This window comes from Saccostrea echinata, unplaced genomic scaffold (assembly GCF_033153115.1).
Source record: "Saccostrea echinata isolate AGI-Se365-2 ecotype Australia unplaced genomic scaffold, CSIRO_AGI_Sech_v1 ptg000056l, whole genome shotgun sequence".
NCBI lineage: Eukaryota > Metazoa > Mollusca > Bivalvia > Ostreida > Ostreidae > Saccostrea > Saccostrea echinata.
In genome coordinates, this window is record NW_026889805.1 from 19,953,498 (window position 1) to 20,198,975 (window position 245,478).

The window sequence follows — 245,478 nt, forward strand, 5'->3', positions numbered from 1 at the left end:
TTTATCAGTCACATTTATAGAGCGAATTTAGATAAAATTATTTTTTCCAACAGAAAACATGGCTGATAATGTACAGGAAACTGATGATGAAAAGCTTGCTGCAGGAGCTGAAAAACCTCGAGTTTCCCCTAATTTGTTGGTAGCAGCTATCGATTTTGGAACTGCCTACTCAGGCTATGCCTTTTCTTCAAGGGGTGATTTCACGACAAACCCTCTCAAAATATCAGCTCATGAATGGAATAAAGATTTGATATCACACAAAACACCAACAAGTGTTCTGCTGAATAAAGATAAGGAACTGGATTCTTTTGGTGATGAAGCAGAGAAGAAATTCATGGAGTTGTCTGAAGATGAAAAGCATCGAGATTATTACTTTTTCCGAAAATTTAAAATGTTGTTGTACAACACAAAGGATATGGGAAAAGTAAGGAGAGAGAAATATACTACCTGTACTTACATAAGAAAAGCATAATAGTTTTACGAATTATTTTTTAACTCTGTCTTAGGAATCCAAAACCATGAAAATTTTAATTAGAAGCCATTAAAAAAACTTTAATCCATTGCAGTGAGAATTTGTAATGTTTGAAAACAGAAAAGAATTTGATATATGTATTTTTCTATTGCAATTACAGAGATTAACAAAAAAAACCTTGTTATTTGATATCAATGGGAAAGAAATGCCGGCCATTGATGTGTTTGCCATTGCTATAAAATACATGAAAAGCCACCTCTTAAAGGAACTTGAAACAAAAGCTGAAGGATGCATCAGAGCAGAGGAAATTCGTTGGGTGTTAACGGTTCCTGCCATTTGGAATGATCCAGCTAAGCAGTTCATGAGAGATGCTGCAGAAAAAGTAATGCTAAAACTCATTCTTTGATTTAATGTTTACCATACATTGTTTCATAATTTTTCTGGTTTACGTTATCTGAATTCAGATTAAAATAAACTTGTACATAACATTCATGAACTGATAGATCTTATTTACAAAGGAAAATTGGTTTCCAATATCCTCTATTTTAATATTTGAAATTTTATCTTTTCTTAACCCCTAATATAGTTGAATGCAGTGCTGTTGGTCAAAGTCATAGTTCAAATTCTCTTTATACAGGCAGACATAAGAGGGGATTGTCTGACCATAGCATTAGAACCTGAAGCAGCATCCATTTATTGTAAACACTTACCCATTGAACAGATACAGACTGTTGGCAGGAAGGACTTTGGAATGTTTCATCCTGGTAGTCGATATCTTGTTTTGGATGCGGGAGGTTTGTTTCAAAATTGTCAAATTATAAGTAGCATCTATTAAATATTACATATTAATCTATTTAAGGAATTATTTTTGTCGTTGTAATTTACATTCCTGTCTGTGTCAAAATGTGCTTTGGCTTAAATTTTGAAACTTTTGGAATATAACTGTGTTGTTGCGAATGGCTTAAAGGTGCATTGTAAGCTTGGCATAAGATTAGGTCTTATAGGTCATGGTTGTTAAGTTTTCAGAAAATAAGAGATGATAAATTCTTTTTCACACTGTTTACAGGTGGAACAGTAGATATCACAATTCATGAAGTATTACAAAGTGGAAAGATTAAGGAGATAGAAAAGGCCAGTGGTGGAGCTTGGGGAGGCACATATGTGGATAAGGCCTTCCATGAAATAATGGAAAAAATAGTGGGAAAGGAATTATATAACCAATATAAGACTGAGCATCTTGCTGACTTTTTGGAAATGTGTCAAGCTTTAGAACTTAAGAAAAGGACAATAACTACAAAAAGCTCAAGTGCTACATTTAAAATTCCAGCATCCCTTAAAGAAATATGTAAGAGTGAACATAAGAGTAAATTTGAAGATTTAGCTGCTAATTCAAAATATGCTAATATTTTAGTTTGCAAAAGGGATAAGTTAGAGTTTAAAGAATTTTGTGTACATGAATTGTTTTCTCAAGTCTGTGATGGGATTGTCAAACATGTGAACAAGTTACTGGAAAAGCCACAGTGTAGAAACATTGAAAATATTCTGATGGTAGGTGGATTTTCAGAATCCCCATATCTTCAAGAGACAATTAAAAGGGCTTTCCCAAATTTTCGCATTGTTATTCCAAATGAGGCAGGTTTGGCTGTCTTAAAAGGAGCAGTTCTCTATGGTCACGAACCTCAGACTGTAACCTCAAGGATTGCCAAATACACATACGGAGTAGATACACTGTCACGATTTAAAAAAGGAGTACATCCTCCCAATAAACTCCATATGGTTGATGGAACCGAATATTGTTCAGATGTATTTAGTAAGCATATCACAAAGGGAGACGAGTTAAACATTAATGAAACACAGGATGAACAGACATATTATCCAGTTCGAGAAAAACAGAAAGCAATTCTTTTTAACGTTTACACATCTACAAACAAAAATCCTCGATACACGGATGATCCAGATTGCAGTTATCTGGGATCTATGACTGTGGATATTCCAGATACAACTGGTGGTACGAATCGGAAAGTTCTCGTGCGTTTCATATTTGGAGGAACTGAAATTAAAGTTGAAGGAAAAAATGACCAAACAGGAGAAATAACTGCCATCAAGTTCAACTTTTTTGAAAGTGGACCTGAACAAGATGAGGAATACAGTGGTATGCGTACAGGTATTGAAGAGAGATAACTTCATGATTACATGTACTTCAAATTCCAGGACTCTCAAGAAAGAAGAAAGTGCTTTATTAATTTTATATATGTATGTTTCAAATGGATGAACATTCAAACATTCATCTTTTTTTCACTTTCATATCCTCAAATATTTCAATAATCCTACATTTTGATGAAAGTATCTGATTAATTGGAGTTAAGAAAAACATGTACGGACTATCATTGATCAAATGCATAAAATAAATATATAATTCATCTCAAACTTCTTTACTTTCATAAATACAGTGAAATCTCATTATATCGAACTCGATGTGACCAAGAAGAAACTTTGAGATATCCAAGAATTTGAGATATTGAGGTTTCGATACACAAAGAATTGATTGGGACTTTCAAATCACTTCGACATATTCATGGTATATTTCAAATATAATTGTTCCAGATACCGAAATTCACTTGCTAGATGTTTGTCAAGTATGAGGTTTATATTTTTCAGAGGATCATGCCTATCATGACTTATAAACTGTGCAACATTGTACATTTCATAAGTCACCCCAGTTTTCCTACTTCTCAACCAAGATTCAACTGATCCTTGAGTTCATAGTCTGAAATGTAGAAAAAAAAAATGCTAACATACAAAATGTGATCTTTTTTATAGTGTGTAACATTCGTGCTGTTACTAAAATGGACTTTATTCAATCCAACTTGTACAAATAATTCAGAGAAAAAAAATATAATGAAAGTTAAAACACAACACGTATTTACATTTTATAGACCTTTTACTCTTCAGTTTTACCAAAACTGGACTATTTTCCCTGATTTGTAATATCTATTGGAATTGTAGAAGAGTATGTTTACATGTAGTTACAAGCAGCGTTGAAATTAAATCCAAAGAGTATAGATTTTATGATTGACCGATCTGGTACAATCACTACATCTAGCTGTGTTGCTTGAATTACCTACATAACTTAATTTAACAGATTAATTATAAAGTAATTAATTAAATAATAATAAAGAAACTTTAATTAGCTAATCATACTTATGACTTAAATTAGTATTTTTCACCATGTAAAAAAAATCACACGTTGCTACAGTGACAGTTTCAACTTTGAACTATTTTAAAACAATGCATGAAAAAAAAATTCCTTCAGGGTGTTTGAAATCAAAGGCTTATAAATTTTGGACCTGCATACAATTTCCACGTGAACATATTCTGTTTAGAGAAGTGGACAGGCTTTCGCCTACATCCAGCACTGTCTACTACTCTAAAGAGAATAACATGAACTACATGTGTATATAACAAACGAAGAAATCATTTCATTGTTTAATTGACTTGTAGAACAGTAGGTCCTAATAACACTGAATTTATTAACCATCGTCGGGAAGCAGTCGTACTTTATATTAATTTAGATAATGCACAGTCCGGAATTATCCATTGTTCGGAATATCCAGGATATACTAGTACACTACCAATATTGGCAATAAAGTTTTTTTTTCACATTTAATTAATTAATTACCGGATTCTGTCCATTTCTCTGCCGACTCATTAGAATCTTTCAGAAGTTTCACATCTCCATTCTATTTGTTTGACTGGAGGAGACACTCTCTATTCTAGTACATGTACTTATTAATCCACCTGTTTTCCAGTAAAGGTCCTGAGTAATAAACGCCTGAGATGTTATACACACTTCTCTGCAGCGGTCCCGAGGAAATTCATAACTTCAAGTATTTTGAGTTAAGTTTTTAAAAAGTTTGCAACCTCTAACCTGAAATCATGAATCCGCCCAGCTCCTTATTAGAAATTCATTCCCTTAATTAACTGATTAAATGTAATCTTGCTAAAAGGAACGCAAAATAGCCGTTTAATTCACTTCAGTTTAAAGTCATATATGACGTTTTTTTTTGTTTTTTTTGTTTTTTTTTTTTATAAGTTCAGACCACCTAAAATTAAAAAAGGTCTTTCTGTTTGTTTTATTACTTATATAAAGATAGGACTTTTCTGTTAATTACACAATTTAAATCAATCGTGTTTCATAGATATTAGAAATTTAAAACAATAACCGATTTATTAATTTACCGACTTCGCATTTAAATATCAGACAAAGTTTAAAGTCAATTTAACCAGAAACGTGGGGTTTTTCAAAATTGGTGAAAATTTTAATTTGAACGTAAATAAGAAATATCATGTTCATCTACTCTCAATCCCGTATACGCCATATAGCTTTAACCTATCGGGGGCCCCAACATTACCGAACAAACGAAAGATAACCCTGATTTGCAGATCGGTTAAAGTGCCTGGGTAGTAAATTTACCGTTTTATACATGATATAAATGAACGTAACTATAGGTAGTCACACGAAATGGTAGGTAATAGTAGAATGGACTTTCTTGGCGTTCTTTTGAATATACCGTAACTTGAACATTTTACTTTTCTTCACATATTTGCATGTACTGACATTTCTACTTTCGGTTTATCCGACATAAACCAAAGCAAGGAAGTATAACTGGATTATGTTTATGATTGTTTACATTAAAGAATTTACCTCTGCTATATGCATTTCTGCAACGCCTAGAGCTATGTTTTTGTGATATATTAAAAAATTGCATTATGAGTCCAGTATCCATATACATAATTACAGAATTCTTAAATGGAATTAATTTTGGAAAGCCATGATACTGGTTAATAAGAATCAAAGGACCTGGAGTTGTACCACCATAGAATTTTCTCATAACTACTGATCACGAATAGAATGGCATTGAATGATGATACAACATCGGACAGCTTGATGGTTGCAGCCATCGATTTTGGCACGACTTATTCAGGCTATGCCTTTTCAATGAAGGACGATTATGAGACAGATAAACTGAAAATTTCCTCCAACCAATGGAAGTCTCCTACCATGATCTCCTTGAAGACACCCACAACAGTTTTACTGGGTCCAGACAAGAAATTAGTGGCCTTTGGTTATGATGCAGAATCACAGTACACAGCACTCGCGGAACAAGACAAGCATAAAGGACACTACTACTTCAGACGGTTTAAAATGGTTCTTTATAACGAAATCAGGACAGCCGTAAGTTGTTTTTATATGCTACAAGTCGTTTCAGGAGCAGAAAGTTTTTGCTTTTTATCTGCCAAATACTTGTAATAGGAGGGTAGGCCAGTCAAAGGCATATTCACTGCTGTGAGGATTATGTTACATTTGGGAAGATTGCTGAAAAGTCGAGGATCTTAATTTTTTTTTTTTTGAAAATTAAGAAATTTGATAATCATAATTATTTTGAAAGGCCAGAGCAAGTTTGGTCTGTTTATATTAGAGAAGTTGGATGTAGAGGACTGTATTCATTTATATCCGTCACTACAACCACCAAAAAAAAAGTCTTGTATACATGTACATGTATAACCCTTAAGAAACCATATGTTGCTAACCGTAATAGTTATCAAATCAACACATATAGTCTAAAAGGAATTGCAGTTTCTTCTGTGTATATACATATATGAGTGTTTGTTTTCTTGGTTTGATAAGAAGTCAAGGTTTAATGCAAACAACATATTGCTCGCAATGCCTGTTACATGTATATATTAATTAAGATTATTATAAGTTCATGAAAATTTGTGTTTATATTACAATAAGATCTGTGTAAAATCACGATATCTAAATCTTGCAACATCTTTATCCCATGTAGAAACTTACGCGAAAGACCACGATACCCGATATTCATGGCAAGCGTCTTCCAGCAATAGACATCTTTGCACACGCAATAGGTTTCTTGCAACAGCATCTGTTGGACCAGCTGAACAGTCGGGGAACTGGAATTATACATCAACAGGAAATCCACTGGGTAATTACAGTCCCTGCCATCTGGGACGATCCTGCAAAACAATTCATGAGAGAAGCAGCCAAAAAAGTATGTAAACCTTCCTATCTAAGTCCCTGTTGTAGATTATCAATTAAATTATTGCGTACTTCTGAGATTTAAAATAAATTAATGTAAAAAGTAATACTTGCACTAAATATGATTTACGGCAGATTCTTAAAAACTACCTCTTTTTAGGCAAATATACATGGGGAAAACCTGACAATAGCTCTTGAGCCAGAGGCAGCATCCATTTACTGTAAGCATTTATCACTGGAGAAAGGGGAAGAAGATGAGGGATTTAGTGTTTTTCAGGAAGGAAGCCGGTATTTAGTGCTCGATGCAGGAGGTAAGTATTCACTCATTAGGAAAAACGAGAGAAAAATGACCAAAAATAATACTAGTATTCAATGGAACCATGAATTTATTTTAGGTGGAACAGTTGACATTACCTTACATGAAATTCAAAAAGATGGTAGAATTAGAGAACTTGAGCAGGCTACGGGAGGCCCCTGGGGAGGAACATTTGTAGATGAAGCTTTTTACAGCGTCCTCTCTGATGTACTGGGCAGGGAGGAATTTGAAAGATACCGCAGAGATCATGCTTCTGACATGATGGAGATATATCGCGAGTTTGAACTTAAAAAACGTTCACTAGAAAGGACTCCTGAAGAAGCAAAAACAGAGTCCACTAGTATTCGAAATATAACCATGAAAATTCCTGTCACTTTGAAAGACTTTTGTAAAGAGATTCATAAGAAAACCATTCAAGATGTGACAAAAGAAAAGTCAAATTGTGATGGTTTAATATGGCAGCTAGACAAATTAAGAATTTCACACGAACGTTTTTCAGATATGTTTTCAGTTGCTTGTGATGGTATTGTAAATCATATAAAAAAGCTTTTAACCTCCTCAAAGGCTAAAGGCACGAACAAAATTCTTATGGTAGGGGGGTTTTCAGAGTCTCTGTTTTTGCAAGAAAAAATCCGAAAGTCATTTCCAGACATGCATGTCGTAGTTCCACACGAAGCAGGACTTGCAGTACTGAAAGGGGCTGTTCTGTATGGACATGACCCAAAAGCAATATCCGTACGAGTTGCTAGATGCACATACGGCGTAGGTACCTGTGCGCTCTTTAATCCCTCGTACCATCCTCAATCAAGACGAACAAAGATAAAGAATGAATGGTACTGCCGAGGTGTGTTCAGTAGGCATGTTAAAAAAGGTGACGTCCTAGAGGTGGACGAAGCTCAAGAAGACCACCCTTATGTCCCCCTTCATGATTATCAAACGGGTATAAGTTTTAAAATTTATACTTCAACTGAAGACAACCCAATGTTTACAGACGATGAAAGTTGCAGATATTTAGGATGCCTTGAAATTGACATTTCTAAACTAAAACGGAGTTCCAAAAAGTCAGTTCGTGTGAAGTTTATATTTGGTGGGACTGAGATTAAAGTGGTGGGAAGGATCGAAGAAACAAATGAGGAAACGGAGGTGACCTTTAACTTTCTGGAGGAGAATCCTGATATAACGGACAAAGATGAAGTTTATTTAGATTATTGATAAATTATTTTGTTTTAATGTTACACGTAAGTTGAAATGGAGTAAACTATAGCAATATAAAGTTTTTGTTCAATAAGTTGCTCCATTGAGGTTTGCGAAGATTCAGGATGACGAAGTAGTAGTTACCCCATATAATACTGTTGGTTATGTACAGATAACCCACACTTTTGATAAAAGAAATCTCAAATACACCTTGTATTTCCTACAAATATACATCGACTATTGCTTCCAAACTTTTCAATTACAAGAAAACTTTACAGGGCCTGGATATCGAATATCTGAAACATAATCCTCCTTCGTGTTCATGTTCTTCTTCGCCCTATAACTATAGTCCTGCTGGACACGTTATTACTGGTGACGTAAATATAGTTAATTATGAGGACCTCAGATTACTAATTTTAAAAGGTCCTAAATATAAGGAACCCCGATCCTTTAACTGGCGACGTAATTTCATACATATTATGGATTCTGTAGAGGATTACGCCAGACGTTGGGTCAGACATGAAAAAGAAGACTTGACACTTTGTCAGAATGGATTAAATGTATCAGATGTATGTTAAAATCTCGCATTAAACGATTGAGGGGCAGTATGAAAACCATCTATCCTTCTGTATTCAATAATTCAGAAGTGAAAAAAGAATTAGATAGATTACAAGATCAGTACGTACTGGTCCCTGCTGGCAAAGCAGGTAACAACATTGTCTTTGTTTGTAAGGCTCATTTATTTATATAAATTGTATTTTAGAGGAACTGGGATTTAATTCTACAAGTGGTAATCCAACTTATACCCATAGCTCCCTTTCTAAGGAGGAAATACTTCAACGTCACATATCCGTTTTGAATATTGTTGATATTCCCAACAACCAAAATAAATTTGAATTACTATATCTATATTGGATTCTGAAACTTCATTAAAATCCTTACAAACAAAGATACATAGCGGGTTCCAGTAAATGTTCTACCAAGGCTCCTTCTTTACTCCTCACTTAGATATTAACAGTTGTGAAAGTGAAACTTCAAGAGTACTGTGCAACAATATATTCGAGAAGTGGTGTAAATCAGATGTGGATACTAAAAAAATCTAAGGCTTTTAGAACATTTGAAATCACCAAAATCAACAACATAAAAACTAACGACTTTTCAACTTTATATACAACTATTCCCCATGATAAGTTAAAGTCCACACTTTCTGACATAGTTGACAGCTGCTTTTTCAATAAAAATGGAACTCGTAAATGTACTTACCTTGTCATTGGTCATTTACAGAATTATTTTGTTAAAAAGCTCTCTGATTGTACACACAAGTACTCTGAAGTTGACATTAAAAAGATGCTCGAGTTTCTGATTGACAATATCTATGTGGTTTTTGGGGACCAGGTCTTCTAACAATCTATTGGAATTTCCATGGGTACCGATTGCTCCTCGTTATTAGCAGACCTAGTTTTGTATTCATATGAAGCAGAATTTGTTCAAAATCTTTTACGTAAAAAGAAGAAAACACTTGCTGTGGCCTTCAACTCGACATTGGATATATCGACGACGTATTGTCAATTAACAATGGTTATTTCCATTTTTATGTCGACACGATATATCCCGGTGAGCTTGAGATAAAAAGATACCACAGAGTCTGACACATCTGTTTCATATTTGGATATTTTATTAGAAAAGACTTTAATGGTAATCTTACAACAAAGCTTTATGATAAGCGTGATGACTTTAACTTTTCAATCGTCAACTTCCCTTACTTATGCAGCAATATTCCCTTATCACCTGCATACGGGGTTTGTATCTCTCAGTTGATTCCAGAGCATGCTCTACGTATGAACAATTTCCAAAACGAGGTAAGTTATTGACAAACAAGTTGATGAAACAAGAATATCAGCAGTCTCGTTTAAAGTCATCATTTCATAAGTTCTATGGTCGATACAATGACCTTGTCAGCAAATACAATCTATCATTAAGTCTAATGCTGACTGACCTTTTTCATACTATTTGTTAGGCCATTATTTACACACTGAATTGTCGACGGATTTTTCCGCTATTTCCCGATCATGACAAGGAGCACACGGCGGGTCTGACCGGTCGGCAGGGGATGCTCACTCCTCCATGGCAACTGATCCCACCTCTGAAGTTTAGGAGGTCCGTGTTTGCTTTGCTCTTATTTTGTGATATTTATTGGATTTTTGAGCTCGAATACTGTTCGTTATCTCCACATATTTCACCGAACTGTGGTACAGTATCACGTGGTTTTTGAGAACCATCTCGTTAGCAAGGCTATATAAAAGTTGAATAGCTGTTTAAATGCCAGTTTAGGATGACACGTAGAGCACGATTCACATTCAGGCATCATTGATCATGTTAGCCCCTCAGGACGAAAATATTGCCCTCTGCTCAGCGTCGGGCAATTTTTAATCCCTTAGGCCTTACATAATCAATGATGCCCTCAACTCCAGTCAATATTTGCATTATACAAATATATATTATATAAATAGTTATTGCAACATTGAAAATTTTCACCCCAAGAAAATCATTGTCAACCGAGGCACAGCCGAGGTTGACAATTTTTTTCGAGGGGTGAAAATTCACATTCATTATTTATTATACTGAATGTTTTATACAAATACATATTACAGTGAACCTTGCGCGCATAAATTCTGCGCAGTCAATATTTTTCGGAATATCACCCGTCGTCCAGCAATGCTGACTGTTGCTATGCTGGGGGGCGTGGCTTCATTATTCAAGGGGTAAGTGTTTTTCAACAAATGTTTTTCGACGAACATTTATATATATATATATATATATATATATATATATATATATATATATATATATATATATATATATATATATATATATATATATATATTTGACGTTTTTGGGGGGTTTTCCGACGGTAACTCTAGGAACCAGTCCTTAAGAAGTGACTATTCACCACGTCCCCCTGTCACAAAATATTGTGGATCCTGTGTTTAGGTTAGGAACTATAGATCTTCATAGATCTAATAAAAAAAAAAAAAAAAAAAAAAAAAAAAACAGCAGAGTTTTGCTTCAATGAGTATAATAATATCCAATCGCAGTTTACATATCAAGTACAAGCTATCTGTTTTTGTTCACTATCTCTCTCTCCTTATATATATACTCTGTCTGACACCTAACGTCATTAGGGCACCTGTTTGGGCGTTAGACTCCATGATTATGACACCTGTTAGGGCATTGGGCTCCAAGTATTAGGGCCTCAGCACCATTGTTGGGTGTCAAGACACCTAATACATTAAGAACATCTGTTAGGCGCCATAATTAGGGCGCTAATTAGGCTCCAAGATTAGGGCACTAATCAGGCTCCATGGTTCGGGCCTTTCACACAACAAAAATTCAATTCATCTTTTATTTATAGCAATAACATACTTACAAATTAAAAACAAAAACATTACTTATATGTTACGGTGTAAAATATGACATTTTTGGAATTATCATAAATTACTATGTGAATTAACTTTTCGGATTTTGTGTAAATTGTTATTAAAACTTTTCGTATATTTTCGCAAATGTGTTAAATTCTATAAATTCCGCACAGCCTTAATCCCACCCGAGGCACAATCAGAGATGGACACTTAATCCCTTAATTGACTTCTGTTTATATTTATTGACACTTAATCTTTCATCTACTTTAATTCTATTATATACATGTCGCTAAAATGTCATCAATAATTGTTTAATGCTTGATTTCTTAATACTTATTGTTAATCCTTTTAGTTTGTTCTATCATTGTTCAATATGTATGTTTTGTTGTTAAAAATTATAGTCAGTTGGAATCAGACCTTCGGTGCTGATACATCCCAAACTCATGTAAAAGTATATTCCATGCTGATTCTATATAAAAGTACTAAAACTATAACGCGTGTTGGCTTATTGGAGGTTTTATGAATCTGTGTTCAACAATAAGAGGAAAACTCACGGTTGGCCCAGAATTAGAATTTGACGGACAATTCATCCCGTAATATATATATATATATATATATATATATATATATATATATATATATATATATATATATATATATATATATATATATATATATATATATATTAAAATATTTCCTTTGAAGGTAACCTGAACATCCTAAATTGATATTTATGTTAAACAATTTTACTTCATAAATAATATACTTGTACAGATAGAAAATTCATTCACAAAAATCTGTTTAGATGTTAAAATAATTATCAAATTGAAAGTTTTTCTTTTCTAAAGCTAGCGGAGCATTTTAAATTGAAATAATTATCTCCAATGGCTTTGTCTTCTGTATCATGGAATGAATATCTCTTTAGAGGAGTTGATTTGTTTCGTTTGCAATTTACAGCTGTGATCTGGAGGGCAATTATCTTTTCCCAGCAAGAGAGATCTTAATTAATGACACACACCATCTTTTTCTTTATTATTGATCAAATAACACAGATTGAAATACAAAAATGTGTGTTTCATGGCTGAATACTAGTAGACGTAAGAAGGGTTGTTCAAATTCAGATTTATAAACATAAATCAAAAAATTAAAAATTTACATAATAATTAGAAAGAAACTAGATTATTATTTTCAAGCCAATCATAATCATTAATTATTTGTTTGTAAACATTAACTTAAGATTTTGTTTAATTGAAGGATTGAGGATATATTTTACAATAAAATAAAAAAAAAAACTCAGTAAAATGGGGAGGTAGTGGTGACAATATATCATGAATATATCATGAATGTGATTGAATGTACAGTAATTGAAAAAAGTAATTGAAATTACATGGTATTTTTTCCATTATAATCAATTAAATTACAATTACAAGTAATTGAAAAAAAATGTTCAATTACAAATTATTTTCAATTACTTCAAAAAATGTAATTAATTAGAGTCAATTACAATTACTTTTTTTTCCATTACACCATCCATGGCCACCTTGCATGTATCACGAAGTTCAGGCGGTCACGAGACATGCTCCGTATAGCGTAGTGTTCACAGCGACCCAAACATTTCCTCGGGTCTTATATTTCTTACCACGCATGTTATTATACTCCCCTGCAAACGCAGTTGGGGGGGGGGGGTATAAGAATCACCTTGTCCGTCCGTCCGACTGTCTGTGCAAACGTGTCCGGTCCATATCTTTCTTACAGAGGAACATTAGAATCTACTACTTCACACAAAGAATGTTCATGACCTGAGGGTGTGTCTTGACTTTGACCCAAGGTCATTTGGGCAAGTTCTAGTTCACTGAAAGAAAAAAGTTCACGATTCGTGTCCTGTCCATATCTTTCTTATGGATAAACTTGGTGAGTTCCCATTTTACACAAAGATTGCTTATGACCTGAGGGTGTGTCATGACCTTGACCCAAGGTCATATGTGTAGTTCAAGGTCACTGAAAGAAAGTGTTCATAATTCGTGTCCGGTCCATATCTTTCTTATGGATAAACTTGATGAGTTTCCATTTTACACAATGATTGCTTATAACCTGAGGGTGTGTCATGACCTTGACTCAAGGTCACTGACAGAAAAAGTTCAAAATTCAATGTAATAAAAAGAAATGTTATTATAAGTACATGTATTGATGTTTTATTAGGCTGCGCCTTAGTTTCATTCAATAAAAAAAATTTAATGAGCAATTACCAGTAAATTTTCACTCTAAATGTTTAAACAAATTGTGAACACCTCTTAGATCCATCAAATACTAGTATTAGTGACTTGGCACCTTCTGGACAGTTCTAGTTTTTTATAAGAAGAAAGCCCATATGTCATAAATTGCCAAATTTCGGTCATAGGATGTATGAGCAGGGTGTCCATCGCAACCGCACTCCTCTGTCTTGGATTTGTCGTGTATCCAATTTGCAATGGGAATCATGTATGAGTGTTTTCCTTTATCATTTCTGGCCTGTTGACTGTCTAAATTATTGAAATTTTAAAAGATTAAGTATTATTTTAATGTTAAGATATTCAACTATTTCTCTACTGTGACTCGGCGATCTTTTATTACAGATTACTCAAATAAGACACATTTTTTCCGAGCTCACTTTCTATATGTAAATGCCAAATTTTATTCTGATCTGGATTGTGGATATGTAGACACAGAGGTAGTTCGAATGTACTGACTATAGAGTGTGACCGAAATAAATAAATAAAAGTAAATGAGTAGAGATAGTATAAAGGGGGAAATAAAACATCTTAATGTAGGCCTTGTGTAAAGTCGTGTGGTTTGAGAAAAAAAAGTTCGTGGGAATTTGTGAAAAAGTTATAAGTGAAATAGTATTTGTGAAATTTTACAATTCATGGAAGAGTATTAATAGCGATTCTCTGTAACCACTTAAACTTCTTGGCCACGCATGGTCACCGATTTTGATGAAACTTTGCCCATTATTACAACTTGACACCAGAAACATATATCAAATAAAATATCGTTGCTATGTGTCTTGGTTGCCATGGAAACAGCCAGAAAAGTTGAAAAAATTGAGATTTTCAGCTACTTTGAATATTTCTTGAGCCTTAATAAAGACTAAGAAAAACAAACAAACCATTCTCCCAAAAACATGACACCTTGTTGCCACTTATGCTATAAAGAAACTAGTTAGGATTTATCTCTAAGTAAGTGGTAACCATGGGTACATTTGACATACATTTTAGATGCTGAAAAATGCTCAATATTCACAAATGATAGATGTTACATGATCAATCTCAATCAACAACATAAGAAAAACAATGAAAAATATTTTACCTTATGTAATTAGGTATTGGCAATATTATTCTAGAAATAACTTCCGTGGTTGCCATGGTAACACAGTGTCACCATGCAAAATCTGTTGCTATGATTGGGTTAATGCTACTATCTTGAGGAAAACAATAAAATTCATGACTGGCACATATACATCCTTAGGACCTTGCAACACCAACAACATAAGAAAAATTGGGATTAATTGTTACTTTGCAGTGTAACCACGGAAACAACGTACTAGATGTTTTAAGTGATATTTTTTGCTGCTTTAGGAATTTACTAACCTTTTAATCAAGAATCATATTATCTGACTCACTTTGAATAGTACTTATCTGGTTGAACTAAAGTTGAATATCATATATTGATAAAGTTTGTTGAAAAATACAACACTGTTGCTATGGTTACCAAGAAGAGAAAATGTTCGATTCTGTTAATTTTATGTCAATTTTTGACCCTATGTGCCACCTTTTTGCATCCAGTTAGAGATTGGGTGGTAGTCAAAATTGAAAGTCAGGTTAGTTGTTCACATATATCAATCATTAAAGTTTTGGGAATCTACATACAAGGGTACGTATCCAAGGAAACAGAGTATTTTTCAGATTTTTATTCACGTTTTTTCGCCTTATTTCCATAGCAACGCAGTATTTAAAGAATTGAAATTGAATTTTTTGAAATGTTAAAATTAGGGTCACACCAACGCCTTTAAAAATTGATCATCAGTTATATAGAAATATGCTTTTTAAAAAGATAGGATAAGATTAAAACACTAAGAGAGTAAATTTAAAATCTCTTCGTGGTATTAAAACCATGGCAACCATTGCCAACCTATAAGAAATATCATATTTCGTCCTTGGTATATGTTACAAAGATCTCTTGTCTATTGTTTACTTGAATTTCAACCTATAATTATTTTTATTCTTAAGTGTATGACTTTATAAAATTAAATAAACAAAATTATTACTTTTGAATACTTTGTTTCAATAGTAACATATGTTAAAATTGATTTACCAAACATGTTTATCATGCATTTAAGACACCAGGCCTTCAACTTTCAGAAACAGTCACTGCCTCTTGTTTGCTTTGCTGCAAACGTTAACTGTTGGACTCTGAACATGTTGAAAAATGCCATTTTTCAAACTTTAGGACATATTGCTATGGTAACCATGACACTTAGCAACCAATTTTTGCCTGATTTGAGTTTACGGTATCAAAGACTTTTATCACAGAGAGTTTGGAGAAATTCTGAGACTATGCGTGCCACAGCTCCTATATAAAAGTTCAAGTCATTACAGAGAATGGCTATTAATTTGATGGTCTCTTTATATCACGAACACAACGAAAAATACCACAAAAATTAGTGACTTCACGAAATGCAATAAATTTATACATTGTAAGTGCATTCCCTTTAATTGTGACCCTGGGCCAATAATTCTTTGTGCAAAAATATCGAGTCCTTTGAGATACAGAGGAGCCATATGGTTGAGGATTGGCATCTCCTAAGTTGGACTTCCATTTAAAAAAATGAATTTCATTTTGAGAATTAAATTCATATAATATAATAATTGTTATATTGTCCTTACCCTGGTCCGTCCGTCTGTCTGTCTGTCCGTCTGTCACCCTTTCTTTTTCCTCAAACTCCCCTTATATTTTAAGCAGTAACCAATTAATCTTTTCGGATATGACTGGTAGTGTCCTGTAGATGTGCAATAAAGTTTTGGAATTTTAAATATTACCCCAGGGGCAAAACGGGGGCCAAAAAATGAAATTTTTTCTACAAAAAACTGGTTCCCAGAACTCCTCTTACATTTTATGCAATAGCCTAATCTCCTTTAGAAAATGATTGATGGTGTCCTGTGGATGTGCAATAAGGTTTCGGAATTTTCATTTTCACCCTAGGGGTCATATGGGTGTGGAAATAATGATTTTTTTACTATGACCTGGTTCCCAGAACCCCCTTACATTTAACGCAGTACCCTAATCATCTTTTGGCAGATGATTAGTGGTGCTCTATAGATGTGCAATAAAATTTCAGAATTTTCATTTTCACCCTAGGGGGTCAAATGGGGGTCGAAAATTGACATTTTATACAAAAAGACCTTGGTTCCCAGAAATTCTCTAATATTTTAAGCAGTAGCATTATCATCTATTTGAAGATGATTGGTGGTGTCCTGTAGATGCAATAAGGTTCCAGAATTATTATTTTCATCGGGGGGGGGGGGGGATAGGGGTCGAAGAATGACGTTTTTTCCCGTTTTTTTTTTTTTTTTTTTTTTTTTTTTTTTTTTTTTTTTTTTTTTTTGCATTTTCAATCTTCTTTTAGTAATCATGGCAACATCGTTCAATGAAATCAAAACTGATTAACATTGAATTTTGTACATTTTTAAAGACTGATTGTGCACAAAGTCATTTAAATCAAACCAAAACTCAAGGAGGAGTAGCGGTTTGAATGCATTTCACAAAAATATCTTCTTTTTTTTACTAACCATGGCAATAGTGCTCAAGAAAATCAGAAACCAATAATCAGAATTATGTATCTTAGTATAGTTTACTTGTGCTTCAGTTATTAATGAAATCAATCAAAGCTGTAGGAGGAGTAGTTTTGAAAGAACAAATTTGATTCTACACACTGTTATAAATTTTCATATATTAAGTTTAATTTTTCCTTGCCCAGATGTTCTTGAGAAGATTTTTTGAAGATTTTTTCCTATACATTCCCATGTAAAACTTTGATCCCCTTTTGTGACCCCACCCTACCCATGGAGGTAATGATTTGGACAAACTTGATTTAACACTATGTGATGAAGTTTAACATAAGTTAAAACTTTTTGTAGATTGAGGTTCTTTATGATAATTATACCCTGAGGGCTATGTTTACCTGTCTCAACAAATCGGTTCAGTGAGTTGTTTTCAAGTTATTTAACACAGTTTAATTTTTGCATACTCTGAAGACAGTCGTGTATTTTCTAAGGGATTCAAGTTAAGAACTTACATGTTCTTGAGTAATAGGAGTTCCATGTGACATTTGTAACAAATCATGAAAAAGACTTCTGGCTGTGTCCTTTCGTAATTAGATGTAGATCAAAGACATGATTGTGAGTACTCTTTTTTTCATATCTGAGAGGGATATCAATCTAATTGCAGTATGAATTACACCCTATAAAATCCTAGGAAGTTTATTAATTTAAAAAAACAAACTTTTCTTATATTATTCCGTTTTAATTGTCAGAAAGAGAGAAAGGAAAGGAAAGAGAGAAAATGCCCCAGGTTTATTGCCTTAAGCAAAAATAAAAATTTATGATCGCAAGTGGTCGGAAAGAGCTACAATATTTGAAAAGCATGTTTTAGGCCTTGTTTTCAGAATAATTCAAAGCTGAAAATGTATACTATGTCACGATAGTATGACTTTTATCCAGATTGAAAAAAAACTGTGTTTTCTAGAAAACAGTATGATAATAAATACATGAGGTAAACAAGTTGTTTTAAATAGCAAAATTAAGCTATACGGGTATAGCTAATTTAACCACAGAGCTTAATCAATTTTCAGAAGCAAGACCTGTTCAACTCTTGATCATTCTTCAAATATTTATATCATCATTCCAGACTCAAGGAAGAACTAAGAATATGACCAAAATTATATATCTATTGACTAATAAACATGTACATGTATTTTGTGAGAAGAGTAAATAATGATGACAAGTCAGAAATGGGGTTAATATTCACAAATTTTAGAAGTTTTCAACAATTAAGACATGCAGATATAACTCCTTTACTCTTTTACCCCTTTCCAGCCCCCAGTTTGTTCATGTATGCAAACCAATACTTTGTTTTGACATGAAAAAAAAATGTGAATATATATACAAAAATGTGCACAATGTTTAATAGTGTGTCTCTCTGAATGATTCCTACATGTAATTCTAGGAGGTTGGGTTGACCCAAAGTCATAAATGGAATGTCAAGCAATCTTATCATTGATTCACTTTTGAATTTGATGCAGGTCATATTGTGAACATTTCCAGTTCAAGGGGGTTCATAACCTTTATACCATTAGATACATAATGACACAAAAACAAAATTATGTATGGTCAAGGGGAAATGTTTTCAACCATTTTTGAGTTACATGATCATTTGTCGTTTCAGGGTCATGACCCCTTATACCATTTAATATGTCAAAATACAAAGACGGCTTTGGGTTTTCCGATCTTATTTCAAGCTTTTTGATTATTTCCATATCTAGGGAATGGTAATGACCCCCAGGGACTTGCTTCAATGTATAACTTGCATGTGAAATCCGAATGATCATCTATGACCCTTTTTAAACTATTACCTTACCATTTGCATTTCAGATTATTTTACCCCAATATATACCTAAACTTGTATTTACTGCCTGTCAAAGATACTGTCAACTTCATTAATTATAATTCAAATAAAACACACAAAGAATAAATTCTTACTGATATAATCATGTGTACACCATGTGCAATCCAATAATGATAATTGTAAAACAAGTTCTCGTAGGGTGACGCAAGTCCAATGCGAGGCGCGGGTCTAGAAATTTTCAAAAAGGTGTACACATAGTATATGTACAAATTTTATATTATAATTACAAACGATGTTTTTACATAACTTTGTGCTATTTATTTCCAAAAACAGGCAAATTGTGGGGAAGGGGGTGATTTTGACAAAATTGATCGGTGTTGGTTTTGGAGAGGGTTTTTACCTACTCAAATACTGATAAAAGTTTGCACATTTTGACCAATTCTGAAAATTGGCATCTAATTTTTTTAAGTTCATCAAAAATGCTATGCACTAAAATAAAAATACTTGTTCTTTTGAAAATAAATTTAAAAAGTTCCAATTATGGGCCAAGATTTACATTCCCCCTCTTTAAAAAAACAAAACATCATTTACATCATTTATTAAATTCTATAATTTCAGATTGGTATTGAATTTAGTACATGAAATACTTACATGAGAGGCCCATGGGTCACATGTTCACCTGAGCATTTTAGGCTCGATTTGACAAATACATGTACTGCGTAAATTATAAAATTATTGTGTCTTTTCCTTGGTTAACCAAATATGAAGGAGTGTGCTTTTAGAGGCAAACACCTTAGTGCGGGTAATACTGTCTTATGACAGCATCTAGTTTTAAATTGTGATGAATCGTAGAAGTAATATTAGAAATATGAATATAAGGTAATACAAAATAAATGATTTTTTAAACAATTTTATTTCGGGTTTTTAAGCTTTTCATACAAAAAGTGTATGCAATGAATGGAGAATACCTGAGAGAATTAATACTCCTTTCTTCCCTCTTTCTTACAAATTTTTAATTTTTTGAAAGGTATTAACCCTTTAAGATTTCTCTTTTTTTCATAAAAACCTTACCCAATTTTCTGTGATCATCTTATAGAGTTGGTTGAATATCTAGTACCCGAGCTAGACTCCTTTTTAGGAACAAATACTGGTCACATAAGTATATAAATTTACAACGATTTTTCTTGACAGGTAATCATTGGTAAAATTTATACATTCATGGTAGGGTATTTGTAAAATTTAATTTTCACAATAAGGTATCAGGTAGGTTTAAAATGTGGAAATACCGGTTCTGGATGTACTTTCGTTTTAGATATTATTATGACTGCAAGATACGCACCCATTTAATGACAATTTCCTATAATTATGCTGTGGAAGTAAACCTCCATCAGAGACTCTAATATGAGCGACAATCAAGGAAACGTTACTAAGGTAACCAGAAAGTAACTATGTTTCTAGGATGAAAACTTTTTACAGCACAATTTATTATAATTTCACTTTAAAACCATGTAAAAGGAGCTTAATCCTGGGCTAGATTACACAATTTAATTTAATTTCATTTTATATGTTCATGTGGTGCAAGTCATACATACAGCACACACACACATATATATTATGTGGAGGGGGGGGGGTGGGGGTGGGGAGGTAACACTAACTCCGATTTAGTTTCTAAAAAGTTTAAGTATGAAAACGTAGTCCTAATTAAAGAATTTCAAATTGTCAATTTTATTTTTAAAAAAAGACAATTTTCTTTACTAATATGCTGCTGTAACTTTCCTTTAAAAACTAGGAAGATAAAAAGAAAAAAGAGAAAGAGAAAAAGAAAAAAGAAAAGCAGACTCTAAAAAAGGAAAATGGCAAATTAAAAACGGCGAAGGATCTATTGAAAACAGCTTGGTCCGCTTATGCTGCAGAACTGAAAAACAAAGAATTTTTAAATTATGAAGAAATTATGTCTGTGAAGCAGTATATCATCAGGAGAACAGCTGAATTAACAAAACAGCTTATTCAAATCACGGTAAAAGAAATATTGATTATGGTACTTTAGTAAAAATAGTTAATATAGTGAATATCAGAAGAAACAATGAAACACATCTTATTTTTTGTCCTTTTAACAGAACACCTTGATAATCAAAGAAAACGGAGATGAGGAACCTAAAATGGATGCCCACAAAGAAGAAGGAACAGACAGAAGAACTGGGTGTACGGGAGACGAAAGAAATTCAGCGGAAAAAGCAATGTGTGACTCTAGTATGCCAGGAAAAAGTCAAAATCAGATAGCGAGGCAATACCATGGGCCTCATCGAAATCCTGGACAAACATCTGGAGGAGGGATGCAAGATAGAGCAGAAATGAAGATCGCAGGAACATATGAACAGTATGACCAGAGGAACAGAGAACGGGGTAAGGCAGGAAGTGCTGAGAATAAGAAAAATGTAGAGGTCCATAAATATGAAAGTAAAAATCATTCGGTCACTGTCGAAAACAAAGAGAATGAAATGGAACCATATCCAGATTATATTGACCATGACACTGAGAGTACGTCCAAGAATATGACTGAAGAATGTGAGAAGGCCCTGATTAGGATAAAAGAATTAGACGTGGAAAATAAGGAGTTAACAGAAAAGCTAAAAAAAGAAAAATCAGAAGTAGACAATTTGAAAGAAGAATTAAAACGAAGGGAAGATGTGAAAAATTCCAATGAGAAAGAAACAGAGATGCAAAATCAATGCAATCATTGCAATAAATACAATGACAACTCACAAAATGAAACCAAACACGAGGAACATACAGATAAGAGAGGCAGATTGCAATATAAACAGGGGTCAAACAATGAAGAAACTCAACAACAGATAGAGAAATTACGCACAGACTTGGAAAAAATGAAAAAAGAGAATGATAGGAAAATTCGAAATTTAGAGGCTAAATTACAAAATGAAGAGCAAGTAAAAAGTAGCCTTGAAGCCCAGGTGAAAAAAATAACATTCGAAAAAAATGAGGCACTCACAAGGTATTGCTGTTTGCCTTTGCTTAACCTTGTTAGTATAAAAAGAAATAATAGTAAAACGTAGGATCACAAGCATTTATTGATACATATTATACACGATTTGCATAAAGTGCATTGGTTATTAATGCCAAAAACTATTATAAAATTACAATTCCAGTAATGCAACTTACTAGTTCATTAAAAAATTCAGCCTTTTTTTTGGCTCATACGCATACATTCTCCTCGAATCATACAAGAAAAAGCCGCTAGTCTATATTAATATATCGTTCTTCAGGATTTTAGTATACAAATAAACTGAGCTCCGTATTATAATTATTTTTACAGAATTTACATCACAGAGTTTGTTTGATAATGTAAAAATCTACCAGAAGTATTCTATTTTTCATATTAAATGTTGTAGACTCAGTGAAATAGCGGGTAGGCGACTATTGGACAACAATCCATCCATTGCAGACCTCAGCACAGAGATACGACCAACCAAAATCGGTGAAAACTTCAAGCAACTTTATGATAATGAGTGGACTGAAGCATTTGAAGAGTTAACAGAAGAAGGAAAAACAGAAGAGGAGTGTATCATAGATCTTCTACTTATTGTACAGGTATACTGATTTATTTCGGTGACCTCTTGCAGTTCTATAAAAATGTTTACTTGATATCGATGAAATGTGGAGATAACGAACAGTATTTAAGCTCAAAGTCCATTAAAACAATACAAATCAGGAGCAGAGCAGACACGGACCTCAAAAAACATCAGAGGTGGGATCCTAAAACGTATACCTCTTTTAATATCTTGAGACGGTGATGCGTCATTTTCTAGATTTTTTTTGTATAAGAATTTGATTTTTTGGTAGGATACTTTTACTTTTGCAATGAAAGAAGCAAAAAATTTTGAATCCAGTTTGATATCAATCGTCACATCTTTTCCTGGGGATGCAAGAGTAAGTTTTTATCATGACTTATCTGATAAAATTTAGAACTAAATATCAACTTTAATTATGAAGTTTTTGTTAATATTATTACTTTCTGCTTTATCAAGTTATCAAGATTCATAATTCATAATAAAACTATCGTATAGTGGTAGTATCCAGGTAGTTTGAACCGTTTTGGAACTGTATTGCTTCAGACATGAATTCTATGAAAATGTTTGTTTTATATGCAAAACAGAGCTCCAAGAAAAATACCACAAAAGATGAAGAGGAATTAATCAAACAACTTAAAAGAGTGTCCGCCGCCAGAACGAGTACTGCTGTGCAAGACGTATGTTCCTCGTAAAAATGCATGCTGTAATATCAAGATTTTTTTCAGAAAACATCATAATTATTTGACAAGCAATTCAATTAAAATTTCCTATGGTTCTATGAAACATTTTCTAGACATATTTTAGGCATTTCATTTAGCGTTTTCAATATCATTGCAAAATAAAGCCTGCATACGTAGATGCAATAAAATATTGTAATCATAATTTCAGATGTATTTAAGAAGAATTGAGGTAAAGGAGAACAAAGGTGAAAGGTTAAAAAGTTATGCTATGAAGTGCATGGAGCTGTGTTGGTATATGGCCGTACAGTCCCCGCCTATGGTCATTGTCTATGCTGTGGAGTGTAAGGGACCCTTTGATGAGAAATATTACACACGGTACACAGCCACGGGAGATTTGTTTGATTATGTGGTTTGGCCCTGTACACTTCTGCATGAAAAAGGTCCCATTCTGGCGAAAGGAGTTGCTCAAGCAACCAAAGGTGATAGAGAAGACTTCAAAAGAAAACGGGCACCTGCTGCGCCTAAACAAAATACTGACGAACACTGCCTGTCTACAAAACCAGATTCTCCTGGTAAAGAAGGGATGTGCCATGAAGATAATCCAAAAATAAGATACCAAAAGAGAGATGAGAAAAACAAAAGCGAACAGAAAGTTCATGATATTCATAGTAAAACTGAAGAATGTCGCTTTGGGCAAAGTGATGGCTCAAATAAACCCCAAATGAAAAGTAAAAGCCTCTACGTGAAATCCGGAACTAATGAGGAAACATCCGCTGGGGGACTACATAATGTAGCTCGAGGTCAGTCAATAAATAAAGAAACCGGACCTGAAGATAAAAGAGGGAAGCATGTGACTACAATTAAATTATAAAAAAAAAAGAGAGAGAGAGAGAACTCGGTGTTGAATTCAATACATGTATATGTATTTTACTTATGCTATCAAGTAAACTTTTCTTTCGTGATACTTCTGACATAATTATAACATTTAGTACTTTATAAGGAGCAGTTATGAAGTGCTGACATGTATTCATATAGATATAATAAAGAACCCTTTCTATGCTACACAGTAAATAGTTCTGACTCTGTGGTATTTTTCTGCAGTTAGAGTGATCTGCCCTTGGATCTAAATTCAAATAAATTGAAATATGCAGTGCATTACTCAATTTGTAATCAATTCAAGGATTCTAAAAAAAAGAAATTCTAAAAATTTTAAAAGATCAAGATAAATTAAACAACTGGATTTCTGTTCATTGATACTTTATTGGCTTTGAACATTTTTCTTGGGGGTAAATCCCATGTACCATATATTGAAAATTTAATAGATAAGTTCAATGTTAACACATTTATACAATATGATTTTCTTAGTGATCAGAAACATTTTGTAGTTGTGTATAGAGGGTCCTTAAACTGGAGTGAAAGACATACATTTACTATTACTGTCAAAATCTTTCAGATACAATGTATGTTAAAGAATCTACTTTGCATCTGATTATGTTACTTTTATGATACTGCAATAGTCTAGAAATATTTTCATATGTTAAATAACTTATTTAATGGAATATGTATTATTGATATATTTCTTATATCATGTTGTACTATAAATTAAATAATGTTTATTAAAAATAATATAAAAAAGCGATAAAAAATATATAGAGAAGTACCTGTTGAACTTCAGAAGTCGCTGAGCGGATTGAATTAACTTATTAAAGACAAGAACTGAATTTTATTATTTTTTTTAAGTGGTATTTTTTGGTTTGCATTTTTATCGAGATCTCTTCATTCAAATACTAAACGAATTCCCCCTCTTTTGTCAGGTTTATGTTCTATTTTCATTGGTTGCTTCTTTGTTTGTGTATTTGATTGGGCTGTCAGTCTTACTAGAGCCGTCAGTTTGAATTTGAAATTTTAAATGCTTAAAGATTTTAGGAAACATATCAACCAGAAGAGATGATACCACGAAAGAAAAACTTATTTATGTTTGCTTTATACAATACAAATAATTTCAGTCCCCGTCTTGTAGCATGATAAATTTGCATATTTAAATAAGTTAAATATCTGCGAGAAAAATATATAGAGGATATTCAATGTTTTGTAGATGAATATGGAATTTATTTCACGAGTGGGACAGGATTTTTTTATATTTTCACGAGTGCGAAGCACGAGTAAAAATATCAAAAAATCTTGTCTCACGAGTGAAATAAATTCCATATTCATCTACAAAACATTGAATTTTCTGTTTATTACATTTTCTTTGATTTTCCCTTTGCCTCTGTCTTTTCTTAACACAGTGTCATAGGCTTGACGTCATAGTTGAGCGGTTGAGACGTCGACCGTAGCTTAGCAGTTGTGTGATTGAAAACATTACATAGCATGGATTTTAGCAATATATTTGGGAAGAAATTTGCAGTTTTAGCTCTATCAAGATGCTTAGTTACTATCTCTATCTTATGACAGGCCAGAAATTATTTTTTACTTACTTTAATATCCTTTCACACTGTGGGAGAATATCATTTTGGTATACTTTCATACTGTGAGAGAATATCACTTTTATTCAATAAATAAATCACAGTATTTCATTGTTGAAAATGTAATAAATACATTTATAACTGATGTGAGATTATATAGTAAACCCTTTTTATTTTGAGCATTTATTTTTTACCCTAAAAAATTGTTTTTAAATGATTTCAAACTTGAAGCATAAACAAACTGAAATATAATTAAGCATCTAACCGTTATCACCATCAATTTTAAGACAAACTTCCTTATGATTTTAATGTTAGCAACATGTTATTCTTAAATGAATGGTACAGTTTTTTCACCTGCAATTTGGGATAGAGATCGATTGCAAACCATTTGAAGATAATTTTCTTTACTCATATATTTCTAATAATAGTTTTGAATAAAAATTGCACTTTATCTTCTACTATTGAGGTAACTTACATGCAGATGTAAAGCAAAACAAAGTGTTGTAAAATTGACTGCTCTAATAATGAAACTGTACTGTCAGGCAGAAAAAGGTCAGTTATTATATTGACTTAAATAAAATTTGTATAAAATGCTTTAAGTATATCCGTATGTCCTATTTCTTCAAGAACCGGTTTTCTTAAGAAACTGGAATATTACCGGTATTAAGACTAAAAAGAGCGTCAACATCCTATTGACTGCCATCTATAACATTATAACATGACCTCCTTTTCAGTGTTAAATAACAGAACTGTTTATTACAAGTAATCGTCGGATCTCTTGGCGTGAGGAATAATGGGTGTATAGCTTGCCGGGAGATTCATGTACATGTATACCTTTAAATACGTTTGGTATTTAATTTTTCAGGCACAAAACTATGTATGTCTTTTCGACATACATTTACTACGATGAAATGAGACAATGTCTTTTTGTTCTGGATTATAAGTGTTACTCAAAAGCGAAACTTGAGACCTGAATTTCTGTGTAATTGGCTTGATAGACTCTTTAACTGGTAAGGTCTTGCACTGATAGCATAATTTACCCTATTTGTTTACAATCTTTGATACATTTTTGCTTTGAACATCTTTAATAAAACCTAAATTATTTTATCCTGTGTGCTTTTTGGGATCTTTTTGCATTTATAAGTGAACCTCTATTTCAATGAACCGGATTGATTCGGCATTCTATCGGATATGTGAACTCATGTTTTCTATCATTTAGTTGAAGATTGTAATCCAGCACCTAAGATGGCCAATCGTAAAATGAGGAATGTGCCCATTAATATACCTATTTCAAACCCTCAGTTTGGTGTCCAGCCTGTCGTATATTACCCATCAAATAGTTTCCTAGACTCAGGGAGACAAGCTCCCCGCCAACGGCCTCGACTTCAGTATCACAGTTCTGACGTCAGTGACTTCAGCAGAAGATCCCATGTTGTGTATTCGGCCAATCCACCTTCTCCTTCCTCTCCTGAATTTGCTAACCATCTTCGGTACCAGCGACCTCCAGATTCGCCGAGAATCATGCGCCCAACTTCTGCAAGTAAAGTCCATTTGATTGAACAGTTGGTGGATCGCCAGGACTCCATAAGGAAACAGATGAAGGATACGATTTCAGGCTGGAAAATTGCTGTCAAGGATATACCGAAACCTGGAAGGAAAATATCGGTGGATGATCAAATGAAACGAATAAGGGCACTTTGTGCTGACGTCGATCACCACCTTCATAGATGGAAGGTACGATTTTATCTTAATCAGTCCGCATTTAATGTGATTTAGACTTATCTTTGAGAAATCATGTTGTTTGTACATATTGTGTCACTTCTTTTCGCAAATAGGCACTTAAAGTAATGTTAACATTAGATGTATAATTTTGTTCCTTTTCAGGATGAAATACATAGGCTTACTGGAATACGCATAAATACAGCTGCACCAAGTCCAGGAACGAGGCAAAATGACATGAAGCAAACCCCTTTCAAACAGATGGTTGTGAACGACACCAGAAGCAAAGAATTGAATATGGAAAAATCTGTTCAGGATACCAAAAAGGAAAACATTCATCTCAGAGAGAAAATGGCTGGTCTAGAAGAAGATCTGCGGAAAGTTATACAGGAGAAAGAAGAATTGTTAACAAGGTTTGTTTTCGCCAAAATGCATTCTCTTAAATTTGATTACATGTAAATGGATTCTACTGTAGATTCTGACAAGCTGGTATGAAGGCTAAAATGAAATATTCTTATATACACCTTTTAGAATGCATCATTGAGGATAGTCACAATAAAGAAAAATAATAATAAAATAGAATAGACATTAACAAAGCTACATCTAAATAAAAAAAAATACTGATAAACTAATAAACGGGGGTATGTTCTTTAAACATTCAAATTATAGATTGGTTAGATGTTTGAACGAAATTACTTCTTCCTGTTTGATGTGTTGTACATTGATTTTAAATTTCTTTAAGAAAATTTTAAACATTGCAGATTAAGTGAGATATCAGGATCACGACTTACGGATGGAAATGTACAATTCACTGACCTAAACACACAGAACAGACCTACAAAGATTGCCGAGAGATTCCAAGAACTGTATAATGATGAATGGATGGCAGCATTAGACGTTTTACCACAAGACGATCCTCTGTCGGAAAAGAAATCTATTTCCACCTTGTTATATATCATTCAGGTACACGAGGTCAATGGGTCGGATGAAAACCATGAAGGGTGGGGGTATATAGATTAAACGTATTATCTATGTTTGTTCCATATAATTAACACGACTTTTGCGTGTAAATAATTATCATGACTTTTGCATGTCAATCTTTTTTCAGCAAACTGTATACGAATAAATTGATAAATATGTAAGTTTACAGCATAAAAAAAACTTTAACTTTGAAAATATTTAACCTTATGACTTCCATTACAGTCAAGTTTTGAGTTCTGTGAAAATGAAAGCCGAGAGATGACACGGAGACTGACATCGGCCGTGTTTGGTGATGGCAAGGACAATATCCAAGTATTTCTATTTTTGACTCTCATTGCCTTTTCATGCAATTCAATTGTAGCTAATAAATCAAGGTACAGAATAGTAAGTAAATAAGTGTACATCCTTTTCCTACAGTTAAACGATGAAAGTAAAAGACTGATTCAACAGCTTCAGAAGTCCACCGCTGATTTAATGACACCTGGTGTAGCTCAAGTAAGTCCCTACAATATCCTACCATATATATATATATATATATATATATATATATATATATATATATATATATATATATATATATATTAAATCCCTATAAAATCCTTCACAGATCAAATAAAAATCAAATCGTACAATCATGCAATTTTGTATAATCTAAAATGTTGTGATTTTCATATTTGATCTTTAGAAATTCTGCCAATCACTTGACATTGACGAAAATTTTGAGCACCCTCTTCCAGAAAGTGTCAAAACATTTGCTGCAGAATGTGCAAAAATAACTTGGTGTATGGTGGTTCAATCCCCACCAATGCGTATTGTTTGCGGAGGTAGTCATGGGAAAAAATTTGATCGCAACATGTTTTCAGAGTATACTCAGCAAGGAGAAGTCCTGGATTTCGTGGTATGGCCTGCAGTTCTGATAGAAAATGGAGGTGCCTTATTGTCAAAAGGGGTTGTGCAACCCCTGAAACCCTCTTAATAGCGAGTATACAAAAGTACAGTAATAGAGGACAAACAAACAATCAAACTTGATGAATTTCTATTTTTGTGCAATAAAAAATTCCACAAATCTATTACTTTCATACATAAGATGTTTGTAAAATTCATCTGAATTTTTCAATCAAAATTTTTTAATATGCTTGGTTTTTCAGCGTACTTATATATATTATGCTTTGTAACTTACGACAAGAGATCACCAGAATTGCATGTACATAATATTTTCAAGACCAGTAATTTGACTTATACACTATACATATATTTCTTATCTATAGCATACAGATTACATTTATTCATATTGCTATTCCTAACACTGAATATGAGTTTTTTTTTCTTGATCTTTTGAACGTTTTTGGTGACAAAGAGATATATTTCATTTATAATAGAAATCATCATTGTTAACTTTAATAGTTTTCATAGAAATATATGTATTCATAATTTTGTTAAAGTATATTGTTAATTTATGACGTCTTTCCTTTTTTATTTCACTATGTGATCAGAAATTAAAGTTCCTTAAAAAAAAGTAATTAGGAAAAGTGTTTAAATTTTAAAGTTAACAGTGGCGGATTTAAGGGGGGCGCACCCGGCGCCCCCCCCCCAAAAGTGTCAAAGTTAGCATAAATCATAGTTTCGTCGAGAAAATGTAAATATGTCTACTCGGTAGACCTCATTTTTACCTACAAAAACTCTAGAATCCAGGAGCTTCCTGACCCCCTGCCTACTTTTGGCGCCCCCTCTAACTTCAATTCCTGGATCCGCGCCTGGTTAATGAAATGGATAAATTTCAAAGAAAAATTGATCAAAAATAATTAAAAAAAGATTAATTTAATTAATTAAATGAACGTCCTAGTTTCTTATATATATCTTTGATTTATCGGAAACACAAACATATTACACCTTTGGTTTTATCGCCAAATTTTGAAGATTTCTCTGATCCTACGAAATGCATATTCGGTTTAATAAAAAATCAATTCGCAAGGGAACCAGGAAAACTTATCAGAATTGCAATTGACTCAGTATATATAATGGAGAAAGGGCAATACTTCTAGAATTAAACAGTGGATTACCAAAAATGATATATGCCCTGATTATATATTACTATTATTTTGCATTATCAGGATACTGTATAAACTATTTAAAGCTTTATGAGGGATGCAACTTTTTTCTTCGAGTAATAAATAAAATCGAGAGGAATCAAATTTCCCGTACAAATCACTGTCACATGTAATAATTATTCTAACTCTGTGCTACCGTACAGTACGCACAGGTAAACCGTCATGGTTGGTTGCATGACTAACAAAGCGACAGATGGCTTTCTGAAAGAAAACTACCTGGCGTCCGTTGTGCAATATTATCAACGTCGTCAATTGCACCTATAATCTATTTCGATAAAGGTGTATACGGCAAGATACAAGAACTCCCGAAAGACAGGAAGGTAGACCCAGCTCTCCGAACCAATTACAGGTGTTTTTACACGACATGTTTTTATTGATCTAGTTGTTGCTTTTTATCCGGGTATTTAAACAGAAAGAAAATGGAGGAGATGGACGTCGAAGTTGAAGAAAAAGAGGATAAACCCGGTTTCTTTCGACGCATGAGTGTTAGATTGTCGAAAAGAAAAAATAAGAAGAAATCTACTGGAAAGTTCGAAGAAATAACAAAGTAAGTCTTTGTTTATGTGCCTGGTTTACAAGGGCTTAATGCAGGATTAATCGGATCAATGAATTGGTAATATATAATCAACAATGATCAATCATGCAAAATATGCACGTTTAAATAATTTTATATTTAGTTTTCAAGAATACTGCGTATTAAATTTATAGTTTATCTAACTATATCTGTTACAATGATCTCGGTATTTTTTGGTTGAAATTAATCAAAGACATATTCAGTACTGGGTATATCATGAACTATAATTTGAATTTGATGAAATAGTTAAACATTACTGATGATTTTCCCCCTTTTAAAATAAAAGTTTTACTAACAAATATCAATTATTATGTTAATTCAGGCCCGCGGGTTACGAACATGAAGACCTTCACAAAATCATGAAGCGCCTGAAGCAGGAGGTCAGTGCACTGAAAGATCTGCATCGAGACTGGGAGCAGACGACCAAACGACCAAAGCTGGACCACGACTTCCGGGAGCACGTTGAGCATGTGTATACGTATGCCAGCATGATAGCAACGGTATTGTCTTTTTTGAGTGTCCATTTGCTAACTTTACAAGATACTGCATATTTTGTGACAGGAGCGAATAAAGATATTATTATCTTGTCTGTTTTATCTGAATCAGTTCATTAAAATTTCAATGAAGGTTTTTAGCAAATTTGACACGAGAGCATGAAAAGAAATCAGTTTGTAAACAAATCAAGAAGTTTTATTATGTGTAACTGAAATTCCAACAAAAGCTCATTGATTTACAGCACAAACATGCACAAACGAAAATAGTTTAATGTCTAGTGTTTGTTTACGCCAAAAACCGAGATTTCATTTTTAGAGAATCGTACACAATCTGGCAAGTATTTACGGCGATGTACATGTTAAATCAAAAGGAGGAAATGGACAAATCAGATGTCATTAATGTTAGCGATAATAGGGTTCTACGTAGTTTACGATCAAAAGAAAGTTGGTGATCCACTTAACAAAGAAATACAAAATCAGTTGTTTAAAAGGGAGTTTAATTTCTTTTCCAGCGTGTTGGTGTTGCCACAGTGCGGAAAGAAATGACTGATAGTTATGAAAATGAAATTGCCAAACTTAAAGATGACATTCGTGAGTTGAGAAGAAGTAATTATAATGACAAACGTCTACAAGACAAAGATTTTGAAATTCAGCGTTTGAAACGCGAAGTAGAGACATTACGTAGTGAGATAAGACTAAAACGCCAGTCTGATTCAGACCAAGGTCCGGTCCCGGAATACGAGAACCGACGATATTCAAGGGGAAGACTTCCCAAAAAAGATGAAAATGGTACCCCAGATACATCTAAATATATAATTCACGATCTAAAGGATAAAACAGAGAAACTGGCGAAGGAAAATGAAAAACTTAAGCAAGAAAATTCGGATTTAGAAAAACTATTGGAAGATACCATTAATGATAATAAAGAGTAAGTAATTTTGTTGTATAACAATGTACACTGGAAATTCAAAGACTAGTTGTTATTAAGAGCCAGGGTTATTTTGGCGCAGATTTATTTACATGTATTTGATAAATTGTTGTAGATTATCAAAACGCAATGCTGGGGCAATGAGAGGCTTGCACTCTACCTTAAATGCAAACAGAGCAGATGAAGATGAAACAGAAAACGAAAAGAATTTAGGGTAATGTTTCTTGTGGAATTTGTATACACATATACGAGTTTTTGCGTTAATAAATTACCGATTTGCACAATGAATAATTTATCATATATAATATTGTTACAGGACTGAGGAAACATCAATATCATCTTTGAGTTCTGTAGAAGAAGATAAGAAAACACAAATAGATTATGCCAACAAAGAAAAAAGGTTTGAGTTTAGAAGAAAACAAGTTAATTAAAAGATAAATCTATGAACTATACAACAGTTTACTTTAAACACTTTTTTTTTTAAATATATCACTTTTAAAATTCTTTTTATTATAGACTACTTCAAAAAATAGAAAAATATGAAAAAGAAAATAAAGAACTGGAAACAAGGTTACAAGAAAAGGAGCATGCAGAGTAAGTATATATCGACACATGAAGACCATTTAATAATTCCTTTCAGAAAATAAGTATAAAAAGTTTTGTTTTATTCTGCTATTTGTAGGCACCAGAATCAGAATACAATACACAGACTGCAGCAAAATCTACACGAGGAGCGCAAAGCTAAAGAAAAGGCGTTGGACAGGTATAATAGCATAACTTATGATAAAATCAAAAAACAAGGCACAATGTAGATAAAATGAGGAGAGAAAATGTTTAAATTCTCTCTTTGTAGGTTAACAGAAACAGCATCACAAAGTATGCGGTCTAAGAATCCTAATGTAACGGATTTGAGTGACCCCAATCGACCTCTGAAGATAGCAGAAAAATATTCGGAACTCTATGACAATCAATGGACTAATGCAATAGAAAATCTAGAGTGTATAGGAGTAGAAGAAGAAAAGGGAATCAAGATACTTTTAGATATTATTACGGTAAGAAATGTATCTGAAGAAGGAAAAATCTGTCTCTTAATTCTTGAAATTATTTTTTGGCCACATTCATATTAAAACGTAAGAAAAGAAAATTTAAGAAATCGGAAAAAATTTTAAATGACGATTTTTTTTATTTATTATTTTATTTATTTATTTAAAAAAAAAAAGAAGAGATGTTTGAATTGGTTGTTCGGTCAATTCTTGGAAGACTCGGGGCAGGAACGAAAAAAGGGCTCCACTTCTGGATGCCTGTCACAAAGAGAACACTTTATAATGCATATTATTAACGGGCAACATAGATATGAACATTCGAATTAAAAACTTCATATTTATATTTACAAAAAAACACATGAAAAACATTTTTTGTATATTTCAGACAATATATAAAAAGTGTCAATCTTATGAAAAAGAACAGCTTGCGCAAATCGAAGCACTGCTTTACAATCCGCTGTTTTCACCAGGAAACACCAAAGAATGTGTTAATGGGGTACAGTATTACTGAATAAAAAATACAGTTAATAAGTTAATTTGAATCTGCCTTTCAACTTAGCTGTTTCCTTTTCCTCCTATTTCGTCTTCTCTACTTTTTCAGGAGTTGGACAGTGTGTCAAATGAGGTTCTTCAGCTGGTGTACGATTGTAGGAAACAATTATCAGACAAAACTGTTAAAGTTCTTACTGAGGTATATCTCTAGGCGTGTAACATTAATTTTTATTAATTAGTGCATATTTGAACAAGTTATTCAGCAGGTTATAATTTTCAAAATAAGAAACATGCTACTTTATTGGATTGAAGGATGCAAAATCAAGAAAAAATAATAAAACATGATTAATCACTTGATAAATTTTGATACATCTAGTGAAATGTGTGGTACTTCTTGCCTTCGGGTACAAATATATAAAAGATGGAAATGCAAAATATGTTTATGCACTGAATATTAACTTGCATTGATTTACATTACATACAATTTTTATATTACAGAAAATTAAGGAAGAGTTAACAAAAGACTTACTTAGTTCTGTTCAGTTAACTGCTTGTAGTGAATACATTCAGTGTTGTGTTCAGTATTGTTGGTTAATGGTCATCCAAAACCCTCCAATCTACATGCAGTGGGACTTTAGAAGCGGAATCTCTGAGTTTGATAAAGACGTTCTGAAATCGTATACGAAGTGTGGTAATACTGTGGCCTTCATGGTATGGCCAGTGCTATACCTACACAAAGATGGACCACTACTTAGTAAAGGGGTTGCACAAGGGACCAATCGTGTAATTAGTAATGAAAGCGAGGTATAACTACGTGGGGTTCTATCTTTAGTTCTGAATTTTAATTTCATATATAATTTGGAGAATTATACATGGAAATCCAGAATTTAAATCAAGTTCTTATTGTGAATGCAAACCATAAAATTTGCAGTAGAGTTTGCTTTCAAAGAAAGCTCATATCTAATCTTGATTTTATTTGTGATGGTAGTTTTATTGTATGCGTATGATAAACATTTCTCTATGCCGTGGATCTAAACTTTTATGTGTTCAAAAACCATTTTAAATACATGTACACAGGAAACCATGGTTATCAGCGTATAGTAAAGCCATAATATTAATAGAGTGTATTGGTATACATGTATGTTGTTGATTTTGTTATGTAAAAAGCGATTTCTTTCAGCTATTTATTATTAGTGGTTGGCAGATGTGTGGTTTACCAATCTCACATTGCCTTTGAATTAAAAGATATCAAGTTATGCACAATAAATCAATATTTAAAAATTGTTGATGTATATTAGCTGTAGGTTTGCATTCCAGCATAAAGTTGTGTAATGGCAAGAAACGTTACTAAATTTGAAGTCTTATTGACGAAATACATAATTTGTGGGCATTGAATAAACCTTTATAAACTGATTTGTGTTTTTTCTTTTATAGAGAAATGTTATCTCTTCAAAACAATTGCAAGGATTTTTTTTTTTACCAAGCATCTTTTAAAACACATTTTATAGTGAATATGTAATTGAAATAAATGCTTATAACATCCTGTTACTAAAAACTTCAAATTATTGTTTGCTGTCTGGACGACATTCAACCTTTAATAAATTTTTTTCTTTCGCAAGTAGATTTTGGAATGTTGGCTAAAACGGGAAGACTTCAATATATTTTTTTTAAATAAAAGGAGAGTATAATAATGATCCTTCAAAGTAAATTCAGCTCTGTATAATGCAGTCTTCTCTCTCAACATCTCAATAATATTGATCTTTCAACCTTTATAAAAATATGAATGCTTTCCTCGAACGTTTTTGATTTTCCCAGCGATGATGGAATCAGAGTTAAACATTGAACATTAATTTGACTTAAGGAGGGATCCTTGTCTGGTTTCTGACTAGACGAAATATTCCAAGTATATTTGCTTGTATGTCTTATATACTTAGCTGTAATGTATTTAAAGGATCATATTTTTCTTTACTCATCATAATTGTATAATTTTAAATAGAAATGGTAAACTGAGTTTGAAATCCAGCAGGGACTATATTTTTGGCGGAACTGCGGCGTATGAAAATATTTCCTTTTCTGCCTATTAAAATCACTTAGAAAACAATACATTTAGTTAATTTTTTTAAACAATCAAAGACTTAAAGAAATTTTGAAATGTAACTAAAATTAATAGTAAAATGATAATAAAATTAATAATAAAATTTTGAAATGTAACTAAAATTAATAATAATGCCCTAAAGTTTTAAATTATAGCAAATAGCAATGATTTTCTAAATAAACTACAATTTTGTTGGCTGTTGAAAGCTTCCAACCTAAAAACAGATTTGAGCAAAAAATCAGTAAAAGGTGTTTTTTCTCTCTTACTAAACGGTCAAAGCTTTTTTGTTTTTGTATCATTTTGTATATTTATATGACTATTTTAACAAATCTAATTGATACCATCACTTAGTGATAATGTCTTCTTGAATCTATGAAAATTTCATTAATATTTAAATACAAGAAATATGAGAAGAATATGAGAAGAATCCCTCCTTAAAGAGAAAATATGTACACTCAAAGTACATTTTATATTTATAATTGTATTTGCCTATTATTTTGATTTTTGATTATTTTTCCAATTAGTCCCGATTGTTGGTAATATTTACCACCTTTTTTGTAACTATGAAACATATATCCCATGGCGCCCCGCAGTTTTGAATAATGAAGTCTCCCCAAAGCAAGGAAGATAACTCTAATTTTGCACCAGACAGTAAATCTCTACAGATATACCAACACTCTAAGAAGATTGTGCGACTATCAAGGATGTCTTGCACCTCAAAAAGAAGGTAAATATTTTAATGCAACATTGCCTTTAGTAAAAATAATCACAAGAAAATAACACTTTATCAGATAGATACCATTTCACTACCGAAGCGTATCGTCTTCATTATCATAAAATATGGCGTGAAGTAAGGACAAAAAGAAATGAAATGTAGGTAAACTTCTTGTACGTTAGTTATACGAACGTTTTTATGCTATTTATTGTATTTAAAAAAAATGATCATCATTATAATTTTAAAAAAAATTACAAGTGAAAGAGAAAATTAAAGCTCTTTCCATGATTTATTTATTTCTCAAGAAGTACATCTTAAAGATGTTTCGTGAATTAAAATGTCACAGATTTTTGAATGTTTGCAGTATGCCTAGGGATGAAACGGAAGATTTACCTATTTTAAGACTTTCTATAAAACGATTAGAAGGTCTGGAAAATGAAAAAGCTATGAAAGGAAAAGCCCGACGAAAATTGGATATATCAGAGCTCGACAACCAAATTTTGGCAAATATCAAAACTATGGAAAAACATTTCAGGCATTATTTAGAGGTATTGTATCTTCCATACCATATTTACAACCACTTTTGATATTTTTATTAGTCCCCTACCGGTGAAACCGGAGGGGACTATAGGTTTCCTCTGAGTCTGTCCGTCCGTCTTTCTGTCTGTCTGTCTGTCCATCTGTCTGTCTGTCAGTCTGTCCCACTTGGTTTTCCGCACTTTTTTTTTCTAAACGCTTGCAGATATTGAGCTGATTTTTGGTATGTGAGTCTATCTTGATGAGTTACAGATCAAGTTTGCATTTCGTTCCGCATCAGTGATTTTTGACGGAATTATGGCATTTTCAATTTTTCAGGGTTTTCCGCAATTTTTTTCTAAACGCTTGCAGATATTGAGCTGATTTTTGGCATGTGACTTAACCTTGATGAGTTATAGATCAAGTTTGCATTTCATTCCGTTTCATTAATTTTTGACGGAATTATGGCATTTTCAATTTTTAGCGGGAACCAGGTTACACTTGCCGGAAGGGACTAGTATTGCTAATGCAATACTCTCAGAATGCTTGTTTATATAGCAACTGTTTTATTATCAAAAGTTATATTTATTTTGTAATTTAGACCTACACATATGAGTCATGATAATTAAGCAAAATTTTATTTGTTAGTAGAAAGATACTTTTTACTCTGTTTTAGAGCAATGGTTACAGCAATAATTCTGAACTGTGGCCTTGTAAGCATCAATCGTCAGCCTCGCTGGATCAAGAAGAAATATCTCCTGTACATCGTTCACTCATTGATGTTATTGATAAATTGGAAAGTGATATAAAACATTTGGAGGATGATTGCCAGGAATACAAACTCCGAATACGGAGTTTACAAGAGTCAGACGACAGACACATAAAAACCATTAATTGTCTTAGAAAAGAACTTCAGACTTCCGAAACTTGTCAATATAAGTATGTTTATCTAGTAACTTATATGCTGGTTTCATTTTCCGGAAAATTTGATCTCATTCTTTGTCTTAATGGAAAACATTGTGTCATTTGTAAAAAAAAAAAATAATATGTATATATATATATATATATATAAACGCATAGAGAAATTGAAATAAGAAAATTTTGATTTTCAATTTGTTGTAGTGTATTATCAGTTCTAAAAATCATCTGTTATTAATGATCTTTTATTTCTAAATTTAACAAGTAAGTGGGTTTTTTTGTCTCCCAGGTTATATGATCAAATAGAAAATCTAAAACAGAAGATTAACCAGTTGGAAGATACACTTTCTATAAAAGCTGAAGAGATGGACAGGATTACTAAGGAATTTGAACAGAATGAAGAGAGGTATTGAATGTTCAAGTAATGATAGTCTTTATACATTTGTATCCAAATTTTTGCTAAAAGCATAAAATATTATGGTGCATATATGGCAGCCTCTGTATTTCAGATGGTCATCCTATAGATATTACTGGAGAAAAATTTTTACTACAAAACTGGAGTTTAAATGTTTTTGTTATTTTCAGATTGACTACAAAGATAAAAGAAGTTGAAGGAGACATTCAGACGTACAGAGTGGCCCTTATAAACTTAAACACAAAACACACTTTAACTGAAGCAGATCGTTTGAAGTAAATATATTTAAACTTTAATAAAAGGCTTTGATACTTTTATATGAATATCAGAATGATTTTATGTATATTTACAGACTAGAAGGTGAATATGCAGAAAAATATAGAGAGGTCAGAAGATTACAATACCAATTTAAAGATCTAGAGGAACAGTGAGTAATAGTGAAAATAAATATGTTTCTCACGTTAGGTAATATTGGTGTACTAGTGCTAGTGTCAATAGTTGCAGACTGAATTTATATAATGTTATTTGTTTTCAAGACTGAAGAAAAAAGTAGAAGCTGAACAAATTAAGACTAAATCTAATGACGTCTCTGAAGAGAAAAGTAAGAACACATTAGAAGGTGGACACACTTACAGGACAATAAGCGAAGATTTTCGAATACATTTAGTGACTGATCAGAACAAGTACGATGAGATTCTGTCCTGTATGTCGTCATTAATTATTCATCATTGGAGTGATACGAGGAAATATCTGATGGCAAATGGACAGAATGAGCACCAAATTGTGTATATTCTAGGGAAAATTATGCAAGTGAGTTGGGAAGAACTTTTCAGTACATGCTATTGTCATTATCAAGTGTAACGTTAACAAACTACTTGATACATCGAAACCGATAGAAAAGTAAACCATCACCATGTGTATCATTTAAGTTTATTAGGTTGCTTACCATGAATGCAGAAAATTCGTAGATGAATGTCATCATATGAAACCAGAGAGAAGTTTGGAAAAGATGTCAACAAGGCAAAAATATAAGGTCTTTAAAAACTTGCGGTATTCTCAATTACTTTGAATTTTTATTATCTCAAGAATAGATATGGATTACCCCATATCCAAAATATTTGACTTTTAAGTTACTAGGACTTGAATTTGCACTGTTTTTAGCTGATCTCTAAGAAAAAAAAAACTGCACTTGTTATGAATCTGATGTACAGTTCTTCTTGTCCGTAGCAAATACTGTCACCAGTCTTGCGTTACTAGCAAACAGTGTGCGCACACCGTTGCTTGCAAGAAATATAATACTCTGGATGGATGGCATGTGAAGACGGTACAAAGATATTTGAGATTTTTTTTTTGGCCAGAATGATGAACTATATTTTGTCGCAACTTTACATTTGCATCCGCAACAAATAGCCTAGTTCTACACACGTGCGATCAGAAATCTGTGCAGGTGTTGTATTAAACCATTCCATCATTAACAAGAAGATAAACACACACACAATTAATGATTAACATTCTCTCTCAGAAGCATGTATGATAATTAATGAACAATAATCACGAAAGTAATATAATTGGTGAAAAATTGTCAATCGAAGAATGACCTATATATTTTCGTGAAAATGACCTATATATTTTCGGGGGAGGGGGGGGGGAGTGATTTTCTTAAAATCATTTCACAAAATTTTGTTTTCTTCCACGTATTACATATACATCGATATTCTAAACAATTGTTGTAATGTTGTAACTGCTGATCATGAATGGAACTGTATTTTTCAGAGCAATTGTGTGAAGAGTACCTGACTTTAGTAATATATCTTGAATAGCTAGTATGCACTGATCGAATTTATTAAAAATTGATACTAATGGAACCTTTGAAAACATAAATACCAACCTCTATTGTGATAAAACTTGGAGAATCTATTGCCTCAATGGTAGCCATGTCCGGTGTTGTTAATACCCCGAAGAATTTAAAATTTACAAAAAATAAAATCCTACAACATTAAAAAACACAATGTACTAACAATAATCAAGTAAAATTGAACTAAATACAGTACCAACCAGACCCAACCTGACACCAAAGCAGTCCCAGGGACTGCTTTGGGACCGCTCTGGGACTGCTGTGGGACTGCTCTGGGACCGCTGTGGGACTGCTCTGGGACCGCTATGGGACTGCTCTGGGACTGCTGTGGGACTGCTCTAGAAAGCAGACCCAGCAGTCCCAGCAGTCCCTGGGACTGCTTTCTGGGACTGCTTTGTTCACTCATGCGTGAAAAAGGTTCTGAGTGACATGATAGCTCCGCCCCTTGTGTATTCTGAATTTGCAGCTCTTTGTTGTTGTTTTGTTTACTTTCTGCAGAGAGGTGTTTAAGATAGAAACAAATATAAAAAAAACAAGTATTAATTTCTTACAAAAATTGAATAAATAGAGATAGTTATACATGTAATTACTAAATGTCTTAAGTGGGCTGTAAATTTATACAATTGTAGTCTAGAATAAATTTTAAGAAAATAAAAGTAGTTAAAAGGGAAGTCAAGGGATGATTTTTATTCCTTAAATTAAACTTCAATACAGGTGTTTGAAAAAAAAATTATCTAGGCCTATTTAATAAATTAATGCTTTCAAATTACATATGTACTCAAAGTTTGCATTAGCACTATTTAAAAACAAACAAACTTGTCATTTCAGTAAGATACATGTATTCAGAGGAACGTACTGTACTGGATTTTTTTTCTTAATTGAAAAAGCTAATACCATGCTTAAAAAAGAGCACTCCATGCTATTTTTTACCACCCTCAAATAAATCCTAATAATTTATTTAATGACCATGAAATAAAATTCTGTCACATAAAAAATGTGAACAATTATTCGGGGATTTATTTATGAATTAGTTTTTAATTTATAAACAAGTTATTAAAAGAGTACATTTATTTAAAAAATAAACATTTGAAAATATCGGGAATTGTGACCTGTTTCTTATTTCTTTGTTTGTGTTTACCTGGCCGGTTAATACAGCTGGATTGTATAAAATGGTGTCAACACCTGAGGTTTCAATCGCCTTTGGGCATAATTAGCAGAAAGTCAATGCATGTTATTTGGGTATCAGTGTTACACATCATTGAACACGCTGGTCAACATTGACAATAATTTCAATCTATGTCCTGCAAAAAATCTTAGTTTCAATAATTGTGTATAAATTTATTTCGGGATTAATTAATTTTGTACATAATCTGAGGGTTCCATTTGCGTGATTTACAGATGTACACTCGAACTTTTATAAAATAAAACACTTAAAACTGAGAATCTAAAGATAATTTAATTAAGAAGTCATTGAAAATAATCATGACTGAAATATAATACTCGGCAATGTTTAACAAAGAATTTTTCAAAAGCTCCAATACTTAAGAAAAATGCATTCAGAGTATAGTATGGGAATCGGCCTTGCTCTATAATTATTATTATCTATTTAAAGCTAATTCTGGTATAAAATAAACAATTCAAGTTTAATTTTCTATATAAAAAAATAAATATGAAAACCAATATCAATCACAAAAAATAAAGAAATTGGTTTATTTTGGTTAAAAATTAATATACCAAATAATTGTGTTTAAATATTCATGTTATTAATATATGTGAGCGTCTTCTTCATTCAATAATTATAATTTGTTTCTATACGCGTACTGTGATTTTCTTAACAGTTCAGAAATGACTGTCGCGTAAGAATTGTAAATATTTGTTGATACTACTCAGAAAGAATTGCTCATCAATTTCAACTGCCTTTTATATAGTTACATTGTTTATTGGTAATCTCATTCTGAGTAAGCTCCGCCCATTAAATTAATTAACCCCGCCCACTGGGACTGCTGGGACTGCTTTCTGGGACTGCTGGGACTGCTTTCTGGGACCGCTGTGGGACTGCTCTGGGACTGCTGTGGGACTGCTTTAGCAGTCCCAGAAAGCAGTCCCCGGGACTGCTCTGGGACTGCTTTGTGTCAGGTTGGGTCTGGTTGGTACTGTAACTACGTACTGGGAAATCGCTGAAAATTAATTAGCGGTATACCCTGGAAAGTAATAATGTATACCATTTGTAACTGTAAGATTTCTTTATACCAGAAAAAATGTTCTCAAATATAAATATGAATGTACATGTACTTGATAGGTTCCAAGTCCACGCTGTTTGTTTGATCTTTCCATGGAGGCTGTAGTGGCTAATTACAAAATAATATTAGCAGATGTATGCAAGGTATGACTGTATATTTATTTTATTTATTTAGTTGTTAAAGCTAAAATAATTGCTGTAAATATATATATTTATATATATTCACACATGTAGATATATATTAATAATGACCAACGACACGAACAATAAAATTGTCAAAGAACGAGGGCGCTTTTGATGGACATTCGGCAGGAATCGGGGCGCACTTGAAAAGTGAAAACTTTATTGAACTGTACAATTAAATTTTTACATTCTTTTGATGTATCATGTTCCTATGAAATAGGAAAGAAAAACATTTTCCCAATAGCGTGTTTCGATTTCCTTAAAAATAACTTGAAACATGGCTAGATGCGTCATTTGGTACAAAGTGTTACAATTTTAAACACGTTTTTCTAAAAATTTGTTATCTCTGGGTCATCTCTCCACGATTTTTAAAAGACATTTGTGTGCATTTGTATTCAAAGAAACGAGCAAACATTTGTAAAAAAAAAAAAAAAATGGAGAGAAGACCCAGAAACTATAAAAAATGAACTTTTTCCAAAAAAAATACCAATGTGTAAATGCGTTGCTTCTTTGTCATTTTAAATTCCAGAGTGACTGTGTAGCGATGATAGTTCAGTAGTATGCATTACCAGTCCAGCGCATTTAGGAGTCGAGAAGTTTTTGGTTCGAACCTCGCATGGAACAATTTTTTTTTCTTTTTTATACAAACAATCAAGTGAATTTTATTTACTGATTTATAAGTTTTAAAAGAGATAAATTTTGGTTCAGTTGCACGGGGAGCGAAAGCAATTTTTCAAACCTACTTAAACTTCATTTCATATATCATATCCTTTTATCTTGTTAGGTATTTATTAGTCCCCTACCAGTGAAACCGGGGGGACTATAGGTTTCCTCTGAGTCTGTCCGCCTGTCCGTCCGACTGTCTGTCTGTCAGTCTGTCCCTCTTGGTTTTCTGCACCATTTTCCTAAACGCTTGCAGATATTGAGCTGATTTTTGGAATGTGAGTGTATCTTGATAAGTTACAGATCAAGTTTGCATTTCGTTCCGCTTCATTGATTTTTGACGGAATTCAACCTTTTCAATTTTAAAGGGTTTTCCGCGATTTTTTTAACGGGAACCAGATTATACTTGCCGGTAGGGGACTAGTACTCTCAGAATGCTTGTTATTTATGTGAAGTATTACTGTGTTATCGTAACTACTAAGATAAGTGGACTAAAATATTTCAAATTTGAAAGCTATTTCAATGTAAATCTAAACATTTTCCTATGTGCGTAACTTGGTAAAGTCTGTCCACTTCTGGTCAGCCCATCAAATCGTGGACATTTAAACCATAAATGTTTCGTACAGGTGATTCCTGCAGATCGCACGCCAAGTACGTCCATCTTCTTTTCGGGACGCCCTGTCCCTTCCTCAGGACATAGAAAAGGTTAAAAAGTCATGAAAGAACAAAACAAAACAAAAACATCTTGCACTACAACTACGCTACTAAACCCTATTTATTTACACTTTTACATTTTGAACTTTGATGTTGAAAACTAATAAATATGAAATGAATCCGGGCCACCGCGAGGCACGTCCGGCAGTTTAGTATACTGTGACGATGTCATCACTCTTCTATGTCCTGAGGAAGGGACAGGCCCGAAAATTTGACAATTGTTTACTCAAGTCCTAGAGGGGCTTGAGTTAACTAAAACGATGCTAGGACTATCAGACTATTTTTAGTGATAGTGCTTAAATAGCACAAATGATAAATTCTATCCCCGATAAGCTTATATAGTTTTGTTTTCAAAAAATAGGCTATTTTCGATTGCCCATAAAGGCTGGGATTGACATCGTTTTGGAATTGTACGGAAGACTCTATCATTGGCCCGTAGTACGCTGGATTTTTTCAGAGGTTGCCTTCCCCCCTCAACTTGCAAAAAAAGTTGAGACAGACCTGTAGCAAGCTTTTTGGATTGCTGTATATCAAATTTTGCGACGTTGTTTAGGAAAAAGCAATACAAATAAATTCATGTGGAATTAAATACGTTTATATGGACAAATATTTCAATATAAAAACTACCGCCACGGTCTACGCTTCATGAAATTTCCTGAAAATGAATGACGTATTAAGTACAATTCATTTTAAAAGTAGTACGATTTATTATATTAATTCTATGTTCTGTATGAACTTAGAAAGGCGTTACAATGCTAGTAATATGCCATCTCACGCCTTTTTCTCGTGGGTTATCATCATCCAGTTTAAAAAAAAATGAGTCCACTTCTAGAAGTCATATATCGATAACTTGTATTTTCACTGAAAATTTAGAGTTTTTATTTTCTATTTCCGCAAAAACAGCTGTCATTTGGGTTTTACATGAAAATGAAAGTGATTACTTATGCATCGGAAAGTGTCCGATGCATGGTTAATTTGTGTCCGATGTACGGTGAAATAAACATACTAGTAAAAAACAACTCTAAAAAATATTCTACAAACATTGAAGTAAATTTTTTGAAAAATATTTCTTTACAATTATCAATCTTTGACAAATTTTACCTAGGTGCGACTCGTTCCGTTGGAATGACAACTCTAAAAACAGCAAAATCGTAAAATTATGGTTACTCCCCTTTGATGATGCAAAATATGACGTAATTTCATGGCCATTCTTTATCACAGCATGAAACTAAAAATCGGCATCATTAAAAAGTTTAAATCTTCACCTTTAAGACAGAAACTAGTAAAAACACGGGGACACTCAGGTTCAATGAAAGTTTATTGCTTAAAGTTGTCCGAAGCAAGGTATGTGTCCGACGCATGGTTAACTCACCCATCTTGTATTTCAATTTTAATATGACAAAAAAAAAAAAAAAAAAAAAAAAAAAAAAAAAAAATAGAACCTGGCCCGTGAAACATGCCTGAAGTATCAGATACATTAAAAACAATTCAGACTGGATGTCACGCGTGTTTATTTGCATTGTCACCATAATCAGGCCCCAGGATTAAAATAGACTTCGACATTTATAAGTCAAATTTTCAGTCGCCTGTAAAAAGTTTAAGGACCTACGCAACGTAGATGTACACGAACTCTACAATGTACCTTTCCCGCTGATATTCTCAATTTAAAAATCGTAGTATCATAAGATGTTCTTACACAAAAAATCAGCATACATTGCCAGGAGTCTTGACCAGATATAAAATTAAGGAAATCCTAGTATTTTTTGAAGAAAAAATAATATAAATATAGTTTTACCTTGTATTTCCCAAGATTTTGGGGAGGTGTACAGGCCAGGTGTCATTAAATCGCAAAAAGGCCCTTCAATAATTGGAACTATTAAAACTATACAGGGAATAAGAAATTAAAGTTCAAAACCTTAATTCCCAAATTAATCTGTAACTTTGTTGATAAGAATACATTTGTAAAGCAATATTGAAAAATATTCTAATTTTGGTCTGATTAACTTTTACAAAATTTTAGTACAACATAAAGATTTTGACTTTTAATCTTAAGATGTTTCATGGTCCCGGCTCAGAACTAAGTGTGAACTATCGCTTAATTACCCAGCGGCCAAAATATTCACAATTTTGGAAGAGGTCGCTTGCTCATCATAACTATATACTTGGTTTATCTTCTAAATACCCAGGGGCAGAGAAGAAGAATTTCTAAATACCTAGAAGGAGAGACGATGATTTTCAAAGAAATAATGCATTTTCACTATATAATTAATAGAGCCATCCCCTTCCACAGAACCCTGCACTCTTGGGCCACAAATTTCACAATTTTGGAAGAGGCACCCTTGATCATCATAACCATGCACTTTATCTGCTTTATATATTTATGCATTTTTACTTTAGAACCTTCGGCTATAAGTGAGCTTTTCTGATCAAAATTTGTCTGTCTCGTCGTTGTCAATAATGTCCTCATTGTCCTAAACTTGTCACATTTTCACACTCTTCTCCAGAACTACTGGGCCATTTTCAACCAAATTTGACACAGCGTACCCTTGGGTGAAGAAGATTCAAGTTTTCAAATGAAAGGCCACACCCTCTTCCAAATTGGAATAATTAAGAAAAAGTTAAAATTGGGTAGCACATTTAAAAATCTTCTCAAGAACCACTGGGTCAGAAAAGATGAAACTTACTAGTATGTGAAAGCTTCCCAACATAGGGTAGATTCAAATTTGTTCAAATCAAGACCTCTGGCGGTAGGTGGGCGATCAAAGTTTTACATAGGAAGAAATATTTTAAATCTTCTTCCTAAGAACAACAAAGTCATGGTTAATCATAGTTATATGGAAGCATTCTCAGGTATTAGTTCAAAATGTGACCCCCAGGGTGGAGCTACAATGAAGAATCAAAGTTTCACACTGGAAAATATAGAGGAAATCTTCTTCACAAGAATAGCAAAACCATTATTAGTCATATTAAATGGAAGCATCCTCGGGTAGTGTATATTCAAAGAGGTATAGCGCACTTAGTTTAACAATTGGCCTACAATATAGCGCATTTACAAACATCCAAAATATTCCATTATTTTATGTTATTAAGTACAGTTCTTTGTAAAAATCATGCAAAATAGGCATGTAGGTGATATATGAGGGTTCTCAGAATTTGATGATTTTCCACACATAGTTTTCTTTTGCCTTATGAACCACGTATGCAAAAGGAAACATGTTTTGATTCATGGTTACCGTGGAAACATGGGTAGAGAAATTTCCCTAGCAACCAGCCAATTTTCAGCTTCGATGGACTAAAAAATCTCTTATTTTTCAGGCTCAAATAAAATGTAAATACTAAAAGAATTTCTTTTTCATTGCTGTTATTCTCAAGATAATGATCTTAACAGTTTTCACAATCAAAAATATAGAAATAAGATTTAAAGATATATTTGTGATAGATGTGGGAATATATGCATGTTTTTGCTTTTTTGCTGACTCAGCATTTTCCTTGATTTTGGAATTATTCAATGCCTAATTACTCCAGTGATGGACCTCATACAGACATCCTGTGTATATAACAAAAAAGCAGAGGATTTTGTCTTTTAGAATTTGAATTCAGAAGCATGTGATTTTTTTGACATTCCTATCCGTTGCCTAGCAACAAAAATGGATGTTTTGATATAGAGAATAGAGAAAAATGTAATATGCTAAAGTCATAAATCACATAATTTGTTATCTTTGAATACTCAAAACATATTTTACAATAAATTGAACTTTTTGAGACCTCTCTGCAAACTATGGAATGTTTTACAATTTGTAATCTCCCTGGTAACAGCAATTTCCCCTTAGCAACACATCATAGAATAATAATTTTAGCATGTTCACGTACCTGTTGTTAAGGATTTTTCAAAGCATGCTGTAAAATTGTGATTAGACAAATTTTACAATGCAATTAGTATCTTATAAATTTCTGTTTTTCACTTGATTTTCCTTTGGCAACGATTCTGAGCACATAGCAACCAATGTAACCTATGTAGAGTTAAGAGTCATTCTCTGTAGGAATTTCAATTGTTTTGATACTCAGAATCAAGATTACAGGACATTGACATGTAAAATCATTGCTGGTACTAAATATACATAAATATATACATTTGCAATCAAGATTTAAAAATTCAAACTAAGAATGTTACCATGGTAACGGGTATAAACATTTTTGTTTATATCATTTCAGCTTTATTTCTTCATTTTCCTTTATAGCTTTCTAACTTTAAAAAAAAGAAATATACAAGCACGGGTTTTCATGTTTTGAAAAGAAAATATTAATGCACTTCTTTAATTAATATTTCATGAGTGAAATAAATTCATTTTTTTTAATTGAAGTATTTTATAGAATGAATGTTCGCATTTTGGCATAATTAATTTTCTACAATTTTGCTATGCTTGTACCAGAAAATTGAATCTGATGTGGGATTTCTGTGGGGCAAATCCTACTCTACAGTCATTTTCCGGGGGGAAATCCTACTCTGGAGCAAGTTTTCCGGGGATAAAGATTTTAATAAGGATTCTTCAAACCATGCTGTAAAATTGTGAGTAGGCAAATTTTACAATGTAATTAGCATCTTATTAAAGTTTTTTTTTTAACTTGATTAACCCATGGCAACGATTCTGTGAACATAACAACCAATGTAATCTACGAAGTGTTGAGGTCGCCCGCGTGGCGCAGTGGTTAGAGCGTCTGCTCTAGAGTCGCGCAGTAAGGAATTGATCCTTACGTCGCGGGTTCGATTCCCACTGTGGGACGTGGAGACCGGTCCTTCGGATGAGACCGTATAAACCGAGGTCCCGTGTCGCAGTAGATGCTGGCACGAAAAAGATCCCTCACTGCTCAATGGCCGTAAGTGCCGAGTATAGGACAAAATTTGCAGCTCTCCACCGGCAAGTGGTGGCGTCTCCATATGAGTGAAAAATTCTCTAGAGGGACGTTAAACATACAAACAAACAAACGAAGAGTTGAGAGTCATAATCTAAAGCACTTCAATAGTTTTGTTACACAGAATCAAGATTATGAAACATTGACAATTAAAATGATTGCTGGTAGAAAATATATATAAATGTTATACATTCTGCAATCAAGTCTTAAATCCAAAACTAAGAAGGAAACTGGTGTTAATATTTTTGCATATATAACTTTTTCCTGTAATGCGCCATTTGATTCGTTAAATTTTACTTTAAATCATAAAACCTATGTTGCATTCGTACAATATGACCAATATCGAAAAATCTATCAATCATCTAGAAGTTGCTATTAAAAATTATACATTTCAACCTTAATTGTGATGATGGGGAATCATTTTCGATTTTATTCTCCTCTCCCTTAGATATATATGTTTTGTTAGAATACACTAGTTTGATTGACTTTGACCAACGGGTTTTGTAGCAAAAAAGTTGAAAAAATAAGAAATGAACAATGGGCAGACGGACATATAGACAGAAGACAGGTGATCAGAAAAGCTCACTTAGTCATTATTTCCTTATTTTTGTAGTAATGTTCCAGTATCACTTGCTTATGGTGTTTACTCGGTACTCAAGAGCTTGCTCGGAGTACGATCAATTTTTAAAGCGAGGCATGCTACTCACAGATAAGTTGATGCTACAGGGATTTCAACAACCTCGTTTAAAGTTGGTATTTCGTAAATTTTATGGTCGTTATAATGACCTTGTTAGCAAATATAACCTATCATTGGGTCGTATTTGGATGACTTGTTTCATACCAATTGTTAAGTCTTTGTTTTTATACTGAATTGACTACGGAAAGTTCCGTCATCCCAATATATACATAGGGCTTACGGCGGGTGTGACCGGTCAACAGGGGATACTCCTCCTAGGCACCTGGTCCAACCTCTGGAATTTCCAGGGCACCGTGTTTTATGCCCTCTTCACATATTTGTAATGTTTATAGATTTTATGAGATCGATCACTGTTCGTTATCTTCACCTTTTACATTGAAACTTCTTTACAGGTGAACTTATTGAAATGGTTAAATCAATGCGAAACTAGAAAATAAAATATGAAGAGACAAACAAAAGACCATCTGTGAATTTCTAAAGTCTGTGGGCTATATATTTCTATCTTTATCATGATTGTCAAACCTAATCTTGGTCATTGATATAAAAAAACATAATAAACTTCAGCTAATTATCTGCAGGCATAGCAGAAAAAAAAAATTTGAAATTTTTAATATTGAACTGAGCAGAGAATAAAAGGATTTTTTTACATTCAAGGTACTAATACAAGTACTTTCATAAAAGTGGGTCAGTCAGCAATAAACTTGAATTGATTTGTCAGTCATCAATATTATAAGACAAACTAAAAATCAGCTCTACAGCCAAACATTTAAAAAAAGTAAATTACTAGAAATTTTTGAGCATATTTTAATATGATCTACATAAATATATTAGGCAGAAGGCATTGCCTATAATTATAGCCTTGTCTATGATAATTAGAAACTAAGTCTATTGGATATAACTTTTGTATCAAGAGGCCCATTGGCTACACTACTCACCTAAGCACTTGGGCTTAAAAAACAGAACACAGTTCAGTATTGAAAACTTTAATAAAATATTGGTCCAAAATTTTTGACAAAACAAAGGCCTAACTATCTAAAGACTTCTATATCTATTTACCTAATCATAGCTTTACAAGATTTCCCCTATACATTTGATCTTCTATCGTGGTCCTCACCCTAAGCCCGGGGACATTTGATTTGGACAAACTTAAAATTTGCACTTAGGATGCTTCTGAATTAAAATGACTAATCATGACTGTGCTGTTTTTAAACTTTTTCTATATATATATAGTAAAACATGCTTATACCGAAGTACCAGGGATAGCCAATTTTAATACATTATGAGTTCATCTTATAGGTAGTATGTTATTATAAATAATAATTAACGAAGTGCATTAATATTTTTTCAAAACTTGAAAACCCGTGCTTGTATTTTTTTTTTTAATTTAGAAAGATCAATGAGCTCTGAATGAAAATGGAGAAATAAAACTGAATTAAGAAGATTTTTAATTTTTTTCCCTATATATTCCTGTGTAAAAATTTGATCGTCCATTGTGGCCCCACCCTATCCCGGGGGTCTTGATTTTAACAAACTTGAATCTACACCAACTGAGGATGCTTCCATATAAATATGACCAATTATGGCTTTGTTGTTCTTGAGAAGAAGATGTTTAATGATTTTTCCTATATATTCCTATGTTAAACTTTGATCGTCCATTGTGGCCCCACCTTACTGATTTTAACAAAATTGAATCTACACTACCTGAGGATGATCCCCCCTGAGTTTCATCTTTCCTGGCCCAGTGGTTCTTGAGAAGATTTTTAAAAGATGCCATCAATTTTTTACTTATTTTTAATTAACTCCCCTTGGAAGAAAGCGTGGCCCTTTACTTGAACAAACTTGAATCCCTTTATCTAAGAATACTCTGTGGCAAGTTTGGTTGAAATTGAGTCCACAAGTTCTGGAGAAGAAGATGAAATTATGAAAAGTTTACAACGACAGCGACGACAGACAACGGACAAATTTCGATCAAAAAAGCTCACTTGAACCTTCGGCTCAGGTGAGCTAAAAATGTTTTTACCCGTTACCATGGTAACATTCTTAGTTTGAATTTTTAAATCTTGATTGCAAATGTATATATTTATGTATATTTTGTACCAGCAATGATTTTACATGTCAATGTCCTGTAATCTTGATTCTGAGTATCAAAACAATTGAAATTCCTACAGAGAATGACTCTTAACTCTACATAGGTTACATTGGTTGCTATGTGCTCAGAATCGTTGCCAAAGGAAAATCAAGTGAAAAATAGAATTTTATAAGATGCTAATTGCATTGTAAAATTTGCCTAATCACAATTTTACAGCATGCTTTGAAAAATCCTTTACAACAGGTACGTGAACATGTTAAAATTATTATTCTATGATGTGTTGCTAAAGGGAAATTGCTGTTACCAGGGAGATTACAAAACATTCCATAGTTTGCAGAGAGGTCTCAAAAAGTTCAATTTATTGTAAAATATGTTTTGAGTATTCAAAGATAACAAATTATGTGATTTATGACTTTAGCATTTTACATTTTTCTCTCTTTCTATTCATCAAAACATCCATTTTTGTTGCTAGGCAACGGATAGGAATGTCAAAAAGTCATACGCTTCTGAATTCAAATTCTAAAAAAACAAAATCCTCTGCATTTTTGTTATATACACAGGATGTCTGTATGAGGTCCATCACTGGAGTAATTAGGCATTGAATAATTCCAAAATCAAAGAAAATGCTGAGTCAGCAAAAAAGCAAAAACATGCATATATTCCCACATCTAACACAGATATATATACAGATCTTATTTCTATATTTTTGATTGTGAAAACTGTAAAGATCATTATCTTGAGAATAACAGCAATGAAAAAGAAATTCTTTTAGTATTTACATTTTATTTGAGCCTGAAAGATAAGAGACTTTTTTAGTCCATCGAAGCTGAAAATTGGCTGGTTGCTAGGGAAATTTCTCTACCCATGTTTCCATGGTAACCATGAATCAAAACATGTTTCCTTTTGCATACATGTTTCATAGGGCAAAAGAAAACTATGTGTGGAAAATCATTAAATTCTGAGAACCCTCATATATCACCTTTTGCATGATTTTTACACAGAACTGTACTTAAGTAAGTCTAGTATAAACAAATACAAATTATACTAGTACCTGGCAAAAATAGTCATCTTAAACAAGATCAATGAAATTTACAGAGTTTGTATGGGATATATGGAGAACTATCGAGTAAGCATTCAGACATCTTGAAGAGGTCGTGTTCTTTGAATATCATAGTATACTGTTATATTAAAATCTTTTTAGTTTAACTTGGTGTTTATATCGTCGCGGGTTCGAATCCCACTGTGGGACGTGGAGACCGGTCCTTCGGATGAGACCGTATAAACCGAGGTCCCGTGTCGCAGTAGGTGCTGGCACGAAAAAGATCCCTCACTGTTCAATGGCCCTGAGTGCCGAGTATAAGTCAAAATTTGTAGCTTCCACCGGCAAGTGGTAGCGTCTCCATATGGGTGAAAAATTCTCTAGAGGGACGTTAAACATTAAACAAACAAACATCATATTATAAACTGATTATCTACTTCAGTTATCCTATTTTCCTAAAAACTCTAACTCGGGGCTATATATACATTAAAAGACCCATGATTTGTTAAAGGTCTGCGTAGCCGAGTGGTGTACGCTGGAGTTTTTGTTTTTGTTTTTGAAGTCTCCGGTTCAAGCCCCCCCCCCCTCCCCCCAAACTACAGATTTTTTTGCATTAATGACAGTTATTAGTACATATTTAATTTTTTTTACTCAAGCTAGTTAATTTTTAATCATATTTTCCACATTATATACACATCAATCCCTTCGTGGTATTAAAACCATGGCAACCATTGCCAACCTATAAGAAATATCATATTTCGTCCTTGGTATATGTTACAAAGATCTTTTGTCTATTATTTGCTTGCATTTCAACCTATAATTGTTTTGACTCTTTAGTTGTATGACTTTTTAAAATTAAATGAACAAAATTATTACCTTTGAATACTTTGTTTCCATAGTAACGTATATAATAGTTGATTTACCAGACCTTTTTATCATGCATTTAAGACATGAGGCCTTCAACTTTCAGAAACAGTCATTGCCACTTGTTTGCTTTGCTGCAAACATGAACTGTGGGACTCTGAATATGTTGAAAAATGTCATTTTTCAAAATTTAGGACATGTTGCTATGGTAACCATGACACGTAGCAATCAATTTTTGCCTGATTTGAGTTTACGATATCAAAGACTTTTATCATAGAGAGTTTGGAGGAACTCTGAGACTATGCGTGCTACAGCTCCTATATAAAAGTTCAAGTCATTACAGAGAATGGCTCTTAATTTTCAAATCTAAATTGTTAAAATTTAAGTTACGAGACATTGAGTACTCATATTAAGAACAATTATTTATACGACATATGACGTACATTTCTCCTTTGTTCCCCCCATCAAACTCCTTTCCATTCGTAAGACTTTTAAATATCACTTAGATCTGGAATAATGTAAAAGTGAAACAGTAACCAATCTCATAAATCCAGTAAGGAATACGGATGATCATAAACAGGGAAAAAACACCAGAGGTGGGGTACCTTGGAGGAATTAAACTGTGAGCTTATTGGCTAATGCTGTGCTTGAAATATACCCTTTTATTTGTAGGAATATTCATATAATAAATTCTTGTATTGAAAAAGTCTACCAAGTAATCGATTAATCGCGAATTAAAACACTGAGAAATCGATTAATAAATTACTTGTATGTTCAATTTGACAACCCCACTAATGTATTCAAATCCGATGTCTTTTTAATGTCTTCATTTTCTAGATTATAGACGAATCGTTGAGGCTGGAAATGCACGACGTGGATGTAACTAGTGTGATAGAAAAATTCAAAGAGTATAGTATAACTACATTTTGGCGAATGGCTGTGAAGTTCAGAGAGGTTCGCCTTGACTGGAGCTGCTCCGAACAAAATACCAAAGACAATAGAACACCTTCTGTTCAAAGACTTCTCTTATGGCCTGGGGTTTATGAAATACAATCAAAAGAAAGAGGGCGCTTTTGATTGGCATTCGCAGGAATCTGGGCACACTTGAAAAGTGAAAATTGCATTGATCTGTCACATGAAATTTTAGCATTCTTTTGGTGCATTGGGTTCCTGTGAAATGAGAAAGGAAAATATTTTCCCGATATTGTGTTTTGATCTCCTAATAAATAACTTGAAAATTGGCTAGATGAGACTTTTGATACAAAATGTTACATTTTAAACACCCTTTTTTCTAAATAAAATTGCTATCTCTGGGTCATCGCTTCATGCTTTTGAAACGTTATTTGTATGTATTTCAATTCAAATAAACACATTTGTAAAAACTGGAGAGAAGACCCAGTGACCATCAAAAATTAACTTTTTCCAAAGAAATTCCATTGTGTAAATGATATGGTTCATTGTTGTTTAAAAATCCATATTGTGTATATAGGAGGGGTTATCAAAAAGTTCGTGGACTAGCGCCATAAAATTTAAACCGCTTTAATGAATTCAATGAATTAAAGACATTTAATTAGCATCATCTTTTCTATCTATAGAACCATAAATCATAAGTTTTATTTTTTAATAAACTGTTAATGTTTTTGTAAGCAATGGTATGTCCAGGCTGCGCAACCTCAAATTGACGTTTTTTCTACCTGAGTGTGACTGAGAAAAAATCTTTTGATATGAACATTTGTCATCAAAAATCCTGTTTATTCAGGCATGTGGTACGACACAATTTTTCCTTAAAATTTGCGATTTTTCCCATATTCTGTAATTTCTATGAAATTTTATCGTAAATCTTATATGGAGTGTCCAAAAAATTAAGGGCTTGAAAATGACGTCAAAAGGGGGAGAGGTTTCTTTTTCCAGTATTCTATAAAGTTTCGCACCTGGTAAAACTGGTATAGACCTAGGGAATATTTAAAGGGTCTAAAATGCATCAAGAGTGTCCAAAAAGATTCGAAGTTTAAAGATGCACAGTTAATGTCGATTTGTAGTCAGGGTGTCAGAAGTCAGTCACGTCGAAAAATGACGTTGATCATGTGTGGTAGAAATTGAACTCCAACAAGCTAGGTATTCAGGCATAATCAAGTGAGGATCTTTCCCTGTGTATATAGATCCATTTACAATATTATATGCATTGAAAGCAGCTGTTCATGACATTGTAAAGTCATATAAACAAGACGGGCTTAAGTTCCTTACTTAACTCCAGGTAATCTCATCAAGATAAGTGTATGGGGTAGAGAGAGAGGACATTGAGAAACAGTGACGTTGTACCGTGTATATAGATCCATTTACAATATTATATGCATTGAAAGCAGCTGTTCATGACATTGAAAAGACATATAAACAAGACTGGCTTAAGGTCCTTACTTAACTCCAGGTAATCTCATCAAGATAAGTGTATGGGGTAGAGAGAGAGGACATTGAGAAACAATGACGTTGTACCGTGTATATAGATCCATTTACAATATTATATGCATTGAAAGCAGCTGTTCATGACATTGTAAAGTCATATAAACAAGACGGGCTTAAGTTCCTTACTTAACTCCAGGTAATCTCATCAAGATAAATGTATGGGGTAGAGAGAGAGGACATTGAGAAACAATGACGTTGTCGGACGTTATGAAACAAAACTAAACGGCGACAGCGCCGGGTGATCATATAATGTCTTTTTTATTTAAGAATAATTTGGCAAATTATCAACGTATCAAGCTAAAATTTTCACCATTTCTTAAACTTTTGTTTTTTTATGTTTCTTATAAAGTTAGTAAACACAAACTACATAGTATTAATTTTATCTCATCGAGTCCACGAACTTTTTGATAACCCCTTGTATACTGATGATAGCTTAGTAGTGCGCGTTACCAGTCCAGTACAATGAAATCGAAATTTTTTTGGTTTGATCCTCGCATGGAACGCTAATATTTTTTTTAATGCAAACATTCAATTCTTTTGTCATTTTAAGCTTATTTGCTGATTTATTTCAAAACAAATTTTGGTTTCGTTCTAACGAGAGTGTAATTGCATTTTATTATACCCTATTATCTTATAGGTGTTTATTATTTATGTGGAGCATTACTATGTAATCGTAATTATAAAGTGGACTTAAATATTACAATTTGACAACGTATTTTAAATTTAATGAAACATTTTCATATGAACGTAACTTTGTGAAGTCTATCCAGCTGTGGTCAGCCGACCAAATTGTGGACATTTAAACTATAAATGTTTCGAACACATGATTCCTGTATATCACACGCCAAATACGCCCATCTTCCTTGTATAAAAATATAAAAAAAACACTTAAGGATATCCGATCCTCAGCCAGGAAGGATAACTCTTAAAATTATTATTTAATTTAAAATGTCGCAATATAAAGCTTAAAATTGGAAACTTTTCACGCAGCAATTTTCATTTTATGCATCTTAATATGATTCATGGTTCCTTGATGTCTTATAAAGGGTCTTGTAAAAATTTGACATTTGTACCCTATAAAGGTAAAAAAATAAATACAGTTTTAGAGAAATAGGATTTTCTTGAATCTATAGCCTTAGATACCAATGATCATAAGCATGATATGAAATTATAAGTGATTGTGATGTCTTGCAATAATAAATAATAGAAGACCTAGAATACCGATTTAGTATTAAAACATGCAAATTTCTCTGAATGCCTGGATACCTATAGGTTTTTAACCTAAAATATATTTATTGGTCGGTTTCCAGTTAGAAAATGCATAATTGAAGTTTCTATTCACTTTTCCTGAATATATATTGGAAATTTGATAATTTTCCTTATATAATATGATTAATTATAATGATTAACTTTGAAGAAATACCGTGGGTAAATATACATTACTTTGTGTGTTCAGAGATTTTTTGTTGTTGAGATTTTTGAATTAGTTAATTCCTGATTTTATGAACCTGAGGATCGGACTACCTTAATTACCTCTCTTTTTATACTCTATGAATTGACTGATTTTTTTCCCTGTTCTATGTCTCATGATTAAATTTGGTTGATACAGAATAAAGAGATCTAAATGAAGTAATTGTTTCGACTTTTTTTTTTATTTCTCCATATGTTTCCGTACAAAAAAATACCACCTTAAATTTTCAAATTGCTGAAAAGTTCAGAATCCTAATAATGTGATAAGGAAAATAGTAGATTGCTGTTTTTTGTTTAACTACAAAAAAGTAATTCATTGCCATATCTATTTCCAAAATTACTAGTGCAATGACTACTCCCTAAGCGTAAAATCCTATTAATAGAAAAGGTGGGCTGGAATCAACATGGCTTGTTCTTCGAAACGCAGGTATATTATTATTACAACTATATATACTGTCATAGTATTATAAGTAAGTTCAAATAATTCAATTGTAAATCGGTAAGTTTAGAATAACCCATATTGATTTGATTTTCTTTTTTGTTTGCTTTTAATATTTATGATGTACATGTATCTACTTTCGTTTTAATGTTAAAGCCAAGAGTTTGCACTTTCTCTAGAATCACTCCGGCATGTAAAATGATTTCAATGTAATGTTTATTGTATTACATAAATACATGTACATAGCTTATTTGACTGCAAAGCATTTTTGAAACTAATTTAGAAATGTTGAAGTTGCGAAAGGTTGGGGGGGGGGGGGGTTAATTCTTCCTTTTTACTTTGTTTATCAACACTGAGGAATATTTTATTTAAAGATACTTAAAACAACATTTGAGAATTGTAAATCACCAAGAAAAAAACTTAAGCAACTTTTACTTGTTGAAAGCTCAGTTCAGATGTCATCTGAAAGGAATTAAGAATCACTATTACAACAATTTTCTGCGTCCACTTTAGCATATTAAATGAACAGTGTCTGTAGTACGTGAGATTTATAAGCATATGCAGATCTAGTATCAAAATGCAATTTATATAATTAATATGCTCAAGAATTTTCAGATCTAGAATTAACATCTTAACCTCATTTTTTTTTTTTTTTTTTTTTTTTGTTCTTCTTCTTTTAAATAAAGTAGATATCTTTATCCGAAACTGTCCCCTGCCACGCACCAATGCATTTTTATTTACCTGAACTTACAAATATTTATCATTGCTATAGCATGCTTGATAACATTACAAAACATTTTGTTATCATTAATATTTCATCTGCATTCTGGATACCCATTCTGGATGAAACGACAAGGTGAAGATAACGAACGGTGGTGGATCTTATAAAAATCTACAAAAAATGCAAATTTATGAGCAGGGCATGAAACACGGACTCCAGGGAATTCCAGAGATGGGATCAGGTGCCTAGGAGGAGGAGTAAGCATCCTCTGTTGGCCGGTCACACCCGCCGTGAGCCCAATATACAGATTACGTAGACGGAACATTCCGTAGTCAAATTCAGTAATAAAAACAAAGGCCTAACAATTGGTGTAAAAGAGACACTCGGCCCAAAGAATTAAAAAAATGCTGACTTTGAACGAGGTTGTTGAATTATATTATTTTTATATTAATTTATCTGTGAGTAGCCCGCCTTGGTTTAAAAATTTATCGTACTCGGAGCATGCTCGTGAGTATCGAATAAGTTGGGAGATGAAAATACCATATACAGGCGATAATGGAATAATGCTACATAAATAAGGAAAGTTGACGATGGAAAAGCTGAAGTCATCTCGTTTGTCGTACAAAGCCTTACAAAGTTTGCCTTTATCGTCTATAGTCAGTAAAACATCCAAATATGAAACAAATGTGATAGACTCTGTGGTGTCTTTTATCTCAAGTTCACTGGGATATATCGAGTCGACATATGAAAGGAAATGATTATTGTCAAGGGTATCCGCTCCTTGGCCAGGAAGGATAACTTTTAAAATTATTATTTAATTAAAAAGGTCTCAAATTAAAGTTTGCAACTGAAATCTTTTTGTGCAACAATTTTCATTTTATGCATCTCAATAAGGTTATTTGAAGTCAAGGAAACTTTATTGTAAAAAGTTTGTATTTGTACCCCATAAAAGTACAAACATAACTACATTTATTGAGAAGTCAAATTTCCTTTAATTTAGCCTTAGATAATATGCTTATTAGCGTGATATGATATTAGAAATGTTCTGTTATTCCTCCTAATGGTAGCACAAGCCTTTTACACTATGTGTTATATACCAATTGAAGAAAATATAAAAAACTAATATACCTAATATAACTGTTCGTTATCTCCATATATTTCACCGTAAAAGTTTAAAAAGACATAATTTTCTCCGAAAGCCTGGATACCCATAATTTTTTTTATCCTAAAATATATTTTTGATCAGTTTGCAATAAAAAAAAAATGTATATCTTGTGCTTTCGTTCGCGTTTCCTGAAAATGTATTTGAGAATTGATAATTTTCCCTATATAATATGATTAACTATAATAATGAACTTTGAAGAAATACACATGGTTAAATACACATTACTTCTTGAATTCAGAAACATTTTTGTGAGCATTTTCAATTATCTAACTGCTGATTTTCAGAACCTGAGGATCAGACTACCTTAATTAATTAATAATACGTCGTCGATATATCTATAAATGTCGAGTTGAAGGACACAGCAAGTGTTTTCTTCTCATGTTGAAGTTTTTGAATAAATTCTGCTTTATAGGAATATAAAAAAAGGTCGGCTAATAAAGGTTCGTAATTAGTACTCATCGAAATTCCAACAGTTTTTTGGAAAAATTGGTCTCCGAAGATTTCAAAAATGTTGTCATTGAGGAACTCCAGCATCCTTTTAATATCAACTTCAGAGTACTTATGTGTAGAATTAGAGTGATTTTTAACAAAGCTAATTTGTTGATGACCAATCACAAGTTAAGAAAATTTTTGACTTCCATTTTTATTGAAGAAGCAATTGTCTATAATATTAAAAAGCCTAGTTTTTAATTTATCGTGAGGAATGGTTGTATGAAGTGTAGAAAAGTCGTACGAGTTGATGTTACTGACTTTTGAAAAATTTGCGATTTTAAATTTTCTAAAAGTTCTTTTGAGTTTCTGATAATCCACATCTGATTTACACCACTTCTAGAATATGTTGTAGCATAGTACATCTGAAGTTTCCCCTTTACAGCAGTTAATATTTTTTAAGCAGTAATGATAGGGGGCGTAGTAGAGCATTTGCTGGACCCGGCATCTCTGTAAGAATTTTTATGCATGTGATCTGTAGTATTTTTGTTTTTAAACATTTTTGCTAGTGTACTTTATTTACACATTTTAGTAATCATGCATCTGTACAGTTACATGTAATATTATTTCAGCCAACCATCAGACCTGTGTAGGTACTGCAAAGAAATAGAGAATGGATTTAGAGAGCTTAAACGTATGCTCAAAAAGAAAAACAACTCACCCGAAAAATTGAGGTCTATATTAGAGAGAATACAAAGGAACTTGGAAATGTTTGAAGAGGTTTGTAGGGATTCTACTTATCATGGTGGCATATTTATGCCATCCACATAATTTTTTGTCAACATAAGATATGCGTCAAGTCAAGAGAGCTATCTCGTCAAATCAAGAGAAAATTGCTGGTTTTGTCAAGATCCATCAACTTCTATCTACTCAAGATAAGCTATATATCACATTTTGTTGTGATAGCTATCTCGACATAACGAGATAATTTATCATGTATCATGACAATTGTTGCGTTGACAATTACAGTTGCAGTTACGATAACTGTACTAGTACAGTATATAAATAGATAATGTGTTACGGGTGCCTATGACATTTTCCAATGTAATAGGCTGATATCTTCTATCAAATTGTTATTCTAAAAAGTATTGCACGCACAATTTCTAAGGAATTCAGTTTGAACCAATGTCTGTTCAAACCGTGTATTTGTTTTCAGTAAAATAAAATTCAAGTAGATGTGAACCAAACCAATGAGCTTTTTACTAATTTAGTTTTAATATCAGAGATCAATACTTAGCTATAATATAATTATGGGTAGTTTTGAATAAATGATTGACTCTTCGCATTAATTGTTTTACTGATGCCATGCCAGTAACTAAGAAAAGACCCAAAATGGAAATTATGAAATAAGTAAATGGGTTGTTTTGTTTCATATTTAACAGAGAAAGTTTATGGAACGGTTTATATTCAAAAATCTTTATCTCTTAAAAATTTTATTCTTCCCAAAGACAAATACAAAATTTAAATTGATTCAATAGCAAGTATGGATTTTAAGAATAATTTCAATAAAAGAGATCCGAGTAAACAGTTATCATTACAGCATTTACGAAGAGGCATTACTTGTCAACGCAACAATTTTATCATGATACAAGATAATTAATCTTGTCATGTCGATATAGCTATTGCAAAAAAAATGTAATAGCGTATCTTGACTAGATGAGATAGAAGTTGGCGTATCTCGACAAAACCAGCAAATTATCTTGACTTGAACGTGATAGTTATCTTGTCTTGACGCGATATCTTATGTTGACAAAATTTAATTGGATGGCATAAATATGCCACCATAACTTATGAAAAATATGTATAGTAAAATGTATAAAAATAAGAAAACTATGGTGGCATATTTCTGCCCTCTAAATGCAAGATGAATTATGTAAACATGCGAGAAAAGTATGCCAACATGCAAGCTAATTATGTCTACATACATAATGATTATGTTGACATGCAAGTTACCAATATTTTTAGAGAATTTGATTTTAATGTTGGTAAACTTACATACTAAAGCCAGTATACGACATCATACAAGCAAGATGCAACATGAATATGTAGACATGCGACTTATTAATGTTAACATGCATGACAATTATGATAACATGCAAGATATTTATGTTAAGATGCAAGTTATTTATGTTAACATGCAACATAATCATGTAGTGATGCGATTTATTTATGTCAACATGCGAGTTATATTTTAACAAGCAAGATATTTATGTCAACATTCAAAATAATATGTTAACTTAATTATCTTGTATGTAGACACAAATAAATTGCATGTCTACATAATTATCTGGCATGTTGACATAAGTCACATGTCTACATAATTATCTTGCATGTCAACATAAATAAGTCACATGTCAACATATTCCTGTTGCATCATGCTTGTATGATGTCATATAATAGCGTTAGTAAGTAAGTTTACCAACATTTGAATTAGATTCTCTAAAGGGATTGGTACTTGCACGTCAACATAATTATTTTGCATGTTGACATAAATAAGTCGCATGTTAACATAATTTAATTGAATATTGCAGCCAACCATGGCTTTGCTTTCTCTACCTTCTCATATTATTATACTGTACTGTCTTCCAGCCACTGTTGAGAATTGACAACACCAATTTTAACCTTTCATAAGTTTATTAAGCAATCATATCACTATAGTACAATACACAAAATGTTGGATGGAAATGGCCGCAAATTTTGTAGGAGTCAAGGGAGACAACTAGGATACCATAAACAAACGGGCAAACTAGTGGCCTCGCTTAGATGCGAGTGCCATGGAACCCCATGCCTGACACGCATGGTGGCTAGGCACACAAGCTGCACAGCTTTTTCACCCTGTCTCTGGCTTGTTACCCAGCCTGTAGCCTCTCCTCCTTTTATAGAGGTAGAGGGGGTCTGAGCACTAAAATGCTGCAGACCCCAAGCAATTTACACTTCTTCCACACATATCCTCAATGGCATTTAACTTCCATGTTAACACACAGCCATGAGACACCCCTCATGCTTTGATGCAGATGGGCAGAGACAAACAGGTTAAGCTTATGCAGGGATGATTTCTCCCTTGATCCCGCCACTAACATCGATATGATGTTCCCCACTAAAATTTGCCCCAAACAATATTCGTCAGTATTAAGCCAATGACTAGTTCCCCACTAAATTTGCCGCAAACAATGTTTGTCAGTTGTAAGCCCCTGACAGGTTATCGCGACTGACCCAAAAGAACAAAATAATGCAAACTACTGAGGAGGAAAAATTTTGCCCTTCCCCCCTAAAATGAATTCCAAACCACCCTGGATATTATTTAAGTAAGCCTTGTTTCCCCTTTCTGATAAATGAGTTCCATCGTATCTAAATAAACTGCTTTGATGAACATTGATATTTTTGTCATGGACGATACAAGCCCCATTAACTTCAGACGTAATAAATTTTCTAATAGCTTTGTTAACCTTGCGCCTTTTTAAATCAATCTTAGCCCCACCCTTGCCTAGAGGTGCACCGTGCCAGTAAAGACGGGGAAGCATTGCTGACCAAATGAGCAAGGTTTTTGGAAGCATTACATTATAACGATACAAACTACATTGAATTTCATGTGAAAATCTTAGTGCAGTGTTGCCAGATGTTGTGAGATCATTTGACCCTGCATGGATAATCAATACATCTGAGTGTGGTTGATGCTTTAGTTCCTCAGTTAACACTTTGTCAAGGTCTTCCCATTTCAGCCCTCTTATTCCCTTCCAAGTGATGTCAATCCCAAGACTGAGGTTCTTTCCACCTGGTCTCCTCCCTGCCTCCTCACCAGCCCAATAAGGTATTGAAGATCCCACTATCCAAACTGTCTTGAAACCTGAGATACTTTTGGCAAAATTAGCCTGTATTCCATTTAACTATTCTATCACATTATAATCTTATGCAATTTTGAAAAGCATTTGATTCCCACCTGCCCAAAGCTTTAATTTCTGAATCAGGAGCCCCGTTTGGCCAGATCTGTGGCTCTACCTAATCTTTAGCTATGTGGTCTAAAATGTCCCTGAATGTCATTAAATTTAAGTGCTTTCTGTAGCATGCAATTGAATTGGTATCTTGTTACACTTTTGTTATCCATATGTATGAAGAATAAAATGGAACCACTGTCTTGACGCAGACGCAAAAACTTGAGTACCCACATTACTGGACAAGTATCAGAATTGGGTTGTTTAGACATATGCAATGTAGTTGAATTGCCATTTTGGTCAGTTTTCGACCTGGGAATGAGAATGCTGACCTTGCTCTTAGTAAGCGAGATGTGCAACCTATGGATCGACAGAACTTCACTTGCCCTAAGCAGACCATGATATGCAATTGAAAAAACTGTGGAAAATAGAACTGCCTCGTAGGGTGATCTACAAACTGATGGCAACGCTGCTACTAAACGTTGCAAAATGGATATCGCTAATGGACTTCGCGGATCTACAGTAATGCCTCGCTTTTTGTGGAGACCCTGCAGGGCTTTTTTGACAATAAATGATTGGGTGTTATCTTGGATGCCTCTTAATTTGTGTATATATGATAGATTACTAATGTACAGAGCAGCTGTTCTGTAAGCTGTACCTACAATAGACAAGTGGGCAATAAAATTCAGCAAGTGGTCAAAAGGGATAGGAAAAACCAATTTCATCTCACAATTGGTCAAGAATTTCTTGAAATTGGCCCCTTGATAGGCTTTGTATGTATTTGCTGATAGGGAACCCTGGATAAGCCTGTTTGCCTCACTTCTTAAATGTCCCATATATTCTTGGGAATTGGTGTTGGCCATGGATCTGCTGTAGGTGCTAGCCGTCGGAATTTGCCCCACTGTGAACGAGAGAGACAATCTGCAATAGAATTTAATTTGGATGGTATGTATCTTGCTTTAATTAAAATATTATACTTGAGACATGTGAGGACCAGTTTTCTTACAATTTTCATGACCCTAGGTGACCTTGATGTTGATGTATTAATGACCTGTACCACTGCCATATTGTCAATGTAAAACCAAATTCTGCAGTTGGAAAATTGATGCTTCCACAATTCAATAGCAACTTGGACTGGGAAAAGCTGTAAAAAAGTCATGTCTCGGGTTATGCCTTGTGCAAACCAAGTACTGGGCCATTGAGCACATGCCCACTTGCCTGCGAAATAAATACCAAATCCCTCGGAGTCTCCCCCTGCACTGTCAATGTAAAGTTGTAGAGTGTTATTGACCCATATGCCCTCTGTAATGACTGAAATGCCATTAAATGATTGAAAGAAAGTAAGCCAGACTTGAAGGTCAGCTTTCATTTCTAATGTTACCCTGGTGTGGTGATGTGGTTTGTTAAGACCGATTGTTGCATCAATTAAACGTCAACAGAAAGCCCTACCTGGAGCTATAACTCTACATGCAAAGTTCAAAAGCCCCAGTATTGACTGAAGTTGCTTAAGTGTTACCTTCTTTACATTTATAATGTCAATTATCTTTTGTTTAATTTCATCGATTTTTTCCAATGGTAATTTCATGATCATTTCCACCGTATCAAATTCAACACCTAAGAAAGTAAGAACTTGGGTTGGATATACTGTTTTATCATTTGCAATGGGGACCCCCAGGTCACTGCACAGGGAAAGAAAAGTGTCCAAGGGATGTTTGTTTATGGAATGCTCCCTGCCGCAAAACAGAAAGTCATCCAGATAATGTAAAATAGAGGAATTTTTTGAACGATCCTGTGTCAGCCCATGTAGAAAGCAAGCAAATCGATCCCAGATTGCACAGCTTATTTTACACCCAAATGGTAGCATTTTGTCATAATAAAAAGCATCATTAAAGTTAAAACCTAACAAATCAAAATCATTGCTATTAACTGGTAGCAACCTAAAAGATGATTTAATATCTGACTTTGAAAGGTAGGCCCCCCTTCCTTATTTGTTAATAATGGTAGCAGCATCATCTATAGATGAATAGGTCACAGAACTCTCTTCCGAGTCTATAAAATCATTTATTGATGCAGTTTCTGGATAAGATAGATGGCGAATTAGGCGGTAGTCACCATCTTTTTTGGGGACGAGGCCTAAAGGGGAAACTTGCAATGTTGGAAAAGGTGGTTCAATAAAAGGCCCAGCAACTCTCCCCAATATAACTTCTTTATATATCTTCTGCTCTGCAACTGAACTTTGTCTGCCTATACTTGCTAGATTTTTTGAAAACCTGGGTGCTCTAGGACCAGAATACTTTAAGTTAAAGCCATGTTGAAAACCCTCCCTTAAAAATTGATAATCAGGATAATTTTGTGTGTGGTGAATAATTCTATCTAATTTGATAGGGGTCTTGCCCAATTTATAAAGCTGACTTGGTGAGGCAGTTTGAAGCTGGATGTTTGCCTCCGCATCTTCTACAGATGTGCTTGAACCTGCACCTGGGGAAGAAATTACACTTTTTACCCTGGTTGAAATGGTAACAATACTGGGTAGCAGCAGATGTGCTGCTCTCACCTGAAAATTGTTTAGTGTTATTGACATGAGTTTGGCTTTCAAAGGGGCCCTGGCCAGTCACATACAGCAACCAAAATTCCTGACTTAAAATCCCCCAGGAGGATTCAGGATTGCTAGCTTTGCGGAGACGATATTGCTCATCATATTTGAACCAGCCTTGAGATCTAGTGGCAGCTAATCTGATATCTCGCATATATTTTAAAAACTCTTGGGCCCTCGTTCGATATTTTTCCAACATGACACTCATGTAGATCATGAAGGCATTTGTCCATTTTTCAATAGTCAGGTATGAGCCAACGTTTGATTTGACAATACAGAATTTTCCATCACAAACTTAGATCTATAAATTGTCCATCCCAAATTTTTTCTTTTAGTTTTAAAGGAATGTGCTGACCTACATTGTCAAAAATGCTAAGTTCTGGCACAGGAGTAAAATCAGAAAGATTTGAATCTAGAGAAAAGTCTGATTTTCCAAAATTACCAATACTGGCCGTCCCAAAATCCCCCAGGTCCAGAGCTGCATCACTCCCATCCTCGGAGGGTTCCTGAGCATGGAGGGGGGTTGGTTGGTGATCTCTCCCTTCATTTCCAGGCCTTTGCTGCCTGGTGTGCTGGCGAGGTTTTTTAAACCCTCTGCCCCTGGCTGGAGAAACCATTCCTCCCCTGGCATCTCTCTTCCTTTTAGGTGGCATGATTAGTGTAGATTGATAACCTGCTTTGTTGTTTCCACTTGAATTGAGCGGGATGAAAGAGGAAGAGGAAGTTGCTATACTAGTTAACTCTGCTGACTTTCTTATGAACTAGTTATCTTGTACCAAGTTGAGTCTTATTATCTAATGCCATACACTCAATTAAATGAGATTATCTCATATTCATTTCAATAATCTATCTTATCTTGCATGTAGGGGTCAGAAATATATCACCACAGAAAACATGTTAGAAATAAAACATTCCAAAATTGTGTATTTTATCAAGAAAATGAAGTTGATGAATATCAATATCACATTATGAAAAATAGAGAGAAAACTAATGTAGCATTGATTAACTTAACAATTTTTTTACAGGAAATTAAGAATAGCGATTTCGCACCACCGATTGGTTTTGTAGTGCTTAAAAGAAGCGAACTTCAGGAGCTGATTCAATCAAAAGACAGGTATAATATTATATATATATATATATATATATATATATATATATATATATATATATATATATATATATATATATATATATATATATATATATATATATATATATATATATATATATAATAGAGAGAGAGTTTTCATACTAATTTTTAGGCGATTATTTAAACACTGAAGTGTCTATGGATTTTTCCGTATGTCCGATCATGACAATGAACAGACGGCGGATGTGGCCAATATCCCAAAATTGAAATACTCAACCTACCCTGTAGTTTACATGGTATGGAAACTATTACACCACCATTCCACAACAGCGGATACTTACTCTTCCATGGCATCTGATCCCAACTCTGATGTTTTAAGAGGTCCGTGTTTGTTCTGCTCTAAATTTGTATTGTTTCAATGGACTTTTGAGATTGATTAATGTTCGTTATCTTCATGTTTCATTAATTCAATATACTGTCTAAAGAAAGTTATTTTTGGATTGTTTAATTTCCCTTCTTGGAACAAATATCTAGCCCCCCCCCCCTTCCCCTAGAGTTGGAAAGATAAAAAAAGATAATAAAAATTCAAAAAATAAATAAAGAATGTGTATAGAGTTTCCAGGCAGAAAGTATACATTTAAAAATTTGTTTTTAATTATGCATCTTTTAATACAAATAAACCATGAATCAATTGATTCAAGTGAAATTTGTTTATACAAGTTAAAGTAAATCTACCAGTCTATCAGTTTGTCCGATCTGTACAACAACTTTTTCACATTTTTAGCTTCTACTTCACTATTAGACTAATTATTAACCAAATTTGGCACCTAATATCCCTGTATGAATGGGATGCAATTTTCCTTAAATGAAAGACCACACTCTCAAATCAAGGAAAGGCAAAAATAAGCTTGGTACAGTGTATCTTTAAAAATTCTTCACAATAAACACTTGGCTAAAAAGTTGAACCATACTCAAAGCTTTCGAACATAGTAAAGATTCAAATTTGTTTCAACTATTGCCACATAGGACAAGGTGAAGCCTTAGTAAAGGGGCAAATTTTTAGATGAAAATATATAGGAAAAAAAGAACCACTGTGCCAGGGGAAAAATTAACCTCAGTAAAAATCTTTCTTACATAATTATAAACTGATGAAATCATAAACCCCAGAGATAGGATGGGTGCAACATTTTTAAGGTCAAGATCTAGTAAATGAAAGGTGACTAAAGATTTCTCAAATTTGAGAAACGAGTTCTTTTAATAATCCTTTACAAATACAGCTTGGTAAAATAAGGTGTATCGGGACATAATTTTTTGGTAAAATCAACCAAAAAACATTTTAAGCTGTCATTTTTAATGACAAATGAAGAAAGTTGGGTATGAATTTCAGAGTTTTTTTCCATCTCAGAAAAAGGAAATGTGTCCATACTGCCCACAGTCTTTAAAAAACAGTTTTCGTATCCTTTTGACCTCTACTTTAAAATGATATTAAATTGAATGTAGGTATCAGGGTTACTTTATTTTGACATGATTTAAAATTGAATTCCATGAAAATGCTTCATTTTCTACAAAATTCTATTATAGTCGTAAAGTACGGGAAAAAAGTTTAAATTGATTATGACGTCATAATGGATAAAATATGAAGATAACGAACAGTATTCAATCTCGAAAGTCCAATGAAATGATACAAATTTGGAGCAGAGCAAACACAGACCTCAAAATTTAGAGGTGGGATCAGGTGCCATGGAGGAGTGAGCATCCCCTGCCGACTGGTCACACTCGCCGTGTGGTCTTTGTCGTGATCGGAAAAAAAACCGGAAATATCCGTAGACAGTTCAGTGTATAAATAATGGCTTAACTTATATCAAGTATAAGAAAGTCGGTCAGCATTTGACTCAATGATGGGTTGTATGTGCTGACAAGGTCATTGTATCGACCGTAAAACTTACGAAAAGATGACTTCAAACGAGACTGTTGATTTCCTTGTTTCATCAACTTGTTTGTCAATATCTTGCCTCGTTTTGGAAATTGTTCATACGTAGAGCACCAATTTACTAGATCTTAACATACTGTAGATAATAAATCATTCCAATTGAGTACTTTGGATTGAAAATAAACATAAGAGTAAAAAAAAACAGTAGGGGATACTCTGTCACAATCATGTTTGTTCAATAATTATTTTCAGACAAGAAGAGAAAATTGAAGAGATAAACGAAGAACTGGAAAATCTTAAAGAAAAATTGAAAAAGAGCATGAACGAAAAAGAGAGGTAAAAAGTTTTCAAAAGTTACACATTTTTGTCGCAGTTGAACTTACATTGGAGGGGAGAGTGTACATGAAACAATGTCAGTCACCGTTCAACAATTATTTTCAGTCAATCGACGGAAATTGCACGGCTGAGTAAAGAACTCCATAGAGACAAAAAGGAATGCGAGAATCTACAGAAAAGGATAGATAAAAATATGGAGGAAATAGAGAGGTAAACAGTACAGCAGCCTGTGAACAGTAATCGTAAAAATTCTTTGTCAGATTTATTAAATGAGTTAACTTTTTTATATAATCATTACAAAGTTTTTGTTTTTCTACTAAATTTGTGCTTGATCGTCAAAAGTTTAAATGAAATATTAAAATATTTTAAGAAACACAAATTTGTTAGAAACGATAAAAAACATCTATCTATCTATCATCTAGCTAGATAGCTAGATAGAGAGATAGATACTCGATCGAACGTTCGAGTATCGAATACTAAAACTGGTACTCGGTTCATATTTTTTTCACATTTCAAAGTAAATGTAGTCACCAAAAAATTAAGTAAATGCCCGTTATCGCATGTGGCTGTGTATACGTGTATACAGTAATTACCCGTGACCAATCACCCGGTACACAGCTGTTCTCACCAAATGTACCCTTTAATTTTTGAATTGTTCAATGATTTATTTTCAGTGAACATCATTTGATTATAGTGATCATGCGAATGATCTGATTTTAAGAAAAAATCCTTTCAAGAGTAGCAGGGCCACACTTAATTAATCATGTTGATATGGAAACACTCATAAGTTGTGTTGATTCAAGCTTTTATTTCAAATTATTTTGGGGTTAGGATTGACCTAACTTGGGTATCAAATTTTATTCTGCAACTACCTCTTGCATTGACTGAATGAAGGTAACCTAATAAACCATAGCTATATTCGTTCAATGCCCTAATAAAGCCTCGTGCATGTATAGATGGTTTTGAATCAAGGTAATTTAAGCAGGAGTTATTTCCCATGGCCGCCATATTGTAGGCCAACATTCCCAGATCCCTTCATTATTCATCTAAGTTCAATTTGTTCTACTGGGCACTAGGGTGGAGATAACACTGTTTTTCTTATGAATTTATCTATACTACTATATTAAAATTATAGACTCGAATTTTTGGCCTTTAATACCGATAAATCGGAAGAGTACTGTCTTTTGTTTTATATATTTTATACATCATTGGTACTTGAAGATTACCAATTTGTTTTTATTTTTTCTCAATTAAGCTTCGCTAATTAATAATCAACGAAAATTCCTCAAAAAATTCCGGAAATCATCTGGATTTTTTTGGATTTTACAATCTTGCGCATGTGCATTACATTCACGCTAAATCACGGTGTTCAAATCAGAGAAGACAAAAGTACTAGGTAGATATATATTTGTTATTTCATAATTTCTCTAATAAGAAATCATAAATATATATGAACAGAATATAGAGCAAATATCCAATGAAAATTTACACGTATTTGTATTATCGTTTCTGAGTTTATCCATGCAAATGTGATATTGTGGCAACGTGGGTAATCATTCCCCATCTTGGAGACACATTTATTATATGTTATTTATGTCTCTGGCCATCTCAACGGAGGCAAAAAGCTCATGATCGTAGGAGCAATATTAATATAACTACCCGATTTTATTTTATTTTATCCTTCCTTTCTTTTATGCTTTTTTGAGGGGAAGGGGGGGGGGGTGTTACAACTCCAGCTAGAATCACATCTTAGTGAAGTAGGCATTCTTTTTCCGCCAAAAATAATAATAACATTATTTTCATTTCTTAATTTTGAAATAAATCGAAATATTCGAATAACGTCAATAAAACCGATATTTTCTTTGAAATGTGTCTAAATGTTTGCAACTTATAACGCGGTAAATATGAAACATAAACTAAGGGCAAAGAAATATTTGATTCCATGCAAAAAATTCACATTATATTTCTAACGAGGGTGTAGTGAAATTAATAGCACTATTGTAGGCTTATAGCTTTGTTATGTAAATACATTACCTCTGACCCTGACGTTATATAGAAGGGACAGCCTGTTCTTCTAAATATGTAAAGGTTGTCGTGGTAACTATGCTTGATAGGTAGTCTGAAGTCAGCCCGTACAGTTCATTCTATCAATGCTGCTAAAATATCGATCATTTGTAAAATATAATCCATGCATAGTAAATCTCAAAACTATGAGGTGGGTCAATATTAAGATCATAAAAAAAATATTTATTCATTGATGAAATGAATTATATTTAATCGTAGCAAACAAACTAACGTTTTATTAAATCGCCACAAGAAAAAATACACCAGCGTGAAAACAAGTTGTCTTCTTCAGCAGCCATGACAGTTCTCATGTGATGTAATGACTTTTGATTGAAAACGTTTAATACTGCAGAAGATTAACTTTTGTTATCACTAAACAGATATATAAATGTTTATGAGGTATGTATTTTATTTTTACTGCATTATTTACGTATGAAGTAAGAAAAATTCCCATATTCAGTTCAAGATCCGCTCCCAAATTCTCATTGGCTGTCCCAAAATAAAATCGGTCAAGGTCAGTAAACTTTAAAGTTTACGGTAAACTCGGACTTTACTAAATATTTTGAAAAAAAATATGCTCTGAATAATTACATCAAAAACATTTATTTTAAAATGTTTCAGATTACATTGTATGATTTCATTTAAAAAGTGGAAATGGTATTGTATGATCCAAAGAGTTGTAACCCCTCCCCCCCCCCTCCCCAGGAAAAGGCTTCATTATTTCAGCATTAAGTACTTTCAAGTTCCTACTTTCCTACTTAGGATACCCTTGGTAAATGTCCGATATGCACATGGATGCATTCATAACAATGTCAACCCGTGCACGCACAGGTCAAAGTCTAGTGTTTGTTAAAGCTTCTTTTAATTCTCAATTTCAATATTGTAAATATTTTTTACCATATATTTTTGGCATGCGTTTTTAAAATTGTTGCTCAAAGAGGAAAATTCACTACTTTGACCTACAAGATGGCGGCCAAGGGGAATAACTCCGGGGGAAAATACGTCATAGGAAAACCATCTATTCTGACGTTCAAAAATCATTGTGACGTCATATATATTGCAAATGGCTTGACCATTAACTTTTCACATTTTAAACTTCTCAAGAACTGATAGATAAATATTTAGCCTATTTGACAAAGTATCACTTAGCATCCTTGGATGAAGGAGAAGCAAGTTTTCCCCCCAAAAATGAAAAACAACACCCTCTTCAAAGGAAAGGAATTCAAGAAAAGGGAAAAATAAACTGGGTGTCTAATCTTCTTTGGGTAAATAAGATGAAATTCTGACATCGTGTAAATATAATTTTTTTCAATCAATACCACCGTATATAAAACGATGCACAATAGTGAAGTAGAGTTTTACAAGTAAATAGGAAAAAATATATATAAAGAGAGAGAGAGAGAGATAGAGGAAAAATTGTTCTTAATGGACTTTTGTGAGAAGCACTGACTTTTACAGTCGGCGGCTTACTTTGAGATTTAAACCTGCCAAGTATGTACGGAGGTACAGAATTGATAAAAGATAAGAAATCCTTAATAGTGGTTATAGGTATTTTGTTTTGGACACTAACATGATTAACTGGTATGCAATCAATGCAAGAGATGATGGGAGGCAGAATTACGTATAGCTTAAATTACCTTATTCGTGAGAGTTAGTACATCCTTTCAATCCCATTTTCTAAAGGAATCAAGTAAGGAAGAAAAAGCATTCCGGAAGGAAAACTAAGCAAGAGTAGGTCAATGTGGGAAGGGAGAGGATTGAGGGTAGGGTGGTTGCCGTTCCCTTCCTAGACAACGTGCATTGAAATGGCCCATTATTATCGTTTAATTAACTGTTAAGTTTAACATGTATATCGCAAAAGAGCTTCCATATACTTTCCAAGTGTAAAAGTAAGCCGTCGACTGATAAAATCAGCGCTTCTCGCAAAAGTCCAATAACCACTGGGCCAGGGAAAAATGAAACGCAGTCAAAATTTTTGTGACACAATGTTGATTATAAAATGTTGAAATCATGGACCCCAGACATAAAATCTGTCTAAAAAGGAGAACTTTTGCTTTGGAATACATTGTTAGATTTTTTTTCTCAAGAACTACTGAACCTAAAAAGATGAAACTTATGTTCAGTCTTTCTAAGAACGTGTAGATTCTAAATCATTCAAACTGAAGCTTCCTTGAAGATGGGGTAGGATTGAAGTTTAACATTGAGAGTGCTATTAGTATTAAATTGGAGAGTATTAAATCTGCAATAAATCTGCAATAATCCTGTTTCAACAATTACTTTCAGACAAGAGACGGAAATTGCACAGATGAATAGAGAACTAGATAAAGAAAAAAAGGAATGCAAAAATCTAGAGGAAAAATTGAAGAAATGTACGGATGAAAAAGAAAGGTAATTTTTTTTTAATGAATTACACATTTTTTTTAGCAGTTGACTTTACATTGGGTGAAGGTAGTGTGAAGCAATGTCAATCACCGTTAAACAATTCTTTTCAGCCAAGCGACAGAAATCGCAATGTTGAATAAAGATCTTGAAAAAGACAGAAAGGAATGCGAGAATCTGCAGAAAAGACTTGATAAAAATACGGAGGAAATTGAAAGGTTAACATTACAGCCGAAAAAATGATACTTATTTGTAAATGTCAAGAAATATTTGTCAAAATGATAAAATATAATACTTTTCTAATTACCAGTAAAGTTTATTCTCATAAAATTTCGTTGTTCTTTATAATGAGATATTGAAATGTGTGAGGAAAGATATATATATATATATATATATGTCAGTGTACTATGCATGTAGTTAGTGATACGGAAAAGGATAAATATTTATCTCTCTTATTCTTTCTCCCTATCCCTCTCCCTATTTATTTAATGTGTAAAAATGTTAACAGTGCAAGTTCTGATATTAATTACAAAAATTTTAGGAAAAAAGAAACCATTAAGGGTTTAGAGAGCATAATAGAAGAACGGACAGCAGAAAAAGAGAAGTGTGTATTAATTATAACCATTATGATAATAGAAAAAATAGATATTATAATTTTTTTATGTTTATGATAAATTTTATACTGATTTTACTTTCCCTGTTTATTAATGCTTTGTTTTTCATCATTTTCGTCTTTATGATTTTGCTCAAGTCATAACTACTAGTATTCAATTAAATTTCATTTTATTTAAACTTGCGTTGAAAAAAAAGAATGTTTGAATTAACGGTTTTCTTCCAGATGATAACGAAATTTTCCTTAAATATCTAGTAAATGGTATTTTTTATATAAAGGAAATGCAAAAAAAAGTATTGTAACTCTGAGAAATTCCGATCTTGTTTGTAACCCTAATTTTCGATTAATCTACAGATCGATTCTTGAAATAGAAACCTCCAAATCCTTCATAAAGAAATTGGAAAAAGAAAAGAAAGCACTTCAAGAAGATGTAAAGTATGTACATATATAACTATTTTTAAGGGAGTCTTTGAAATAAAGAGTAAAATAATACATCTGCATTTTGATTTAATTGAACTAAGTTCATGCAAAAACATAGATCAACAGAAAAATACTTTTGATTTACACGTATTTTATATGTCTGAATCCAACTTACAATTCAGTATATGGTTTCTTATTTTGAGTGAAGTTTATTTTTATTACTTTTTAGTTCACCTGAGTTGAAAGCTCAAGTGAGCTTTTCTAGTCACAATTTGTCCTTCTGTCCCTGTACCTGTCTGTTCGTCCGTCTGTAAACTTTTGACATTTTCGACGTCTTCTCAAGAACCACTTGGCCAATTTCAGTCAAACTTGCCACAAAGTATCCTTGGGTAAACGGGATTCAAGTTTGTTCAAATGAAGGACAAAGGGGAGATAATTACAAATTATTAAAAAGTTAATGGCATCATTTAAAAATCTTCTCCAGAACCACTGGGCCATGAAAGATGAAACTTATTTGGAAACATCCTTAGGTAGTGTTAATTCAAGTTTGTTCAAATCATGTTCCCCGGGGTAGGGCGGGGCCACAATGAACGATCAAATTTTGACATAGGAATTCATGGGAAAATATTTAAAAATCTTCTTCTCAAGACCCACTGAGCTAGGAAAAATGAAACTTATGTTGAAACGACTGAAGGTAGTGTAGATTCAAGTTTGTTCAAATCATGACCCTTGGGGGTAGCACGAATCGACAACGGACGATCAAATTTTTAGATAGGTATACATAGGAACAATCTTAAAAATCTTCTTCTCAATAAAAGCAGAGCCATGATTGATCATATTTATATGGAAGCATCATCAGGTAGTGTATATTCAAATTTGTTCAAATCATGAACCCCGGGGGTAGGGTGGGTCCACAATGGACGAACAAAGTTTTACATAGGAATACATAGGTAAAATCTTTAAAAATCTTCTTCTCAAGAACAGCAAAGCCATGATTGGTCATATTTATATGGAAGCATCATCGGGTAGTTTAGATTCAGATTTGATCAACTTATGACCCCTGGATAGGATGTTGCCTCAATAGTGAAGATAAAACTTATAGGAAAAGAAATACTTAAGCCTTGATTTGTCAAAGAAATATGGAAGCATCCTAAGTTAGTGTAGATTCAAACCATGCCCCTCCCCTTGCTAGTTGGGGGTAGGTTGATACCATGCACATGAAATACTGGCCCATGGGTCTCTTGTTTTTTTTTAACTTTTGATCTCTGTCATACCATTTTTATATGTCGTAGTCAATCATACATATGAATTTCATCAAACTTGTAGGTTGATATCTAAAACTTTTCATCGCTATATATACGAGGGGTGATTAAAAAGTTCGCGAACTATCTCTATATTTACAAGCAAAAACTTTAAAAATAAACAGAAACTTTCAAATTCGGTAACCGCTCTTGAATTCACTTTCAATTTTAACGTAATGTTACTGAAACAATTTACAGAAGTCCATAGCAATTTTGTGACGTGAACCAGGCTATTGTGACGTCTACTACTCTCGCGACAGGAATGGGGTCAATTACTTTAAAAAGTAATTAATTAAATTACAATTACTTTTACTTTTTCTACAATTAAATTACAGGCTTTCTAAGACTTGTAATTAATTAAATTACTATTACTTTGCAAAAGTAATTAATTAAATTACAAATTACATTTATATATATATATATATATATATTTTTTTTTTTTTGAAAATTTTTATAATCCTTACAGAACATCATTTATTTGTATATAAGCTCAGCCTCTGCACAAACAGTACAAGAAATGCTATAGGCATTGTGTATCATTGTGGTTTAATTTATAACATTTATTTACAAAACATTAAAGAATCTCTTAAAGAACTATTCGAGATCAGTTTGATGCAGTTTCCACCACACAAAACCTACATGTACACAAATTGCATGGCTTATGATATTTGATTAAAACTGGGTATTTTAATAGAGTAACATGAGTCGCAACTGTAACCCCTCAAATTAAATATTTCCTTTGAAGGTAACCTGAACATTCTAAGTTGCTATTTATGTTCAACAATTTTACTTCATAAATAATACTTGTACAGAAGAAAATTCATTCATAAATATCTGTTTAGATGTTAAAATGATTATCAAATCGAAAGTTTTTCTTTTCTAAAGCTAGCGGAGCATTTTAAATTGAAATAGTTATCTCCATTGGCTTTGTCTTCTAAATCAGGGAATGAATATCTCTTTAGAGTAGTTGATTTGTTTTGATTGCAATTTACAGCTGTGATCCGGAAGGCAATTATCTCTCCCCAACAAGAGAGAACTTAATTAATGACACACACCTTCTTTTTCTTTATTATTGATCAAACAACAAAGATTGAAATATAATAAATGTGTGTTTCATAGCTGAATAGACCAAAGAAGGGTGGTTCAAAATTCAGATTTATAAACATAAATAAAAAAAAAATTCAAAATTTACATAATGATTAGAAAGAAACTAGATTATTATTTATTTATCAAACCAATCATTTAATTATTTGTATGTAAACATTAACTTAAGATTTTGTTTTTAAAATTGAAGGATTGAGGATATATTTTACAATAACATAAAAAAACCCAGTAAAGTTGGGAGGTACAATGTAGTGGTGACAATATGTCATGAATATACCATGAGTGTGTATTATATAAAGTAATTGAATTTAATTAAAAAATTAATTGACATTTCATGGTATTTTTTTCAGTGTAATTAATTAAATAATAATTACATTTAATTGAAAAAAAAATTCAATTACAAATTACTTCCAATTACTTCAAAAAATGAGTTATTATTACTCTTAATAAGAGGTTAACTCCTTACTGGAAGAAGAAAAAAAAATGTAATTAATTACAGTCAATTACAATTACTTTTTTCAATTACCCTATCCCTGTCTCGGGAGTTTTCTTTCAACGAACGAGTGCGGGAAAATGCACTAAGTCTCCGAAGAGGTTGAATATGATAACTAAAGTGTTCCAAGGAATGCATGTGTCGCCTGTTTTGTAGCTTCATTAAAGATGTAAATAAATCTAAGTTTAGTTAGATATTTATTTACTACTTCCATGATGGTTCATGCAGAAAAAAAACATCCACACATAGTATAAGACTGCGATAGAATCTGACAATGATAGAAAATATGATTCTTAACCCTAAAATGAAGAATTAAGTTAAAGTTATCATAAATAATTATTTATCATTTTACATGCATTAATACGTATTTCAAAGTCTTTTCTCCAATTGTCAGTCTACAAGATCCATTGTGGGATCCATATCCCGATGTTAGTTCATAGTATTTCAGTATCAGTTTGTGTGGTAACTGAATATCATACAGTTTCAAAGTACAGTATCATGAGCACATAAACATGTAAAAATGCTAATTATCAACACCCCGCCTCTCAAAATTCAAAAGACTTACGTTATATTAAACTGTCCGGGGTATATTATGCAAAGTAGGTCAAAGGTCAAGGTGAAGTGAATTGTAACGCTGGTAATTTTCATGATGTTTAATGACAATTAGTGCACATGCTAAATAGCGTAGATTTACCTCTTAAATGTCAAAAATATGATGTATATTGGCACTATTCACTTTTTTGTTAAGTAGGTCAAAGGTGAAGGTCAAGGGTCGTGAGGCCGGTAACCACGACAATTCACAAAAGCCATAGTGCCAAGCAATGTATGTGCAAAATATCAAGTCCATATGTCTTACAGTTCTTGAGATACAAGGTGTGACAGACGGACAAACGGACAGCTAAACAGACGGACAGACAGACAGACACCGGGTAAAGTGATCCCTCAGTGCAGCTCTGCTCTGCAGGCGACACAAAAAGCATGGCGACGACAGGGAAATATGAAGTTTTATGGGCCTGTCACGTGATAATCTAGAATCAATAACGCGTTGTATAAATTAATTATTATGAGGTATAATAAAATAATTTGTACAGGGTTTATGAAGTACAAAGGACTTGCAAGAATTTCGGTCATTAATTGGATTGATTGTTTTAGTGAAGGAAGGGAGATGGTTAAAAATGATGTTTATTCCGGTGCCCAGTAAAAGTATGCTGGGAAAGAGATGTGGCATTAGTTGAGCAATTTGTTATGAAAGATCGCCAAGTTACAGTTAGAAAAATACTTGAATGGCATAACAATGAAATATAAATTAAATCCCTAAAATATCATTTACTTCAGATTTTAAACATATCAGATATGATAAAGAGAACGCATCCATACTTGATTCTCATTTAAAAAACGACGCATCCAAGACAGAGGAGTCGGGTTGTGTTGGTCACCATGCTCATTCTGGTAAAATATATCCTTATCCACCCACCCTATTTCTGAGATTTGGCCATTGGTGACAAAAGGACTATTCTTGTTTAAATATAATCAGCATGGTAAAACAAATAAGATTCAGGAAAATCTTTTAGCTGCTGTTAGCTGAACACTACGGAGCATGTCACGTGACTGCCTGGACCACGTGTTTCGCGCATGAGCAGAACGATGACAGATGTGCATTAAAATCTTTAAAAAACTTTAAAAAATAATACACACTGAAACCTAATTTTGTTTCTTTTATTGAAGTAATTCAATTAATTCGCGAACTTTTTGATCACCCCTCGTATATGACATGTATATGTGAAACAAAATGATAGTGTTCCTTCGTAATTTCATATACACGCGTATTTAAAATGCATGTTTGAAATAACTCTCGATATTTTTATTGAACTTTTAAAGAAATTTAAGACATGAAATTCAGAGGCAGACGGAAATAATTCAAGAGTATACAAGAGCGTATGAAAATCAACATAGAAGTCTGGAAGAACAGAGGCGATCTATTGATAAACTACAGAAAAGTTTATCAGAAGAAAAAAAGGCGAAAGAAAACGCATTAAATAGGTAGATCTACATTTTCGAATTCAAACTATCTGTTTTATTAAAAAAAAAATACTTTTCTCTTCTTTTGATGTACAAAAACCAATACTGAATCACTTTAGACTTAGTGCTGCTGCAGCCAATAGACTTAGAGACCAGAATCCCGGAATAACAGACCTAAGTGATCCGAACCGTCCCCTGAAATTAGCTGAAAAGGTGTCCGAGTTGTATGACAACGAATGGACAAACGCCATGGAGAATTTAGAATCTGAGCTTAATATTCAAGAGGAAAAAGGGATAAAAATTTTATTAAAAATTATTAAAGTGAGTATATCTTCATATTCTATGGTCGATATACAAATGTAATGACCTTGTTTGCAAATACCAACAAGGGTCGGATTTTGATAGACAATGCCAATTGTTTGGCCATTGTTTTTATACTTAATTTTGACTACGGATTACTCGTTTACCCAATCAATGTAGAGGGCCAACGTACGGCAGCTGTTACCAATCGACAGGGGATACTTACTCCTCCCAGGCAACTGATCCCTCTTCTGGTGTCGCAAGGGGTCCGTGTTTTGCTTTCTTTTATGAGATTGACCACTGATCGTTATCTTCTTTAATTATAATGTTATATGTATGTTTAATGCATTAAAAGCACTATGATTTAAGGATCTCCGCTTTATCCGACAGGAAGGATGATTCTCAAAAATCATTGTTTAATTTAAAAAGTCTCAAAAGGAAGCTTGAAATTGAAATATTTTCATACAACAATTTTCATATTATTAGGCTTAATTCTCAATATGATTCAATCTTCTTTGAAGTCTTAGAAACAGTATTTTTAAAAATTTCACATTTTTACCCCATTCAAGAACAACAATAATAATTTTTAGATAAATCGAATTTCTTGACAAAAAAAAAAAAACAAAACACACAAACAACAAACAAACAAACAAAAAAACCAAGCGCAAGCAATTTTTTTTCCAAATGTCTGGATACCTATACTATTTTATCCTAAAATATATTTGTTGATCAAATTTTGATTAGAAAATGCATAGCTGGTGCATTTATTCCTGAAATTATATCTAAGATTGATAATTTTCTCTTTATAATATGATAAACTTTAATGATGAACTTTGAAGAAATACCGTCGGTAAATACTCGTACACATTTCTTTTTTGAATTCAGAGACATTTTTGTGAGCCTTATCTATTATTTAACTGCTGCTTGTCAGAATCTGAGGAAGTTGTCTTCAATATTTAAAGCAAATACTTTTAAAAAAGAAAAAACATTAAATGTATCCTAATTTGCGTGGCCGACGGAACTTGACAAAGAAAGGGGTCACTTTGACCATCGTATTTTTTTTCGCCCACCTGTCTGTGTATCTGAAGAAATCTCATTCACCTGTAAGCCCTGAGCACTTGAATTTGAGGTGCTAAATTGTTACCAGTTTTACCAACCAAATGAAATAAATAAGCTCTTCTTTGCTTAAAAAAATAATTTTTTAATGTGTTAATTCAAGTCCATACTTGTTAATCACTTAAAACAAATTGTAGTTTTTTGGTAGATAAATGTACACGTTGTTTTGCAACACATTGTATCATACATGTTAAGAAAATTTTTTTTAAGTGTTTATGTTTCAAAATTGTTATTAAGGTATTTGGAAATTAGCCACTAAAATAAAAAGTACTTTCTCACAAAGGGAAGTAAAGTACATACTGTAGTGTCTGAGCTTTTCAAATAATATAGAAGTACATGTACTGGTACTATATTCGTACCACTGCAATACAATGTACTTACACATCAGTATTTATTATTTTAACGTTAGGGACGTACAAATTTAGTCATTTAACTCAATTAGACATTATGTGTCACATTATTTGTGAACATCAAGATTTTACAAACTTAATGTTTTATATGAAAAAACACTGTAGAATTAATTGTGAATTAGCTAAGTTTATAAATTTTGACTATTAAAACTATTTATATTTATACAGAATGTTTTTGACGCATGCGCTGAGTTTGGAGACAACCACCTACAATCCTTCCCTGACATGTTGATTTTACCTCCATCTTTTATAAAGAGAGGGGAAGAAAAAATGGTAATTTTAAAATATGATAGAAAATTAAAAGCAAGGCTTACAAATATTCTAATTACCACAGTTGATATTATGTCTTTGTTAGCGTCACATACACCAATAAAGATGTTTAAAATCAGCTGTGGGGACTAGATTCAGCGTATACGGGGAAAACAACCAACATAATAAGTAATATGTGTCTAGCAACCCCGACAACATTCCTTTGTACTCTCAATGCATTTGTTTTTATTTTAGATCAGCATTAGAGATCTACCCTCTGAAATGCTTAAACCAATGAAAGATTTTCGAAAATCGCATGCAAAACACGCAATAAATCATTTGCAAAAGGTATGTAACATGTATTTTTTCTAAACATTATGATGTTTTATTATTTGATATCAATTACCGATTAAAGAACTACGCACGCTAACTCTCCATCCCCGCTTACATTTTACACCCATTTATTTCAATACTAATGTCAATTTGGCCGTAAAATATTTGTTGAATGCAAAGAACAGTTCAATGATAATTGACTGATAATTTTAACGCCAGCGTTAAATAGTTAATTATCCCTATTTCCAGCTCTTTAAATAAGGGGGGTAGACGATATTTTCCATTGAAATCGGGCTTTAAAGCATCACCACATTTTTAAATATTCTTGGATATAAACAGATGTTCCTTAAATCTTTTCTAATGTTTTACACATATAAATTAAACATATATTATTAGCAAAATACAATGTTTTTAGTTGCAAACCCTTTTGATATTGGTGAAAAATAATCATTGTTGTAGTTTTTTGTCTGTAAACATGTGCCTCCCCCCCCCCCCCCTTGAAACACAAAAAGCTTTGGTACGAATTTGTGAAATGACAGTCCATATTACCTGTAAAATGGAATTTTTGTTTCACGGGGGGGGGGGAGAGAGAGAAAAAGAGAGAGGTGTTTTAAAAATGTTTTCCGTTTCTCTTGATTTCTATAGTGAAAAACTCAAGGTTTACCAAAATTACAATCTGATTAAAATCAGATCTTTGTTACGCTCCGAAATTCTGATGGTCGCTGTACAGCGACCATCAGAATTTCGGAGCGTAACAAAGATCTGATTTTAATCAGATTGCCAAAATTATAGAGTTATCTCTCTTTGTTTTCCCAAAAAAGTAATGTTTTATGAAAATTCATATAAATATCTATATAAGTATGAAAAATCATTCAAATGTGTTAACTTTTGAAAATTGACTTGGAGGTAGGCGGGAGAACCATACTATCGTTCGCAGTTCTTTGACGCAATTGCAATACCAACTGGACAAAGCTTTTAGGCATAAATCTTATTTGAATAAAGATTTGCTAGATAGATGATTCTGTATTTGCCAATGAATTTATGAGTATGTTGGGTGTGAAAGGCACTTGTGTAATTACCCGGTGTCATTTTATTAGATTTAATGGAAAATCTAGCATTTACCATATGCTCTTATACGACTGTTTTTTTCTTTTATAACCTTGAAATAAATTTGCAAAGTCGTGTCACTGTTTCATGCTAGCATAAGTATTTCCCTGTTGTTTTTGTATATATTTCTCAGTTTAATCATTGAAAGGGAAAATGAAGTAAAACTGTGTTCAGCTCTGAAGATTTATTATTTTCTTTTGAAGTTCTTTTCCACAGATGAAGGAAAGCCGAAATTGCACATAAAGGAAAAAGTATTCAAGGCCTGTGAAGAATACGTGAATAAGTGTATAGAGCTTTGCTGGATGATGCGCATTCAAGATCCACCAATTTACATGGAAACAGAATACCCGACTAATTCAGAATTTGACTCAAATAAAATGCGATCGTACACAAAGGCAGGAAAATTCATACATTTTGTTGTATGGCCTACTTTTTTCCTGCACAAGGATGGTCCACTGTTGGCAAAAGGGGTAGTGCAAGGGAGCAAAACAGAAATAAAAGATATAAAAGAAATCAATGGCGATGAAGAGTGTAGTTCGTCAAGCTCTGACTCTGACGGTGAAGAATTTGATGACGCCCGGTCACGAACAGATTCACAGCCAAGGGATAATCTAAAGAAAACCGCCTCTCAAGATGACGCGGAGCCAAATCAGCAAGGGAATAAAGAAATCTCACAAGAAGCAGATGGAACATCAATCAATGAAACGAATGACAAACCAGAGGGACCAAATGACACCAACGACATCGCAAAGGGGCCAAATAACACCGACACCACACCAGAAGAACCAAATAACACCGACACCAAACCAGAAGAACCAAATAACACTGACGAAAAACCAAAGGAACCAAATAATGATTTGCATATCAACCAATCAAAGCCGCAAGGAAGTGAAGCAGCTGATCAAGAGGAACCAGTTAACTCAGACGAGACAGAGGGAGAAGACGGGAGTGAAAGGGCTGCTGAGCAGAGAGATGCATCCGTTGACAAAACACAAAATAAGGCAGAGGAAACAGATGTATAGATGACTTGATACGCTGAGTTTCTTGTATCTCTGTATCCTATATATATACATATAAAAATGCTTTATTTGCCAAAGATGTAGCCTGTATCTTCTTGTTTGATTCACTGTCCTTGTAAATAATTGTTATTTGGTAAGTAAGTTTGAGAAGTGATTCTGAGACTGGTAATTAATGAATTATTTATTTAATTAATCGGCAGTCAATAACTGGTTCTTCTTAATTAATTGAACATTCATTCCGATGGGACTTGACTATCCAGTGATTCAGAAATATCTACATATACATGTATTCTTTTGTAGATTTTGCATATCATTCTTTGTCGGTAGATGTTTGTCTTATTTGTATGTTGCAGCTAATTATTTTGTTATTATGATCTATACAATGTAATAAAATACCAGAGGTTGTATTAGCTAAAGTATTTAAAAACAATGTTATTATCATATATTTGTAAAATTCACTTTTTGTAGTTTAGAGAACAGAAATAAAACCTTCGAAATAAATAATTTTTTGTATACAATCCTATTTTACTTTTTAAAGCGTTAAACAAATATTGTCTTCTTTAATACTATAGAACAATGACCTTAAAACTTTCACATAGGATAGAGAGTATGAGGGGGATATTGAAATCTCGTATAAATCAATTGTATGAAAATTGTGTACTGTCTTTCTGTTTTCAGAAGTGGGGGAAAGAAGAAGATACGTGTATATGATCAGTATGAACTGGTTCTAACCGACAGGGCATTTAATAACATAGTTTTTTAAGGCTCATTGTTACAACTGCATTTTAGAAGGACTTGGCTTTAATTCTAGAATTGGTAATCAAACTTACATTTGCTTATAATCGCAGCTCCCTTTCAAAGGAAGAAATTCTTCAAAAATTTATTGGGCTGGGTATCGGCTTGAAATTTCGTATTGCGCTATACTGCGATATTTTTAATTGTATTGAGATATGTTTTGCTATCTTCAATAAAGGTTCAAATGACCTTTTCTCATTTTATTAACCTCAATTCATAAGCAGAGTGTAATTTACTATTATAAAAACGTTTTACAAGAAAGTTCTTCAGTTGTTGATTTCACTATAGTTTTGCAACAAAATGTAACCATACAACAGCAATCTTACTGTTTGATACGATTGAAAACATTTTCAACATCATAAATTTCATATTTTACTTCAAAAATCCCAAGCCCATGCATCATTTTCCGGCAATTTTTATCGGTACTGAGAAAACGTATCGCAATTATATTTTTGTCAATGAATCGCAATATACCAGAATATTGATATTATTGGGCAGCTCTAAAAATTTACGTTCTAGTTTCATATATTGATAATTCCAACAGGCAAAAACACCTACACTAGATTCAAAAACCAAATTTAAAAAAAAAAAAACATATATGAAATAAAATGCATATATGGATCCAGTAAATCTGGACAAGCGAGGAAAGGAGTAAATGGCTGTTACAGTGCGAAATGTAACGACAACGCAAAATGTAATAAACTGGGATTATTATATTTTGCGTTATTACATTTTGCGTCCAGATAGATCAACGCAAAAAGTAATAACGCAAAATATATAACACGATTTTTGGATTATTACATTTTGCGTTATTACATTTTGCGTTGGGATTAACGCAAAATGTAATAATGCACTTTTTGGTTGTTACATTTTGCGTTACTTATTTTTTGCGTTAAGGACATCGCAAAATGTAATAAAACAAAATGTAATAAAACAAAAATAATTATTTTTTTGTATTGTTTTCAACGCGAAAGATCACAAAATTGATTTTAATATATAACAATGGGAAAAAATCGATTTACTAAACAGACAGACCTATGACTATTAGACAAACGTTACGGCTTTAACGGACATTACTAAATCTATTTGTATATTTTTTAAACTCTGTTCCTAACATTTTTATTGAATTCATATAAAACATTAACTTAATTTTCATTGACATGTCTGTTTATAAATCAGTCTGTATTATATATCCATCACTGAAACTCTTGATTACCAAAGATTGACCATGGGTCCATTAAAAGCTCTTAATATGCATGTACGACGTGCATGTGTACATTGGTTAGCAAAGAAGTGCATGTGTGTGAGTGTCCGGTGAGGGGAAGCGATTCGTATGTTGATCATTGTATTTTTATGCGCATGCAGAAACAATTCATTTTATTATTGGAGAGAGAGAGAGAGATTTTTATTTTTGCTGGTCTGCAATGCACATGATTTGTAAAACAGTGTGATATCTTAATTGTCAAGAAACCCCCTTCCCATTATACTTGCCAGTAAAAATAAATAGATTTCTTTTCTAAATTTCGTTCATGTTCCTATGAAAAAGCAAAAGCAAACTGATACACTGATCAACGAAATAACACCCCCCCCCCCAACACACACACACAAAACACGTGTGCACGCACGTTTCTACTTTGCAACACCTATGATCTGAATATCAACTGATTTTAAAGGGCTAATGAAATCAATATATGATGAAATCAGATCTAATGTAAGAATAAGCATATGTTTATTTTTCCTTTTGTTTTATTTTCTTTCTGTTTATTTTCTTCATCCACTATTCAATTGAAAATTATTCTCAACCTGACTGACCAAAAAATGTGTTACTACATTTTGCGTTGTTGTATTTTGCTTAATCTCGACGCAAAATGTAACAACGCAAAATGTAATAATCCAAAAATCGTGTTATTACATTTTGCGTTATTATATTCTGCGTTGATATCGACGCAAAATGTAATAAAGCAAAATGCAATAATCCCAGTTGTTACATTTTGCGTTGTTATTACATTTCGCGTTGTAACATGGCTAAGGCGAAAAAAATCTATTTCATTTCAAGCAAGAGATCGGCTCAGTTCTTATTATAGGGTTATCTCCCCATGCAGATGGTACTACCTTCTTAACTGTTTATGGTCTTGGGGAGGATTAAGTTCTCTTGCCTTTAGGGAGGAGGGTCCCAAATTAAAGCATTAAAAGCCAAGTTTACTGCGCAAATTTTTTATAACACTGAAAAACCTTGGAGGGTTTGGAGCTTACGCCCCCCCCCCCCTTCTCCCATTAGATTCACTCATATAAGCAATACTTTTAAAGATAAAAAATAAAAAGCTGTTTTGAATGTTTCTGTTTCTTTAATGATTTTTTTGAGTAGATTAAAGTAATTTTATATTTATCTATGATTTTACAATACAATGTACCTTTGCCTCTTTCCTACAATCTTTTGTTATGCGATGGATTGCATTGTTACGGATCCATAAAAGTCGGGCATCCAAACGTCCTCCCAGTGTTATGAGGCAACGCACACTACATAATAATCGACAACAGAACTACTCATCAAACCATTGTCAAACGTCCAAACATGGTATCATGAGAGATACCACAGAGTCAGTATAAAGTGGAATTGACCTTATATCAGAAGTTAACAGTTGAAATTTGTCAATATAGTGCAGTACATAGAACTTCTCCGGGGGCTTTTTTTTTATCTATCATTATATAAGGCAACATTTTCAGTTTTTAATTAAACTTTTTTTTAACTGACCTTAAAAATACATATTGATAAAGAATCACACTTAGCATATATTTAATAAGTCTAATAATTAAAGTTATGGCAATTGTGAAAATTGCAAGCTGACTTTATTCCTCACAAAGATCAAAAGGCTAATTCAACATTTCTGGACCAAAACAAATTATTGTTAACAAAGTTTGATTCGAATATCAAGAATGAGAAAAATATGGAAAGTAACAGATCAGTGTATTGAACATAAGATAAAAAAAATTGACATAAGTATATACATCTTATTAATACAAAAGCCAGATTATTATCAATAGAATTAAGCATTTATACACAAAAAATTACCGGTAGCAAATAAATTATAGAAATGAACATACCATCCTTTTTTCTATGACCACTAATAATAAAACTATAGTGTTCTTTTATTTGTTTAATCATAATCGTAAATTCCAAGCAGAATATGCCATATGTAAGATTAGCAAATTAATTTTCAAGTAATAATAAAGTGCATTCAGTGTAAAAAGAGAGACATCATGAAAAATTTCACATCAGTATGGAATTCTAGAAAAAAAAATATCTATGATTAAAGTCATGTACAACAATGTACAACAATAAGCGTGCAGTAATAGATGGAGATTGACCATGCATCAGACTGGTTTACAGTAAAATTTGGAGTAAAACAGGGATTGAATATGTCAGGATTTTTATTCATACTCGTGATTGACTGGATCATGAAGAAAACCACAAAAGAAAATATTTGTAACAAAGGTATCCGCTGAAACTTAAAGGGGCCTGGACATAGTTGCATTGTTTACAATTTTAAAATTCTATTTTAAATTTAAAAATATTTTCAGTTTAATTATTTAAAATTACCTGAATATTCTTAGAGATTCAATGACACAGGCATTCTTCATAACATCTTGTCAAAATATTGTCTGTAAACAGGTCACGAGCTCTGTTATTGTTAATGTTTGTTTTACCGGGTGTGATCAATTTTTTTAGTCTGCACACATCACTGAGCACCTAACAATACTGGTGAGTTAATTTTGCTTTCTCGCATTTCTACTCTACATATTCTTGATTGTAGTTTTCATATTTTTCATTAATATACAACGAAATCTCTACTTTTCTTAAGTATTATGGATAAAGTTTACCTCGTGAAAGTGCAAGGTTTTGTGTCAATCAAACGCGTACCGAGTTTTGATTATTTCCAGATAAAAGGAGTTTCTAAACAATCTTTCACTATACTTCTGTGTGAATTGCTCTAGCAACATACAAGTCATGACAATATATCGAAAAGTTTAGAAAATATGACCTTTAAATCTGAGTCCAAGCCCCGTTATTAACAACCAAACTATATTACCTCAATTATGCAAATGACATTGTCCTCACGTCAAGCAGTAAAAAACAAATACAACAGAAAAAATTGAACACCATATCTATGTCAACTGGATTATCCATTAATTCCGCCAAAACAAAAGTAATGAGATTAAACAACATCAATTACCAGAAAATAACAATCAATGGGAGCATGATCGAAGATACTGACACCTTTGTCTATCTTAGTGCAACTTTTTAGTAAAGAAGGAGGTGGACAGACAGGGGGATCCGGAGAAGACTGGGTCATGCTAAGGTAGCTACAGCAGACTCCCCAAGATAACTTTCAATTCGGACCAAATTGAACATCTTCGAGTCAAACGAAATATCTGCTTTGTTGTATGGCTCTGGAACATGGAAGATGAGCAAAGAAGATAAAAACTGCTTGCCATCTTCCTCCATAGATTTCTAAGAAAGATTATGAGGATATTTTGGCCGGTGAAAATCGTAAATGATAGAGTAAGAGAACTAGCAAACATGGATAAGATCCGTAGAAATGGATAGGACATATGCTGAGAAAGAGAACAGATTGCAATGACAGAATAGCATTAACGTGGAGGGATGGAAGAGCTAAGGAAGACCAAAGGAAACATGGAGTGGAACCGTAGAAAAGAAAGGAAACAACTTGAATTTAAATTGTGGAGTGAAGCTGCCCTCCAAGAGAACTAATCAATGGCCCTATTCTCTACAGGGATATGGAATTAAGTCCAGTTTAAGTCAACTCAATGAAGTATAGAGGCTTTTATTATATAATTGTATAAAAGATGAAATAAAGAGATGCCAAAGGCTTTGACAGGTTGGAAACGAATGAATATTACACGTATCAAGAGAAAATAAAAGAGCAGAAATAAGAAAACAAATACATGTATTAAAAAAAAAACACGCAAAACTATTTGGGTAGTGAGAGAAAGAGAGAGGGAGGAGAAGAGAATCGAGAAATGCAAAACTTAGCATTTCGTTTTGGTGGTTCTTTTTATAACATACTGTTGAGTTTAAATTTTGACATTTATACCATCTTATCTTTTTATTTTTATTTTATGTTGTATATTGATTTTTTTTACATTGATTGTCATATATAACAGTTTTTATTGTATTTTGTTACCTTCATTTGTGACCCGATAGCGGTGTTTTTCTTTGATGTGTGCTCTTCTGTATTAGCAATACAGAACGGGACTACAGTTGGCAGAGCTACTTTCCGTTCTGTATTAGCCCTATATATATACTGTCTTGTATTGGCCAACTGTTCTATATCTAAAATACAGCATGGTCTATAAATAAATCTAATTCAATTTATCAAAAGCACGTACAAATAGTAAATGATGTTTTTTTTTCCTATTATAAATTTTGGAGAAATATTTCCTTAGGAATGTAAAATGTCAAAATTTCTAAATCACTTTTTAAAAATCATTCCACACAGAATCTACACGTTATTTCGATCCAAACGAAAAAGGAAAATTCGCAATTATGGAAAACATCCTATGTTGGATAAATTCCTGAAAACCTGTTTCCTCTTCCTGCTTTTTGTGTCCCCTTCAAAATAGTAAAGCCAATGGGTTCACGGATGCAGCATTAATTAGGTGAAATTCGCAATCCCCCTCCCCCTATTTTCCACTCTTCTCGTGCAAACTCAATCAAGTCCATTTTCAGGGTTTTTTTTTATTTCATCTTAAATCCTTATCCCTGAAGACTGTTGCACATCTCTTTCACTTCGTTTAATGTTGCATTTCATTAAGAAACATAAAAATCCGTAACATTACAGTCCATCGAAAAACTGTCTGTATCGCCTGTATGTGTATCTAGTTTAACTTAGATTTTAAGACCCCTGAAATAAATTAAGATTAATCTCCATCTACAACAACGTTAAATCGTCCACCTTATCAATTAAGACTGACTTCAAGTCTGTTACGTCTACCCCGTTGTCAAAACTAATCTGACTCCATGGAAATACGAGGGGTGATCAAAAAGTTCGCGAACTATCTCTATATTTACGAAACCACAATTCAGATCAAAATGAAATTTGGCACACATTTAGTCATACACATGTTCTATAAATAGCATATGTTATATAATATCTTGCTCCGTGTTTGTGACGTCACAATGTGAAAATGACGTCAATATGTAGGTGACTTGTGACAAAAAATGGTTGACTCATTCGTACTCGAGCAACGAATGGCTGTAAACTTTAACGTATATATCGGAAATTCCTTTGCAGTAGAATATGATAATTTGTACAAGGTTAATGAAGACAAAAGACTTACCAGAAGTTCCATCATTAATTGGATTGATTGTTTTAGTGATGGCAGGGAGATGGTTAAAAATTATGTTTGTTCTATTGCCCAGCGAAAGCAAAGCGGTAAAAAGATGTGTCCTTTGTTGAGCAATTTCTTTTGAAAGATTGCCATGTTACAATTAGAAAAATAGTTGAATATCTGACCAATAATATAATTATTAAATCCCCAAAATATCGTTTACTTTAGACTTTAAACATACGAGATATGAAAAAAAGAAGGCGTCCATACATTTTTACACATTCGATAAACGACGCTCCCGAGACAGAGGACTCGGGTTGTGATGGTCACCATAATTAATCTGGAAAGGGATATCCTTATCCACCCATCCTATTGCCGAGATTTGGCCATTTCTGACAGGTGGTCTGTTCTTGTTATAAAAAATAACATACATGGTAAGAAATATAAGACTCGGAAAAATCTCTTAGCTTCTGTGAACAGACCGCTACGGAGCATGTCACGTGACCGCCTGGATCACGTGATTCGCGCATGGGCAAAACAATGGCAGATGTGCATTAAAATCGGAGAGGACTACTTTAAAAAATAATGAAAACTGAAACCTCATTATATTTGTTTTAAGGAAGTAATTCAATTAGTTCGCGAACTTTTTGAGCACCCCTCGTATATATACTGCAGATGTATACTCCCCGTCGAGGACTCACCTACAGAGAGAACAAACGAACTCTGGCGGAAGTTTGGATGCTGCACAGTTATAAAGTGGGCGGTGCTTTTTTTTTTTTTTTTTTTTTTTTTTTTTGATTGATCGTGTCACAAATCATTAAGAGAACTCGACATGCAGTTTCTGTATCGTAGATACAAATTTGGGGTTGGAGAATCGTGCTACGCACTTGTCCACCCCCAAATTTGTATCTATGATACAGAACCCGTCTCGTTCTCTAAATAATACTTAATCGACCTTCTATGGTATATTTCTTCGGTTGTGCCCCTCCTGACAACCCAACTGACAGCTGAGAATTAGGTGAAGCAATGCTGGACCAAATAATAGTTATTTGCCATTAGAGTTTTTTTTCTGTAAATCGGACCAGACTGTTATAAATTTGCAACAGTGAAAAAAAATACACTATGTATATCTTTTTTGTGACACGAAAGCGGTGTTTTCTTTGAAGTTTGCTGTTCCGTATTAGCAATGCAGAAGGGGACTACAGTTGGCGGAGCTATTTTCCGTTCTGTATTAGCCCTGTATACTGTGTTGTATTAGCCAACTATTCTGTATCTAAAATACAGCACGGTCTATAAATAAATCTGATTCAATTTATCAAAAGCACGTACAAATAGTTATTACCGATTTTTTCCTATTATGAACTTTGGACTAATTTTCTTATGAATGTAAAATGTCAAATTTTCTCAATCACTTTTAAGAACTTATTCCACATAGAATCTACACGTTATTTCGATCCAAACGAAAAGGAAAAATCGCAGTTATGAAATCATACTGTGCTGGATAAATTCCTCAAAATCTGTTTGCCTTCTCTGCTTTTTTGCGTTCCCTTCAAAATGGTAAAGCGTTTTTACTGTCGCATTTCAATAAGAAAATAAAAATCTGTGACATCCGAGTCCACCGAAGAGCTGTCTGTATCGCCTGTATTTATACCTCGGTAAACTGAGATTTTGAGACCCCTCAAATATATAGCAGGATCAATCTCCATAGTGTCATAAAACTACTAGAAAGTTAAATCGTCCACCTTATCCATTATGAAATCAAGTCAATTTACGTCTACCTTGTTGTCAAACCTAATCTGACTGAATCTTACGTTGTCCGTAGAAATATATTTACTGCGGATGCTGCACAGCTAAAAGTGGGAGGTGCTTATTGTGATTGATCGTGCCACAAATCATTTAGAGAACTCGACAGGTTCTGTATCATAGATACAAATTTAGGGGCGGAGACTCATGCTACGCACTCGTCCACCCCCAAATTGTATCTACTATATACAGATCGAACCCGTCTCCTTCTCTAAATAATACATAGATGAAAAAGAAATTCATTACGAACGTACAACTATTTTAAAAAAAGAAAAGTACATGTAGATGTGACCGGGAATTTAAAATAAAAAGCTTTCATATACTACGGGTTTTCATGTTCATAATTTCCTTCTCGGGCTTCCATAAAAATAAAAATACATGTAAACAAAACCGCTCATCAAACAAGCGCGCAATAATATTATTAATTACGTGTTAAGGAAGATTTAAGTACAAAAGTCGTTTTTTTTTCTTAATTGGAAACAATAGATCAATGTTTGCAGGTATTTTTAACGTTGCCCCTTCAGGGTAAAGTAAGTTCAAACCGAAAGTAGATACTTTTTACCGCCTTGTAATGTCGAAGAGAAAATCTAATGAGGAGTGGGGAGATTCAGACAGGCCTAGAAAGAGGTTATCTAAAGGGTGAGTAAATCATCCATTATAATCATACCTGTTTTCTGGAAAATTAGTAGATCATAATGACATTCATGAAACAGTCAAAGCTATTTAATTTGTACCTGTCCTCGGTCCGGAACAATATTACATCTGTAATAGTGATAGTTTTATGTTGTTTTAATTATTATGATATTCAAATGTATAATTTATTAATTATACATTTATGAATATGCCACAACTGATTTTAAACTCTGAAGTGCATGTATTAATCTGTGTGTCAATCATTATTGACAAAGACAAATAATTTAAAATCAAATATCAATAATATTTAATAAAATAATTTATCAAATAAAATAATTAAATAAATTAAATAAAACAAACTAATTGAAATAAAATAAACAATCAGCTAAAACCTTAGATCCACTCCTTGTTTTATCCCTACACCTGTAATAAGCTACCTGAGTAGAATTCAACTTTCTTTAATCCTATTGGTCAAAACTTTTACCTCCAAATTCTGGACATGAGACAAAGACATTATTCAGATTGCTTTCAGACTGAGAAGACATGATTCTCATATATAAATTATAACTTTTACTGTGAACTGGCAACCAGATCCTAATATTACATACAATGATAAAGTGCCAGTAATTGTTGTTAAAACAAAAGTACCTGATGAGGCACTCTGTTCCATAAACAGGGTATTATTATCCACAGATATTATCATCTACATTAACAAATAAATCACCATCAACGAACCCGCAGGTGTCTTGGTTATATTTAACATCTTTACCTGACCCCTGTTACACATCGACGATTATAATGATGTTCTAATCAATCTTGATGAAGATATATAGAACTTTTCAGTTGCACTGTTTACGTACATCAAGTCTGCCTTGAAGAGTTAATTGTTAGAAACATAGCATAGCTAGCTACAGCTGCACACAGGTAACTTCTTTATTGTGGGCTTCATAGTGAAGTTCTCGATGAATGTTGAAAGCATTAAGGAAGCCTCGCTAACGTAATGGTGTCACTGTACTGCTGTCATTGTCAACCAAGTCCGTTTTAGATTGTGTAAAACACCTCTTGAGTAAAGCGGATTCTTAGAACAAGAGCATGTTTTACAATGCTAATCTGTTTTGCCCTTCCTTCTTTCTTTCTTATCAAGCTGTACATTTTCAGCTTTCTGAAGGTTCGTGTGCTCTACTTGGTGTCCTGTAGTCTAGTCTCGGAGACTTTAATATAAGCCGTTGTGAGTCTGTGAATTTCTCCAAATATGTGAATGTCAAGGACAATCGTTGTAGATTCCCTGTCAACGAGCAAGTAACATACTCTTAGTTTTTACCCTGATTTTGACATCCGTACATTGATTTGGGTCACTCACTTCCATGTTGGTCTCTCCTGGCTTTTCAAGGTTTCCTCGAGTGTTTAAAATCATATCCGCCTACCTACTCTATCACCTTTTTGCACTAAGCATGAGATATTCTTCAAAGTTTACAGTAAAAATTTGGTGGACTGTTAGTCCCCGAGGGTCTCTACAGCCCAGTAGCTAAGTACTTCGGTACTAGCTTGAAAATAATTTAATTGCTGTGGTAAAATTCAGAAATTTATTTCAAAATTAAGGATGATCTCCCTCATGCATAGCTCTAGTCCTTCGATGTATTTGGCTCCAGTCTTTGGCACACCTTTTTCAGCTCTTCAAGGTTTTTTTTTTCTTTTTATATAAATATTTCGGATTTCCAAACTTTCGCATGAGCATCACTGAAGAGACGTAATTTGTCGAAATGCGCATCTGATGCATCAAAATTGGTACCGTATATGATTTAATTACATTATATATATATTGCATGTAGTTGAGGGTAACATGTTACCCTCAACTACAATCAACATTTGTTACACGTATATAAATCTGAATGTTTTATACAAATACATACAACAGTGAACCGGGCGCGCAAAGTTCTGCGAAATCTTTTTTTTTCTGTTGTTGTTGTTGTTGAAATAACACCCATCATTAAATAATGTTGACTGTTGCTATGTTCTGTCAAGCTGGAGAGCGTGATTTCATCTTTCAGAGGGTAACAGTGTTTTTTAACGAATGTACCTTGACGAATCAGATTTAATTAATTTACATGTATATGAAGGATTACACTGAAGTGACGTGTTCAGTAGTAAAGAAAACAGCTGTATTTGAAATCTTTATTTAGCACAACTGTAGACGATGCATTGAACAAAATAGAGGAACAGGTTAAAGTAGTGAGACAGGAAATCCAAAATCAGGAAAACGTCCAGGGTCTACACGAAACCATCGATCAACTGCAAAGGAAACTAGAAGCCGAAAAAAGCGCTAAAGCAGAGGCGCTTAAGGCTAAAGAAGAGGCCTTAAACAGGTTATGATGATAGAAATAAATATTCAGAAAAAATAATTTCAGTGAATAAATTTTTTTCAGTGATGAAAATGAACAATTTTAAGGGGTTTTTTTTAACAGATTGAGCTCTGTGGCTGCAAATCGACTTCGAGATAATAATCCTGGTATTACTGATCTCAGTGACCCAAATCGACCAATCAAATTGGGAGAAAAAGCTTCTGAAATTTACGACAACGAATGGACCAATGCTCTAGAAAATCTAGAGGAATTACGAAAAGCGACGGAAACTGCTTACGATGAAGAGAAGGATGTGATGCTTCTTCTGAGTATTCTTACAGTAAGCACATTCCTACCTCAGTAGCAAAAGAACTCTTGTCTCTCTTTCTTTTCTTTCTAATTTTCAGACGCATTTAGCTATTTTTGCAAGGGAAGTGATTTTTTTTTTGTGTTCATAATGTTTTGCAGGATATTTTCCAGATGTGTAGAGCAGATGCCTTGGAACATATTGAGAACATATCTCGAGTGTTACTCACGCCATCTTTTGTGAAAATCAAAGTACTAGTATATTAAAAAAATATCCTTTTTATCAAAATAAGTTTTCATTTCGATTAAAAGTCGCTCTTAGGAAAGTAAAATTAATGAATTAACTTAGATTGATCAATTTTTCAGCATATTTTGAACGAATAATAAAGCAATTCAAATTCGAATCGCAGATAAATTCTTTTGATTGCGTAGATAAAGAAATGTTTAGAAATGAACTTAATTAAATCAGGTTTTATTAAAATCACGTGACAATTTTTGTATTTGGTTTTTTTTTCTTCTTACTCATGCAGCATAAACCAAAAGTCCCCTTGGCTTTTTTGAAAGAAATTAAAGATTTTCGAAAACAGCATTGCACAGAATCGATACTCCAGAGTCTATCGGAGGTAAAAAAAAACAAACAAATCAAAACAAAGTAACACTGTTCTTTGTACTATTGGTATATGTAATATTCATAAGATAGAAAATAATTACTGCAGTATAAGTATTGATTGTTGATTGAGAACCATTGATATACGTGAATATACTTGTGTTGGTTTTAGCATTATATGGAAAAGCTCCCGGAACAAAATCCAGATCAGCTTACTCCAGATGTTATTAAAGCCTGCAAGGAGTATATTCACAAATGTGTAGAACTGTCATGGTTGATGTCCATACAAGATCCACCTATGTGTTTAGAATGGCAATTCAAGGGCGGCGATTTCAGATCGGATACAATGCGATCTTTTACAAGGAGCGGGGAAAAAGTCCAGTTTGTCGTCTGGCCCGCCTTGTATCTTCATGATGGCGGACCTTTGGTTACCAAAGCAATTGTTCAAGGCATGAAAACTGGAAAGAAGAAAAGACGAAATTAGTTGTAATGAATCTAAATAAAGCGAAAGAAATTAATGTTAAATATTCATTACAACAATAATTTGTATTTCAACAATATTGTATATTTTTCATAATATAGAACTCATAAAAGTTTAATGGATGAGGTATTGTTAGTTTGTAACAATATAGTTTTTATTCTTACATATGTTATTAAGCACTTATTAAATATACCTTGCTGATACGATCGATCTTCCATTTTTAGAAGCTCTGATATGTAATCCTCCTCACATCTTCTTGACTTTACATTAAATCAGTCAGACTCAAGTTATAATAGTATGTACGCCTTCAGAACCCCTTAAATATGTATGAAAATATTGCAAAATATTGCAGGTAATGGTTCAGTATGTGACCTCAAGAAAACCCTTCAAAATAATGTTTTTTAGTGAAGGAGAATTTTAAATGTAACATTCAATTCCAAAATATATTATTATCATAAATACTGAACCCTCTATCAAAATCCTGAAATTCATGACCCTAAGGTTAAGGATTCTGGTGTTAGGGTGGGGCTCTGTAGATTATATAGCAAAACTTTATTAATTATTAAAGATTTTCTTTACTCCCCCTTAAATTTAGCAGACAAACTAGAAGCATATGTATATTGAGCAAGGTGCTTCTTCCAATATTATTGTGAAATCCGGGGCCCATGGATGAGGGTTTCTATTGATCATTTGTAAGAAATGGATTGATTCTTTGTAAATCTAGATCTTCTCTGCTCATGGATATTAAGCAGACAAAATGAGTGCATGGTTATTGTAAGCAAGAGTCCTTGATCCAAAATTATATAATTCATGGCCCGAAATCCATGGTTCGGGGGTTAGCGCGGGGCTCTATTGATCATACAGTGAAAATGTGTTAATTCTTTTGAAATTTTCTTTAGTAGACAAACCAAGTGCATAGATACGATAGGCAAGATTGCCTCTTCCAAAATTATGAAATTCATGGCCTATGGGTCAGGGGTTCTGGACTTTGAGCATGTAGGGCTCTATTGATCATATAGTGAAAATGTATTATTTCTTGAAAGTCTTCTCTCACCTGGGTATTTAGCAGACAAAACGTGCATTGTTACGATGAGCAAAGATGCCTCTCCCAAATAGTAAAATTCGTGGTACCTGGTCCAGGGATTCTGGATTAAGGGTCTATTGATCATATAGTGAAAATGCATTAATTCTTTGACAATTTCTTCTCTGCTCCTGGGTATTTTGCAGACCAACGAAGTGCATATTTACGATGAGCAATATTGTTAATCTATGGTGCCTGAGTAGGGGTTCCGGAGTCGGGGTGGGGCTCCATATTGAGCATATATGAAAATCTTTACTCTGCTTTAAGAGAAGATATTCCCTTTTATTATTCACATATGATAATTAATCACTGTAATAAAATGTAGCTGATACGTAAATCAAATTAAAAATATATATAATACAAGAACTTTTAATTTATAATACAAAAAGTACTCTTAAAAGTTTTAAGGTCAGATAGACTTGTGAATAAAAAATGGATAAAAAAAAGACAAAATATTTTATATTAGTAAAATAAATCTTATTCAAAGACTATGAGAGGCTAATGATATGGATTTTGCGGGGTTAACTGAGTGAATACTGTGTCTTAAGCTAAATAGTTATTGTTTAAAGTTCGGTGATAGTGATAGAGTGTTGTCATCACTGGTACCTACAAACAACTAATTAGATTGATTGATTCGTTGTATGTTGTTTTACGTTCCATTCGAGAATTTTTCACTCATACAGAGACATCACCATATACCAGTGAAGGGCTTCTAGACCTTTATTCTGCACTCAGGACCATTGAGCAGTGAGGGTTCTTTATCGTGCCAACGCCTTCCGTGACACGGAGCCTTGGTTTTTCAAGTCTCATCCGAAGGACTCCAACTGATTAGATCTAATTTCAAAGTTGTTGATCTTTGATCAACTAATTAGATCTAACTTCAAAGTTGTTGATCCTTGATCATCGTATTTGTTCTTCTATGAGCAATATATTTTCATCAGTTTATTTTGGTTCATGAAGTCATTATTTAATTAACATTCCAAGGATCTTTTACAGGATTGAATTATACTAAAGTGACCATTTTAGTCCTGTGGGCCTCTTGTTGTAAACGTATAAATTATATAGGTATAAGTAAATAAATGCGTCATACCTCTCAATAAAGAGATGTAGAGTGTAATATTCTCAACATAAATATCTCCTATCCTTTGCAGAAATTGTCCGCGTTCGAAGCGTATTCTCGGCAAGTCTCTATAACCCATTACCGGAACTTGTTTAGAGCGGGTCCGAGGAAGCCAATTGTTTTTAAGGATGTCAAGTTTTAGCATTTCCCAAGTGTTCCTTCACTGACAGGGAAATCCAGTGGTTTTAAAATTTAGTTCAAATGTTCAACTCGATTATCATGTAGTTATAGACACTGTACAATAATATGTAAGTGAAATAATTTTTTAATAAAAATATAAAGTGAAATCCATCCTCCTTCTTAATTTTGATCTGATTAAATTTTTATACTTGATCGTTCTTCTTCGTGTTTAGTGAAAAGAATAAGATAATTTATTGTTGCATTTAATTGTAGAAATATTTATCTTTATAGATGAAGCACAACAATGCACCAAAAAAACATAGCATTATATTTTCTTCTTCGTACCAACTGTTAGGTAGAGTTAAAAATCTTGAATATAGTCCGTTCCCCATTCATTGATCCCGTTATTCCAGGTATAGAGTGAAGGCATTCTCCTTGTTTTGGTCAACCCTTTTGTGTACCAAAGAATATAAGGAACCCTTTTGTGTACATAACAATACCAATTGAAGCAGCCTATATGTCATTCCTATAAATGACAACTCAAAAATCGGCACTTTGTTGGTCATGTTTTACATTTGTGTTACCTGTCCTTAAAACACCACATCGTACAAATCAAATATTAATAATTAATTTTTTTTTATGATTTAATCAAAGGTAAGTATAGGCTATAATCTTTTTTAAGAATTTCATGTACCTACAAATATATCTATCAATTGTTTTTTACCATATGTATAACTTGAAAAATTAGTTGAAAGGCCTACTACCGTAGGGCAAATGGTAAAAAGCCAAAAACACGTGCATATTGATGATGGCAGGTTTGTCAACAAATCTTGTAATACCCCTTGATGCACTGAAGATATAAACATCGTTTTTTGATATTTAAAGACAATTTGAATTGTTTGTAATCACAGTATGGCTGACGGAAGTACCATTGGGTCTGGTATTGCATTGCCTAAGTAAAGAAAAAAGAAAGAACAGGTTCCTGTGCAGTTTGTTGTGAATTTTTTAACCATAGAAGTCTTATCCGTCGCCAGAGAGGGACTGGAAATGTTTCCAATCAACCGTGACGGTGACGTTGGCGCGTAACAACGCCAAATCAAGATTGGGCTATTTATCCTGCCATCTATGTAATCGCCACTTAGGACCACTGAAACCACTTTTAATACAATAGGCAATCATAATCGTTACATTCACCCAAAAACTGAGAGAAACCCATTGCGCGATTTTAGCTTATGAGCTCGTCAACTTTGTGTCACTGTTCCTCTCACTCGCGCACGTGTGCGCATTATGCCTATTGCAGCTTGTTAACCCACGGCCCAATGTAGCCAAAGTTTGTCAAGATTTTCTCACAAACATTCACATTAACCCACTGGTGTCCGTACAATCCATCTTTTTTCCTCCAGTCGAACATCTGTGGGACTAAATGGACGGTACGGTTTAAATGCGTCGGAATGTCCAAGCTGCTCTCGACAATCTATAAGCGCTGCCTTGTCGAGTTCAAGTTCAAGTTCATTTATTCACTCAAAACATCTAATATATATGGTACATGAGGACAATGAAAAATATTTACAACATATAAATTCCGGTCAGAGGTACAAGTATATGATATACTTAATAAATTCAGAAAATGAAGTGAAAGAAGACAAAAGAAAAAGAAACGCAGGGTAAACTTTTGAAGTTATTTAATTTATTTTCGAAAGTATTTTCCAGTATTGTTATCTAACACTCATCTTTTATCAACAAGTAAACAAAATCTCATTTGATTTTGACCGATAATTCATGAATTATTGAAACTCAAATGATGGTAAACCCCCCACCCCCCACCCCAAGTGAAAATCGAAAATTCTCTATCTCCTATTCTCCTATGCCTCCCTCGCGTATATGTCACAGTTAATTCTCTTATGCATGGAATTCATTATAAGTGCATTGTCTTTATCGTAGGGATATTATTCAATCCTTTCAAGAAACATCTATGTGACCAAGGCCAAAAAGCAATGTATGGTGTAATCAGAAAAATTAGACAATTCAACCTCCCTTTAGCATGCATGTATGCGTTTCTTTTTCTTTTCAGATATATTTCGTGTATGCTTGTATGTTGTATGTGTCTTTAGTTTCATTTTTTCTATTCATTTCATTGTCGTAGGACAATTTATGATTACTTTTTCATTTAATTTGAAATTTCTCTCTGTGTCCGTTTTAATATGCAATTATGTTCTCCTTTCTTTTTTTTTCCTACCTTTAAAACATACAAATAATGTAGCATAAAAATAATTTTTTGACGTTCTGGGTGTTTTTTGGTCTTTATATCATTTCTTTACATGGATTTTGGGGGTTCAAGGGAGTATATTTTTAAATGATTTATAGACTTATATTAAAGTCAAAGATATATCTTTAAATAAATGATAATTCATGGAAAAGGCCATATTTGGTCTCTTATTTAAATCCAATTTTGGTGAGAGTATTGTATAATTATTATTGTTTTAAAACATAACAAGAAATGGAATAAAAACCAATGATTCTTTTGTTCGTAATTCGTATATGATTTTCTTTCTTTGCATTAATGTTTACGCACTTGCAATATCGACCGCTACCTTTCTAATCGCCGTAGACAGGATAAAAATAGAATAAAAATCCGTCGCCCATAAAAGAAAATAAACAGGAAACAAATCAACTTCCTGAGGATGGACAAGTCTGGGAAGAGCGGGTTTTTCAGAAGAAGTCATTCTCTACCGAACACTAAAGTGAAGAAAGGTCAACGCCGGGAGCATCCCATTGAGGACAGGTAAACACAAAGATAATGCCTTTGATGAATGTTTTATTAACTTTTGTCAAAACGAAAGTAGACTACGTCTCGATATGTTTACTGTTTATCTTACCTATTATATTCCCCGTATTTTTAATCAAGAATATTTATCCCAACTAAACAAAATTGCTAACTCATCACTCAATTTCCTCATCTGTATATAGAACATTTGTCTAATCAGCATAATGTAGAGCGATATATTTATTATATTGTAAGGCATCCTCACAATATCAGGGGTCCTGAGTCCATTAGTGGTAGTAGGACCAGGGCGACTAATGGACTCAGAACCCCTGACATCGTAAGATCCCCTAGTATCGTCTGTACTCAGTTCATCACTTTTCCAGTTGCCACATCTTGTTATACTATTGTCATGTGGTGTCTGTTGAATGTCGTGGCCAAATTGAGAAAATTTTAAAATTTGTTGATCTATTCATAACGTTAACCCCCCCCCCCCCAATTTTTTTTCCTTTTTTTTTTTTTTTACAAAAGTATCTAAGGGAAACCCTATAGAAACCACATTGAATGCATAAATTGAGTATATAATATGATCAATTTGAATTAATGAAGATATTATTTTCCAAGTACATACCATGAATATTCTACACATAGATAGATTATTATGATTTCGTCCTTGCTCTAAAAATGAATATCACTGAATAATTAAAGGACCATTTTTTACATTAACATTACAAACATTGTAGAAAGTAATATGTAATTAAACTATTGTTCATATGCATGTTTTTCGTTCTGTAGCTGTTACGATATATATATATAGAGAGAGAGAGAGAGAGAGAGAGGAGTATTAGCTTATCTGCTTTGTATATCGTAGTATAATGCTCTAGGAATGAATTATTATGAATACCAGTAAATGTAATGCGAGTTGTTGTTTTGTAACATGTAGACAAGATGAAGCTAACCCAGAAGAGGTACATGACGTATTACGTAATATCAAAATTTTGGCCATCAACGCGAAGAAGTATTTCAAAAAGAAGAAAATCTACCGTTATTACTGCGAAGAATTGATTGATAGGTGGATTCCAGACCTTAAAAGGGTTGGTTTGTAATGATTCATATATGTAGAAAGTAAATTTACAACATTAAATAATTGAAGGACTATTCTTTACGTTACTATAAGTTAACACAGATGGTAATATGTAATTAAACTATCGTTCATATACATGTTTTTTGTACTGTAGCTGTTACGAATTTCCTCAAGGGAGGAAAAACGAAACAAGGAAAAGGCCGAAGCTGAGGAAGAAAATTTCCGTCAAGAGACAAACAGAGAGTTCCGAAATTTTAGCAAGGACTATAATAGGTCAGTAAAATCTAGATCTACATTTATTTTGTAAACAACAATATGCAATTATATGAAAGGGGGAATTTGTAGTGAACCAATTAAATGAGAACAGAAAAAAAAAGAAAATTCAGAACTAGACATTTTCATTATTTAAAAGAGAGGAACTATGTGTTTGTAAATGTCATAATAAAAGTTTGAGGATTTCATTCTAAAACTAACTCTCAGGAAGAAAAAGGTGTCTGATGAGGCTATAATTTGGAAACAAAAGTATGAAGAAGAACTGGCTGAGCTGAGGAGAAGACACGAGGAGGAAATATCTACACTGAAGAGGGAGCATGAGGCGGCAATGAAAAGGTTCTTAGTACAAGTGTTACATTGAAATGACATACATTCTATAACAGTTATAGATAAGCTTAACTTGATAAAGTCTGAACTTTTAATGTAACACAAGAAATGAAGTTTATATATATTAGGGAAGAAATGATTGTAAAAAATTCTTTTATTCAAAACAATCAAGTCAATTGTTTGTATTCACATATTTATTTTGCAGATTGAAAGACGAAAAGGAAAAACTTCTGACGCGGTAATATTCTTTAAATGCATAAAATAATATATTTTTTAAGAAAAGGTTACTGAAATATCGGAGTTCCATTCTATCTGCTGGCATATTTTATGAAGGTTAAGCCAAGCAGCTGGAAACAAATTGAGGGAGAACAACCCAGCCGTATCCGACCTCAGTGACCCTAATCGACCCCTGAAACTGTCAGAGAAGATCAGTGAACTGTATGATAATGAGTGGACAGACGCAATGGAAATCCTGGAGGCGGATCGAGAAGAAAAGAAGGCGGTAGAGACACTTCTGCGTATAATTGTGGTGAGAATGGCTTCTCTGTTGTTATGAAGGTTATGCAGAAATGGATTGTTTTTACATTCGAATTTACCTCTACCTGTTAGATTATATGAAATTTTCTGCTTTTTTTTCTCTTTTAGAAATGCTATGAGCTTTGCGAGAAATTTTCAAAGTCTCAGTTATCAAGTCTGAAAGGAGCTTGTTGGGGAGATAAAAATGTAAGTTGTTTCACTCCATATTCTGGTCATTCCTTATTTATTGCCGCATGGATTATAGTAAATTACAAGTTTTACTTTCATTTTCAGAACGTTAAAGAGGGGGATTCTGTTCCTACGAACAAAGCCATAGAACTTAGAAAGGATATTGCATCCTGGATGATCAGTTCTTCTAGTCTCCCTCAGGTAATTTCTTTACTTTGATTTGGGGAGAGGTATCTTCAGTTTAGCAATGAATAATGTTTTTTTCTGTTTTAATTGCTTTACAAAGTTCAAAGTATAAACTGAAGTACAAAAGAAAAAATGTAGCATTAATACAATACACGGAAAATTCAAACGTTGAGAATAGTTACATAAAGAATACATGTCGTGTGGAGAACAGAATTTGATATAAAACATTAAATAGCTTCGCATTATCCTAGTTCTTTTTGTCAAATATACTGCATCATTTTTTTATTTACATTATGATCACTTGTATTCTGTTCACCGACAAATAACTAAGTTTTTATCATTATTATTATCCAAAGATCTCTATATGTCTTTAGGCTATTTTGCAAGAAATAGAACAAGACATCGGGAAAGAAGATGCAAAGAAATGTGAACCTTATATCCAGAAGTGTGTGCAATATTGCTGGTTCATGTGTGTTCAGGATCCCAACATGCATGTCGTGGTCTGGACCAGTGGGACTAAATTCGATAACAATGAAATGAAATCTTTCACAAAGATTGGACAGTACGTCGACTTCACAGTTTGGCCTGCTTTATACTTGCACAAAGATGGACCTTTGTTATCAAAGGCAATAGTACAAGGAACCAACCACGCTGTGGTGTAGTGAATACATATCGTCTTTAGTATGAGGTTGTAGTGAAGATGTTGTTCCAAAGATGTTTGTTCAGTAATCATTCCATAATCAAATTCCATTTTATTTTTTTTAAATCCTGAATAGTTGTAACTTTAAGTTCAATATATTGTTTTTGCATGGCTTACCGTCCAGGGATTCTTTTGTAAACCTAGATTATCTAAAGATTGTTTTATATCAGATGAATGTTTTACTGCAAAGTGTTCTACAGTAGTATTCTTGCCAGTTTCAAAGTTTCCATTTTTTATTTTCATTTAATCTACACTTGTAACGCTTGCTAAAGGTCTTTTGGCCCTATATAGGTATTCAGTTTCAATTCAACCGCTTAATACTCGATTTATTCTTATTGTTGTGGTGTCAGAGTGATGTTAAATGTTTTATTGTTAGTAAACTAAACTATAGTTAGTGATTTTTTTTTCTTCAATAGACGAAATATTTCACCAAAATGGTTGTTCAATTTAATCTTGATTACAAGTTATATTATTTACAGCTTAATATAGCTGAAGCAATTTATATATACTTTGTATACAACTATATTAGAATATCATTTTCTAAATAAAGAAAAAAAGTGAGAAACACAAAAATCTTTATTAATACACAAAATTGTTTACACACTATATTCATTTGTTATCGGTGATTGTATTGAAAATAGTTAATGCATTGAAAAAATGAAATAAAACAAAACTAAAATCTTTAATTTTTATTACTATAACTTAAAGTGCCATTGAAGGGACAGACAGTAAAAAAATTATTCGGAGATTTTTTTTTTTGCGGACATTTTGGATATTTGTTCGGAGGTAAGACATTCGTTCGAACGAATTAGATTAGTACAGAAGAATTAGATACTAGATGTTTGGACAAAATAATTTCTCGGACGACTTGCAACTAGTTTGGACGAATTACTAATTCTTTGGACAAGTTACAAGTACGTTTGTTCGGACGGGTTATAAATTGTTTGCATAGTGTATGATTTATTTACACACCATGATGAAGGAAGGATCTAGAAAATTCAAGGTATGATATATATGGATCGAGTGCGCATCGGGGATGTTTACTTGGGATATCGGGGGGGGGGGGGGGGGGGTTGTGTGAGGGTATTCTGTTTTTAAATTTATTTTATCTTTGAATGGCCTTAAGAATTGGATGATTAGTACTTGACCAAAAGTTATTTAATTACTGCATGTTAGAAGCAATTCTATACATGTATTCAATTGGTTTTTGAAGACCTATATCTCCCTAACCCCTAGTCTTTAATGTACCGTTTAAAAAATTGTAAACTTTATAAAAGATAACAATAAAATACAGGTACATTAAATGAAATATACTATGATATGAAGGGTATTCATAGGGAAGGGGGACCTGGCTTTAAAGGGAAAGTTCTACTCTACAATAGAGCCCCTCCCCCTTCGAAAAGCTGACTTTAGAGTGCGATTTGTACTCTTGAGTTAGTTTTCTTTGTGAGAAATCCTACTCTAGAGTCAGCTTTCCGGGAGATTTTTAGGGGGAAATCCTACTCCACAAGATGGACGGTACATGAATTAGTAAACAGCCAAACTTATTCAAATATAATTTTTCAGCAAAAAATGTTTGGCTTGAATTACATTTACCACTGCTGTTACTTCTATATCAATACCAAAAAAATCTTGCATTACATACAATATAAACACCCAGGAGTATCCTTATTTATTAATGAACCAGAACTGTAAAAAGTGTCTGCTTCAGAAAATGGTTTTTGAAAGAGTCCTTTTTATCGTCCTTAAATTCCTGTTTTCACATCAGTGATAACTCAAAACATGTTTGTTAGCTTGTCATTTTACTGAAAATGTAATGAATTTTACTAGTCTATGTTGGAAATAATTATGACTTATCTGAAGTTTACGTTTTATTTACACGGAATTGTTCAGAATCTTATGCTTTGTGTTCAATTTTGAATCAACACAGACTGAGATGAGCTTTTCGATACATCCGATTTTCATTTTTGAGAATTAAATATTTCCTTCTGAATATGATACAAAATCAAATCTCGACTAAAGGAATCGAATACGTCAAGAAATTAGCAAAGAATATAAACCAGACTGCAGTTTGTTGCAATTTTTGATCCACGCCACTCGACACCTTTATTTACACAGCCAGGTTTTAATTTATCGTATGTAACGACACGCAATTCATATCTTACTATGTTTACCTGGGCACAGGAAGTAAAATCGAGATGCCTAAAAAGGAGAAAACATTCAGTAGGTCAGCCTCACTACCAACAAGGTCAAAGAAGGGACCACCGCCCATTGTTTATGACAGTGCTGCTAATGAATCCAGGTCAGTATGTTTTATGTTGATCTGATGTAAAACAATAAATTCCAGGTTTACAAAAGTCACTAAAACGAAAGTAGACACACGTACAGGTATCTTGTTGACACTATTGTTTTTCTGATATTGTTATCATGATTCTCTAACTGGATTCTTATTTATTTGAATTTCAGTTTGTCACCAGAACAAAGAGAAGCTAGAGTCCACAGAGCTTTAAAAGAAATAAAACAATTGGCAATCAAGGCCAAAAGAACGTATAAAAGAGAAAGAAAAGGCGGAGGACATGCATACACATACACGTGTGAAGAACTCATAAAGACATGGATACCTGAACTCAAGGAAGTAGGTCTTCCAGCATAATACTGGAGTATCTGTATTGTCAAAAATGTTCTTTTCAATTTTTTATGAATCATGCAGTAAAATGATTAATCATATATTTTTAAAATCTCTAGTATTTCTTTTTAAAATCAGTTAACTCCATTATACTTTTCAACAAGCAAAATTCGACAGAGAAATGCATACTACTACATGTATTGAATTTACCTGGTGATAGAATTTTTCAAATATGACTTTTTCAAACTATATTTAATGACACTACGTTGTGGATTTCAAATGAGCGGTATTTATGCATAATTCGACCGAGAAATACATACTACTATCATTTTGTAAAATTTGATGATAAAATTTTTCAAATATGACTTTGTCCAAGTTCACTATTTAACCCTTTTGCTGCCGTACATATTTCCAGTTCAAATTACGTACAGTGCCGTGACAGTTTTCTATTACGTTGAATCTATGATGTAACATAACTGTGACGTAACAAACAATCTAGGTAACTTAGGTATAAATGGTTTTTCGCCTCTGCAGAAAATCGTTAAAATAGAGACATTATAAAAGAACAAATTCTACAACGACAGGCCTCTCCGAAAAAAATACATTTGCAGAACACACAAAATTTTTGCTCAAATAATATTTTTAGTAGATTAGGTAGGGGGTTTATATTTTTTAAATAAGAACAATATGTAACGTCAAGTACCCGTGGATCAAGTGTATATTGCATAATATAATGATCGCAACACAAGTAAAGTTAAAAATATACAAATATACAAATGCAGTGTAATTGTAACACAGTGATTCATAAATAACTACTTATAAGTTTTAGGGATCTACATATGTACCAGTGAAAGTGTTCTTAAACATGGAAAATCTATCGGACTTGAAAACGATTAATTTCGGTTCGTACACCTTATACATATTTTTGAACGTAGATCGACCTTACTTATCACATGCACCAGGCCCGTTGCAATATTTTTAAAAGTCGGGGGGGGGGATCTTCACAAAAAATCTGACAAGCCCCCCCCCCCCCCTCCAAAAAAAACATTGTTCCGAACGCAAAATCCTATTTCGTATGTGGGGGGGGGGGGGGGGGTTCTTACTTTTTTTGGTGCACGTTTAAAAAAAAAACATTGAATTCGCCAGTGCTTGACCTTACAGCAAAAAAAGGATGTGGGGCAGCATCAAATAAAGATTTAATAATAAAAAATTTAACTCAGAAAAACGTGGGGGTCGCCCCCCCTCCCCCAGCGCGTTATACGGGTCTGTGCACACTCACATCTTTCCCTGAACCACTTGTATTGTTTTAAATTATTATTATTTTATATTTGTTCAAACGTTTATAAGTTTCCTGTCACATTTTGTAATCGTGTTATAAATAATAACCTGTAATACACCGACTAAGACGTACGTTACTTCCAATAGTAAGTTTTCTTCGTCCTTACCACCCTTGAACGGCAACTCGGATGCAATCTGTGGATTGTTTGAGTCAATCAAATGAAAAGACTTTGATTTGTTAAAACTTATTTTGTCCTTTATTGTGAATTTATTACAACATTTTTCTACAGTGTTTATGACTTGAATCACAGGCATTTGTTTCTGTAATAATTTTTTGACCCATGGTGTAATAATATTATTTTTATGCTACGGGTTAAAAAAAAATACAGAAAGAAGTGCCAGTGCTTTGAATTTGGTGCAAGATATATAAACATCTTCAAGGTCCTTAAAAATTAAGAAGCATTCCATTTGTTAAAACTAAATATTCCGTCAACATGTAACTTACAATGTGCACCTACATGTACATGTAAGTAGAAATTGACCTTAAAAAGTATAAAAGTTTTCATATGTTTTTAAAACAGAGTACACGATCATGCCAAACATTTTGCCGATCGGCATCACTTAATGTGCGATCCTACAACTGAAATAACATGGTTGATAAATAACGGACAAGGTTACTACTGTATAATTATACAAGCTTATCTTTTAAAAAGATTGGTGAGCTAGCGCTGTAGCATAATAAAATACAGAAGATATCTGTACCATTTGTTAAATTTGCTGAATCGATTAATTATTAATAAGAAGGCACATTGGAGCACTGGGGGTTGAGTCGGGGGGGGGGGGGTCATAATTCAGAATGGTGAATCTAAGAGTGGGCTTCACGTCGGCAATGGCAGAACTCCTAACTGTGCTTTAAGCATTCTGTATTCTACTGTAATTTCAATTTGGAGGTGAAAAAAAGGTCAGTAGAACCAATGAGCACCTAGTTTAAAATATTCCAGTGTGGTACTGTTTTTTTTTAGCAATCGAATCTTCTCGGAACTTTCCGGCAAGCTCGGTAAACATATCCGAGGTAGCGACGGTTTTCCGGACTTGCTGGAAAAATCAATGAAGGTAGATTAGAAGAGTTAGGTATTCATTACAATTTTAGAAATAACAGTCTTCGTTTTATAAGACCCGAGTAAGTTACTTTTTGTTCATTTTCGTGCAGGATAGACAACAAAACACGAAACTTCAGATCATATGTATTTTCAGATGATAAAAACTAAACTGACATGCCTTTCCGACATACTCTGAAAAGATTTTTTTCTGAGCTTGCCGAAATTATCCAGGAAAGTGGTGTAACTAGATGTCTAGAATCTTGGCATTATATGACCTAAGTTTTTCTTGTACTTTTATGTGTAGGTTAGACAATAAATAAAAAAAAATCAGAATCCGGATCTAGACTGGTATTGCATGTCTCTAACGCAAGAAAAGTTAACGTACATTCGCATGCTATACATTCTGGTTGCAATTCTCCAGTGAGTAAATATTCATTTGTTATTTTTGAATGACCAATACGTATTCTAGAAATAATCACTTCGTCTTGACGTTTCAAGCCGAAATCAGATGATTTGTTGACTTTGTTTTCTATAGCATAAAGCTTACTTGTATCACAAAATTCCCAATAAATCAAGACAAATGAAATACCCATTTAAAATTCCTTTTCTTTCAGACAATTTTCCAGTAAAAGAATAGTAAAATGATTGAATGTTTTCTTTAACAAGAGGCCAAAATGGCGCGAAACTCCGAATGATGACGGAACGTCATAATCAGTTTTACCTGTGACGTAATGTGTTAACAGTAGGCCCAAAATAGGCCCATGGCACTTAACGTAGTTTTTGAAAATAGGCCCAAAATAGGCCCGCGGCACAAAGAATGTTAATGACACTACATTGCGGATTTCAAACAAGTGGTATTTATTGTAATAATGTTCAGTAACAAACTCAGCATCATGGAGCCATGCACTTGTTTTATAAATCCAAGTAGTGAAATATGGTGCAGAAGTTCCATTTTCCTTATGAAGAATACATGTAACTCGTTTACTGTAGTTGCTGGGAATACAGACACACGAGGAAATCATCGAGCAGGAACAAGCTCTTGCTGCCGAGGAAAATTTTCGCCATAACACAAACAGAGATCTGAGGAGATGGAATGACGCCTTTGAGGTGTAAGTAAAAATGGTTAAAACATTATTTTATACACCGATATTGTTGAGGGTCAAAACCATGAAATTTATTTAAGAAATAATGTATCATTTTTAAACATCTATCGGGATATAAATACGGGTTGGTCACGAGATTCGGGCTTTATGGTAAATTTGATCTCGTACCAACCCGTATTTATATCCCGATAGATGTTTAAAAATGATACATTATTACTTATATTTACATTTATGACTTATTCATATTTTATGTTTTCCTGATTATAATCTTTAACGCGTGAAATGTTTTATTTTTCAAACTCAACGGCATGTATTTGATCCATTGATTGCGCGTCGACCCTTTATGACGTCACTGAGAAATTACGTCGAACGTTTATGACGCGAGGAACCCGTGTTTATACGGATATAGATACGCATTGCTTTTAATAGTGTTATATAAAAGAAAACATTTGCAAATGTAAATATACTAAAATGAAACAATTTCTTCAGGAAGAAAAAGTATGAAGACGAAACCAACCAGCTTAACAGTCGATATCAAGACGAATTGCATAAAATTAGAAAAGAACATGAAAGTGTTCTAAGAAGGTAATTCTTATATATGAAAGCAGGTTATTTGTTTCTATCGTATTGTACAATTAATTTCCTTTGACTGTTGAAGTGCAGTTTTTTGTTTTAAAAATATTTGTCACTTTCAGTTTGAGAGAAAAGGAAATTCAACTGAAGAGGTAATGTTACTCATTTTGAAAGATTATTTTCTTGAACAGTTTCATTTACTTGTTGCTAAAAACTAAATATTCATTACTCCAAAGTATTAACTGAAGCATATCAAACATTGTCCTAGGCGGGGGAGAAGGAAGCGTATTTTAAACTTTGAAATTTGTTTATTGCAGTTTATCTGAAGAAAAAGAAAATCTGTTGACAAGGTAATATGAATGATTAATTGAATGACTTTCTTTTGTTTCAATTCTTATTTTTATTAATACATAAGGCTCATCATGAATAACAAGAAATAGTAGGTAACATTAATGAATACGTTTTTTAAGATCTGATAAAATGTTATTATTTGTAACACTGTTCAGTAAACTCGGACTCTCAATGCTTTCATATTGAATACATAGAATAAACATGTTGAATATAATAACATGTATTAAGAAATTTCAGAGGGAGTTCCACAGCATTTTAGTTTTATTCAAATCATTAATTTATAGGCTAAGTCAGGTTGCAGGAGCCAAATTACGAGACAATAACCCGGCCGTGTCCGACCTCAGTGACCCCAATCGACCCCTGAAAATTTCAGAAAAAGTCAGTGAGCTTTACGACAATGAGTGGACAGACGCAATGGAGATCTTGGAGAATGACTGCAGTGAGACCGAGGCAATAGAAACACTACTCACCATTATTCTGGTAAGTTTTATTTCTGACCAACATTGAATTTCAAGGTATTTAAAAGAAGAAATATATTAAAAAGCATTTTTCCTTCTTTTTTAAAGAAATGTTTTAGACTTTGTAAAGATTATTCCAGTTTCCAGTTGAAAACTATGACTACGGCTCTCGTTCTAAATGAAAAGGTAGGTTATATTTGATTTTGTTTCTTTAAGTATATAGGATATGGAATTTTTCTTAAAAACAGGTTATTTTATATCTATTACAACACTTCATTTTACAGCTGACACCTGATCTTACTTTAGCAGAAAAATATGCCAAAGATATACAAAAGAGTTCCTCAGCCTGGATGTTGAGCGATTCTTGTCTACATTCTGTAATGCTTTGAATTCCTATTATATCATTTTGTGCACTTTATTCATATACTTAACAGAAGATACAAAGCAACGATTCTGTTTCTTTGATTTTCAGATAATATGGCAAGAAGTTGAAAAGGCTGTTGGAATGCAAAATGCAAATAAATGCAAACCTTATATTCACAAATGTGTGCAGTACTGTTGGTACATGTGTATCCAGGACCCTCCAATGACTGCAGTTGCTTTCCAGAAAGGGACAGAATTCAATAGCAATGGAATGAAGTCTTTTACTAAAATAGGACAGTTTGTTGACTTTACAGTATGGCCAGCATTATACCTTCACGAAAACGGTCCCTTGCTTTCAAAAGCAGTAGTACAAGGAACCAATGTTCAAGGCACCAATAAACCACCTCCAGAAAAAAATTACGAGGACAGGAAAAATAAACAGACCAACAATCAAGAAATTCCTACTAGAAATTACCGAAAAATGGAACCTCAGAACTATCGACCCGCGGAAACGGCTTACCGTGCGATATCAGATGATCGGTACATCGAACCACATCTTGAAAGAACGAGGAAAGGATACCCTGAAATTCGCGATACCAAACATGGAAATGTTGGACAAAGAGACTATCGACCAGAATTTGTTGAGAGTCAATACTCAGACCCCCTGCCAAACAGAGGCCAATACATGTCGTACAGTTCCCCACAACCTCCCCATCTGCCAAACAAGGGGCGATCACAGCATGTTCAATATACTACACAGACTGACATTCCAGCATCAGTTTATAGAAATCAGGCATATCCTTCAAACACGAGATATGAGCATCATGGGAACCACCCACAATATAGACCTGAAAAACAGTTTCTTCAGGCAACCCATAGCCGGAGTGCTCCAAATGAGTATTATAATGAAACTTATGAACAAGCTCCTCCTAAAACACAATATAAAAGACACGGCAATCCGCATGCGTCACGAACATATTTCAAAAATAACAAGGAATACAGATCAACAGAACTATGAATTTAGATATTTAAAGTTATGCTACTTGTGTCAAGAAATTGAAATGAACATGCTTAAATGCATAACGTTTACCCTTTAAACATCCGGAATGTTCTCAGCGCAATACTCATGACAGCCATATTCTTAGTAAAAAGGAATAGCCATTCCGTTTGCAATCGATTTATTGATTATTTGCAAAAGAACTGATATCACAATGTTTTGTATTTGGAATGTATTCTTTGGATATATTTTATGCGTCCTATTGTATATCTTGACCAGAACAAAAACACTGAACTATTGAATTCACGTTATCAATGTATATGATTTAAATTTTAAATAAATTAAGAATATTCAAGATATAAGGATTGGTCTTTATGACTTCATAGAAAAGTCACATTTAGCTAAAATACATTTTTATCATCGGTATATGCATACAAGTTCTGAATTTTCGCGTTACGCTTTTCAATATATATTTATATAGATTAACATTTAGCGCGCTTAATTCTGATTTGTATCCTACTATAATGTATGTTGCACGAAATATTTTTTTTTTTCAATACTTTAAACTGTACACACAGTCACAGATTAGGAGACACAGATTAAATATATCGGGTTAGTTATTTAGGAAATCAAATCTGGCTCGAAACGTCTGCCCAGTCGTTCTCTCGCTTGCTTCAACAGTAAGTTCTGTCTTACCAAAAATAAAACCAACAGACACGTTGTTTGACGCTTCCACGATATTACCGACATTAAGTATCATTTCTCCAAGGGGTTTACAACCTTCGTCGGTGACAAACATCGGATCTGTTTCCGATGACGAATACACCCTTACGCGACTGACTGAAGATCCTCTTCCCATTGTAAATGGAACTGAGTGTACACATCCATGCTCCACTGACTCATCGCATTCCACATATTTGTGAAAAATGTCTTTGCACATAATCCCATTTGCTGTCGCAATTCTCTTTTCAGGTGGATGGTGTCCCTCTATAAATGGCTTGCTGATGGCTATGCCAAATGTAGAATGAGAAATCCTAGATCTGATGGAGAGCGGCTTATGGCCGAATATGACAGCTCCTTTTAAGACCGTTAATCCAGCGTCACCAGGCGTTATTATCTTAATGTGGGGAAACTGTTGCCTCAAGGTTTCTTGCACAATTGGTGATTCTGCAAATCCACCAACTAAAAGGAAAGTTTTCGTACCCCGAACATTCTGTACCAACAACACCTTTTGAAGATGCTCAATGAGTTTATCCAGAGGATCTCTGAAAAAGCCTTTCACCAATTCCGAGTCGATTTTAATTTTGTCGGAGATAGAACTTATTCTCTTGTAATACATTTCGTGATTTTCAACAGCTTCCTTGAAAGATCTGGATTTCATCTTCTCATACAATTCGCGTAAAGAAATAGGAACTTTGATTACAACGCGTTGTGGCATGTCTTCCTTGCATGTAACAGTTCGTTTCTTTAGTTCAAACTCTCTGAAAATATCCAAATAATCCCCGCCATGCTTTGAACGGAATTCTGCCCAAACCTCTTCTTCCACAATGTCGATCAAGAACTGTTCATAAGCTGCATCTACCTTTGTTCCACCCCAAGCCCCGCCTGTTGCACGGTGTAATTCCCTTAGTGTGCCATCATTGTCCACCTGATGGACGGTAATATCAGCTGTTCCTCCTGCAATTCATATTGAAATTGAAATCCCTTGCTAAATATAGGTTTTAAATAAGTTAACTATATAAAGTTTGACATTAGAATTTAACAGCAAATTATTTTTTTTTAAACTTTTCATACGAATAGTGATATATTCTAAAATGTGTACAAAGCTTTGAATTTGATGCAGCTACCTCCGAGATCGATCACCATGTACTTCGAACCCGAGTCAAACACATCAGCCCCAGTTGCATCTGGAATATGGCGACAAAAGACAGAGGCTGCTTCAGGTTCAAGTGCAATAATCAATTGGTCATTAGTAATATCTGCCTGAAGTTTAAACAAATTTGTTTTACTAGTATTTGGTATAAAACGGAAAATTTAATGCATATTATAATTGTTATTGATACGTCCTTTTCATATGAAGAAGAAAAAAGTGAACATTATGTTAAGACATCAATCTTTAAATCTAATACAAATGTACACTTCTATATTTGAAAATAAAAATGACACTGCTTTTTAACAATGTAATTTCAATACATTTTTTTTTGTCAAAATAAAACCTTTTGTGCTGCTTCTCTCATGAATTGTTTTGCTGGCTCTGACCATATTGCAGGTACAGTTAAAACCCAACGAATTTCTGAATCTTCTATCTCGAAACCTTGCTGCTTCATTATATTTAACGCATGGCTCTTAAGGTATGAAATACCGTGCCCAAATACAACTTTTGCTGGCAACTCCTTTCCGCTTGCGTCAGCTATTTTAGTATCCCTAGAAAGATGCTGTCGACAAAAAGAAGAACAATTAATTGTTCATTTCTTTTTCTGAAGGTACTTTGTACTTGATGATAATGCATTATCTTCTATATTTACCGGATTTCTGTGAAGAAGCATTTTGAATCGTCTGAAGAAATAGTATTCGTGATGCTCATCATCCACAGCTAGGTCTGCATACGTGTCCTCTGCTTCATACCCAAACTTGTAGAATTCTTTATTTGGCTTCAGTAAGAGTGAACTCGGGGTTTTGGAAGAAATAAGTCCTCCTGAGGCAGGAATCCAGTTGGTAAAAGCATATATTTTTGTGGGGTCATTCTGGAATTGATTTAGGAGGGAAAACGCATACCCAGAGTACGTTGTCCCAAAGTCGATGGCTACAACAACTAAAGGACCTTCGTCTTCATCAGACATTATTATCAATGTGTCTGCTAGACAAAAAAAAAGGAAGCTCATGGGCTACAATGCTCATTTGGATCTCTCATCCTTCTAAAGAAACAACATCTTTATTGTGGCTTTAACTTGAAGTCTTTGTTATCAAGAATTTAAATAAGGCCTGGTGTTAAGTTTACAAAATGTAGATCCAGTTCTTCCTAATTTTTTTTATGAACAAATGATGTTCCTGTTCTTCCTAAAAAAAAATTATGAACAAATGATGTGCAAAATTTTGTTTCCTTTTATAGTCCTACTTTGGCCCAAGAAGTCAAGATTTTATCAAAATTGAATCTGCACTATACTTTGATACAACTTATTCCAGAAATTAAGTTTTTACATATTTAGCCTCTTCATTTATAAAATCAAGATTGATCTTTGGTGGCCCCTTCTCAGTTACAAATGTAATTATTTAACAAAATTCTACATGTACATGTATATGGCAATGCCTTTATATCAAATTCCAAATTGTGACCGCACTGTTCTCAAAGTTTTTTCTGCAAAATATACTTTGTATTCCATTGAAGACTTTATTTCCATTTGTGACTAAGTCCGAACCCTGGTTAAATAAGATCTATAATTTAGCTTTTCTTGATTATCTCTCTTTGATGAGCACAGGGCCTTTAAATAAACAGTTGAAGGATGCTTTGTGCCAAATTTGGTTGAAATTGATTCCATAATTGTGATGAAAGTATGGAAAATGTTTGAGGTGGAAATAAAACATAGCATTGTTCAATTCATCATTTACAACAAAACAGATACTTGGTGTTGACATTTAATTCGTACAGTTCGGTGATTCTGCATATTTTTACGTTTCAAATCTTTTAATAAATACTGTGTATCAAAAAGTGACCAAAGTTATCTTCCAAAAAACTCTTTAAAAGAAAAATTAACATATTTTATGATAAGACGAAAGACATGTGATTCTTACCTGCGCATTTACTTATTAAAATTTATTGTGGGGTTTTTTCAGAGTTGGTACCAAACCGAAAGTAGAAATTTTCAGTTTCGTTTTGATTATTCATCCTTGTTTAAATAAAATGAAGTAGGCGATGGTCGATAACAACTATATTCGCGACAAGTCGACCAATAAACTACACACAGTAGATTGAAATTGTCTTTCGGTGATATAATAAAACAAACTTGAAAACTGTCTCTTTTTATTTACAAAGTTTATTGGCAACAGAAATATACAATGAATTTCATGTATCCCTTTTCTTTTCCTTTTTGGCAGTTGCTTTTGGCTTCCATTTCCTTCTCTTATTCTTCGAAATTCGAGTTCTTATGCTGAAGTCTTAAAAAGTAAAACGATGATAATAAAATTTAAAAAAAAGTCAGAATGCCTTTTTCTACTTTTTGATATTACAAATATTGATGAAAAAATAGGATCGACTTCCTCCCTCAATGTGAAATGGATCCATTTTTTACCGAGGAACTTAAAATCAATATAATATTTTGCAAATAAACCATCGTCTTTACATTAATTTAAAAAAGGATATTTTTTGAATAAAGTACTTTGAAGCATAACCCTTTTTTTTTAATATTCTCTCTGTGATTCACTATTTTTTGCTCAGTCACGTTGAGACAACTGTAAGAAACAATCAATCAATATAAAAAATCCTATATGTTACATGTACAGTGTACGTTAGATCATATTTATATTATTATTTTGGCAAAATTTTATAATCAGCTAAGTTCCGGACTTTCTCTTAACGTTCTTTTATTAAACGTGACTATCGCCGTATGTAGTGTGCTTGCCTACTTTTGAAGATGTAATGTATTCACGGGATCACGCTTCACTAAGGAACCATTTTCTCAAGAAAAATGAATTGAAAATACATGCTAGTAAACAAGGGATTATAATGACCATCCTAATCGAAAGGTTTCGAATCATTCCGGTTAGAAGAATATATGAGACATGCTAATTTTAACACGTTTATATCTCTTGAAACTTGATTTACTCTATTCCTACCCAAATGAATTTCTGTAAAGGGCGTTTTCCTTCTCAAATGTTTCTGGGATTTTTTTTTATGTTTTTATATACGACTGATGTCATTAAAATCTATTCTGATACACTTTATGGGTGAATTCAAAACTAATTACCACCAAACTGAATTTTTTAAACATATTTTTCACTTATATCATCATATTGTACATGCATTCTAGTTAAAATTCCTAAAGTTGCAATATAATAGACAATTGGATAAAAAACTAACTTTCAGAATTTTTATTTGAAAAAAAAGATAATATCACTACATCCTAAAAGACTTTCTAAAATACATAATCAAAAGAAATTATAGTTCATTATGCATCAAAATGGTGTATCAGGGATATAAATGATTAGATCTCAACCTTGAATAAGTTTCTTCTCTTGTATATGTGGGAAAAAATGGCTTTTTGATTGTTATTTTACATTATATTTTTCAATTCTGGTTTAAAAAGTTTTAATATGAAAGAAATATTAAACAATAAAATTCCCCCAAAATTACTTTTTGGTCCATTTAAGGATATATAACGGAAACAGAAATTTGATGCATGGATTGACATATATTTTTTGATTGATTTTGAATAGAAATGACAAATAATAAATCCCTAAAATATTAAGAAATCGTAAGATTTCGTTTGTGCTTAGATGTGCAACTGTGTGATGTTTTCTATGTAATTCTATACCAAATTTTGCACATATGTTTTAACATTATGACAAAATCTTACAAAATTCTCCCACTTTACATGGCAAACATTGTTCAGGTTACCTATTTGAATATAAATCTATGAGAAATATTGTTGATTTCCGAAAAAAGTTTGTTTGTGTTATTTACCCTTAAGTCAAATTTTTAAATCTAAGCCGAAAAAATTGATATACAAGTTCTCTTATAAAAAATACCAGATTTTGAAGTGACCCTATTTTACATAATTGCGTTGCTAACCTGACATTTGATATGTTATTTTATTGAACATTGTCTTAAAAATTATAACACACAATAACCCATTCTTAATTTGTAAATCAGTTCGTCGTTTTGATATTTTTTTTTTATCATTTACGGCAAGTTTTGTCATATTTTCAATACTACAAAACATGATTATTTTGCAATGTGTATTATATTATATTATTATATTATATTATATTATATTATATTATATTATATTATATTATATTATATTATATTATATTATATTATATTATATTATATTATATATCATATCATATCATATCATATCATATTTAAAAATATGTGTTAAGTGATGAAAACTATTCTCTGAATTGACTGTCAAATATCTGTAATTTGTTGATAAACACAATATTTTGAACATCAAATAATCAAATCAAACATTTTTTTCAATCTATTTTTTAGTTAAGATAGATGAAGATCATTAATAATTATAAAATACATGTAGTTTTGTTGCACTCCTGACTGCAGTAAAATTAAAAGTTAAAATCATATAACTCAAAAATGCATAATGTGTTGGCAACATCAAGTGGTAATGAAATTGTGCAATATTTATAGTCCAATACTTCATAATTAAAACACATGGACGTATTTAACCTTGGTTTTATAACTTGAATTATTCCCTATTTATGTCCAAAAACTTGCTAAAAGATATATTTAGAAGATAAAATATACTTTATAGTATATTTTCCTTCACAAGATAAACACTGTAAGCAACTGAGATCAACCAGAAACATTCTACTCATCAATTTTTTTCTTTATATTTATTCATATTTGATCAGCAATAATTTTTTATTGCATAAAATTTGTTGCACTCCTGACCAAAAACATGGGAGTCTTTAAAATAGAATTGTGAAGCGATAATTACATCAGAGCTTGTTCTGTTGTTTCAGTGAAGTTATGTGGAATTATTTGAATTTTAATACATGTAATAACAATTTTGCAGTGTTTTTATTTTTTACCTTCACAAAAATATCAAAGAAAAGATTAAAAAAAAACACATTTGAATTGATAAAATTAAAAAACGAGAAGGATTTTGATGATAAAACTGTCAATAATTTAGCACTAAATTGTTAAAATAGATCATTATTAATTAAAGAATATTTCCTAACATGAATAGAAGAAGTCTTTTCATCATATAGCATGAATCTTTAAAAAATATATTGCACCTCTGACCATAGAAATATAGATCTGAAATACAGTCAGACCCTGTAATTGATAAATTTATTTGGTAAAAATTATCTCTGTGTCTTTTTTTCCAAAATAGAAATCAGAGAATCATATACTGATAAAAGTTTTTTCATGCTGGGGAGCAAAATATCATATATATGTTGCACTCCTGACATCATTGGGTATGCACAGATACTTGACTCTCATTAATGCTGCCTGTGATTTATATAACATTTTAAAGTTTTAAATTGTACATCAGTTATTGTTTTACTCTTTGAAAATTCTTTTTTGACTTAATTGTCTTTAAGATTTTTAAAATCGATGTTTTTGGAAACACTACATTTTATATGTTGCACTCCTGACATAGTATAACATTTTTTTCAGCATCAGCCGTGACCACAACTTGGTCAAACAAAAGTTGCTACAATTAAAGCTCAATACTTTGAATATTATCAGGAAAGTCTTTATTTCCAACATAAACTATTATTATTTATTTCATAGATCTTCAAAAAATATTGAATTTTCAAAATGTCACAAAAAAGTGTTGCACTCCTGACATTTTTAGCATTATTTTTCGGCATATCTTTTTTATGAATTGAGATATCAATGAGATATTTGGCAGGTATTTAGATACGAAATAAAGATGTATGCTGAGACATAGAAATGTATTCCCATTGCCTGTATTTTAAGAGCATACGCAACGTAGTTTGAACTTTATTGTCTTTTTCCCTGGTGTTGAAGAGTTCTAATACTTAAAGGAACTGTGTGCTACATTTTATGTCTATAAATGCTGTTGTACACTTCTTCTAAAACAAGTTTGGATAAACAAAACATCTAGAATATATGTTTAGTAATTTTTGTTTATTTTTCTTTAAATTATACAAGTATTTTCATCAATTGATATCTTTTCAAAACCCCTGGTAATGCATGCTGATTTTTTGTCTACGAACATCTGATGGCACTATAATCTTAAATTAAGAGTATCTTGAAAAATCATCAGTAGGTAAGGTACGTTGCGTATGTCCTTAAGTGCAGGTTGATAATTAAGTGTTTGGACATTTTTTTTAAATTCACCCTTATTTCTTTTTATCCAGGAGATATAACATTTTAAATTTTGCATATTTCAGAATTACCATAGCTTACGCTAATACCAAATATAAGCAAAATTACGAACCAAGTCACTGTTATGTACTATTTTGTATAAATAAGATGTTAACAAAATACCTGATTGCGTCAAAATGTACACATGCATTTTCCAAACTCGTATTTCTGTCCCTTTGGACAAGCAAAATCAATCAAGCCCATGATTCCGATCTGCATCCTGAAATAACTTTCCCCAAGTGGCGAGGGCATAAGCGGACAACCTGCTTACCAAAATAATTCATGCTAATAAAAAGCAAAGCAATTGGAGTAGCTGATTTGCAAAGCTGTGGTTGATTACAAATTCACTGCTGGTAAATATTTTATGTACAACTGAGTGTGTACATAAAATTTTATAGTAAATACATGCATAAAAAGGTTTATATAAACAAGCATAAGAACTTAATTGAAACGTAAAAAAATGCAGTGAAATTCATTTTTACTTGTACTTTGCAGTAACATTTTTTTCAATTGAAAAGTGATATTTATGAGTGTGGTATATATATACACACATTTTCCGACTTACCTGGAGTAATATATGTTGTTTTAGGTGTTGTTGACTTCGTGGCTAAAGAATTTAAAAGAAAAAGCTTGTAACTCATTTAAATTAGATGATATAAAAAATCACCACCTCTATTTAACTGATACTTCGAAGTTATATAATTTGTACCTTCTTTCACACAACCACATTGAGTTTGATTGAAAACGAAGCCAAAATCACATTGATACAGGACGTCACCGTGTCCCTCCACATACAAAAGGAAGTAATCCTCACCCATATCAGACACCTTCATCGAGCAGGGGGAGGCCGCTGGAGTAAAATAATGAATTATTGATCCATTTTATCTAAGCGTGCCAGTGAATAGTTTGAATATTTTGATTTCTATATGAATTTTAAAAAAAACGTTGAATCTCACTTGTTTGTCTTGGTCTTGGGGTGTTATTGGCACCATTTGACGTAGCATCTGCGAAAAATCAAGGAAAATAATCTGTACATATGATAAATATCAATTATGTTATAGTGATAAAGAACATACTGGCACAAAATGCTAGTGCATCATCTCTTGTTCTCTCTCCATAATTCAATATAATAAATAACGAAGAAATTGCAACACGAAAAGGTTGTAAAATTTGGTTGAAGGAGAATTCTTTTTACTCTCTTCTAGTAAGAAATTATATCAAGGTAACTATATCTGGAATTGACTTGAAGTAGAGATGGAATACAAGTAATAGATGTTAGTGATAATAAAACACTTCTTTCTTATGTTACACATAAAAACAGTTCAATTGTTTACACAATTCAAAATGTCCATCAGACAAGGATCTTTATACCTTTTCCTGTACATTTACAGAGTTCATTGTCAAAGCGTTGGCCTATAGGACAGTCGTAGGACACCCACTGGCTGATTTCGTCCACAAACTGTCGGTATGTTCCGTCCCCAGTAGATGAAAATGCACATCCTAGAGAAGGCGTAATGGAAATGAAGATGTAACTGGTAACTTAAAGATTTTTTTTTTCATCCAACCAGTATCTTTATACGTATACTTTATAATAACATCGTCAAATTACGGTTTTCATCCAATCACGTCTTCTACGTCATCAAAAGTATTAACATGTGAGGCGAATTACCATAAGAAGCATTATGAAAGAGGTGCTGAAGAAATTATGTTCCCTACGAATTTATAGTGTTCCAAGTTAAAACAAAATAGTTAGTACGTGTGTATTTGGTACTTAAAAAGAATGATAGGAATTTTTTCCCCTACACATTCCGATGTCAAGCTTGAATCCTCTCTCTATCTAGGCAAGGAACAATCATTTGATCCATTTTGAATCTTTATAAGTTAAGGATGATTTTATATTAGTATGACTAATTGTAGCCCTTTTGTGAAATTCCTTTAATTTGATCTTGGCAAGATTTTTTTTAATAAGATTTGTTCCACAGTATATGCCCATGCCAATTTTTAATTTTGCAAATGAAAATATATAATCATATTTTATTATTAACTTATGTCTTTTAAATATATTTCTTTCTTATCCGAGTTCCTTTATAGGTCACAGCATAATTATTCCACCTTGTACTTATAAAAAAAATCATGTGTTTCTGACTATGAAACACCCAGTCATATACCGTCTGTTGGAGAATATGTAGGTTTTTAAAGTTTTAAATTAAAAGAAGAAATATTAAAAACGCAAACGTAAAACTTTACCAGCTTTTTGACAGGAGCGTGTTCGAACATTAAACTCGGTGTGAATAGGACAATCATTTGATCAATTTTGAATCTATGCGGTAAGGATGATTTTATATTTAGTATAACTAATTGTAGTCCTTTTGTGAAATTCCTTTAATTTGTTCTTGGCAAGATTTTTTATGAGATTTGTTCCTTATATACATGTATGCCCATGTAAGCTCCTACTGTGGCGTTATCCAATGCCAGGGCACCATGATTTGAACAATTTGAATCTTGACTACTTTGTGATGTTAGTATATCAATAATCCTAATCATTGTTCTTCTCTTCTTAAAAAGACTTCGAAAGTTTTTTTTCTTCTAACCACGGAAACTATCACTTGAATTAACTAAAGGAAGCTTTCACTAAAGTAAAGGTTTCTTTTATGGGATTTTTTTTTTGGTTCTTGAGGAGTGTTTTTAAATGACTATCCCTTATTTTTTCTATTTAGTAATCATCTCTCCATGAAAAAGCGCAGTCCGTTATTTGAACAAACTCTAATCCCAGCGCTGAAGGATATTTTGTGTCAAGTTTGAAATTGATCCAGTGCTTTAGAATGGTGTGAAAAATGAACGACAGAGGGACAGCCGAGCGAAAATTTGATTAGAAAAATTCATAAGCTCAGGTGAGCTGAAACAATGTACTCTTCACGTGAATAGATTTCTCTAGTCTTTCATTCATACATTTGACGTATATAATTACGCACATTTGTTTATTGGTGTTTCCTTTTCATTCATAAAATATAAAAGTTCTTCTACCAAAATCAATAGGTTCAATGGATTTTACATCTTTGTACTTAAAATCAAATGTAGACATTTTATTTTCACAAAAGGAACAAATAAAATAAGCTAGTATATTTACAACTACTGAATGTCTATCGATAATTTAAACTCAATACATGATTTGTATTTCACATAAACGTTCAACTATGCTATGCGTTTATGAAGGAGTTGTGAGTGGTTCTTTCTTCACTTTATGCATGGTTATAGTTTGTCCCTAGGTAACAACGTCATTATTTTCTGCATCTAATTTAAAATCTTGGCCTTCAAAGTAGTTTCGATCAAAGAAGTATTTGTTTTTAACTTTCTTATTTTAAACGATACCTGGAGTTTAATGGGTGTACACTCCAGTTAACTCAATTAAAATGATAATGACGGATGCAGAAAATTTCAAAATTGCGATGAAAGGAAACCTCCATTTTTTGTTCTTGTGATACTAAGACAATAAAAATAACATAAAAACCAACTTTCTTGCTTTCATTTCATATAAAATCATGCGATTTTCGGGAGTCCTCCTCCTAAGGAGGAGGAGATTTAGTTCTAAAAGCTTATTCGAAGTCTTCGACTTCAAATTAGCCTACACTTGAAGAGAAAGGAATATACGCCACTGTCTATATTTGTAAATTTAATAAGCTTCGAATCCAATCGCTTAACAACGAAATACTCATTCATACATGTAAAAATAGAGGCATGTTTACTCACCTGTTTTACCACCATTTTTATTTGGACCTCTTCCTAAAAGACAGAATGCGAACAAGGAGTGATAGTAAATCTAACTATAATGTCTATCGAATGCATATTTTAGGCAATTTTTTGAAATCTGCAAAGGGTTAAAACAGAATTTGTATTATGTAAATAACATATTATGATATTTGAAATAATTTCTTCAAAACACTTTTTATTGAATCTTTTATAATTTCTTATGACATATGTACAATACGATGGCCTTACCAGTATATACACATGCGCAATCACTATCACTAAACACCTGCTCAACAGGACAATCATAGTAGACCCAGTCACCAAGTGAGGCCAAAAACTCCATATATCCGTTGTTTTTCTGAACTTTCAGGCAGTCTTTATGCATAATGACAAAACATAGACTTATTTTTTGAATGTGGAGGAAAAAATTATTCATGGGGGATCATAATACCACAGGCATTAGACGAATGATTGGTGTAATGGTTAATATATGAAAATACTAAAGATAAGAAACAAAATCTTGTAAACACGCAGGGGCCCCGCTTCGTGGGAGATTTTCAACATTAATACAGTATTACCAATGAAATTTATGCAAGAGGCAGTTCAGGGAGATGAACTGGGGATTATTTACCAGACTTCCTTCCTTAATCTTAACAAGAGGTCATCAAGTACTTCTTTCTTTAGCGTAATTAATGAAAGATCCAAAGATAGCTAAACGGAACTCCTTGGATGTTTTCCACAACCAAAAATCAAAACCCCCGTTTGCTTGTCAGCGAAAGGAAATTGGGTAAGTAAACGTGCATTTAGGGCAAATAAATCACTTTGATCGGGTGTTACTATAAGAGGTTTGTAAAACAGCATCTCCCTGAACAGCCTTTTGCATAAATTTCATTGGTTTCATTGAAAATCTTTCTCGGAGTGGGGGCACCATGTGTGTTTACGAGATTTCGTTTCTTACCCTTAGTATTTTTAAATACTGTAAAGCGGCAATCTCTAAAACAAAAACGGAAAATGATATATCGAAGTATTGGTATGATAGACTAGGAATTCGTGTATATTTTCTAAGTTGTGTGTCTAAAAAAATTCTCAGTAGGAGGGGAGGGGGGATACACCAACCAGTCAGGTGTCTGTGCATAATACATACGCATTGAAGACATTTGATATATACATAACAGCGTGCTTTTAATATAACAATAATATTCATCATACTCCTTTACAACAATTAAAATTCTTGAATTTGCAACATTGTAATGTGCAATGCTTAAAATCTAGTGAAACCCTATCCATTACAAAATCAGCTTTCCGACAGTATATACACTGATTTTCTTATATCATAACTTACCAGAAGTGTTGTTTCCAGAGTCCCCCGGATGTTTACCTATTACACAAAAAAGTTAATTTGTTGTATACCCTTAAAGAAAGATTTTATTGAATGAACAGATTACCTCGGAAAGAGGAAATTGAAGATTTGTTTATTACAGGTTTTAAAAATTTCTTTATCATACCATTGTGATGATCTGGTAGCGTCGGTTTAAGTGTTGTCAAACGCTTTATTGAACCTGTAAATATGCCATTCAACAAAGATTATCTGAGGTGTACAAGCAACAATGTTCCGAAAACTAAAAAGCAGGTCAACCACAAATCCCACCCCTAGCTTCGCACCTTGATGATTATTTGTCAAAAATTCTACTTATAAAAGAAAAAATAAAAAGTTGACCATATGAACCCACTTTCTTTATCACATTTGCAGCTGTCTTTCTGGAAAGAAGTCCCCACGGGGCAGTCGTAGAAAATCCACGTCCCCAACAGATCCACGAACTCTTTGTATCCTGTCTGGTCTTGTACGTACTTACATCCTGAATTTAAATTCACAGTAAATTTATCTTTTTTACATTTCTCTTCATATTTCCATATCATTTGAACCAATGTTAAAGCAAGATTAGCAAACTACATGTATAAAAAAAATTTCACAGAGAAGAGAACAATTTCGCAAAATTACATTTTATTTTGCATGTAGTCGGTAAGGGATACTTAATTTAAAGGTGCTTAGACACAGATTTGAACTTATATATTTTTTTCAAATTTTCTGTATAATATCACGACTTATATATTGCAGTAGCATTTCACACGAAAATATAATTAAAAACTTATTTTATCTGGAAATTATTGGAACTACGAATTCCGGGACGCGTTTGATTAACACATCTTTGCACTTACACAAATTTTAACTTTATCCTTAATATTTTAGAAAAGAAGCGATTTTGTTATGTATTAATGAAAAATATTACATCTATAATCCAAAAAATTCAGAGTAGAAATGTTCGAAAGCAAAACCAACTCACCAGTATTGTCAGTCCGTGCTCTGTGATGTGTACAGAGTTTCACAAATTGAACACACCCGTGAAACGTAAACTGTTTTTGTAAACAGGGCACGAGCTCTGTTATTGTTTAATGTTTACAATTCACCGGGTGTGTTCAATTGTTAAACTCTGCACACACCACTGAGCACGGACTTACAATACTGTGAGTGGGTTTTGTTTTCGAACATTTCTACTCTGAATTTTCTGGGTTATAGTTTTAATATTTTTCATTAATACACAACAAAATTGCCACTTTTCTTAAGTATTAAGAATAAAATTAAAAATATGTGAAAGCGCAAGGATGTGTCAATCCAACGCGTCCAGAAATTCGAAGTTTTGATAACTTCGAGAGGAAATAAGATTTTTTAATTATTTTTTAGTATGAAATGCTATAGCAACATATAAGTCATGAAATTATACAGAAAATTTGAGAAAATATTAACTTCAAATCTGTGTCCAAGCACCTTTAAAACTGTAGACCAACACTCAACTTGAATACTAAACTCTCAACTCTCAAAGTTATCATATGCCAAATTCGGTTCCCATATCTGAATAAGTTCGCAAGACTTGTTGGTAAAATAAGTAGCATTTCAAATCAGAGTCCCCTTATATGTAACAATATAATTATTCCATCTTGTAAAACAATACGTGACTAAGAAACACCCAGTCATATATATACCGTCTGTATATGTAGGTTTAAGAAGAAATATTAAAAGGTAAATGAAAGACTTTACCAGCTTTTTGACAGGAGCATGTTCGAACATTAAACTCGGTGTGAATAGGACAATCATAGTCCACCCAGCTGCCCACGGCCTGAATGTATCGCCTGTATCCACCAATCTTAGCTACAGCCGGGCAATCTGTGATTATTATATACGTCAGAAATGCTCAACATATCAAACTGAAATTTCGAATTTGTTCTGTTAAATATTCCTTATGTCTATAACTTAGAAATAGTCATCATGAAGATGCTGAATATTGTGACAAAATGAGATATTTCGCAAAAGATTTCAAACCTGCCGTGGTCACCCTAGATAAGGCTTCCGTTGATACTGGTAATGGTGTAGTTGTCACTGTTTGTACCACGTGGTCAGGGATATGAATGGCTGTTCCTCCACCTCCTGTTTAAAGTGATGGTCATGTAAATGTAAAATATTTTATATGAGTTTTTAAAGAATTATGGATGCAAGCACTATAAAGATTAGAAAATGTATCTTTCATAAATAAACGAATATTACGTTTGCAAAAATAGAAGCTTAATTTGTCTTTTAAACTAATGAGATACATTAAGCAGTTAAATATTCAGATAAAATACCTTCATTGACACATTTACATAAAGATGGGCTATAAATGTGGCTCTTTGGACAGTCTGATATCACCCAGTCTTTGATTTCCTCAATAAAGGTTCTGAAGGACGTTAAACCAACAGCCTCGTGTTTGCAGTCTAAAACATCAAAATTGTTCATATAGATTCACGTTTGATTAAGTTTGTATAAGGAAAGGGGCAGATCTCTTTAATGATGAAAAATTTCCTCGCGATTTTGAATAATGCATAATAACTTAAATAATTATGAAGTCTACTGTTGCAACAGGGGATAAAATTCTATATCTAAAATATTGAGTCTTCTCTCTTTATCTAATGTACATGTATAACAAAGAAATAGTCTTTTAAGGGTCAAAGACTAAAACTGCATATTAAAATCTTTCTTTTTCTAAATTATATTAATTTAAATATTAAGTATTAATCAACAATTGACAGGATTCTCGTAAAAAATCGCACCTTGCTGGACACATTTACATAAGCTGGGACTGTACGAGAAGCCATTCGGACAGTCGGACGTTACCCACTCCCCCAATATGTCTATGTATTCTTTGAAGGAGGATTTATCAACCGCTATAAACGGACATCCTGAAATCATTAAAATATAACAGAATATCCTGGTAATATAAAATAATATATAGAGAATTTTCCTCTTTATTTTGTTCAAAATATCATTTACATGTATATTCAATATAAATTACAGTATTTCACTTTTGAAAAGATAATTTTTGATCATGCATTAGTATATACTAAATTTGTGTGAGATAATTAGTTGTAAATCGATTTTTAAATGGGTGAATTGATGATTATACTCTTTACCATTAATAACAATAGTTTCAGGTTCACATCTACAAGCAGCTTGTTTGAACACGTGCTCTGGAGCGCAGTCTGAATACACCCACGACTGGATGTTTGCCACGTATTCTCGAAAAGAAGATTTTCCAACAGCAATGTATGGACATCCTATTAATTGTTATTGAATCAAATTTTACCAAATAACTAAATTTTAGATAGATATCATTTACTCAGTATTTGAGATTGTGTTTTATAATAAAAGTCCTTTCTTAAGCATAAAAGATTATGTACATCAACTGTCAAATTATTGCCAGATAACATATATAAAATGTTTCAATAAAAACTTTCTTTAAGAAGCATATGTTTTTTTAATCTATATCCAACAAACCGGGCGGTACTTCTTCTGTGGATGTCAACACTGTCAATAAAAACAAAAGGAAATAATACAAGCACCTGATGATACTTATTTTTCTTTAAATAAAAAAATATACCCCCTACCTAATAATATCATTTGGTAGGGGGTATATTATTTAAAGAAAAATAAGTAACTTCAAGTGGCTGTGGGAAATAATAAAACAACATTCTTATTCAAATAAAGCAGGGTTACTTGAAGACGAAAAGAAAAGTACCAGGTGCTGTTGAAATGGGAGATGCTGTTGTCTTGACGAAAGTATCGTGGTCTCCGTCCGGAGAAGTTCCTGGAGGAAACCGATTCGTATACTATAGTACATCAAACTTCAAAGTAAAACTAATTCGGGCTGATATTATGTTTGCTCATTAAAAATGTTATTCTTCTTTTTCATATGTTTTTGCATTTGTTTCCGAAAGATTTTACATAATTTTGTAAACTGTTGAAACAATAAAAAATATTTTCAAAAAACGATGGTAATTCTGCATCATAAAGGGTTCATTGCATAGGAAAAAGGTTTAGTACCCTCTAAAACACATCCGCATTTTAGCTGACTGAATTCATAACTTTCACCACATTCGGAAAACACCCATGTTTTTAATACATCTATGAATTCCCGAAATGCCTTTTTCCCCTCTTTCACATACGGACATCCTGAAAATGTTATTAGAAAGATATTTGATATTTAAGTACATAAGTAATTCTTTTTTGTAAGTTTTATTAAGGGTGTTGTTGATTCAAATTCCAAAATGCTTGAATGAGTTAGAAACAATGAAAGCTGTACCTTTAGGAATGCCTATCGTCGTGATATATTCTGTTGTTGTTGCTGTTGTGCTTATTTCTAAGAAAAGAAGTTGATAGAAAACAACAGGAAAATAACTAATTTTGATTCAACGTGCAGAAACAATATTGTGCCAAATGTTTAGGGAATCGCTGTTTAGTTTGTTTGGTATGCCAGGGCATCAACGACAGTTGGGAACAAAGCCCGTTAGGCATAAATTATCCCACGTTTCCATTTGTCGTTGATGTCACTGGCATACCCAACAAACTAGACAGGGGTTCGTAATATTTATATGTGAAATAAAATATAAATAAAAATTTAAAATGCTTCGCCCCTTATGCAGATTGTCCCACTTTTCCAACTATCATTGATGCCCTGGTATACCCAACAAACTAAACAGAGGTTCCTTAAACATTTGGCACAGCGATTTCTAAAATATGTTACACATAAAAAGAGTTTTATCTTCATACCAGTACAAATTATATTTTTGGAATTCATATTTCTTATGCTTTCATTATGACATGGGTGAAAAACATGCTCAGTTCATACCAGCAAGGATTTGAACCCATTTACGAAGAAAAACACCCGCAATACACGACCAACTTGCTTAATCGCTTGACCATTCTCTACTCAACTGAATACCAAGGCATGGAAGTACCGTTCTTGCATATCGGAGGTGTAATAAAAATTGTTTTTAACTTTTTTTTTTGAAGATATGCCTATTTGAAACAAAAATTGAAAAATGGCTGTTTTGAAGAGAATTCCTTGATCTTAATGTTCATACAAATTTAATTCTGCTACGATGAGTTTTTTTCTTTTCTTTTTTTTTCCAGAGCAATGCATGGAGATTCACTATAGAAAAAGAACAAAACCTGTTAAATTCTGCTATGTGCTTAATTAAATTCCATTTCATCATATAATAAAAATCGGTATAAATTTACCAAAATGGACATCTTTTTCTTTTACTTTAAAAGTGTTCGTATTATATTCTACAGCTTGAGGGGAAATAACAAAAGACTTGAATTTATGCAATTGGACACATACCCATCATTAACCGAGGGTAAAAGTTCAATCTCGATAAAACAATAGTTAAAAGTTACCCATTGGATTAAAGCAGCCACATCTTTCCAGACTGAACTGTTGGTGATGGGGGCACTGGAAACGAATCCAACCTATGTCAGCATTTATGTATCCCATGTACGAAAACTTGTCGTCTGCAATCTCCTGGTACTTACAAGGACTCACTATTTTCGTGAAAATGAAAGAGAAAATGGCTAAATTAATCGATGTTTTCATTTTTCATTAGTTTAAAAAAACGTGTTTTAACTATCGAAAGTCTTATATATTCTGTTTTTTTTATAGTAAATAACTTTGAATCATTCATTGTTAAGTTTGATGATGTAGTTGTGGCTATATCTAGAAATTTATCGTGGCCTTTGGGCATAAACGGTTTAATAGACCATTCTGAATTGAGAGTGGACATAACTTTGTTGACGCATTAAGCAAACATCCACTTCAATAGACCTGTGTTCTTATCAGTTTAGAATAATTATCAATCTCACACCCACCTACCTCCAGATGGAACTAAAGGGGATGTATTAAAACTTAACTGAAACTTCTGACATTTTACTTATACAGAAAATTAGTCGACCGATTGATATAAATGCTATATTCATATATTTAAAGGTTGTTTCACCGAATAACTTCTTTCTACTTGAAATGCTTGTCAATGTGTATGTTGGATAAAGGCAACTTTTACAAACACACAGAAAGATGTGTTATTTCTTTGTACTATATACTAGAATATACTTGTTGGAGATAATTTTGTTGAAGGCGACGTCGTCGTTGTTTTCATCACTGTCGTTGGATTTGTTGTTTCTCGTTTGCCGAGAGTAGATGCTTTGGTCGATAACAAAGAGACAGTCTGTGTCACGTTCGTTGTTACTGATGTATTTGTTGTAGAAGTTAGATTATGGTCATGTGGTGTCGTTTGATTTTTATGGATATTCGAATGTTCTTCAGAAATTGAAGACGACGTCGAAACTAATGGAGCCAGTGTAGTATTGTGAGCCATTGAAGAATTATCCATTTTGTTGTCTTCCGTAGCAGACGGTGTGGACTCTTTGGTCGCTGTTGTCGATTCCAATGTATGGTTGTCATGCTTGTGTTTGTTGATAGTTGTATAGCTCCAGCTACTCGTCGATAACACTGTTGTAGTGGAAACTTTGCTTTCATTATCAAAGTCAGTAGATTCTGTCACTATTGGTTTTACTGATGTCAATGGTACGTGAGAATCTGATGTTGTCTCTGGTTTGGAAGAAGATGATAACATTTCGTTCTTATCGGTGGTACGTTTATCTGATGTTGATGAAGTCTTTGGAGATGTTGTTGTTGTTGTTATTGATGTTGTTCTTACACTTGTTTTCCTTTGTGTTGTTGATCGATCTGTTGTTGAGCTAACTTCATTGGGTGTGGTAGGCGGATGAGGTTGTGATGTTGTTTGTTTTGTTGTTGTAACTGACACTATGTCTTTATTTGCTTTTGTTAGAATCTCTATTTAAAGGAAGAAAGGTACATGTATTACTTTACAATAATATAACAGGACGTGGGGAAATATGGCTAATTCTACCAATTTCAATATTTGCCTGTTAAATATCTCCAAGGCGTACCTTCCATTTCAGGATAATCACACCTGCACCATCTCGCTATGAATACAGTTTTAGGGGGGCACGGCATTTCTAGCCATTTCCCCCAGGGAGTCAATCGTCGGTAATACGTGGGTCCCCTCTCCAGTGAAGGCTCTAAATCACAGGTCACTACAACATACATTTAAGGTCAAAAGTGTATGCATCCAAAATTCTGTGTAACATTTCAGATTCAGTAATAGCTTTATAATGTATTTAATGGACAAACCTATAGATTCTTCGCCGTGAACGACACTGCTGTACACTAGAAATAGAGAAGAATCGAAGACAATAAATGTTGTATGAATTTCTGTCATCTGAAGGTAAATTAACTCGAGTAATAGATGTAGATAGAATCTATTTATTGATAAAACGCCAAAAATGATAATAAAATTTTAAAATTAAATAACAGGGTATTGACACATAGGCTTTTGTTTGAAATGTGTGAATTTTTTATATTTATGGAAACTGTTATAAACAGGGAAACGTTTTCTTAGAATGATATTGAATTTTTCTTTTAATTTTGTTCTGGTTCATAACTGGCTTTTTAATTGACTTTATTGATTGCAATGCAATAGAGTTATCACAAACCATTGTTAGGATTTTAAATCTTACATGTTTGTTGTCTATTTAGTCTCTGATATAGATATAGTTTATACTTACATTTCATTTGTACAATCAGTCCTAGAACAGTGACATATGTTGCTGTTAAAACCATCTCATGAATACCTATGTAAGAGTTAAAAATATGTTTACTTAATTTATAACATACTAAGCTCCCCTCTCCTTTTTGACTTTTTTTCTCAATATTTATTGAAAAATTAAAAAGAAAAAACACATCCGAAAGACGGTTCATATTTTCTTATTGTTAAAACCATTTTTTTTTTTAAGATGACGTAAAATTGAAAAAAAAAAAAGTTCGTTTTTGAAAAAGTAAAATCACAAAAAGTAATTGGTACTTTTAGAATTCTTTTTTTATATAAATAAATACATAAGGTCACCTGAAAGAGGTTGAATTATTATCAAACTGTACATCAAACTATATATGATACTAAAGTAGGAAAAAACAAATTATACTTACATGTATAAAACATGAAATATAACACCGAAAAAATAAAAATGTGTTGTTGGCAACAGTTCCTTGCATTTGCACTTCTTACACACTGCTCATTTGCATATCATTAACAAAGTTTAAACAAAATAAAACCCTTACAAGTTTATTGTTAGTTTTCCATGATGGCCATATGTAACGAAACGTCCGAAAGCCAAGATTTCTTGCGATAAAGAAGGCCAACGGCAATAAGATACCTATCTATTGAAATACTTCAGGTCTGTTTCACTAAGTTAACTTATTGGTGGTATTTTTTTTTTCCAATTCTAAGGTAATTCTCTGTTGATAGACCAGAAATTACTAGATTTGTATTTGATGTCAAGGGATCTAAATTAGTCATTATTTCCAAATATTCAGATAATATTCTACAAAACTTCACTATTTAGTAAATAATTTATTACTTTTTTGTACCAGAGACACATGTATTATAAAAAAACCGATATTCTATTGTCAAAATACAGAGCACCCAAGACTACACTAGTAACTTTTACAATACAGTCTGTTTTTAATTAAGTCCTGTGGATTAAGCACTTTTTTTGTTCATCCATTCCGTCAGCAATTTCACTTTCTTTGTATACATTAACAAATTGCTATTCCGACTCGTTTTACAGTATCCCGTGTCCTCACCAGCAAACAATTAATAAATTATATGTCAGTAAAAACAAATATCGATTTCATTAATCATACATTTAATTTATTGATTGAATGACAGGAACGATATTGAAATCATTAAGTAGATAAAGGAACTTCTTGTGATATGAGAAAGCGGTTCCCTCATATTTTATCGAATCATCGAAGGTCCTCTAGATTTAAAAAAAAAAATCTCCATGAACCAATCAACTAAGCGACTTATGTTCGACGATTGTTAAACAGCGATAATCACACTTTTGAGAGCCTTTTTCTCTTTGCATTCTACTTTGCTATTTCCCTCATTTAGACTGATCATTTTGTTTAAATATTCCAATAAACTAAATATTTACATAGCGGCTATGTCTAATGTTCTTTTTTAACATGCATAATGCATCGGCGTTTTAGTCAGATATCACTAATTACCAAAGTTGGAATAAGAAACGTTTACAGCTCATATGCATGATACGGTGTATATGTGGAGGTTATTTTTTTCCCTTTTTTAAAATTATTAAACATATTTTGTGTTTCTAGAATCACAATATCATAGAATTAAATCTTTGAAAAAAAGCAGGTACTGGAGTCAATTGATTACATTTTTTATTGAAAAATTAAAACAAAGGAAATTAAATATTCGGAATAACAAATCCATTACAGGAACAATGGAATTTTAAAAGCATATAAAATGATTAAGAAAAAATTCGATACATCATCAAATCTCACATTGTATTGATTTTTACTGTGTAATCTTTCAACATTTCGCCTGAGGCCGTGGCAGTAGACATAAAGGCAATATATTCCACTAAAAACTTAATCGTGGCCACAGGTATTTCCATCACATTCTTTTTGTCATACAAGGACAAACTAAAACCATTTTGCATTTGGTTTAAAGTCTATTAACTTATACGCAGTTCGGCATGACAATTCTAATTCGTAAACGTATGACAATTCCTCATCCGTAAATGTATGACAATTCCTCATCCGTAATTAAATGTATGACAATTCCTCATCCGTAATTAAATGTATGACAAATGTACATGACAATTCTAATCCGTAAATGTATAACAATTCTTTAGGTAAATGAATCCAGTCATAAATATACAATTTAAATATTTAGACGGATTCTATAAAGGAAGTATGTCTTCTTTTTTTTTTAATCCACGTGAGGCGAATCAGCGAAGACGTCCCGAATCGTTCTTCCACTTCCCTCGTCCGTCACTTCCACTATTAGTTCGTGGTACGTGAGCGCCATCTTGACAGATATGGGTGCTCTTTCGTCTCTTGTTGACACTAAAGTGATTTTCATTTTCCCTAGATAATGACACGTCCCTTCAGTTGTGAACAAAGCTTCTCTGACCGTAGACAAATACACTGGAATACATAGAAATCTCTGGTCTTTCCTGTTGATGTACAACTGTGTCCGGCTTTCGAATTGTCCTATCTGAACTTCTTGGTACTGTGATATATGGGTTTTGAAAACATCACTACACAGAACCACCCCATTAGATTCAAATTTCTTTTCCTCCAGATGGTCACCTTTTTTGAAAGGCATCGCCATTCCGATTCCGTAAGTGTACTTTGCTTTCATATAAATTACCGGATGGTTATCATATCCATACAACACACCTCCCTTCATCACAGCTAGATCGGGATCAGGGGGCATTAAGATCGTCAAATCGGGAAACTTCATACGAATAGCGTTTTGCACAAGAGGGGACAAAGCAAAGCCGCCCACCATAACCACAGTTTTGCAGCCTTTGCCGTCCTTTGTATATAACACTTTAAGCAAAGCACTAGAAATATTTTCTAGAGCAGCAGCATAAAATCCTTTAAAAACATCTGGATCCATGCTTAAACTATCACCATTTAGCTTCACTAAGTATCCGTACTCCGATTGTTCAATCTTCAGTTGAAGTGCCTGCTTCATGTTCACTTCGAAAATCCTCCTTAATACTGAAGGTAATTTGAATACTATCGGTTCTGTAGATTTGGGATCAAACGTTCGTTTCTTGATTTCAAACTCTTTGTGAAGTTGGGACAGATCAGCCTTAAAGCTTCCGGCAAATTTTTCCATCACTTCTTCATTTACCACCTGCATTAGGAAGTTAATAAAAGCTGCATCCACTTTGATTCCACCGTTTAGATTCCCACAGTTGTTTACAAGTTCGATCAAATTAGTGTCGTTTGTCAACTGAAGTATAGTCGAGTCAATGCTTCCACCTAAGTAAAACAAATACGCTATAAGATTCCTGAATTGGAAGCAAAGGTTTAAGATTAAAGTTTTTTCCTATCTGGGGATTTGTATTATGTTCTATATACAAGATTATATCCCCGGTCATCGGAATATTCCTTGAATCTAGATTAATGTCTTTCATGTATTGATGAACAACGTTTTGTATATTAATCATCAATTTTACCGGTGTGACTTTTCGTCAAATTCAAGATACATTTTAAAGCAAGGATTTTCAAATCAAGGCTTGAAATGTTTTTCTTAAATATATGTATATTGAAAATGAGATGTTGAATTTATTTCTGCTCATAATTGTGTGTGTGTGTGTGTGAGGGTGGGTGTGTGTGTGTGTGTGTTTTGCTTTTGTTGTTGTTGTTGTTGTGTTGTTTTTTGTTGTTGTTGTTGTTTTTTAATGTATTCAGTACTTTGAACTTATTTACTTCTAAATTCCATGACCTTGGTTATCATAATGGTTTTTGATCTTGATTATAGGACACGTCACAAGGGTTAAAAAGAAATGACCAAGGGCATGGTTAGGACGACGACATCCATTATTGGACATAAAAATGTTTATTTCCATTAAAAAAAAATAATTTAAGTGTAGCATTCATATTGTTCTTACTACAAATTGAACTGTGTTTTTGGTGAAACTAGGTAAATTCTCACCGCCTAAGTCTAGCATTAGGTACTTCATGCCCAGGGTCTGCAGACAGATCATTTCTCCGTTCCGCGTGTTGATTCTATGTAGCGGTGAAACTTGGCAATAAAACGATGCAGCCTCTGCTTCAGACACTAACGTAGCATTGTTAATGCCAACCTGAATAGAAATCTTCAAATGAGATAGGTGTCTAGTGTGACATTCGAAATTGATGAAGAAAGCTTTTATGAGACAGTGATTGCAAATTGTTTTAGGGATCAACGTCTTGTTTGTCTGAGTTTCGCATTCTTGAAAACACCTTGATCTACACTAGGACATAACTACTGGTAAAATATTATGTTTGATCTAGGTACATACTTTTAAAAAAATTATTAGAGCAAACATACCTGTTTGGCAGCCATTGTGATTATTTGCTTCGTTTGCTCGTCCCAGTTTACAGGATGAGTAAAGACCCATTGAAAAGAAAAGTTATCCAAGATCCAATTTGGATCCACACCTTTCATAGTACCGGCTAGAGCGTCCACTAGATGGTTTCTCAAGTATTTAATTGCAGCACAAAACACAGCTACTGCACGGAGAGGTTTCCCAGTGTCGTCAATAATGCTGGTGCCAATGTTACATGTAGAATTCTGGGGGGAAAGTAATTTGTACTTAAGAGTGGCTTAAAACGTCTTGAAAAGAGATTAGAGAACAAAAAGCTGGATGTCTAATACTACAAAATTAATTCAAGACCAGAAAGAAATAATGAAGTTCCGACATTTTGTTATACATGTATTGAATTTTTGTCAACACGTATTTCAGACGTCTCCTTTTTTAAAACAAGAAAGCTCTTCTCCCAGAAAGATTAGGCTAGTAATTTTCTTTTGAGATAAGTTCATCACAATAAAATTTTGACTCTAATACATCAAACAAAATTATCTGCATGCAATTTTAATCACTATATGTTTCCAAGGAGACGTTTGTTCAGAATTAATCATATTGTTTAAAGCTAAGACAATTTGCAATATAATCACGTATTTGCTGCATTAAATACGACACTTATTGATAAACCTTTAGTTAAAATATTCTGGAAACTCCGAAGCGAGATATCCATCATCATTGAATTGCACGTACAATTTACCATTTGTTGAGGCTAAATGCATTGCGTTTGGTTTGTTTAAATATTTACAATGTATTGTGTCACTGAGGAGACACAAGTCCGTTAATCTGACTTTAAGCAAGTACACAATAGCAAATTTTCCTCACATTCATTTTTTTTTTTTTTTTTTTTTTTTTTTTTTTTTGGAAACTTTGAGTTTTGTTCTGGGATACAAAATCTCTCTTTATATATAATATGAAGGAAATTTAATCGCATATTTTTTGCCCACATAGTTTCGAATTTGGCCTCTCGGACCCCCGTAAGAAAATTCTGAAATCAGACATTTGACTTGACTTTGTGCATTATTTAAAAATTACCAATCGATCTATTGCAAATTTGTGTAATGCTTTTTATAAATACAACGTAACTATCACTAAATTTCAGTAAATTATATTGATACCGGTATATTTGTAAGAAGTGATGAAAAAATAAAACTTGCATAGTCCAGGAATTGAAAATCTACATGTAAGTATGCTACATCTGAATTTCTCTTAAGAGAAAAATCAACAGAATGATTGAATATCGGAACCCAGATTAAAATGTGTCAAAATGAGGAAAATTGAACTGACAGTTTCGGATATTTTGGCTATTAAAAAATATCCAATGCATAAAATTAAAAGAATCACAAGATGATGTCATAATATTTGACCTTTGACCTCTTAATATGACCTTGACCTTTATCATTTATAAAGGATGGAGACTCTTTATAAGCATGTCCAAATATCAGGTCTCTACTGTAAATGGATCTAATGTTACTTTGCATTCAATAACAGATTGTCGTATCGCACATATAGATGGCATAAACACATTCTAAAATGTAGGCTCCCGAATGACCAATACATAAGTTATCTCTTATTGTTCACAAAATATGGCAAAAACATATCACAGCTTATTATTTTTCTTACAAAGATCATCGATTATTGACATTATAGTGATATTCTTTCTTTTTCCTAGTGAACTTAATAAGAAATGAGTTCAAACAGATTTCAAGGGTGTTTTGTACTACCTTAAATTTCGTTTTATCGCATTGTCTTTTCATCAATTGTCAAACTGTTTTGTAAATTTTACACTTTGCCAAAAGAAAATTTCTACCATTTTATAAGTATCTCTTAGCAAGCAAGTATAGTTGAAATCAAGCAACATGTATATCTTGTACAAACCAGATGCAATGCATCTAGCCTCAGAAAACCCTAGTCAAGAGCTAGCCTCAGAAAACCCTAGTCAAGAGAAGTTTATTGGACTTTTTTTTTCTGAAAACATTCTCTCGTCTTTATTATTTTTGTTCTTAAAAAAAGACTGGAAATGATCCTAAATTACACCTGGAAATATGTTATTCACTAAATACTAAATAAATTAATGATTTTTTTCTATATAAAAGAGAATTTAAGAGATGTCAAATTCTATCTGGAAATGTGTTGCTCTCTACACTAGTTTACGAAGATGTTATCTTTGTCAAATTTTACTTGTACGACTCGTACACCGTAGGTTGCTCTCTATACTAATTTAATGGAATTTTAATCTTATAAAAAGAAGATTTAAATATGTCAAAGTTTAAAGTACCTCAGTTTGCATCATTGTCATCTTGAACTTTCTGAAATAATACCATCCAAGGTGGTTTTTGTCTGCAGCTAATTGTCCGTATTTCCATTCTGCCTCGTAACCAAAGGAATGGAACCTCTTCTCAGGGGTCAACAGAACCGTGCTCGGAACTTTCAGTGTTGTTAGTTTGGCGTTTCCGGAGATCCAGTCTTTGTTCACGTGAACAGCGAGTCGGTCCTCTTCAAGATCTTTTCTTAATGCAAACGCATATCCAGAGTATGTTGTACCAATATCGATACACGCTATGATGTCAGGCTCTGAATTCTCGTGGTTCAAAGGTTGTAAACCATTTTGATGTTGTTGGTATCTGTAAAAATACGTATTTTGTCACACAACTTTTGAAAATGAAAACAGCAACATTTTTCATTTGATTGTAATTTTAATGTACGGGTACTTACCCTGATTCAATACGCCTGTTCCTTGATCGTCTGCTTTTTATTTCCTGACGTAATCGCAAACTAGACATTTTTCAGTTTTCTGTAACATATATACAGAGAGAAAATGCGGACATTCTTGTCTTGCAACATCACTCAATCAAGTCTCATTTCGAAATGATAGATGAAGTTTTAATTCCTGCGTATTTGGAAGGACTCGGATGATTCTTCTTTATCCAGACACCTTGTTCAAAGGAAATTATGATTTATTGTCTCTCTCCAGCTTCTGAAATTTTGTTTTTACCTTTCCTCGCAATCAATAAAATACATCATAAAATCTCAATCAAATATCTGGGAGATCAATTGCTCTCACAACAAAACTAATAACTAAAGCCCCGTCTGTAATCAATAGTGTCTCAACAATCCCGTCCAAGCTTTTTTTTCTTCCTTGAGCTGTTGCCCTTACATCGTCCGAAACTGGGATGGAATGTTTTAATTGTCGCTGGTGACTAAAATCACGTTGGTAGAATGATCGATCAATAGCTGTACAGAACATCTCTTATCACCATATTTATGCCCGTTTCCATAGATGACTCGTAACAGCGCAGTGCAATAGTATCAATCTACATAGATTATATCCGATGAAGTGTGTCTGCCATGCTTAATAGGTTCAAATATCCTTCCACTTGACTTTAGAGTCTATTAAAATCATACGTGATATTCTCCTTGACATAGCTTCTTCATTTGATTGTCTTTAACTGGGTCATTGTCCCATTAAACATATGTTCCTGGTACATAAATTATATCAATATTTTATGAATTTTTAAAGCTACAAAGGTAAATCGTTACTTTTGAAGTGCTCATGCTCTTAAAATATTAGCACAAGTAAAGTAAATTTCCAAAAATGATATTTTAAATGAAGAAATTTTAAAAAATGAAATGAAAAAAAAGAAAAAAAAAAAAAGAAAGAGTCTCGGGGCATAATATAAAGACTTTTTTTCAAATAAAATTCTAGATGGATATATTGACCGTTTATTGATTGCAGCATTCAAGGTTAAAATATTCAAACAAAATTTTTGAGATCTTTTTGCACTGTTGCAACGACTTTTGGAATAACGACCGCTATTAAATTTATTTCAATAGTGATTGAAAATGCATTTCAAACCCAACACCACGTTGGAACCACTATTGAAGCAAGATCCTGTTAGGTTTGAAATGCATTTTCAACTTCTATGGAAATCATTATTTCAGTAGTGGACGTTATTTTAATAGTTTTAAAAATGAAAATAAAAAAAATCACTTATTTCAATAGTGGTTGTAACACTGCACCAAGACATGAGCCAAGACATTTTAGACCATAGGCAGCAATATACTAAGAATGAAATATGGAGATAACGAACAGAGATTATCAAAATACCAATTAAAAATTACATATTATGATCAGAGCCAACACGGACCTCTAAAAACAGAGGTGGAAATAGGTGCTATTGAGGAGAAAGCATGATCTGTTGACCGACCAATCACACCCACTGTTTGCTCCTTGCCATGATCGGGTAAACAGAAAAATTCGTAGCAATTTGTATGAAAACACCAGTCAACATTCGACTTAACGACATATTTTATATGCAAAAAGGTCATTGTATCAATCGTAGAATTTGTCTTTAAACGAGATTGTTGATATCTTTGTATTATCAATTATTTGTCAATAACCTGCCTCGTTTTAGAAATTGTTCGTAGGTAAATCAATCGAATCAACTGGGAGACATAAATTGCATATACAGGTGAAAATACTGCTTCATAAGTAAGGCCAACTTTAGAAAATGTTTGTTTGTCCTCTCCCGTCCAACTGACTAAAAACGGCCCGACTCAGATAATTGTATCTCCAAGAATAATTTTATCTCCACCAAACAATCCCAAATCATGTGCTATCCGGGCAAAATTTGTGATATCCCAATCCCGGTGATCTTAACAATTACAAAACTTTGATACTCTTGAGCGTTTACCTATGAGGTACTAGTATTTGGGATTATTTTCATTGAATAGGCTTACCAGTAATAGTGGTTTTTGAGTCAGATTTTAAGTTACGACTCCATAATTTCAAAAGTACATGTACACAATTCCGAAGGTACATGTACACCCAGAACAAATAACTGACCTCCCCCCCCCCCCCCCGAAAAAAAAAACATTGTAAAATTAGTTTTTCCCTTAATAATCCTTATTATTTTTACCTTCATTTAAAAAAACAAAGAAGATGGGTGAACATGACGAGCGAAAAGCCTATAGTGTGACAAACATGAAGGTGAAAAATTAAATCTCAATTATATCGAAATTTTCCTTGATATTTCATATAACATTAAAATATACTTTATGTAAAATCTCTTCAATTTGCAAAAATCGCACGAAGATTGAAATTATTTTAGGATTGACTCTAATTCTTGGCCAAATTATTCGAGTATAATCTGGTTTGGGTCAGTTTACGCTTTATAATCCGCGAAGCGGATTATAAAACAGCGTAAACTGACCCAAACCAGGTTATACTCGAATAATTTGGCCAAGAATTAGAGTCAATCCTTATAATTTAATTTTAAAATCATTAAATAACTATGGGTGTAAAATTTCGTTGTTTTTATTAGTTCAAATTTGCCGCTCAATAATACAACCGTAGTAACGGAAGTAACGGAAGTGATGGGAAGCGAGGGGAGGTAATAACTGATACATAGGCCTAGCAGCCTTGTTGTTTTGTTTACATATGGTAAGTTCGAATTATTTTTTGAAGTTAAAGGTACATTTATTAAATCTGGAATTTTCCATGAATCCCTAGGACTGGAAATGAGAGGATTGTATGGCTACAGATGATTCAGCTAGTTGTCGGGGGGGGGGGGGGGGTGTCCCCATACCAAACCAGGTTATACAGAAATAATTTGTGTTCCTTTTTGGATATTAACCAATCAGAGGCTAGAATACAACAAAATTAAATTATTTGCTTATGAAATATTGTACACACACTAAAAAGGGCAAAAAGAGTAATTTTCTCATACTATAATATGAGTGGGTCTTCGCTCCATTTTTTTGAAAGTTAATCCTTTTTGCATAAAAATATACATTTTTGGTTTCCAAAAATATGGAGCAAAGACCCACTATACCTTAAAATATACTTTTATGACATATCATTCGCATCTTTTCGAGAAATACTTGGTCCATTAAGTCAAGGGTCATATCACAAACATGATTTAAATGCCACTATTCATCAGGACTTGTGTAGTTTAGTGGTTAGCGTGCTTGTCTCGAAAGAAAATGATACTCAGGATTTTTATTGCTATAGGGTTCGAATCCCACGAATACCACATTATTCTTTATATATATATATATATATATATAAAAGAATAAATTTTTCCGAGAAAATTTTCCTTAGAAAAGTTTTATTTATCATAATTTCATAAATTTCAATAATGAGAACTTTACACTAAATACTGAATTCACAAATTGAACATGATTTTTATATATCTGAAGCTATAGGCTTTCTGCACGCTATGTTCGCCCATCTCCTTAATTAAAAAAAAAAATCATGGCGTTTCGGATGTGTAAACATTGAGTATATTATTCCTTTGACTTAAAATCTTCAACTCATCAGTTACATTCCCATAAACAACCCTTACTCCAAAATCAAGTCTATAATTTAAGTCGATAACTGTATAGAACTCAATATTTATTTGATACATGAGTGTAGGATGATCTTAGCCCTATTGGTCGAAGACAAAGGAGCTTACTAGTAAATGCATTGGCAAATTGTCTGTTTGCAATACAGTTTTGTTCCAAATTCAATAAATTTTGACACACATGTAGACAATACCAAGACAAAAATTCTTTTTATCAATGACGATCCGGTATGTTTTTTCTTTTCTTTCTTTCTTTTTTTTGAGGGGGGGGGGAGGGGGGTTGCTGAATGACGTTGTCTACCAAAGGTACAATAACGTGTTTAATTTTCTTTTTCAAAATCCAGCTCCTCCTATTTGAAAGTGTTTAATTCATTCTCTTCATTTTATTTTAAGGCATCATATATACAGCAACTAAGTTATTTAAGTTCTTTGTGCCCACACCATGCAACCACGTTTTCTGTATATGAACTCCTCTGAATTAAAAAAAAACCGCAATATTAATATCATAAATATTTTAGATTCTTTCCTTCTGGTTTCAGTTGTTTGGTTAGTTGGCTTTTGGTTTGATTTATCCTCCCCCCTTCTTCTTTCATAATAGGTCCCACTCTTGTCAGTAAAGTTTCCTAAATCACTTTTACTAACATAAACTTTAAGTGTTTCCTTGTAATTCCATATTTTTTTAAATCATAATGTTCTTGAGGTCAGCTGGAAAGTAACCTCCGAGCTCAGCTTTTAACGTACAAGGACTTCTGGAAAAAAAAATTCTAATCTAATATCGACAATGTTCTTTTTCCCACCTAAACTTGTTTGTTATTCAACCTCTCCCCCTTCTCTCTCTCTGGGGCGATGGAACTCACAAAGTGTGAAAATTGCAGAAGTAAGTCATTGATTTCGTGATTTAAAAAGTCATCAATTCGTTGATAATTGAAATAATACTGTTTAGCACTATTGCGCAATGTCGAAGTGAACTGTTTTGACGACGTTCTAGTTATTTGGAAATACTAGCATTCATCTGACATAATTATAATCATTTTAATTAAAGGTAAAATTCAATCATACGCAATATGCCATCTCGAAAGATTTTATGACAGTGTAAAATGCATATACAGCTCCTTTACTTACTTAAACACTTTATAAACGGTAGATTGTTTTTCTACCGTCATAGATTTCTCCAGTTCAATTCCCAATTAAAGATGCTTGTAACAAAAGGAACGTAATTAGAATCGATCCCCGCAACCACACACACAGTGAGTTTTGTTGATGCTAACAATATCAATAGATGTTGAAATCTATATTCCTTTGTCCTGCATATTTACAACATGGGACTTTACTGTATATTTCTAGATGCAAACAAAATGATTTATATACAGAGATTTTAATTACCAAATACACTGACGGTTAGAGCTTCAATGGAAATTGAAACCTATAAATTTTGCTATCTAATGGATGGCAGCGTTCAAGCGAGTTTATCATTCAACCTTGTAAAGGATCAAAACAATGGCAATTAAATAACTATATGGTAAAACAAAATCAAAAGATACATGAAGATATGTTTCTCAAAAACAAAGATATCAGGGATCAACGAACTAGCTAGTCTGTAATCAGACTCATAAAGTAGACTAATTTACATGCCAGTATGTGCCTGTAACTCATGCTCATTTGTCACTATTGCCAAACCTTACAACATAATAGTGCTTGAGCATGAAATACATTATACATACAGTATTCTCTTCTTTGAAAAACATTTACTGTATAAAAATAATGCACTAGTATTTTGTCTCAATTTTATTTGATCAAATGACAAGTCTTGCTGACCATCAAAATCTTTAATAAAAGTATTTTTGTATTATACATTGAATATTCTTGTGCAATTCTTTTATTTGGTTGACATATTGATTACATTTTTTACAGTAAGAGTCATTTATTATCATAGGTGAATAACAAAAGGGAATAACTTTTCTCAAACTGAAGTACAGATTTCCCTACATTATCAATAGAGCCCTGTCCAGCAAATGAACCCCTGGCCTAGTAGTCAAGAATTTACAAAAAAAAAAGGTAAAAGCATCCTTCTCATTACAACTTTGTACTCTGTTTTGCTTCCTAGATGCCCGGGGGGGGGGGGGGGGGGGGGAGAAAACCTGTAATATATTATGATCTATAGAGCCTCATCCTAACACAGAACCCATGATAAAGAGGCCATGACTTTCATAATTTTTGAAGAGGGGCCCTTGCTCATCACTTACCATGCATTTATTTTATCTACTAAATACCCTGGAGCAGAGAAGATTATCAAATTAATTCAAGTTCACCATATGATCAATGGAGTCCCACCCTAACACCAAAACCCCTGACCCAGGAGTCATGAATTTGACAATTTTGGAAGAGGTACCCTTGTTTATTTTAACTATTTCCTTAGTTTGTGTGCTTCATACCCACAAGCAGAAGAGAAAATGTTAAAAGAACATGTGACTCAAGTGACCTAAAATGAATGAGGCTTGTGGGCCTTCACAGTCACCTGTGTATCCATATTCTCTCTATATGTACAATAAAGTTTTAAAATCAATTGTTACACTGAATTTGAATTTTGAGAATGACCTTGAGTCAATGTAATGATACACTGTCTATAATAGTGAATACCATTTTTTCCAAGCATTGTAAGTATTTAAAAACAGCTTATTCTCATTTGTACGGAAGCCCATTTAGGACCTATCAAAAAATATTTTTGAATTCGATATAACGAATTGTCAAAAGTGTTCTAATGAATTTAATTCGTTATAACAATTTCTTTGAATTCGTTATAACGCATTTAATCTGTTATAATAAATTTATTGAATTCGTGATAACGAATTCAAAAATTTGTTATAACAAATTAAATTCGTTAAAACGAATTTGACAAATCGTTATATCAAATTCATATATATTTTTCTATAGGCCCCGATTGTTAAATTTGATTAAACGAATTTAATTTGTTATAACAAATTTTAGAATTTGTTTAAATGAATTCAAGTTTTTATTACAAATTTTAGAATTTGTTTAAACGAACTTAATCCGTTATAACAAATTTTGAATTCATTATAACACATTCAATAAATCTGTTATAATAGATTAAATTCGTTATAACGAATTCAAAGAAATTGTTATAACGAATTGAATTCGTTATAACAAATTCGACAATTCGTTATATCGAATTCAAAAATATTTTTCGATAGGTCCTAAATGGGCTTCCATACATTTGAATATCACATTTTTTGTCATGTTCTCCTTTGAAGATATTGGCCACACACAAAAATAATTCAACCATTACTTCAGGTATGACCTTGAGTTCTGGTCAAATTATGACATTTTCTGGATGAGACTTAGATAAAGAACAGGTTGGACAACCTCAGGAGCACCTGAACATCAGATGGAATGAAATGACAGACACGAGGAAGGAACCTTCCCTTTATCTTTAAAAGAAGGGGTCTTCTATTTTTCCATATGTAAATAAATGATTTCTAAAATGTTTCTTTGGTGTGCATGACAAATAGATTTCTAATGACCTTCCCAAGAATTAAGCCTCATCATTCAGGAATTGATAATAAAACCTTGGTACTCTTTCTTCTCTTTGAAAATAATCAATTGTTTTTTTTATCAAGTTATGAATTAAAGATGAATGGATAATCCCTCCTGATTATAAAAAGCTTCTCATACTCCCATGAATGACAGACTTTCATCAGCCTATCCAATGTCACTTGAGAAAATATCATTTTTTTTCAACATCAAAAATCAAACAAAGACATTACTGAATTGTCATGTTTTTTAAGATAATGAACTGGCAACATTTCAATTGTAAATGATGTAAATATAATGGTTTGGGCCATGAGTATTGACTGGAACAGCTCAGTTTGTAGATCATCTGACCAGTGATGCAGGGGGCCGGGGTTCGATTCCCAGTAAAGCCATATATTTCTCCTTTCCAGTTACAGATTTAGTGCCGTTGACCACCCCTGAACTTGCAGATGAAAGTCCTTCCAGAGGCAAATAAGAACTTGGGCCATGTCTTTGAGGGTGAAGACGGTTTAAGGAGGGAGGAATGTAATGATATGGGCCATGGATGTCAGCCTGGATAGCTCAGTTTGTAGAGCACCTGACTAGTGACAGGGGTCCTGGGTTTGATACCCAGTCTGATCATACATTTTCTTCCTTCCTATTACATAATATTACAAGACCACTTCAAAGGAATCATGTAAAATGTAGTAATGCAATGTTCCATTTAGTTTCACATGCTGTCTGATGCAAAGAGCTATGATCAAGGCTAATTTTTAAATCATTCAAAACATCCCAGACATGGAATCTATAGATCTATTGTTTAGCCATTGTCACTGAATGACATTGATCTTACAAGTCTGTTGTTTTAAAAGCTGTAATTGCAAGCCCATCTGAAATACTGTCTTAAACCAGAAGCCTCTGATGAGACTGTAGCTCTACTGGTTTGTACTTAAAATAAAGGAGGAGAAAAGTAGCACATGGACTTGAAATTATGCAGCAGCAATAAAAAGAATAATGATCCTTTGTTTAGATTTTTTTTGTGGCAAGGTTTATTGCAATCAGACTAAAACTGTAGGAGGAGAAGCCTTTTGCAAGAATTTTACAGAAATTTCTATTTTGTGTAACCATGGCAACACTGTTCATCGAAACCAAAAACAGACAAATAGAATTATGTTTCTTAGTGTAGCCTACCTATGTGCTAAGTTATATTGAAATCAGACCAAAACTATAGAAATAGTAGTGTTCTGATAGTATTTCACAGAAAATTCTATTTTTATTAACTATGGCAACATCATTCATCAAAATCAAAAACAGATATACAGAATTATGTATCTTCGTGTAGTCTACTTGTGAACTTAGAAATATTGAAATCAGATGAAAACTGTAGGAGGAGTAGGGTTTTGAAAGTATTTCACAAAAATTTCTTTTTTAGTAACCATGGCAACATCATTCATTGAAATCAAAAACCAATAAATAGAATTATGTATCTTAGTGTATTCTACTTGTCTGCCAAGTTATACTGAAATCAGACCAGAAACAGCAGGAAGAGTAGCATTTTGAAAAATTGTTTACAGACAGACGGATGATGGACACCTTATTATCAAATAAGCTCTTCTAGTCTCTGATCAGTAGAGCTAAAGACATAGTCAAAATAAGTCCTCAACTTTTCTCTTTTTATTTTAATGAATAAAGCAACCTTATTTAGAATCACTTTATTTTACAATAACATGTCATACATCAACATAATGAAACAGTTTTATTAAACTGCCTTAGGTCAAATGAAGTTATATTGTGGTACAAAATTACTGAGTCTCAGTTCTGAGCCACTAAATGTATTTAACAAATGGATCTACACATTATTTAATAACAATTTTGGGACATTTACATTCCCCTGATGTATCAATGAGGACTCTCCAGTGAAACTGCTCTCAAATGCCAGCTACTGTGAAGGGAGGCACAGGTTATAGATTTACTTAATTTATATAACATAAAGTTCACTACATGTGTCAACAATTTTTGTCAGAGAAGCATACAGATCACAATATAATGTTTATCTCATCCAGACAAATGTTTTCAGCAATCTTTATCCATTGGGGTTATCAAATAACATCCTATTAATAGACGGTTTGTTGTCCACATTTTCCTCTGCCACTGTCTCAGAAGGCGCTTCTCTTTGTCGGGGGTATTATATGGCTTCTTGTTTCCATGGTTACTTATGGCTGCCATCTTTTCTCAGGACTGAGACAACATTGAAGACAGTATTTCATACTGAGCAGAAGAAACAATCAAAAAGAAACATAAGCACACAAAAAAAACTACTGCAACAAAAATACTAAACACAACATCAAATATCTCACCCATCTTTGTGCTACAGTTGTATGCTTGGATTGTTAAAGATTTGAACACATTAAACAGTTTCAGAGAAACTTTACAAAATCTAAAATCTATGTAATTACCAGAAAAAAAATTGAAGTTGTATATCTGAACTGTGCAGAAAAACTTCAAAATGTAGAATATAGTATTTACTTCAATAATCAAAAGCACAAAGAAAGATCAGATACCATAGCATGCCTAACAGACAGCATACTGCATACTATTAGGTTTAGACATTCACAAAACAGCTCATCTTCTCTATGTATTATGTACATGTAAACACTATGATGAATGAAATCCAGAAATCCACAAACTCTATACGATATATATATATTGTCAACAAATTGCCAAGGACAGCACCTAACACTCACCTACAAGACAGTGCCTGATGAAAAATTGATTTCTATTTTACATACATGTATACATAACTCATCCAATTTTGGATGGTGACCTAGCCTAAATTTTAGTCATTTCTTTATTATTACCAATCAAAATAATAAGTGGATATCCAGATATGGCTATGACCCTCTTTTTCTTTTTGCAAATAAAATCACCCACTTTCAGTTTGCTAGAAGTTACCAGTTCATATATGATAGATTTCTGTCAAAGTAATATATGAAAATCAGCTCTGAAACATGTCACCTGCTGTTCACAAGAGAACTCATGTCATTTCTCATAAACATGAGTGGCAAACTAATTTAATACTGAGAAATTTTAACATAATGCATGTATTATCAGACAATAATTGTTGTATTAAATTGCAATATATCTTTTATGGAAAAGGTCTCATAAAGGTCGAATTTCATGATCATGCGTTATTGTCTCATAAAAGTCGTATTTCATTATTCTGAGCAAACAATAACAAGGTTATTTTCATATTGATCAACCTGAGTGAATATCAGATAATTCACTTCTCTCCATCAAGTTTTGTAAAAAGCTCTTTACAATTAATCACAGTCAAGTATAATGTACAGCACCTGGTCCATTCATAAAAATTTACATTTATTTGACTTCTCAGTTCAAACTGGCAACAACATGTTAATGTTTCCAGTAACTGTTTGTACAAGCTAGGGTAACTTAACCTCTTCTCTCATGAGTTGTTCTAGTGATGTATAGAATAACCATTTCTGAGAAGATTTGTCTTTATATCATAACCTGACAGATAAATCAACTTATGGTATTGGACAAAAATAATTAAACTGTTAACATTGTTTATAAAGTATGTCCCTTTTTCATACTATTCCAAATAACAATGTTTTAGAAAATGTCCAGAAAGTTTGTGTGTCTTTTTTTCTTAATATCCTATTACAAACCCTTACAGTATGTAATACAGACTCACTATTCATACCAACATCGGTGATGCGAGTAAGGCCATCTTTGCCCTCTCCCGACTCAAGGTAAAAAAAAAATTGTGAAAAGTAAGTAAATGTATAGGTAAAAGTAAAAATAAATTTAAAAAGTTGCAAGTAAGCCTTCTTAATTCATAATTATTATTAATTCTATATTAAATGTCTAATAAATTTATGAAATTAAAGAAGATTCTAGATTTCACAAGAATTTTATGTTGATCTTACTTCTCAACTAAAATAAGGAATTTATCTTTTTTTTCCCTTTATGATAACGGTGAATTCTTCCTTTTAGAAGAGAACTTGTAACAACCAAGGTTCTTGTTAAACATTTTTTGATGCAAGTAAAGTACCCGTTCCTGTTGCTGTTTTTGAAATATAGTTCATACTTAACTCACAGAGACCATAGCAAAGTCAATTTGTGAAGAGTATTTAAGAGTTCATACTTTATACTTATGAGAACCTATTTGATATTATTAAATATTTTCACAATGGCATACACATGACACTGCTATAAAATTAAATGAGTTTATTGCATTGCTAACTTTTTAAGGAAATAAAAGTATTTATTTCAACAAAAACACATTGTCTATTCTTACATACATTAATGGATGTTGGTCGAAAGCATCCATTGCGCCACTCTATTTTATGAACTCTGATTTTGGTAAACAATGACTGGGATTTTTTAATATTGATCATTCTAAGTGAATGCCGAAGAATTCATTTCCTCTCCATCAACCTTTGTAAACAGCTTTTCAAAGTTCCTCACAATAAAGAGGTAGAAAGGGGAAAAAATTGATGAATGTACGGTCACATGGTCATTCATAAAAGTGTTCAAGAATATTGGATTTTATATTCTAGTTCATATAAGTTACAAACCTTGGGGAGTGGTTTCTGTGCTTGTTCATTCATTAAAATGATTCAGTTCGATATCATAAACAATTAATATTCTCCAACTCTGCTTTTAACCTTTATCCTTTTGTCAAATTATGGATAGGTAGACATTTATAGATGGTCATGAACTTCACAGAATTTTTACTTTGCTCAATTAATATGAGGCCCCAGGGCCACATTGCTCAACCAGTCTGATTGAACTTTCATCTCCTAGTCTTCAAACAACTTATCCTAGACTCGCATCAAGCAAAGGTCCCTCTTTACAGAAGTGGACGATATTTGAGTCTTGCATATTATAATTTTAAAATATGCTTATTCAAAGCCTTCTTGCTCTCTAAAAAAAGGACTTTAAAAGATTTTCCAAATTTACGTACATAAAAATCTGGACCTTTCTTATGCCACAAAAATGAAACCAGTATTTAACTTGATGTACAGAAACATTCCTGTACTAGTACATGTATACTAATTTACCAAATATGAGGGATAATTCAACATTCCATAACTAGCTCTAAAACAAAAATTAACGTATCTCTGTAAAATTTTCTGGGTGGATAAAGTATGTTGTTGGTTGATAAATTACTAAGTTTATGATTTCTTGCACAGTGTCACTTTGTCAATGCGCAATGTCACTTTGACAATCATTTCTTGCACAGTGTCACTTTGACAATCATTTCTTGCACAATTCTTTACCTAGTCTTTTTATGTCCCTAGCTGTCACTGAAAGTGGGGGATATTAATTTGGATCTGTCCCTCCATCTGTCTTTCTGTTTAGCTGTTTGCCTGTCATTCTGTCTGTGTGACACTTTCGTTTCAAGACGATATCTCAAGAAGCCTTTGAGCTTTTGCAATGAAATTTTATGCTATACATATTTTATTCTATAGTTTAAGACCCCTACTTATTTTGAGGTCAAAAGGTCAAAGGTCATAAATTCATATGTTTTGTTTGTGTGTAACACTTTCGTTACCAGATGATATCTTAAAAAAGCCTTTGAGCTTTTGCAATGAAATTATTTATCACATCTACTCATGGCCTAAAGAAGACCCCTATTGATTTTGAGGTCAAATGTTTAAAGGTCAAGGTCAGAATTTCAAACATTGCAAATAACATTTTGTTATGATAACTTTTTTTTCCAAACTTTATCTTAAAAAGCCTTTGAGCTTTTGCAATGAAATTTCATATCACAACTCCACATGGCCTTAAAAACCCCATACTGGCTTTGAGGCCTAAAGGTCAAAGGTCAATGTCAGAAATATATTGCATATATAGCTTTCAAATGATAATTTAGAAAGAAAAAAAATGTGTCATTTTAGTATACTAAGGACCAAAATATATTTCCATGTGTAACAGACATGTGTATTACAACTTCTAAGTGAATTCATGCAAGTTCAAAAAATTTGATCACGTACAGTTCAGTGTACCGCCTGTACCAATGCAGCGGGCATTTTTCAACAAGTCAGATTTCAAACTGGTGTATATAAAACTTTATATAATTCATATTAATTCAATTTTAATTAAAGCATACACAAAAAAATTGGAAGAAAGGTAATTATAACAATGCAATATTAAGATATTTTTTTTTCCTATTTGGGAAATTCGGAGTAATAAATAATTTTTCATAAGGTTTTGAATACAGCTGAACTTTGGTATCTCGAACACTGATATCTTGAATACCATGGATATGTCAATCAGAAGTGAAGTGGATGTTCCAACCACTTATTTTATTGACTATTTAACCCTTGATTTCTTGAATATTTTGATATCTTGTTTTATCTTAGCCCCATTGAGTTAGAGATAACAATGTTTGACTGTATCATATACCAATTTTCAACTGCAATCTTTGGGTTGTGCTACACCTTATTAACCAAACAATGAAATGTTGTATTTAAACAGGGTTCATTTGTACAATTACTAAATATTTGTCCATAAATTTATCAGTGTTGATTTTATTTTTTACAAAACTTCATTAATGTATGACACTGGGTTCCTTCAAAACTACACTTGTCTATGGAATTTTGGGACAACCCTCATGTTTTTGTTAATTTTTTAAAAGAACCTTGTAAAAACCTGTACTACATTGTTTGTTTTGTAAAGCTATTATATGTAACTTCTAGTGACCTTGACTTGAAAAAAATGAATTTTACATTAAACATTACACATTTTTATCTTTTTATCATGAAATTTCCATGTATTCAGATGACATTAAACCTCTCCTTCTTACAAGTTATACTTCAGAAGTAAAAAAAAAAATCAAACTTCATACAAAGTATGAAAGTCGCTAAATGAGGGACTTAGTCAAATGTACCTTTCATTGAAAGTATTGAAAAAAGTATGACCTGTGGCCTTTTGTAACAAGTGACTTTAACATATCTGTGTCAGAAATTAGCATACAGTCATTTGTTACTTAGTGACAAACAAACTTACTCAACAGTTCACATTAAATATTTTCTCCTGAATAGAACTTCAATACATGTACTGACAATTACTAAACTCTATAGTGTTACATAGTAGAAGCTTCTATCGTGACTTGTTAATATTTCATGCATATGAACAACAGAAAAAAATAATGAAAAGAACTAAAAACATGTATGAAACAAAATAAATATAACACATGGAAGTTATGCAATCAGAATGAAATTATGGTAAAAATTTTCTTCCTTATTATTATAATTATTCTCTTGACAGTAATACTAAAACTCATAATAAATTTTAATTGTAGATCACATGTACATGTATTATTGACTTAAATTATCTTACTAGTAAACTGGAAATTTTTTTTAAAGTTATCCACTTAAGTTATGTCACTCGTGAAATTTATTATATCAAGGATTTTTTGAGAAGTATATTTTGGATAAGTACTCGTAAAGTATGACTCAAAATCGCAGAGAAAATGGGGGGTCAGTGTATTAAGTTGACCTTTTTGCACTTAAATTGTAACTCTTTGGTAAATCACTTTAACCGTTATCATATTTTATCAGATGTAACCATGGCAATAAACATAATCTTATTTTACGTAAAATAGTTTGAATAATATTTATCATTGAACAAATCATGCAAATTAATGTGCATAAATTATTGTGTGACCTTTTTGCACTAAAAAAGTCTCATATTTTGGGTATTGAAAATCTAAATAGGCAATAGAATATTTTCTTGTATCAAACTTTTTACGACTAAAGTACTGATCGGTCAAAAGTATCGAGTAGTTTAAAATAATGAAAGAAAAAGTTAGGGTCAGTGATGTAAATTTTGAAATATTGGTCAAAATATGCGATTTTCTGGCAAAAAAACTGCGTAAATTTTATCGTGATTTCTTTAATATATCTTCATTTCTTGGCAAAGTTTGTTGAGCGAAGGTGTAAATTTTGTTATGAAATTATAAATTGAGACCTATATTTAATATTCCAGGCATATCATAATGGAAAATATTCTCTGAGTAAAAGTATGTGAGGCTAATGTTCCAAGATATTAAATTCAATGAATGTTTAGATCTGCAGAATTTTCTGCTAAATATCCTTCCACCGCAAGAAATAGTCCCTTATAAATCTTGCTTCTTTATGAATTTTTGAGCAGTTTTTTAATTGAATGTTGAACATTTTACATTGTTTAATCTAAATATGTTATAAAGATTGAATTATAATGAATAGTTTTTAAGTAAGAGGTTCTGACTGAACTTTTCTAAAAGGCTGACGAGTGACATACCTTAAATATTTCATAATTCAATTAGATCATTTTTCTAGCCTATTTTTGAACAGAAATATGGTTTTAATTAGATCTACTGTTCACCATACATTTTTTAGTCCCCTTGGATTTTATGACAACTTAGATGTTCCATGGAGGCTTACAAACAACATTTTCCTATAGATCCTTTTTGTACTAAAAAGTAATTGTTCACATTGATTACCGTACTTCTGTCACTTCAAGGTCAACTACCTCCTAAACAATAGCAGCTGATCAATATAGATCAACTTTTGTTCTACCATCCCTGTATTTAAATTAACAAGTGGTGCAGAAATGTAAAATGTTCTGGACTCTTTAAAAATTTTGGATTCAGTGATACAATATTTCCAGTAATAGATTCTCTGATAAGAAGAAATGACTTAGTTTTGATCAGAAATGCATTTAATTACTTAGTTTTATGGTAAAAAAAAATACAAATTTTATGATTTCATGTTAAACATAGTCAATTTCTCAATAAAAATATACTTTTTCTGGAAAACACTAAGCCTTCTATTTTTTTTTTAATACATGTATCTGATTACAAGAATTTTATTTGTTTTATTTTTTTCTTTTAAATATCTACACTGTTACACTGATTATTTTTGCAAAGATGTATTATTTTTAACATGAAGAGAATAAACTGATAAATCTATTACATTTATTGACCTTGTATTTGCCAATATAGCAATTCATTTCAACTGAGCAATGAAAGATTCAGTAGAATTTCACTATAGCCTATACTTTACATGAGATGAGAGGCTATGATCATTTAGAAGATATAGGGTGTGTTCACCACGCATCGGACACTTTCGTACTTAAATAAGTTCTAGCGATATCACTACCAACTGATTATGATCAAAATGGAGCTTAATATGTATAATGTGACTAAAATATAAATTTGTAACACAGTTTTATGCTATTTATTGAGAAAATATCATTAAAAATCGAATTTTTGGGAATGGTCCAGAATTCACCATAGACTGGACAGTACCATGCATCAAACAAACAGTACATTTAACTGGAAAAATGTCCTACCTTTACTGCAGTGGACTTTATAACACCCAAAACGCTTATAAATTAGTGACATAAAAATATTTTTTAAGCTTCCTTTAAGAATTAACTTTCTATTTTAATTTGATTGACTTTATAGATCCTCAAATGTGGAGCGATTTTAGTTGCATCACATTGCCTTAGATTAGCCTTGAAATGTCTTATAATACGACAACTTGTGCCTTGGTTTTCGGGGTTATCATATATCGTCTAGTTTGAATAAAGAGAGCCCACTTCTAGTTGTCATATATCGATAACTTGTATTTTCACTAAATATGTTGAGCTTATTACTTTTTTTCTACAATGTCTGATGCATGGTTAATTTGTGTCTGATGCATGGTGAAATGAACATACTAGTAAAAAACAACTCTAAGAAAATTAATATTAAATTTGAAATGAAATTTCTTGATATTTTCTATAAAATTATCGAACATTTACAAAATTCACCCGACTGACTGGCTCCCTTAAAGGTTAATGAAAGAAAGACAACTCTAAAAATTTGCCAAAACATAAAACTCTGGTAACCCCTACTCCCCTATGATGATGTCAAATATGATGTCATTTCAAGGCCATTATCGTGCTATTTTTATCACCACATGATAATAAAAATCGGCATTATAAAAAAGTTTAAATCTTCGACTTTGAGACACAAATGGTCAAAACACAGGAACATTTAGGTTTGATGCAAGTCTATTGCTTGAAGTTGTCTGAACAAGGTATGTGTCCAATGCATGGTAAACTCACCCTAATTGGTCATTTATTTAATATTTTACTTCCATCTAATACATGTACATGTTAGCTAACTGTAGATTATAGACAATCATTTAACTTAATTTTATACTGAATTTTTTTTAAATATACATTAAGTTGTTTACCTAAATGTCTATGATCAACAAAAAAGTTAAGAATCTGTAAAATGACATAATTTGAAGAATGACTATAGATTGAAAGATGATTATAATTTACCTCTTGAAGCTTTTCATTTTCCTCTTGAACGATTTTCTTAAGCAGAGTTTGAGCTTTTTCCTACATGAAAATTAAAATCAAATTAAATCTAAGATCATTTATACATTAAATTAACAACAATATCATTATAAGATTTATTGTGCTTGCCTTCTGTTCTGGGTCTGTAATGCTGGACTCACTCTGCTCCTGTGACGCTCGTCTCAGACGTATTTCTGCTACTTGTCGTTTAAGCTCATTTAGTTTACCTTGTAGTTCAGCTATCAAATGGTAACAAACTTAAAAACATGCTTTTCATGATCAAAGGTTAGTTCTTTCAGTTAACCTTAAATAACATTCTCACTTCAAAATATGGAAAATTTATTGTAATTAAAACAGAGAGATGCTAGACAAACTTCCATCAAAAAAACTTACTTAAAAGTCTCATATGAGGCTAAAATAAAGTTACTGTGCCTAAATTGATGCAAGTTAAACAAAAGTTATTTTGTTGCAGTGGGAAAAACTAAGTTAAAAGTACTTTTTGGGGTCTTATTTTCACATACATATACTGTAAAACATATATGTAAGCAACTTGGGAAAGATCTGATATTTCTACTATGAGAGTGCTGACTGACCATTTTCAGCATCTGTCATGATATCCTGTCCTTCAACATTAGAGGAATCCATGCCATCAAAACTCATCTGGTGCTGGGAAAAGGAGAGACGAGACATGTCATCCTCCCCACTGTCCATCACATTAATATCCTTCTCCTCCTCCTCATCAGAACTGCTGAGGTCCCCAAATATAGCTGTAACAGTCCCCAAAAATAGCTGTAACAGTCCCCAAATATAGCTGTAAAAGTCCCCAAATATAGCTGTAACAGTCCCCAAATATAGCTGTAACAGTCCCCAAATATAGCTGTAACAGTCCCCAAATATAGCTGTAACAACCAGTGTAACTATCATCTAACTTCTCAGTTCTTATGTACATCACGTTATGTAAGTTGTACTGTGAACTATAAATTGTACACTTTGTAATCAGTGTTCGAAATTAGCGTCGGACCATCGGTCCTGCGCCAACGTACAAACGGAAGGACTCACGAATAGTATGACTAAATGGGTCCTTGAAATAATTTTGGGCCGATGATGATTTGCCGGGAAACAAGTTAAAGTCAATCACATCTTCTCGGACCTTTCCGGCGAGCTTGAAAAAATACACCATTGTTTTTCTTTACCGCTTGTTGGAAAGGCTTTAGAAGTTGCGATTGAAGTTAACGTATATTGGTTTATGCATTTACATATTTAGCTTTTATATCTTTCCTGCATTTTAATTGGATATATTAAACAAATTAACCAATGAGCGTCTTTAAAAGAAATTGGACTTAAGATGGGTAAAACTTGTTATTTTTATCAAGATTGTATCAATTCTTCTTTTCATGTGCATTTTAAAATAAATACTGAAGATTTGATTTTTTTTTTCCTGCGTGGAATAAATTTACGCTTTATGTATGCGGTTACAAACTTTCCACGGAAAACTGTCCAAGTATACTTAAGTACATTTTAACAACATATTGTGGTAATCTAAGAAACCTGTGTAATTTTCTACCCGCCGATTTTAAAAACAGAAATTGTAATTCCGAGGAAAAATCTAAACACATGTTAAACTCTTCACATGTTATATATGAACAAGTAAGACTGTTTGACGATTAATGTTTTACCGTTTCATATTGTTAATACTTGCGAGTTGTAGTTACCCTTTATTAAATTGACATATTTCATATGAAGCGATAAACCTTACCGAGATCAACAATACGTAAAAGTTTATTTTTCCGAAATATTTTATGGTATTATTTTTGGGCCTACGCTGCCCCGGAAGGACTCGTGTGGTCCCTTTCTCTGTGAGTCCTTTGGACCCATAGAAAATAATTCTGAATTTCGAACACTGTTTGTAATCCTGCACATCATCTTATGGACAAATACATTTGTAAAGAATTGGAAATTAATGACGGATCTGAAAACTTGTTATATAATGTAACTTACATGTACATAATCTGGAAGTCTCTATGAGACTGCAGCTATAGTGGTTTGAACTTATTTGTGGGTAAAAGAAAATTTGCACTTTGCACTCCTTTTTTAGTCTTACATTTACAGAAATATGTCATGGCAGATCCTTAACTTGTACCAAGTTTTATGGAAATCAAACCAATTAAACATTAGAAGTAGAAGCATTTGAAAGAATTCCACTAATTATTCTCTTATTCTCATTTAGTACCCATAGCAATACCATTTACTAAACTCAAAAATCAGAATGATACACTTTGATTTTGTCTACAGTGAATAAAATCAGCCCTCTCGCTCTCAGTGTTTGTTAAACAGAGATCAACAGAGAGGTGATATAATTTGTCATAAAGTCAAATCAAAACTGTTTCCTTTATAATACATGAAAGGAAATTTTCAACTTTCCACTTCAATTTTGTGTACTATAGAGAAGATGGGCCACTTATAAGATCTACCATTTACATTAAATATGTTGAAAAAGGCAACTAATTTTTCAATCTGAACATCCCTGAGTGGGATTTTTATTCTAGCTCTAACATCATGGTTTGGCTGTTAGATTTTGTTTCCTTCTTTTGGAAATCTTTTTGAGGAGATCAGCCAGGAACAGTAAAAATTTCTAAAAAATTTCAACCAGTTTTAGAGAGGTGTACCATAATTATCCAGACTAGTGGATGTATCTGCCCTCTTTAAGCTGGATCCTCCAGATTTATTCACCACTGACATCTGTCCAGAGGATTCCGGTTTTTCCTCCTCCGTGATCACCTCCCATTTAACATCAATGGCATCAGCATCCGTCCGGAACAAACGCTTTACCTCTTTCTCTATGTCTGGTTGCTCCATGTACTATCAAAATGATTACATTTAGAGCATAGAAAGTAAACAAGCAAATAAATACTAGGTCACTTGCTTGATTGAATCAAAATCATTATTCCAGTAACTTTTTCATGAGGAAAGTAAATGATATTAATTCTGAAACCATGAAAAAGTCTATGTTTTTTCTTACTTTTTTTTAACTCATACCTTTTTCTTGAGAGTTTTTCTAAATCTTCTTTTTCGGACATTCTTTAAAGGTCTGGTTACTGCCAAATAAACAACAAAATTTACACATCCAACTCCCCTATTCAAAATATTATTCATTGGAGAATAGATCATATTCTCACAGGACTATATATATATATTAATTTCATAAGCCTTAAAATTAGCTTGAGGATTGTGCTTATCAGTGTTCAATTTACCTAAAAAGAAAAATACCCAGTACCAACATAATTCATCAAAATTTTGTGAAAAGTTAATTTTTGGGCCTTGAAAAACTGAAAATTTTTCAGAGGGAGACAACAACATCAAGTTTTATTATAAGTATGGATCCAATTTCTCCTTTAATTTTTTTTAATATATATATATTGAAAAAGATGGACTGAGATACATGTACATATTTATACAGCTTAGCATGATAAAAACTCCTTACTGCCATGGTTCCAAAGATGTTTTTTGTCTTTCTCCTTTTTCTTTGGGCTCTCATTTTCATCTTGACTCATTTCCTCATCAGATTTGCATATTAACATCTGTCAAAAAGTAAACACAAAAATAATAACATCTATTAAACTAACAAAGGCAAAATATCTGTCTAAAAAATAGTAAAAAAGACTGAATGAAAATATCTGTGAACAGAGACAAAAAACAAACTTACATATGTATGCATGTATACATACAGTAAAACACGCTTATAAAGTGCTAGGGACGGATAATTTTGCTTCGTTATCAACGTAATTCATTATATCCATTAAGTTAACAATATATTTTAAAGCCACAGAGAATGAAAATCTCTATGCTGTAAGCGTCAATTCATTATAAGCATGTTCATTATAAGCATGTTTTACTGTATACTGAATCCACTAAAGTAAGCTCTTTACTGTTTGTGATTAGAAATTACTTGTGTTCTTACAGAAACTACTAAAACAGTACACACCTGTTTTCTTACAGGAACTACTAAAACAGTAAACACCTGTGTTCTACAGGTACTATCAAAACAATAAACACCTGTGTTCTTACAGGAACTACTAAAACAGTAAACACCTGTGTTCTTACAGGAACTACTAAAACAGTAAACACCTGTTTTCTTACAGGAACTACTAAAACAGTAAACACCTGTGTTCTACAGGTACTATCAAAACAATAAACACCTGTGTTCTTACAGGAACTACTAAAACAGTAAACACCTGTGTTCTACAGGAACTACTAAAACAGTAAACAACTGTGATCTTACAGAGACTACTAAAACAGTAAATACCTGTGTTCTACAGGAACTACTAAAACAGTAAACACCTGTGTTCTTACAGGAACTACTAAAACAGTAAACACCTGTTTTCTTACAGGAACTACTAAAACAGTAAATACCTGTGTTCTACAGATACTATCAAAACAATAAACACCTGTGTTCTTACAGGAACTACTAAAACAGTAAACACCTGTGTTCTACAGGAACTACTAAAACAGTAAACAACTGTGATCTTACAGAAACTACTAAAACAGAAAACACCTGTGTTCTACAGGAACTACTAAAACAGTAAATACCTGTGTTCTTACAGGAACTACTAAAACAGTAAACACCTGTGTTCTACAGGAACTATTAAAACAGTAAATACCTGTGTTCTACAGGAACTACTAAAACAGTAAACAACTATGATCTTACAGAAACTACTAAAACAGAAAACACCTGTGTTCTACAGGAACTACTAAAACAGTAAACAACTGTGTTCTACAGGAACTACTAAAACAGTAAACACCTGTGTTCTACCGGAACTACTAAAACAGTAAACAACTGTGTTCTACAGGAACTATTAAAACAGTAAATACCTGTGTTCTACAGGAACTACTAAAACAGTAAACAACTATGATCTTACAGAAACTACTAAAACAGAAAACACCTGTGTTCTACAGGAACTACTAAAACAGTAAATACCTGTGTTCTTACAGGAACTACTAAAACAGTAAACACCTGTGTTCTACAGGAACTACTAAAACAGTAAACAACTGTGTTCTACAGGAACTACTAAAACAGTAAATACCTGTGTTCAACAGGAACTACTAAAACAGTAAACAACTGTGTTCTACAGGAACTACTAAAACAGTAAATACCTGTGTTCTTACAGGAACTACTAAAACAGTAAACACCTGTGTTCTACAGGAACTACTAAAACAGTAAACAACTGTGTTCTACAGGAACTACTAAAACAGTAAATACCTGTGTTCTACAGGAACTACTAAAACAGTAAACACCTGTGTTCTACAGGTACCACTAAAACAGTAAACAGTTAACACCTGTGTCTATGTAGGTATTACTAAAAAGGTAAACACTGTATTCTACTGGTACTAAGAGTGCAACGATAAACCGTTTGACGGTATATCGCGGTATATTTTTCCACAATTCAAATCATGATACGCTAAACTGATATCGCGGTTCGATTCAATCGGCCAAGAATTATCCGAATCGTCCGTTTTATTTCCTTATTTACAATACTTTTCAAATTGGCTTCCAAGCAAAACATGAGGTCGACGATAACGCATTAATGGCAGTTAAACTCATCTCCAGCATCTTACAGACCTCAGATTTAACACTGTGAAGGACTTTTATCTCATTCCTAATGTTATTAAAAGTTATAGATGTTAAGACAAGTTAAGGTCTAAACGTATTCTATGGTAATGATATCTCATCACACGTGTATTTCAATAAAAATTCGCTGTCTTGTTGACTAAAACGTGTTAACATGAGAAATACGACAAATGGTTTTCTACGTAAATAAAAGGAATAAAAGAATAAATGTCTACCTTTTTTCATTCCAATTTAAAAGAATGTTTATGAGGAAAGGTCCTCGTAGTTCCCTGCAAATGTTTTTCATTGGTTTAAAAATGTTGTCACAACTCAGAGATTTATATAACCCTGTCAAGTTCTTAACTTTGTCATGTATCGTGATACGTATCGTATCGTGAACTGAATACCGTGACACGTATCGTATCGTGAGGTTGGTGTATTGTTGCACCCCTAACTGGTACATGTACTACTTTTACTTAAGTAGAACATATCTGATCTCCTCCAGCTTTCACTAAATACTAATCTAGTAAAAATATAATTTTCTCCCATTAGCAGTACGAAAATAGTACATATCCACTGAAGGTCATAAAAGAACACTGCAGTAATGTAATACTTTTATATAATGTAAATTATCCATCACAAATGATGACAGAATACAGGTATGACTTTATTTAGTTACCTGACTGACATCAGCTGTTTTGTAGAAGGTCTTCATGTCCACTGTTTTTAGAGTTTCAATGATGCTAGGTAAATCAACAAGCTAAAATATCACAGCAATAAATATTAGAAACAGGCTAGAAGATGTCAATTAAAAGTCACATCACATACTTTTTTTATTTGACAGATGCTCAAAAATGTAAAGTTGTAAGTGATACCTGAATAAAAGAATGTAGTGAAACATAAAAGAATGTACTGTGTTAAACATACATATACAGATGATTTTATTTAGATTTGTGTAAAAATCTAGTGGTTGGCACATTCAAATACTGATCAATCATTGTGCACCAATACCAAATGTCCCAATGATAAAAGAACTACAAAACCACTACTATACTCATAAAAACAACAACAAAAATCTTAAAACTTGACATTACCTTGCCATGGAAAATTTGATTTCCATATCTAACATTTGCGTGTCTGAAATCTGGCTGTGTTTCAATGCTCAGTCTGTCTTTAAGTGTGTTTGAAGAAGACTGGATATCCTGTCTTAGTGCCATGGCAGGTCCCTGAAATCACAAGTTATGCACCTTTAATTATTTCTATATATTGTTTTATGGTTTCTGTAACAGAAGTTTTTGTATTTATTCACAGTTGGCAAATTCAAGGCAAGCCTCAAGAACATCAAGTCTCATTAAGGGTAACTTAAGGCCGTGTCACACTATCACGATTTATGCTATGATTACCGACGAATTAGAAAAAGTTGAAAATCGCTGTTCATCGCCAGATTAGTCTTGTGATTTTTCCATACCATGTGGAATATTTTGCTGCTAGAACGGAATGTCTACAATGTCTGTGCGACTAAGTACGAGTTTTGTATGATTTAAGTACGAACTGAGGTGACAGCATTACGAACTGGTTACGATATTTCTACGATTATGAAGGATTAAATACGAAAATCATACGAAGGACGACAATAAGCCATGATACATACACAATAATATTCCTACAAATAATGATGATTTCTTACAAATATAAATGTTATTTAATGCATATAGAATAAAGGGAGAGTTGTCTGAAATTACTTAACATCATAGTTAAGTTATTTGATCAGGGTAAAAGCTACAGTGTGGAGCTTTTGATTATGTTCAATCTTTTCATGAATTTATTGAATACGGTCTTTATAGTTTCTATGGCACATGCATTTTCAGTTTATTTAACTTTTCTTAGCTTCCTTTCTTTTATTTTAGGTGGTATTTTGATTTCGACAGTGTTAACATCAGACAACGTCTGCCTATATTGTATTAACTCGTAGATCAATCGCTAAGTACTTGCACAGCACTTGCATTGAATCATCCTTTTTTGTATCATACTTGCGGGAAAGTCTTACTATGTTCCTATCAATTTGAAGAACAGTTGCAGTAAGTCGAAAGACAGTGTCCATGATTGTTTTGAACATTGCTGCATTTAAGTAATACATTTTATGACTACCTCTACTATAAATCTCTATTTGCTGCGATTTCTGAATTCGTAATGAATTATAGCTATAAACCATGACAGTGTGACAGGGGCTTTAGACATTGAAATGATTGTTCAACTTTGCAGGGAGGGGGTAACCATAATTTTAACATGAAGATATCTTAAATTTCCATGACTATTTCTTTCATTTGCATAATTCAAATTATGGTACGCTCGATGTATGGTGAACTCACCCTATGAGGACCCCATTGGAAATAAGCCTACTGTGGCTTTCATAGGTCATCCTTGGGTAAATGGCTTTATACATAGTAAATATACATATATATATATATATATATATATATATATATATATATATATATATATATATATATATATATATATATATATATATATATATGTGTGTGTGTGTGTGTGAGGGTGCGTTTGTAAACACCTTCAACTCAGCTCAGGTACTTATTGACACATCAATCAACTCACTACAGTTTTCCAAGTCACTACAGTAATCACTGTAGTGAGTTGCCGTTTTACGAAAAATGGGTAGTTCTCGATTATTTATGCCCAAAAAATCGAGAAAAAAAGTTGGTGTCATTTGACGGTTTACACCCGTATTTTCACACACCGACTTATGATCAAAAAATGGCCCTTACACACTTTACTCGGTTTTGATTCTAGCGCATGCGCAATGCAGACTAATACTATGGCCGACTTCCGGTATGTAATGATCTCGATTTTTCTACAAAGCAACAAATGATCTCATCAGGTAAGTTAATTTTCTGTTGATTTTACCGTGAATTAAAGCGTTAATTACAAAACATCACATCGTTTCCATATACAAAGATATTAATCAATCACTCGATAAACATAGAGTATTTAGATTTCGTTGTTTATATGCCCTTGAAAAATTTATGTTCAAATCCCTTAGTTATATTCCACAAAATAAAACTTTAAGGTTAAAGAATTATTTAAATATATTTCCATATAACTTTAAATCCACTACATGGCCCAATCCATTTGTTAAGCATAATTTGCAGTCGTCATCGAGTCTAAGTTCGAATTTTCTCGAATTATTCATAATGTTGACATGTTTCTATTTCATGCACTCGTATCAATTAATTATGTTCAACTTATATAAAAAATTATACTTCATGTAATATATCAAACGTATCTGGTTCTTTGTTCTAGTTATGAACTGAACTGGAATTATCTCTATCCTTTATAGTCACACATATTGCCATCAACACATCTTCAGTTCAGAAGTTAAATAAATTATTTTATGAAGTTAGAAATTATTTATCTTATTTATCTTTGTCCAAGACATGCACTTCATTTGTAATTTATTCTTTATTTAAAAAAAAACTGCTTCAAATATGTATGATTACAAAAGTATTTAAGAGTACGTTCTCACTATATAAGAATCACACTTTTCGATTTTAAATGTTTCTCGACTGATTTTACAGAATTTCAAATGAACAAATTCATTTAAATATTTTCTAATACAATGTCCCTGATGTATGTCACAATGGAACACCTGCACATGTATTGTATAAAAAGAATTTAGAAAGATTAGATATCTTTATAATGGAGGTACGTGTATGATAAACTGTTTTGATCGGAAGGGGAAATGCATTTTTAAAATACTACGGCTAATGTAGACAAGATCAGAGTTCTCTTTCATCCAAAAATAAAGTATGCTCAGTTCTTCTTGTATGTGTCCTTAAAGCTGGTAAACTAATCAAAATATGAAAATCTGCAAGTTTTTGTACATGTATTCAGATTGGAAACTTTAATCATTAGTTGCTTACCTGTCCGTGTAAGAGAAATAATTACAGTCTCTAGACTTGATGAGGTGTGATTATGGTAATTGTAAAATGTGGTTTCCAAGACTTTACCTTATTTATTCATTAGAGTTAGTGATTCATGTTCACTTAGTCTATTGTTTCCTCAGAAGGAGATGATCCAGGAATTCTTCCGAGGGGGGGGGGGTCCATGCCCCCCCCCCAAAATCCAACTGAGAAATTTACCCAAAACTTAAAAAATAAATAGATAAATTTTAAAAAACGCAAACTTGTCCATCCCCCCCCCCCCCCGAGAAAAACTACAATTTGAAAACTCAAAAAAAAAAAATAATAATAATAATAAATAAATAAAAAATAAAAAAATAAAAATAAAAAAATATGAGTGGACTGGACTGGATCGGTGCATGAATTGCTAAACATTGTCCATCGTATATATAAAGAACTGCATAAATTTTACACTTAGTCTAATCAGGGACTATATATAGAAATATCTATTTGAACATTGTTAATGCCTCCCCCCTACCCCCCTCTCCATTTACCATGTTTATTTCTAGTAAAAAAAAATTGTCTGATTAACCTATTCTACTCAAATTTACTCAAGTAATAAACTTTTTTTTCTGTGTAAAATTTCATTCCGAGTCATCACCGGAACGAATTACTACTTAATCGTAACTGTTGTGGCGTGATGCTTGATTGTGAACCTAATAACAGTCTAGACGAACTCCAAAAACAGCGTTTCCGGAAGTAAGAAATTGAGACTGAAAAAGACTCCGAAAAAAGAGTCCGCGCATGCGCACATACACAAAAAATGGCGATTTTTCGGCAAAATTGATGGGTCTACAAAAACTGTCGGTGCAAAGTTTTGGAAAGTATGGCAATTATGACAGTACTCAGAAATGCTAAATAAAAGACTTCGGAAGAGATCGTATTTGTCAGATTTTTGATTTTATTTGCAAAAAAGGAGATATTTACTTTCAAAGTTGACGTTTGAAGTCAGATCAATTACAGAGAAAATGATACGTTTGAGAAGTAAATATGCATAATAAAAAGGATATATATGCATAATGGGACAATATATCTTGTAACTGTTAAAAACTTGACTGAATCTTACATATAAATTAGCATTCCGGTTTTTTATTTGTGTACGACATCTGAATTGAACACGTAAGTTCTTACCGTCGTTATTTACCGATTTCTTATCACATACGAACAGATATTATTATGAAAACATTTTTAAAAGTATAATCTATCAATAAGAAAACTTTAAAAACCACTCTTCTAGAAATTAAGGTAACAACATGTCTTCTAAAAATGAACCTGTGAATATCTCTGCTCCATGTTGAAAAATACGCATTTTCTGATTAAAACAAATACAAGCTGGGTGTCTTCAAAAACAAATAAAAGCATCTTTATTTTAGGAACGACGTACATAAAATTTAAATCAAGGAGACAATAAATCAAATAAGAAAATAACTCTTACCGGCAGTATTGAATTCGATGTCGTATATCCAATTTACTAGTATGCAAGAGTTTGAAGCAATAAATAAGTCAATATCCACAAAATAATTTAATAAATATAATTATCCATTCAATAAAAATTAAAATAAAGTCACAATGCATTAAATACAGCCATTATGCAGCCGTATATTTGGAGAAAGCGAACGACAATCCATCGTTTGTTTACATCGGACGCCATTTTGCCGCAATGTATGATGGAGCCATTGACTTCGTTTTCAGAGTTCACGCCGTTTTTGGAGTTCGTCTAGACTGAATAACATAGAAATACTTATTGGATTATACCTTCGATGTCATTCTGTGATTTATTTTAGTATGTAAATACCCCTCATGGTAAGTATAGAGTAAGAAACGTTATATAAAGGTGTAAATGACAAGTTCAAAATGTTTACATGATAAACAAATCAGAGGTCATTCGAGTCACGTATAAAATTATTAAGTCATGCATGTGATATCAGTCAAGTGCAGATATTTCACAAAGGTTTGGTTGTGCATATATTTTAAACCTTTCACTGTGGTGTTTGTGAGCGTGATACGTGATACAGCTGTGATACCAACACGTACTAAAAGAAGATAGGCTAATTAAAAGTGAGACTCTTGTAAATTCACATACACACACAAAAGATGTAAAGGTTGCTCCACACCTCTTCAAATTAAGGCTTTGCCACACTACAGCATGTACAAAGCTTAAAAAACTTGCATCGACGTACAGAAAGATTAACATACTCGCTGGCATATGCTGAAGGCTTGTGCCATGCACCATAATCATGATAATTGCACTGAAGTAAAAAAAATTTAAAATGGTCATTAAATCAACCATATTAGCACCAAAGTGTGCATTCAATTTTCCCTTGGCTCTGTTCATTGGAAAGATTTCGACATTATATCTTTTAAAGGAAAGGTTTGTTTTGTTTGTATGTTGTTTAACGTCCCTCTCGAGAATTTTTCACTCATATGGAGACGCCACCACTTGCCGGTGGAGAGCTGCAAATTTTGTCCTATACTCGGCATTTATGGCCATTGAGCAGTGAGGGATCTTTTTTGTGCCAGCACCTACTGCGACATGGGATCTCGGTTTATACGGTCTCATCCGAAGGACCAGTCTCCACGTCCCACAGTGGGATTCGAACCCGCGACGTAAGAATCAACTCCTTACTCCGCGACTCTAGAGCAGACACTCTAACCACTGTGCCACACGGGCGACTTTAAAGGAAAGGAATTGTATAGTTTGATATGTGCACACTCTAGATTTTGGAAATGTTAATGCTCTACTTTTATTGTTTTAATTACTTTCATTTTCAGATGTTTATTTTTTGCGAATGTGTGCATTTGGCCGGAAAACAATCTGACATTCCACCTTGAGATGTTATTTGAGAGTTGTTCCATCCTTAAATGTAAAGCAAGGATTTAAAACAGTGTGAGAAAAGGTTAACATTGTCGCCTATGGGAAATGTATTGGTGAACTGTATACCCCATATATATTGAGTACGTCTATTGGTAAGCATGCTAAGAGAAATTCTACTTGTTAAAAAAATTGTACTTTCAGGCTGAGTTGAAGTTTGTAATTTAATAATATTATCATTTCCAATTGTTGAAATCTATGAAATACACAACTTTTATTTTGCTTAATGTGCATATTTTAAAACAAATCGAGTCGCAATATAGTGTCCTTCCAAAATTTTGAGGTGAAATAGACATAGTGTATATAGACACAGTTAAGGCACGGAACCATATATGAAATTTAGAAAAGATGTACGGGCTCCACAGACCCAAGATATGGACAAAGAATCTGAGGTTGAAAGCAAGGTGTTCTTGTGCACAGAAACCAATGTGTAGGCAAGGAATACTTGTCCCAAGAAGACAGTTTCTAACTTACAAAATTTGAATGAGGCAGATTTGGTTCAAACTATATACATGTATTTTTAATCTCACGGCTTTTTACATAGCATGATCATAACTTCCTTTGTGCAAATCAGATTAGAAGGATTCATGATCCTGAGCTAATATAGCTTGTGTCTTTCTTAATTTATAAAAGATACATAACTAATATACATGTATATCACTTGGAATTGTACTTAGGTCAACTTGAATGATTTTGTCACTTTTGAACTAAAAGTCTAAGTAAGTAAGTCTAATATAGAAGCAATTTGAAATCTTTATCCTTGGATGTTTCAATGCAAGCTGACAGACATTGAAATAGTCTTTGTTGATCAATGATGATTTAACCTAAGTTAACAATCTCATTTCATTTTGTGTCATCACATGATAAAGAAAGTTATGATTTTATTAAATTCAAATTGAACAAACTTAGGCTGAAAAAAACAACAACATGTATTTCCCATAACCCAGCTGACCTAATTTTACCCACCGACTCTACTACTTTTTATTCCAAATCGAGATTTTGAATCATACTTTTGTTCATAGTAAAGTTTTCTCGTAGTGCAGTCCATAAAATGCATGTCTCGTACACTGTAAAAACCTGTTTATCCAAGAGTCTTAAAGAGTACTCCTACTTTATATATATATATATATATATATATATATATATATATATATATATATATATATATATATATATATATATGTTTGTGTGTTTATTCATATACATGTATGTTTATGTACATGTATATGATAGAAAAACAATGTACAGAATAATTAATTGATGCTTTCAAAATAAAAAGTGTTGCTTGTGTGACGCAGTGGTTAGAGTGTTTGCTCTAGAGTCGCGAAGTAAGGAGTTGATCCTTAGATTGCAGGTTCGAATCCCACTGTGGGACGTGAAGACCGGTCCTTCGGATGAGACCATATAAACAGAGGTCCTATGTCGCAGTAGGTGCTGGCATGAAAAAGATCCCTCACTGAGAGCGGAGTATAGGTCTATTAATTTGCAGCCCTCCACCGACAAGTAGTGGCATCTCCATATGAGTGAAAATTTCTCAAAAGGGAATTAAACAACAAACAATCAAGTAAACAAAATTAACAGTAAAGTAAAAAAAAAAGTTATTCCCTACTTACCTAGCCTAATTTTTTTTAGCATATGTCACCAGAAACACATAATTTTTTTCATTTGGCCTAATTTAGTTAAATTACTATAGAATTGTGCATTGAATCATTTGATTCTTAATAAGAAACTACTATAAATTGTTAAAATGATAGTGTAGATAAGTTCTATAAAAATGAATGTGGCACTCTCATACATGTATTAATTTCAAACTTTAAAAATTCTAAAACTAATCAAATTTATAATGTAAAGCATTGTAAAGTTTGTATTCAGTCTCTATTTGGCATCTACAGCAACATCAGGGGATTCTCCAAGATCCTAACCCAGATCTAGATGAATTAATTAAGGCACATGCAGATCTCATGACTCCATATTTGGTTATTTTTTGACATGGTCGGTTTCCCAAATCAGGGTCTCCAGATATGGAAAATGGCACAGGTTTCTGGTACAGGTTTTTCAGAATCCATGAGTTCATGTAGGGAACCTAGCACAACTTTCTGTGAAGGGTTTATTTGTAAAACTGTGTTATGTTATATTTCAGTCATTATCCCATGCCTGTTCTTGCCTTGACCACTTTTTCGCATGGCTTTCTATACATATTTTACATATATAGGAGGAGAAATGCTAGTCTGTTACAGGTTTATGGAAGCTAAATTTGTGCCTGTGTTTAAACCACCCAGACAGTTTCAGTTTCATATGGGAGTAACCCCCCCCCCCCCCTTATGAACATACAGCTAATTCTCATACCTCCTGTTGTTTACAGTTACATGTATGTAGCGAATAAATTCAATTAATGTGTCAATTTATATTATTTATTAATTCAAAGCTAAGTTGAATATATTTTTACATAAGGATTCAATATGTACACAAAAATTCACAAACGAGGTCGGAATCGGTATTCAGTCAAGTTCAAGTTCAAAGTGAAAGTAGTGTACTCAATGTACAGGCCGGCAGGGTCTTGCAGTATGTAAGTGACATGCATGTGTCATTTTATGAAGGGGTATAAATGAAAACTATTATCATGGAACAGGATTACATGAATGAGGACATGTACATTCTTTGGAAGCAGTCAGTCAACTTATTCAAGTGTGTATGAACATGCACACTAACATGCTATCATGCTATATTGATAGCATGATCGATACATGTATTAATTTTGTCTAATGTATTATTTGTCAGCATGGTCAGTAAAACATGCTTTTTAACTGTATTATTTATTTAACTAAACAATGTTGGGACTTAAATCAGTGCAAGATGAAGCAAATTCACAATTTATGATTATTTTCAAATAATGAACATAAATGGAACGTGGAACGTTTGTATGTGTGTAATGTCTGTCTGTGAATGTTTTAGGATGGATGTTTTGTGATACTGAAGTATAACATCGATTTTTTTAGGTTCATGGTGATACAGGAAAACTTCAAGGTTCCTGCAGATGGTGTTTAAAACTATTGGCCAGTGAACACAAACCCATTTAATTATATTTTGAATCTTCACCAGGAGAAAAAAGATGGCAGTACTTCTAATGCGTAAGTAGAATTGTTTTAAAAAGCTTCTTTTTTTTGTTTTGGGGTGGGATGAATGATTAAACAAATACATCATGTACATAAGCGTTGAAATCCCTTTAATACAGGGTGTTTCAACAAACATGTCCTTCTTTTACTACTTCACATGAGTCCATCAAAAAAGGAAAGATCAGTGTTTTGTAACGATTTATCTAAAAATAAACATTACAATGCAGTCTTTGCCAAATCTTTTTTTCAGTACATGCCCTTCGGGCAGGTTTAACCACTTATTACGCTAGCCCGAACAAATATTCACATGCCCAGAATTTTATCAAGTAATTTTATTCTTATTTGCCTTTTCATGGCAAGGAAATGATCCGAAATCCATTTCTATCGATCTATTGTCTAGCCATTAATATTGTTTTCAACCTGTACACTTTTTGTGTTTCTTTTGCAAAAGAGTTCCCTGGAAATCATGGTAGAATAAACTATCGTTAAAATTTTATTTGGTGCTCCACTTCAGATGAAAAATCAGACTTTTAAGGAAGCGATTGCAAGGCGTCACGTGATCGACTCATGTGAAGTTTAAAAAAAGAAAGTTTACGATAACCATTTCCGGAATAAGAGGTGTGATATGATTGCGCCAATGACAAAAAGTCCTTGTGGCAATATTTCATGAACAGAGAAAGAATAGGACATGACGCTGCAGAGTGTTGGGGAGCGTCGACGCAGATTTTTTCATCTACGTGTTTTGTTTTGACACGTCTAGCTTTTGTGTAACCATTGAAATCTATTTCATTAATAAATTGAATTAAGATCTGGATCTTTATGTCCTCTAGTTTTAATTACTTAAAATATTAGAATTTACTATTGGATCTACATCAACGTATATATTCATTTCCTAGAAGCTTCAGACGGCGTGATTTTCTCAGTGATTTAAAATGAATATGGATAAACAGATGAACGAATGCGATTTTGATATATTATATGTTATAGACTATAGTTTGAGATCTGCTTGATGGACATGAACATCTTTTTTTTTTTAATATTGCAGAGGAAATTTATTTTTTTTCTCTGTAAGATCTTCTATAGCATTTTCAACGCTTACATCGGCCATGTAAACATTGAATCATCGGTGCATATATTGTGTAAACATTTTGTTGTATAATGTTTTATGCGTCGGTATTTTGTCAAAAATTGAAACTGGACACACTTCTTCTGACAGAAAAGAAAAGTTTCTTTTTGCAAGTTTTCACAAAATTAGCAAAAAATAATTTTTAAAATAATAATTTTTGAAAATTCACGAGGACATGAACAAAGACGCTTCATGCCGGCATATTTTATGAAGCACATAAGCACGAAGCAGCGCAAATTTATATTTTTGAAACTAAAGTTTCTAGTTTTGACGTCAAGTGTGGAATTATGACGTCACAATGGAGATATTCTTGCTCCCTCATGTACTCATGTATAATACCTATAGTTCATGAGAAAATGATGCGAAGAATATTAAGGAAAAATATTTGCAAATGTAAATATTAAATAGCTAATCACTTTTTTTGCCAAAAAAGATATTAGGATTTTTATATATTTATAATTGCAGATACAAGTTCTATGAAATAACCCCTATTCATTCAATATATTCAGACAGGTAACCCCCCCCCCCCCCCTCCCTCAAATTCCAGGTCACAGTGCAGAGACCGAGATGTTTGTTCAGCGCATGAACAATTTGCCCCATGGACCACTGTGTACTGGTTTAGAATATATATATTTATATTGATATAATAACGGAATGAATGTTTTGGAGACGGGAAAATAAAAAAAAAAACTAATGTGCATGTTGTTATATTTTGAGTACATGATTTTATTAAGTTACTTTGTTACTTTTGTTATTCTGATTTACATATAAAATGAGCAACAAACGCAAGGTTTTCAGAAAAAAAGGATTTATTAATCTATACATATTGTTTTTTCTTCAGTCTTTTTACACACTACACATATTCAAGGTTCAGCAGCAAACCATCATACGAAAATTTATGAAATCTTATAATATTTTAGGAAGGGGGGGGGTATTGAAATGCATGTAGCTTCAAAATGAATGTGATGACCTTACTTCATATTTTAACCATAAGTCACTTATAATAATTTGTACAAAATATATTAGATTTTGGAAAATTCATTGGGTAATTTTTTGTCAAGACGCTGAGAACTCCTCTTGAGGTGAAAATATTACTGCAAATTTACAATGAATACTCCCCAAAGCAGCGGTGGCATTACTACATCTATCAATAGTTTCCGATACAGTTTTTATTTTCATTGAAAATAAAGCATATTATTTAATATCTAGCGGAAATTTTTTAATTTTGTTTTAATTTTGATACCTGTATGGGATACATAAAATTTCACCTCATAAATATCAAAATATCGAAAAACTGCGGTTACTATGGCAACCATATCATCCTTATAACCCTGATGACCATGGTTGAAATTTTCATATTATGATACCATTAACATAAGGCAAATTATATGTAAAAATGAGAAAAATTCATTGAGCGGATTTTTTTCACGGACCCTTGCAATCGCTTCCTTAGGTACATTTAATGTTATTGGTATTACTTAATTTGATAATACGGAGGCTTAGGCCTCAGAATTCACATGCCCTTTGGGCTTGTAAGTATGCAATTTCCACATGCCCCCTTCCAATTTTACCAGGTCCCGGGCTTCGGACTCCCGGGATTTGTCGAAGACTGATTACAATGTACTTTTTATAGTTTTTTGAAAGTACATGAAGTGTTTTATTCCAAAGATTTTTAGCTCACCTGAGCCAAAGGCTCAAGTGAGCTTTTCTGATCAGAATTTGTCCGTTGTCTGTCCTTGTTGTTGTCATTGTCGTTGTAAACTTTTCACATTTTCATCTTCTTCTCAAGAACCACTGGGACAATTTCAACCAAACTTGGCACAAAGTATCCTTGGGTAAAGGGGATTCAAGTTTGTTCAAATGAAGGGCCACGCCTTCTTCCAAGGGGAGATAATTAAGAATTTGTGAAAAATTAATGGCATCATTAAAAAATCTTCTTCTCAAGAACCACTGTGCTTGAAAATATGAAACTTATGTGTAAGCATCCTCAGGTAGTGTAGATTCAAGTTTGTTCAAATCATGACCCCTGGGGGTCGGGTGGGGCCACAATGGGCGATCAAAGTTTTACATAGGAATATATAGGAATAATCTTTAAAAATCTTCTTCTCAAGAACAGCAAAGCCATGATTGGTCATATTTATATGGTAGCCTCCTCAGATAGTGTAGATTCAAGTTTGTTCAAATCATGACCCCCGGGGGTTGGATGGGGCCACAATGGGCGATCAAAGTTTTACATAGGAATATATAGGAAAAATCTTTAAAAATCTTCTTCTCAAGAACAGCAAAGCCATGATTGGTCATATTTACATGGAAGCATCCTCAGGTAGTGTAGATTCAAGTTTGTTCAATTCATGACCCCCGGGGGTCGGGTGGGGCCACAATGGGCGATCAAAGTTTTACATAGGAATATATAGGAAAAATCTTTAAAAAATCTTCTTCTCAAGAACAGCAAAGCCATGATTGGTCATATTTATATGGTAGCCTCCTCAGATAGTGTAGATTCAAATTTGTTCAATTCATGACCCCCGGGGGTTGGATGGGGCCACAATGGGCGATCAAAGTTTTACATTGGAATATATAGGAAAAATCTTTAAAAATCTTCTTCTCAAGAACAGCAAAGCCATGATTGGTCATATTTACATGGAAGCATCCTCAGGTAGTGTAGATTCAAGTTTGTTCAAATCATGACCCCCGGGGGTCGGGTGGGGCCACAATGGGCGATCAAAGTTTTTCATAGGAATATATAGGAAAAATCTTTAAAAAATCTTCTTCTCAAGAACAGCAAAGCCATGATTGGTCATATTTACATGGAAGCATCCTCAGGTAGTGTAGATTCAAGTTTGTTCAAATCATGACCCCCGGGGGTCGGGTGGGGCCACAATGGGCGATCAAAGTTTTACATAGGAATACATAGGTTAAATCTTTAAAAATCTTCTACTCAAGAACAGCAAAGTCATGTTTGGTCATATTTAAATGGAAGCATCCTCAGATAATGTAGATTCAAATTGTTTGACATCTTTATGTATCATACCCTGTACAAAATGTTCCACCTGGAAAAAGGCATAATCAAGACAGAATTCTCAGTAAAATTCCAGGCGTAAAACTTACTATAAATGTTAAAGCAATATAAGCAGAAACCAAGCGTTAACCAAGCGGAGACTAGCTGGAAATTTGAGGCGAAAATGTAATTAGTTCCGCCTGGAAATTGACATTCTGCCTGCATGGAAATTGAAATTCCACCTAGAATTGAAATAACAGGATTCCGCCTGAATATAGATTCCATTTAAACTGTCCAAAATATTTCTTTTTATAATTTCCAGCTACTTTCCCACTGAACTAAATTCAGCCTAGAATTTGATGACTGGAATCTGTTAAATTTAGGCGGAATCTCTGAGAGCCTGGAATTTACCCTTGGTGTCCAACGAAATTCTGGGCGGAATCCACCTTAATTGTTTGTACAGGACTAAATCATAATCACTAAAATGTTTAATTTCACATCAGTCAGTCGTAAAATTAAGTGCCAACTTGACTCAGAATTACCTTACTACCTGCTAAGATGCTAGAAAGCTAAAAATACATGCAGGGTTTTCTAGTAAATGTTGTTGAAAATCGTAATTTATTCATTTTGTTTTCCAGAAATTTTTATTGGTCTGTTGGGACTTTAATACTAGCGACAGATTTTATTAGTCCAAATGAAAATGTATTAGTCTGATCAGACTAACGGACTAACATTAGTGTTGAACCCTGACATTAAAATATCTCAGGCATATATTTAGTCAGGCCATGCTTACACTGTATAAAACATGATGCTGGAAAGTTGAATTGAAAATTTAAGTCTCCTTTATCAGTCTCTAACAAAAACTTTTAACTAAATCAGTAGAATTAATTTAAAATTCATAGTCTTTCCGAAATGTTTAGACTTTATATTTTGCAATAATTACTTAAGTGTTCATTATTGATATCCCTTATCTTAATTCCTGAAACTGACAAATCACAGTAGCCTAGACGGTAGTTGTTGTCGGTACTCGCATTATAATTAATAGGTCCCTGTTCAATTCTTGTTCCTAGCACCTTGTCAATCCAAGATGTTTGAAATTGGTAATGAGATTGTTCGGTTAATAAGCTGTGACTCTATAAGTGAAAGATGCATGTGTTTTAAATGAAACCTTAAAAATCAAGGTCTCATTTCATGGTAGGCAAAATAAAAAAAAAACCCTCCAGTGTTAAGCTACTAGTATACATTGTAGTGAAACCAAAAATCGAAATTTTATGATATGGTGACATATGTTTTTTGTATTTTTTCAACCACAAATTAAATCCCCTCAAATCATGAAAATTTAAACCAGTGAAAATAACCAATTTTGCATTAATTGAGAAACTTGCATGTATTTGAAAGCTTCCTGAAATACCAGTAGTGTAGATTCAAGTTTGTTCAATTCATGGACCCTAGGGGTAGGGTAGGGCCACAGAAGAGGATCAAAGTTTACATGGAATGACAGAAACATGATTTAAATTAGTCATATTTATTATATCCATGTCCTTACCAAATTTCTGTTGCACTTTTCTCAGCAACTACTCATCGAAGGTGCTTAATATTTTAGCACGCTCTCTGTTTAGGCATGCCATATGGTAGGATGTATTTTTGTAGGAATCCCATGTTAACTTCCTGTTTATCCCTCCATCTGTCCGTACTAAATTTCCATCACAGTTTTCTCAACAACTGTTAAGGATGATGCTTGAAAGTTTAGCACACTTTTAAATTGTTTAGGCATGCCATATGGTGGGATTCATTTTTGTATGAATTTGACGTCAACTTCCTGTTTACCCCTGTGCTTGTCCGTACCAAATTCAAATCAGTGCGGGAATTATAATTACTAGTGAGCATTGGCTCGATCACAGACTTCTTGTTTTCTATTTGATAGGAATGTCTTTTACTTTAATTAGCTAAAATACTTATTTAGTTCTTCACAAATATTCTAAGAATGTTCTTTTTTTATAATATGTGTAACCATTACTGTTTCTTGAGTCAAGATTTTTTTAATTTATTTTATTGGTATTTATTTCTACTAGAAGCAGCTACTAGGGAAGATTTAATGAAGGAAGATGAGGAAGTGGAGAAAAAGCTGAAGAACAAGGAGGACAAGGTGAAGAAAGGACAAGGTTATTACATTATGTATCTCACAGTATTTTTACAAAGCCCTCTCAAATCCTGATTTATATAGTTTTTTTGTAAAACTTAAGAATGAATTCTTATTTAGTTCTTGATCCTTAAATATAAATGAAGAAGGTAACAATTTTTACAGGGCACAGTGACTTGCAGTGTGTGTCATGTAACATTATTACAACATCTATATCATGGGTCCATAATTTTGAGTAAGTCATTCATCAACCACTTTATCTGTACTGGAAACCATTTCTAAGAGGGATGAAGTGATGGAAGATAATGAGCCAGAGGGTGGAACGGAAGAGAAAGGGAAAGAAATAAAGAAAAAGGCAGAATGAAAAAGGACTAGGTAATTATTATCACAATACCCCCCCCCCCCTTCCCCATCAATGTATTTCTTCAAGTCAACAAAATTACCATGTACTTATCTTATTCTTTCATAAATATTTTGAGAAAAAATATCAAAACATCAACTTTGACTGGATGTAGTGACTTGCATGTGTGTAATTAGCTATGGTCGATACAATGACCTTGTCAGCAAAAACAATCTTTCATTACATGTAAGTCGAATGCGGACTGATGTTTTTAATACTAATTGTTTGGCCATTATTTACACATTGAATTGTCTGTTTACACATTGAATTGTCTACAGACTTTTCCGTTTTCCCGATCATGACAAGGAGCACACATCAAATGTGAATGATTGGCAGAGGATGTTTACTCCTATATTGCACCTGATCCCACCTCTGATGTTTTTAGTGGTCCGTGTTTGCTCCTGATTTGTATTTTTTCTATGGACTCTTGAGCTTCGTTATCTCCATAATTATATGATTGTACAGTGAAAACTGTCTAATCTGACACCTGTGCAATCCGTCACACTGTAAATTCCAAAGTTAAATTTCATTCCCATTTTACTTTTTTCTATGTTTTTTTACACTGATCAATATGACGCCCTATCTATTCCGACAAAAAATTTGTCTCCCAGTGCATGTCGGATTACACAGGTTTCACTGTATGATTAAGTGGTATTTGAGTACTCTTTACTGGAACCCAGGAACATCTTTATTTTTTTTTACTTTGTGTCATCTAGTTTAAGATAATGAGATTGGACTGTATATAGGTAATTCATCATGAAAAATGTTACATGTTACATGACTATGCCCTGACTTTACCTTAGGCTGAAAATGTCGATCAAGACACATTTCTAGTCTTTGCAAGTACTTGTAAATCTGTTCAGTCATGTTTTTTTTTCTTTTGTGTGAATCAAGATGCACACTTTGAAACTTTGAATCATAACCTTGTTAATTGATGCCTGTTATAGGGGAAACGTTATTTCTTGACCAGGCTTTAATAGCAGCAAGAAATATAGGTGAATTTGAGGTCATGGAAATATTTTAGGTAATAACAAAAGTATGTATTACACATTCTAGTACCAAAACGTTTCTGTCGAAGTCAAGCAGGTACATGAAAACGAATAAGTTACTAACCACTCTTTTCTCAGATAAATCACTAAAAAGGTTCAGTATACCAAGATTTTTCATGAATCTGGTAAAATCCGAAACTTGACAAATTGAGTTTTTGTCAGTTTAGTAGTTTATCGAATTGGATTTTTTTTTTTTTACAGAACTTGCAATAGAAGAAAAAGTTGAGGAAATGAAGAGGAAGAAATTGAAGATGAAAAGAAGAGCTCTGGGAGGAAAAAAGTGAGCATAGTGCAGTTATTTCTATCATTTTACATTTTATTGCTGCATTATCAGATGCTGTCTGAATCATAAACCTTATCTACTGATAAAGATGATGGGCAAACAAGGCAAGTAAATGCCTATTGTGTGACAAAAAAAGATGTAAAAAGTTAAATCTTAATCATGTCAAAATTTTCTTTGATACTTCATGTAACATTATTGTATACCTTATGTAAAATCTTTGCAATTTGCTACAATCTTATAACGATTAATATTATTGATCTATGAAATAGCAGATACACACCAAAAGAGGGCAAAAATGGTCATTTTTTCCTCCTATATCATACTTTTTAAATATGAGTAGGTCTTCACTCCATATTTTGATAAGATTATACTCGAAGCATATTTAAAACTTTTCCTATTTCGTTTGACAAAAACATGGTGAAATGACCAACTCTTCTAAAAATAGACTTTTATGTCACATTACTAGTGATGGGAATTGGTAAGAATTTCATAATCGATGATCAGGCTACTGTAACTAACTAATTATCAATTATAATCGGACATTTACAAAGTCTGTCAATTTTAGTTTATAATATGGTAAGAATGGTTGAATAACTACTTTCTGTGGTGGTCCAGCTGTAGTTGGAATAACTGTGTCTCGGAACAACCCATAGTCCTTAGGACAATATCATTTTAACGACAGAATGTTCTATCTAGTCAAGCTGGTTCTACGCTCATTTTGTAGAATCCAAAGTACGTCCATACCCAGGAATGAGCGTTGTTACCTGGGTATGAATACAATGTCTCTTTGTCTGTGCCATTACGATATGCATATAAGTTAATAGAAAAGTTGCGGCTGGAATATTTGGCTTAAAAACTATTACGCTTTTAAAATAAAATAAATAACCCGATTAATCAGAATAAAAAATTTGTAATCGAGTGCTTGGATTATGCCAGCAATTGACTGATTTTCGATTATAATCGATGATTGGAAAACCACTAGTCACAACAACATTCATATCATGGTTTGACATTAACTTTTATGAGTACTAGATCAGTCGTGCTACTTCCCATAATTTTTACTAGCTCTGACCATAAATTCACTAGCGCTGACCAAATTTGAAAATTTTCTATTTATAACCTCCTATTATAATGGGAAAAAAGTTTTGAAACCATACTACAGTGTATCTCTTGCATGTGTTCATGTATACATTTTGACAGACTGTTGAGCCCATAGGTAGCAGCCCAATGAGTGAACATGCGAATGTTATAAGCTTTAAAGAACATTAATTCAAGGAACTTAAATAAAATTATTACCGTAAATATACATGTAAATAAATTAAAAACTATAATATTCAATGAATATTTATACCAAATGATACTGAACAAAGCTGAGGTTTCGATTGTGACTTGTCTATTACAGCCGGTCTAAAAAAAATAGCAATTGTGTCATGCAGGAAAGTTTTCTTTTTCAGAGCAATGGCTGTGTTTGCAATCTGAAAATTAAGAAAATTTCTTTAAAAAGTTTTTAGTCAGAGCATTTATTTGAAAGACTGAAATGAGAGTTAACATTTATTTCATCCACACAACCAGTCGGGCAAGTTATTGAACATTTAACATGACGGACCATGCATTTACTAGACTGGGTCAGTCGGACGTGCCTTAGTGTCAAACCCTGCATATCTTTCAGAAATATATTTGAAATCCATTTAGTCAAGAGCCACATTTTTAAACATGATTTACATATGTAAATGCCCATTTTTGTCATGAGCTACATGTATGTAGTTTAGTGGTTAGCATGTTAGTCTCTTAGAAAAAAAACTGATATTCAGGATTTAATTTCATTGCTTGGGTTTCAACCCCTAGAATACCACTTTTTTTTTTATATCTGATTCATAGAATGATTTTTGCTTAAAGAATTTTCCACAGAAAAGTTTTGTTTGTAATATAATGTTATACCTTTCAATAAGAAGAACTTTACTCTAAATACTAAACTCAGTATTTGAATATGACTTTTATACATTTGAAGCTATAGGCTTTTTGCATGCCTTGTTCACCCATCTCCTTATGCACATTATGAAACATGTAAAACTAATTATTACATATTACTGTTACTTGGTAGACTTTTAGTGTAATTAAAATTAGGTCTTTCATTTTACTCCATTTATTAATATATGTTACTAATGAGAGACAGATAAATATACAGGAAAAACTAAATGAATCTAATTTGTGTAGCTTGTTGAATGTTTTCATTTATAATATTCTTATAAGTGACTTGCTTGGATACATGTTTTCATTTTGAAAAAATCCTTATTTGTCTAGATGCATGTATTCTGTTGTGAGTACTTATATAGTCCTAACTATAAAGATTCCAACCTTTTGATATGTAAATTATAGAACAAGATGAGATTAAAGTTTGGCACTTTAAACTGGAAAGCTTGATAGGAAACCAAAGGCAAGGACAAAAGAAAAGGATAACCCAAAATTTCAGAAAGTGTTTGTTAAGTTGTGAATATACTTTTCGCTGTGTATTCTTTTTAGTGCCTTTGTCGGAAAGCAATGTCCGCTAATTCAAGTACAACACTAAATGTCTTGCACAAATACACATAAAGAAGAACATTAACAAATGCTCTAAATCAAATCTCCGCTAACTTGCTCAGTAATCAACTTCTGCCAAATATCGTACACGCTAAATATTATACATTTACAGTAATTCAAAAGGCTAACAAGTTCTAAAGGATAATCATTTAATACAAATCAAATACACAAAATGTTTACTAGCTGTTTTAGGAATTTCAATTTTAAAATTTATTCTTGTCCTTTTGCTTTTAAAGAAGTGTTGTTGTGTCTTAATTAAGATTGGAAACTTGATCACTGATATATTTTTATTTCATTTTTATGTAAAAGCTTTAATGGTTCTATTATATAATTATGTATTTCAGTTCCATTTGTAAGATGTGTGGACAAAAGAAAAACAGCCATAGAGTGCCAATGTGGAGTGGAATAAGTCAGTATGACTTGATCATGGTCAATTGAAGTGTTTGAATGCCCCTCCAGAAAGCAGAACAATCTTTGAATTTGCAGGAAAGAGTATAAAATTTGCTGTTAAAATATCATAACAGCTAGACAAAGATTAAATAACAACTACATGTACATCTAAAGAATTCTTTTGTCATAATAGTGATTCATGTGCTAGTACATTTGACAAGTGCTATAACGACCTAATATAAGTGTGTTTTAGGAGCATGTTGACTCTATTGTAAATGTATTGACTCCTTATATGACCTCATTTATATATATTACATTATATGAATGGTAGTGTAGTGACTTGAAATGTGTGTTAGTAGTATAGCTCGTTATGTGTGGTAATTTTGTTATTTGTTTTACATGTATGATAGTACATATAGTATGGTGACTCATGTGTTGGGAATTAATGTATAATTTTATGTGTGTTACTGGTATAACTCATAATGTGTGTAAATATTGTTTTTTGTAATATATATTAGTAGTGTAGTGACTCGACATGTGTGTAAGTAGTGTAGTGACTCGACATGTGTGTTATGAGTGTAGCTTATGATGTGTGGTTATTTTGTGTACGTATGTAGTATGGTGACTCATGTGTTAGGAATGTATAATTTTATGTATGTTACTGATATGCCTCATCGTGTGATTTAAAATGGTTATTTGTAATGTATATATTAGTAGTAAAGTGACTCGACATGTGTGTTAGTAGTGTAGTGACTCGACATGTGTGTTAGTAGTGTAGCTTATTATGTGTGGTAATTTTGTTATTTGTTATGTGAGTTGTACATGTAGTATGGTGACTCATGTGTTGGGAATGTATAATTTTATGTGTGTTACTTGTATAACTCATTGTGTGTGTTTTAATATAGTTATTTGTAGTGTTTATATTAGTATTGTAGTGACTCCACAAGTATGTTAGTGTGTAGTGACATGACATGTGTGTTAGTAGTGTAGTGACTCGACATGTGTGTTTGAAGTGTAGCTTATTATATGTGGTATTTTTGTTATTTGTTATGGTTGTTGTATATGTAGTATGGCAACTCATGTGTTGGGAAAGTATATTTTAATTTGATGTGTGTTAATGGTATAGCTCATTGTGTGTTTTAATAATTTTTTTTGTAATGTATATTAGTGTAGTGACTCGACATGTGTGTTAGTAGTGTAGTGACTCGACATGTGTGTTAGTAGTGTAGCTTATTGTGTGTGGTAATTTTGTTATTTGTTATGTGTGTTGTACATGTAGTATGGTGACTCATGTGTTGGCCGGGAATGTATTATTATATTCTTGCTCCAAAAGATACTGTTTTACCCTTGTCTGTCTAGCTGTGTGTGTGTCTGTCTGACTGTCCATAACAAATTTTTGGTCACAGTTTTCTCAGCAACTACTCATTGCAGATGCTTGAAATTTTAGCATACTCTTTGTTTAGGCTTGGTGGGAATCATTTTCATACAAATCTGATGTCAACTTCCTGTTTATCCATGTGTCTGTCCATACCACACATAACACATTTTCGTCGCAGTTTTCTAAGCACTACTTATTGCTTGAAATTTTAGCACACTCATTGCTGAGGCATGTCATATGGTGGGATTCATTTTTGTATGAATTTGATGCCAACTTCCTTTTTATCTGTGCGTCTGTCCGTACCATACATAACAAATTTTTTTCGCAGTTTTTTCAGCAATTACTCAGAGCAGATGCTCGAAATTTTAGCACATTCTTTATTTTGGCATGCCATATCGTGGGATTTATTTTTGTACAAGTCTGATGTCAACTTCCTGTTTATCTGTGTGTCTGTCTATACCATATATAACAAATATTTGTTGCAGTTTCTCATCAACTACTTATTGCAGATGCATGAAAGTTTACACACTCTTTGTTTAGGCATGCCATATGATGGGATTCATTTCTGAATTTGATGTCAACTTCCTGTTTAACTGTGCGTCTGTCTGTATAATATGGAACAAATTTTTGTCAAAGTTTTCTCAGCAACAACTCATTGCAGATGCTTGAAATTTTAGCACACTCTTTGTTGACGCATAATTGTCATATGGTGAGATTCATTTTTGTATGAATCTGATGTCAACTTCCTGTTTATTCATGCATCTGTCCATAGTTGAACTTGTGAATATACACATGATAGTGTATATTCAAATCACAGCGGAGGTATTACCAGTGAGCATTGGCTCACAGACTTCTTGTTTTATGTGTGTTACTGGTATAGCTCATCATGTGATTTAATGTTGTTATTTGTAATGTATATATTAGAAGTGTAGTGACTCGACATGTGTGTTAATAGTGTAGTGACTCGACATGTGTGTTTGTAGTGTAGCTTTTTATGTGTGGTAATTTTGTTATTTGTTATGTGTGTTGTACATGTAGTATGTTGACTCATTACGTGTGGGGAATATGTGATTTTATGTGTGTTATTGGTAAAGCTCCTCATGTGTTCTTATATTGTTATTTGTAATATACAGTGAAACTTGTCTTATTCGGATGTTGTGTACTCCAAAAACTTGACTTATACAATGTTAACTTTAAGTCACCTGCAGTAGACTCAATTGTTTTAAATGTTGTCTAATCCGGAATGTCGTCTAATCCAGCGAATTTCTCGACATGTTTGTAAGTAGTGTAGTGACTCGACATGTGTGTAAGTAGTGTAGTGACTCGACATGTGTGTTATGAGTGTAGCTTATGATGTGTGGTAATTTTGTTATTTGTTATGTGAGTTGTACATGTAGTATGGTGACTGGTGTGTCGGGATTGTATAATATTAAATGTGTTACTTGTATAACTCATTGCACGATTTAAAACTGTTATTTGTAAGGTATATATTAGAAGTGTAGCGACTCGATATGTGTGTAAGTAGTGTAGTGACTCAACATGTGTGTAAGTAGTGTAGTGACTCGGCATGTGTTTTATGAGTGTAGCTAATGATGTGTGGTAATTTTGTTATTTGTTATGTGAGTTGTACATGTAGTATGGTGACTGGTGTGTCGGGATTGTATAATTTTAAATGTGTTACTTGTATAACTCATCGTGCGATTTAAAACTGTTATTTGTAAGTTATATATTAGAAGTGTAGTGACTCGACATGTGTGTAAGTAGTGTAGTGACTCGACATGTGTGTTAGTAGTGTAGTGAATCAACATGTGTGTTAGTAGTGTAGCTTATTATGTGTGGTAATTTTGTTATTTGTTATGTGAGTCGTACATGTAGTATGGTGACTCGTGTGTTGGGAATGTATAATTTTATGTGTGTTACTTGTATTGCTCATCGTGTGATTTAAAATTGTTATTTGTAAGGTATATATCAGTAGTGTAGTGACTCAACATGTGTGTAAGTAGTGTAGTGTCTTGACATGTGTGTAAGTAGTGTAGTTACTTGACATGTGTGTTAGTTCTGTAGTGACTCAACATGTGTGTTAGTAGTGTAGCTTATTATGTGTGGTACTTTTGTTATTTGTTATGTGAGTCGTACATGTAGTATGGTGACTCGTGTGTTGGGAATGTATAATTTTATGTGTGTTACTTGTATTGCTCATCGTGTGATTTAAAATTGTTATTTGTAAGGTATATATCAGTAGTGTAGTGACTCAACATGTGTGTAAGTAGTGTAGTGTCTTGACATGTGTGTAAGTAGTGTAGTTACTTGACATGTGTGTTAGTTCTGTAGTGACTCGACATGTGTGTTAGTAGTGTAGCTTATTATGTGTGGTACTTTTGTTATTTGTTATGCGAGTTGTACATGTAGTATGGTGACTCATTTGTTGGGAATGTATAATTTTATGTGTGTTACTGGTATAGCTCATTGTAAGTTTTAATATTGTTACATGTATTTGTAATACATATTTTGTATTGTTATTTTGATTTGTTTGTTGTACATGTAGCATGGGATTCATTTTGTGTTGGGAATGTAGAATTTTACCTGCGGTAGTGTACATGTAGCTCATTTTGTGTGCTAATATTGTTATTTTTATGTGTAATAGTCATGTAGTGACTCAATATGTGTGTAAGTAGTGTAGCTCATTATGTGTTTTCATGTTGAGTTAGTTTAGAAGAGTGTTGACTTACTGTGTAAGTTAGAGTAGCCTCTTGCTATGTGTGAGCATAATATAAAAAGACACTTTTTTATGATGTGTATATAATTATTAAAACATTGCTAAATATAATATTTTATTATACTTTCATGTTAAATACTAAAATCTGATTGGTTTAGACACGTTTAACAATCCGTAATATTACCCTCAGCGTTAGCAACACACTTGACAACGGGTAACATTACGAAAATATCACATGCGTTCAAATCATGCGCGTACGGTTCACCGTAGAATTCTCAAAACGTCGGTTGTGCGTTTGAAAGAAGCCGAATAAACGACGTCAATAAAAGCTTGCGTCCGATGTGGCTTACTTGAAAAAGACAAACGACAGACGAAACATCCTTGCGAGTGCAAACTTTAGGTGATAAAGGACTTTTTGAGTAGCAAACAAATAATAAAGAGGTTGGTAAATCTTTTACGAAGCTTTCCTATTGAGAAAAATAGAAGTGGGGAGTTTGAAAGCTTTCTAAGCGTGAAGTTAACGACGATCTCCGAATTTTTTAATAACATCCGAATTCAATAAGACATTCAGTATAATAAAATAAATAGTGCACGTTTTTGAGGGTAACAGTTGAAATTGACACCCCTCGGAAAACCATTGTCAACCTCCGCTGACGCGTCGGTTGACAATGGTTTTCCTTGGGGTGTCAATTTCAACTGTTACCCTCAAAAACGTGCACTATTTATATAATATCAACCTCTATTGATAAACTTGCATGTGTTTGAATTTCTAATGTAATGTAAGCTACATGAATAGATCATATTTTGACTGAATTTTGAATGAGCACAATTTGTGATGATTTTTATTTTTGAAATAAACAGAAATTTAATTTTCTTTGTATATGTTTATTTTTTCGTTAGATTGCAGAATAAAAATACATAACTTTTGCAGTATTAAATATCTAGAAATGCTTTTCATGACCAGAATGGTGGATACTTATACAGTTAAAATATACCACTGAGGGAGTTAGCAAGATTCCAGTTCCCCAAGGCCAAGACTATTTCCCGAGGCGAAGCCGAGGGAAATAGTACTGGTCGAGAGGAACTGAAATCTTGCTAACTCCCGCAATGATATACTTTTAACTGTTTTATTATACTGATAAAAACTTAAAATTTAGAGTTAGAGGATTCAGATAGCATGATTTCATAGCAGGGATTAGCTCACTAACTAACTAACACACGGGGATTAGTCCATTCACATATCATACCAATGTAAAAGTAAAATCTAGAGGATTACGGATAACCGGGAATTAGCTTTCGAAGCAGGGATTAGCTCACTTGACTAACGCACGGGGACTAATCCATTCATTACGATTTCTAGGGAATTAGTCACATCTAACGATCTAATGTTCTATAGGGAAAAAATCAGTAGAGATATGATAAAACTATATAACATGTTATTCTGCTTGGGAGAACGAGTTAAGGGGAAGATCAAATTGGGTAAGAATTATAGACCAATGCAAACTGATGTACAATGTATATAAAAGCAGATAAATGTTTGTCAGTGGTATGCTGTAAATTTTAAATGATAAAAGCTTGACTTCAACTGTAGGAAATTTTCGAATGGGACAAAAATACACACAATCAATCAATCAGCTGTAGGAAATATCCCTACTAAAATATCATGGTAAAGTTAGATCAAAATAACGATAGTGGTTTTATAATGCACATTATTGTGAAACCTAAAAGACATCTTAAAAGAAACGGGGCGTATAAGGCGGGGACAATCACCCGCTCTGAGATAATAAATTTCTCAATCTTTAAAGTTCATGGAAAAGTTATATTTTTCTAAAATAAAGTTTTCAGGAATGGCATTTTCAACATATTTGATTCATTTATTTTATTAAATGGCATTGGTTGATGATTTGTTTTAAAGTTGTAAGTAAAGCATATTTAGTGGAAAACTGGTTTTTTGGAGCCACACAAAATGATTTTTGAAAATGAATGGGACAAGTTCCCTTTCTACATTAACCTTTAAATGACCGAAAAGTAAATGTAAAATTAACTTAAAGTTTTAAAAAATGGAGTCTGAGCCCATTCCATTTGAAAATCGAACATTATAGAAAAAAAATACGCTTCAACAACCTCTTTTATTTTAATCACACTGAAACACATCAATGACAAGAAGACTTCGTGACGAAAAATAAATTATTTATCAATAAATTATTCAGTAAAATAAAGGAAGCTAATGTGTAAAAGATGATATTGACAATACATTTTTTTTTGAAAAATGTAACTTTTCAAGAACTTTCAAAATTGAGAATCGTGTTTTTTCAGGCTGGGAGATTGTCCTCGCTCTGTACCAGGGACCTTTACAGCGAATATAGGTTTTAAAACATATCATATATAATGTATCCATTTAATAATTGAAAGGGGATTATGCTTTAGAGGTTATTGACTCACACAGCACAGATTCTATAATTGGTCTTCCAAATTGAACATAGATTACCCTCTCCCCCCAAATAAGGAATAGAACAGGAAGTCACAGTCACGGTCTAGCCTTGATATTAAACCGGGAAATACTACGATCTGAAGCATGCAGTATCGAAGGGGTACAGGGATGCCCCCTAGTGTTTTTTTATTCTCCCGAGAAAATAACTGTTGTTAATGTACATAGGAAATTTTAATATAAGGCGTGTTGTCATTTTTTCTTCCTTTTTGCTGCTTAAAAATCGATTTTTAACGCGGGAGGGGGGGGACTCCAAAACAGTTTGACAAGCAGGAAAAAAACCTAAACCTATTGTCTAAACTCGAAAATCTTTTCTACATTCGGGCCACAAAAAAGAGAGAGAAACCCCAACTTTGTGAACATGGGTAGGAAAACGAGATTATATATATATTTTTTTCTTTTTGTCCTTGGTCTTCTTTTTGGATATCGCCAATCCTTCACTTTGAAGCGGTGTTCCACGTTTTCGCATATTGATAATATCTTTCCGCAAAAAATGAGTCACAATTTCTCGAATATTTTTTTTAATTACGATACCGCATAAAAAAGGGGGAAAATGTATTACGATTCCGCAAATATGTTATCTGGATCACTGGTACATAGATAAAATAAAAATTACACAACAGATTAAGATACAAACAGGAGTACATGTAGCTGAATAGATTGCTCCCATGCATGTAGTTGTTTTTTTCTTAAATTTCATTAGAACGCCCTTCTTGTCTCTCTGAGCTGAGTCGAGTTTTCTACCAATTGGTCGAACTGGATTTAAAAAAAAAATCACGGAAATAAGTTTACGGAGGGCTTCTGAAATAATACACACCGATCGATGCCTTAACTACATGTAGCACATGTATAATTCTTGTATGACTTTTTAATAACTTTAAATAACTTAATAAGTCATATCAGATTATGTTCAGTTTGAGACTAAATGAAAAATTGTTAAAATTTTCTTAATTCAATTGCAATGTTTCTAACACCGACTATACTACTACGTATAGAACCATGTAAAAATAAAGTGGGTCAATTCTCTTCACTTTGTTGGACTTTCATTTAAATGTACATGTAATTATAAATATATTTCGTGGGTGACTTATAGGTGGAGTAAGGGTGAGATTAAACACTTTTACCAACAAGCAGTTTTCCTTCACATGCATATATGTATATAACGTCCTTACTTATAAGGGGTCGTGTTTCCTGAAATGGGATGTGTATCGAAATTCATAATTTTGTTTCTTTATTAACTCTGAATAAGATGGAAGGCTTCAAAGACCCCTGACCGTCCTGCAAGTTTCGATATTGAGAAAATAAAAAGCTATTTATAAAACGAGCATTAAAGTGTAAAGAATAAAACAAGAGATTACAATTAAATTTGTCCACGGCTCTCCGAAAGGTTCCGGATTTTTTTTTACTATTAAGTAGGGTCATAAGTATGTTTTAGGCGCAATCTTAAGACCTGCCTAGGTACTACTTAAATTTGTCTTAAACCGTAACATAAAATGAACTTAGCTAGGTCTTAGCTAAGTCAAACTTACGTTCAAAATATTTTATGAATCATCATAATTTTCATATTTATTTATATATATACATGTATTCTAAAAAATGATTTAGTTGCGTTTTTAATTACACATAGATTAAAGTTGACGTCCTTACCTATCGGTTTTAGCTAGGTTAGATTAGATTTCGTATTAAAAATATTCTGTTTAAAATTAGTCTGAATATTTGAAAATAAATATTGCACGGACACAAAATAGTGGTTCACTGTAAATGCATGAATATTGTTTATCACTAGAGACTGCAATGTTTGTCGTTATTCTTTTGTTTTGACAAAGGTTCACTTGCTTTCAAATTGTCACTTTCGCAGACATTGCACGATAACCGAACATCTATGTACTTGAAATTGAAACTCTTAATAAAACAATAGGGACATATTAAATTCTTTTTACTCCGATGAATCAGCCCATATCAGCAGACAAAGACTGCAGACGTTTTATGATATACTTATTTACAATTCTAATCAAGGATGGAAAAGAAGATAATTTTTCGTATACCTCCTACATCTCTCTCTCTCTCTCTCTCTCTCTCTCTCTCTCTCTCTTATATTAGTGAACTCTGTCTGAATCCACGCTTGTTGCATTCTACGTTTAATCTTATTTAAGCAGACACTCTTTATTAGTTTTCTAGTAAGCACCCTTTAATTCAACGACAATTTTTCTGTGTTTTTTTTTAAATAAATCTATATCATCTCATTTTTGAATATAAAAATCCATGATTACTGTGTACAATTAACTTATAATGCTTAGTGTTTATAACCTAGGTCCCACTAACATTCAATCGTATCCCAAAAATAAAATTTTGCCTTTACATGAATGTCATTTAGAGAGTGAAATTGGAATCAGTGATCAATATCACCCCCCTCCCCCTTCCCCCGACGAAAAAATAAAATTCTTATATATACCAATATTAAATAGAGAAAATTATTTTCTTTAATGTATACTATGATTAGATGAATGTTTTGACGTCGAAAGTCAACCTTTGAATAGTTCTAAATATGTGTTTAAAGAAGTTAAAACATGCTTAAGTCACCTCTACCGACTGCCTAAGTTTTGCTAAGATTGTCAAATCTTAGCACGCTTCTAGTTATGGTCTTAAGTTTTAAGACTGTACTTAAGTCCTACTTTAGCATGGTCTTGGACTTAAGTACATTTATGTCACGACCCCCTGAACCGTAATCATGCTGAAAAATTCATTTAATCAAAACAGATTATGGGCAGAGCAAAAATAGACCCCTGAAAACAGATCAGGTGCCATGGAGGAGTAAGCAACCCCTACCGATTGACCGGTGTTGCATATTATTTGTTCCGCATCGTTTAAAGATCGGGGGGGGGGGGGGGGGGCTAATACGATAACTTTTTAAAGAAAAGGTCCAGCGCGTATAAGAAAAGGTCTGCTTACATTTAAAGGTCCAGGTAGTGCAAAATGCTACTTGCATAAATTTTCAGAGAATGGGTTTATATCATTTGAAAAAAGAATTGTTTACCCTTGTCGTTCAATATGATCTCTAAGGCAAGACTTGCTATTCCCTGTTCAGCTGCTTTGAGTTGTGCTGCTTATGCCCCAAAAAATAAATGTAAAAAGTGTCACATTTATGGTGCTATTGTTTGTTTGTTTGTTTTTTTTTTTACCAGCGTTTGCTTCGATTAAAGGTGTTAAATCTGCCTGTGTGTTCAGGTAATAAAACAAGGGGGGGGGGGGGGGGGCGGTGAAGTAATCATACCTCTACCTGCAGGTAGGTAGCAATGGCAATGTAATGGCCATGTATTTGCCTTAATCAATTGCTCTGAATTCTTTATTTTAATAATTTATGCCAAGGAACAAATTATAGTACTATTATGATATTCATACTTTAAAATTGTAATTTATATTATTATAGTCTATTTTTAGTAGAATATTTTAAGATATTTCTTATCCCAAGTGTAGATTTCAATACGAAAATCGATTTAAAAAATATACGAATGACTATTCTTCAATTTTGTTTTAACAATCGCCATTTGTTTTCAGTTTATAATTACATTTTAATTATTTACTTTTGGATAGGGTAAAATATGCATTTACCTAATGATGTATTCTATGTATATCTACTACTGAAATAAATACATTTAATGCTTAAGCTTTAAACAGGTAACTCAATGTTGAAAACATACATCAGAATGAAAGTATGGTTGAATAGATTTAATTCTTTGAAGCATGGGGGAGGAGGGAAGGGGCTATTAGTTTGCAAATATTTACTCAAGAATAGAAAATAAAGCATATTTACAGTTGGGCCCATCGAAAATAACATCAGTTGATCCTTTTTTTTGCGTACCAAGGACTTTCTAATAGGTGCAACCCCCCCCCCCCTTTAACTGAAAATTAGTTCAATGTGTAAGCCTGTATCTGTACCTGTAGGGTTTCTGAACATTATCATTGAGATACAGACATCAGCAGAATACGATTTGGGTATCTGGATTAACCGGGTGCAACATGCTGCATACACCCCGGGCACAACATTGAATTTTCGTCAATATCTTTAAATACGAACTGTTTTATAAACAGACAATTTATGCATACATTTATACAGATAACGTGTACTTAACAGTAATATGAAAGTGGTGATAAAGCGAAGCTTTGTTCTGATATGTAGTAGTTACCCCATATAATATTGTTTGTTATGTACTGATAACCTACACTTTTATATGGCCGTAGGAACCGGGGGGCACGGGGGTGGGGGCGTGCCCCCCCCCCCCAATAATTTTGCGGATATATAGATTATTATAGGAAACATAGATACTATTTGCTTGTGCCCCTCAATAAAAACGTCTGATGCCCTTTTTTATTTTTTGCTTGTCAGGAATTCTTGTGTCCTCTCAACTGTCAACTGAAAATGTATGGCTATGCCCCCCAAACTGAATTTGCTTACTACGGGGCTGTTTTAATAAAAGGAAAAAAAACCCAGCTAACTAATGGTACAATTGATCATAAACACAATGTAGCGTCAATCTTGCTCTGATCCTCGGAATTGTGTTGAGGTGTTTGATAAAACTAGAAAGTGTACAGTGGATTCATAGGTATCCATATACTTCTTAGATAATGCTTTCTTCCGTATGCATATGCTTTCCGGCGAAATATATCCATAAATTGAAATATTGATAATGTACAAAAAGGATACATTGACCCCCTTTTTATCGCCCCGAAAGCATATACCCCGTGCACAACGTAGCATACACCCCGTATGTTGGAATATACACGATGTAAAAGGTCGACCCTCTGTATTTCAGATACAGTGTATCTTTCTGTTAAAAAGTGAAAATTATGGACAGGGTTTATTGGATAGCGTAAAAACTAAAAGTTTACGTCAAAACGTGTCCAACACACATTTATTTTTCAATACTTCCCTCGAAAATTTTACCAGATGTGAGAACAAAGCAGTCCTGTAGTTTTTTGTTTTTTGTTTGTTTGTTGTTGTTTTTTTTATACCGTATTTAAGGAAGGCTGGTTAAGTCCTGTGCGTCACTTTCATGCACCTGTTCGACTTCGATAAACTCGCTTGCCTGTCTGGAAGTTTTTGTATGCTTAGAAAGCATTGTCTTATAAAGTCTGAAAAAAAATTCTCGAGGAGTTTGTTTTCGACGAGTTACATGTATGTCTTCTATAATTTTCGTAATTTTGGTAATAATTAATATATAATTATTGAAATTTGATACTGGTGTGCAACCTAGAGTAAGCCCCAGGGCGAACTTAAAAATTCAATTTGATATAAAAGGTATCCCCTCTGTATTCCCAGGTATGCTTCAGTCAGAAACTTAATTAATATACATGCTATGATTTATGAATATCGCTCATTTCTGATATTTAAATAATATCAATTCATACGTAAACCTGTATGGCAAGGCCATACAGAATATGATGAGGTCATCTTTAAAAAATTGTTTGTCCTCTCCCGACCGACTGCTTCAAAATGGCTGTACTCAAACCTTTTTTAACCTCCAGGGAATGCTAATTTTCCCCTTTTATTCCCAGATTTTCTCATCTTGTCAATATGACAACCATTCAATTTTTTTCAGACCAGTGGAGAGCTACATGTATATATCTGCAGCTAGATATGACTAAAATTTTTCGATAATATATATATATATAATATTTTGTATTTTATAAAACATTTATACCTCGTTCACCACTCTAAACAATTATTTATGTTATATACATGTAGTAGACTTTATCCCTAGCCCCCCCCCCCCCCCCGATCTTTTATTACATAGTGCCATTGTGCACCTCGTATATTACTTTTTGATCTGTCACTTATTTCGGGTCTCTCAGAGCAAAACATGGACTTTGCCTTTATAATCATATCGGAGGCGGGGGTATCCTTCAGTGAGTTCAGTGCTCACAGTACCTCTAGTTTGTTATGTGAGTTGTACATGTTGTATGTTGACTCATGTGTTGGTAACGTATAATTTTATATGTGTAACTGGTATAACTCATTGTGTGTGATTTAATATTGTTAGTTGTAATTAATATATATTAGAAGTGTAGTGACTCGACATGTGTGTTAGTAGTGTAGTGACTCGACATGTGTGTTAGTTCTGTAGTTACTTGACATGTGTGTTAGTTCTGTAGTGACTCCACATGTGTGTTAGTAGTGTAGCTTATTATGTGTGGTAATTTTGTTGTTTGTTATGTGAGTTGTACATGTAGTATGTTGACTCATGTGTTGGGAATGTATAATTTTATATGTGTTTCTGGTATAGCTCATCGTGTGATTTAATATTGTTATTTTTAATGTATATTTCAGTCGTGTAGTGACTCGACATGTGTGTAAGTAGTGTAGTGACTCGACATGTGTGTTAATAGTATAGTGACTCGACATGTGTTAGTAGTATAGTGACTCGACATTTGTGTTAGTAGTGTACCTTATTAATATGTGTGATGCATAAATAAACCTTCAGAAAAGCATTTATGGAGAAAGCAATACATTATATATGTAAACTTACGTTCATGTGACATCAAAAGTTTAGCCCAATAAGTAATCATTCGTGCCTTTATACGTATTATTAAAGGGTATCGCCCAGTTTCCCCATATATATACCATACAATTTGGAGTGCTGGATTTAACATGTAAAACAAATTTCAGAAATTTTAAGTGTATACCGTAAATTAAAATACCTTATTTTTCTAAGTACTCCATACATGGCTTTTGATGCTTGTTTAGTTAAATGTGTTTTGGCACTTCTGAAGAAACCACTACGAGACATGATAACACCTACATTGTAAATATTTAAATTCGTTCACAATTTCAATTGGTGCACCTCTATACAAAAATATTTTCTTTGGTATTCTTCCTCTAGAAAAAATTACTATTTTATTCTTGTCTGTATTTACTTGAAGCTTACAATTGTCACAATAATCAGAGAAAATATTCAAAGATCTTTGTAAATCCTCTGGATTATCAGATAATAAAACTGTGTCATCAGCATAAAAAAGTCTAAAAAGTTTAAATATTATCTGCATTTCAATTTCTAATTTTTCATCAAATCTCGTAACCCCTTCAATATTATTCTGCAATAAATAGTTTTCCAAATTGTTAATATATAAAGTAAAAAGAAATTGGGATAAATTTTCCCCTTGTCTTACCCCAAGGTTACACATGAAAAATTCAGAGATATTTTGATCAATATATATCTTCGATTTAATACCACTGTACATATATTTGATAAATCTTAGACATTTACCATCTATACCACTTTTAAACACTTTGGACCACAAACCAGATCGATCGCCAAGCAGCATCAAAGGCTTGTTTAAAGTCAATAAATGCACAATAAAGTTTTTTCTTACTAAAAGAAACAAATTTACACAAAAAATCTAATATCAATATGTTATCTTTTGTACCATATCCTTTTCTAAAGCCAGCTTGGGCTTCAGTAATCAATTATAATTCATCAGAAAAAGTATCCAAACGCTCACATAAAATACTGGTAAATACTTTTCCTAAACAGCTTAATAGTGTTATTGGTCTATAGTTTTCAGGAAGAGGTGGGTCTTCCTTGTTTTTATACATTGGCTTAACGATACCAATAAGCCATTCCTCAGGTACAAAACCAGTATCAAAAATCAAATTGAAAAGGTCAACATATAGTGGCAAAAAACATGATATTGTTGTACTAATATATTCGTTACAGAATTGATCATACCCTGGAGCTTTATTATTTTTCAGTTTGTTAACTGCTTGCAAGATTTCTTCTGCAGAGATTTGACAATTTAAAGGGGAGTTATTATCGAAATTGACATCATTATCATCTACATCACCTTCATCATCTTTAGATTCATTATTTTTTTTTCTTCAAAAAATCGTACATTGCTTTGATATCAACTTCAGTTTTACATCTAGCCTTCGAACTATTTAAAATTCTCCAATATTCCTTAATATCAATTTTCTGTAAATTTTCTAATTTTGACGTTATAGATAAAGAATATTCTTTAATACATTTATCCATTGTTTTCTTGTATTCTTGTATTTCTTAAACACGAAATAGTGAAGTCATCTTAAATTACTTGAAATATATCATTAAATCAATCATTGCTCTCAAAAGAACTGAAGTGCCAATCAATTATTGCTCTCATCAATTGAATTAATGCGAATTATTGATGCTGGCAAACATTAGAAAAATTAAGGCGCGCATCATTTGAATTGATGAGATCAGTAATTGATTTGATGCTAGCAGCAATTAAATTCAGTCATTCTTCTCATCAGTGGAATTTAACTCGAGCCCCAACAATGTGATGGCATTATTAATATTGCTGAAATATTTAAAATTTCTAACCAATTATCACATGTTTTTTTTATCATTTCAATTTACATGCTTTATTTGAATATATCTTTAACACAAGTAACATAAAAAGTATGTTAATTTGGCTGGTATGGCAGAGCTTCCATATTTCCTTATATGCTCAAGCATGCACGTCGTTTAGTCTCCCCCAAAGTAAATTGATTAAAAAAAATTAATACTCCTTCAGGGCATAGGATACTCAAAATCAAAGGTTGTACATATTTTATCATTGACAAAACTATAATTATCACGAAGTTTGCATAGAAAGCCATCTTCGTATATGAATTTTCTCTTAATTTTTACTTTCATATTTATACTGAAATTCATTGTAGGAACACGATACAAAAATGTTATCACTAAAACACCCTTTTAAATTTTCTGTTTATATACACGTTATAATGTATTTCATTAACTTATGATTGATTTATCTTCTTTAAAAAAATTTCAAATACTCTATTAATGTAGTACCGAGAAATTTCAGTCGCCCAGTATGCCTCACTAGAATAAGAACAAAAATATATCTATTCTCCAACTTCTTCTGTGAATAAAATGGCTTTGCATCGTCAAAATTCCGGAGCTTTCAGGGACTTTAGTCCTCTGCGCCATCATCTGGGCTTTGCCCTGAATCTATCAAGGGTATTGAGGCGGCTTGAGACACCCTGTCCGTTTAGAGAATGCATTTTAGCATTTTCTAGCTAAACCACATGTTTCTTGTTAGATAGCGTATTTTCAAATCATTGAAAGTCTCCCCCACCGGTCAATCTGAGCAGTAGGGTGTTAAAACACACTTTCCCAAGCGGTCAGGGAGTCTTCGCATCTTCTTAACTATACATTAGGGTATATGACTATATGTAATCTTTTAAGAATTTTCTCTTGAAAATGGTTAAAAATGGAACGGCGAAGTATTTTTATCATTATTCATTTTTTATCATGTTTTTGCATTGTATATATAGATATTGTACCTCTGAACAGTTTATATGAAATATATATATATATATGAAATATATATATATATATATATATATATATATATATATATATATATATATATATATATATATATATATATATGTTATAAATGTATCCCATGTACTATTATTTTGGGTTGGGTGAATAAACTGAACTTGCACTTGAACTTGGGCGATTATCATTGGGTATTAATGAGAATGAATTATCATTAATACAATTAATTCCACTAACTTTTTGGTTACCCAGATCACGGAATATTTACTGTTTTGAAACTATGATGAATTGACGTTCGACTTTGTTTTTTTACTAACTGACCACACGATTCTTCACACAGGGATTTTTTGGGAAAAATTTAAAGAAAATTCGATGCTGAAAGAATATATATTTCAAACATGCCACTACTCTAAATTTTGAAAGAACTTATAAATCGCAAGTTATCTAGCTTAATGCCGAGCAGCTAATATTGACTGCTGATAATAGCAGTATTGCTTCGGATGCTGCTTTTTCCTTCATTATCAGCAAAAGTGACCATTTAGGTGCTTAGGGAGTAGCTTTTTTCGTAACTTTAACAAGCATTTTGAGAGTATTGCATATGCAATGCTAGCACCCTACCGGCAAATGTTATCTGGTTCTCCTAAAAAATTGAAATGCCCGTAATTCCGTCAAAACTCTTGAAAGCGGAAATTCAAACTTGATCTGTAACTTAGTAAAGGTAGACTCACATACCAAACATCAGTTCAATATTTGCAAGCTGTAGAAAAAGGGCGGAAAATTCAAGTGCCATGGGAAGGACTTACAGAGGGACAGACAGGCAGACAGTTGAGGAAAGAACCGTTTTTACCAGTAGGGGACTAGTTTTTAGCTTAACGAATCTTGCACAGATGTTACATGGAAAAAAAAGATACAAGACATGCTTAGGATACTGCTTGAAATACATTTTCTGAATGAGTGAGAGCATCAGATCAGTTATTCCTCTCATCAGCTGGATTTATATGCGCAACTATTCAATAAAGGAGAGCAATAATTGATTTGATGCGCTTATCAATTGAATCGAAGATAGGCCTATCAATACAGTGGCGGAAAATTTACTCGCAAAGAATCAACTTAGAGATTGTCTTAAAAAAGATTTTTTCCGTTCTTTCATTAAAAGAAAGTATCGTTCATTCCATTATTAATAATAAAAAATGAATTGATGATGTCCTTGATTATTAAAAGATATCTTCAATTATCGACTCTGAGATTAATGTTAATTAGAGTTTATGTTAGACCGGCGCTGTACATGCTGTATTCATGTATATGTCAACATGGGAACAGCTCTGATAACATACATTTTTGCCGTATATCCAATCTTTTCCTTTGATCTTGTGTACTGTCTTGTACATACATACACCATTTATACCAGTACATAAAATAAAATAAACTGTGCAATTAAAAAATTAAACATGATCACAAGCTGTAGCGATTTTCCTGTGTGTTTATAACCTTGTAGTGAATTGACGGTTGAATTAGCTGTACTGATTTGCACGTGTGTGTTCAATAAGTGTAAAAATGTAGTGAGATTCATGTCGAATTTCAATATACTTAAAGTAAAAGATATCAAAAATTCCTATAGATACAGAGAAATCCTAAGGTTAACCTCGGTATATTCTGGTCTTACTTTCTCTTTTTCAAGCCTCTAAATCGGTGAAGCGAGATGAAGGTAAAATTTCAAATGTAGTCAGTTGGCTGGATTTACAAACAAGGGTGTGTGTGTGTGTGTGTTCCTTTAAAGGTGCTTGGACACAGATTTGAAGTTAACATTTTCTCAAGTTTTCTGTATAATTTCATGATTTATATGTTGCTATAGCATTTCATATAAAATATAATAAAAATCTTATTTCATCTCGAAATTATTAAAACTTCGAATTTCTGGATGCGTTGGATTGACACATCCTTGCACTTTCACGTATTTTAATGTTATTCTTAATGCTTAAGAAAAGTGGCAATTTTGTTGTGTATTAATGAAAAATATTAAAACTATAACCCAGAAACTTCAGAGTAGAAATGTTCGAAAGCAAAACCCACTCACAGTATTGTCAGTCTGTGCTCAGTGGTGTGTGCAGAGTTTAACAATTGAACACACCCGGTGAATCGTAAATATTAACAATAACAGAGCTCATGCCCTGTTTATAAAACCAGTTTACGTTTCACGGGTGTGTTCAATTTGTTAAACTCTGTACACATCACAGAGCACGGACTGACAATACTGGTGTGTTGGTTTTGCTTTCGATCATTTCTACTCTGAATTTTCTGGATTATAGATGCAATATTTTTCATTAATACATAACAAGTCGCTTCTTTTCATAAATATTAAGGATAAAGTTAAAATTTGTGTAAGAGCAAAGATGTGTTAATGAAACGCGTCCCGGAATTCGTAGTTCCAATAATTTCCAGATAAAATAAGTTTATAATTATATTTTCGTGTGAAATGCTATTGCAATATATAAGTCGTGATATTATACAGAAAATTTGAGAAAATATTGAGTTCAAATCTGTGTCTAAGCACCTTTAAAATTATAACTTATAATTTTCATAAGTATTTCTTTTTATAATTTAGTGATATTGGTTTAAGAACAATGGTATTTTTTAATTGCATTTTATAATTACTGAGTATGCTAGATTTCATGTGCCAGTTGTGCTGCATCCTATATGCCATTTTCCTGAATAAACAAACACACAAACAAAATCAAAATATGGTATACATTTCTCAAGTACCTAATAACCTATGCCTGACACTGCCCTGTGCTTATTTCTGTACAAGCTTTTCCTGTTCTTCAGGAATGTAAAACAAAAACAGTACTCACTGGAGGTAATCGTAATATAAACTGTTGTTCAAGATCAAACACTGGTTCACTGCTAGACTCTTTCTTTTTTGTTGTCATTTTCTTTCGTGCTTCGTTAACCGGATGCAGATCAAAAATGACTATTTTTAAAATTGGCACTATCCAATACTTAAATCCGGGTTTTGGACGATTTTGCACTTGAAGTTATATTTTTTACTTATCAAGAAGAAAATGAACTATGGAAAGTTTTATATAAAACCGAGGAAGGAAAAGGTATAACAAATACTTCAAAATCGCGTCGGAGCAGATCCCAATCCGTGCTAGGCCTTAAATGCTGCCCCCCCTTTTGTTGAGCACTGTAAGGTCGAGAACTGTTTTCTTTCTTTCTTTTTTTTTTTTTTGAGAGGTTGCCTTCCCACAACTGATGAATTCGTTGCTTCGGAACTGTTTTTAGTGTGTTTTTCTATTTTTTTTCCTAGGTTTTTGGAAAAAGAACCCGATCTTCCCTGTGCAACTTTAAAACACTGAATACTGCAAATAACAATCAGGATGATTTATTTCAGAACAATTTAATGTTTTAAACAAAAATTAGAGAGAGATATTAGTCCTCTCAATACAGTTCAAGAAATGATTTTCATAAAAAAAATCTAAGATATGGTAAATAGACATCCTTGTATAATATCTAATTTCAAATCTGGTGACAATTTGACCCTAATTAAAGTCATATATTGCGTATTTTTGATAAGTTCAGACTAGCTAAAATCAAAAAGATCTTTCTATTTGTTTTATTACTTTATACAAAGATAGAACTTTCCTGTAAATTACACAATTTAAATCAATCGCGTTTTATAGATATCAGAGATTTAAAACAATAACCGATTTATTTACCGACTCCGCATTTAAATATCAGACACAGTTTAAAGTCAATTTAACTACAGAAACGTGGGGATATTCAATTTCAAAATCGGTGAAAATTTTAATTTGAACGTTAATAACAAATATCATGTTGATCTACACTTAATCTCTTATTTTTATTTGTTAGCTCATGCAGATACGCCATATATAGCTTTAAAGAGGTACGATTTTATTAATGATGTATCACTAATTATTGAAAATCGATGTTTTAAAAAAAAGGAGTAGAATATCAGATCACATTGTTACATTTGAGTTTGCATCAGAGCATTATAAAAACAGAAAAGGGGGGGGGGTATGTAACTGTTATCCATCTCCGTAAACATTTGACACTATTTGGAGAGTTGGACTTTTTTTTAATTAGACTTCTAATTTATTCACAAATATGTTCAATATCATATTTTCTATGTATGAGATTATACAAAAATTAAGATAAAGTTTGCTAATGGTCTCGGCAAAGCCTGAATGTTGTGTTAAGCAAGGTGATATCTTTTAACCCATCTCATATCTTTATTAATGGTATTCTTGGTGAACAAACAGGCATTTGTGAGACCGTTAAAATTGGATATTTACATTATGTATTTTGCTTATTAAGTGTGAGGAAAGCTACGGCATTCAAAACACCATAACACGGACAAGGGGTCAAAAGGTTAAAGTATGCGTTTTACTTTGACGTCACAAACGTTCAACGCCGTGGAAGTGCAACGTCATAAGCGAAAATCAAAATTCACGCTCACATCGAACATAAGCTGTTGCAACGGTGTAACTTACCCGATGGATAATACAGGGATTTTGAAATATAAATCACCTTTGAAGTCAAGACAAGGAGTTAAAAAACGTAAATATAAGCACTGAATCATTATTTTTGGAAAGATACAGCTTATAACTGCAACGGTGTGTGCAAACAAATTGAGTAACGCGTGTTAGCACGTTATGAAAATTTGTTTCCACACACCGCTGCAGTTATGAGACTATATCTTTCAAAAAATAATGATTCAATGTTTAAATATATCTTTGTAATTGATACTGTTTTATTGTCTGAACGTAATAATACGTCTAAATTCCTGTCTACTTTGACGTGTTCCATAATTAAATGAATATTTTCTTAATTTGGACTCGAAGTCCAACTGTCTCGTCAAAGTCCAATGCTCTCACTCAAGTCCGATGGTGTACGTGTGCCGACCCACGATGGTTTGATGTCCTTACAGACGCCAAAGTCCTATGGCTCGTTTCCTATTAAGACACGCCAAAGTCCGATGGTGTGGGGGTATCGCCAGCTTCAATCCTACTTTTTCAAACATCTCTGGACCAGGCAAACAGTTTCGTTCTATATAGGGTCCGACAAAACGCATGTTCCCCTCGAACCCAGTCAATAAATGTATAATTTTACTCCACACTAGTGAGACCAACGCTGGAGTACGCCGCTAACGTTTGGAGCCCAGCACCTAAACATAACATCACTAAGCTTGAGGCAGTACAACACAGAGCAGTAAGATTTGCCACTGGAGACTTTCACCGCACCACTAATGTAACATCAACAACTCCAGTGACAAACTCTTAAACAACGACGAGGCACGTACAACACGAGTGGTTGTGTTATACAGGATTGTACACCACCTAGTAAACATTCCAGCTGATCAACACCTACAGCGTGCGTCACTGCGGACCAGAGGCCACAATGCGGTTCCTTATACCACATGTTTACCACTCTTCATTCTTCCCTTAAGCGATAAGGCTTTGGAACCAGCTTCCATGGGGAGATAGTGGAGGCCAAGACACTGGACAGCTTTAATACCCAGCTCTGCAGCTCACTGAACAAAATCGGGTTTTTATCCTGTTTTTAGAGATTTCACTGGCACTGTATATAGACGCTCACCCCCTACACACGGGAAGTATCACATGGCCGTAGGAACCGAGGAGGGGGGCACGGGAGGGCCGTGCCCCCAAATAATTTTGCCGATATATAGATTACTATAGTAAATATGCTTGTGCCCCCTCAATAAAAACGGCTGATTTTTTTTTTTTTTTTTTTTTTTTTTTTTGTTTGTCAAGGAATTTTTGGTAGTTTTTGCTTGTCAGGAAATTTTTGGTACTGCCCCCTCAACTGTCAACTGAAAAATGTATGGCTGTGCCCCCCCCCCCCTCCCCCGAACTGAAATTGCTTCCTACGGGTCTGTATCAAGTACCAGATACAATCTACACCTTCGGACTTGGGCGTGGTAACACCATATCGCACTTTGGCACATCGCACTTCAAATGGCGTGTCACAGCTTCGGACGTTGGCGATTGCACGTGAACCATCAGGATTTGGAATATCAAACCATCGGAAATGGCACAGACAAGGGACTTTGGCAGACCATCGCAGGCTTTGGAGTCCCATCGTACTTGGTCCGAGTCCTACATTTATAAAGATTTAATTTTAACAGGAAACATGCTTGAGAACAATGCAATATTTTCAAACTGCATTAAGAAATCCGTAGAACAGGTTTGAAACAATCGCTCAAATGTGATATAATGGCCCGTTTGTTATATAATATCCCAAATTTGGATATTTTACAGTGCAAAAAATGAAAAAAAAAATTTTGCCATAAATACTGTTACGAAAGCCCATTGAGCTCATTTTCGTAGGTAAAAAAAAATATATTTTTCGCGTTATAACGCGTAACTTTCGCGTTATAATGCGTAACTTTCGCGAATAAACGCGTAACTTTCGCGTTATAACGCGTAACTTTCGCGAATAAACACGTAACTTTCGCGAATAAACGCGTAACTTTCGCGAATAAACGCGAAACTTTCGCGTTATAACGCGAAATTATACTTATATAGTCATGTTACTCAGGAACCTGTGATCTTCACTGACAGATAAAAAACATGAACGCAGAGGGGGACTTCTATGAATTTATAAATGACATTTCTTCAGAAGATGTAAAAGAGAATTGATGCGAGAAATGGATAGATTAGTGTTGGTTTTGCATTTAGTCTCAAAACCCTACTAATTAATTAAATGAATATTCCTTTAAAGATTTTCTTGTTTTTCACTTGTTGAATCCAAGAAATTCTGTAGACTAATTTTTTTCTCAGGAAGATCTCCACTCGTTGCTTTCTTTGAATAAATTGTCAATGTTTTCGTAAGTAATGGTATGCCCAGATGGTGCAACCTTAAAATACAATGTTGTATTTCTTCAGTGAGTCTATCGGAGATGAAATATTTGATACGAATATTTGCCATCCAATTTTCACATTAGGTTACTCATGTGATATGACACAATTGTTCCGTGAAATACAAATTTACCTCATTGTTGTCAATTTTCTGAGATCTTTTATTTCAAATTCTATATAGAGTGTTCAATCTAATTAAAATTAGACTTGTATTTTCGCTCCTCTACTATACGCTTCAACACTTGTATTGAACAGCATTGAGAAAGACAAAATGTGACGGCAAAAAAGAATTAGAAAGAGGAAAGACGCATTCAATGGCGAGAAAACATAAAATTTCAGCTCATGATAATCCAAGTTCAAATAGTCTTTCGTTTTTCACTGTAATGAATAAACTAGATCATTAAAAAGTAAAACAAACTGTAGACTTATGCAAATGTCTCTGTTTTACAGGGAAAGTTTCGCGAAAGTTACGCGTTATAACGCGAAAGTTTCGCGTTTATTCGCGAAAGTTACGCGTTTATTCGCGAAAGTTTCGCGTTATAATGCGAAAGTTACGCGTTTATTCGCGAAAGTTTCGCAACGCGAAAATTATATTTTTTTATCTACGAAAATGAGCTCAATGGGCTTTCGTATACTGTAAATCTGCATAAATATAAACTGAATGAAATAACTTTTGGCAAGCAAGTTTTTCCATAACCCTACAGATTGTGAGATTGATCCCAGAGAAAGTTAGGATCTTCCGAGGGATCGATCTCCTAAATAGTGAGGATACAGAAAAACTTGTTAACCAAAAGATATTGCCCTTTAAGTATTTTGATGCGGATTTTTAATATTTATATTTAAATTTAAAAAATCTTCATTTTTTGCACTATAAATATATATCCCATTTGGGATATTACATCTCATTTGGGCGATTGATCCCAATCTATACAAAGCTCTAATTGTCAATTGTAGAGGCACTGGTAGTCGCACAGGAGAAAAATATTTTTTATGCAAATCAATTTTTTATTTAATATTGTAACTGTGTCATAAAATTAACGGAAGTTTGCACGGAAATAGTTTTTAAAAATCTGTACATGTAGGCCTATATAAACATATTTAAGTAGGGCATAGTGCCTTATATTACGTATTTTGTCCATACTTGTTGTTCTTAATTGTTCCCACTCGAGAAGCGAGTCAATGTATTTTTGAGACCATAGGGTAATAGGGCATGTTTTTCTGGCTTGTTCTCGTCATTTAACAATTGGGCTAGAGAAATCCAGCATATCGTAGAACACAGCTAACGCCCACAAACACCCTTTATCTTGTTTTGACGTCCTCCTTAAGTGTCATTACATTGTTAGGAATATCAATGAGCAAATTTCGAAACAGCTGAGAAATCTGAAACAGATCCTAGCTGTAAATAAACTTCTTGTCAGGTGACGTGAGTTTTTCGAAAGCATAGACAGAATATTCTTTCTAGGTATCTTTGGCAGTCTTTGCACAATGTATGACAGTCAAAGGAAGTTCATGATTGAATGAATATCGGGATATCGATTCCATTTATCCGTAACACATCACGTGCTTTTTTTCCATGAGGAGTTTGTTCTCGAAGTTTCTGTATATATACTAGGTTGAAATTTGATGTTTGTGAGAGGTGATAATTCAGCACACGTTATGTAACTAATGTGCAATTGCATATATGCAATGTTTTATTTAAGAATATGTCAAGTATTTGACAGAATTAAAAAACATCGCCTTTCAGGTAAGCTCGTGTGCTATCTTTTCATTCTAGTAATATTTTTAAAGTGACATTCATCTTTTACCTGTGGTTTTACTTTAAAAAATGCAATATAGACATATTTCTTAAAGGATTGTGATATTGTAAATTTGTGTCTACCACGCAGTAAATTCAATGATACACAGAGGCTTGAGGAAAGGACCCCCCCCCCCCAACCGATTTAAATCCCGGACTTTTCTCATAAATTATCTTTTAACGACAAGATTGTGATCTAATCCATTCCATCAATTCGAAAAATTACCTAAAATAAACATTTTAAAGATTTTTTAAAAATTCTTCCATCCCTGTATATAATTCAATTCAATTCAATTTATTTATTGATTCACCAAACATGTTGGCATACAACCATGTTACAAACAAAATGAAAAAAATACAGTGTGTTTTCAGATTACTAAAACATATACTAAAGTACATACATACATGCAAGGGTACAAATCAGTGAAAATCAGTATATCAAAAATCAGTATATAAAAAAAATCTACTGGAGGGGGGGGGGGGTCCTGTCCTCATGGACTTTTAAAGGAGAAATAAAATCATGCCAACTCATAATTTTAGTCTTCAAATACTCAAAATGTTTTAAAAAATTATGTTGTAGACAACTGAAATGCCTTTCCTGGAAAATACGTCAGTTGTGACCTTTGATGACAAACCAGTCAATGTTAGTGACCAGTCTAACCATACGATCCCCTACATGACCTCCGAAGAAGAAGTCAGGAACTTTTACATTGGTCTGTTCTTGGCCATCAGTTCTAGTCTGTTTATTGGGTCAAGTTTTATTTTTAAGAAGAGGGGACTTCTCAAACTTGCACAACATCAAGGCACTAGAGCAGGTATGTAGTTGATAGCAGCAGATTTATGGCAATGGTTTTTTTTTTCTTTATTCTCTGCCACTCATTTTCCCTTTTGTTTTCATTTATTTCTTTCATGATAATAAAGCTTCAATATAAAATACGCTTGGTTTCTCATTTAGAATTGTACAATGTTTCCTTGTTTTTATGTGTAAATTAAATATTCAAAGAGTGAGGTTCAATTAGGGCCTTTTTTGGCCCTGTGAATTTCTGGAAAAAATCAAAACAGCCCAAATTTAATTGACAATGCTTTTAATATTGCTTGAATCGTTGATAACTGCATATCAATTAAAAATGGCGTAATCCCTGTGCTAGCTGATGTATTATGATGTCATGAATTGCATCATTATTCATATAACCTGAAAAATTCTTAAAAAATGGCCAATATGTTAAGCTTTTTAATAAAAAATTGTATAGAGCCCAACCTCTGATCCATAATTTACAATTATATATACATGTAATGGTAGAATTAATTGTTACTAGAGATAATTTTGGGGATCAAGGGGTGTGCTCATATTTAATTCTTTGCTGAAGGTACTCAAATTAACATGTTTTCTGCAAAATTCAAGACCCTTCAACATTGTAATTTCACAAAGCCTGTTTTAATGCCTTACTCTTTGGACTCTTAGATGAAATAAAAGCAATTAGTCTCCATATTGGTGTTTGAAACAGGACATAGGGTGATAGTCAGTAAATATGTAAATGGACAATGCATTTTACACAAAAAGTGAACCTAGCTATTTATTAAGTCTAATTATGTGAAACAGAGGTTTGAGCAAACATATACATGTATATATGTACTCATACGTGTAAATATGGTAGTATGTATATATTCAAATGTAACTTTCAGGGGAAGGTGGTTATGGCTACCTGAAAGAATGGCTATGGTGGACAGGAATGATTCTAAGTAGGTAACACTATATATCCATAGCTTGATACTAGTCAAAGTATCCTATTAATTGAAAGTATAGGACCAGTAATTTCTGGTGAACTAAAATGCAAAACAGATTTTTTTGGAGACGTATATGCCTTTGATTTTCAGTGATAGTAGGGGAATTAGCCAACTTTGCAGCCTATGCATTTGCAAATGCTACTTTGGTAGCTCCATTGGGAGTTCTGAGTGTTTTAGTGAGGTGAGTTTATTTCAAAATTAAAACCCTTTACAATATAGCAGAGATATTTTTCCTTCTGTGATCTAATATATCTTGCGGAAAATTTCATCAATGCCTTTTGATGTATCAGTTTGTGTAAATAATTCTTCAGTCCACCTCACTGAGTAGTTGATACAACTAAATATGGCTTTGGGATGTCACTTGTTAGAAACCAATGCCCCATCAAGGGAAAACTTTATTTTCTGCGATTCAGCTTTAATTTTATTTTTGTTCAAACATAAACTTAAACTTTTATAGAAAGTTGAAAATAATTGATCCATGGACATATAGCTAGATTCCCATAATGGCAGATCAGGGATTGATTTTAAATGGGAAGAGAAGCCACTCTTTTGTCCCGGAGAACTACAAAGAACAAAATATAAATTTTGGAAAAGAACTATAGATGTTCTTCACATAGCTTTTATGGGTTGCACACTACATGAGACTGACTAACTATCATTACTGAATGTTTGACATTACTTTTATGGTGGTTTGGGCAATATGGACTGGATACTGGCTTGGGTGGATAGAGCACCTGACTAGTAATGCAGGGGTCCCTGGTTTGAGTCTAGGTCCAGTCATAAATTTTCTACTTTCCCATTACACCCATTACACTTTAATAACTGGTTAATTGCCTCCATCCCTACTCTCAAACTGTTGGGCTATCTAAATATTACTATGTGTATCTAGTTTGTATCAAACATGTTTTTATAATTATTTGCCTATAATTGACCAGCATATGATTTTATAAATTATTAGATTATAAAACAGTTGCAAAAGAAGTTGCTTCAAGATTTCGCTTTTTTGCAGTGAAGTGTTATCCTCAAAATTTTTAAAGGAAAGGCTCAATTTGTTAGGAAAAGTTGGTTGTGGCATGTGCATTGTGGGGTCAACAGTTGTTGTTCTTCATTCTCCAAAGGAGCAGGAGATTGCAAGCATGGATGAATTACTTGAGAAAATTAAAGATCCAGGTAAACAGCTGTATCACTGAATAACTCTATAGGACACTCTCGTATTGAACCGTCTGTTACAATTTAATTTTGTTGTTAAACTGATGTTAAAGTTTGCTGTGTTATTACAGGGAAGGATTGTATAAATCTATATATTGATTTGAAACTTAAGCTAATTACATTTCATCTACATATTTTCAGTATTTATTGTGATTGCTGCCTTGGTGTTAATTTTGGCCATACTCACCATTATCTTCCTATCCCCTCGCTATGGACAGAAAACAGTCATCATCTATATCATTATATGTTCTACTCTGGGCTCCTTTACAGTCCTAGGCTGCAAAGGGCTAGGGGTAGCTCTCAGGGAAACCTTAAAAGGCAGGAATGAGTTCACAAACTGGTTAACATGGGTTCTACTAGTAGTGGTGGTAGTGTGTATATTATTCCAGCTCAATTATCTCAACAGAGCCTTAGACACGTACAACACGGCTGTCGTGACTCCAGTTTATTATGTATTTTTCACATCAATTGTGATTTTTATGTCTGCAATACTATATAAAGAATGGGGATACATGGATGGAATAGAAATTACGACAGACATCTGTGGTTTTTTGACCATAGTGGGTGGAATTTTCCTGTTACAAGCATTTAAAAGCATGGATATTTCCCTGAGTAATCTACCCAAGGCAAAGAAGGAAGATCCTAGACAAACTCCGGATGACGAGAATGGGGAAGAACCAGTGCTACATATTCAGTCAGACTCGGAGGATTTTCAGTCTTTGACAGATAACATCAGACATTGAGGGTTGGGTATTATAATGAATATTTAAGAATTTATATACTTATAATGTACATTTTCCCACTATTTCTAATATTAACCATTAGGGAATAGTTTCTAATTGGTAAATTTTGTCAAAAAAGGTGCTGAACAAATTTCCTGTTTACAAATCTGAAATGCTGCTGTAACTTGAAGATTATTACCATTTAGTGAAAAATTGAAAAATCCATCAGCGAATGGTGTTTGAGACCTCAGTTGTATTGAATCTATAATTACAAGGTGAGCATTTACCTTGAAAATAACACCAGTTATGCCAGTAATTTACATATTTTTGAATTCCAATTGATGTCAGGTTTGATTTACAGAGTTTTACCTTTCAGTAGTTGTAGGTTGTTTGCAGTCATGTGTCAGAAAGCCAAAAGTTTGACTACACTGAGATTAGAATCACCTGAAATGCTGAAGTCCTACTATGATGCTGTATAGCTTTGAATAAAGTGATTTCAATTAGTAGTAATGAATAATAATAGTTGGTCTTTTCTTAAAGGAATATTTTGGATGGATGGGTCTGGTGCATACTCTGCAAGAAATGATTGAAAACTTTCTGATTAAATCATATATATGCATATGTTATTGTAACTATTACATTGTTTAAGCAAACTTGTCTAAAGTTGTTGGCACATTCAGAGAAAAGGGTTTTATATATATATATATATATATATATATATTGACACTGCAATATATACATATTAATAGCTACCCAATTTATATGGTATAAACTGGGTTGGGACAGTTAAAACCTTATAAACAGTGAAGTCATTGGCAATGAGTTGACTCCGGACCCCTGAGGTTGTGAGGATGCCCAATTTATACGTTTTTTGTCCAATCATTATATCGTGTTATAACCAGAATTAAATTATTAGCTGATCAAGCTATACTTGCAATCCTCCAATTACTGCAAGTACTCTTGTTCACTGACGTGACCATATGTTTGAACATATTTTTCAAACAATGGAGAAAATTGTAGATTTTTCAGGCGCATGTCCAGAAATTTTTTTCGGGGGGGGGGGGGGGGGGGCTGTCCAATTCAAAAGAATTCCAACCCAGAAATCTTGATAAGCAAAAATAAATAAATAACTTCCCAAGCTTATCAAACCCCGAAATTTACTTGACAAGCCCCCCCCAAAAAACATTTGCTTCACTATATATTTTTAATAACTGCAAATTCCGGGGGGGGGGTCCGACCCCCCTCTTAATCAGCGCATTTTTGTTTTTTTTTGAAATCTCATTTAAATGATTGATAGCAAAACATTGAATTGGTAGACGTTATGACCTTAGATGTTCAAGCAGATCAATATATTAGTACATTTTACAAGAAAAAAAAGAATGTTCATTTAGGCTTATCTTATTTAACAGATAGGAAGGTTAGAATTCAACGACTTTTTCTCATTATACATACTTTTTAAAGAAATTTTGGTGTTTGATTTGCACTCGTATACACGAGATAATGATTTTAAAGAGTGACAAAATTATCATCGGTTTGGATAGTAGTGAGATGTAATAGTATTTCTTGATGATATATCAGTATAATTCTGAACTTTATTTAGTAATGGGGAGGGTGTGTGGCCGTGTACTCATTTACGGTAACAGCAGGGACCTATATACTATATAGGTCCCTGGTAACAGTTGGATGGAATGTTGTCGAAGAACACAGGCTGCATTAACGTGTTTTTTTTTTTCGAATTTATGTCTAAACACAATACAAACGGCAATGATCGACACTAGTTTTACTTTAAAATGTGTGTGTGGTGGGGTTCAGAAGCTAAAAAAGCACCCCTTTAAAAAAAAATAAAAACTCGAAAAACCTATATTGTGTATGTAAAGGGGTTTGTAACCGGCCTTCAAATGAAATTTTAAAAGTATTCGGAATTTCTTTAATTCTCCTCATACTCGCACCTAATTTTTATCCGATCATGAGATAATTGGTTTTGATCGAACCTTAACCATTTGCCATAGCTTAAAAAAAAAAAACTGGATGATTTAACAATTAAAGGAGACAATAATTTATACCACAGGACTCGTATGATGTGTTTTCAAAGTGTTTTTATGAATAATGCCATGAAAAAAAAAATGATTTCAAGAAGAATTAAATTAGAGTTTAAGGACCAAAATAAAGGGAGATGGAAAAATTATTACTTGTCTAGCACTGCTTTTTTTCAGCTCTACGGGAGCTAATTAATGCGATGATGAGGTGTCCATTTCTGTCTCTTTATATTTATATAAACAATTTCTCAAAATGCTATCCTTCCACTTTACGTCCGATTTCAATAAACTTGATACAAAAGTAGACTATACAAAGAAACATAATTCTACTTATCAGTTTTTGATATAAAAGAGGTGTCGCCATGTTTACCCAGCTAGAGTGGCTGATCACCTGCTTCTGTCCCATAATCCCGGGGACGTTTTGGGAGTATGAAACGTCAGGAGAATGAACCAGCTGATGGCTAGATGCAGTCCAGGAACAGCAGAAATATACCAATGCTGGTTTAGGTAATTATATTGCTGAAGAACCGGTGACTCAGGAAAGACTGAATGATTACCGAGGATTCTGGTAGATTAGTAACTTCTGGAGAGACGGAAGACATTCAAGAAAGACCGAAACCCAATGCATGCATTAATGACCAGCACTATGACATGCAGCATTTAAAAAGAGCTATTTTACCAAGATACAGGTACCGAGACGAATCAATACCCTTGAGGTCTTTCGAGATCTAGGGAGGATAAAAGACAAAACCTAGATGACAAACCGGAAATGACGAGGCTTGTATGTAGGACTTCGAAAGGGCAATTGTGAAAATTAAGGTCTACAAGAATCTCTACAGGAAGAACACACATCAACAGCTGATCAGACCGGCGGGAGGAGGATCACAGTTATAGGACTAACACCAGAGAACTGAAAACTTGTTTCTAGCCAAAGAGACGGGAGGGGATCAAATGACGTTACATAAGAGAACATTCCAGACGATATGAGAGAGAAAAAATGATAAGCAGTGAATGGGAGAAATTTGACGACGATATTGGAGAGCATGATAAGAATGATATACATCGTGGCAGAGGACATATTCGGTGTGGAAAAGAAACAGGAGTGACAGAAACGGTCTATCTATAAGAAGTGCCCCAAACTTCACAATACAAGAAGCTATGGAGCTGTTAAGAGTGATCTGGAAGAAATGCAACATTTCACCTTGCTAGCAAGTAGCAAATGGTTGTCAAAGAGGAGAGATCGGCGTAGATAAAAAAAAAATCAGAACTATATCACTCCTCAACTCGAAAGGCAAGATTTTCTTCGCATTGCTTACGAGAAGGACGACATCCACTTAATGGAGAACGGGATGTGGATATCATTGCAGAAAGTGGGCATACCAGGGTTCTCAGGATGCATTCTTTTAAATAGCATACCAGTGTAATCTCACAACTGATCAAGAAGGTAAAATAAACAAAGTGTCTGGTTGGAGTAAGGGAACATGTATGGTACAATTCCACTTGAAAAAGGCATAATTAAAGATTGTACCACATCTTTATCAATTTTCATCATGGTAATAAATCTTTTGATAGAGGTGGAGAGAAGAGAGACCAGAGGACCAAAGACTAAGGCAAACATTGGGAAGCCACCAAGCAGAGGCTGCGTGAAGGATACATAGTGGGTTCCAGTAAATGTTCTACCAAGCCTCTTTCTTTACTCGATATTAACAGTAGTGAAGGAGAAACTTCAAGAGTACTGTGCAACAATATATTCGAGAAGTGGTGTAAATCAGATGTGGATACTAAAAAATTCCAAGGAACTTTTGGACATTTGAAATCACAAAATTTTACCAAAATCAACAACACTCACGACTTTTCAACTTTATGTACAACTATTCCCCACGATAAATTAAAGTCCAAACTTTCTGACGTCGTTGACAGCTGCTTTTTCAATAAAAATGGAACTCGTTAATTTACTTACCTTGTCATTGGTCATTTGCAAAATAACTTTGTTAAAAACAATCTGATTGTACACACAAGTAATCTGAATTTGACATTGAAAAGATGCCCTAGTTTCTGATTGACAATATCTATGTGGTTTTTGGAGACCAGTTTTTCCAACAATCTATTGGAATTTCCATGGGTACCAATTGCGCCCCGTTATTAGCAGACCTATTTTTGTATTCTTATGAAGCAGAATTTGTTCAAAATCTTTTACGTGAAAAGAAGAAAACACTTTGCTGTGGCCTTCAACTCGACATTTAGATATATCGACGACGTATTGTCAATTAACAATGGTTATTTCCATTTCTTATGTCGACACGATATATCCCGGTGAGCTTGAGATAAAAGATACCACAGTCTGACTCATCTGTTTCATATTTGGATATTTTATTATAAAAAGACGGTAATGGTAAATTAACAACAAAGCTTTATGATAAACGTGATGACTAAATTTTCAATCGTCAACTTCCCTTACTTATGCAGCAATATACCCTTATCACCTGCATATGGGATGTATATCTCTGTTGATTCGATACGCCAGAGCATGCTCTACGTATGAACAAGTTTTAAAACGAGGTAAGTTATTGACAAACAAGTTGATGAAACAAGAATATCAGTAGTCTCCTTTAAAGTCATCATTTCGTAAGTTCTAAGGTCGATACAATGACCTTGTCAGCAAATACAAACTTTCATTAAGTCAAATGCTGACTGACTTTTATCATACTAATTGTTAAGCCATTATTTACACACTGAATTGTCGACGGTTTTTTCCGTTATTCCTGATCATGACAAGGAGCACATGGCTGTGACCGGTCGGAAGGAGATGCTCACTCCTCCATGGCACCTGATCCCACCTCTGATGTCTTAGAGGTCCGTGTTTGCTCTGCTCTTATTTTGTAATGTTTAATGGACATTTGAGCTCGAATACTGTTTTCTTACAGGCGAGATTGGTATTGAGAGCCTTGGAGGAAAAAAGCACTTGGGCCCGAACAAAGTTCAATCGAGATATCTGGTTAAAAAGGAAAGGAGAGATCATCCAGAGATTCATGCTGAAGACCAAGGGTGAATATATATCATTACAAGCCCTTCAGGTGCCTATGGCAATGGCACAGTATACAATAAAGAACGTGAACAAAAGCGGACGGCTAGAACAGGAGATAACAAAAAGGCTGGTTAACATCGACAAGCAAGCTTTCCTGGGAAATCAAGGGCATGAATTTTCATACTAATTTTGGGCACGACATTGCCATAACAACTGTAGAGGGCATTGAGAGGAAGGTCAACCTTTATCTCCGACAGTGGGTGGGAGTACGGTACTACCACAGTGCTTTTCATCAGCCAAATTTTACAACAGGACCACCAAACTATGGTTACCTATGTTTGTGTCTCACATCAGTGATAGAATTCAAAACAGGGAAGGCCCGTTTGGCAATGACCCCTCAAAGACTCCAATTATCCGAAAGTTAGACAAGCTGGAGCCTACATACAGTCAGGACGGGGGGGGGATAAAATAATGTAGTGTTGGAAACAGAATCAAGACTTCGTCATAAAGCATTGTAGGAACCTACTGCTAAGGGATACACTATCCAATTAACCAACAAGATCAACAAAACAGGCGCAGCAGCCAGAGATAGATGAAATAAGTCCAACAGAAGATAAAACAGGAAGAAAAGTCAGTATAAAAAATGCAGTGGAGATGGGATGCCAAGGAAATTGGACTAAATGGGAAATAGAATAGAGGGTGTTGACATGGAGTGGTGTATGGAAGTATATGTTCTACTGAGAACTGTGTATGATGTACTGCCAACGCCAACAAACCTGACGATCTTGGGAATGGCACAAAACACAATGTGTCCATTATGCGAAGCGGCATGAGCAGGTTCTTAGAGTAGTTGCCCAAACACTACGAAAGACAGAACGGAATATGACCATAAACTCTTGAACCATGCAGCCACACTTCATCAATTTTGTCAGAGAGGAGTAGCAAACAACTGACAAAGATGGCATACTGAGCATTTAGGAACTGCGAGTCGACCTTGAGAAGAAGCTGAAATTCCGATCAATTGATTGATTGTATATGGTTTAAAACCGAGTCAGCAGTATTTCAGCCCTTTATTCCACAGGAACCTCGCGTTACTTATTTTTCTTTTACTAAAAGAAAATATACCCCTACCTAATGAATTATTAGGTAGGGTATATTATTTTTATTTAAAGAAAAATAAGTAACATCAGGTGCCTGTGCTTTATTCCGATCAAAAACAGAGATTGCCCAATGGCAAAAATCATGAGAGCATGAAGAATCTGGTGGTGACAGAGCTGAGAGTACCATGGGGGACTAGATTTCAGGAGGCTTACGAACGCAAACATGTAAAGTATGACGATCTGGTGATAAATTGCAGGGAAAGCAGAATGGCAGACGTAGAACATGTCAGTTGAAGCGGGGGCACATGGTTTCCCGGCATCTGCATGACAGCTCTAGGAATGAGTGGAAGGACAAGGAAGAAAACGGTCATCGCTATGGCTGTTGCAGCCAAGAGGGCATCGAGTTGGTTGTGGTAGAGAAGAAAAATAGTACCTGGAAGCCAAAGTCGGGGGGTAAAGACTGACCACCTTCTGCTGTCCCAACATCCAAGGAAACTTCCGGGTCAGAGGATGAAACATCTAGAGACACGGAATCGCCTGACAACAAAACGGCCCAGCAGCAGAAACAACAAGGCTGTTTTACTTTTTAAAAAAAAATCGTACAAGAGTAGACTATACTGTGATGTATAATTCATATGAGGCTAAACTAAGGAACATGAGTAAAAACACTAAGATACATTGTTCTTTGTAATGGTTGCTGATTTTTAGGAATGGTTTTGAAATGGTTACAAATAATGGAAATTTCTTTGAAATTCTATGAAAACACTTCCTTCAGTTTTGGTCTGATATCAGTAAAACTTGGTACACAAGTAGACTACATCATTACTTATATCTGCATACTCGGTGTTTCATTTCGAAGAATGGCGTTGTCATTGTTACTATAAGTAATACAGAAATTTCTTTGAAGTTCTTTCAAAACACTAGAACTATACATGTCGACTTTCTCTAGATTTTTTTCTGATCTTGATAGAAGTTAGAACACATTTATTCTGCACCATTAATGAACAATGATGCAGTTATTAATAAAATCCAATGTAGTACAATGTGAACAAGAATGAGATTTTTTTTTCAAATTATTCCACCTCAGTCTTTCTCCAGTTTTGATCTGATTTCAATGAAACCTGTATCATATACTTCAGATGCACGTAACAAAATACAGAATCAACCTTGACTGTTTCATTTTATAAACTAATGTACCTTATTATATATAAAATATATTTCACAAAAAAAAAAAAAAAAAAAAAAAAAAAACGTAAGAAGATGGGTGAACATGATGAGCAAAAAGCCTATGATGTGACAAACATGAAGGTGAAAAATTAAATATCAATTATATCAAAATTTTCCTTGAAATGTCATCTAACATTAAAATATACTTTATGTAAAATCTCTTCAATTTGCAAAAATCTTACAAAGATTGAAATTATATGCCTATGAAATATTATACACACACTAAAAAGGGGGAAAAGGGTCATTTTCTCATACTATAACACTATTTTTCGATATAAGTGGGTCTTCGCTCCATTTTTTTTTAAAGTTAATCCTCAAAGTTTGCATAAAAATATACATTTTTGGTTACCAAAAGCATGGAACAAAGACCCACTATCCTTTAAAATATAATTTTATGACACAACATTCGCATATTTTCGAGAAATACTTAAGTCCATTAAGTCAAGGTTCATATCACATACATGATTTAAATGCCACTATTCATTAGGACTTGTGTAGTATAGTGGTTAGCTTGCTAGTTCCGAAAGAAAATGATACTCATGATTTTTATTGCTAGGGTTCGAACCGCACGAGTACCACATTATTTTTTTAACAAAAGAATAAATTTTGTCGAGAAAATTTTCCTTAGAAAAGTTTTGTTTATCATAAAATCATAAACTTCAATAATGAGAACGTTACTCTAAACACAAAATTTACAAGTAGAACATGATTTTTATATATATCTGAAGCTATAGGCTTTCTGCACACTTAAGCTTTTACAAACATCGTCTTTTTCCCGGAATTTATCGTTTTTGGTTTTACTAATAGAGACAGTTGAAAAACAGGAAGTACACCTGTTGGCTCATACTGGAAGGAAAACAATACCCTAAACACAATCGATAATTCTGCCAATATTCATCAATTATACATACAATTTGATATACAAGATATGGCTTTAAAACCCAGGACATGGTAAGATGATTGAAACACAGATATTCTCATACACAAATACTTGAACATAGTGTGCTTATAAGCCATGCCTAGGTAGTGGACCTGTGAGAGAATATTGTAATTTCCTCCCTACCGATTACATTTCGTATTTACTTATGAGAATAAAAGACAACTTTCATGATTATCTCACTTCCACGTGTCAAATCTATATTTAGATACTGTCACATCGAGCATGGCGGAATGGATCTCTTGTCCAGGGAATTGCTCAATATTTAAATCTGGAACATACATATATAGGGGTATTTTAAAATCTCTGTTTGGGGCTTTCGTGGCATGTTGACACATGTTTTGTCATTGGCATTGAGTGAAATCATTGATCATAGTATTTGATGAGTTTGGGTGTTTTAAGGTGGATTTACAAAAGGAGATAGAAATTTTCTTCTGTTTTAACAAGGTGAGGTAACTGTTGTGTAGTTTTGTCAGTGGAGTAGATAAGTTCTGCGCAGCATAGCATAGTAACCAAGTAACAAGACAAACATTCTGCTTTTAATGTGATTAAAAACAAAGGTGCTTCAGAACTACCTAAGTGGTGAGCCAGAAGTTAACATGGATGAAAACTACAAAACAGAAAAATTACATGTGTTTTACATTATAATCATTCAGTATTACAAACTCAATAATCCACCAGTCTCAAAGTATTTTTATTTTTTTTTCATATTTGTCATTATATGAAATGGAACATTTAATTAGCAGTCATGTTTCTAAGTTACATGTACCCAGTACCAATTAATAACTAGTTATTGGTTAAAACGGCAGAATGAAATTAGTACTATGCAAAAGTTGCATATGTGAGTTTTATGACATTTTGAAAGGTTTAAGTCCTGTTTTTTGGGTTTTTTTTCAAAAATTATTATATTGTTAGAACAATATATCTAGGTTATGCTGTGCAATTAGATCTACTCGTTTAAATGGATAGGGGTTTCTAATTGTTGTTTTGTTTGTAGAGTTGAAAATTTTGGTTGAGATGAAACATTTGTGAGTGTTTTCTTGTAGAAACCAATTCAAGTTCTCTCAGGAGTTGTGCCTATTTTGGTACTTTTGTTTTTGCTGTATTGGTACATTATGTTCAACGACACTGGACAGAACTTTTCAAGTGTTTTGTCTACAACACTTTCTAGTACCCCAAAGGTAAGGCATGGACACTCTTTTCCTTTTCCTGCATGGCTGCTGACTTGGATGTTCATGGTCACATGTATACCTTTTTTCTCTTTAGCTAGATCTTGTTTTACTTTGTGGTTCCTATTTGTTTTAATTCTTCACTTTCATGATTGACAATTTATCTGTGAACAAAGCTGTTTTAATTTTCTGTAGTGCACTGGTAAATGACAGTCATTAACATTTTATTCAGTATATTTGGTTTGTGTTCATTCAGGACTTATATATTTACTGAAAACCAGTCCTATTATATACACACTCTCAATATGATCTGTATCTGATTCATTTTTGTCTATTACATAATGAAGAGAACTGATTTGTATGGTTTGTACATAGTAAAATTTATTTAATGAATACTTTTAGGTGTGCATTGAAAATATTTATTTGTTAATTACTGCAGACTTTGGATGGTAAAGCTGTTTTTTTTTTTAATTATTACTGGTATTTTATCAGAGAAAATTGAATAGAACTGGTACCAGCTAGGGTAATTAAACATATCAACTGGTCACATTTTACAGTAACAATGAATAAAGAGAAAATCTCATAGAAATGAATAGCACTTGAATGCCGTATTCACAAGTTATTGACAGCAAAATATGGATGTAGTCAGTGATCGTGATGAAAAAAAAATGTTGATTTCTTATTGATTTTCTTATGGCTTACTGAAACTGAATTTACACATGGTTAGAATTAGGAAATAGCACCTGGAGAAAATATGTTTGCCAGCTGTCTCATGTCCTGTGACATTTCATTTGATAAAATGGCTTTCACTGGGGCTGTTTAAGATTCACAAGTCATTTAATTTTTTTTTAATTTTTCACTTATCATTTTTTTTCTATGGCATTAGTTGAGTATACTGTTCACCAATTACTAATTTCACCAATTACATGTACCTCCAGTAGCTTTCATGAAATAATTCATTTTTATTATTATTATTATTATTTTATTTTTGGTTGAATTTTTAAATGCATTTTTTTTAAATGCACATGTATATGATACTGCCACCCTTTGAAATAACTAGGGAAGCAGTAGACGTGGCCTTGTAGTCACATTTGTTGAGGGGTATAAAAGGATCTTTATTAAACTACAGAAGACAGTGAATCAGGAAAAGAAAATATTTAAATTTGTACTCAGTCTAGATTTAAAGCTTTTATTATTTATGAAATTAAATTTTGTACTTCACTGAAATAAATTTCCAGTATGATTTCATGCCAAGCAATGCATAATGCTGTCTTTTAGCATTATTAAAGTGTGTATTGAAGTGGAATAATTTTTGATTTGAATTATTTGCTACTTGTGATACAAGTGATGTTTTAGCACTAATTGTTGATGTTTCTCTGTATATTTATAACAAACCCATTGTCATATCATTATACATTAATTGTCATTTCTCAAATTCCTTAACATTCCATGTGTAGTCAAGCAGATGTTTTGAAGCAGGTATTTCAAGTATATCAATGACATATATAAGACAACACTCTATTTCCATCTATACCTGTGGTATTTTTTCTTCATTTATACATAACCATTGAAGGTGGATACTCAAATGCACTGTAGCCACCTGCAATGAAACCAACAAAAAAATATCAAGAAAAATTGATTAGTGTACTCAGAACCCTTTATTTACATTCTAAACATGACATATTTGTTGAAGAAGTTTTAAATGTTTTGCCTTCATGGGTGACCGCAGTTGTGTTAAATTAAATATTGAATCCTACTTCTTTTAACCTGTAAAGTGTTGAAATCCTACTTCTTTTATCTTCTAAAGTCACGTAGTGATATGGAAAGATATTTTGATACTGGTTTTAACCATTTCAAATTTCATTGCAGCCTTCCGGCATGCCTGCCATAGGAAATACTACAGTGCAAATAGCTGTAGACAATACAACTAACATCACAGATCTATCCAATCAGACAATGCCCTTCACGACCCCAGAAGAAGAGGTCAGGAACTTTTACATTGGTCTGTTCCTGGCCATCAGCTCTAGTGTATTTATTGGGACAAGTTTTATTTTTAAGAAGAGGGGACTGCTTAAACTTGCGAAATACCAGGCAACTCGAGCAGGTAGGTACAAAATTCTAAGGAGACATATAAGTAGAGATAAGGAATATTGATAATTAGAGATAAGGAGCACACTGTGTTTAGATGGTTAATCTAAACTAATTTAGATTTAGATCTAAAGAGTATTGACAAACTGTTCAGACCAGTGAAGCTGAACTGATATCTATCAAGACTTTTCTGTATGTATCAACAATTTTATTGAGGCGACATGAGCTTTGAGGTTGATTTATTTATGCATGTTGTATATTTTCTTTAGTCTTTTCTGATTGGTTAATCAGGTTGGGGTGTTCCAAATGCCATCATCTGTGTTGACCTTAGCTTTGACCTTGAAGTTGATTAATGAAATATGTCTATCTCTGTTGAGGAACTTCAGATGTAGGTAAATCTGGATGATTGAGATATTTGATACACTGTCTACTGCCATTACAGCTGACAGTGGGTATGGATTTTGAAACTCCTAAATGAAACAGTTTGAGTGATCTATTCTGATTATCACGATCTAACTTTACACATAGATAAATCAGGATGAGGTGTTTTGGTTCTTGACATTGGAGTTGACCTTGTCCTTTCACCTTGTTTTATGTGGTAGAACTATTAAATACTGGTATGATTTTTTAGGCTGAATTATTTAAGGATGAGAAGTTTTAATTACAATTACAACCCATTGAGTTAACTTTGACCTTGACATTTGACATTGAAATTAGTGAATTAAATAAATGCATGTTTGCCATATATATAAAATCTGGGTGAAGTATTTTCTCAAGTGCCACATTGCATGTTGATGTTTACATTTGAATTAGTAAATGATTTGATGGACATCCTTTGCTTAACATGTTTAATGTGCGGGCTGTTTAGAACTTACAACAATAATCAATACATGTAGCCCATTTTATAAAATTATTCATACTTTGTAATACTATACTATGCATGACTATATTGTCTTTAGCAATTCTTGTCAAATAGTTTCCTAACTTTGAGACAGGTTGCTAATCTAAATTAACAGTACCATGCATTGTTCATTTGGTTTAGATTTATAAGAGTCCAGCTTTGTTGTCTCAAAAATGGTGGGACGCTGATGAAGAACTTCGAGACATAATTTAAAAAACTTCATACAGTACTATGTACTAACTTTTTTCTGTGGGATCATAATTCCACAGAATCACATTTTCTGTACAATCTGTGGGTAGAAAATTAAGCAGATTTCTTGGAATGCCATTGTGTGTCCTAAATGCACTTTTAAGTACACTGTGACAAATTTCAGTAGAAAATTTGAAAGTGCATACATAGCTAAATTAATCCAACATTGAAAGATGTATGTTAATTTCAGTATTGAATTTGACATTTGAGACTTGAATTAATGATAAGGTAAAGGTAGGCTACTCACCCAACTTATTCCTGATATTCACCATGTTGATACTTGAGATGTAATTTTTGTTAAAATCTGAAGAAATGGCTTCAAATTTTAAGTAATATTGTACATTCTATGACCTGCCTCTAAAATTAATGTTTTATGTATTTGTCTGCAGGAGAGGGTGGCTATGGATACCTCAAAGAATGGCTTTGGTGGGCTGGAATGATTCTAAGTAAGTACTTTATACCTGTGTTGACTTTATAAATGTGTCAATAAATACTGATATTTCCTGAAGATATAATGTAAGTTAACTTTTTCCCAATAAATATGATCATAAATATCCAGTGTAACTGTAAATGTTATACATATCTTTCAGCTTTTGGCATTTTGATCAATATATTTAGTGATAATATACCTAGGCAGTGTCTTTACCGACAGCCTTTATAACTAATCAGCTTCTGAGATTTAGTTGTATTAACTATAAACCATTATAAAGCTTTAAGGTAGTACCAAAATGTACAAACATTAACGTGTAAAAATATGCAAAAGTATACTGTAAATTCCTTATTTTACGCGAGTACTTAATATCGCGAAATGGCCCAAGGGCGTCAAATCGCGGGAACAATAATTCGCGAATCGGTGATTTATCTAGAGATTTTACATACATTAAAGCACCATAAAAATAAAAGCGAGTAATTTTATTTCGCGAGTGGTGCTCCTCGCGTAATTACACGATAATTTATTCCTCGCGTATATTTAGGAATCTACAGTAATTCATGGACATGGAAAAATGTGTACTTAAAAGTTGATATTTATACTCAGTCACATATAAGTAATTATCACAAACCATTTTATGAACTGGGTCAACGGAAGCAAGGATTGATCTAACTAACAACCTAGTAACCTATAAACACAATTAAACAGAGTCTCTCTTTAGATCTAGGTCAGTATTAACATGACTGAAATGATAAAGTTCACTTGTACCATTTAACTAGTTGAAAAGACAAGAAAGGAAAGATATTTTAATGATATTTAATGTGATGGATATTTCTAATATTTTGTGTTTCAAAAATCTCACTTTTCATCCAAGATACAACAACTGACAAAGTAGGATGATTCTGGTTCTACATACATGATTTAACATGATCCAGACATGATTGACAATGTATAGGTATAGAAATTCCAAAGTGTTGTCCCTGTGGCCTACTACAACAAACTTTCCCCAAAGATGTGATAGCTGGTAGGGAATGATGATTCCAGGCCACACACTTTGGAAGATAAAATCTAGACAAGATTTGACTACATACAGAAATAAAATCTGAAAATGAGGTCACCCTGACCTAATTTTTGGTCAAGAATCACTTTTACCTCAAAATACACTAAAACCTTGTTATTTCTGACTCGATGGGTCTGTGAAGAAATTTCTATATATCCAAGGTTTTGAGATATCCAGAATAAAATACTTAAAGAAAAAAATGGTTGGGACTTCCAAATCATTTCGACATATCCATGGTTTTTGAGATATTGGTGTTTGAGATACCAAAGTTAACTGTATATCAACTGACAAAGTTTGATTATTGTTGGTCTCATACTATGCATGATATGATCAAGACATGATTTGTCTATGTTTTGCAAAATAATTTCAAATTGAGGTCAAACTAATTTACTTTAGAATTATAGCACACCTTCCATCCAAGATGCATAAATTGACAAGGTTTAATGATATTAGACCAAGTCTCAAGGATAGGAAATGTAAAAGCTAACATAAAACTAGACACATCTATATTTTTAGATGAAAAATTATTTGAGGTTACTTATCTGTACCCTCTCTTTCTGTACAAACAGCTGGTTTCATTGTTTTCTTTTACTAGTGATACTTGGAGAATTTGCAAACTTTGCAGCCTATGCCTTTGCACCAGCCACCATGGTTACACCTTTAGGGGCTTTGAGTGTTCTTGTGAGGTATGTACATTTCTTATTTTCAGCTCTTTATTTTTGAAGAAATTATTTAGTTAATATATATTGTATTATTTGTGTCATTGCACTTATCATTTCATTTACTTTCAGTGCTGTGTTGTCCTCCAAATTTTTGAAGGAGAAGCTGAACTTATTGGGTAAGATAGGCTGTGGACTGTGTATACTAGGATCAACAGTTATGGTACTACACTCTCCCAAAGAACAGGAAGTAGAGAGTATGGAGAAACTAGTGGAGAAAATTAAAGATCCAGGTACATTGTCTTACTGATTGTATTAAACAATAGAAATCCAGGTATCTATTGATTTCTGATAACTGTTTCATAGTAAAAACTTGAAGTCAGTGTTTTTCAAGTCAGATTACTGACTACAGCAACTATAGATGCAAAATATTTTGCTAAATTTTGCAGTTTTAGATATGAAATAAAATTTATGAAAAATATAGCCCATCATCAAAAGGAAACATAAAACATTTTTGCCAGGCATGTAGAATAGAGGATTACCTTCATCCATATATTTCACTTCATACTCTGAGAACATCATCTGTTATAAAAAATAAAGTTGTATAATGCCTATTTTTGCTTCTGTTACAGTATTTATTGTGATGGCCATTGTACTGTTGACGGTAGCTGTTCTCACCATTATCTTCTTGGCTCCACGCTATGGACAGAAAACCGTCATAGTCTACATCACTATATGTTCTTCTCTTGGTGCCTTTACCGTCATGGGTTGCAAAGGAGTAGGTGTTGCCATCAAGGAAACCTTTAAAGGCAGGAATGAGTTCACAAACTGGTTAACATGGGTCCTACTAGTAGTGGTGGTAGTGTGTATATTATTCCAGCTCAATTATCTCAACAGAGCCTTAGACACCTACAACACGGCTGTCGTGACTCCTATTTATTATGTTTTCTTCACATCCTTTGTTATCTTTATGTCTGTGATATTATACAAGGAGTGGGGGAACATGAGCGGAGTGGACATAGCAGGGGATTTATGTGGTTTCTTGACCATAGTCGTGGGTATTTTCTTGTTGCAAGCCTTTAAGGACATGAATATTTCCCTGGCGAATCTTCCTAAAGCCAGGAAGGAGGACAGTCTGCACAATGGGGAGGTGTTAGTGGAAAGGTATCATGATGATGACGATGAACAGCATCTCCTTGACAACGACAGCGAGGAACCATCACTTCAGATTCAAACAGACTACGATGATCCGCAGTCTTTTTCTGAAGAATTCAGGCCTTAATTCATTGTCATCAAAAACTAGCATTCCAGCATAATATGTCATTTATCCAGACACAGAGTATCATGACTGATAGTCTTTCTTAGAAGTATTTAAGCATTAAATACATTTGTTTTCCGTATGTTTTCATTTCTTGTAGCATGCCATGACTGTTGTCCATATTTTGACAGATTATTGTGATATGCAGTATTTTTCTTGTCATCAAATGCCTATCATAGATCTAACTAAGTGCGGTTTTTAGCCAGACAATGGGATTTTTATTTTAAATCATCTGTTCCATAATGAATCATAATTACCTTTACTTAAATACAGGTCATTATATTGAATTTGTCATTTTGTTAGAATGATAGCTTTAATTATAGATGATAAAAGAAAATGTAGACATTTTCTTTAGAGATCTTTCTTATAATATATAATGTGCATTTGAGAATAATTTTTATAGTAAATGTATATACATCATTATCTATGATCAGACGGACATGGTAATTCCTAAGTATCCTCAAAACTTTGTTAATTCTACTTCATGTCCAGGCCATAACTTAATACATTAGAACTTGTCTAATTGGAATATTGTGCATTCCAGAATCTTGCTTATTATGATGTAAACTTTCAGTAAAATGTTATCTATTCCAGAATGTTGTCAAATCTGGCCCAGTGGTATACAGGGAAGACAAGTTATACTGTAATGGAGAACCAATTGAGGCTTGTGCTAAGCCTTCTTATCAGGAAAGTGTTTTCATGGCCCTGAACCAAGTTTATGACAAGGTCATGATCACATGGTTCACTTTTCAGTAAAACTTTTAAAATGGAGAAACATTAAAAGCTCATACTTGGCAGAAAAGTATTTTATTACCATAGGTGATTTACATAGGTGATCACAGGTTTTCAAAGAGTTAAAGTTTTGACCAGGTCATAGTATTGTTATGTACAGACAGTAAAAGCTTGTCTCAAAGGATGATATGATCAGAGAATGGGATGATGTTATACCGACTAGGTTTTCCTCCTGCCAATCACTATATGACCTTGACTTTTGTTATTTGACCTTCATTCAATTTTATGCTACGACTTGTTGTCATCAGCAGAAAACTTACTAAAGTTTTATTTTTTTTTTAATCCAAAGATATGGTTCCAACACAGTTTCACTGTCTCATTGCTTAGTGACCTTGACTTTTATGACATAACCTTCAGTCAAGGTCATGACACACCTTTAGGTCAGTCTGAATTCCCATAAAAATTTTGAAAGTTATGGCTTGGACACAATTACCTGAGGAGAGATAGACAGATGTACAAATAGACATCCATGTTAAAATTTTCTGTTGAGTAAGGCATAATAAAGATATACACTTCAGGAAGTTACATGTATGGTTGCATAAAATGAAAGTGTACATATTCTGTAATTTTGCAGAATTCTTAGATGCAAGTTTTCATTTATGTATGTTTAGAATGTGCTTGTTGGGTCTATTACATGTAGTTCCATTAAGACATTTCAAGTTTTATTTTTGTAAAAGTGCATGCAAGCAAACTCGGATACATACCGGTATATTTATTCAGAGAAAATTCTATTTTCTATACACATTATCATTTTTTTAAAGATATTTTTCATGTGATAATCTAAATATAAAAATGCTTATATTCACACAGTTTGAATAATACTTGTAAATATCATAGTTATATTGATGTTAATTACATTTAAGATTTTAGAATCATATTTAAGGGTATTGAATTGTTCTAAATTAGGACCACCATGTCAAACCATTTTCATCTTTGTTCTTGGAGAATTGTTGTGTGCCACATCCTTTTTAACTAGAATATTTGATTTTTATCATAAGAGAATTTTGTCCAGTGATTTAATATATGTACAGACTATGTCTCCGACATAATGGTTGCCAAATTGACTAATACATGTACATGTGTGTAATCCATGTAGTTTTAAATAGTTCTTTTAACACTGTTAAATATGATACATTTATAAATTAAACTTGGTGGTAAATTTTGTCAACCAAGTTAAACATTTTTATTGTGTGATTAAAGAGAACATATTGAATTTCACAACCTTTTTTTATAGCTGTTACATTTGCATAACAATATATGTTACGAGAATGTTTCATTCAGACCCCATCTTCATGAGCTAAGATCTCATTTGTTCAAGAAATAAATCGATTCTTTCGCACATGAAGTTGAGATTAAATGTTGAGTGCATGTACACATATATCATTTAGTCAGAATGGTTAAAAAATACTTAACAAATATTATAAAATATTTATTTATATTAATTAATTATACCTAGGTGATGATCTCCAAATTGATATTATATATTATGATGTTATACCTTCGTGTTTGTTAATGCTAAGTGCATCAGGACATAGAAAACTGGTTTGAGATTTGAATTTATTGTTATAATGTTGAACCGGTTTTTCTTTCAGTCGCAAATGTTAGTTGTCTGCACAGAAAGTAGCACTAACATGGTTAGGGTAAATACATACAAATACCATTTTTAACTTGAATACTTGAGACCAGAAGAACTTATGTAATAACAACACATCCATCATCTTGTACATGGCATTTTTGGAAATGTTATTATGGCAGTTTTTGCCCAATTTCAGTAAAACTTGATCTGGATACATGATCTGGATACATGATCAGACTACGTTAAGATCTGTATTTTTTATATCGATTTCCTGTTTAAAAATTGTATCATCTGTTTACATTTTTCTAAATATTACTCTTCATTCAATGGTAGTATGATTTGATTCTGTTTTTGGCATTTGTTATTTTGGGGAAAGACTTTGCAGTGATTGCTAAAACTAAAATTATCTGAATAACTGTTTCTCAAAATGCTATTTCACCCAGGGTTTAACTATAAATTATGTACCGGTAAAACATTTCACAGTTGTAGATGTTACAGATCTTAAAAATAAAATCATCTGTTTGATTTTTTTAAAACTGCTATTCCTCCTATTGTTTTTTCCTGAATTACATGTAGATAAAATCTAGGACAGAGTTTGGAAAGGTATATAATTCTTTTACAGATTTTGATTAAAAACTATTGATTATTAAAGATCAGAACATCTGTTCAAAATACTATTTCTTCTACAGATTAAGTCTCCTAATTCAGGCATTCCAGCCTACCCCCACCCACCCCGCATTCTACAGGCTCATTGATTTTGAAGTTTTTTTACGGGCTCATTGATTTTGAAGTTTATTCTTTAAACTACTTCTAAAATCAGTATACCTGATATCTTCCCCTCTAGAGTAATGTGATATGTACGATGTTCAAAGTTTAGTGCACTGTCTTAATATTTTATTTTCACTGCAGTAGAGCTACAGTCATATCAGAGACTTCTGGAACCTCTGACCTCTGTCTCTTCCAGTAAAACATGTCATTTATCTGACTCTTGCTTGCAGGGTAGTAGACACTTTCAGTTGTAAATTTGAAGCATTCCTGACACACTATGATAATGCATTCTAGTCACTTGTGGAAGATTGAAGATTTGGTATTTTTGAGTGTTCTGGCAATAAGTAACAGTTCCATATTTTCTTATTTCTTACTGTGAAAGGGACCAGGTTTATGTGTGTGTTAAATTGTAGTACATGTAGTTACATATATGTATTCATGTCAAAGACTATATGGTTACCTGTAATAAGCATGTACAAATGAAAGTATATACTTGGTAGATTATAGTGACAATTAGACTGGCTGTTACCTTGAATGTATTAACCCAGATCTGGAAGTCTGTTTTCATGCGGGAAGCTTGCAGTGGAGTTGGAGGGGATATAGTAATCACTTGTATGGGTGGGTGGGTTAGTTTGTCCTTCTGTGCGTAACAGAAGTGATGTAATTTGCATTAGGATCAATGTGGAATGCTGCCTTGATTTATAGACTTGCTCTTTTGCAAGGGGATGCTCCACTTTGCAGTGCCCTTGTTTTTTTTCATGCCTCTCAGTAGTGACCTTAGAAAATTGCATGGTCACAAGTCTGTTTTCTTACACCATCAGGCACTAGTTGTCAAAGTATGTCAAAATTTACAGGAATAATCATATGGTTCGTCTTTTCCAAGGTCTAATGCCATAACTTTGCTGTGCAATTATACTCATCACCAAGGTTACCTTCATCCAAAGGATTTAAAAGTTGTTAGCTTGAACCAGTGATGTCTGCATTATTGTCTATACAGGGATGGTGGAAGCTATATTAGACATTAAGATTGCTTAATATGCAACATCACCCTGAACCAAAAGGGTTAGAAGAAAATCAGATTTTTGCTTTGTGTAAACAATCAGATTTTTTGCATTGTAAATTGTTCCAGTACAAAACTTTGTGATGCAAGAATTTTAGAGACTTCAAAACAATTATTATGCTTATGACGTACCTAGAAAAAAGTCCTTTATACAAGGTCACAGGGATTATGCAATGTACATTGCATATTGTAAAATTGTAAATTACCATATGTAACTTTCACTAATACCAGTTTATTCTGGTTATAATGTGCCCTGGATACTATTTCCTATGGAAGTTCCAATTACCATTGGTCTAGCATAGGATAATCAGATGTCAATAAAAGAAGAATCCGGCCTGTAAACACGCCAAAGGGAAATCACCACACAGGCAAAGGAAATTCTTTAACAATTTAGTTTGCTTTGTCTTGTCAGTCAAATCTAGGACACATACCGTAAAGCTGTAGCCGAAACCATGCAAGATGTAATTATATTGATAAAGATGGGTAAATATTCACTACATGAACTCCCTTTAGTGTTGAATTTGATCATACACAGAAGTAGATGTATTTATTGTGCTTCTTGTCATGAATTGAAACAGCTGTAATCAGTTTAGTTTTGTAATTTTAAAAAGTGAGTGATATACCATTCAGTTCAGTTTTGTAATTTTTAAAGTAAATTTTAATGATTTACTATCTGTATATTTAAATTTATATGTGAAAATGAGAACCTACTTAATCCCTTGCTCTGAATATAAAACATATCAGTTTTATGTGATGTAGATAGAGCATTCTTTTGCAATTTATTATTTTGTTGTTTGTATACTAATTTTGTGAACATGTAGATTGTTATCTCTGATGAGAAATCAATAAATAATTTATTTTCATGTTTTTTTTCCCGTGGTCTCTGATATCAACATGAGGAATATCAAAAGAAAGACAACTCTGTTATATGTATTTATTTTTGTACTTACAGAAGAGTTATCTTTCAAAGTTTAAACTTGACTGCGAGTCTGACGAAATATTTATTATACATGCATGCAGAGCCGTAGTCACAAACTTAAAAAGGGTGGGGTGGGGGTGGGGCTCAAATCCAAGAAAGATGTAAAACGTGTAATATAAAGAAATTAGCAATTTCACTTTGAGGTGGCACAACCATATATTTTCAGTTGCGGGGGCACTACCAAAATTCCTTGACAAGGAAAAAAAAACCAAACAAACAAACAAACAAAACAAAAAAAAGGTCATCAGACGTTTTTATTGAGGAGGCACAATCATATAGTCGCTATGTTTTCTATAGTATTCCATATATATCGGCCGTGCCCCCCCTCCCCATTCCTACGGCCATGATTAAGATGTAAAACATGTAACATCAAGCCCCTGTCTAAGTTGAATGCGAGAACTTCAAATAGTGCACTTAAAGTTGATTGACATTCATCACAGGTATACCGAAATCAGACAGAATCTCCAATACTGCAGCTATCTTGTAGAAATTACTAATCTTGATGAGATTCGGATTTGCTAGGATATATTCTAAAGTATATTACATTGCTATTACTTCAAGGGAAATTCTTACTCAGTTGTTGCTGAAAATAAAATAAATTTGCCATAAAATGAGGTTTAATATAATTTCAACATACAGATTTTGTTCTACATTAAGTGGGAGGCACAGACATTCCCCCCCCCCATATCTGAAAGTGGGGGGGGGGGCTAGTGCCCCCGCTGCCCCCCCCCCCCGTGACTACACCTATGCATGCATGTATATAAATGGCCCTTCAAATCGTAATTCACGCCCTCACTTGCAAGTTATACAAAATCATAATTCATTTTTTATATATTTTGAACATTTATATTTTTCGGACAATAATTTCTTATCATTTGCTTCTGATTACATTGATTTTCTTTATACTATTACAATGTTTCATTTCTTCTTTGACAATGCACTTAGGTATGTGAACTCTTGCTTACTGTGTAACCACACCCGCGATGTCTGAAGTCTGAGGTCATTACTTTTTACTCCCTCCGAAACATCACATGACCTTCTCCGGTGAGTTTACAAACAGCGCGTAGTAATACACCTGAGTAATCTAACACGTCAGCGGAATGCGCGAACAAGTAAGAATTTGCACAAAAGCATTCAAGTGGGTTGATAGGCGACCGCTGAGCTTTGATAACGTTTTAAATGCACGTCCCCAAAATATTGACTGATTTGACAGATCCTTTTAAATTTCAAATTAATGACCCGGTATATAATTTCAGACTTTTATTGAATTGAAGTGTTAACTCGTTTGTTCAGGTTTTCTTGCATGTAAAGATATTTTTTTCTCACCTGGAAAACCCTTTACTTGCCAGACTACTTTTCAATGCCTTGGTCTGGAATAAATTTATTTGTTCAATTTATATTGACATGCACAATAGTGGATCATAAACATGCATAATTATAAATCGATTACCGTACAATTAGTACTTGAACGGCTTTTTTTATAATTATATAATCAAGAATAGGTTTTGGAAGGCAACATTTTCCCAACATAATGATGTTACAGAAATTGCAGTTTATTTGTTTGTTCTTTAAGTCAATAATATGTGTATTTATTTTGAAAATAACCTGAAGGCTTCTGGTTCTGTACAACTGCAAATTTCTCTATATCTAAGTACACAAAAATTGCGAAATTGATTTATCTTAATGAAATTTTATATTTAAACCAGACATAATCTTTCACTGTTTTTACCTTTACTTTAGTGTCAATTCTATTGTTTTGCGTCACCGCCTTTCACATAAAAATACTAAGCAATTATTAAACTATTTAACTACGTACACTCTATTGTTTTCAGTTTATTTAAGATTTCCGTATCACAGATTAATTTCCCAGCTTAAAAGATATGTAAAAAGTTTTGTTTACATAGTGATTAACTGTGTAAGTATGAATGAATTCTACACTCCCTTGACCTAGTTCCATTTTTTTGTAAAATAAATGCTTTTACAAGGCAGAACTGCTAAATATATATGACTCATTATGTGTGAGTGTTACGTATTTTCTACCACGAGAAGAAAGCAGTTTTTTTTTAAAGAAAGGATCTCGGCTGACAAGTGGAAACGATCTCGGCATCATCCCCATGTCTGAGTCAAAAATCATATAAAGAGTTTTAACAAATACTTATTACTTTTTTCATTGAATTTAATAAGCCGATATTTAAATTTTTGAGGTAGTCTGATAATTTAAGAAGAATTGACAATTAAGTTGCTGACGGAAAAGAACTAAAATGTGTGATTTTATTAAATTTTCTTATTACATATAATACAGCATTTGTTGATTAAAAATCATTTGATATAAATCTTGCTTTATTTTAATGGAAGCAATATCAATCACGTAAGAGGGGTATTCTCTAGAAAATATAGTAAAAGGGGGTATTCTGTGTACATATGCTGTAAGTAAAATAAGGTGAAGACATTTCAAAATTGAAGTGCAATTATCGGACCAATGTTTTAAAACTAAACCGTCTTAAATGAATTCAAAATTCCATATGATAAACTAGAACCACAAGTCAACTTATATACCTCACTACAGCAAGTTTTTTGCAAAGTGAATATCGTTCAATTCAATGAGTTGCGAAATCGTTGCACCCATCTTTTCAAATTTAGACTAAGAAATACATTGTACATGAAAAATATATTTACCAATCTTCAATAATGACCTTATATCATGGATTAAGTATACCTGTGTATGTTTTGGCTCAACCAAGCGGAAAACCAGAAAAGTTATTTCATTGGACGTCAGTAGGAATATAAACCAGGGACGTAGTATCCTCTTTTTGTTGCAAAGTATTAATGTAAGTATTAATATAATGGATGGAGACAACAAGAGGAATTTAATTTTAATGAAAGCATAGCTGAGAGTCACGCTTTCAGGTCGGTTTTCACTTTATAAACACCAAAGATAGACAATGTGGTATAAACTATTAAGGAATAATTGTCTTGTTTGGGGGTTCTATGCAAGCCCGTAGGATCGGTTTAAAAAATAGGGGGGGGGGGGAACTTTCCAAAAAAAAATATGACAAGCAAAATAAGTGAAAAAAAAAATTAATTGTCCATTTTTTTCGAATTTGCCAGTACTTGACCTTATAGCAAGAAAAAGTGTTTGTGTGTGTGTGTGTGTGTGGGGGGGGGGGGGGGGGGGCATCGCATCTAAAGGAAAATTTACTATTATGATAGCAACATACAGATAACCATATTCAGAAAAAGTGCCCCCCCCCCTTCCCGCGATCTACGGACCACGGGCCTGTTATGGTGTGGTACGTCGGTGAAACATGAGGTATATGTTATTCATATGAACGCAAGGAGGACGCTGTGATTACTATCCGAAGGCATTCAAACGGGAATTATCAAGTGCTCCAATGGACTTGGCATCCCAAATAAACTCCAAAACAAATTACTTATACCACACGTATATCAATATTCACGAAATAAGCACCCGTAAACACCTAATGATAGATTCATTCATTCCGCATCTTCGCTAGCCAAGGGTATTTGATCTGAAGAGAGTAGCGGATCAGAAACCCTTGGCTAGCGAAGATATTCATTCCGGTACAGCGGTTGAACTGCTTTGGGAAACTCCCAATAAGTCACGTGACTCGTTGGATATCTATCGAGTTTTTTCTTCGTAAGATTATCTCAAAGAAAATACAATTAAGTATTAATAATAAAGCCTGCTTCCTTTTGCTTATCATGCTCTACTGAATGTCATATTAAACATATACGGAACCAATTCTATAACCATCTCGTCCGCTTGAGTATACATGTTATTTTTCAATGATGTTACAATGTAGATATAATTCACCCCATAAGTATTCGCATAAATGATGCACTTGAAAAACAAAAGATTTAAAGTTTTGTATAGATAACACTCCACAACTGTCTCTTACGTCCGGGTGTTATCTGGGACATATGTATACATGTATTTTGGAAAATCTTATATCAACGGGAAATTGTTGCGGTGTTTCCTCGAAAATGGAAGGAATTATATAACACTTGAAAATTTAGAAATGCCAATAAAATTTAAGAGTTTAATAGTGACGTAAAATGTCTTATTGATTTTATTATACCGGTTTGTTTCCTTAATAAGCTATACTAGTAATTCCGTGAGATTGTTCCAGATAAGTAACACCTTTTTTAAGTACATAGGTATCTTAACGATTTGGATGAAAAAGTTAGCATTTCCATAAGACGTCCTTGTAACAACAGTATATGAACGCCTACGGACGTTCACTGAAAACTTCTAATATCACTCCAGGGATGTTTTGCAAATGCTCTCAGATTTTTTTCCCAAAAGAGCTTTACTTGAATGGAACTGACACTGCAAATATTTTTGAAGTTATTGTTCATATTGCATAAAACATAACATCTCTTAGTGATACTTAATTTATAGGTTTATCTCATAACTTTATCTAAATCTCATCATACTATACACACTAAATCGTGTAAGCTTTGACCTACATTTTATCTATTTGTCAATATCGAACATTTTTGCAGTTGAAAAACGAGTTGCAGACACATAGAGCTAACGCCTACACATAAAGCAGCCACTAAATCGATACAGAAGGTCAGATCGGATGACAATACCAAAAAAAAAAAATCATTTTTTTTCATTTGATATTTCACTTGTTGCCTCAAGAATTATTGTTAATTTAAAAAAAAATGCATAAAAACTAAACGTACGGGTTTATTTCTCTGTGGCATTCCTTCAGTATGCCGTACACTGCAGAAAATGTAGAACATTTTTAAAATCTCTTTTTTCCGTGACTTGCTGTCTCGTCGTTTCCACTGCATGCTAGATAACGAAATTATTCAGTCAGAAAGTGCATGTGATTTGATTACATACAAGGAATGTGTAATATACAATTACAAAATGCTTACTCAGTATTCCAATTAAACAACAGAATACAGTTCATATAAATTTTCTTCCCGCATCGTTATGATTTAATGGGTTTTTTTTAATCTTCGTACAGCTTTTTTGTACAGAGTTATATACAGCTTTTACACTGATATTTTGGGGGAGGATGAAATAAATATGTGACATGGAGCTGTTATTAAACAGCAATAGCGTGTGCAATGATTGCGGAAACACACGATCTATATAGCTGCAATTTTTGGTGTCCTTCTCTATTTACTTTCTCTTTTGGTGGCGGTTTGTGGCTGTAATGTCTCCAGACACAGCTAATAAAACTCGATTATGAGACTCGCGTTTATTACTCGTTTATCACAATAGACTAGACTGTCTCCCTGCTATTTGATCATGCTTACGATTTTCCAATATAGTAAATATACGTGTATATATATATATATATAAGGATCTCTTATCCTCATGCATTTACAAGTAGAACAAATCACTCGAAACAATGATATAACATTGAAGTTAATAGTCAACACATGTTCTTCATAAGAAGTGTGGGAGGAAATTTTTAAAAAATAAATATATGTATTGTGATATGTTGATATGTCCTCTCTCTCTCTCTCTCTCTCTCTCTCTCTCTCTCTCTCTCTCTCGGCATTTTTTATTATGCCTTACACAGTTTCCACAACTGAAAACACAATACATTTTGTAAAGCTATCAGGTACACTTATTTTGTTTGAAGATTATTTTCTTTGGTGATTAATTCGGTTGTTACTAGATCGAATTTCGGACACATGGGGACGGCAGGGGTCGATTTAGGGTCATCTCAGGGCAATACGAACTACCGGTATCGTAACCGGGTCATGTTGGGTTGTGTTGTGTAAACAATTAACGAAAGTAACATTCAGTCCCGTGTCCTTTTAAAATTTTAATCTTATTTTCTATAATTTTTATTTCATTTTATATATAGATTGCAATTCAAAAAAAAAAAAAAAAAAAAAAAAAAAGAATGCTGGAATGCTTTTTGGCAGCTGTGAAATTTTGATGTGTCCAACATCTTATTATTTTTTTTAAAACACCAAATGCGTATTTTGAACCATTTCATTATAATCACACAGGAAAAGGGGAGGACCTCGCCTTGACCTGTTTTTGACCTCTTGGACTGTAAGGCGATTTTCTGCAAGCCGAATGCAGCTACGTCTTAAAGACGCTACATACACTGAGTAATCACGAATTATCACATAATCCTCATTACAAATTATTAAATAACATTTGTTTGGGTGCATTTATTTTTTATTCATATTTCCCTTACATCCGGTGACCCTTGGTATATAGTCATTCGTGCAGTTAAATTCAAATTAAATGGGGACAAATGTATGTAATTATATTGCGTAATGGGGTGTACATTTTTTTCCCTCATTACGTATGAAATTGATAAGAAATATTTTTCTAATGTAAATACTTATAAATTTGAGAACCTTATGTCCACCACAGATGTAGACTCATTGATAAAGCTGCCTTTGTTAAAAAGATATGGGCATGTTTTCAGTAATAATCTTCTTTTTATATATATATATATATACAACTCTTCCTTACTTGACCTGATATTCTGTATATATGTAAATGTGTTAATGTACCTCATGTACCATTGTATGCTTTGAGAGTAATAAACAAACAAGCAAATTTTTAATTATGAGCTATTGTTGGATGCATAAAAATTACATTATCTATTATCTATTTATTTATTTTTAAACAAGAGCAACGTACATATCACAATTAAACTTTACACGTATTTCCATTTCCCTGATTCGATGAACAGTTTCCGTCGTTCTTTGATGAATTCTCATAAATTCTCGTTGTTGCGAAATATTGAAAAAATACTGGAAAAAGATACAATAATATGCATGCGTTAATTTTGAGGAAGAAATTATTAGCAGATCTCTTTAGGGAGGGTACAACAATTCAATTTGTTCAAGTTTATATTTCTTTATATCAACATTTCCGCTGCGGCACGACGCTGTTATTTATATCGATTTTATATATGGTAAATTCCTAAACAGCTGTTTTAGAATAATTCCGTATTAATTTGGCAACTTTCCAATTTTATTTCTACCACAGAAAAAAATCTGTCAGTAGATCAATTGCGGTTAAATGCCTAGTCTGGACATTTTTTCAATCATTTCTTTCAATGACTCAAATTATCGATTACTTTAAAATTGAATGAGACATAATAGGCTTGTAGCCTGGAAAGAACTCAAGCTAGTAATGAAAGAAAACGTGGAACACAAAAATTATCGATTTTTACAAATTCATTTTTTAAAAAAAGGTACACAAGAATATCATTTTAGTCTATGGTTATTTTTCACTCGAGGTACATTTAATAAATAACCATAGTCTGAAATGAAATTCTTCTTTAACATATCGAAATTAAAAATTACAACTTAAAAAAATTAATTAGATGCATAACTTGTCATGAAATATACACATGTAACAGGACAATCACTTACGGAGTTTAACTAAATTTTTATAAGTGTTTTAACGCTATAAATGTATACATATTCTCCTTTAGCTTCAAGTAATTTCTTATGGTGTAATGTTAAGGACACTAAAAATATTTTTCATATATTTTTAGAACAGTGTGTAAAGGCTTTATTATCTCTAACACATATTTTATCAGGACAATGTCCTATTATACTATCCTTCATTTTTGAAATCCTCCCAATCTATACTTATATAAGT

General features: G+C 33.0%; 13 protein-coding genes and 1 pseudogene across 14 annotated transcripts; 11 read left to right on the top strand and 3 right to left on the bottom strand.

The window, feature by feature from the left end:
• Positions 1–58: 58 nt before the first annotated feature.
• On the top strand, positions 59–2,841 carry LOC133173094 (heat shock 70 kDa protein 12B-like). The gene is made up of 4 exons (XM_061308014.1): positions 59–424; positions 633–854; positions 1,110–1,266; positions 1,539–2,841. Exons 1-4 carry the CDS (start codon positions 59–61, stop codon positions 2,651–2,653), a joined length of 1,860 nt encoding a protein of 619 aa, XP_061163998.1. The 3' UTR covers positions 2,654–2,841.
• Positions 2,842–4,947: 2,106 nt separating this feature from the next.
• LOC133173117 (heat shock 70 kDa protein 12B-like) lies at positions 4,948–8,119 on the top strand. Its single transcript, XM_061308048.1, has 5 exons — positions 4,948–4,997; positions 5,274–5,708; positions 6,322–6,543; positions 6,691–6,841; positions 6,926–8,119. Exons 2-5 carry the CDS (start codon positions 5,385–5,387, stop codon positions 8,056–8,058), a joined length of 1,830 nt encoding a protein of 609 aa, XP_061164032.1. The 5' UTR covers positions 4,948–4,997; positions 5,274–5,384; the 3' UTR covers positions 8,059–8,119.
• Positions 8,120–21,256: 13,137 nt separating this feature from the next.
• Positions 21,257–24,268, top strand: LOC133173233 (reticulocyte-binding protein homolog 2a-like). The gene is made up of 5 exons (XM_061308208.1): positions 21,257–22,128; positions 22,526–22,724; positions 22,977–23,063; positions 23,290–23,382; positions 23,594–24,268. Exons 1-5 carry the CDS (start codon positions 21,278–21,280, stop codon positions 24,254–24,256), a joined length of 1,893 nt encoding a protein of 630 aa, XP_061164192.1. The 5' UTR covers positions 21,257–21,277; the 3' UTR covers positions 24,257–24,268.
• Positions 24,269–26,642: 2,374 nt separating this feature from the next.
• On the top strand, positions 26,643–29,913 carry LOC133173019 (uncharacterized). 2 transcript variants are annotated; one of them, XM_061307897.1, is made up of 7 exons: positions 26,643–26,860; positions 27,070–27,584; positions 27,735–27,982; positions 28,331–28,532; positions 28,773–28,862; positions 28,968–29,045; positions 29,236–29,913. In XM_061307897.1, exons 2-7 carry the CDS (start codon positions 27,096–27,098, stop codon positions 29,524–29,526), a joined length of 1,398 nt encoding a protein of 465 aa, XP_061163881.1. In that variant the 5' UTR covers positions 26,643–26,860; positions 27,070–27,095; the 3' UTR covers positions 29,527–29,913. The 2 variants fall into 2 exon arrangements, with proteins under 2 accessions (XP_061163881.1, XP_061163882.1); XM_061307898.1 differs by lacking the exon at positions 26,643–26,860 and having other exon boundaries at positions 27,051–27,584.
• Positions 29,914–30,815: 902 nt separating this feature from the next.
• Positions 30,816–35,588, top strand: LOC133173379 (cingulin-like). The gene is made up of 11 exons (XM_061308362.1): positions 30,816–31,205; positions 31,555–31,732; positions 32,239–32,654; positions 32,770–32,868; positions 32,971–33,054; positions 33,171–33,248; positions 33,337–33,417; positions 33,508–33,706; positions 34,083–34,193; positions 34,299–34,388; positions 34,688–35,588. Exons 1-11 carry the CDS (start codon positions 31,078–31,080, stop codon positions 34,997–34,999), a joined length of 1,776 nt encoding a protein of 591 aa, XP_061164346.1. The 5' UTR covers positions 30,816–31,077; the 3' UTR covers positions 35,000–35,588.
• A 1,379-nt stretch (positions 35,589–36,967) lies between these two features.
• LOC133173940 (uncharacterized) lies at positions 36,968–55,338 on the top strand (annotated as a pseudogene).
• Positions 55,339–64,849: 9,511 nt separating this feature from the next.
• Positions 64,850–67,985, bottom strand: LOC133173655 (uncharacterized). The gene is made up of 2 exons (XM_061308641.1): positions 67,811–67,985; positions 64,850–65,676 (listed from the first exon to the last, which is right to left on the bottom strand). The coding sequence occupies exons 1-2, from the start codon at positions 67,983–67,985 to the stop codon at positions 64,850–64,852; spliced, it is 1,002 nt and encodes a 333-aa protein (XP_061164625.1).
• Positions 67,986–80,161: 12,176 nt separating this feature from the next.
• On the top strand, positions 80,162–86,134 carry LOC133173941 (uncharacterized). The gene is made up of 5 exons (XM_061309006.1): positions 80,162–80,166; positions 81,237–81,438; positions 83,112–83,216; positions 83,448–83,540; positions 84,836–86,134. The coding sequence occupies exons 1-5, from the start codon at positions 80,162–80,164 to the stop codon at positions 85,652–85,654; spliced, it is 1,224 nt and encodes a 407-aa protein (XP_061164990.1). The 3' UTR covers positions 85,655–86,134.
• An 8,917-nt stretch (positions 86,135–95,051) lies between these two features.
• Positions 95,052–99,086, top strand: LOC133172882 (uncharacterized). Its single transcript, XM_061307716.1, has 6 exons — positions 95,052–95,239; positions 97,414–97,596; positions 97,696–97,912; positions 98,041–98,130; positions 98,409–98,501; positions 98,658–99,086. Exons 1-6 carry the CDS (start codon positions 95,172–95,174, stop codon positions 98,967–98,969), a joined length of 963 nt encoding a protein of 320 aa, XP_061163700.1. The 5' UTR covers positions 95,052–95,171; the 3' UTR covers positions 98,970–99,086.
• Positions 99,087–103,904: 4,818 nt separating this feature from the next.
• LOC133172903 (uncharacterized) lies at positions 103,905–107,761 on the top strand. Its single transcript, XM_061307738.1, has 9 exons — positions 103,905–104,069; positions 104,992–105,142; positions 105,287–105,405; positions 105,613–105,741; positions 105,938–105,970; positions 106,066–106,261; positions 106,378–106,455; positions 106,543–106,638; positions 106,998–107,761. Exons 1-9 carry the CDS (start codon positions 103,969–103,971, stop codon positions 107,283–107,285), a joined length of 1,191 nt encoding a protein of 396 aa, XP_061163722.1. The 5' UTR covers positions 103,905–103,968; the 3' UTR covers positions 107,286–107,761.
• Positions 107,762–109,436: 1,675 nt separating this feature from the next.
• Positions 109,437–116,478, top strand: LOC133173059 (uncharacterized). Its single transcript, XM_061307972.1, has 10 exons — positions 109,437–109,625; positions 109,790–109,958; positions 113,318–113,436; positions 113,920–114,015; positions 114,126–114,155; positions 114,321–114,353; positions 114,639–114,834; positions 114,921–114,998; positions 115,097–115,189; positions 115,285–116,478. Exons 1-10 carry the CDS (start codon positions 109,522–109,524, stop codon positions 116,191–116,193), a joined length of 1,827 nt encoding a protein of 608 aa, XP_061163956.1. The 5' UTR covers positions 109,437–109,521; the 3' UTR covers positions 116,194–116,478.
• Positions 116,401–119,012, bottom strand: LOC133173058 (heat shock 70 kDa protein 12A-like). Its single transcript, XM_061307971.1, has 4 exons — positions 118,698–119,012; positions 118,389–118,607; positions 118,020–118,155; positions 116,401–117,849 (listed from the first exon to the last, which is right to left on the bottom strand). Exons 1-4 carry the CDS (start codon positions 119,010–119,012, stop codon positions 116,786–116,788), a joined length of 1,734 nt encoding a protein of 577 aa, XP_061163955.1. The 3' UTR covers positions 116,401–116,785.
• A 1,204-nt stretch (positions 119,013–120,216) lies between these two features.
• Positions 120,217–207,061, bottom strand: LOC133173942 (uncharacterized). The gene is made up of 38 exons (XM_061309007.1): positions 206,917–207,061; positions 168,329–168,460; positions 167,914–167,994; positions 165,111–165,207; positions 164,666–164,724; positions 164,296–164,488; positions 162,223–162,396; positions 161,759–161,868; positions 161,612–161,671; positions 153,507–153,535; positions 143,671–144,016; positions 141,359–141,601; positions 140,981–141,131; positions 139,240–140,304; positions 137,010–137,075; positions 136,576–136,611; positions 136,332–136,478; positions 135,472–136,215; positions 134,763–134,906; positions 133,666–133,722; positions 133,407–133,535; positions 133,102–133,170; positions 132,861–132,890; positions 132,497–132,640; positions 132,137–132,265; positions 131,672–131,800; positions 131,373–131,477; positions 131,091–131,216; positions 129,727–129,852; positions 129,502–129,555; positions 129,339–129,374; positions 128,246–128,371; positions 127,997–128,029; positions 125,621–125,749; positions 125,206–125,253; positions 124,959–125,099; positions 124,815–124,856; positions 120,217–120,324 (listed from the first exon to the last, which is right to left on the bottom strand). The coding sequence occupies exons 1-38, from the start codon at positions 206,992–206,994 to the stop codon at positions 120,233–120,235; spliced, it is 5,700 nt and encodes a 1,899-aa protein (XP_061164991.1). The 5' UTR covers positions 206,995–207,061; the 3' UTR covers positions 120,217–120,232.
• A 5,417-nt stretch (positions 207,062–212,478) lies between these two features.
• Positions 212,479–232,944, top strand: LOC133173136 (uncharacterized). The gene is made up of 12 exons (XM_061308076.1): positions 212,479–212,710; positions 213,342–213,576; positions 214,445–214,501; positions 214,637–214,727; positions 215,556–215,716; positions 215,897–216,207; positions 225,849–225,983; positions 227,841–228,075; positions 229,599–229,655; positions 231,295–231,385; positions 231,491–231,651; positions 231,991–232,944. Exons 2-12 carry the CDS (start codon positions 213,351–213,353, stop codon positions 232,638–232,640), a joined length of 2,175 nt encoding a protein of 724 aa, XP_061164060.1. The 5' UTR covers positions 212,479–212,710; positions 213,342–213,350; the 3' UTR covers positions 232,641–232,944.
• The last annotated feature ends 12,534 nt before the right edge of the window (positions 232,945–245,478 follow it).

Coding starts and splice junctions, on each gene's coding strand:
- LOC133173094 (XM_061308014.1), top strand. CDS start 59: ATGGCTGATAATGTACAGGAAACTGATGATGAAAAGCTTGCTGCAGGA. Junction 425..632: donor ACACAAAGGATATGGGAAAA/GTAAGGAGAGAG, acceptor TTGCAATTACAG/AGATTAACAAAAAAAACCTT. Junction 855..1,109: donor TGAGAGATGCTGCAGAAAAA/GTAATGCTAAAA, acceptor CTCTTTATACAG/GCAGACATAAGAGGGGATTG.
- LOC133173117 (XM_061308048.1), top strand. CDS start 5,385: ATGGCATTGAATGATGATACAACATCGGACAGCTTGATGGTTGCAGCC. Junction 6,544..6,690: donor TGAGAGAAGCAGCCAAAAAA/GTATGTAAACCT, acceptor ACCTCTTTTTAG/GCAAATATACATGGGGAAAA. Junction 6,842..6,925: donor TTTAGTGCTCGATGCAGGAG/GTAAGTATTCAC, acceptor AATTTATTTTAG/GTGGAACAGTTGACATTACC.
- LOC133173233 (XM_061308208.1), top strand. CDS start 21,278: ATGGATGCCCACAAAGAAGAAGGAACAGACAGAAGAACTGGGTGTACG. Junction 22,129..22,525: donor AAAAATGAGGCACTCACAAG/GTATTGCTGTTT, acceptor TAAATGTTGTAG/ACTCAGTGAAATAGCGGGTA. Junction 22,725..22,976: donor ATCTTCTACTTATTGTACAG/GTATACTGATTT, acceptor ATTTTTTGGTAG/GATACTTTTACTTTTGCAAT.
- LOC133173019 (XM_061307897.1), top strand. CDS start 27,096: ATGGCCAATCGTAAAATGAGGAATGTGCCCATTAATATACCTATTTCA. Junction 28,533..28,772: donor CCTTGTTATATATCATTCAG/GTACACGAGGTC, acceptor CTTCCATTACAG/TCAAGTTTTGAGTTCTGTGA. Junction 28,863..28,967: donor ATGGCAAGGACAATATCCAA/GTATTTCTATTT, acceptor CTTTTCCTACAG/TTAAACGATGAAAGTAAAAG.
- LOC133173379 (XM_061308362.1), top strand. CDS start 31,078: ATGGAGGAGATGGACGTCGAAGTTGAAGAAAAAGAGGATAAACCCGGT. Junction 31,733..32,238: donor ATGCCAGCATGATAGCAACG/GTATTGTCTTTT, acceptor TTTCTTTTCCAG/CGTGTTGGTGTTGCCACAGT. Junction 32,869..32,970: donor GAAAACGAAAAGAATTTAGG/GTAATGTTTCTT, acceptor ATATTGTTACAG/GACTGAGGAAACATCAATAT.
- LOC133173655 (XM_061308641.1), bottom strand. CDS start 67,985: ATGGTTTCTCCAGCCAGGGGCAGAGGGTTTAAAAAACCTCGCCAGCAC. Junction 65,677..67,810: donor TTTTGGGACGGCCAGTATTG/GTAATTTTGGAA, acceptor TCTCGTTCACAG/TGGGGCAAATTCCGACGGCT.
- LOC133173941 (XM_061309006.1), top strand. Junction 81,439..83,111: donor TTTTATTAAAAATTATTAAA/GTGAGTATATCT, acceptor ATATTTATACAG/AATGTTTTTGACGCATGCGC. Junction 83,217..83,447: donor AGAGAGGGGAAGAAAAAATG/GTAATTTTAAAA, acceptor TTTTTATTTTAG/ATCAGCATTAGAGATCTACC.
- LOC133172882 (XM_061307716.1), top strand. CDS start 95,172: ATGTCGAAGAGAAAATCTAATGAGGAGTGGGGAGATTCAGACAGGCCT. Junction 97,597..97,695: donor AAAGAAGAGGCCTTAAACAG/GTTATGATGATA, acceptor TTTTTTTAACAG/ATTGAGCTCTGTGGCTGCAA. Junction 97,913..98,040: donor TTCTTCTGAGTATTCTTACA/GTAAGCACATTC, acceptor AATGTTTTGCAG/GATATTTTCCAGATGTGTAG.
- LOC133172903 (XM_061307738.1), top strand. CDS start 103,969: ATGGACAAGTCTGGGAAGAGCGGGTTTTTCAGAAGAAGTCATTCTCTA. Junction 105,143..105,286: donor GGATTCCAGACCTTAAAAGG/GTTGGTTTGTAA, acceptor TTTGTACTGTAG/CTGTTACGAATTTCCTCAAG. Junction 106,456..106,542: donor CTTGTTGGGGAGATAAAAAT/GTAAGTTGTTTC, acceptor TTTCATTTTCAG/AACGTTAAAGAGGGGGATTC.
- LOC133173059 (XM_061307972.1), top strand. CDS start 109,522: ATGCCTAAAAAGGAGAAAACATTCAGTAGGTCAGCCTCACTACCAACA. Junction 109,959..113,317: donor GGATACCTGAACTCAAGGAA/GTAGGTCTTCCA, acceptor CGTTTACTGTAG/TTGCTGGGAATACAGACACA. Junction 115,190..115,284: donor GCGATTCTTGTCTACATTCT/GTAATGCTTTGA, acceptor TTTGATTTTCAG/ATAATATGGCAAGAAGTTGA.
- LOC133173058 (XM_061307971.1), bottom strand. CDS start 119,012: ATGTCTGATGAAGACGAAGGTCCTTTAGTTGTTGTAGCCATCGACTTT. Junction 118,156..118,388: donor TGAGAGAAGCAGCACAAAAG/GTTTTATTTTGA, acceptor TTTAAACTTCAG/GCAGATATTACTAATGACCA. Junction 117,850..118,019: donor CATGGTGATCGATCTCGGAG/GTAGCTGCATCA, acceptor TATGAATTGCAG/GAGGAACAGCTGATATTACC.
- LOC133173942 (XM_061309007.1), bottom strand. CDS start 206,994: ATGACAACAAAAAAGAAAGAGTCTAGCAGTGAACCAGTGTTTGATCTT. Junction 144,017..153,506: donor CTGTCTTCAATGTTGTCTCA/GTCCTGAGAAAA, acceptor GTATTTTTACAG/ATACCAACAACATCAAAATG. Junction 136,479..136,575: donor TCACGGCGAAGAATCTATAG/GTTTGTCCATTA, acceptor TGTATGTTGTAG/TGACCTGTGATTTAGAGCCT.
- LOC133173136 (XM_061308076.1), top strand. CDS start 213,351: ATGCCTTTCCTGGAAAATACGTCAGTTGTGACCTTTGATGACAAACCA. Junction 229,656..231,294: donor GTGGGCTGGAATGATTCTAA/GTAAGTACTTTA, acceptor TTCTTTTACTAG/TGATACTTGGAGAATTTGCA. Junction 231,652..231,990: donor GGAGAAAATTAAAGATCCAG/GTACATTGTCTT, acceptor CTTCTGTTACAG/TATTTATTGTGATGGCCATT.